The 288358-nt window shown below is 41.7% G+C and overlaps 13 protein-coding genes and 1 non-coding gene across 42 annotated transcripts in view; 5 read left to right on the top strand and 9 right to left on the bottom strand.

Annotated features, from left to right (window-relative positions):
• khdc4 (KH domain containing 4, pre-mRNA splicing factor) overlaps positions 1 to 4803 on the top strand; it is an 8056-nt gene extending 3253 nt beyond the window's left edge. The window contains exons 8-14 of one of the 3 annotated variants that reach the window (XR_015087748.1): positions 447 to 507; positions 581 to 641; positions 1140 to 1501; positions 1969 to 2115; positions 2731 to 2812; positions 3555 to 3640; positions 4222 to 4293. Coding sequence is in view for 2 of the 3 variants with exons in the window: in XM_086037187.1 (XP_085893313.1) it covers positions 447 to 507; positions 581 to 641; positions 1140 to 1501; positions 1969 to 2115; positions 2703 to 2812; positions 3555 to 3640; positions 4222 to 4448 (1054 nt within the window). In the remaining variant the exon portion in view is untranslated. Of the gene's footprint in view, positions 1 to 446; positions 508 to 580; positions 642 to 1139; positions 1502 to 1968; positions 2116 to 2702; positions 2813 to 3554; positions 3707 to 4221 lie in introns of those variants that run through there. The other 2 variants (XM_086037187.1, XM_086037188.1) reach the window with 2 other exon arrangements.
• Positions 4804 to 4908: 105 nt separating this feature from the next.
• Positions 4909 to 10203, bottom strand: LOC147143147 (NADH dehydrogenase [ubiquinone] flavoprotein 1, mitochondrial-like). The gene is made up of 10 exons (XM_086037196.1): positions 9974 to 10203; positions 9383 to 9462; positions 9121 to 9291; positions 8648 to 8831; positions 8246 to 8435; positions 6873 to 7085; positions 6033 to 6199; positions 5869 to 5950; positions 5529 to 5674; positions 4909 to 5457 (listed from the first exon to the last, which is right to left on the bottom strand). The coding sequence occupies exons 1-10, from the start codon at positions 10055 to 10057 to the stop codon at positions 5362 to 5364; spliced, it is 1413 nt and encodes a 470-aa protein (XP_085893322.1). The 5' UTR covers positions 10058 to 10203; the 3' UTR covers positions 4909 to 5361.
• Positions 10204 to 10799: 596 nt separating this feature from the next.
• On the bottom strand, positions 10800 to 16893 carry LOC147143145 (nuclear inhibitor of protein phosphatase 1-like). The gene is made up of 7 exons (XM_086037198.1): positions 16737 to 16893; positions 16242 to 16302; positions 15256 to 15409; positions 14258 to 14475; positions 14029 to 14173; positions 13773 to 13837; positions 10800 to 12653 (listed from the first exon to the last, which is right to left on the bottom strand). Exons 1-7 carry the CDS (start codon positions 16787 to 16789, stop codon positions 12300 to 12302), a joined length of 1050 nt encoding a protein of 349 aa, XP_085893324.1. The 5' UTR covers positions 16790 to 16893; the 3' UTR covers positions 10800 to 12299.
• LOC147143146 (small Cajal body-specific RNA 1) lies at positions 15495 to 15665 on the bottom strand. The gene has a single exon (XR_015088000.1).
• A 3907-nt stretch (positions 16894 to 20800) lies between the features above and the next one.
• Positions 20801 to 33866, bottom strand: drd2l (dopamine receptor D2 like). 6 transcript variants are annotated; one of them, XR_015087919.1, is made up of 10 exons: positions 33629 to 33866; positions 26017 to 26436; positions 25445 to 25537; positions 24544 to 24653; positions 24220 to 24356; positions 23793 to 23989; positions 23285 to 23368; positions 22220 to 22565; positions 21643 to 21901; positions 20801 to 21572 (listed from the first exon to the last, which is right to left on the bottom strand). XR_015087919.1 is itself a non-coding variant. In XM_086038754.1 (10 exons), exons 2-10 carry the CDS (start codon positions 26407 to 26409, stop codon positions 21555 to 21557), a joined length of 1587 nt encoding a protein of 528 aa, XP_085894880.1. In that variant the 5' UTR covers positions 26410 to 26436; positions 33629 to 33866; the 3' UTR covers positions 20801 to 21554. The 6 variants fall into 6 exon arrangements, 4 of the variants coding, with proteins under 4 accessions (XP_085894880.1, XP_085894881.1, XP_085894882.1 ...); XM_086038754.1 differs by having other exon boundaries at positions 21643 to 21851; XR_015087920.1 differs by lacking the exon at positions 25445 to 25537.
• A 1846-nt stretch (positions 33867 to 35712) lies between these two features.
• Positions 35713 to 50151, bottom strand: xrcc1 (X-ray repair complementing 1). 2 transcript variants are annotated; one of them, XM_086039354.1, is made up of 17 exons: positions 49745 to 50151; positions 49553 to 49645; positions 49253 to 49360; positions 49017 to 49175; positions 47563 to 47637; positions 47363 to 47474; positions 47139 to 47242; positions 46076 to 46229; positions 45736 to 45970; positions 45214 to 45330; positions 41445 to 41526; positions 41259 to 41358; positions 39843 to 39888; positions 37558 to 37685; positions 37350 to 37440; positions 36643 to 36718; positions 35713 to 36351 (listed from the first exon to the last, which is right to left on the bottom strand). In XM_086039354.1, exons 1-17 carry the CDS (start codon positions 49793 to 49795, stop codon positions 36244 to 36246), a joined length of 1839 nt encoding a protein of 612 aa, XP_085895480.1. In that variant the 5' UTR covers positions 49796 to 50151; the 3' UTR covers positions 35713 to 36243. The 2 variants fall into 2 exon arrangements, with proteins under 2 accessions (XP_085895480.1, XP_085895481.1); XM_086039355.1 differs by lacking the exon at positions 49253 to 49360.
• An 807-nt stretch (positions 50152 to 50958) lies between these two features.
• On the bottom strand, positions 50959 to 61596 carry LOC147143141 (sialic acid-binding Ig-like lectin 14). 8 transcript variants are annotated; one of them, XM_086038509.1, is made up of 12 exons: positions 60442 to 61596; positions 60202 to 60356; positions 59690 to 59869; positions 56303 to 56366; positions 55703 to 55816; positions 55430 to 55640; positions 54774 to 55079; positions 53952 to 54215; positions 53095 to 53370; positions 52120 to 52231; positions 51885 to 52038; positions 50959 to 51440 (listed from the first exon to the last, which is right to left on the bottom strand). In XM_086038509.1, exons 4-12 carry the CDS (start codon positions 56342 to 56344, stop codon positions 51300 to 51302), a joined length of 1620 nt encoding a protein of 539 aa, XP_085894635.1. In that variant the 5' UTR covers positions 56345 to 56366; positions 59690 to 59869; positions 60202 to 60356; positions 60442 to 61596; the 3' UTR covers positions 50959 to 51299. The 8 variants fall into 8 exon arrangements, with proteins under 8 accessions (XP_085894635.1, XP_085894634.1, XP_085894631.1 ...); XM_086038508.1 differs by having other exon boundaries at positions 55703 to 55819; positions 60442 to 61594; XM_086038505.1 differs by having other exon boundaries at positions 55430 to 55816.
• On the top strand, positions 58736 to 60868 carry lim2.5 (lens intrinsic membrane protein 2.5). The gene is made up of 5 exons (XM_086038510.1): positions 58736 to 58862; positions 59704 to 59913; positions 60218 to 60367; positions 60451 to 60585; positions 60692 to 60868. The coding sequence occupies exons 2-5, from the start codon at positions 59739 to 59741 to the stop codon at positions 60751 to 60753; spliced, it is 522 nt and encodes a 173-aa protein (XP_085894636.1). The 5' UTR covers positions 58736 to 58862; positions 59704 to 59738; the 3' UTR covers positions 60754 to 60868.
• Positions 61172 to 68661, bottom strand: vsig10l (V-set and immunoglobulin domain containing 10 like). Of its 3 annotated transcripts, XM_086038499.1 has the most exons (11): positions 68463 to 68661; positions 67501 to 67830; positions 66569 to 66850; positions 65661 to 65927; positions 64802 to 65041; positions 64207 to 64479; positions 63103 to 63195; positions 62575 to 62799; positions 62135 to 62295; positions 61809 to 61892; positions 61172 to 61727 (listed from the first exon to the last, which is right to left on the bottom strand). In XM_086038499.1, exons 1-11 carry the CDS (start codon positions 68524 to 68526, stop codon positions 61653 to 61655), a joined length of 2094 nt encoding a protein of 697 aa, XP_085894625.1. In that variant the 5' UTR covers positions 68527 to 68661; the 3' UTR covers positions 61172 to 61652. The 3 variants fall into 3 exon arrangements, with proteins under 3 accessions (XP_085894625.1, XP_085894626.1, XP_085894627.1); XM_086038500.1 differs by lacking the exon at positions 62575 to 62799; XM_086038501.1 differs by lacking the exon at positions 66569 to 66850.
• Positions 68662 to 69434: 773 nt separating this feature from the next.
• etfb (electron transfer flavoprotein subunit beta) lies at positions 69435 to 75219 on the bottom strand. 2 transcript variants are annotated; one of them, XM_086037260.1, is made up of 8 exons: positions 75108 to 75145; positions 73686 to 73802; positions 72960 to 73118; positions 72255 to 72413; positions 72122 to 72184; positions 70967 to 71125; positions 70388 to 70599; positions 69435 to 69788 (listed from the first exon to the last, which is right to left on the bottom strand). In XM_086037260.1, the coding sequence occupies exons 2-7, from the start codon at positions 73737 to 73739 to the stop codon at positions 70429 to 70431; spliced, it is 765 nt and encodes a 254-aa protein (XP_085893386.1). In that variant the 5' UTR covers positions 73740 to 73802; positions 75108 to 75145; the 3' UTR covers positions 69435 to 69788; positions 70388 to 70428. The 2 variants fall into 2 exon arrangements, with proteins under 2 accessions (XP_085893386.1, XP_085893387.1); XM_086037261.1 differs by lacking the exon at positions 73686 to 73802 and having other exon boundaries at positions 75108 to 75219.
• Positions 74931 to 93468, top strand: usf2l (upstream transcription factor 2, c-fos interacting-like). 9 transcript variants are annotated; one of them, XM_086037252.1, is made up of 12 exons: positions 74931 to 75317; positions 75730 to 75767; positions 76837 to 76934; positions 77826 to 77945; positions 79929 to 80088; positions 83038 to 83125; positions 85425 to 85463; positions 87684 to 87742; positions 87932 to 88026; positions 89924 to 90052; positions 91129 to 91228; positions 91887 to 93468. In XM_086037252.1, the coding sequence occupies exons 1-12, from the start codon at positions 75283 to 75285 to the stop codon at positions 92030 to 92032; spliced, it is 1107 nt and encodes a 368-aa protein (XP_085893378.1). In that variant the 5' UTR covers positions 74931 to 75282; the 3' UTR covers positions 92033 to 93468. The 9 variants fall into 9 exon arrangements, 7 of the variants coding, with proteins under 7 accessions (XP_085893378.1, XP_085893383.1, XP_085893377.1 ...); XR_015087754.1 differs by having other exon boundaries at positions 75271 to 75418; positions 90520 to 91228; positions 91887 to 91911; XR_015087755.1 differs by lacking the exon at positions 91887 to 93468 and adding an exon at positions 90520 to 90718 and having other exon boundaries at positions 75271 to 75418; positions 91129 to 91220.
• Positions 93469 to 98965: 5497 nt separating this feature from the next.
• On the top strand, positions 98966 to 100790 carry hamp (hepcidin antimicrobial peptide). The gene is made up of 2 exons (XM_086037262.1): positions 98966 to 99210; positions 100311 to 100790. The coding sequence occupies exons 1-2, from the start codon at positions 99124 to 99126 to the stop codon at positions 100497 to 100499; spliced, it is 276 nt and encodes a 91-aa protein (XP_085893388.1). The 5' UTR covers positions 98966 to 99123; the 3' UTR covers positions 100500 to 100790.
• Positions 100791 to 107292: 6502 nt separating this feature from the next.
• iglon5 (IgLON family member 5) lies at positions 107293 to 269605 on the top strand. Of its 3 annotated transcripts, XM_086038602.1 has the most exons (10): positions 107293 to 107337; positions 113826 to 113961; positions 125413 to 126031; positions 235110 to 235188; positions 240292 to 240524; positions 244725 to 244844; positions 255161 to 255292; positions 255410 to 255530; positions 257754 to 257905; positions 267135 to 269605. In XM_086038602.1, the coding sequence occupies exons 3-10, from the start codon at positions 125971 to 125973 to the stop codon at positions 267236 to 267238; spliced, it is 1002 nt and encodes a 333-aa protein (XP_085894728.1). In that variant the 5' UTR covers positions 107293 to 107337; positions 113826 to 113961; positions 125413 to 125970; the 3' UTR covers positions 267239 to 269605. The 3 variants fall into 3 exon arrangements, with proteins under 3 accessions (XP_085894728.1, XP_085894727.1, XP_085894726.1); XM_086038601.1 differs by lacking the exon at positions 107293 to 107337 and having other exon boundaries at positions 113806 to 113961; XM_086038600.1 differs by lacking the exons at positions 107293 to 107337; positions 113826 to 113961; positions 125413 to 126031 and adding an exon at positions 229255 to 229400.
• An 11872-nt stretch (positions 269606 to 281477) lies between these two features.
• Positions 281478 to 282746, bottom strand: LOC147143135 (free fatty acid receptor 2-like). Its single transcript, XM_086038277.1, has one exon. It carries the CDS (start codon positions 282744 to 282746, stop codon positions 281730 to 281732), a length of 1017 nt encoding a protein of 338 aa, XP_085894403.1. The 3' UTR covers positions 281478 to 281729.
• Positions 282747 to 288358: the final 5612 nt, after the last annotated feature.

Below are 288358 nucleotides of genomic sequence, written 5' to 3'. Positions count from 1 at the left end.
GTAAACATCGTTTGCTTGCTAAATACAACCACTATTGCTAAGGATGTATTGGAATGCCACAGTCGGCAGTGCACTTTGAATCATTTATTGAACAAAAGAAAACACATTTATATGGGAGCTCAACTCAATACGCAGACTGGCTAACGTTTAGCCAGTTAGCTGCCCAGCTACACTCTCATTTGCTGACACACACCTCACTCGCCAGCCCAGGCCCCCGGCTTTTAAAGCCACACACACTCAAGCTCACAGATACTACGAAGTAAATTATGAGTAAGGTGACCAAATCCCTGTTTGTCTAAATGAAGCTCCTCAACTCACTTCGACATATTTCATAGTTTGAATCTGCAAATGCTAAATCGTAGGGAATGAATTTGAACACAGCTCCTCTCTGCTCGCCGTTATGGTGCAGAGTAGTTTGAACTCACGTTTCCAATGTTCCTCTGCAGTCATCCCAAACCAGAAGGTCTTGCAGCAGCCAAAACATTGTGTCAAAACCTGCTTCAGACCGTGAGTGGCACCTTCAATCGCTTTTGTACATGTTAGCGTTGAACCACTATGAGGTTTTGTCTTCTTTTATTAGGTCCACGCAGAGTATTCTCGCTTCCTCGCTCAAATGAGCTCAATGATGCCATCACAACAAGGTACGTTTTCAAAATGGGAATGGAAGGTCCCCTTTCACTTATTTATTTTCAACATTTTTACAATCTTGAATATCTTTTATTGTGTTTGCAAGGTAATTTGTGTTTGAAATGCGCAGGATTCCCTTTTTCATTGGTTATAGCTGTGAATCGAATAGACTCATTAATAATCCAAAATATTCAATATGTAAATAAGCTTTGCTGTGATAGGGTCTCTGCCCTCTTTAATTTGATTTTGGAAAATAGATTTTTGTTTCTGATCGGCGAGTTAAAATAGTAAAAAAAAAAAAAAATCACCAGAGCAGTATGTCTCTATATAATTGTGTACTTTTTAACAAGGATCATCAAAAATAATTCTCAAGCATTTTCACCTCTGTTTAAATATCTTTGCTATGCCCCAAGGAAGGAAAGGAAAACAAATGACAACTATTATAAATAGTTGAGTTGGAACCTTGCTGTCTGACATCATTTTGACATTCTGTCACCCTCTTCTCCTTCTAGGCTTCGCACAGCCCCCAGTGATGAACGGCATGCCCCCGCAACCCCCATACTACCCCCCAGCCGGCTTCCAGCCGGGTTACCCGATGCCAGTGCCCCCACCTCAGAACCAGCCCCCGCCGATGCCCTTCTCCGTGCCCCCTCCCATGCCTCCCCCTGCGCCACCCAAGGTTGTCCTCCCCCAGTTCCCACCTACGCCGGTGCCGCCGCCACCGCCTCCAAACCTGGGCCCGCTGCTGTGTCCGGCGCCTCCTGTTTCCGCTCCTGTTCCGGCACCTCTTCCGCCACCCGTTCTTCCACCTGTTCCGGCTCCTGTTCCCGCTCCCGTTCCCGCTCCTGTTCCTCCTCCAGCTTCTGTGGTTCAGGTAGCCACTCGCAATAACTGTAGATGTAATACTGTACAGTTGCATGTCAATGAATTAGAATATAATGGATAACAACATTTTGGTAGTTGAGTGAACAAGTCAAACTTATATGGATAAATAAGAATTAAAATGCTGAAAAACATCTCTAAGTTGAATCATACACATTGTCGCTGTCCTGTGAAAAACACTTATGTCCATTTAAAAAAAAAGAAATCGTATTCTTACGTGAATGGTGCTTCCGCGTTACAGACATCGCATTAACGTGAACATTTGAAAAAAATTCAAAAATTGGACGGAAGTGTTTTTCACAGGACAGCGACGATATTATATAATTATTATAGTAATTAACTTACAGTATGTGTTGATTCGCATAAAGAACAAATGTACCCCATGAATACTGTAACATGACGCGTGTGTGTCATGTGTGGCTTTACTTGGTAAACAAATGTTTCCTTCTCCCGGTGCAGACGGTTCCTCCAATGTCCTACGTTCCTTCGGCTGTGGCGCCGCCCAAAGTCCCGCCTCCTCCATCCATGTCCGCCAATCCAGCGCAGAAAAGACGCTTCACAGAGGAAGTGCCCGACGAGCGTGACAGTGGCCTGCTCGGCTATCAGGTGAGCAACATGTACAACTCGTCAGTCATTATTTTCCACATGTTTAGGTTGTTGTCGCTTAAAATGATTGGTGGGTGATACTCGATGGTATTTACTGTTCATGGAATATTTGATGCGCTCAATGTTGGAACGTTACCGGTTCATGTTTTTAAATCAAATCTGCGCACATTGAAGCATTCTGATCGGTATTCGGATTCTCTCTGCTCTTCAACACGACATATTATTTTTGTTATGCATATTTTGTCGTTGATTCAGTCATTTTGCTTCTGTTACTTTGTGCCGTTTATTTGTTTTCCAACACTAATGTTGGCATTAAAGTGTCCTTTTGCACTGCGTCTCACTCTCGCTCGGAAAGTGCACCAAATAAGAGGCAAATTAGGCTAATGGAAATAAGCATAAATGTAACAGTTATTCTAGACCTTCCAACAACTGCTACAAAATATTTCCTGTGATAGGCTGAAAAATGTCTTAAAATTGTGATCCTGGAAAAGTTGGTCAAACGCTTGGTAAGAAGTTTAAAAATAAAAAAGACACGAGTCAGGTTGAGGATGTCTGCTAATGGCGCCTGTGTGTCTTTCTGCTCATAGCATGGACCCATTCATATGACTAATTTAGGTGCAGGCTTCTCCGCGGGCAGCCCAGAGACTGCAGGACCCCCACCTTCTAGTTCCTCCGGCCCAACGAGTGAGAGGGACGGGTACGCAGACTTTTGTTGGAAAACATTTTTTTTATTGTTCAAGCCTTAAAGTAACTCCTCATATGCTCTAATCACAATTATACTGATAATACCAGACTTTTTAAACGTATTTCAACCTAATCAATTTGTTAAATGGGGATTGCTGTACTGTACTTTTACTCTGGACAGGTGTTTTTTTGTCTTATTCTTTAACCTGTTCACTGCCAGACATTTTCAGACCCTCTTTTACCCTAACGTTTAAACAAATATTTAATACAAATATTAAATATAAACAAATATTTTTACCCTTAATTGACCTAATTTCAATGAACATTACACTTTACTTTTCATGTATATTTCTTTACACATGCATATTTTAACACATTTTTTACAACACAAATTTCTCTAATTTACATTTTATTGTACACTAATTTTAATGTATCATTGTTTCTTTACTCATGCTATTACTGTAAACAGTATTTTAAATAACAAGCTACACTAAAGCATTATTATTTTTACTGACAATATTAAACGTTAGCATTATTTTTTTTAACGTGTATGATTGTAACATTACAATTTTGGTTGCCCAGCATCATGACCATGAATAAAACACTGCGCTTAAACATAGGCAAATTAAAATTAAAAAAAAAAAAAGCATAAACAAACCATGCAAAAATATGACTTGCAAATATATTATACTTTAAAGTTAAATACAACTGAACTATAAACATACCAATAGATACGTGTTGGTTTGTTTCTTCAGCCGGCAGCTAATGCCTCCACCGCTGTTGTCCGTAAATGGCGTGAGACCCAAGATGGAGGAGAGAAGGCCACCGCAAGGCCCTGTGGGTAAGTCCAGTACGTCAACACTGACAAATCCCGTCCAAGTCCGCTGTCAGCAAAAGCGGAGTGTGCCCCCCCCCCCTCACCACTATTTTAGCAGGAATCCACATAGGCTTAAACTAAAATGTCTCCTATGGCTCAGCTGAGGCAGTTGATACGTTTGGATGACTCTTCCCGGATTCTGCCGCAGTGCCTAAAAACCACAAAATAGTTGAAGCGGAGCCTTTAATCCAGTGTCTTGTCCCGTTCTGATGACATCATCAGTGTGCAGTGTTGGCCTCCCTCACTAACGAGAGTCTCTCCTGTTTTTGTGTTTTCTCTTTTTTTTTTCCCTCTCTGTTTTTCCTCTCTTCCATGTCATCCCTGGGGGGCGGGGGGGTTGCTGACGACTTGTCGCGTGACGCCGTCCTGCCGCTCCATTGGACGCCCCCCACCGACCAATGGCGGTTGTGGGATGCTTCTCCCATCCTCCGCCGAACTAATCTGTTTCTTCCAATTTGGATTGTGTTGAATTGCTGCTGCTGTGTTTTGTTTTTGCTTCCCCCCCCCCCCCCCCTGTCTTTCTCTCTCCCCCATTCCTCTTGCAGAACCTGCTGGGAAGAGGCTAAAAACGGGCTTGGTCGCATATGCCGGGGACTCCTCCGACGAAGAGGAAGACCACCCGAGCTCCAAAGTCTCAGGGTCAGGTAACCCCGGGGGCTCCCCTTCTAGCTCCTTAGACTGGATACAGGGGTACCGCTGCCCACCCCCGCCGCCCCCCCGGTCTAAAACGCAGCCGCAGCAACAGTCTATGCCCTTCTGGATGGCGCCCTGAAAGTTCCACAGCAGTTCTACACGGATGACTCGTAGCTTTGGGTTTAGTCCAAGTAAGCTTATTTGTTTTCTGCACGTGTACAGTGTAAAGATGAACATTTTTAGGACTGACATTTTGCCAAGCTCTGGATGTTGGAATGGTCACATGAGCAATGCCAGATCAATTTTGGAAAAAAACTGTGAATATCAGAATATATTGTCTTTGTGAAAACAATAATAAAAAAATAAATAAATCAGATTTAATTTAATCCGCATTGTCCTGTGGACAAACCATCTTTTTTTTGGTAGCGATTGTATTGGACTAATGTGTAGTAATTTAACCGTTGCTTTTTGGAAATAAAGTGGCGTAAATTGCAGTACGGGTACCGTATCTTTTTTTTTTTTTTTTCGACAACAAAATCTCAGTTTTGGATAAAAGGAATGAAGAAATATGCTTTTCATTGTCCAGTGAGATAAACTGATTATTTTGCACTGGTTTCAGGTGTGGTTTATTAGAATAAATAGCAAACATCATTCAACAGCGTTTATATTTTTATGCGTCGGGCGGGAAAACTCCTATGTGATAATGTGGTGAATTTCATATTTCTTCCACAAATCTATTGGTGAATCCACTTGCGTGTTATTTTTTTTACAAATTATTGACCAATCGAGGTTATTGAGACTGACGATGCAATATTTTTTGGGGTCCTATGAAGTGATGATATTGGAGATAGAAGGATTCTGTCCGATGCCAGCCATATGTACTTTTAGAATCCCCCTCCTACAGTGTAAAGTGGACCCTAACCTTAGTTGCCCCCGCCTCTTTTTTTTTTTTTTTTTTTTATGTTGGGGGGAGAAAAAAAAAGAAAGAAAAAAAAAATCAGTGAATCCATGGATACCAAACTGCAAATATATGGGGTCCACTGTATTTGATTTCAGATCATCTCAATGTCTGTCTGCCTTGGGGAATTTTTCTTGTTGTACTGAGCGATGCGAGCCTCCATGTCGGGACGGAAATGGCGTATCAGTCCCTGTGGGGGACAAAATGCGGAATGAAGGCTCCCACTCACTTTACTAGACTGTCGTGTGTGGATGAGCGCACCTGCACGGGCCAAGCCGCTCCATCCCCCAGTGCACAAATGGTATGTCCTTCGATCTGCTTGCTCAGCTCCCAGATCATGTCGATCTCAGAAACGGCCGCCTCTCCTCTCACAAATCTCCACATCATTGCGTTCATCCAGTCTACCCCTGAAAAGCATTTCACAAAGATTACAACAAAAGAGGCAGGCACGGCTCCGGGATTTTTTTTTCCCCCTGGGTCTAAAGGGGTGCTTGCACCGTACATGAGGGATGAGAGAATACGTTTTGAATATATTTTAGAGTATCAAATAAAATGCTGGAGTGGCTTAACTACACGATCTTTTGAGTTTTTGGATGCTTACCCTCTCTGCAAGGCGTGCACTGGCCGCAGCTCTCATGCTTGTAGAACTCAATCAAGCGCGCGATGGCTCGAATCACGTCAGTCTGCGAGGACGAGAAAAACGCTTGACACCAGGTCTAAAAACGAATCGTCTCCCGCAGAGTGGTTTTCTTCTCTGCTGTTTACCGACTTATCCATGACGATGATGGCGGCCGTGCCCAAGGCGCTTTCGGCGCGCACCAGGTCGTCGAAATCCATCAGCACGTCATCGCACACGTGCCGAGGTATGATGGGAGTGGAGGAACCCCCGGGGATCACGCCTAATAGATTGTCCCAACCACCCCTCACTCCTCCTGTGGCAGCACACAGAAAGATAACAGTGGGGGAAGACAATTGTTTACAAAAACACACTGAAATCAGGTACAAAATATGAAATTTCCAATTGCAGTAGATTTCGCAACTGTACATTGGGTTTATTTTTCCAACAACTTTTTCCCTACATGTGAAAATACATACCTGTACTTTCTTTTCGGCACCCTGTCAAAATAGGTTTGCTACCTTTTGCAACCTTCGTGGATGTCCCAAAAAGGTGTGCCTCAAGGTTCCATATTAGGGCCACTGTTGTTCACAATTCATGTGAATCATGTTTGTGATGACATGCCTGATGCTCTGTTCCATTTTTTATGTTAACACAATAATTTATTATTCTTCTTCAGCTTGAAAAATCACTTATTGTGTTCAGCTTTTGACACGGTTCAGTTCAGTTTGACTCAGCTTAATGCTGAATTCAGATCAAACAAAGACATTACATTTTCAAACGGTAAGCACTTGTGGAGAGAGGTTTTAAATCTCAATTTGTTTTTTATCCGGTTAAATGAAGTGCTGAATATTGACTATTGTTGACTAATGACACAACGGGGAAAACATTTTAACTAGGTTGAACCGCGATTGAGATCTAGATTGCTTGATTGAGGGGGAAAGAAGAGTTGGAGGAACGTGAACCAGGGGTATACACTTCTTACACACCTGCGTGCCTCTCTATCAGCTCCCTCAAGGGGATGGACATCTCTTCCTCCACGGTGCACGGTGTGTTCACGTGACCTGAGATGTTGAACAACTTGGTTCCGGAGTTCCTCTCCCTTCCAAAGCTGGCGAACCAAGTTCCGCCCCTGCGGCAGATGGCAGGTGCCACGGCAACTGTCTCCACGTTGGAAACAGTCGTCGGGCAACCAAACACTCCTATATACAGAAGGCAAACAAAAACATGCATATGCCAGTGTTCTGTAGCAGCCCGGCTAACTGTCGTGCTAACTGTTAGAAATACAGAAAAAAATTTGAGGGGGGGCACACATTTTTTTTGCCTCGTTTCAACTAGCGAGCGTGCATAGAGCATGTTCTTGAAAAAAATATATATTTGGGTTGACTTCCCCTTTAACATGTGCAGTTATTCTTAGTTCCCTTGTTGTAATTTTATGTATGCAGAACAATGTTCACAAACTAACGAGAAAACTAAAATTGAAAAAATATTTACGTTTCTAAACGTAACTATAAGACCAGTAGGCAGGGGCGGAGCCATGGGTGTGCACAAGCCCACCCAGATTGATACACTGCCCACCCAGTGAGATTCATGAAATATATACTTTTACATTTTTAGTAAATTGTTATTAACCTCCTAAGGCCCAAGCTGTTTTTTTACATGCATTTTTTTATTTCTTTTTGCTATTTGGGCTTATTGGAATCTAATTAGGAGAAAAACTAAGCATCATCTTTTTGTTTTTTGTACCGTATTGTAATGTATTTTGTATACTGTATTTTGACTGTAGTATGTAATACTCTTCTGAGACCACAAGATGGCAGTGTAAGTGCCCACATATGTGTCCACAACACCGACAGTTCTACAATGCACACGCTTGGGGACACAGAGAGAGAAAAGTGCTCTCCACATATGTGGCCACTAAGTATTAGGAAGTTAAATTATTTTCAAATTTGTGTTTCCTTGTGTGTTTTTTTACTTTTTATTTTATTGGATATTGAGAATGGCATCATTGTTGGTTGTCTAAGGAAGATCGGAACTTCATATTATTCAGTTTGTCATTTCATTTGAATATACGATGTGTCGGGACAGGAGGATTGTGCTCAGTGAGGGAAATATTCAGGCCCACCGTTATTTTTCCAGGCCCACCCATTAGCCACGTTCTGGCTCCGCCCCTGCCAGTAGGGCTCTGCGATCTGCAGACTTGAGTCAATTAGTGGAGCCCAGAGTTCAAAGTAAACATGGTCATGCTGCATTTAGCTGTTATACTGCACACAAACGGAATAAGCTGCCAACAAATTTCTCCTTAACAAATGCGACGAGTATAGAATAATAGACTAGTGTAAAAGGAGTATGGTGAGCTCACCTATGTCTGCGGGAAAAGGAGGCTTGAGTCTCGGTTTTCCTTGTTTGCCTTCCAGCGACTCGATGAGGGCCGTCTCTTCTCCGCATATGTAAGCGCCGGCCCCCCGCATCACAAACACGTCAAAGTCGTACCCTGAGCCACACGCGTCCTTTCCGATCAGCCCCGCTTGGTAAGCCTCACTGATAGCCACCTGCGTCAAGACGCACACATTTTTTTTTTTTTAAATGTTTTTTTAAGAGAAGTGCATTGGTGACTGCGTGTAAAACGCTGAACCACAAGTGGGGAAACACTATAGCACAACGCACGGCAACATTTGTCATTTTCAGTATATGTCTGGCTAGCTAATAAACGTAGTATGGGGCTGCAAATGTTGTTTGAACACTCCAAAATGACAGCGCGTACCTGCACATTAGACGACTCGTTGTAGAACTCTCCTCTGATGTAGATGTACGCGGCGCGGGCGCTCATGGCTCTTCCGGCCAGCAGACAGCCCTCCAGCAACTTGTGCGGGTCGTGACGCATGATCTCGCGGTCTTTACACGTGCCGGGCTCACCTTCATCCGCATTCACTACTAAGTACTTCGGCCTACAATTGGGACAGTGTTCAGACATGGATCGTCGTCATAACCTTTATGTGTGCTCAGGGGTGGTTTCTAGCATGTGCATTATATGTGGCCACCCCTTTATCTCAGTTATTGTAACTCCCTCTCTCAAAAAGAGTTTTAAAAAAAAACTGATTTGAAAAAGTTACTGGTCAAAATTGTGTTGGGAAAAGTTTTGAAATTATTTATCATGGTCTCATGACAAAAATCCCGCATTTGAAAAGGGGTGTGTTGACTTTTTATATCCAATGTATGTGGCTTCCTCGCTCGCACCTGCCATCGCTGGGTTTGTTCATGAAGCTCCACTTCATGCCGCTGGGGAAGCCCGCCCCTCCTCGGCCCCTCAGCCCGGACGTCTTCACCTCGTTGATGATCCAGTCGGGTCCCTTCAGGAGGATCTCTTTGGTTTTGTACCAGTCCCCTCGCCTCAGGGCCCCTTTCAGCCTGGAGCACAGAGAAGACGACGAAGACAAAGGTGAAGGTGAAGAGGAAGCTCAGCGAACGTCATCAAGCGGTCAGCGCATTTGCCGTTTACCTCCAGTCGTGTCGGCCGTACAAGTTGGTGAAGATTCGATCGTCATCGCTCAGAGGACCAAATTTGATCTTCTTTGCTTTCTGGAACATGGATCATCACAACAACAGCGTATTTTATTCAATGATCTATTTTTATAAACGCTACATAAAGACAAAAAAAGTTGGACCTTATAATAACAATAATGACATATGAGCAGTACAGATAATGGATGGATGATTCATACAGTGCCTTTTAAGGGACCCAGGTGCACTTAATTAACGTGATTAGATTTCAGCCTACCAAACACAACAAAAATATTTGTACTGTGTTTTTAATGGAAAGGAAAATAGCAGTCCAACAGATTCATGTTATGAAACACACAGTAATAACGTAAATAGAATGTAAAGAAACAGAACGAAGCAATTTGTGAATGATGAATTCACTACGACTCCTAATTTGTGGGTGAAGGTGGTTGTAATATTCGACAAAGATGAAGGAACACGTGGAGTACATTAAAGTAAAGCAAATGGTAACACGCAATGTCGTCATATCAATAATATAATAAATGCATTACTTTGTTTTTGTATCGTGTGTGTGCGTAAGTGTGTGTACCTGATCGGTAGCTGCAGTACAGTAGGTGGCGCACGGAGTCACGTGACGCGACAAGACAGTCCAAAATTTCCGGCCTGTCAACATCCTCAGAGGTGAAGTCAAACTTGTTTCGTGTGTTTGTGTGTGTATTTTCCGTCTTCCGCGTCACTTGAACACAACAAGGAAGAACTAGTGATCGAAAGTCAAAATCAGTGACCGGCCGTGTCTTCTGCTTCATTAAAATAATAGGATTAAAGTGGTACCCACGTCACTTCCGGGCTCAGACTGAAATACGTACAAACAAAAAACGTAGACAACGTGAGATTTTAGTACTTTTCATCAATTAAATAAAATATGGTGTAGTCATTCCATGTAATTTTACATTTTAATAAAAAGATATGATAGTATGTGATATAGTAATATTTGTGATATAGATATATTTAGTAATATTGTTAGGTTCAGCAATAAAGTGGATTTTTTTCTGAAACGTGCAGCTAATTACAACACATGGTAAATCCTTATTGCACAAGCGTTCATAAATCAAACTTAAAAAGAAGAAATAAAAATGGTAACAGTACCTCAAAAATCTGATGTGCGAGAAAAAAAGTTTTAATATTTTTTTAGTCAGCGTCAAAAATATATTTAGGGAGGCATAAAGCCATTTCTGATTACAATTTTCTGTTGACCAGTGTTAATGAACAATAGGAAAAATAGTTTTCCCTTTTAATTATGACATTGCGGGTTACGCTGTTGCCTTGAAAAGCAACTCTTGCAAAACCAAGGATCCTTTGTCTATCCTGCTTGAAAACTGACGTGAGCAGTAGCCGCCATTTATTAACTACAAAGATGACCGCAAGATTTTTTTTAATTAGCATTGAGTCAAACACATCACAGAGACGGAGTTAAAATACGTACAATACCATGAGCATATACACAGCTCACAAAAAGTTAGGGCTTTTAGGTGAAGTTTTACGATAAGGCTTGCAAGAAAATTCCTTTGCATCTAAAATGTGTCCTAAGTTCATTATAACTTCTTATAGGCGTTTTTTTTTAACATCAGAATAAGAAAGTAGACCCTGTTTCTTTCTGTTTGTGATAGTGTATTATTAACACTTTGCTTCTGAAAATGCAGCCACAGGTTGCATTTGAACTGTCCCACATACAATTTTTTCTAAGCGACTGAGTCGTCTGCTTTGCCACAAGATGGCGGCAAAGCACTTAAAAGAGAGGATAATAACAACATGCATCCAGTTTGCGCACAATCATGAACCCATGATACATAATTAAACGCAAAAAAAATCACATTGTCATGAAGCTCATCAATTAAGTTGTGCAAAAAGCACTGAAACGTTCAACAGTTGACAGTGTGCATTCAAAATATGGCTGAACAATTGAATTGAAATAAACATCACAATGTGATACAATGAAATTTTAAAATAAATTATGCAATGTGGGGGCGGGGGGCATATTGTACTGATTGGTCAGTTGTCTTTGTTTTTAATGAGTGTATTGAATTTATTATGTAATATCTAGATACGTTCTGCAATGCACATGTTTACATATCGTTTTGTGAAACATGTCAAGTTGAAGGGATAAAGCCACAGATTTGGTTACAATCTGATTTAAGATTTACTGACTTATCTTGACGCCACACTTGTTTGGTAGAATTTTGTGAAGTTGCAGCCGCGAATGCTTAAAAGGCAGCAAGTCAAAGCATTTAGTGAGTAAGTCTAACAAGTAGATAAACCGTCTTTCATATTAACTCATTGCTTTGTCTTTATTTTTTGCCTAAGCCTAACCGATAAAACCAAAACATGTATCATAAATCTGGGAATGTTAAAAAATACTTGGGAAGAGGATCTTGGAAAAAATAATCGCATATTATATCGCAATATTCAGGAAAATAAATCACAATTACATTTTTCAAATGAAGTTGTCCTGCAAATGTTAAAGTGCATTTTAGGTTCATGCTGAAATTTCACCCAAAAGCCCAAACATCCCCAACTTTTCGTGAGCAGCGTATTCACACAAAAAACACACTGATTCCCTACCGAGTTGTGCCTTGTCACACAAAAATATGGGGTATAAAAATATCCTTTTGCCATTTATTAATAGCGTTTGCAAAAACATTGAAAAGAGTGGAAAACAAGTGTAAAACATAGAAGAAGAAACATGTGACACTTCTCACGGTGGCTCAAAATGTTATTTTGTTTGTACGCAGCTCCTTTGGGGCGTTGAGCCTCAACATGAAGCGACCTCTAAAATAAGACGTGAGGAGAGTAGCGGGTCGCAGTCACCCACCGTGCCCTGCCGGTACTTGAGAGTCGGGGTGGGGGGGCCGAGCTGCTCAGATGAGTAGCGACGGCGTGGGCTTCTTGCCCGGCCACGCTTCTTTGGCGTACTTCTTTTTGCGTGGCTCGTTGTGCGTCTCTGGGAGGTAGGGCACCGTAACCGGGGTGGGGGCGAGGGTGACGGGGCGGCGGGGAGCCTCGGGGGCCAGGTCCACCTCCGGGGCTGGGTTGGGGAAGGGCAAGGGGAGGCCGCCCTGCATGGAGGCGCCGCCCGGGGCTCCCGTGGGCTGGGTCTCGTGGCTGGTGGGGGGCAGGTCTCCGTAGAGACCGCCGCTCAGGGAGTAACCGTGCATGCGCTTGGAGGCAAAGTCGTCCAGACCCAACGTGTTGTGGCCGTCGGAGCGACGTTTCTGCCGCACGGAGAGCACAACAACTACACGTTTAGAAAATAAACTTGGGAAAGTGTTTTTTTTTTTTAAGACTGTTTCTCATTACAGACAAGTGTAAAATAAATAAATAAAACAGCTGAACAGCGGTTCATATCTCAACAAATCACTAGTTGAAACATGGCATTCTGATTAATATTGCGTTGGTGGAATAGGAGTTAAGCAGCAAAATCCACCCCTTTTTAGCCATCTCAGGGGGCGGCCATTTTGTCACCCCTGTCGAACGAAAATGACATCACAACTGCTCAGGGCTAAGGTAACGACCAATCACGGCTCAGCTTCAGAAAACAGGTCGGCCGTGATTGGTCATTACCTGAGCCCTGAGCAGTTGTGATGTCATTTACAGTCGACAGAAGTGACAAAATGGCCGCCCCAAAGATGGCTAAAAACGAGTGGATTAAATCTTATTCCACAAATACAATATTTATCAGAATGCCCTCTTTCAACTAGTGGGCTTGCATAGAACATATTCTTGAAAAAAATGTTTTTTTTTGTTGTTGTTGTTTTTTTTCACAAGAATATGTTCTGTGCAGAGATGGAAAATCCAGGTCACAGTTTGGCTTTAGCCACAGGTTCTTCTACTCAACCGGCAGGTAAACGAGCTCAGTTGAGTAGAGACAAACTGTGGCAGGGTTTTTACTTTCTGGATCTGAATTTCCCAACTCTGGTTTTGTGCAGCCCCACTAGTCGAAACATGGCATTCTCATTAATATTGCGTTGGTGGAATATGAGTTAAGCAGTAAAATCCACCCGTTTTTGTACATCTCAGGGGACGGCCATTTTGCCACTTGTCATCGACTGAAAATGAAATCACAGTTGCTCAGGGATCAGCTTCGGAAAAACAGCTGAGCCGTGATTGGTCGTTACCAGAGCCCTGAGCAACTGTGATGTCATTTTAAGTCGAAAGAAAGTGACAAAACGGCCACCCCCTGAGATGGCTAAAAAACGGTGAATTTTGTTGCTTAACTCATATTTCACCAACGCAATATTAATCAGAATTTTATGTTTAGACTAGTGAAGGTGCATAGAACATATTACTGCAAAGATTTTTTAGGGGTTGACTTCCCTCCCTAAGTTTCTTACCTTGATGGGGACGACGGCCGTCTGCACCATGTTCCGAAAGCGTCCCACCGAAGGGTCGATGTCCTCTGTTAGGCATTTGTGAACGGAAAATGTCCTTTCAGTTCGCGTTCGCGTTTTTCAAAACACACTCAATTTTATTTGATTTTGTTTACGAATGTTGTTTTTTTTCCCCAAACTCAGTGGTAGTTATCCTGTACACTACAATAACCTCGGCACATACTCAAAACGGAATTTGAAAAATATTTTCCATGCGTACCCGGATTGATGATGGAGTCCTCGTCATTGAAGGTGACGCGGGAGTTCCTCCTCTTCCTCTTGGGCCTCTGGATGTCCAGGTTGCCCTCCTCGATGGTCAGCGTGGAGATGCGCTTGTTGTGGGCCGTGTTGAACTCGGTCAGGTTCTGGTTGTGAAATTGTGGGACGGTAAAATACAACCATAACCCGGGAGACTTCTTAACAAATACCACCCCGCTAAGTAAACACACCTCCAGCTCCGTCTCCTCCTCGGGGAGCCCGAGAAGCCCTTTCAGCTCGTCCTCGTCTCCGATTTTAATGTCACCGGTGCCGGCGCCTCCCTGGCTTTGGGGTTTCTCTCGGATGGTGTAGGTACGCGTGGATGCCCCAAAAGACAGAGTGGAGTCGATGGGAACCTGCTGGGGCTTGTGCGCCTCCAGGCGGATGTGCCCGAGGAAGGTACCGTGTGCTGCAAACAACGACACGGGCAACGTGCTTAATAATTTGATTATGGAGGAGTTCAAATCCAAAGCAAGAAATAGATTGAAATTGGAAAGATGTAAAGTGGATGAATTATGAGGAAGTAGATTCCAGTCAAAATAAAGAGCGGAGGAAAATTGGAATAAAAAAAATAATTCAAATATATATATATATATATATATATATATATATATAAAAATATTGACTAAAATAGTGGCCAGTTATTTAGTTACTCAACTGCGGACGGTGCTGGCCATTTATTAGAGAGGAGACCTTTATTTGTAAAAATTTAGAACTACTTTAATCTAACATTAATATGTAGATTATTATTTATTCATACAAAGTTAAAACAATTTGTCAACTAATATCAAATATTTAAAAAATACCTAGTTGGTTAAACAGTTACTACCAGGCATTGATTAGCAATGAGGACTTAATTTGTACGAATTTCTGACATCTAAATTATGAGTATTGCCTCAAATAGCAGCCACAGACATTTTGTTACTCAACTGTGGAGGTTATTGGTCATTTAATTGAGAAGAGGAAATTTTTTACAATTCAATTTCCTTTTTTTTTTTTTTTTACAATTCTTTTTTGTCATTTCTGTCAACTAACATAAACATTTTTGGGGGGGAAATTACCTTATTTCCTCAAATAGCATCCAGAGATGTTTAGTTACTCAACTGCAGTCAGTACCAGATTCACTTAGAGTTGAGTTGATTAGAGAGCAGGCCTCCATTTGTACAAATTCATTCTGATGGCGTCTTACTGCTGTTGAGGTCGATGAGAAAGAGCCTCTTCAGGTGTTTGTGGTAGACCAGGGCGGCGTGGACGCGCGAGCACGACTGATGGTCGATGGTGAAGTCGCACCAGTCCGGATTCCTGCCGAACAAGTAGAACTTCTTTTCGTCTATGATCAGTTTCTGAAGAAGAAAAAAAGAAAAAGAGACAAGACAGAAAGCCCTTTGTCATTGGGCGCATTGGCCAGCCAACAATTTGCAGTCTATCGGCTGTGCCTCTGAGCCATAACTCCAACAGTGGCACTCCCCACTGAGAAGCTTAAATATCAGGGCTCAGTGTTGCTCTCGCACCTTTCGGGAGCCATGCAGCCATGGAGATGGAGGCCAGTGTGCAACACAACTGAGACTCACTGGGCTGCCGGGCTTGTATCTGGTGCTATTCAATTCAAACCCATTCACACCAGGGCTGTCACTGTCGAATATTTTTAGAAGCGATTATTCCATTGATTAGTTGAATGATCGGATGAAATTTTATTTAGCATTTAAGTGTATGTATTAATTACTGATCATTAATCAATTATTGTTGTTTATTTGATGGAAAAACAACTATTAACAAACACTTTACAAATGACAGAAACTTACATCATAGCATTGTTTTTGATGTGACTTCCAGCTCCACATACAGTAATCATGCTTTATTAAACCATTTTATAGTATAAATGGTCTTTTATTGGTTTATTATGTTTTATATATAAATATAAGTAAATACAAATTTTTCTGTGTTACAAACATGCAACAAAATACCGGTTTAAAGTAGAGCTGGAACGGATTAACGACATTCCAATTCATTTCAATGGGGGTTACTGATTTTAAATAATGGAGTACATTTCGTGCTATTTCTAAGTAATATATTTTCAGCATTTTCCCTAACTTCCACAAAAGTGGGCCTCGAAAAAACAAAATGTCGCAGGGTGGCTGCCGTTGAGAACCACTGTTAGTATCACTTTCTTCTTACCTCTATCAGTTTGTCTCCCTTCATCACATCAAGATGGAGGCCGACAGGTGGCTTGCCTCCCCTGAAATGGAGTGCATCTTAAACCTAGTCATAATCACACTCTCAAGAGACCCAAGTGCAATGAATGAGTCATGATTTACATTTTGCAAACATAAAATTGACTTCGACCTCGATCGTGGAGAAAGAACCACTTCATTAAGAAATGCATAAAAACAAAGCAAATTCCCTTCATCGCTGTGTCAATAAATTGCCTTCAGTACTGACAAAATGAGCATTTTCAGATGCGATCGACATGTTCAATGAACTCCCTCGCCGCAGACATCGCAAGCTGCCTAGCATCGGCGAAATGCTATGGCTAGCAGCACCGGTGAAAATCAGAAAAAGGCATCCGCTAAACGAGGATTATTCAACTTTGTAAACATTTGACAGCCTTTCGGTGCATCAACGATTGTATCGCGCCCCAGTGTTACACGATAAGATAGTGCAGTTTCTCACCATGTTGGACAATCAAAAGGAGGAGGGCCCTCTGTACTAGTTTTCGTCGCCATCTTGGCCTCATCCTCTCAAAGCCGTGGAGTGTGCTGGGTAATTCCGGAACGCGGGGGCTGTTGGGAATTGGAGTTCTACCAATAAAATGACTCTAGCCCCCAAGGCAGACATGATTACGACGAGTTTATCGTGCTATTGTTTATTTAGGAAAATTGGATACATGTCATAATTTCTTAATTTTTTTTCCCTTTAATTTTTGAAAGTGAGTTTCCCTCGTGGATAAAAAAAGGCACAGTATTGCTGGACAAGGTTTACAAACTGAAAGTTGTATTATCCCCCACGCAAAAAATGTCAATACAGTATAAAGTGTTTTTGCTGGTTAAAAAAAAATCACAAATAAGAGTTAGGTATTACATAATGAAATACCTACGACATTACGTGTGTGTCAAGGTTATTAGTTAACAAAAGCTCATGAAATAACTAACACTAAAATTGAAAAAAAATAAACATTTTCATTAACAAAATAAAATAAAAATGAGAGTGCTTTAAAAAAAACAAAGAAAACTAACTAAAACTACATTTTACGTTTATAAAACTAATTTAAACTATAATTATAGTGGAAATGACCTGTCTTTGTCAATTAATTTCATACATGAGCTTTCAGGGTTTATTTTAAATGTATTTATTTGTATTGTTCCGCAGTGCATAATAAGGAAAATTTATTTAGGAATTGTAGTTTGCTTTATTATACAATATTTATTGTGATCTTTTTTATGTTGCACTCAAAAAATATTCCTTATATAATGACACAAAACAAATACTAAACCCCCCCAAAAACTGAACTAAAGTGAAGCATTTTCAAAAATATAAAAACTAATAAACAACCAACAAAGCGCTCTAAAAATGAATTAAAAAACGAATTGAATTTTTTTTTGAAAAGTCAAAACGAAATATGACGAGTCTAAAATTATTTTAACCCTGGTGGGTGTCTATGTATCAATTTCAGAATTCACCTAATAAAATATAACTTAAATTCTTGTAATATTATGGCTATGTTTCTACAGAAAAAATAAAAAGCAACATTATTCCCAGAATATTTTTTTTCCCCTCCTGCAGCAGTTGTGACCTATGAGATCAAAGCATTTCATGGTTGACATGTTATCAGTCAAATGTCATCTGAAGACACAGTTGGAGATGAAGAATCTTTCATAAGACAGGCGCAACAATGTTGAAACATCTTCATAGATCCAAACATTGATTTTCCTCTCCTTCTGTTTGTTGTACGTGATCCTATGCGATACAATGGGAATGAGTATCGGATGGTATCTGCCTGGATCAGCTGCATAAAAGGTCACCACCAGGTTGAAACTTTGTAATTGTCTAGTTTTCTGAAGTATGGCACATAAATAACAAAAAACGTCATTGTCCTGTGAAAAACACTTATCTCCAATTTTGGAAACTTTTTTTAATTTTCACTTAAATGCGATTTCTGTAACGCGGAAACATGATTCAGGTAAAAAAAAGAAAATGGAAAAAAATGGAGATAAGTGTTTTTCACATGACAGCGAAAAAATGCTGTGTTCCTTTGTGGAGGTTTGTTTGCTGGGTTTGAATCATTTATCACAGGAGGAAGTAAAGGCTTGTGCTGTGCTCTGTCCACTTAAGACTGACGCTCCTTTTCCAAGACTATTTTAGCTTAGCTTTGCTGATTTTGGCTCAGTTCATTGTAGTGTGATGCTAACTTAGTTTAGTTTAGCCTCACCTATCGCCGCTTATTTTCACTAGCTCAGTTTGCCTATGTTAGCTTTGTTTATTTTAACTGAGTGTAGTTTAGCATAGCCATGAGTTAGGCTAAACTACACTCAGTTAAAAGCTAGCTTATTTTCACTAGCTGATCTTATTTTAGTTTTACTTGCTGTAGTTTGGCCTTTGTTCAATTTGCTTACTTTAGTTTGTAATTGCCTATGTTAACTTTGTTTAGTAAAGCCATACACTGTTCTTATCAATTACGGTAGTTTGATTTAGCATAGCTTTTTTTATTTGAACTCATTTATCGTTGGGAGTTTTTTTTAGCATAGCTTTTAGTTCATAATAGCTACCCGGACTCAGTTCATCTTGCGTAGTGTTTCGATCTTAGAATATTTGAGTTCGACTTCCTTTGTTTGAACATAGTTTATTTTAGCTTTATCTGTCTATCTGTCTACCCATCCATCTAGAACAATGTCACACCGTAGCTGGGTTCTGTATAAAAAGTCTGCAGACATCCTGGATATGAGTCTAAAATGTCTGCTTCAAACCATAATGGCAGACTTCCTTGTCTTTTTTTGACATGGCTTCCTGAGACTTTTTTTGTGGCTGCACTTGCGATAGACACACCTGCCAAAACGTCATGTTTGCTAAGTGAAACTGTCTCGAGGAGCTGAATTTTCCAAAGCAAATTAGAGAAACGCTTCAAATCTTGTCAGCATCCAGTGTGTCCTTGCCTGTCAATCCCGGATGCAGGAGACACTCAAGTGGGGAAAGTGGGCGGGCAGATGAAGGAATTATGCATGAAGGGGTAAAATTCCGAGGAGACGAGGGGCTCACATTTGTCATCAGTTGACGTCCCGTGAGGGGAACGAGATTTCTTGTGGCATTAAGACATGAAGTATGAACACTAAGTGTATTTGCATTACTCCATCCTTGACACTAATGCCACAAGTTTATGCATTATGGTTATATGGTGTGCATGATATGATAACGTGATTATAAATGTATTCATCATACTGAAAGATTTTTCTTTTTGGCACATTTCCTAGGCCATTCCTTCTTAGCAGCGGATCATCTTTTATTGTTAGTAATATGACTGTACGATGAGTGCGTATTGCATGGAGCCACACAATGATGATTAAAAGTCAAGCTCATGTTGACTAAACAGGAAAAAAATATTCGATGGCCGCTTCATTAGGTACACGTGCATGCCAAATAATATCTGTATTACTTGCAACTTGCGCTTGTACAAACACGGTCATGATCGCGTTTGGTAGCCATTGAACATGTTTATTTTTGCGCATGTAGTTTGTAGTGCATTGGACTGAAATGGTTCCCAATCATGTGACCTTTTCGTGTGGTCAAATAAGGTAATCATTTATTAGAAAAAGCTTCAACGACAACCACGTTGTTACGTCAGATTATTTCGTGATGCAGAAAATACATAGACAAGCTATGATGTGCCCAAGACAATCGTCGTTGGATCGATAATTGTTTTGTAGCGATATCACTCAAGTCATGTGTGGTCTTGTATTATGATTTGGTTATTAGACATTCACCAACCTACCTCCTCATAAGCGTAGCCCTTCCCTCTGGTGATTTAATTTCAATTGAATTGTCTATTGATGACTTCCTTCATTTTAACCAGAGTGACTCATCTTCATATTCACTTTCTATAGAAGACTATATTGCATTCTAATATTAAAATTGTCCCCCTCCCCCCCCCCAAAAGTATTTTATTTGATCATATCTCAGAGGACATCATTTCTTTTTCCGCGCTCTCCAATAAAAGGCCAAATTGGAGTCATATTGAAATTACAGCTGCGATTTGTGATCTGGATCAAAGATATGGCTTTCATTTCAATTTACATACAGTATGAAATGGCAAGACAAGGATATCAATTTTTTAAAAACTCTATACGTGCACAAAGTCTTTGTTCGTTTTTGCCGACTTTTCTTCTGCTTCTGACCGCTGACTCATTTGTTTTGCTGTTTTCTTTTGCCTCCAAAAATTTTCATAATTTCACCTCTGTACCTCCAGGGAAGACGTGGGTAAATTTGCTCTGACGTAATCCACATCCCCGGCGAAGAAAATAGACCACTTCATTTTGGCTTTGAGTAAGCTGTCAAGCACCAAATCAAGAATAAATGGGGGGGAAAAAAACTCCCGCTGGGATCATTCTAAACGCAGGGTACAGTCTACTACCGTATATACAGTATATGCGCAATTGCGCGCACATATGATCTGCTTTGATGGCACAGAATGACAATGCAATGACATGCCGGAATTGCTATTTGCTGTATTAAATATCGAAGACAAGTTCCAGGTGTTGGAATTTTATTTAGAGAGAGCATCACCTCCAAACATTTACAAGAAGCGGGGAGAAGGAATTCCATCTTCCTGACAAGGCCGCAGGGCAGTTCCGGTGCCTCATTAAGGGATTTCTTCCATTCTGCATGGGGTCCGTTTCTCTCAATCCACGTTCGGGCTTGTTTATCCTTTTTTTTGTTTTTGTTTGTGTGTTGGTATGCATAGGTAGAGACATTTGTATACAGGTTTCGTGTTTAAGTTTATCTACGCTTGCCTGTGTAGCGCTGTATTCACATGCTTTAAAAACAAAACAAAAAAAACAACAAAAAACAAGTGAACTGTATCTCTCATATTATTATCGTATCCTGTCTTGCTACGAAAATATTTTCGGGAAAAAATACAGTAGTGTGCTAGGCCTAAGTGTTCATCAAAAAACAAGACAGAGGTTTAAAATGTAGTATTTTTGTACACCGCTGTAACATTATGCACAGTTTTAACAGTAAGACTGCGCTTCCATTCAGAAAAAAACAAGTGTACACACACTTATATACACATACGGATATATACTGTATACACATACATATAGGTATAAGGTATTGCACAAAAAAATTGTACCTAAAGAATCATTAAACCTCAAAATTGAATACATCTGAATGTTTTCAAGAGAGCAAATCCACTCGTTCGTCTTTAAGTGCTGTGTGTTAGGTTGTAGGTGGCATTTGAGATGCGACGGTTTTGTGCCTCTGTCCACCACCCGTTGAGAATCACTGGTGTAGGCGTACCTAATGAAGTGACCGGTGAAACTCCATCAATCCTCAGCTTGCGTCCTTGTGAAAACTGCTTTTAACTGACCGTCCGCGCGTGTTCCTGTCGCTCCTTGACGATCGCCTCGATTTCGCGGAGTCCGAGTGCTGTCAACAGAGGAGGATCTTGATGAAGGCCTTGCGGAACTCCACGTTGAAGGTGGTGTAGATGACAGGGTTGACGGCGCTGTTGAGGTAGCCCAGCCACGTGACGGCGCTGTAAAGCGACGGTGAGATGCAGCAGCTGGCGCAGTGAGCCTTCAGGACGTGTGTCAGAAAGAAGGGCAGCCAGCAGATAATGAACACCCCTGGGGGGAAAAAAAAACAAAAATCTCAATTGGGGCCCAATCGATTCAATTAGCCGATATTAGTTCTTATAAAACCGTCAGATTTTTGCTGAACCCACCAACCCCCACCAAAAAAAATGGATACATAACCACATTTCAATAGGGGTTACTAATATATATATATATATATATATATATAAATATATATATACACACACACACATGGGTGTGATACGATTCAAGGACGATTCATTTTAAAGTGGAACGATTTGATTTTGTTTACTTTTTTTCCCCAATACATTTGTGATTTGATTAGTATGTGTGATTGGGGCGGTTCACCGAGGACAATGGCGAGCATCTGCGTGGCCTTCCTCTCCTTCTGCTGCGACATCCTCCCCCTGGACCTCTCCTTGGTGACGCCGGCCGCCCAGCCGCCGCCTCCGCCGCCACGCTCCCGCCAGCCCTCGCGGCCACGCATGCCGTCCTCCAGCGTGGGGGGGCGGGGCGTCAGGGCAGAGCGCGTCACCGTGCACGGAAGAGCCGGGGCGGGCCCCACCGAGACGGACAGAGAGATGGTCGCCCGGCCGGGGAGCGGGCGCGACGTCTGGTCGGCGGACAGCGCGGCCGAGCTCTGTTCGGGCTGCGGCAGGAAACGAGCGTGCTCCACCGCCTCCTTCACCAGTGTCTACAAGAACATTTAACAAAATACAGTAATCACACACAGAGGCGTTCCACCAAAATCTGGGCGATGATAATACATCTCCATGAAGCCCCCCGCCCCACACCAGGCGTCTTCGCAAGGGGCCCGACAATTCCTCCCATTTCCCCCTCTAGATCGACACCCTGATTGTATGTAAAATCGTGCATTTCACATGAAAAAAAATTTAATCCAATTTAATAAAAGATAATCAAACATTTTGTATGCAAAATTTCAGAAAATAATTGTATATCAATTTCAATGAAAAGTTGAATAAATAATGAAATACATATTTGTTAAATTAAATGCAATATTGATTCGAATCATTTAATTGTTTTTATGTAATAATATGAATAAGTAAATATATTATCATCACTACCCAACATGGTGTAAAATTCAATCTGCAGCTTCATCCAAAACTGAACAAAAAAAATGGAGAACATTTTTTTTCATGAAAAATAGATGGAAAAAAAATCACATGAAAAAATGTGTGAAATTTATACCTATATTTTGTGTTGCCAGTTGAAGTAATCAATTTTGCACATGTGTGATATTTTGCCACAAAACCACAATATGGAGCCATAACATCAATGTAATCTTCTTGCGGCTGGCCTGCGTGCCTCCACTTTCCAAAATGTTGGGCGGCATTCCTCTACCTCTGGTGCCAAAACATTGAAACGACAAAAACGTAAACTCTTGAGACTCACCACCCGCTTGCGCTGGGGGGCTGCAGCGGAGGGTCTCAGGATCAAAGCGCATAGTTTCACGTCCTCTGGCTGTGTACATTTATTCTGGAAGACGCAAAAGGAAAGACCGGGAAGAACCAAACCTCCATCATCGGCTTTGCGGAAGGCATTTTCTCACAGCAGAAAATGTTTGGTTGTGTTGTCTTTCAAACAAACAAATCAACAACCCTCCAAAAATGTTTTTTTTTTGTACGAAACCCAAAAGACTGGATTGTTTTGAGGTCAAATGAATAACCCAAAAAGTTGTGCCAGTGTCCCTTTTTGACCCAAATTGGGTTATTTTTGACCCAACTGTTTTAAGAGTGCTCACTAATCAACTCTTAATTCACTTCATAGTTAAATAAAGAAACCCAATAAAATGTTGAATCGATATAAATTGTAATACACTACACTGACTAACAAAATGGCCACCAAAACAAAAGTTCCCTAGTGGAGGTAACAGTAAGGGTAATGTTTTCTCCCCCGCTACCTTCCTGTGCCGCTGCGACTCCTCTGGCCCGCTGAGCCCTCGGCGCGGCGCCGTGCGTCGGCCACGCCTTCGCAGAACCACGCAGATCTGAGCGTACACCAGCAAGGTGACAATGAAGGGCACGTAGAAGGACGCCACCGACGAGTACACCACGAAGGCCGGGTCAGCGAAGCTGCACGTGGTGCCTTCGCCGTCCACTGGAGGGTGGGAAAACTCACTTCAATCACCTCTACTCATGACACCGCCAACTTTTAACACAAAAAGTACGACCTAAAAAAAAATATTCAAGAGTCCAAGAACCAACATCGTGATTTCGATTGTGAACCACCTCACCAAAATATAACCCAAACATCCGCAACTATTTTTATCCTTTTTTTTTTTTGTAGGAGGCACAAAAGTGTGCGAGTTGTTCTTTTTTGCGTCTTACCGGTGTTGTTGAGCCCAAAGAGCAGCGGGCAGGAGATGGCGAAAGACAGGAACCATACGGCGGCGATCATCAGCGCCACCCTCCTCCTGGAGCTGTAACGCGTGTTGTACAACAAGGGCATGGCCACCGCCGTGTACCTGCAGCATGCACACAAATCCGTTTTTTTTTTTTTTTAAATCAAATACAATTTTACGAAAAATACTTCCATTTTCTAAAATTCAAAATAAAAATCAATTTTACAATAAGTACTTTTTTTTTTTTTTTTTACCATTTATTAAAATTAAATAAATAGAATATATTTATTTTTTAATACCATCGACGTACCTGTCGATGCTGATGGCACACAGGTTAAGGATGCTGGCAGTGCACATCATCACGTCGAGAGTCAGCAGGATGTCGCAGTGGATCAGGCTGAAGCGCCACTCGCCCACCACCTTCCATCACGCATGCACACGACATCCACACGCTCACACAATGAGCCGTCCTCCACAAAATGGACACCATCGTTGTCCAAGAAGATACGTGCGATCTGTCCATCTACGGTATCTTGCACCATGTGCCTGCCAGTCCTTATATTAATTAGCGCCTTACCCTGACTAGTTCAGCGTCAGCCAAGACAAGAACAATCAATTATTAACACGTACGTTTCAAAATAATTCACTTTAATGGCGGCTCCAATGACAATGCCTCCTCAAATTAATTGCTTCAGGCGGAAGAACGTCGATCCTTCAATTTCTCTTCTCATTACGGTGGCAGTTGAGCAGGAGCAAAAATACGTTCTTCGAGAGGCGGGGTGCATTCCGCACTGGTCGACAGCACGCACAGACAAACAAACAATCATCCATTTTCCATTTTGTGATATTATGGTGAGCTGGTTTCACACCTATGGACAATTGAGAGTCTTCTAGCATTCACGTTTTGGAATGCGCTACGTGGACATGCTGGTAAATTGAGCAGCGGGGCACAAATGATTCTGCCCCAAGTTCAGCAAAGGAAATGTGATTGTGTACACGATAAAAAGAAAAAGTTCAACTATGGGGCGCAAATGATTCTGCCTCACATATTCTGCCCAGCAACAGCTGCTAAGTACAATACCTATTCTTAGCATTCTACAGCAAAGTTAATGTGATTGTGTACACAAATAAAGGTAATTAAAGCAGCACTGGGCAAGAATTCGAACTTTACAAAACATTTTCACAACTCTTTTGAGGAAACATTGACTTACAAGTAGTTGAATGGGACTTTTTGTCATGCCCTCGGGGGGGAACTGTATCGTTTTTGCTGGCACTAAGCAACTTTGAGGAAGATGGTAGCAACCCTGGCACACAAAAAAATACAAATGTCCTGAATTGCTTTACGGCATACTCACTTCCTCCTTTCGCTATAACGACGGAAGTCGATTCGAACGTCTACACGCTATTACTGGTGTCATGGCAGAAGCCCCAAAACAAAGCAAAAAAAAAAAGTATTGTTTGAACAAAATTCGATTCATTATCTCATCGCTATTCATCTTTCGCACAGCCACTGGAAATAGAAATGTAATTCAGTCCAACTTGCAGGCGAGAGTGAGAGTTCAGGATTTCACGACACATGGGAAATGTGGTTGACTTTTGTCAAAACACTACCGCTTTTGTCCACGTGGCGCCGCCATAATCAACAAAAACTGACATATGACACGGTGTAACGTAATAAAGTGTTTAGCTTCTTTAGCTTTTATCTGCCTAGGACCAAGTGACCAGGCAAAGGTAAAGGGAACATACAGGGATGAAAACTGCGAGTGAATTTTATCTGTCCTACCTCAAGGTAGACCCCCCACGGCATGACCAGGGTGGCCAGTAGCAGGTCAGACACAGCCAGGGAAACAATGAGGTAATTGGTGGTGGTCTGCAGGGCCCTTTCCCGTGACACGGCCACGCACACCAGCACGTTGCCGAACACCACGCAGAAAATGAGCAGCACTAGCAGCACGGCGTAGAAGTTGTACGGCGGCGAGGAGGGCGAGGACGCCGCCCCACTGCAATTGCCCGCCAAGGACAGCGGGATGTACAAGGGGTTGGCGGAGGCCAGGGCTGAGGAGGAGTTGAGATGGAGGGTTGACAGTGGTAAGGAGGAGGGAGGTGGTGGTGGGGGAGGGGGAGGGGGAGGCGCAGGAGGGGGGGAAATGTCGGCGGAGTTGTTTGGAGAAGTCATGGTGATGCTTCATTGGACATGGTTGCTCTGAAAAGTGGTGACACAAAAGGAGGTGGTTATCTTCTTTTCCGAGCCGGCAGTTCACTCAATTGGAATACATCGTTGAAAATGACTTTAGACTCAAGCACAGCAAACAAGATTGCCTAGTACACAGAAAATACCACACATTGCATGGACTCAAGGTGGATAACATACTCCACAAACATGGCCGACATCACACTCCATAAAAATGGCTGACATCAGAACCCACAAACATGGCCGACATCACACTCTACAAACATGGCTGACATCACACTCCATAAAAATGGCCGACATCACACTCCACAAAATGGCCGACATCACACCCAATAAAAATGGCTGACATCGCACTCTACAAACATGGCTGACATCACACTCCACAAACATGGCCGACATCACACTCCATAAAAATGGCTGACATCAGAACCCACAAACATGGCCGACATCACACTCTACAAACATGGCTGACATCACACTCCATAAAAATGGCCGACATCACACTCCACAAAATGGCCGACATCACACCCAATAAAAATGGCTGACATCGCACTCTACAAACATGGCTGACATCACACTCCACAAAATGGCCGACATCACACGCAATAAAAATGGCTGACATCGCACTCTACAAACATGGCTGACATCACACTCCACAATTTGGCCGACATCACACGCCATAAAAATGGCTAACATCACACTCCACAAACATGGCTGACATCACATGTAAACTCATGCCACAAACAGTGCAAACAATAAACATGGCCGACATCACACTCCATAAAGACGGCTAACATGACAATCTACAAACATGGCTGACATCACATTTCACAAACATGGTGGACAGCATAATCCAAATAGAACACACTTGTTCTTTTTATCCAATTTGCATTGTCTGCCGTTAGATTGTGTCTACATTGAATCAGTCGGGAGTGGCGTGAAGGCGTCACTTTCACTTAGCTTTGTGCTTTCTTGCAGCTGCGTGCATCTTCTAGTTACATTTAAAGCAAACGACTATCCGGTCAATCAATACAACAATCAGCAGCGAGCAGGATGGAATCAAGCTTGAGAGGATAATGCCTTTGTTGAGGTGCGGAGAATCTATTGACCGTACCGCTGCCAATCTAGCCCAATCATTTGGCATATTTTGGGAGGAAAAAGATGCAGGAGGTGGAGTCACGTATGATGTTCAGAAAATGACCACATGGGTGAGAAATAACAGGTTGTTGTTTTGGGCCTTGGGTTTTGGGAAACATCACTTTAAAACGTTGAGGGACTTTAGCTAAACTTAATATGCTCACGTTCTGCATATGCAAATGCTAAAGTGGGAAGCCCCTAAGGAAACATGCTAACATTCGGCATACTTTCTCACTGTGATATCCATACAGTGTTGTCTCTAATAAATGAAGTCAGATCAAATCTCTTTCAAGCAAACACATATCTTATCCTGCTGAATAAAAGTCACTAAAGGATCTGATGCTATCACATTTCTTTCCGGCATTTTAGTCTGATTGACTTAATGTATCATGAATGTCGTACTTTGACTGCTTGGATACAAAAGCGACAATGAAGAGCAGCAAAACTAATTAAAAGTGTCCTCAGAAGCACGGCAGCAGCAGTGAGCGTGACTCCTTGAAAGTTTTATTATCAAACATCAACGTTTAATTTTCACCACAAATTTAATCGCGCGTGAAATTATTTCAGTAAGGAAATATATAGACTGCAAATGCTCTCTGGTCAATTACATTATACACTAGAAAATATAGTTTTTGCATATCAACAACTGAATTATAGCACTTGCGTAGAAATAACAACAACACATCTGTTCATAATGTTCGGTGTACTTTAGTGCCTTCGTAAGTCTAACGCTAGTTCTGTATGCAGTTTGTTAGCATAGTAACGTTTGCAAATCATGAGCATTTTTTACACACGTCTAATTCGTGGTAACAATTTTTCACGTGTTGTGCTTTTTTTGAATGATTAACTCATTCACTGCCACCGACGGCAATAGACGGAAATGTCTCGTTAATACACCTGATAAATCCTACGCTTTGATAAACCCTCCTGGAGGGCATCCGCCATTTGTGTCTGCCTGATTTAATAAGTCGGCGTACAAGAAGTTCCACCATTTGTGAGCTCTCATCACAATTTATCTTGAAAAGGACGCAAGAGTGTCTACTTAGGCTGCACAACCAGTCCGTCTTCTGCGGCGCACCTCTAAAAAATGCATTGAGTTGGGGAACAAAAAATACCAGGAAATCACGTTCCTATCCATTTTCTGCGCTGCGATTAATATGATCTTAAATAATCAATGGCGAGCGCCCCGACTTAACCTACTAAGCGGACGGCGTTCATATCCGCAATAACAAAGACAATCAACTAATTCCGATTAGCAATTGTGCTGCAATTTCCTCGCATTTATTAACACCGAGATTACCTTTGATGATAACAAAAGCTACCCTGTGCTATCAATACGCGATGAATAAATCAGCGCAGTACAGAAGCGCAGCGGCTCGTTAATATGATGGACACAGTTAGTCAGTGGAACGCTCTTCTCATACACAAGCTCATTATCTGATGACTAATTAAAAGAACACCACTTTCATTTCATTTCATAGGGACTGCGGAAGGCAGAAATATATACAGAATTCATTAATAAGTCTTGTTGATTGCATCCATCCATTATCTGTACCGCTTCTCCTCACAAGGGTCGCGGGGCGTGCTGGAGCCTATCCCAGCTGTCTTTGGGCAGTAGGCGGGGGACACCCCGAACTGGTTGCCAGCCAATCGCAGGGCACACAGAGACAAACATCCGCACTCACAATCACACCTAGGGGCACTTTAGAGTATCCAATCAACTTACCATGCATGTTTTTGGAATGTGGGAGGAAACCGGAGTGCCCGGAGAAAACCCACGCAGGCACGGGGAGAACATGCAAACTCCACACAGGGAGGCCGGAGCCGGGATCGAACCCACGACCTCTAAACTGTGAGGCGGACGTGCTAACCAGTCGACCACCGTGCCGCCCTTGTTGATTGCAGTTCATGATTAATGTTCATTTTGTCGGCATTGTCGTGCATGGCAAGACATCAACCTTTTCTGCCATGCGGCTTTCCTGCCCACACGCAATAACGATTTTGTCTTACTTTCCGCGTGTATGTGTGTCATTGGTAGGTATTGAATATAATTTCTTGAACAAGCTTGTTTTGAAGGCTGCTTCAGAAATGACCAAAATGGCCCTAAATTGTCCACTTCAAATCAAATGAAAAGGCTTTCCTGTGCATTGATGGTAGATATCGTATAACTACCAAATAAATCTGTCTTCGGAACCTGAATTAAAAGAAAAATTGGCAACAAATTTGAAAATGTAAAGGAAAAGGCCAAAATGACTCTAAAATGGTGGCTGTAAACCAAAGTGGCAAACCTCCTGTGTCTTTTCAGGCATGGCTTTTTTTTGGACACTTTTTTGTGGGTCACTACTTGATAGATAACCTACCATTTTTTTTTGTCTACAAGGGCTGAATTTCCCCCCTAAAAATGAAAATAAAAAACTTGAAATGACCAAAATGGCACAACAAAAACCTACAAAAATGGCTTGTTGAGATTTTTGTGGGCCTACTTTTTCATTTTGCTAAGTAGTTAAGTTTACGGCACTGAAAAACCCCAAATAGAGTGAAACTTGAAAGAAACTTAAAATGGCAGAACAAATAAACAAAATGTATTAAAAAAAAATAGCAGGGTTCCTATATTTTTGGGGACATGGCTCTTGAGACTTTTTTTGTGGTTCTACTCTTGATAGCCACACCCACCCGATTTTATGTTGCTGAGTGACACTCTACGGGGACTGAATTTCCCCCCAGAAATGAAGAAATTGGCAAAAACTTTTGAAGAATCTAAAATGGAAGGAGTAAAAAAATAAATAAAAACAAATTGGTAGACTTCCCCTGTCTTCTTGAACATGGCTTCTTGAGACTTTTTTGTTGGTCTACTTATAAGTGGAATGCCTCACCAATTTCGTGTTGCCAAGTAGATACATACGGGGACTGAATTTACAAAACAAAAAATGAAAGGGACCCTATGGCAGACCAAAAACAAACAACAACAAAAATGGGAGACTTCCTGTGTCTTTTGGGAAATGGCCTCTGAGACTTTTTTTTGTGGTTCTACTCTTGAGAGACGCGCCAACAAAATTTCATGTTGCTAAGTGAAACCATCTACAGAAGCTGCATTTTCAAACAACATAGGAAGCAACTAATCATTTCATCTAGTTTCTTGCTCTTCCAACTGTGTGTTATCTGAAGATTTGGGGAATAAAGCTCTTCATCTGTCTCTAATAACGTGGCTCTCTCCTCTTATCTCCTCACATTCGGCCAACGTCATCACTGCAGTCATTATGTGGCTGGAGTCATTCAACCTAATCTTCCTTCCATTAAGAACAATGGCAAAACAGTTTTATGCCCCCGGTAAGCCTGTTGTTCCCTTGACTGACAGCAATTAACGAGCCTGCACGTCGTCACTTGCGATGTTAATCTGAGAGGAAACAGTCGCAGTTTTAAACTCATTCAAATACTGTGACAGTGAGATGTAAGGAAGAAAACCACTCAAAGTCCCATTTTAAACTTTGAAGTCACATTCAAACATTATTAATGGTCTCATGCGGTCAAGCAAAACACTTCATTAACTCTTGTTCAGTAATGGTTATCTGAATACAAACGGTGCAGCATGGTTACACATGCAGACAACATAACAGTACGCAGTCATATTTTTTGTTTATCCTCTGTGAAGGATAACTATTATTAGTGCCGTACTGATGAGGTAAGAGAGAAGCTGAGCTGTGTCATACAAGTGGCCAAGGCGCGCACACTTTTTTAAATTTCCATTTATGTCATGTTTTTTAAAGTACAATATTACAGAGTGGTAGTTTTCTCATTTAAAAAAAAAAAACATAAAAGTTTTTTGGGGGGGCAGAGGCTGTAAAGGTCAATGGCATTTCCATTTATCTCAATGGCTAAAGATGATTTGGGATATGAGTGTTTTGGGTTAGAAACATAGTTAAGGAACAAATTTATCTTGTGTCTCAAGGCACCACTGTAGTAAATGAGCATGATTATCTGGAAAGGCACGTTTTGTGCTAGTTGTGATCAGATAGCGCCGGCGTACGAGTGTATGAACTGGACTACATGGGTGGAATGAAATGAGACGCAGCGAGAGGAGACAACTTTGTCTGTGATGGATGCACAAACCCCCACACTCCACCTCCCGCCGATTGCTTCTAACCAGATTCACAAACCCCTCACATTGTGCGACGTGATTTGATTCGTCAACTAGAGTGGAGGACTTTATTTGTACACGATCATTTTTTCAAACAACATTATATAGCAAAGGAAGCTAGTTTCCCTTAGCAACATGACCTTCGTCCGTCTTGGGTAGACTGACAACCAGTGTCATCAAGCCACGTTTGAAAAGACATAGGGTGTCAGCCATTTTGGATTGAAACTACTGAAACGCCCTCGGTAAAACAAAACAAACAAAAAAAAAAAACTACCCAAATACCACATACAGTGTATGGAAGGAAGAATGAATAACAATTTCCACAAAAAATAAACATCTGTACAAAAATGCCCTCAGGAATGGAAAAAAGAACAACATGAAAATGTTGAGGAATTCCTCCGCAAAAGAAAAAAAAAAAAAATCAAGAATCCAAGCCTGAAAAGGCACTGAAAGTCCACCATTACAGTATATATTTATTTTAGTTTTAGTTAGTAATTTCATTTTGGCTTTTTTTTTTTCTATTTTCATGTTTTCACATTTTTTTTTCTTCAAAATTCAGCCTCTGAAGACAGTTTCACAGTTTTCACCTAGCAACATGGAATTTGCTATAATCAGTTCCACAAAAAATGTCAAGAAACCATGGCTGAAAAGACTCCAGCACTTTGGTTCAAAGAGGCCATTTTAGGGTCATTTTGGGCATTGCAGACTCATTGAGATTTTGTCTGCTGGCTACCAAATTGAAACCAAATATACTAGACAGATAATAGGGGACACTAATTCTCAATTCCAGTTGTCAATGACCAGTTTTGGTCATTACATGCAGCAATGCATGGCGGAGAATTTTAATGGGGCAAAACTTGAACTCAGTAAACAGCTCCAAGGTCAGAGTTGCAAAATGAAACCATCTGGACTTTAGATTTATGGTTGGCTAAACATGTTGTGATGCTGGTGAGGGGTTCGCTCGCTTGCTTGCCGCTGGTTTGAGTGGATCATAATCAGGAGGTTATCGGTTTGACCTGCACTTCCCGCACAGACTGTCGTGGTATGTCCTTGAAAGAGGCTTGGTGAGTTACAAGACTTTGTGCAGCCGTAAACATGCATTATGGCCAAAAATCCTCTTTATATGCCAGTAAGATGTAGGAGAATTTGACCTAGAGCTTTTGTTTGTTTTTCAACAGCATGATTCCCTCTATAAATATGTATTTATTCATTCATCCATTATGTTTAGCACTAATCCAGTTGAGGGCTCAAAATTCAAGTGGCTGAAATCAAGCATAAAAGAAAACCCTGACTACTCATACATTTAAAAAGATGGCTGTATATATGCAAAAAAAAAAAAAAAAAAGTATGTCTTGTAAAAATAGGACTTCTATTTTTTTTGAAATGCCAGAATTCCGGTATATATATATATATATATATATATATATATATATATATATATATATATATATATATATATATATATATATATATATATATATAATATATATTTTTTAATATAAATATGATTAAAAAAAGCTTCTTCTATTCGCATTTTTAAAAACAAAAAGTAGCCTGGCTTCCAATGCAATGTTTTATAAAATGCCTGAATATAATCATTCTTATTACGAATGGCATTTGAATTAAAAAAACAAAATCCTATTTATTATCATTTTCAAATCAAACACACATCAATTCAATAAACTCGGTCAAATGAACCTAAGTTTGAAATGGCGTTCCAATGTTGCAAATTTAACAACAACGTGTCAGGTATCCTGTATAATTAACGTGAAGTCCAAAATATTAACTATAAAAGTATTCAAAACATGTAAACGTTGTAGTAATTTTATTGTACCACGTACACTGTCACCTCAGTAACCATATTGTTTATGACCATAAGGCAATGATAACTGCTAATTTAATTTCATAATAGGTTTAAAGCAGTTGACCTACCGGCTCCAGGCTTCAGGTCAGCTCCCCTTTCACCATCCCGTCCGGGCGAACAAGGCGGCGTCCAGAGCCTCGTCCACGGCCACTCGCGCTACACTTCCGCGCTCACAAGCTCCAGCACGCACCGCGGTCGTCTGCCGGGGTTCCCCGCCTGCTTCTGCCGCGTCTAGGCACTCGAGCTGGGGTCCGCGAGACGTGTAGGGGAGGGTGGATGGACCGAACTGCGTGCACGCGCGTCTTGTTGATATGAACGGAGTGGAGCTGGCGCGTTCATTGGCTGATGGGAACCGAAGCACACCTGAGGGACTTTGAATGTCTTGACTGACAGGTGAATCAGCCAATCAAGCGCAAGCTGAAGAAAACACCGCCCTAATTCAATTTTTTTTTAGTCAGAATGTTTTAATGTGGTTTATGTCAAGACTGCCAAAAAAATAAAAAACAGACACGCGTTATCATTCACGTCTGCGACTGAGATGGAGAAGTCTGTGAGGGTGAGGGGGCAATATTACACAAAAAATATTATAAAAGCCACTGTGACCCTCCTGAAGTCCAGTCTGCAAACTTAAAGCGGAAATCAACCCAAACATATTTTTTTTCAGGAATATATTCTCAGCAGGCCCACTAGTTGAAACACGGCATTCTGATTAACAGTGCGTTTAAGCAATATGAGTTAAGCAGCAAAATCCACCCATTTATAGCCATCTCAGGGGGCGGCCATTTTGTCATTTCTGTCGACTGAAAATGACATCACAACTTCCCTAGGCTCAAGGAACAACCAATCACAGCTCGCCTGTTTTCTAAGGCTGAGCCGTGATTGGTCGTTATCTGAGCCCTGGGTAGTTGTGATGTCGTTTTCAGTTGGCAGAAATGACAAAATGGCCGCCCCCTGAGATGGCTAAAAATGAGTGGATTAACTCTTATTCCGCAAACTCAATAGTTATCAGAATGCCTTATTTCAACTAGTGGGCTTGCATAGAACATATTCTTGAAAAAAATATATGTTTGGGTTGATTTAAGAAGTCTGTGATGCACCGGAGTCGGGCACGTTAAAAATGGTTAATTATGGTGCCAGTGTGAATTGGGGAGGGCGGGAGGTTCTGTGCTCCCAGAAGACCAGCATTTGTTTGCCTGAAACTGCAAACTGAATAACTAGTCCGTAAATCATTATCAAACGAATTAAACTAAATACACAATATTTTTTAAGTTAAAAGTTAAAAAAAAAAAAAATCTCAATACCACTTTTTAATGGGGTGGTGATTGTAGGTTGCTGTCAAGTTGTATTGAGGTCGCATGAGGCCAAATAAAAGATTCCTCCCTATAATGAGAATCCAGACTTCATGTTTCTTTCTGGCCGGGTCTTTGCTCCGCCTCGAAACTTCTTCCTAATTCCCTGCAAACAAGTGGAGCCAGACCTGTACAAATCCCTGGGGAGTTCATTAAAAAGCAGCAGCAGAGATAACTGTAAACAAAGAAAAATATCCACATAAAAACAGACAAAACACAGAATTCCCACATAAATGGAAAAAAGACCCCACAAAAATGTGGGGGAAAATATCCCACAAAAATCCCCTCAAAAAAAGTGCTCAAAACACAAAAATCCAATTAAAAAACAGTCAAAAAGTCATTCCAATCTGGACAGAATGGACAAAGAAAATCCCCCTCCGAATCGGATTTAAATTCCGACAAAAATATCAACCAAAATGGACAAAAACGCCCACAAAAATGGACCACTTGCCACAAAAAGTTCACACTCAAATGGACAAAAATGACCAACAAAACCTAAACAAAATTCCCACTCAAATATAATCCCATAAAAATAAATGTTAATGGACAACAATGCCCCCCAAAATGGATACACTTTCACAAAAGTCCGTACACCAATGAACAAAACTGACAAAACCAGACCATAATTCCAAACATTGTCAAAAATAAGAACAAAAAAATATATGTTAAATGCCATCAGAAATGGACATTTTTGTAAAAAATTCTCACAAAAATGTCCCCGCAAATATCACCCAAAATCCACACAAAAATGTCCAAAAAGTATTACAAAAACAAATTCCCATAATAATAAAAGACAACCAAGCTTGCGATTTTCAGGGTCTTTATCAAACAGTTGGTACAAAGGAGACTATTGAAGTCAGCACCTTGAATTCAAAATCGACTTAGTTTTATTTAGGCAGCCAAGGTGACCTCACACGTGTTGCGCCTGTCTCGACTCTTGCGAGCAATATTACACAAAATGTATTACAAAAGCCACTGTTATCGAATCTTAAGTCCTCCTCTTATATGAAAGTGGAGGTTGAAAAGAACAAATACGCGGAATAACGAAAACCTTTCACCTGACTTCGCGGAGACCTCATAAAAAGCGTTTTATCAACGACGCCACAGACTCTCGCGGCACAGCAGCCGTGAGTAATTTTCCAAATAAAGTAACCGGAGGCAGGCCAAATGAAGTGTTCCAAAAACAAACAAACAAACAAACAAGCTGGAGTTGATGCTGAAGTGACCTTTGGACTAAAACAAAGCCAAACTCCCCGAGCCATTTAAAAGTAACAAAAACAACTTGAGTTCAAGAAAACAAAAGACAAACACAGATTCTAAAAAGTTGTCTTTTTTCACGGCACCACGGTGTACGGCTGGTAGGGCAGCAACTTCTGACGCTGGTTGATGGCGTAGATCCAAGCCGGCTTGACGAAGTTCAGGTTGCCGTTGTCCATCAGCGCCTACAAATTGTCCGCAGTGGAAAAAGATTTCAGTCAGGGAAAACGACAATGTAGACAAAAGTATTGGGACACGCCCCATCGACACAACGCTCCTATTGTTGCAGTTGCAAAGTATTCAACAGCGCTTCAATTTTTCCAATTTTATGTTCCAGCCTCATCCCAAAACGGAATCAATTCATTTATTCCCCTCCAAAATTCTACACACAACACGTTCCAATTCACACGGTACGCCATCCGCGCGGGTTCCCGAAACGCGAGTCTGTGCAAATCCCAAACGATGACTGAACTCACGTCCTCGAACGAGTCGTGCCATCCTTCGCTGGTCACCACAAAGTGCACCGTGTCCGACATGTAGTCCTCCAGTACGCTGTGAGGGAGAACGTGAACACACAAGAGGGTGAAATTGTTGATGAGACTACAGTCAAATTCAGTCCTCTACAGTTCACTGCATGTGCAGCTAGTGAATATCGGTGAAGCCTGAAAAGAGGTCAAGCAAATGAAAAAAAAAAGGTGTTTCTGTTAAGAGGCAAGCAGGATTACAACGGTACAAAAGAATTTTAAAAATAACCCGTGTTTGAAACCCTATCCTAGTCTTGCAACCCTACTTGGAAACCCTAATCTAGGCTTGAAACCCCAACCCTACCTAAACCTTGTTTGAAACCTGAGCCCTCTCTTTGAACCCTAATTTGAAATTATAAGACTTGTTTGAAGCTCAAGTGTGAATCATAGCTCAGCTTCAGAAAACAGGTGAGCCGTGATTGGTCGTTATCATCTGAGACCTGAGGGTCCGTGATGTCATTTTCAGTCGACGGACGTGACAAAATGGCCGCTCCCTGAGATGGCTAAAAATGGGTGGATTTCGCTGCCTGACTCATTTTTCATATTAATCAAATTGCGGAGATGAATTCTACCGCGGCGACCTGAATTGAACTTTAGCCTTTAAGCGCTAAACTACACCCAATGGGCCGCAAGTCCAGAGACCAGAAAGGATTAGTTACCCGTTAAAGGCGGTGATGTAACGCGTCAGTAGTCTCCTGTCGTTGTTGGGGAACTTCCCGTAGAGGAAAAAGTGCTTCCCGTTCAGGTAGTCTGCCAGACACCAAAGACGTAACCATCAATCAGTGGTGACGTGAGTGGGACAAAAGCCGCGCCAGATTGAATCCCAACGCTTGCCGACGTGCACGAAAGGACTGAAGCAAGACTAACCAGGCAGGTCCGGGATGGGGTGATCCTGCTCCTGTTCCGCGTCCGTGTTCTCGTCTGTGGAGCCGGCGTAGGGATCCTCTTCCTGCTTGAGCGCTTTTGTTTTCTTCCGTCTGCTCTCGCTCTCCACTCTGCCGCGACAAACAAAAGGCCGCCGACGTTTAGCTTGTCTTCTGTTCACTCAACGGCAGACGGGGGCGAGGCAAGCACAAGTCAGTCTACACCAGGAGTCTTCAATCCTGTTCCTCGCGGGCCGGTGTCCTGCCCTGTTTTCCATCTCTCCCTGCTACAGATATTCACCAAAGGTCTGCAGAAGCTGGATAACGGATAAATAACTGGATGAATCCTGATCATTTGACTCAGGTGTGTGTTGCAGCAGGGTCAGATGGAAAACGGGTAGGACAACGACCCTCGGGGAACAGGATTGAAGACCCCCGGTCTACGCGAAGGGCCGTTGTCGCTAAATGCGTGAAGTCAGGGTACTCGTTTACCACACAACCATCCACCTATGCGGCTGTACGTGCCTCGCTGAGTGCTGCTGTTTTGGTTAGCAACACAGTTCCAATGATCAAATCAGCTGAGCAGGTAATTCTGGAATGCCCGTGAGTGACGGTTCAAATTATTACCAAAAAAAAAGCTTTGGGTTTAATGATTGGGTTTCAAGTAAGTGAGTGAGTGAGTGGCCCCAGTATTAATTTTCGCTAAAAAACTTTTTTTTTTTTTGTATTAATTCTTTTGTTGTTGTTTTTTGCGTTTACCCCCCCCCCCCTTTTTTCATGGGAAACACATATTGAACAGTTATCAGCATTTTTGTGAATATTTTTTACAGAAGAAAAAAAAAAAAACATGATTTCGCCCAATTTTCCCAATGCATTTCAATGTTTTAAGATAGGAACTGACTTTCAAAGTAGGGTTTCAAGACAGCTTTAGTATGGCAGAGGAGAAGCCGGCAGGCGACAAATGAACAGAGCCAGCAACGCAGTCAGGCTTGTGCAAAGACTTTTTTCAAAGAGGGGGATGTTCGAAAGCAGTCGCTCGCTGTTTGGTAGGTTACGGAAAGGTCAAGTCAAATATCACGGCAGCACAACAAAAGTCGCCAACCACCCTGGGATTATTTTTCTCACAGCGGTGACCGTCCGCGCATGTCTTGCAGCATTCCCGCTGCAGGAGCAGCACAAGGTCACAAAAGATGCGCAGAAGCCTCGGGGCCTCGCCAGCATGTTGCTGAGTCGCAGACTGGGCCAAAGCGCACAAAAAAAAAAACACAGCAGCAATTGCAAACAACAACAGAAGGAACAGGTAAAACTATTGAAGAATTGTTGTTTTATTTTTGATATTAACGCCGTATTTTCAGACTGTAAGTCATTTTTGTCATTGGCTGGCTTATACTCAGGTGCGATTTCAACTTGTATATCGTCGCTGCCCTGGTAAAAACACTTACGTCCAATTTTGGAAACATATTTAATTTTCACGTTAATACGACGTCTGTAATGCGGAAACACCATTCGCGCAAAAAAAAAGAAAATTGAAAAAAAAAAAAGAGAGATGTGTTTTTCACATGACAGCGACGATATATTCAAATTAGAGCTCAGACTGGCACCAAAAATCCCCGTTCCCTACTCGTGTTGACTTTGGTTTGGCGGTCAACAAATGCTTCCGTTGCATTACCGCCAGTAACAAGAAGGTGACGCTATTGCACCAAAAGTATTTGCCAGCTACCAAAAGGAAGTATAAGAAACAACGTAAGCACAAGAAGAAGCAGTAGTCATGGTAACGAACGTGTGATGTATCACTACTTCAGCATTCGGCTTCTTTATGCCACAACCAGATTTTAAAACACCAAAGGGCGCAATAACCGACCGGGATTCTACCTTTGGCCACATGTGATGCGGAATTCTAGTTAAGGTAAGCCACTTTAAACTAAAAAAAAAAAAAAACGTTTCCGTGGACACAAGCGTACGTTTCGTCCAACTGGAACTCGTTCGGATTTTAACTCTGAGGGCCCTAACACCACTCAGAGAGTTTGCGTGTGTTCGGAGTGGCAGAGCACCCTCCCTTCCAATTAATTTTGGAACGCAGCCTATATTCTAAACCAATCAGCAGCCCATGCTTGAACTGTTTCCTTGTACTGCATGACGCACTGGTCTCTGGTACTCGTTTTTTTGGGGCACTCTGAAAAAACCAAACGGTCAGAGTAAAGCAGTGTGCGCTCAGAGCATATTGCAGCGCTTTGGTCATTTTGGGGAACGTTTGTTGGCTCGCCATTTCAATGTCTTGTGCGCGTTTACCTCTGCAGTTCGTCCTCCGTGTCAACGGCAGAGTCCTCATCAGCGCCTGTGAACCCAAATTCTCATTTAGGCCGGGAAAGGCGACTTTGTTGATGTAGCGCATTTCATACACAAGCTAACTCAATGTGCTTTTCACGAGGACAACATTTAAAAGTATTTAAAAACAAAACAGCAAAAGACATTTAAAAACAAAGTACAGAAATAAAAAATAGCGTACGAAAATTACTAAAAGAAACCACAATATTTTCTCCGTTCTACAACGCACAAGCAGACTTGATTTAATTATTGCCGTGGTGTAAAGTTGGGGTGCGAGCGGAGGAAAAAGAATAAAAACGGAGCGACAGCGCAAAGACGGCAGGTAACGGGGACCATGGAGGGCTAATTAAAATGCTGCACCTCTCGTATTGCGCTTCCTCAGCCACTTCACTTGTGGCCTAGCATTAACATAGAAATGAGAATCATGCCCAAGTCCTGTCATGGCCATCGGGCCCCCGCCACTACACTCAAACGGCGCAGATGCCTTTTTTTTTGTTCTTTAGAGTGTTTTCAAACGACAACACAGACCTACCACGTGTCATCCTACGCTCGTTTGTACACGTTGCATCATTTTGCTGAAATGAAATCAGTTTGGCAGATAGCGAACAATTCTTCATAAAAGAAGCCTAGTGCGCTTGTGTCAAGTTGTTTATTGCCTCTCGGTTGAAGTTTATTGTAACTAAACACACTAAATTACCTAAATATAAAAAGAATGACATACATTACATAACACTAGGTAACTTTTGTCTTCCGAAAGCATGCTAGCTTAATGCTAACACACAATGTGAAACTAGCATCAACCGGTATGTCGCTGTAGTTATCAACTTTAGACAAATGTTTTATTTTCATTTATTGTTTATTTTTTAAACGGGGACAGTGCACATTAATCAACATTTCTGTAAATGCGCCAGTTTTAGCTATAAAGCTAGTTTTCAACCGTAGTCCCTGTGCAAGGTGTTAAAATGCAGCAGCTAAAAACAACAACAATTAGTTAAAATAAAACATTACATAAAAGCTCATACAGACACATCACACAAATGACATCTGAGGAAAAACAGCATGGCAACACACAGACAGAAAACTCATTCAATGTTGTAGACACATTCATCCCGTGCAACATTTTAGCTCTGTACTCAAAAGACAGTTTTACTTTGCAACAAGAAATTCATTAGGCATGTCTGTCATGAGTAGACCCACAAAAACAAGGCTCAAGAAGCCATTTTTGCCATTTTGGTTCAAAGTGGTCTTTTAGGGTCCTTTTGCAAACTTGTTCAAGAGATTGTGTTAGCACATTTGAACTGGACATACTAGAAAAATGGGTCACGCTAAATTACAGATCCAATTTGAACAAAATCCAGCAAACGTTTGATTGTAACCGACCTGGTTCGTCGTCCGCATCAGTGGAGCCGGCGTAGTCATCTACGTCCATCGTCGCTGCCTCCTTTTTGGGAGTCACTGGTCTCGTCTGCTTCTGCGGCGTCTGTAAAACCAGGAACAGGCCAGATCAAGCCCACGAACAAAAATCGCGCAGGTGGTTTGATCCTCTGCCGCGGGCCCGCTTGCAACCTTTGTGCTGGCTTCCTCCTCACTTTGGTCGTCTGCTTCCATTTCGCTCTCTGAGCTTGATTCTGCGCCGTCCATCAAATAACTGCCGGGCACACACATGAAAAAAACAAAAGTGTCAGGGAGATTAAAAGCCTGTGCGATACACATGTCACTCGCCAAAAGCTATGTTTGTTTTTGTTTGTTTTTCTTTGGTCTGTTCCATGTGAAGGTTAAATTCTGTGGTCGCCATTTTTCTTTTATTGCTGGTGCCCCTCTGTAGTGGCCTCACAAAAGATTCCTTTTTTGTTTTAAATATAAGGCTTCAAATACATTTTTAATGCCACTTCAAAGACATCCTAGATCTCTCGTTCACTAAATGTTATGAATTAGGGGGAATAATAGAATGAATATTATGTTACACTATTCTTTATATTACCGGTGGTTGTTGTTTTATGTATGGTGGCAGATTTGAGAATTAAGTGTATTTTTTAAGGATAATTAAGGTTATCATATTGGAAAATTATTTCCCTTTAAAATGAAGACACGTAGGGGGCTCATCCTTTTCACCACCAGTGAAATATATGCATTGATATTTGTAAAATGTTAAGGTTTTTACATACAAAATGTAATTTTTTGTTGTTGTGCTTTTGTACATTTAAAATAAAGTATTTAAAAAAAACAACATTTTATTCTGAAAATACAAATACGTATTTTTAAAAAACACTGTATTTTCCATTTTTAAAATATATATTTGAAAAATACAAATAAAATATACAAACTTTTATTTACATTTTTTTTTAATTAAGTTTCATTCTTTGGGGTTTCATTAAAAAAAATTACACATCTGAATGCATATATGTGTGTTTGTTTTTTGGGCTCAAAACAAAACAAATTTTATTGATTAATAATTCTATTGATTAATGAATTATTTTCTTCGTTTCCCTACACAGTAGATACACTTTGATTTCGGTAAGGAAAAGCGGAAAGTTTGTTCATAGTGAAGGTTTTTTTAATTTTATTTTTTTTATCCCATAATAAATCACTGTCCTTCAACAGATTAAAAAAAAAAAAATCTAGCATAGCCCTTATTATACAGAGACAACTCATCTTTAGGAACCAGACCCCATTAGTGAGATGGTGAACAATGTATTATGTTGAATAAAAGCAGGCATGTTGTGGCTTTTAGACTTGGTTCCTCTTAGTGGGAGACGCAGATGAAGAAGAATGAGCAAAACAGGACTGCTGGCTGACTCAGAATGTGATTTGCATCTGGACACAACAAGTCAACAGTACAATTCAGTTTGGACAACTAAGAGCGCCTAACCCAAACGGACTGCTTTATTAGCCTTCCGATTCGGGGATTTTACAGGCTCGTGATGAAGTGTTTTCATCCGTGTGGCGCCAACTACTCAATGAGTTTGCAGCAAAAGGTTAAGAGACGGACGGAGGAGGCCGCTAATCGACTGTGGAAAGAACACATAAGAGTGATGACAACTTCCAAAATGGATGGGAGGTGTCGACGAGCTCGCGCCCACACCCGCCCACCGCATAACATAGCACAACGTGACATTTCTGCTTGGAATTAATTACAAAATACCAACGCTAAAGTGTAATCATTTCCACTCACATTTTTGTTTGTTGTGAAGTCAATTTCAAGACAAAAAGTCAGGAAGCGGAAAATTGGAAATTAGAGAAAGGCTATGGCAGGCTAATAGTTTCACTTTTAAACTGCCTTTGATACGAAGACGACGTCTCTGCACTGCTGCTCGGTGCAACACAGCTAAAGTAACCGTAATGGAAATAGGAATAGATGCTGTTAAGGCGGCTGTGTTGAGTCATGATGTGAAGAGACTCACCTCCCAGTTACACATGGTAATACTCCCACCCTCTTAGTTTCACCAAAGGCCAAGTAGTTTTGCCATTTTAGTTTGACAGTCTTATTAAACTGTATTTATATTTCCATACAATATTATAGTGATAGTTTCCTCACTAAAAAACACACATTACACATTTTTTTTTTTTTTTCGGAGGCTGGAACAGATTAATTGCATTTCCATTCATTTCAATGGGGAAAGGTGATTTCAGATTCAAGTTACAAACATGGCCACTAAATGAATTAAACTCTTACCTTATGGAATTTTACCTGAAGAACAGACGTAATCAATTAAAACGAAGAAAGATCTTAGGTTGAAGTAGTTATTGTGTGCTCACAAATGCCAAACAAGGAAGGTGGTTTGGCGCATCTAGCGACTGGAATATCTTTAGACGAGTCACATAACAGACTTGTTACGTGCAACGGCATAATTACCGCGCGGACTAATTTTAAGTAGCAATCACTTGTATTGTGACGTCAGCACAGACACTCGGGCATTCAAGTGTTTGTGCGGGCGCCCGACGCCATCAAAGTAAGTGCTGTCTTTAATTACGCATAGCAGATGCGGCCGGTAAATAAAGGAAAAGGAAACATCATCAAAGGACAGGTGGTGCACAATAGTAAGGGGTGGGGGGGGGCATCGGTGGAGTTGAGGGGTACGTAACGGCAATGTGTCTCTGGGAGGGACTTTGGGAAGAGAGAAATGCGCCATTGCGGCTTAGTTTGGCGGCAAACGTGCCTTATCGCGCATCAGGAAAGTCCGGAGGCCGTGCCCGAGATTCCATTAAAGTCGTTGTCTCCGGGCGACGGTCAGTTACTTTATTAATCACCACGAACGAGAAGTGGTTGACTATCAGAGGGAAGATAAAAGCCTCACAAGACATAACCCTGTCTAAAGAAGGACATCTTCCATTCTCAGCAGCACAACAGTTTTTTTTTTTGTTTGCATTTTAGAGAGTACAAAAAATAGCGCCAATTTGTTTATGTGTGTAGAAGGCTGAAACATTTAATTGGAATTTTCTTGTCTTTTATTTATCTATTGGTCTATTAAAACCCACTTGAATTCAAAATCATTCCAATCAAAATGCCAGTAACTAAGTAGAACGAGGGCCCAACGATATTTGGCAGAGCAAAATCCCGATATTATTTCCGACAGATGCGCGGCCCTTAATTACAAAAGTTGCACGCGTTCACTGTTGCGGTTCGTGGCAAAGATGGAAACATCACCGTGAGTTCACGATAACGATCTCATTCTCCATGAATAAGGCAGAGTCGCATCCTGAATCATTACAGGAGCGGCGCACTCTGGTGTATTAGCACAGCGTTGTATCTTCACAACTAATTTAAAGCTGGAGATGAGAATTCTGCTCCATTATTCAGCTGCCGGGTTGGGTGTCCTTGATTTTTGAAATGAACCGAGCTGCTGCTGCTGGTCACACACCTGACGTGTGTGTGTGCCATGCAACTGGACACGGTTATAAACAGAGTTAAAAAGACTTAAAAGTAAATAAATTACAAAACATTTTTAAAAAAAGCTTATTAAAATTAGTAAACGAGCATACAGAGCAAGAACAAGATTTTCGAAAACATGATTTTGAAAATACTTTGAAAGACCTTAATCGTAGGCATGGGAAAAGAGCATCATTTTTAACCTGCATTTAAAAGCATTGACACTTTATTGGTATGTTTTGAATCTTTATTCATTCATTTGATTCCCTCTGATCATAAAGGACACCAGCAAATTGGGGGACCGCGTTATACACAAGTACGGAGGAAAAAAAAAATGCTATTTAAGGGTGATTTTGGATGTGGGGCGTATTATATACAGGTGCGTGTTGTTCGCAACATGACTGACCTTCCTAACCTTACTTTTCAGTGTGTGTCAAACAGCGAACACACACACGCTCTCTTGCTCACCTCTTGTAGGAGAGTTTCTCTTTCCTTTTATGGCAGTCAATCACCCACTCCTTGCGCACGATCATGCCGCCCGCCGACTTCACCTGGCTGTACTTGGGGGTGTTAGCGAAGGCACAGCTGGAAATTAATGAGAGGAGAGAGAGAGAGAGAGAGAGAGAGAGAGAGAGAGTAGATGCATAAGGAGTGCAGGCAAGGCCAACGTTCTGCTCTGTTGCTGTCGTCTGACACGCCATCTTTGCATCTCATTTAAAATCAAGAGCAGGGGCCACGTTGTACGTAAACGACATGAATAGTCAAATAAAAGGCAACATGACTGTGGCTGTAGTAGGTGTAAAGATGGACATTTGACATGGATTTTTTTACAACTTATGGAAAAAAACACTAGAGTAATTGAGGAAAAAAAATGTTTTGAAAAATGTATACTAAATATTCTCTCTTTATCTCTGGAGATATTGATCAGAATTGAGAATTGAATGCAGCTGATGTGCACGGATGCAGCCCAACATGCCGAAGGTGACTCACATGAGGTGAGTGGAGTCGGGCGTCCAGTCCGGCCGGTACTTTGCTCCCATGTCCAGGGCCTTCTCCCTCAGCTCCCCCCTGAAGGGGTTCTGGAAGCCGCTGAGGACGAACACCACTCCCTCCAGGATGCGCTTGAAGGGAACTTGCTCGGGACTCTTCACGCCTTTGGACGGCTGCTCTTTAGCTTTGGGCAAACTCGCACGCTTCTTTTCGGCAGACGCCTTCGCTGACGAGGCTGCGCAGGTCAATGGATAGGTTAAAAAAAAAAAGAAAAGTTTTTTTTTAATTCGATATTGTGATGTAACTTTTGCCCGTGAGGTGGCGGTGGTCGTGTCGTCACCTTTGGAGGCCCCCGGGCTTGGCGTGGCGGTCTTGACTTTGGGAGTTGCAGGTTTGAATTCCGGGGAGCTTCCCGGGGTGCTTTTCTTGGCGGGAGGAGAGCCGGAAGCCGACTGACGCTCTTTGCTGAACTCAAATTTTCTCTTTGCAGGTGCCTAGATAGGTAGATGGATACGTATGCAAATGTCATTGATGGATGGATGGATGGATGGATGGATGGAATGAGGATAGCTACAGACAGCTAGATAGAGTAGCGCATTTTAGTCACATGTTCACAATGCTGTGCATGCTCATCTATGCTTCAGCAGATTTGATGACACATCCGGGTTGGTGGTATCTTACAGTGCTCAAGTGCTCTTGCATCCATACTGTGCTGTCTTAGGAAAATTAGCTGTATTGGCTGCACAGCCGCCAAGCGTGAAATTACACGGCCAAATAAATGGTATGAGAACTGCCCGTTTGTGAAAATGACAAAATTCTGAATGAGCTGCTCCAGATTTGAATGAATTGTGACGTGACAAAAAGGGGCACATTAAAATGAGATGTGCAGTTACGCAGAGACACAGTATTATTATTTAACTTTACAACTGAGATAACAATTGGTGATTTTTTTTTTTGGGGGGGGGCCTATTTTTCTAGGGAGTAGGGGACAATGTTTATCCTTGTCTTAAGTTATGTGTCAATGTGTATAAAACAGAGCAAAACAAACACTGATTTTAAAAGAGCTAATAACAGCTGATTAAATAGGCTGGCTGATTAAACCGGCTGACCCATAAAAAATGATTACTTGGCGCTGACAATGTAGTAGGACCAATTTGTGGGGCTTAAGTGTGAAAAGCGCACAAGATTAAAACCAGTCAAACATGTTTGTGTAGTACAGACTTTCCTATTATTGAGCTCCCAGACTCAGACGGTTGCCAGGCAACTGCTCATCGAAAATGGACATGTCGCCATTGCCTTAGATAAAAGGCTTTGGAAAATGAGCGACTTCTTAAAGTTGGGACATTCTCATGTAGCTTGTCATGATTTCCCGGTATCCTAAAATGGAGGATGATGCTTAGTACCTGTGGCGAGGTGGAGGATGACGGAGGAATGTTTGCCGGGGCGGCGGGCCCAGCGGCTTGCAAGGCAGCGGCAGCGTAGCTCAACTTATTACTCTGCGGCGACGCTACATGAGGAAAACAGCATCAGATGAGCACAAAACATCTTCATAAACACCTTGTTTTGGAGGGCACGTGTGATTTTGGGCTGAACGTGTTGTATTGAGCGAGCTAGGTAATGTATTTGCCTTTGGGGGAAGTACTGGACTTGGCGCTGAAGAAGAGACTGCCAGGCTGCATGCTGGAGCCTGAGGCGGGAGTCTCGTCTTTCACCCGGAACTGACCCAGCTTGGTCAATTTCTGCTCATGGGGAGACATGGGGGAGAAAATAATCATCATCAAAAAAAAAAGAGACGTTAAAAAAAAAATAACAGTGTGAGTGTGTTACCGGGGATGTCACAGGAGGCTCGTTTTTGTCCGGGGGGGAATGGAACTTGACGAAGGTCAGGCCATACGCGATGTTCTAAAAGAGGCACAGACCGTTACATGCTTATAATACATTTAAAATTGTAAACATTTGTTTTTTTCAAGCATACCATGTTCATATTTGATATCAATCGTGTCAATTCCCCAGTAGTTTGTACCGGTACTAGGGCCCAATCAATTTTTTTATTTTTTTTTTTTTAGGCTGATACTGAGATTTAGAAGAATGCATGTGATTTTTTCACACTAACGTTTATATGAGTGGCACATTGTTAATGCGGTAATAAATACTGAAATATGCTGAATCAGATACCCATTGCGGCTGTACGTTAGACTCTGCATATCACGTTGACAGCACTTTTGAGTTGCCTTTCTATGTATGAAAAGTGCTATAAATAAAATGTGATTGATTGATCACAAATTGTAACATCACTGTTTATTACATCCCAAGACTGTCTGGCTCTCTTGTCATACAAAGGCTAAATCAATGGCATTTTTCAATCTACAAGGCTATCGTCGGTATGCTCTTGGACTGTACAAAGATATATTGGCAATTATAGTCAAAGATGGCAAAGGGATTATGTTATTGTCTGTTCCATGCTTCAGAAAGGAACTTGAACTTGGGGTGAAAAAGAGGCTTTGTTGTGCTCTGCTCCACTTTCCTGGATCAACCTACAAAAAGATGTGCAACTGGAAGGACTTGTCTCCTTGCTTCGTTTCAAACCCTCATTAGCTATTTTTTAGAATGTGTTGTTGCATGCGGTCGTGTTATTTTGTTCACCTTGTTTGCAATGTTTTTAATATTACTTTAAAGTTATTATCTGAAATTTCATGCTGCTATCTTGGCCAAGTCTCTTGCAAAAGAGACCGGCAATATCAGTGAGACCACCTGGGCAAACAAAGGTTAACTAGATGAAAAAAAACAAAAAAAACAGATATTGTGTTAATTGGATACACAGGTGCCGGATGTTTATATTTTCTAACATTCCTGTGGAGCGGTTCATATTTCATGGCGAGTCATGTCACAACATTGGTTCTACATTGATTTCATGCATCCTGTCATGATGAACACGCATGCCAGATATCTTTCAACCGGCCGTACTGGTTGCGGATGCCAATATTTTCTACCGCTCGAGGCAACCTTTCAAACTTTGCCGCCAAGCTCTGCCCACAACCTTAAATAAAAACTCAAAACTTTTGCAAATAAGCCTCGCTCATCTGTCTGCGAGTATCACAGGTTCACATTAAGTGCCAATCCTGTGAATCCCCTTGAATCCGTTTGCTCAAGTATGACCCTGGAAAAGGCAAAAATACCCTAAAAAAAGCGTTCCCTGAAATAAAGAGTGTCAGTACTTTTGCCACCTCTGACATATGCCAGTTTGCATCACAGGCATAAAATATGATCAGTGAGAGCCTTACTTTACTGTAAGGCTGACTGCAGACAATTTTCACCCGATCCCACTTCTCCTGTGCCGTGCTCTTCTGTAGCTGTCCGGGTCCGAAGAAGCGCACCCTGTTCATGTTGGTGCCATTACGGCTCTCCGTGGGCGACATGAAGGATGACGTGACCAGCAGCACCTTAAAGGCCAAAAACACAGGAGAGCGGGGTTGGAAAAAGCTAATTAGGGCAGGGGGAGGTGCTAGTTGGGTGGTACCTCATAATCCTGATCTCTGACAGAGGAGGAGTGCCCAACCAGTATCTCCACGAATGCCGAGCCTTCATTTCCAATGTCGATGCTGTGTACCTGCTCCTCCTTCTCAAACTAGAAATGGCAAAATGGGGATATGACTGACAATCGTCTGTGCTGTGTTACAGCTGTAGCTGTTGTGAAATGCGCTATATAAATAAAATTGTATTGCGTGTATATATTTATATATATAAAATTAACATTCGCTACACTAGCAGGAAGTGACGAAACGCGTGACGCCACGAGGAGGCGAGACGAAAATGTCACCTGCAGAATGACTGACGTCTGTTTCTCTCCAGCTCGGGCAGCTTTCCACTTTCTGTACGTGTCCGAGCTCAGCAGGTTGTCCGCCTTGTGAGTCTGTTGTTTGCCAAAAGGAGGACGCATATTCATGCTTACAAACAACAACTTCACACCAGTTAAATGAAGCTTACAACGCAAGCGTGACATTTTACTTACGTTGTCCTCGGTGCTGCACGATACGACGTGCTGGAGTTTGATTTCGGGCATTGCGGACACTTTTTGAATTAATAAACGCTTTTAAGGTGGTTACACGCGAACCGTAACTACTATACATACATCGGCATGAGAAAATAGTACTTTGACCGAGAGAAATCACGTCACGATTGTCTCCTGCTAGCAAACAATAGGGAGTTAACTTCCCCCCGGTTAAAGCCCTCAAAAAGTAGCGAAATACAAATCAAAATTTAAATTACTATTCAGTTAGCATATACTTGCTTTCTCAATAGGATATTCTGCGGTCATATTTAAAATCACATACAGTGGAGATATCATTTTCCCACCGAAAACCTGCGTGTTATTGTGACGCCACTTCCGGGACTTCCAGCCAATCACAAGGAGCGTCTTCTTCTTTGTGTTATTTAATTACGTTTCACTATGTTAATTACTGCCAATAACTGGTCAAATAGCGCATTGCAAGTATATATACAAAAAAAACGTCCAATGCGAATATTTGATTTTGAATTATATATTAATTCACTTTAGTTGTATTTGTGGTTAATTTGATTTAATAGTTGTTGTTTTTCTTGTTTTTCATGTCACATCTGTATCTATTTTTTATAACAGCAACACAAGAGGCAAGAGAGGAGCAAAAAGTTTGAAGATCAAAGTAAAACATCAGAAAACAAGAGATCTATGTGCGATAAATCAAAATGTAATCCACATACAGATTGAAGTACAGGAGTATAAAATGCAATTCAGTGTCTATATATTATACTGTGCCTGTTCAGCTTGGTAAAGCACTTTGAACTGACAGTATGTTCTGAAAATTGCTTCATAGTTCATACATATTAATATGCAGTTTGGGTGGCCAGTGAGTTGGATTTTTTGATTCCTTTGCTTCTCATTTTTAAATTTTTATTATTTACTGTTTGACTTATTTATATTATTTTTTTAATATCTATTTATATTATATTGAATTATATTATTTATATATTAACTTTTATTCTTGAATTAAATTTTGACTAATTCAACAGGATTTCATTTTATATTATATTTGCAACCAATTATTAAGGTTATTTTAATTCACGAATCAATGTTTATTGTGATCAGTTCAATATATTTCTTTTAATTTAATTTGATTAGTTTTAACAGACTTTAATTTGTCACTTTATTTGATTGTTTCAAGACTAATTCCATTCATGAATCAATACTGTATTTTGGAATATTTTTATTCATGTTTTTTTTTAGGTGACATTTTAACAATACAGAACATGCCATCATGTCCATATGATTAATAATCACAATGAGGGTTCAAGGGCTGTTTTCTACATAGTCATTGTGATATGCTTTGTCACAAATGCAATTAATCTTTTTTTATGGCTTCCTTCTAGCTGAGAACATAAAACGTCTTCACAAGAATCCATTTGACAGCACATGAGCGGCCCCAATCAAATCAAACAAGACAAAGTGGCCATCGAAGCTTTTTTGTCTGTCATATAAATAAACAGAGTACAGAGGAGGGTCACAAGGTCGTCATCACTCAGTGCGAGTTTTAGAGGACCTCCAGGTAGATGGCTGATTCCGGATCAGCCGCGCTGGCGCCTTGCACCTCTCTGACGGCGACTTGTGTGTCCAGTCCTCCGCGCAGGCCTCCTCGCCTTCTCTCGCCGCCCCTTCTGCCCATCGGACGCACCTAACAAATAGAAGAAGACCATCACAAATGTGGAATGAGGAACTGGTTCGACTGATGATGACTCAACTCCACTCTACTCTACTTATAGAGCACTGCAAAAAAACCCAAAAAAACAACCATGGCTGAAACAAAGTGCTGCACGTCAATGGAAAATGAAACTTAAACCATCCAAATACAACTATATATACATGCATATGTGCGTATTTATATACATATATATATATATATTAGGGATGTTCAATACCACTTTATTTCAAAGCAATACCAGTACAAGTATCCTCTAACTTCAGTACTCTTTTTACAAATTTTTCTGTGGTCACATCAATACATGTATTATTCTTAACTATCAGTGCAACACATTTTGATTAAATCGTTATTCAAGTAATCTGGTGCACTAAGTGTCAAACGTTTGGTAACCGTGGTCCTAGAGTGGTGCTGACGTACTTGCTTAGTGCGCACAAAGCGCGGCGTGCAGTTCTGGTAGAGCAGCTGGTAGCTCCCGTTGGTGTACACGTGGCTCACTTCTGAGCAGTTGATGTAGACCGGCATTCGGGCCTGGTACAGTCCAGGTCCGGACGGACATCCGCTCAGCATGTGTCTGACAGGACAGACCGATAGACACATGATCTAAGATGAGAGTTGTGCCCCAAATGAGTGAGCTCTCAGCTTATTGACTTACTTGCCAGACTTCTTTCGATAGCAGCAGCAGAAGAAAACGAGCACGGCCAGGGAGATGGCGGACAGGATGACGGCAGCAGCGGGAAGCAAAAACCACAGCAACAACCAAGAGTCTTCACAAGGGGGCAATAGTAAAAAAATACTTTTGTAGTTTTTTGTAAAAATATAAATCTTAAAGCAAACACGTTTTTGTATTTTTTTTAATGAACACAAAACAATCTATTGTTTTTTTTTCGTTCTTTAACAAAGTATTCTTTTTATTACAAACACAAATAAAGTAAATAATTTTTAAAAAGTAACTAAAAAAACATCAACCTGCTTTAGTTTTTTATTTAATGTAAAATAGTTTTTCTGTTATTTTTTATCCTAAACACAAGAAAAAGTATTTTACAACACAATCTATTTTTTTGTTATCGTGAACCCATTTTTAATCATATTTTTGAAATCATTAAAACATAGACATTCGTTAATTGTAACTGTTTATCGGAAACACAAGACAATTGTGTTTTTGTATTTTTATTTGCAGCATAAACATTTTTTGTAATTACTAAAAAGGTATTTGTAATTTCAAAGATTTTAATAAAAATATGTTTTGTTTGTATTTTTTCTGAAAAATTGTGTTATTTCATCACTTTTATTTTTCATTATTATTAATCAAAGTAATTAATTGACTAACATCTCAAATACAGTTTTTTTTTTGCACTCTGGTCTCTCTGTCCTTTCACTGCTTTGTGTGGCAGCATGGACCCACGTTGCAACAAAAAGAGCATCATGAAGAAAGACGGATTTTTTATTTCTTACCTCATTCATTGCCATTGACGGCTATAGATGTCAAAAATATTTACTGCCGGGCCGGCAGTGAAGGAGTTAAATATTGCAATTTCAGCAGTGCATTCTTCTCTGCTGAGTATCTTGCTGTCACGTTCATAAGACTTTTTACCTTATGTCCTACTAACTGACGGGTGCTTGAACTCACCGCCTCCTGCTCGGTGCTGCAACAACAACACCGAGTCGTTCCCGAGGGCGTTGAGGGCCAAGCAGGTGACTGTCTGCGGCCCCCCGTCCACGTGGCCCCTGAGGGTGGCCGTGAGGGCGTCGGCGGAGAGCGAGGCGTTGTAGCCGCGTGGCGGGGTGCTGCCGTTGACGCTCCAGCTGATGGCGGGACGTGGGTTGGACTGGGCCGAGCAGACGCAGCGCATTGCCCCACTCTCCTCCACGCAAGTCGAAGAGAGGCGCTGGATGACGGGCTTATCTGGAGGACAGAAGACCCCCGAAGTTATTTTAGATTCATCATGCTATCTAATAAAATACAGGAAGCTCAATTATGATGCAATCACGACTGCAGGGAAACAAAAATTTGGAAAATCCCACTTTCAGATCGTACACAACAAAGATCTTTGGTGATTCTATTCAAATTTTGTATTTTATCCTAAACACACATTTTTTAAAATTTATTTATCGTGCCTTGAATACAAAACAGAGCTTTTACATTTTCATTTACTACAAAGTATATATACATATTTTTAAAATTTTGGTGGAAACACCCAAAACATTTTTTTTAAATGACTTTTATCATTTATACTATATCTACCTATATATCTAAAACAAAAACGTTCTTTTCTTACATTTGAAACAAAAAGAAAATTATTTTTTAGATTTAAATCAAATATACGCATTTTTGCTATTCGCAGGCCAGAAACACAAAGAAAAACAAATGTGTAGTTAAAAAAAGCAATTAAAAAACATCAATGTCTTTTTTGTGGTAACTTTGCTTTGCTGGCGCCTGCCACGGGTTGTGGGGCACCTACCCGCATGCCCCTAATGCAAAATTACATTGAACGTTGAGGATGGTGGTCCGCGACTGGGCGCGTCCAACCAGGTTCTCAGCCATGCAGCGGACCGCTGTGTCCCGCGTCACGTTGTACAGGCGGATGGTGTGCGTGCGCTGGCCTAGGTGGACAGTGCGCCCGCGGTGGATGTAGGACCAGCGGTATTCGGACACCGGCGGGTCGGCTTTGCACGAGCAGGCCAGCAGGGCGCTGCCCCCCTCCTGCACCGTCAGGGTCTGCACTTGCACCGTCACATCTTTGGGTGGGACTGCGGAGTGGGAAATGGAATTTATGTATTGGTTATGTTGATTAAAAAAACAAAACAAAAATGTAAAAGCATGCTAGAATCAATTTTGCACTAAACCACATACAACTTTTTGCTAAGCAGAATTTGTGGGGCACAATTTGCACTGCCCCAACACTAAATGAAAAAATCATTTTTACAATATTACATATATTGTCGCTGTCCAAATAATGATAGAATATCTAAATAACATCTACATCATGCGAGGTTATTTCTCTTTGGACAAAGAAAAAACAATGTATTTTTACATATTTTAAATTTTTTACATGAAACACAAAAATATTTTTAAAATTAGAAATACAAAGAAAAATATTTCTTTTTTTTATATAAATCTATAAAAATCCACGTTTTTTTTTATTACATAGATGTGTCACGTATCAGGCGATGCGATGTAAAAATGAGTGTGGGGCACAATTGCACCTGCCCCAAAGTCCGATGAATAATCCTTATGATAAAATGCTATATCTTGTCACTGTCTAACAACATGCCTGCATCTTCAATTTTTGCATGACAGGTGCTTACACGTCACGTGCAGATCTTTGAATGCGGCCACCATATTGGCTCTCGGGTAGCTGAGCTCACACCGTAGGCTCGCCTTCACCCGCCGCGACACCCTAAAGGTGAGCGAGCTCTGCAGCACCGGCTGCTGGTCTTGGGTGTAGAGGGTCCGCACCTCCTGGTCCCCCACTGGCTGCACTCCTCGCTCCCACTGCCAACGCAGGATCGGGGGCCCGGAGGGGCACTGGTAGCTGGCGCTACAGTTGAAGGTGACCACCTGCCCATCTGCGGCCGATGACACGCCGCTGATAACGGGAGCCTCGGGGGTGTCTGCCATGGAAGACGACATCTGTCACCTTGATGCTGTTTGAGCTAATTTGACATGTATGCCGCATCAACGGGCTGCCATAGAAATATCAAGTAAGACACAGGAAGAGAGATGGAGAAAACAGAGAGGAATCAGACATTTGGTGAAGGACTGTTATTAGAAAGTAGCAGGTTAATTCAGACCCAATTCGTTTGCTGCCTAAATGGGCAGCCACAGAAATACAAAAGGAAACAGACAATTAAAACAGCTAATTCAGACCACACTTTTCCGCTGTTTTGCTGCGGAACCATTCACAGTTCATTCCGAACCCACCTAACCAATTTGCTGCGTAAACGGGCTGTGTCCCACTCACCCACGACGTCCAAACTGAAAGTCTTGGCCCTCCCCCAAGCAGAGTCTCCGGTCCTCTTCAGAGTCACCTCGTATGTCCTGGCGTCCTCTGTGCCGACCTCGTCCATCTTCAACGAGCAGTCGCCCTCTGTCACCAGACCCGACAGTGACGTACGCCCCCGGAAGACGTCGCTGACTTCCTCCATGTCTTCACTGTTGAATGCCACGCGGGACTGGCGGAACAAAGAGAACCGGCTGTGACCTCGCAGGCGCACGCGCACGTCCACCTCCGTACGTTTCTTTGCCGAGGGCGTGAAGGAGCAGGGGATGAGCACGCACGAGCCCACCACTGCGAGCACTCGGTCGGGTACGGAGGGCTCCAGTGAGGCCTGCACCCCCGCAAACAAAGCTGCTGTTTGGGTACACAGGACAGAAAATAATGACTACGGACAACAGTTAAAAGATATCATTCATATACAGTATAATGTGTGTGTATATATACGTTTAGATGTACACATATACATACTGTATACATGCATATGTAAATGTATATTTTTTTATACAAATACAAGCTTATTATATTACATTATATATATTTAAAAAAACATCTGATTATATATGTCTTGTTAAATAACAACAAAAACAGAATTAATAATAATAACTTCCAAAGAAATCATAAAATCAATTCTGTTGTATTTACATTTTCATTGACGATGCCCCAAAAAATTAAGCTTCTATTTTTAGATGCGGAGAGAAGATCGCAACTACCCTTTTTTTTTTTTTTAAACTTTCCTGAAACATGAATACAATATCCTGCAAGTTGTACAACTGCTACATATCTTGACAAATATATCGGAAATGTTCCGATTTTCTATAAATGCTGATTTGTACTCACCAAAGAGCAGAGGCCACATGAGTGCGACGACGGCGTCCGCATGCATATGACTCCTCTGTCAACACTGAACAAGAAGAGGAAGAGGAAGCGGATTTAGGATGAAGGACACCGGCATTATTTCGCAATTCCACGTTGCCTCATAATCTCACACTTAACCCTCATTTTTATTGATCTGATTTTCAATTTTTCTCAAAGCTCGGCAATGCAGAGGAGGGGGGGTGGGGGGCGTCGAGTGACATAACTTGACTTAAGTTAGACTTTAGTCGCAAATTTTCAGATTCGGGACTAATGAAAAAAAAAAAATGACTTGATTTTATTTAGACTTCAACTGGACGACTGAATCAGGAAAAGGACCAAATGCAATGAAGGACTGCCATCTCCATGTCAAAATTGGAATGCAACCTTACTTTAGACCAATTCATCTGAAAGACATAACTTTTCTCGACTCATTTCTGAACTTGACTTAAAAATGACAAGAATGGAGTTAGCCCACTGAGTGGCTCAACTGGCTTTGGGGGCCTTACAAAACTATCAAGGCCTTTAACTTACTAACCACTTTGACTTGCAGTCTTTTACGGGTTCACTGAGACAACTTCAGAATTTCTATTTCAAAATATATGATTAAGAAGGAGTTAGTAAGGCTCACGAACACAAAGCACAGATACTGAGTGCAAAAGTGAGTCATGTGCAAATCGTACATCGCGAATGAGCAAGATGGTCGGTTATAACTTGACTTATGAATTGCTGAACCTGAGAAAGGACTTGCATCGACTTGTCTAAAATTTAACGGGGACGGCTTGATAAAGACCACGGTTTGCGCGTGTGGAAGAGTTTCTGAGGCCAAACATGAGTCATCCTCACGCCGTTTCCTCAAATTCTGTCTGTCGACGCTCAGCCGACAATTCATTGGAGACACCTGCAATGTCAACATTCAATAGGAATGAACGTGGATGAATGGGAAGTCTAGTTTGCCCATACCGCATATTTTCAAGTTTCCTGATGAGAGCCTTGTGTGTTTGACCTCATTCATTTTCATTTATTGGAGTCATTTTCATTTTTAATCTCTCACATTATGAGGTCATATGAATGGCATATTATATATATTATATATATTTACCCCAAATGTTCAGCTAATTTTCATTCATTCTCAAGTAAAGTGTCAAAAATAAAACAGAAAATATATGTAAAATCTCTATACAATCTTTTCACTTCTCATTTGCTGCGGCTTGTTTCTAATATTTTGCCCCTGTGACACGATTTAAATCATAATCTCCCATAATCCGTTGTTTTTGGAGCCTGTGAAGACCGCTGACATCATTGCCATGACATGAGACGGGAACAGGAACAAAATAGTTCGACCACCTCAGCAAGAAGCACTTCTCCATGAATACTAAACTTAGCGGAAAAACAAACTACAGGATGTTATGAGACCGCCGTCCTCTAGTGGTAGCTCACCATTGGATGGGCCCAACGATAAATACCACCACGGTAATGTTAAAGACACCATATGTAATAATTGTATCTTAAAAAGGCATCTTCAAAATTGAGTCTGTCACACCGAATAAATGCGAAAACAAATACATTAATATTATAATCAATTACACTTGTTTTATGTGTTTTTACAAGAATAACATTATATGGATTGGAAAAATAAAGAATATATAAAATACAAAAAAATCACAACAGACTCAATTAAATAAATGGACTCTTACTGCTCTCCCTTGTAGTTTAGTGCTTCAAAATAAAAAAAATACTTAAAAAAGAAAATTGTCTGCCTCATCCTGGCACTTCAGCACACAGATCCCTCTGGTGTATTGCAACAATGATGACGCTCTCTCCAAAGGCAATGGTAAAAAACAGCTTGAGTGACAAAGAACCTAAAAAGGAACTCCGTAGACATTAAGATGATTTCCTGTTAGTTTTCATGGAGAAGACATCGACAAGCAATCGGAGAGAAATCGCCCGATATATCCAAAAATGGGATTAGCATCTTCAGAAAACATGTTGACAATCACGAAACTTCATTTGGGACAAATAACGTTGAAGACATTTCGGCCTTAAAAGTTTGACAAATATTACTTGATACTTTTTTTTCTTCGAAACAATTAAAACCATTTGAATGATAACTGTCAAAAACGAAAACAGTCATATCGGTAAATTCCGTGTCTTTACCGTTTATCGATCAAATGAGATGAAAACGAACCCCCATATTTAGCCTGTCGTTTTTTGGTCATGCTGGGCCCCCCTTATCTCCCTCCCCGATGATCCGTGAAAGAAAACGTGCACCTCAGCAGCTTCCATTGAGCGGCGCAGTAGTGCGAGCCTTTGCACATCCTGGCTATTCCAGAAGAACCCGCCCGCCGTACGCCACCCTCCCCTCCCCCACTCGACACCAGCAGCATCCCCAAAACACCACCCAACCCACCCAAAGAATTTTGCCTCCATCGACAGAAAAGGGCAGGGGATAACTTTAGGGACTACGGCCCCGGGGTCCTCTTTCGACGTCACGCTCGGTAGCCGGCTTCAACTCTCGGTCACTCTCGTTGCCTGAGGAATTAAGGTAAAATGGTGCGCTTTTATGGGAAAATATCATCCATAATGCATCATATATACACATATGTAATTAGTTTGACATATGTGGACTATTTGTTGTTAATTATTTATTATTAATATTCGTGTATTTATTAACTTAATATACAGTGCTGGAAAAAACTAAGTGACAACAACAATGTTGTAATTTGCTCCAGTCCTGCTATTGTATGAACTACTGCTAACGTAATTCGAAAATTCCAAATGCAAATATTGTCATTGAGAGCATTTATTTGCAGAAAATGAAAAATAATGTTTTTTTTGTCTCTTAATTTATTTCACAGAGCTGTATTTTGTAAATACTAAGCTGATCTAACAGACAAAATTGATGGATTTTTTAATGCAACAGGCTTGACAAAAAAAATAGATTTAACTGTGTTTTTACTTCAGTTTTTAATCTCATAAAAAAGATGTGAGTTACGTTTTCAATAAATAAAATGAGGTCATGGGAGGATGAATGTTTTTTTTCTTTTTTAATTAAAAGACAAGACAAAACATGAAAAATGATCATAAAAAGTACAAGTGTAGGTGTAGCAGCTTGATGGAAATAAATACATTATTTAAAAAAAAACTTGACAACTGGATGTCAGCTATATTTTTAATACATTACATTGGATCAGGGGAAAGCAACTAGAAAAAGAATAAAGAGAAAAATCTCTTTTCATTTGAATTTTATTAACACCTTCTAAGCTGTCGTCAGTGAGAAAATAAACAGTAGACGAAAAGTGCTAATAAATATAGTAATTCATGCTAATAATTCATGTATACATGAATGGGATCAGTGCTGTAATGACTCACCTCCATGTCGCCAGGGACCCGAAGAAGCCGCCCGAGGCTTTCGCTCACGATGTACAGCTTCATGGGAGGGGGGCTGTTCTGCGCCATCGTGGGGAACATCTTGCTGGTGGTCTCCACGGCCACCGACTACTGGATGCAGTACCGGCTGTCGGGCAGCTTTGCCCACCAGGGCCTGTGGCGCTATTGCATGTCGGGAAAGTGCCACATGCAGACAGACAGCATCGGTAAGTGGCGGGTGTGAGCGGGAAATGGTGTATTAATAACAGCAGCAGCTTGTAAAATTATTATTAGCTATTTATCTACCTAGAGTGAATATAAAAAAGTCTACACACCCCTTCCCTGTTTAAATGGCAGGTTTAAAAAAAAACAAAAACTCCACCATTAATGCGAACTATAATATTCCCAAATCAAATTGAAAATCTTTTTTGTTTGTCAATTTTAGTTCATTTTAATGGGAAAAATTGATTTGACACATGTGTGGTCAAGGAACTAATTCAACTGAAACGTTGTACCTTGTTGTTTTTGCAGCCTACTGGAACGCCACACGTGCTTTCATGATCCTCTCAGCCATGTCCTGCTTCGCCGGCATCGTCGCGGGGATCCTGTCCTTCGCCCACTTCTCAGCCTTCGAGAGGTTCAACCGCTCCTTTGCCGCCGGCATCATGTTCTTTGTGTCAAGTGGGTGGCGCCCAAACAAATCAAGCGATGTTAATCGGCGTCACAGTCGGAGTTTCAAAGTGTTGATCTGTTACCGGCTGTAGCGTTGTTCGTGCTGCTGGCGATGGCCATCTACACGGGGGTGACGGTCAACTTCCTGGGCAAGCGCTTCGGCGACTGGCGCTTCTCGTGGTCCTACATCCTGGGATGGGTGGCGCTGCTCATGACCTTCTTTGCGGGTACATGAAAAATCTGAAAAGCTCATTTCAAATCTGTTTTTCAAAAGGTCACATACATGCGCCGAAGGACCGACAGGCAATTCCATTTGTGTGTTTTGTGTTGCAGGTATATTCTACATGTGTGCCTACAGGATGCACGAGTGCAGAAGAGTGGCTGGCCCACGTTGAAGGCAAAGCAAGAACGGGTCGTCGAGGACGACAAAAGGGATGACCACGACTCGGTGGAAAATAGACAAGAGAATTTTAAAAAGTAATAAAATGTGGCTTTACCAACAGGCTAAAATGCGTCTTTTATTTATTTTTTTGCTGTATAAACTAAATAAAACAAAAAATACCAAAAGACTCCATTCCAAATTAAAAACCTGATCAAAAATATTCAATAACTTTGAATAGCTAAAGTCTTTAAATGACATATTTTCATTATGTAATAAATAGGGCTGGGAAATTAATATCGTATCGCGATGTATCGTGATACTTTTTAGGCCAATACCAAGTATCTATACGTTAAATGAAGTATTGATACCTTATGTTATGTTATGCTTTGCACGTTCTATAACAGAGTTTGGAACATTTGAGGTCCGTAAAGTTGAGCTCTGTGAATGGAATTTTATTTATTGCACTCCTGTGTATCAGGAACAGTTACTGGAACAGTTTATGCACTTTTCAATCATGACAATTAATAATAAATGTCAAATGGCACTTCAGTTAAAATTTTGGTAACACATGCCTCCGTTTTTTTTTTTTTTAATATACATTTTTTATAATATTTAAGTAACGCAATACGTATCGGGATCCATATCGGATTGGGACAAAAGTGTATCGTCGCAGCCCTAGTAATTAACAACATGAATTGCCACGCAAAACCATTCGAACTCAAAATATTGAATCATGTACTAATCCTAATTCAAAAACTAAATATGGTCACAAAATGAACATAAACTGCAGTTAAATCTGAGTAGTGTAAAAATGTATTCCTGGCAAAATTTTGTGTACAAATGGAAAATAGATCATGCGCACATTATAATACAAAATGAAAAACAAAGCCTACTGTACAAAATTCAACTGGCTCAGACTGTTGTTGCAACTCTGACGGGAGGTGGGGGGACAAAAGGGGGCGGGGCCACTGAAAGGCTGGACGGCGTCTGCAAGACGACAAGGAACTGCTTATTGTTTCTTTTGGGTTTTTTTTAATTAAATGTGGCAAAGACGATCGTAAGGAGCACCTGACGCAGTCTGTTGTAGTCAGGGGGAGACTTGGCGACTCCTGGCAACAGATTGTGAGGCGGCTGCGTCTGGGTGGTCGTGACCTGGAAACAAGAAAAAAAAAAAAAAATCAACTATTTGCATTTTTCTCCGTGGACCTTAACCTCAGCTAATTGCTGGAAAACTATAATGCTCTTCAATTATCTGGCCTGGCACCTCGGGGTTCCAAGCATATTTTAGAGGGGGCCAGTGCCCCTGCGGGCTCCCCTCTTGCTCCACCAGTGATGGTAGCTAGGGATGACAGGTAAAAAAAAAAAATGTAATAAATAAAAACAGGGTTCCTAACCTTATCGGCGGCTCTGGACACCGGATATCTTGTCTGCCGTCTTTTGGCTCTGCTCCAGTAAATGGCCAAATAGATGAGGCCGCACATGAGAAGCAGAAAGAGGAGGCTGCAGGGGATTCCGGCCGCGATGCCCGCAATGGCCGGACCGCTCAGACCCTCAGCTGGTGTCACAAAAAAAAAAAAAAGAAGAAATTAATAAAAAGCACTGATGTAGTCATAGTCAACATCGTCAACGTACTACGTCGTCACCGACAAAAATATCCACATTGGTGTTTGATTTGCATAAATAATAATACAAATAATATAAAATAAAATACACATTTTTAAAAAATAAGTTTTTATATTATATTTATATAAAGAAATTCTTTTATTTGAAAACATAAAAATGCATAATTTTTGAGATTGTGTAATCAAATATTGTCATGTATGTTTTTGCGTACCCGGGCCGATCCGGTGGGCTTTCGTTGGCCGACCCTCGGCCATCAGAGCTCTGGGAAGAACTCGGAAGCGATACGTGGCTTTGGGATCCAGGTGGAAGACATCGGCGCTTCGGGCCGAGCCGGGTTTGGGCAGAATGGTGCGAAATGCGCTGGCGCTGCCTTTGGACTGACTGACGTTACCGTCGGCACTCGCCAAGGCCGGTCCGCTCATCTGGATGTCAAAACCTACATTGAAACGTGTTCATATTCAGTTTGTATTCAGTGATGGGGCAACCATAATTGATTGTCAAATCTAAGGGATTATTGCTCTTTAGATGCTGGCCTTACTTAAATTTGACACCTGTGACGTGCGGTTCGCTACACTGAATGTGTTTTTCCCCAAAACATGACGCACAATGTTTACACTAAATATTGATCCTCACATTGCGTCTTTCCTACGCACGTTTGCTGAGATGTACCCGTCGGAATGAGTCGGGTGGGTTGCAACGGTGACACATTATTGTTATTATTATTATTTTCCTTTTTTACCTGTGACGATAGAAGTGGGCGAGACTTCCCAGGTCAATGTGACGATGGTTCCGTCCTTGTGCGGGAACAAACTGAAATTGGAGATGGACGGCTCTGGAGAGATTGGAAGTGAGGAGGCGGAGTCAATTGTCAACAGTGAAGCGCTTTGTTCCACAGGAACTTGCAAGTGAAGGTTTGCTCAAGCCATCAGAGATGTCTTTGTTGTCTTTCACTTAGAGAATGTGAAGTTTTTTTAAATAAGAGGCACAACACAACAGAAGCCTTATGCTGGGAAATGCTTTTAATATTATCTGAGTGACAAGTTAGGATTCCAAGTATGCGAATAAAAAAAAAAGTCAAAGTATTTAGGTAGACACATTTTTTTTTCTTTTTGAGAAAAAAGTAGAAATATTACAGGACAAATTTTTAAACTTTTGATTTTTGTGGATGAATATCAGCAATTTAGCTGGGAATTGAGTTTTTGAGAGGAAAAAATGGCAGAAAACGATAAGAATAAAGAGACATTTTTTAAAACATTATATTATAGAAATACAGTTTTATTTTTGTCAAGACAAAGTTGCAATATTACAAGATTCAAGTATTTTTTTCATTCAAGAATCTCCCAAAATATTCAAATTTTTAAAAAGTATGTAAAAGTGTATTTGACCAGAATAAAGTCACATTTTTACTGAGACAAAAGGACCCAAATTACATGAGCAAAGTCATATTTTTTATTTATTTTTTAAAAAGGGTATAATATTACTGGAGTGACATGGTCTTCTTTAAAAAAGTTACAATATAGAAGGTCTAACTCTCCCAAAATATATTACAAGGACAAAGTCTTATTATTTAGAAAAACATTTTTTTAAATACGTGTTTTAAGTCAAATTAAAGTCGTCTTTATTTTTTCAAAAGTCTGGAAATTCTGAAAGTAAAGTCATATTTATTTTAGTAAAAAAATTTGGCTCAATATTATACACTATAGAAAGATAAAAGTAATTTATGTTTATGCTAAAAAAATGCCTAACAGCGGAAGACTAGTGTTACAATTTGTGTGATAGACTGCAGTGGTTCCACTGTAACTAAGTAACTAAATACCATTAGTCATTAAGTGGAGTGGACTACCTTGCAAGTGGACGTGCTTGCTGCGACTACCCAGGGGGTTTCGGCAGGTGCAGGTGTAGTTTTGGAGGAGGAGCACGCTGACGTTGCGATGACGAATGTGGAGGCGGGTGGCGTCGTCACTGATGAGGTCGCCATCGACGAGCGGCTCGCCGCCTCGGAACCACGACACGGCGGCGGAGGGCGTGGCCCGGCTGAGGCAGCGGATGCTCACCACTATTTTGCCCTCAGAGTCCACATCGGTTCTCACGGTCGGGAGGAAGTTCTGTGGACTCACTGAAAGGGAGAGAAGCCCGTCTTGAAAGAATGACCAAAAAAAATTGTAATATTTAAAAGTACAATTCATAATATTATCAGAAGTTGTATTTGTTTTTTCAGACAAAACCAAAAATTAATGTTATGTCAGTTTTTTTTAAGTTATAATAATTTGACATTACAGTTAAAAAGTTAAAATAATTGAAGGATCAAGTGTATTTAAAAAAAACCTTGCAATATAAGGATGATATCCGTTTTTTTCCCATAATTTTTTCACAGGTAATAATATTACGAGATAAAAGTTGTATTTTGGAGAATGGCACAAACGTCACATGGCACATACCAGCCGTAACGTTACACTTGCTGTTTTCCACGGGATGTTGTGCTTGGCAAGTGACAATTTTCCCGTCCAGTTCGCTTGATGCATTGACGCTCAGGGTGAAGTTTTCCAGGTTGCTGCCATCACCGAAATCCAGGAAGGACAGCCTGGCTGGCGGCGTTCCGCCTGACCACTGGCAGCTGTACCGCAAGCTTTGGTTGTCCTCGGGCACCACGGAGCACTGCGGCCTTCCTGGTGGGCTCTCTGTACCAGTGAACATGTATAGCGTCAAGTAAAGTTCAGACTTCACTCTCATTTAACACAGTTTTTCTAAACAACTTTACACAACTTCATTCTAAAAAAAATTCGGGTTATGTAGTATATTATAACCTCTGGGAAATTTAATCTGAATGTATTCTAGTATGATGGGAAATAGTGATTTAAAACATGCTAACAATAATATTCCAAAAAAATATTCTGTCGCAAATATCATAAAATCTTAATTTTATGAGGAAAAAAGGCAGACTATTACTGCAATGGTTATTAGTATTTTACATGAAAAAACAAAACAAATAAGAGAATGTGGTTGCAAAAGTGTGCGCACCCTTAATAACTGGTGATGTGGCTGTGTTCAAAATTAACCAATCACATTCCAAATCATGTTAAATGAGAGTCAGCACACACCTGCCACCATTTAATGTGCTTCTGATTAAAATCAGATAAAGATCAGATTCTAGTAGGCTTTTCCTGACAATTCTTACAGCACAAGCTATGGCTAGCAAGATAGCTTCCATGGCATCACAGGGCCCTGGCCTTTCAACTTTGACAGAGACAACCACTACCCCCCCCCCCCCCCCATCCCCACGCAAAAAAGTCAACATACCATAAACATTTATCGTGACAGTCTGCTGTCGTTGCGCCCCTGTCCTTTCGTTGCGCAGCTTACAGGTGTAAATGCCACTTTGGCTGGTCTGCACTGCGGTGAGATTTAGGACCCCCATGTGGTTATCAGACAGGCTCTCGTCACCAAACGTCCACTCCGCGAGGGGCTGCGGTGACCCATCCGCCTGGCAGGACAGGCTGAGCCAATCTCCTGATACGTAAAAGTCCTGAACTGGGCTGATTTGGAGTCTGGGCTCATCTGGGCCATCTGAAATTGACCAAAAAGAGAAGATTAGATGTAAATGTACTACAAAGACTGATATTGTTGACGTCTTCCTTATGTTAAGGGAAGTCAGCCCCAAATTTTTCTTTTCAAGAAAATGTTCTATGCAGCCCCGCAAGTCTAAACACAGCATTCTGATTAATACTGCGTTTGTGGAATATGAGTTAAGCAGAAAAATCCACTCGTTTTTATCTATCTCAGGAGGCGGCCATATTGCCACTTGCCATCGACATGACATCACAGCTGCTCAGGGCTCAGCTAACGACCAATCATGGCTCAGCTTCAGAAAACAGGTGAGCCGTGATTGGTCGTTACCTGAGCCCGGAGCAACTTCGATGTCCTCTTCAGTCGACAGAAGTGACAAAATGGCCGCCCCCTGAGCTAGCTAAAAACGGGTAGATTTCTCATATTCCACAAATGCAATATTAATCAGAATGCCGTGTTTAGACTGGTTAAGGCCCATAGAACAGTTTCTTGCAAAGAAATCTTTAAAACAATGTTAAAGCTGTCCTCCAATTCTACTTTCACCGTCTTTTTTTCTGCACTTCTACTTAAGTACAGACTGGTGAGTACCGTACTTTTTACATTTTCTGCAAATAGATCTACTTGAAAGAAAATGGGCGTACACAAAACGGTGACGTTCAAGTGTAACGTCACACTGCTAAAGGGGTTGCTCAGCGACACGGTGTACCGTCCCGTGTCGTTCCGGCCGGGCTGGTGGACTGCCAGGCTGCCGGGCCGCAGCGAGTAACGCGAGCCCTCTTCTCCTCCTGCTACGCGGCGGCCGTTGAAGAACCACAGCTCCCGCTCTACAACGCCTCGCAGCATGCGGTACTGCAGCTGCAGCTGCACGCTGCCCTCTTCGACTAGGTCAGGCGAAGCGGTCATTGTCACGTTTTCGAAGAGTTCTGAGGAAGAAGCCCATCAATTTACTGGATAGAAATGTCGGAATAGTGTCAGTATGAGTAATTGGCAACATTTTGTAAAATTTAAAAAGGGGTATTGTTACAAGACTGAAGAAAAAAAAAAAGAAGCTCTAACACTACACATGAACATTGATTTATTTAAACTTTACTTAGTCAGTTATGGCAACTGAGAACAAATTCTCATTTGCAATACTAATTGGAGTATTAATGTAAAGGATTTATTTTTAGAAAAAAGTTCTATTTTAATTTTTTGGTTTGTTTTCAGAAATAGGCACATTACGAGGTGAAATTATTCAAGAAAAAGAATATCATATGAGGTTGATGTATATTTTTAAAAATGAAAGCTGTTTATATTGATTTCAGGTTTTATTTTTAGAAAAAACAAAATCGCAATAATTTAAGGTTAAAAATATTAAAGAGGTTGAAATTTGAGAATGTATAAAAATAAATTGCTTTTAAGATATAAAAAAACATTTTTCTTTAGAAAAAAAATAAATACAGGAGGAGGTTGTATTTGTTTTATTCTAAAAAATATATATTTAAAGGTTTATCCAAGAAAAAAAGGGCAAATAAAACGTGTTTCTATTCTAAAGTAGGCAAGCGTAAAAATATTTTGACTTGCATGCACTCACCAAAAACCCTCAGAGTGAAATTGACGGAATCAGTGCCCAATCCAGACTTGGTCATCTCCACCGTGTAGTCTCCGCCGTAGCCTAAGGGCACGTGGACAAAGCTGAGGGATCCACTGGGTTCGAGCCTCAGCGCTTCCCTATATTCTTCCGCCACGTCCGGAGGGGCGTCTGATCCCACCGTCCAGGTGACGACAGGCAGGCGGCCTTTGAACCAGGTCACGGCTGGGTCTGGCGCCCCGCTAAAGGACGCGGCCAGGGTGAGGTTGGCGCCCGCGAGGGTGTCCACCCGGGTGGCGCCCAGCGCGGACACGAGCAGCTGCCCGCTAGCACCTGATGGTTTGAAAACAGGCAAAAAAACAACACACTTTGTAATCATTTGTATACAAAATGCGTCTGGAAGCGAACTCTTTACAATTTGGCAAATTTACACAACATAGACTTGGCCGCTAGGTTGGGTTAAGATCAGTCTGCTCGCAGCTTGTCTTTTGGGTATGAAGTGCTACGTCAATGAATGAAAATACTTTTATTGCATTTACTTATACCATTGGCCTAATAGTATTTGGCCTGATGTGAAACATCAACCCCTTCAAAATGGGCTAATTTCAGCAACACACACAAACAGGATACAGAGTGTGCTATAATTCACTTTATGGCAAAAATGTAGCTTCAAATCAGGATCCAGTGGAACTAGTTTTATGCTGTTAAAAAAATATAATTGTGTATATATATAGTTAATTAATAGCATTTGCTTAACATCTGATAGGCATTTAAAATATTTATATATAAAAGTATATACCGGTATATATATATATATATATATATATGCATTATTTTTCAAAGTCAAATGAGTTGAATTAATCATAGCAAAGACAAGTCACAGTAATAAAAAGCCACATTTCTAGTTGGTGATGAAATCGTGTAGTAGGAAATCATGACAAGCTAACTATAAGAGTTGTACTTACCAGGAAAAACAAAACCCCAAATAATCAGCAAGACTTGACCACTTAATCCCTGGTGCCTCTTCATTTTTAAGAAAAAACAAAAAGCAGACCTTTTGAAAAGTATCAAAAAGCCATTTCCAAAATGAAGAATTGAGCAGATGGGTGTAAATGTCCTTGAGAAGAGACAGAGGCGTCACCTGAGAATGGGAAACAGCATAACTGTGCGGCTCCATGTTGAAGCCACGCCTTTCGTGGGCTCTCAGCCAATCATTTAACAAAAGAACTCGCCTATCGGATCGCATTGAATATAGTACATGTGTAACTCATGAAGTCAGCGTATAAGATGTTTGTAGTGGAAACAAGTACTGGAGCTGAGCTGCAGTACAGAATCAGGAGGGAAAGTGGAGCAATTCTGTTCAATGACGCACTGTAAATCATGTTCATATTTGGTTTGTTGTCATACTTAACTCATTTGGGAACTTATCACTTAAAGTGCACAGGTTTTATTTTTGCAGAATTGGGGAGATGTACGGTCTCATTTATAGTCAAATGTCTAATCTTTAAAATGAAAACAACATTTTCAAGTCATTTAAAACAATCTCTCAACTTTCTTGTGTTTTTGACAAATATTCAATAAATAAAATGTCACAAACTCGAAATTTCACTGCATCCTGCCCCTTGCAAGGTTGCAGCATCATAACCAAGGTTTTTCTTTGTAAATACAGTACAAGCAAATTTATTTTCAGAAGCAAAAACAAAGCTTACAGAGAATAGTCTGGTTAGGTTCTGGAGCTTTTCTGGAAATTTGTGTTGGCTACAATGAAACCTCAAGACTGTCAAGGAATTGTGGCGTAAATGCACTGTTCAGTGTTTTTTTTTTGTTTCATTCTTTTTCCTTTACATTTTGATTTATTGACCATGTGTTGTTCTTCAAAAGAAGAACACAGTTGTGTGTGTGGGTTTTTGCTTTGAAATTGACAAGACCAATCATGGTTGAATTTGATTATGAAACAAACAAATGCTTCTTTATTGTCATGATCATGAACAATTGAGGCGCTTATGGTAAAAATTCAAAGTTTGATGGTACCGAGAGACACCGTCCTGGAATCCGGCTAGTGTATTTGCATACGCGACATGATAGTCTCTGTATACTGTATTTACAATCATTTACAAGTGCTGCGTTGCTACTTATTTAGCTGATAAAAACAAGATGGTTCCGTATTGCTCCCTCAAGTGGATTCCAAGTTTATAGTACAGATGTGATGATTTATTTAAAAAAAAAAAAAAAAAAAGGGGCGGGGTTGGAGTGGCTCAGCAGCAGCAGGACAGTGTTTCTCAGTACTTGTCCTGTAAGAGAGAAACGGGGGGGCGGGGGAGAGTACAATTATTACAAACACAGTCACACAAAAATACATTTTGGCAACTCAGGTAAACAAGATAGGAAATTTGTTGCATTCAATGTTACAATTTAAATGTACAGTGGAACCTCTAAAGTCGGAGATAATTCAGGTGAATTTTCCTGGATTTACTGGAAATAGTTCCCATCGTCAAAATGTTATCAACTGTACAAGCGATGTTTACGTCGCATTTAACCCTATTTAATGATGTTATTACTGGATGCTTTGTAGAATGCAATTTTCAAACCACCACAATTTGGGGGGATAAATAAATAAATAAATGAAATAATTGCAATTCGCTTATTTTTCGTTGAGCTCAACACGGAATCCTGACTGTAGTTTACATTTTAAAAGGTAAGTTGATTCAGAAATGGACGTGGTGGAAATTTTGACACAGTAAACAAACATTGAGGCACTGGCTAATTAAGGTTTACAGCAGAGACAAACAATTCCAAACTGTAGTCGGACTTTCCAGGTTCCATTGTACTTTAGGGCTGTGTGCACAATCCCCCATTGACATCTTCCCTTGTGCAATTTACTGCGACTTACCTTGCTCTTATATTCTAAGCTCTGTTGGGGTTCCGACTCGGTTATATGCTGCCCGTCTCTCTTAGTTTGCCCACCAAGTCGTCCACCGTCTCCACTTTGATGCCAGCCTGCCTCTGCGGAGGCTCATCCACCCGCAGAACTTCCAGACGGGACGTCAGATCTACGCCCAGCTCGGACGGCTTCACGTTGGCAATTTTCTTCTTCTTGGCTTTCTGGAGGAAAGGACGTCACAAACATAGAGATAATGGTCTAGTATATAAAATTGTTATTTTGGGAGGTTCCTACTTTCCTTTGGACTCTTCTGCTCATGATGTTTTAAGCATAAAAAGAAATTAAGCATTTTACACAAGAATGTCAACGCAATAATGTTAATAGGACTCCGACTCGGATATTCTACAACTACTGTTTGGCAAGAAGCAGTGAGGATATAATAAATAATAGCTAAATTAGCTTCTCATCCTAGCTTGCTAACCATAAGCTTGCAAATTGGGATCGAGAGGGGAGAGAGTTATGTTTTAACAATGTTATGCGGCATAAGTAGTCATTAGACGCCGGTGTGTGCCATTTCCAAGTGCCTACCATGATATTAGGCAGGGTGGCGTAGCGAGGCGTGTTGAGTCGGAGATCCGCGGTGATCACGGCGGGTGCGGTGATCTTGATGGTCTCCAGGCCGCCGTCAATCTCGCGCACCACTTTCACTTTGTCGCCTTCCAGGGTCACCTCTGACGCAAAGGTGCCCTGCAATAAAATTTTTTTAAAAAGGTGTAAAACATTATATATCTATTATGGGCAATATTCTAAGGAAAAATATGCTTCCCTATGATGATGTCACAACACACCGAAATGTTAAAACAGTTACATTAATAAGTGGTGAACTTATTTTCACACTTGTGTGATATTTAAGGATGTCAAAATGTTAAATAAAACGGTTCAAAACAGCAATTAACTTCATTTAACACTTATTGTCAATTGAGGAAAAAAATACACACGCCACATTATGACAGCATTTTTTGGCCTTCATGTTTATATGTGTTAACTTATTTAGACACGCGTATGAGAGTTACGAATGGACGACTCATGGTGACAATTTGACCCCAACCTGATTATTTCCATTATTAATAGGAAAATTGTTGACAAATCATAACTGATTGCAATACAAAAAGTAATACGAGTAATGTTAATAGCTTTACAATGATACAAAACGTGCAAGTATTTGTCCAGTCTGGCTGTCGGCTTTGAATGTGCAGTAACTATCCAAGTGCGCCATCAACTGGCCAATCTGCGAACTTCACCCTAACATGCCCAGAAAAACTTTGAACTGTTCTGTGCTGGTTTGTGCAGGATCACTGCGGTTCTCTCAACTCATGTTGATAAGTTTGCTGGACTGGGGCAGCGATTAGCAAATATTTTACACCAGGTACCACCTCCAATAATACACAGCTCTTTAAATGAATAAAAACCTAAATTAAAATGCAATAAAAATTGAAGTTACATAAATGTCCTAAAAGATTAAATCCACATCTATTGTACTTTAAATACAAATGAATGGTACTCAGCATGCACTGTACAGGATCATATTAAAAAGTTAAAGCCACTGTGACCTTGTGCTCAGTTTAAACATTTAATCCGGCGATACTTTTGTGTACCAATAAAAGTAGGCCGCGTACAACATTTTGAGAATCATCAGATTACGTCACACATTTAATAACTAAAGCCACAATTGTAAACGCTTACCTGAGGCCAGTCCAGTAGGGCTGCTGTCATTTGTCCCGTCTGATTACAGTCATCGTCGATGGCCTGGTAAAATCAAACACATGTAAAATAGAGCAGAAGTAGGAGGCAGGAATGGTTTTCTGTCACTTTTTACCTGTTTGCCAAGAATTACAAGCTGGGCCTCCTCCTTCTTGGCCAATGCAGCCATGATTTTGGAGACCTGCAGGGGGCCCAAGTTGTCGTAGTCCTTGCCAGACACCTCCACGTGGATGCCGCGGTCGGCGCCCATGGCGAGAGCGGTGCGGATGGTCTCCTGAGAAGGGAAAGATGACGCAAACGTGACGAAAATGGAGATGAAGTTGGTTACATCATTGATATTTTTTCAGCACATTAGATGTTTTTTCACACAGCACAACTTTTTGTGCGCCATAGACCGGTTTCATGTGAAGACAAATTTTGATGACAGGCATTTTTGGTAAAGTATATCCGCAAACTTGGAGCATCTATAGAGCCGTGTTGTAACGCGACAGAAGTCCCATGTTGTTTTTGTATGTTCTTGTAAGAAACTTCTAAAATGAAAAAAGTTATTGATAGGTCAAAGTTGTCCATGCATCGCGAGACATTTTGGTGACAACAATGGAGATTGCGCTGCTGCCCTTATTCATTGACGCCAGTCCAGAGCTTCCGCTGGTATGACTCTTTTATGACTAGTCGAGATTGGACTAGCCGAAGCTATTTTCATCCACCACCATCTTATTTTCAGTTGGAAGATAAGATACCAAAGACATGTGATTGGCGATAACTCAACTTTCTGCGTTAAATGTCGATGCGGCTTAGTAAAGTCAACTCGTCGGCCCACCTGTGCCTGTTGTGGCCCGCAGCTCACCGCCACCACCTCCTTGATGAACTTCTTCTCCTTCAGCTTGACCGCCTCCTCTACGGCGATCTCGCAGAAGGGGTTCATTGAGTGCTTCACGCCATCGGTCACCACGCCAGTGTTGTCCGGCTTCACCCGGATCTGAGCATGGCGGGCAAAGGAATACAGGCAGAAGAGTCATAGGGAAGAGTGTCAGCTAATAAATATCTATGAATTTGTGAAAGATCATCATGTGATCACAATTAAGTTTTGAGCCAAGATCACCATTATTTTAGTATAGTGCATTCTTTTCGTGGCATTTTGTGTCATACTATTTTTGTATTGTACAATACATTGCACAGCATGAGGTAATGTGAATTAATTTTGGACCTTTTCACTTGTGTCTCGGGCTAATCATAAAGATTGAGTGTCTTGTTTATCTCATGGCAGTGGACAAAAGCTCAAGTGGCAGCCAATCTTTAAGTTACACAACATGACAACATAGTGCAGTCTCATTGAGTCGCCTATACGATAAATTACACACAAATAAACTATTAATGATATTCACCGCAATGTGTCCTTGAAGGTTATTCGTCCAATTATGTATGCTTCCAACATATGTCATCTTTTGTGCCACACTTGCTGTTAGCACGCGGACGCTAGCTAGTAGAACACAGAAAGTCACACCCCAAAAATCATACAAAATATTCATACAAGTTAATTTATTACCTTAACTGCGTAGTCAATGACACGCTTGACTCCGACAAGAACGCGGCCAGACATGGTAGGTGGAAAGGTGGCAAGAAGTTGTGGACAGCGGACGTAACCGAGTCACCGCAAGTGAACCTTCAACCAAGGAGGAGTCGGAGTTATTTTAAGGAAACACCAGGAAAAGAAGCCGGGGGGCCGCCTACCGGTTTGGCCAATGAAAAGCGGCCATGCGCAACATACTCGGCGGTTATTGGCTGTGCTCACTCCGTTCCGTCGCCAACTTCAACAAAGTGAAATATCGCTGTATTCCAACAATATAAACGTATTTATCTGTTAAAAATAGTACTAAATATTATTTTATCGCCTGAATTAAAATCCCAAAAATGTTTCAAAAAAAAGCTGTGGGAACTCTCATAAGATCTACCGTGTAGAAAACTAAACAAATATATAGGTTCCTACTAAGTGTGGCATAGTTCATTGGGATTAACATGCTTATTAACATACTTACGTTTATTAATCATCATTAATTCATGCCTGGATAGTCTTTGAGAAATAGTGTTATACATTGCAGGGCTTTAAAAAATAAATAGGTTTTAAAAATGAATTAACACAATGTATGCCGTTTTCCTCAGTTTTTCTTAACTATCTTTATCAAATGGTATTTGGTTATCAGAGGTAACGGACGTGTGTACAACTTGTATTGTATAGTTGTAATGAATCGATCTGTTGTATTATATTGTGATATTGATGATGTATGTTGTATGCTTTGCTGTTATGTTCTGGGATTTGGGCGTTAGTTACGGAGAAGCCATTTCATAGCCCTATAGTATGAGGATGTTGCCTCTGAAACAGACTTTTGTGATAAAGGGCTATACAAATAAAACTGAATTGAATTAAGAATAACGGGTCTATTAGACAAAACACAAACGAAGGACACACATATCATGTCCCAAAAGAAAATGTGTTTTTATTTACCTGCATTTCATGAACAAAAACCCCAAAAACAAAACTGTATTTGAATGAAAAAAAAAAGGGTTTAACTTTCCCCCCCCAAAAAATCACATCTGATATATCTGTCACTGTCGGTGGCAACAAATAATGTTGATTTGATTTGCTGTACATTTATTAAGCCAAGGGAAATACATGTGATACCCTCAAGTGTTGTGGTTAATCGTGCCACTTTCTGGCAAAGCCATACATTAAGGAGAGTTGGCTTCGAACCCAGTAGCATAAAAATATCTTTGATGTTGCGTTTAGGGGTTCATTACCGCAACTTGGAAATGTTGAATCGATTCGTAATACATCGCTGAATGGTTTACATTGTTGCTACACGTCACAGTTTGGATATTCCAAGTCATTTGGTTGGCGCGGGGTGTACAAATTACCATTAGGATAAACCGCTTAGTTGAAATAAACGGCGGTGGAGCCACTTCAGCTTACCCAGCTGCGCCGAGCGCCTCTTCGGCTTCCATTTTGCTTCCAAAGCCGAGCTGCGTCTCACGTGTCCTGGGCTCTCTCCCCTCACATGACCCGAGTGTTTGTTCCCGTGATCAAGCACTTCCATCTCCATCTGTGGCACTGAAGATCCTTTTTTTTTTTTTACATTCCGACCCTGATGGATATGCTCGAACAGAGTCTGGACAACGCCAGGTACAACCGTGTCACAAAAATGGCTAACCTACACAAGCTAAGCACAACATGCTAATAATCCTTTCCCGAGTAAAGAAGAAGACTTCAGAAAGAAAGTGGAGGTTGTAGCTTTTTACTATGTCGTTTATGGAACTTAGTAGCATTGTGATGCAAATAGATTCGTATTTATAACACAAACAGGGTGTTTATTGGAAATAAATTACTTAAAAACAGGCTAGCAAAGTTAGCTTAGGCTAGCTTTTAAAACTAAACTAGTCAGGTTCCCAAGCCATATTGCCAAATAATTTGAGCTAGAATCTCGCCGAAGAAGTTAAAGTTGATTTTATTAATTTTTATTTTGGCATACAATCCCCGAAAAATGAGATTTTTTAGCGTTATCGAGTCGAAGTGACATTTGTTTTTTCATCCGCAGCCAAGATAAACAAGACGAGGAGGTGCAAGCATCTGACGGTAAGGGTCTGACAAATCTCTCCTTGATACTTTATACGACTAGTATCAACTGTGCACATACATTGGACATTGGCTTACTTTGGGCTTCCAGGGAAGTGGCGTTGCACCTGACTTTGCAATGCCCTTCTTCAAGTAAGTCAGTTCTTACTTTTTGTGATTGTCAGAACAAGTCCTAATCTGCATTTTACTAAGCAAACAGTTTGTGCAAGTTATTTAACTGATCCGGTCAGTTGCTTCCTATCTTTTGGGGAGTCTTAAAAGTTCCAGATTAGTTAAAGATGCATGCTTTAAGCATAATAAATTACTACAAATACTCCAGATCACAGCATTTGTCAGCACATTAGATGAGACATATCCTATTTTTCTCTCGACTTTAACCAATTCCATGGTGTCATAATATTTTTTTTCTGTTAAAATATGTTTGTAACATATACGTATATAGAATTACAGCACACCTAACACTCACTTGTAACACTCTGGTTGTTATTTGTGGTTGGTTCTGTTTCTAGAAATTCCCTCCAAAACCAAATAACACAAACGTTTTGTTGTGCCAATGCCTTCGCTACATGACGACTGGCGTTTTAGCCAAGATGAATCGACAAACCGAGGACTATTTTCTTCCTGTTATATATCACAATAACAATTTTCCTTTTCCTTCACCTTAGAATCATGATTTGAGATGTGAGCGTTTTGAGTTACGAGTAGGGGCATGGCGAGAAATAAACTCTGAAGTCAAAGCACAACTGTATTTTTGCTGGTGGAGGCCACACTTCGTCACCAAGCCTCTGAATTGTACACTTAGCTTGTGTAGCGGATTCGTTGATGTGGCCCAACGCAATCAAATACTGTATGTGCTGTTTACCAGATGCTAACGCTGTTAGCAAAAGCTAATTTGTGCGTCCTAAGCATGAAAATTCAGCGTGACTCCTCCACTTATGTTGATAAAAGCCATTTTGACTTCAGGGTTTTTTTTTTAAGCTGTTTATTTTTTATCCTTCTACTGTTGTTGTTAAAAAAACAAAACAAAACCCCCCACAAAAACAAGCCAATTTAAATGTCCTTCCCTCAGACGGAACCGGAGACGAACAGACAGCCGTCACCATACAACAGGCCGCCGCGTTTGGAGATCACAACATACAGTACCAGTTCCGCACTGACGGGGGACAGGTAAGTCAAGTCGGGACAATGAGTGGAGCCTCTGAGGTTCTTAAACTCTGACTTTTTTCAGCTCTAAATAGAAATAATCTATTCCCGGGTCATCATAAAACATATACTAACTTCACAGGTACTTGTAAGTAACCGTTTTACAAACTTTGAAGTAAAAATAAGTTAACGACTGCTACTAAGATGGAAAAAGAAACTTATAGCTAAGAAGCTAGCAAACGATTCCTGAAAATATCTGTAAGGAAAAAATAGGTCTGTCTTTGGAAGTTGATGCAAGTTAATGCAGAGATTTTTTTTTATGGTTTCAAAGCTTGTTTGGTATCAGAAGAAATAAAGAAAATTTCAGAATCGGGGGAAAACAAAGAAAAAAAGCTAGTTTGAATGATGTCTTTTTCTTTTTTTTTTTATTTACATTTATTAAAATGACCAGAAATCAATTTTTTATGAAGAAAATAAACGATATATTTAAATTTAAGTGGCCATATTGCCCATCCCTGCATAATTTTAGTACAGATGAATTCATTCTGGAAAATGAGTGTGGCATTTGATACCCGGTCATCCATGCGGGATTCGTTTTGGCGTAAACAGCGGTTAAGAGAGAGAGAGAGCGTGAGCAATATCATGTGATTTCGGGCCGGGCTGGGATTGGCACGAGGCCGCTGTCACATGTCGGTCAGGGGAGGGAGAGAGTCACATGATGTGATGCGGGGCTACAAATTGGGTTTCCCTTGGAACAAACAAGACCATTTTCTCATTTGGCAAAATCAAGTCTGAAGCGTATCGTGCTGGACCTAGTGGGATATGATCAACAAATCTACCAGCCAGGTATACACGCTGTAGAAACAGAACATCTATTTATTTTTTTTCTCTTTTTTTTTTTTCTCTGCGTTACAGGTGACGTACCGTGTGGTCCAGGTCACTGACCAGAACCTTGAGGGACGGGACGACGTTGGCGGGGCGGTGAGCGTTGTCTCTGCGGCGGCCTTCAGCGGTGCCCCTCAGGCTGTTGCTCAGGTACCCAACGCTTTATTAGTATGCAATTATGTGTTTTTGTTTTTTTGTTGTTTTAGATGTCTCACCAAGTATTTAAACTTACAGCATGTTGTGGTTATTCAGTTGTACTTATCTTCACACATAATTCCGGGTGGCAGAAGACAAAGCTTTCCTCTAGTAAACAAAACTTTTTTTTTTTTTTTTTTTTTATTAAACTTTTGTCATTGTTTTCAGTTTCAGTTCATGGTAGTCAATCACTTTTATGACACACAGAATTATCCTGGCAAATGTTCACAAACATGAAATACTGTAGTCTATTGGGCCTTTTCTATTGAGATTCATTGTTATTGTAGTGGCTTCCCTTGGCCTTCAGGGGGCGGTACTCACCTGTGTTTTGACAGTACTTGGACCAGCCACTTTATTAGGTATACCTGCACAGACTAGACTACTGCTGTAGATAAGGTAAACAACGTTGAAATGTGTATGTAAAATAGTTTATTTTAATGACATATAATATTTAATGCAGATTTTCGAAATTGTATTTATAATTTATACAAACACAATATATTAACTATTTAATAAACAATGTTAAATTGTAGTTATGATTGTAGTTTTTACCAACATTGTACTGTGTTTTCATTATTAACAATAAAATTGATTAACTGATGATTTAATTAAATAAAAACGTTTTAACTAACCAATTTAAGAAAAAAAAATAGCAAACAAACAAACAAACAAAAACCACCAAATATTATTATTATTGTAAATTCCTGTCCCAAAAACTTGGCTCACCTCTGCTCTAATGAGAATTTTGCCTGTGCAAAGCTACTAGTGCTCACTTTGGATTACATTAATTTATTTTTTATTATTGCGTCCGTTGTAGTCTACAATTGCACTGAATTATACTGGAAGCCATTTATTAAATTGCAGTTATGTACAGTATACAATTTAAAACCGAGCATTATTGTCTTTGTCAAAGCAAAATGTTTGGTGTGTTTAACCTCTCATTAGATTGTAGAAGTGTAGCAAATGATGTAGCGGGTGAGTGTATAGTCAAAGAGGCACTTCAATTAAAAGTGCTCTACCCTTTAACGTTCATACAAAGAAGGACTTAATGAGAAAATGGGTTCCTAGTGACCTTGAATGCAGTACGAGGCACGCCACCTCACCGGCCACTTTGATAAGTACCCCCGCACATCTAATTCAGGCCCTCTTGGAATTGCTGTTTATTGTTTGACTAAATGATTGACCTTTTTGGGGCAGTATACTTGAAAACTCTACAGTTCTTGCAACACCACTTTCACCCATCCACATGAAATTGGTTGGACATGTCTGCCCTAACAAGACGCACAAAAAAGGACCCATGCTCTAAATTGAACAGGCGGTTTGCCATTTTGGGTTGAAGCTGACATTTTTGGCCAGTTCCAGGGCTTGTCCTAGGAAATTTGCAACTAGTGGTGGTCCAGTGTATTGTAAAAATCATTAAAAAAATGTCCTCTTTTATCAAAAAGACATCAACGATGAACCGCGATATAGCAGGTGAATGCTCATATGCATTGCACAATTTTCTTTGTTGACTATACTTCATTACACCCTTTGTTCCAAAAAAAAACCTGACTTTACTTCTAACTTTTAAAATGGGTCAATTTGACCTGTCACATAACAGGGCGTTTAATGACTTGGCAAGCTAGCAAAACGGCGCGGAGGGTAAAACGTTTGCCGAGGTCGACGTTTGCATTGCAAGAAATCTAATTAACTTTTGGTGTTTAAACCAGATTTGTTCGACAGGAATATTGCTTATTTTAGTTTAGCACACGTCCTTTTTTCCACTTTATCGCAGCTGTCAAACAGCACTTTGGTATGCCTGGGGTGGGGGGGTCGGGAGGGCGGTCTCGCTCAGCAGAGACTTGGATTTGGTCTGACAAGAGAGCGAGGCCGGCTTTTTACCTGCCGCCCGCTCACGCTTCCCTCATCCTCCGTCTGTCTCTCTTTTATCTGTCACAGGCGGTGATCCAGAACCCTTTCAGTAATGGAGGAAGCCCGGCAGGGGAGTCGGCAGGTGGGGAAACGCGCTTCGCCTACTTCCCCGCAGCGGCGGTGAGCGACGGTGCCGTGTCTGTGCAGGCCGCCGCCACCTCCGACCCCACGCTCACGCAGGCGGGAGGTGAGTGCCAAACGGAGGCGGGGGGGGGTATCGCGCTCAATTTGAGGAGAAGCTAACTGACAACACCATAATGAGAAGGGGTGGACAAGTCCGGTCCTCCGATCCAAATGATCAGGATCATTATCAGGCTTGTGTAAATCTTGCTGATGAGCTGATGATCATTTGAATCGGGTGTGTTGCAGGAGGCAGACTTCTAAAACAGGCTGGATAAGGGCTCTCACTTTCTTTGTGCTTGACTCAAATTATTTTCCATTAATAAGGATGCCTGTAAGAAAAATAACCGCAGTCATTTAAAATGTGTATACCTACTTTTGGCCCACCCTGTAATTTAGTCAGATTAAAATAAATAAATAAATAAATAAATAAATAAATAAATAATTATTATTATTTTTTTTCCTTTAGCTTTTAGGTTTTGTTTTTACAGCATGTATGGCTGAACAAAATCAGAATTAGTCACTTTGTGATGTGCGTGCTTGCGAGCTACTTTCAATGCACAATTCCTTCAGTGTGATAGGATTGATGCGTGACAGTTATCATCTGTCTGTTTTATAAATTATGTAACAGTAACTGTAAATGTCATAATTGCATTCAACACAGGTCATAAATATAACAGACAGACAGCAAAGCACACTGGCAAAGGATGTGTCTAATGGCATATAGTGGAACCACAAGTCATCGACATAAGACATTTAAATCTCCTTTTATGTTGTATGTTTATGAGTCAGTGTGACCCACTGCTTACTTAACCATCCTCCCAAAAAGCAAAGGTTTAAAAAAAATGTGCCAGAGAAATAAAATCAACGTGTTGTATAATATTTTGGGGGAAAAAAAGTTTATAATTTACCGGTAAACATTTTTACCCCTCTTTAGTCCCTTGAGTCCACGTCAGGCCAATATATCTGATGTACCATGTAAATTTCAAAATGAAATTATAGCATGCCCACTTTTTTTTTTTTTTGACTTGCTAAAATTAGCCAGTTTTGAGGGGGTGGTCTTGTCTTATGCAAGTGAGCAACTGGCCCCCTTGCCCTTGCCCAATATACTGCTGCGCTCGTGCTGAGTACTAATTTTATTATCATGTCAACTTGGGGCGGAGCTAGAGCAGGCTGCATGTTGAGCACAGAGTCTAAAAAAGTGGGCGTGAACTACAAAGCGCATGTGCAGGCCAGCACTTCCTCACTAAGCCACTGAAATACATTTTGTCAATTGATGTGGCGGATCAGTATATGTGATGGATGCAGCAGACATATCACCAAACACAAAAACCTCCCACCACCATGTCGACAACTTCATGGAGCAGTTAAGTATGTAGGCTAATCTGCGCGTCCAATAAAACTCACTTTAGCTTTGGCTTTGCCGTAATACTGTTTCAGGCAATGCAGTACAATTAAAAAAGTGACTTCTCCTTAAAGCTGTATATGCCGCTTTAAGTGACGTTTAGTGCGGTTTGCTGATTTTATTTTGGTTCGGATCTTCGGCGATAGGTTTCGTGCATTTTGTGTCTCATTTGTGAGTGAAAACGTAGACCGCTAAATTAGGTTATCGTGCTCCATGCAACTACACGACTGACTGGCCGTCTTATGCTTCTGACTTTGAAGGTTCCGATGTACAGTGAATTCGGCATTCGTGTATCCACATATTCACATTTTTTGTTTGTTTTTGTTTGTATAAACGTATTGGTATAAAACAAGCTAATAAAAAAAAAAAACAATAAGTACGGCAGTAACTAAGTGTGTATTCTTCACCATGCACCATTTGTGACCTTGAAAGGTCATCAATGGGGACTGTCGTAAACTGAGAAAACCAGCTATGGTGGACCAACAATTACGTACCTTACTGAAAGTGTTTGGCTATAAAGCGACAAAGTGAATAAATCCTCCGTATTAAAGAACTCTGCCTTGAGTGTCTCTGTGTATCCTTGAAATGCCAGATTTTCCATAATTAAGGTTTTAAGTATGCAATGCATGGCACATAATCCTCAAATCCATCCTCAAAAAGGACAAAATAAAACATTTGTAGAAAGGTGCCATTTTGATGGTTACAAATGTTTTAAATTTCAATGTTCCTAAGCTCACAGATGCCCCTGTCTTTGAGCACGTTAGGCTGATTTACGACACTTGTGCGCGAGCTGCCCATTGTGTCTCTGTTTTTTTTGTTTTTTGTTTTTTATTTATTTTTTTTGCCACCGCGTGACACACAAGCACATTGAAAAAACAAATGAAAAGTGAGCAACGGCGGCGAGCGCGCCACGTGAATGGATGGGCCTCATTTGTCACAATTGGCGCGGCGAGTCATGTGAGAGGCCGGCTGATGTGTCATACTTAGCGGTGAACTGTTGCTCAATTGACGACAGGTTCCCACTTGTTGTATTAAAAAAAAAAAAAAACTGATGGGGGCTACGTTAAACACGCCAGCCATGAACTTTAAATCCAGATTGCAGGTTGAATTTGCAGCGATTTGGTGAAGACTAATTCCAGCAATACGTGTAGGAAAAAAAAAAATTCTGTTCCCTTTTCATTTAGCCTTTTCTGTAAGTGAGTAGTTTTACTTTATTTTACTTAAAAAAAAAAAATTTAACAGCAATTCACCTATATTTGTGCTCATTTGACAACTAGGAATGTTGTTACTCAAAACATTGCCAGTCCAGTTAATAAAAGTTATACGATGACAGGTTTGAGTCTCGAACAAATTCGAATAATTCGGAAGTCCTTGAAACTTTGAAGTCATCCGGCTTCACAGAATGGTTCGTGTAATTGGTGGTCTTGCTACTCTTTACTGTCCCATTTTGATCTCCTCCACAACCCTGCGAACCAAAAATGCTGAGAGCTAAACAAATTCCGTAGGGTAGACGGACAAAATTCAAGATAATGTTGACATTGCGATCGTCTTTGATGCTTTGAGTGGCGTGTGAGTTTCGTTGTGTTTTAATGTTGTTGTTGTTCCCCACAGGCCAGTTCTACGTGATGATGACCCCTCCCGATGCCATTCAGATGGGCGGCACGCGAAGTATTGCCCCACGCACGCAACCCTTTCCAGTGTGAGTATCACATTCACACAAATAAAATCTAAATTCATCTGTCATTTAGGCTGGATTTTCACTGCATGTCCAAGTGCCGTATTCCCATTTTTTGCCAATTATTTCTTTTGGCTGTCTATTTGAATATACATTTCAATTGCCATATATACCACATGGTATGTTTACTCTAATGGAACAAATGAAACAACACCCATGCGCAGATGTCCAAAATTGCATTCAAGTAACTCCACAAGTAGGCCGTAATGTATGAAAAATCAAATGTTTAACGTTACATTGTGTTTCCTTGGCCTGGTCTGACTTTAATGCGGTAAAGACCCATGGTGTGAGTACATCAGGAATCGGCATATTCCTATCAGGTTGAGCTGCTATTGATATAGTATATCCTACCGGGTTCCTTCCGCTGCACTTGTATTGGCAGATATTTAACATGTATTAGATATTTCGTATGTGTATTTAGGCTGATGATGCATATCCCAATTGTGCCGCTTGAGAGCAAAACAATCAAAATTGTGTCCCTTGAAGCATGCAGTGTAAATCCAGTCTTAGTCATTTCGCTTGCTTTTGTTGTCGTTTTTCAGTATTTTATTTGATTTTTTTTTTTTATGTTGATAGCAACAACAGACCTCATTTGACTCACACTCACAATACAACAAAACGCCAGATTGAATGAAGGTTATATTACACTGCTGTGATAAAAAATGTCAGGTACAGTTCAAGAGCGTAGCCATATATATATATATTTTTTCAGATAAGTCATAATATTTTATTCTATGTGCTGCTAGGTGGGTATAGGTCTATAAAAGCAACTTATGGCCTATTTCAGGGCAGTTTTCTCGCTCCTTACTACTTTTACGCCCAACTTTGTTTCTGCCCTCATTTTGTCGACTGTTGTTTTAGCAGTAAACTCACCTCATGCTTAGCTACAGTGGATGGAGCCTCTAGGGTGGAACATAACGCAGTCCACGACACTTGTTTTTCACCCTTAGGAAAAAATGTAAAGAGAATTAATTGGTTTCAGAGTCTGTTGCCACTGTAAAACCTTTAAGTAACTGCCAAAAGTCAACCACAAACAAAACTATCTACCCAGTGATTTTCTATGTCACTTGTGGAACTTATCCCAGTCCATTTTTGGGGTGAGAGGCAGCGCACACCCTGGATCGGTTGCCCAGTCAAACGCAGGGCACATCTAAACATCCAACCATTCAAACTCACATACACATCTAAACATCCAACCATTCAAACTCACATACACACCTGTGGACAATGTAGTGTCAGTTTTTAGGGAGTGCATCATACGGAAAAGGCCAAATTGAGATTCGAGGCCAAAACCTCTCGAGTGTTATCCAAATGCTCCGCCGTGTTGCGCCGATAAATGTAAAATCAAGTAAACTACTGACCCTTGGTAAAAAGTCTGACGACATATTGTGTAAAAGAGAAACTGAAAGAAACTCAAATCAATAACTATTGCTACTACTCACATAGTAGTTCCTTCCATTTGATTTGTTTTGTTTTTTCCTATAAGAAATCAGACATAGTGGATGGATTGATTTGTTGAGCCAGTCTGTACATCGTGTTTTAAGGAGCTGTCATATAAATCACGAATCTAAATAAAACTAAAAATAACTCACAAGAACCATTTGCACAGGTATTGTCACCTAGTCGTGTTTATATGCGTTAGCTGTCGTAGAAAAGTGTGATAAAATGTTAACCAACAACCACTCTTACTAGTAAACAATGAAGTGCATACTAAGCATTTACTGTATATTATTACCTACTTGGTAAACTATTAAATGATAATTGGCAACTAATTATTATATATATAATTTTACATTAAGGTTTTGTTTGACTTTGGAGCCATTCAAACCTTATAACTTTTCATGTGTTCAACTTAGGAGGTTCCACTTCGATATGAATGGCGCCAATGGATTCTGACGTAATGAAATACACATTTATGCCCAGGCGAAATGAAATTAGCGGAAGTTTTCTCCCGTCAGGGCAATGCCGCAACAAGCACATGACCAATTGCCAAATCGAGTTACGTCGATTTTGCCCGCCGTTAGCATTTATCCGTCACTAAAACGTGCTGTTGTTGTTTGGACACAAAATGCGCGTTGTCGCGAGTTAAGGCCACATGACGGACAGCAATAAAATGTTTTTGCACGGGCGTGTTGTCGTTATTGTTTGCATGCTTCCTCACGCACGGGCGTTTTTTTCCGTTTTGAGTGTGAACTAATCAACAGTGACGTTCCCGTTTTCCAAAGTCAAGTAAAAACCTCCCCACCCTATGTGCCGTCCGCAGAGATGAAAACGAGACGCTGCGGCACGAAGGTTTAAACTGGTGAGGAACGCTTTCCACTTTCCCCCCCCCTCCTCCTCCTCTTTTTCCCCATCACCGCCATCACAGCACATTCCTGTTTGCAGCAAATGAACTAATCAAATTAGATCCTGAGCAGAGAGAAGAAGCCTCCTTCTCCCTACCGCCCTCCCTCCCCACCGATCCCCGGTGATTCTCCTCGCTCTTGATGTGTGAGACGCAGATGTAGCGCTCCCTCAGCGCTGACCCTCATCCATTGTTGTTAGCCCAGCAACTCGGTCCCCGTCAGGAATTAGAAATTAGGTCGCCGCGCGGCGTCTGGAAACAACATCTCCAGACCCGCCGCCGCTCCCGTCTCGAATGCGTCCATGGCGGTTTTTATTTGCGCGGATAACGAAATGATGTACACTCACCAGACACTTTATTCGGCGCACCAGCTGATGAGAGCGCGTTAAAAGCCCCGTTCACATCGAGATCCTGTCAAATTGCAGCGTTGCAGTCGTAACGGAAGACTCAGCAACGTTTAAAAACGGCGGTGAGAAAACGGTATTTTGCCTTTACAGATCTGTCCTTTTACACAAAATTAGAACTGCAACGATACCACTTTATTTCAGACGGAGCATTAGAACGTTAGACTACTCGTCGATATGTGAATATTGTTAAAAAACACCAACTTTTCTTTAACATCACTTTTGTTTCACTCAAATTGAACTTTTTTTTGGAATAGCTACTTGTCGTTAAATGACACGTGTTCATCAATAATTAAGCAGAGGTTTTAGTTCCTAAAAGTTATATATTGTTAAATTATATTTATTATTGTAAGCCAGTGGGAAATTATGCAGTGTGAACATTAACACTGTGCTTGATAAAGGAAAACAAAAACTGTGCAGTGTGCCCCCCGCTATTCGCGGGGATAGGGACTGGTCCATGAATAGGGAAAATCCATGTTCAACTGACGTCGATTGAAATGCATTGAGAAGAGGAAAAATGAAAACGCTGATAAACCTCTCATATGTGTTTTCCATGAAAATGGGAGTTGGAAAAAAAATTAATCATTTAAAATAAATGTTGAAACAATATTGGGGAAAAAAAAAAAAAAAATCCACCAATAGGTGAATATGCCTGTACGGAACTGTGAGTATGCAGAGGTCCACTGTTCTTGAATAACGATTAAATTCAATGTAATTAACGTAAAAATTATACTGAAATTTTGTACAGCAAGCCAGGAATTTATTACACAACATACGGACGAAAAGTAACAGAAACAAAACAAAATGCAGCAAAACTGACACCGAGATGCTTGGCGATAACTAACGACGTTTTAGCTGTGCAACACAAATAACTGCAAATTAGTTTGCTGCGGAATTTGTAGTCACCCAAAAAAATGTCGTCTTCACCATTCTTCAAGTATCTCCACACACGCTGCTGTCACGGCTCATGGCTAACTCGAACCTGGAAGTCATCGGTCCGGCCGGTAGTATGGTATCGTTGCGCATAGTATCGGATATGCTTTACTAATACCGACACTGTACAAAGGTATCCACTGAAGCAAGGACAGCTACTGTGTGAAAGGGTATAGCAAAGACTTACTCCTCCCGCCATGTTGTATTGAGAGCAATTATCACGTTGCGCCTCTGTGTGAAAGCAGCCACAAACACAGCAGTGTCCCGCTTCGCTGGATTTTACGCAAAAGGCACCGGTTGATAAATCCCCTGCTACTTTTTTGAAATGAGTAAAATACAGTTAGTGGTGCTTTGTGAGAAAAGAGGTCATTAATATTTATACGGAATGGTGTTACCAGACCCTTCACGCTTTGCTGCGCGGTTGGAAATGGTTTCACTGCCGCGTCTTAATTAACGCAATACCTGAGGGAAGACGCCCAGACGAGAGACAGTTGTCTCATTAGCCGGCAGCTCAGGATGCCAGCAGACGGCTCGCTGCCGCCGTCGCCCTTGTTTTACGGCGCAGTAAAACGCCGCGGCGCGCTCCCCCTAGCGGGCCGCACCTGGGAAGCGGAGAAGGCGGCTGGAGCTCCAGGCGGACAGCACGAAGCAAGGCCGGTGTAGGCTCCCGCCATTAGAAAAGACATTGTCAAAGATAACAGCCGAGGGCGGATGCTAATAGTCGCGGGTGTGAGGTGAACGCGAGAGCTCACCGTGGGTGTGTGTGTGTGTGTGTGTCAGAGTCAGAGATGGGAGATGTGTGTGAAACACAAGCCTGTGTGTATGTTTTGTTCCTCCGAAGGAAAATGGACGGGCCGCGAACGCCACGAGATGAAAGGAGGAGAGCGCAGCATAATGAAGGTGGGTAATTAACTGTGATTGCGGCCTTTTCACTTGCCTGACAGGGCAACACAATGCAGGCTCTGTGTCGAAATGGATGCGTGGCTTGACAGCGCTGTTCCCGAGGTGGCCACTAGAGGCTGCTGTGGAGCTGCCATAGCCCGGCAAACCAAGGAAAAAAAATCCAATGACCTCTTCCTGCTTTTTTAGTTGAGAGGCGGCGGAGGGACAAAATCAACAACTGGATTGTGACGCTGTCCAAAATCATCCCCGACTGCAACATGGACAGCACCAAAACCGGAGCAGTAAGTTGTCGTTTTCGTCCTCTCATCCTCTGCGAACGTCTTGTTGAAGCCTCACATAAAGAAAGCCTCAAAGTCAAGCTGTGAGCAGCATGATGAAGAGGACTGTGTAAATGCCAATTATAATTGAAGCAGCAAATCTTTTAATCTATTAAAAGAGGGAAAAAGCGCAAAAATTGTCTTTGCAAGAAGATGTTGGATGTGCCCCCACTCGTCTAAACACTATAGTCTGATTACCGTCACTCCCGCAAAAAGATTTAAGCATATTGCTCCATCTGTTTTGGCCAACACCGCCCTCTGCTATCGGCTGAAATTGACAGCCAGCTGCCCCCGGGGCTAGCATTGCTAGCATCACATGACCAAACCCAGAAAACAGGTGAGCCCTGACGTTTGCAATGTGAGGGCAGTTTGTTAATCTGCTGAATTCCAAGAAGGCGATATTAATCAGAGTAGTGGGAGCGCACAACATTTTGCCGGTTAATCCACCTTTTAATAGATCGAACCGCTGTTGTGAATTTTGCCATTCAGCTCCTCGTTAGAGAACAAGTTACTGCAACGTATTGAAACACTGAACGCTTGTACATGTGCATTCAAAAATGTAGAAACTAGCCCACCAGTAAAAGTTAGCGTGCATTTTGAAATTTCCCAAACTTTTAGTGAGTAGTGTATAATGGGGGAATTGACTTTTTGTTAGGATGCAAATAAATTGGGTCAGTGGAGTGCCTCAAGTGTGAAATTAAACAACTAAGTAACTCCTATGGATAAATGAGCCAGTGGTGTCTTTGTGCAAGCACCGTTCATTTGCAGTCTGGACGCAGAGAGGCGAACACAACAATAACGCCACAAATAGACACAGCGGCTAAATTCGCAACACTGAGTAGCCGCTCACTTTGTTGCATGCCCTAATTCTTCCCCGGATGTCACGGCAACGGAAGCGTATTCTGCCGCCCCCCAAAACGGAGTGATTTCAAGCGTGGTAAGTGACTGTCGAGTACGAGTATACTGTAATATTTTCTCCTTTGTGTGATTTGATGGAACAATGTCAGAGCACGTTAAGACATCTGGGCCGGGAATTCTTTTAAATTGTGAAAACAATCACATAACTGCATCTTCATTAAGGTCACGGTTCGGTACAGTAAGGGAACAAAATGTACTTTTCCTCATTTTAACAGTGGGTTTTCCCATAAATGAAATATAGGAAATGAACAATGACAGACGAGTGTCAACAGTAGCAACATTTGCCGAAAGCATGTCGCTCACCATGACATCCTCTTGCCAGAGGCTGAGCTGCACTGTGTTTGTTTATGGAGCAGACGTGTGGCTACAGCAGACGCCATTGCTTGATCTTTAAAAATGGCACATTGTTCCTCAAATGTGTTCCACCCACCTTGTGTCTCATTTTGTTGCACAGATAGATAAGGTATTATACATTTAGAGAGTTAGCATGCAAATGACTTATGTAAGATAGAGGATTGTGACTCAGAGCTCATGCGAGGCATTCCTGGTGGTTGCATCAAGTCAAAACATGATGAAAATGGCCTTTAAAAGCTCTATTAAAGGCTTTTCTGCCTTCCATAAAGCTGAAACTTTAATGTATTTAGATAGTGTGGAATGATAAAATCACTGGGAAAAAAACGTTTCATGCTCATTTTACATGTTTTATTTCAAGGTAACGGAAATGTAATGGTCACATTTAGTCAATTGGAGGTCTTAGCTAGTTTGCATGATTCAACCGCTGGGAAAAAAAAAGCTTATTACTTACTTTGTTTGGAAATAGCAAAAATAGTGTCAGAACAACCTCATTAGCAAATAAAAAATCTTTAGAAACCTGACCAAAAAAAAAAATGCGAGTGGTTTGGAAGTAGCGCTCCCAACCGCAGCGGCTCGTTTCTCCTTCCAGAGCAAAGGAGGCATCCTGTCCAAAGCGTGCGACTACATCCGCGAGCTGAGGCAGGGCAACCAGCGGCTGCAGGAGAGCCTGAAGGAGGTGGAGAGGATCCAGGTGGACAACGAGCTATGCAGGCAGCAGGTAGGCTAACGTCGGCCAGGAAATGGCTTTTAGGGACCTTTCCTAGGCTTTTTCCAATTTACTCCCAAAAGGAAATGTATCGTTTGCAACTAGCTAAACAACAGCAAAGTGAATAACAATACACTGATGCCAGTAGAACAAATTTGGAATGGTAATAGACCTACTTTTCTCCTATATATTTTTTTTTTAAAGCAACACTGTGTCATATGTCAGTTTTTGTTGACTATGGTGGCGCCATGTGGACAAAAGCGGTAGTGTTTTGACAAAAGTCAACGACATTTCCCATGCACGCCAGCACGTAGTGTCGTGAAATCCTGAGCTCTCGCTGCCCTGCAAGTTGGACTGAATTACATTTCTATTTCAAGTGGCTGTGTGAAAGATGAATAGTGATAAGGTAATGAATCTCATTTTGTTCAAACAATACTTTTGGTTTTTTGTTTGTTTTGGGGCTTCTGTCATGACACCAGTAACAGCGCGTAGACGTTCGAATCGACTTCCGTCCTTATAGCGAAAGGAGGAAGTGAGTATGCCGTAAAGCAATTCAGGACATTTGTATTTTGTATTTTTGTGTGCCAGGGTTGCTCCCACCCTCCTCAAAGTTGCTTAGTGCCAGTAAAAACGATACAGACCCCCCCAGGCCATGACAAAAGTCCCATTCAACTTCTTGTAAGTCAATGTTTCATCAAAAGAGTTGTGTAAATTTTTTATTAAGGTCGAATTCTTGCCCAATGCTGCTTTAAACCACCCCCCGCAAAAAAAAAAAAAACAGCCAGTAACTGATTGTTTATAGGATAAAAGTCCTTCCTGATATGCTTTACCATTTTTCCACTTGATCTATTTATGAAATATGGCCATTGCAAGGTTAATAGTTTTCAATTTCAATTCAATACATTGTGAATGCCTCTCAACAAGAATTCTGCCTTTGATAAAACTTGTTTAGTATTTCCTCGAGTCGGTGTGAAGATGAAACCGTTTAAACAGACGCGTTTGCTTCGGCTGACTCCTTCAAATCTCTCTCCGCCGAGGGTAAAATCCACCAGTTCCCCCGTGTGCATCTTCACTTCTTCTCCGAGTAGATTCCAGAGTGGTTTCGGCGGTTAACTCATCAATCGCAGCCTTCCGAGCGATCAAAGCGCCCGCTACTACCTGCGAGAGGCGGCTGGAGTAAAAAAACAGGCAGGCAACTTGCATGCTGATCTTCTCCCCGAGTATTGAGTATGACTGTACACCCCCTCCGCACCTCACCTGCCCCTCAGAAAGCTTAACGTGATCTCTTGGGCTCCTCCTCAGGGGGGGGCAGGAGGTGAGTTGGCGCCCAGCGGAGTTGGCGCAGCGCAGCCTTGGTTAATCCTGTTGGTTAGGGTTTTGATTTTTGTGGCCTGCTCTGTTCTAATCTCACTTTACGTCATCGGACAAAGGTATCGGGACACATGAAAGGAATAGATTGAATGAAATGTGAAAAATGACTCACCTTTAATCCCCTTTTTTCTTGGGGATTAGCTTGTGTTAAAACTGCACAGGTTATCGTGAACGTGTTGTTTTGCAGATAGAGAACAGTTTAAAAAAAAAAAAAAGACGCCAAGTGGGCTTGCTTCAAGCTGTTTATTGCCACTCCTCGTTGAAGTTAATTGTAAAACTAAGCATAAAATGAAGAAAATTACACGTTTCATATTCAACCAACGACAGGTAAGTCCACTATCTTAATGCGAACGCATAATTGGATACTCACTGGCTTATGCTCTTTCTGACCAGACAAAGTCGCTTTTAACTGAATAATTATTCTTTTTGTTCTTTTCCTTCTTCTGTCGTCGTCGTCTTCTTCTTCCCGGTCAAGATCGAGGAACTGAAGAACGAGAACGCCTTGCTGAGAGCGCAGCTCCAGCAGCACGGCATCGAGATGGTGGGCGAGACGTCGCCGCAGTAGCGACGAAGGAGCCGCCGCTGCCCCGCCTATTCGGAAAACAAACGAAGGACTTGTGAAGAATCCCGCGCGGCGAAGCGTCCGGCGCCACGCTCCTCACGGCCTCACTTCGGCCGCGCTCGGCTCTTCCGCCGTGGAGGCATCAACACCCTTCCTGCTGAACTCCGCCTCGCTCAAGGACAATGACATTTAATTTCATTAAGTCTGCCCCCTCCCCACTCCCCAGCCTACCCGGATGATCATCATCATTATCGTTACTTTGGACTGTTAGTTGACGCTTTCTGACTTCTTTATCAATGTCCTTTTTTTAGCTGCTTTAATTTATTGGTCTGCTTGCTGACAGTTTGTGCAACGAAGAGCAGTTACACGGGCGAGGCGTCAAAAGTGTCAACAATCGGTCACTCGCTAGCTTTATGTAAGCCCTTTTTTTTGGGGGGCGGGCGCCTCATCCATTGTGCAATTGTGAAGCTCGACCGGGGGCGGGGAGAAAATACTTGAAATGTTGGGCATTTTGCGGAGGAATCCCACTGTGGCCGACACAAGGAAAATTAGATGTAAGCATAGGAAGTGTGGAGGGGCCTGCGGCTCCCCATTCCCCCGCCTACCGATTTTTTTTTTTTTTTTTTGTTGTTGTTTTTTTTACCCATGTGATTGAAAATAACAGCATGTCGATAGTTTTTTTTTTTTTAGAACATCTCCACTGATCTATTCTCATCACTTTAATTCCTCTGAGCCAACAGCGGAATGATGGACGCTTTCTGCCGCAGCGGAATGTGAAGTCGAGGCGAATAATGCAAATGCTACACAGACATTCGCTAATTTGCTAATCATCGAAAGGTCATATCATGGCTGATTTTATTCCCCCCAGCCCCTCCCCTCAAATCTTCTTTTGAAATGGCAAAATGAAGAAGACAAACTTCCCCCAACCCAACCCGATCCTCTCTGTAGCAGCCTCACTGTCTCTCAGGTTAGATTGTAAAACATCTTTTCTATCTACAAATGGTTGAAAATAAACTCGCTATTATCCTCCACGTTGATTGATTGTCACTTAGCCACGCCCCCTCGGAAATGCACACCAGCCGGTCGCAGCGCTGATCAGAAATTTGCCGCTCTCCTTGTTACATTCATAATTTGGAGGTTGGAAATCAAAATGAACCCAGGTAAATGTAGGCTCTGGGTAAAGCTATACATCGTCGTCATCTCTATTTCGAATCTTTATAAAATCTACTAGCACACTGTTGTCTGTTTCGAAGTAAATGTTTAGTTGTTTTTTTTGCTCCTTTTCCAAAGTCCTAAAGGAACCAAGATAAATACAGCATGTGGCTAAAGCTATGCCACTGTCCTCATAGCGATTTACATCCCTCAGATACCATGAGGCACACCAAGGTATGGAATGTACTGTACTGTATTTGTATTAGGGCCCGACCGATTAATCGGCCGGCCGATTTAATTGGCCGATATTGGCCCTTTAATAAAAGTAACTTTTTGGAGGCCATTTTTTCTGTTGTTTTTCTGCCTGTAATTATCCTCGTTGTAAACATTAAAAGACCTACAAAGAAGTTATTTTATTCATTATCTATTTTTTTGTCAGCCGATTAATCGGTTATCAGAATTTAATTCTGCCAAATTTCTGAATGGGCACGAGCCTCAAAAAATCCATATCGTTCGGGCCCTAATTTATATTGTCTGGAAAATGTAGGTATGTTTTTGTCAGCTTGTTAACCAAAATGCTAAGCTAACAAATGCTACGCCAATTGATTCCTTCTCTTGCCCATTGTTGCTAGGCAGAATCTGCGGGGCACAGTAGTTCGTGGGCAGCAGAAAAAGACGAGAAGAGATGGCAGGGACCCAATCAGACTCAGGTATGCTTTAAGGGTTTTGGTACCGCAATGAAAGTGTGGCAAGAAATGATACCGTGTCAATAATTGGTACGTTGTGATTTTGTTATTTTGGGACCGAACAGATTTATCATCCTTCAATATCTCCTAAAAAAAACAAGCCACTGAAAAATCACTATGCGTCAAGAGGGTGCAAAAAAGACATGTTTTGGTGTGTAATGTCAGGGTGCCAGAAAGTGCTTCTGAATCTTGAATAATTTTGGTTCCCGGTGAGAGGGCGCCTAAAAATGGTGCAATACAGTACACTTACTTTTCTACATAGCAGAAGGGTGGAAAATAGTGGTAAGGTTATTTTAGTACACATTGGAAAGCTGCCAAACAGTGTTTTTCATCATTTCGTCACAGCCTCTACCTACAGATCTGGAGCAGACTGTCAGACAGACAGGTAGTCAGATTGACTTAAACACACTCATCGATGTACAGTATGTACATATTTACTTGTTCTATTCACTTACCAGCCACAGCAAAAGGGCTGAATGAAAAAGCACCATATGTACTGTATGTGTACAATTCCATAAAGCAACTTAATATCAACACACTAAAGTGTCCCTTATAAGAATTATGTAGAATTATTATGATTAGATTTAATTATCAAATTGTATACACGTTTGAGTATTTTTCTTTCTTTTTAGCCAATGAACAAATACAATTTGAAAGACAATTGCTTTTTTTTAAAAATATTTTTTTTGTTTTAATATATTTGACAATGTCGTGAATTGAAGCATTATAATAATACATTAAAGAGAATAACAAAAAATTCACATGAATATGTTTGGTATTTTAGCTTGTAAATCAAACGACCACTACTTCTTATCATAGAAATAATAATGAAAAAAATCTATGATTTTTCTTCACCGTTTGCCACAAAATTGTAATTTTTTACGACCAAGTAGTTGTACATTGTTTTCTCTCACAGACGTATGTATATTTTCCCAAACTTTAACTATATTTTTGTTCTTCTTGATTTTGAAATGCTTCCTCCTTGGACAGTTTATGGAAACTTTTTCAGTCCTACTCTTGGAAATGATGCAAACGCGATGTGGAAGTTCCGCATTGAAGTAGACCAAGTGATGCAACATGTGCCCCCCTTATCCTTGCTGGGAATTGCTGTCATGTGTAATTTCTGTCTATCCACATTGCCCCCTGCAGATCAGAAGCTGTCATTGCATTCTTCCAACATCATGTGTTTATATTTATTTTATTTCCACAGATTGACCTCCTTTGGGGTGCTGCAAAGTCACGGTACGACGTTTGTCGGGGTAAAAGCGGTGAGCGTTTGCGCAACAGACGGGGGCGACGGCCTCGACCGGCAGGATCATGGCTGTGGCGGCGGCGCCGCCTGCTGAGGTGAGTCTGTCCGCCGCCCTTGTGCCTAACTTTGTTTGGCCGCCAGATCCCCCCCCCTCACAGCTGATAGGCCCTCTGCCAGAAACCACGGGTCCAAATGTACATGGATGTTTTTTTTTTTTAAGTTATTTAAACCTCGATATGTATGTATTTATTTATTCATTTATTTATTTAACTATCTATTTAACTGCTCAACTAATGTTATGACGCAAAGAAAGTTTAAACGGTTTTGGCATGTTTGATGTTGCTGAATTCAAAAATAGCATTGGCTTTTCCAAATTGGCTGCAGTTTTTTTTTTGCGACGTTCCAATTTTTTTTCTTTCAAAGAATGCTAATAATACAAAAGTTTTGACATTGGTATTCTGTTTATGCGCCAACTTTAAAGAGGCTGTATTTGTTTTTCAAGTACGCCCATACTGTATTCTTCCATTTTCGATGCGATATCGTGAAAGACGGCAATCGTTATCGCAGAGATCCCTCTTATGCAAATCACGTTTCATGTGAACATCAAGGGAAAATTCCGAAAATTAGGCAAAGAGCAGCGAAAACAGCATATGCCAAAGCAGAAACATGACTTTCAGTGAAGATCAAAGTACATCTCGTAAATTGTCAAAGCACATTATCAATCAATTAAATGACAAAAATATCGGTATCTCAAACTAGAGCCAGTACAAAGAAACAGATATCATTGACAGCCCAAAATTACCCAGAAACCAGGAAATAACATTTGTTTTTTTAAGTATTATAGTTTCGAGGCAGAAATTTTGTCGACCAAGTTTTCTGGTCGAGTCAGATGACCCCCCCCCATTTCTAGTGGATTAGTAAAGTCGACTATAATCGGTTCAAAGCCCGTAGTAGCTCTGCCATCTAGTGGTAGAGCATTTAATAGCCTGCCTGGATTTAACTATGCTTCAGTCAAAATCCTTAAAGTGACATCGTATAATTTCTTGGCACAATGTCCTTGAACATCGCGGTATGACATCATCATGCTCGTAAATTGATTCAGAAGCACGGGACGCGGCGTGCTACGTCTTGGCGGCGAAACCTCACAAAAACACGTTTCCAAGTGCGTACGACGGCGGCCCCAACGCATGTCGGGAGGCCCCACTGGCGCTTTGTTGACAGTGACGCAACCGCGGCCACCGAGGTTATCAGTAAGCGAGACAGAGCGGCGCATGGTCGCCACCGGCGACGCCACCGACGCTAATTGAGTCACTGCGGGCAATTTGTGAGCCCTTTTAAGGTGGAATGAGAATTCAAACGGCCGTCGATTCTATCTACACTTTATCTTTATTTACCCCCCCCCCCCCCCCCCCCGCTTGCCTTCCGCTGCCCACCGCCCCCACCATTTTTGTTATTTCACTTCCACCTTTATTGATTCTGGCGTTTATTCCGCTAGCAGGTTAATTAACCATCGGTTGTTTATCGCTCTCTCGCCGATAAGAGGAAATAAAATAATCCTTTTTGATTTGTTTGCGCCCCAATCTGCCTTATTATGCTTATCTTCTGTCATAGTATCGAGGCCCGTTTTATGAAGCTATGAATAATGAATCGTGTGTCGTTAAGAATAAGAATAAGAATAATAAAACAACCCCGCAAAAGAAACAAAATGATGACTGAACTAACTCTGAAGCAATATCTCAATTTTAAAAATATATCGGCCATCTTGCCCGGCTTCTGAAGGTCATAAATACAAGAATAAATGGATCAACACATAGAAGGAACTCAAAATGACGTGAACACTGCAGAATATCACAATTTTAGTGCTTATGGGTTATTAAAATACCGTACGAGACATAAGATTGTTGACTGTGTGGTTGTACAGGTCATCAATACAATAATATATGCATTAAAAAATACAAAATAAGCATGCAGGAATTTCTAGAAAGTCATGCTATTCTTCACAGAGGATAAAGAATACCTGTCTGAGTATTGATATATTATCTGTCTACATTTGTGGCTCGTTTGGGTTCAAATAACCTTTGCTTAAAGGATTATAACACTGCAACGGCAATGCTATTCGGTGGCATTTGCCATTATGTGTTAGCATTAAGCTAGCAGGTTTTAAGTTAAAGTCATTTTGGTGTTTTAAATGCGTGGTGCGTAATTCTCTTTATTTTGTGTTTAGTTTGACAGTACACTTCAGTTGGGGGTGGCAATAAGGATTCGGGTGTTAAGACTCCCCGAAATGTGCCTGAATTAAAAACAAGGTAATAATAATCATACTAATAAATTGAATTGTGGTCTCTTTTCTACAGGTCCTAAATGCAATGTTACATTAGTGACAGCAACTCTTCTGGAATGTCCAAAATTGGCTGTTAAAGTGATTTTGAAAATACGCAGAATTCCCGGCGGTGTTCTAAAGGTAATGAATCCGGTAGTTAATTATGTACACATAAAATAAATACAAAATAATGAAACCGACCCTGAAGGAATTGATCAAATTGACCCTTAATGAGGGTTCCAAAAAAATACTTTGGGTTTTTTAAGTCAATTTTGCAAATTGACTAGCAATGTATTTCTTTTAAACACAAGTCGCGAATAGAATAGTTCATAAATAATGAACGCAACGCTATCTGCTAGTATTTGTATGTTATAAAATAAAACAGCATGGGGCACCCCCCCCTTAGATTAATTGACTTCAACTGCTGTCTAATGGATCAACAACAACATTGAGTGTGTTAGCACCCTGCTGGGATGTAATGCCGCTTCTACTGCAGGTTTTGTAAGTATTACGCAAGAGGAGAAAAAAAAAAAAAAAAAACCCGGAATGTTCAGGAAACACGAAGCGCACATTATTTCTCTTTGAGAGCTTGTAATTTCGTCATTCTGAGAAAGTAGTGGCGATTATGTGGCCAAATGACGACGGAATGCCAGGCCAATTGTTGGCACCCTGCTACCAAAATTGAATGCTGCTGTTGGGTAGAAAATGTCACAAGCATACCGTTTTTTGGGGGGCACTGATCCTCTTGATGATGCCAAAATCACTGAAAAATACTGTCGATTTTTTTTTTGTGTTTTTTTTTTTTTTTTGCACAATTTGCAGTGGTTACCAAAATAACCTAAAATATACTCACCGCATCGCCTTTTGGCAAATTGGCGGTCTTCTGCTGGGTACCAAAAAAAAACCATACTCTCTCTATTTATTTATTTATCTGTTTATTTCTGAATTGAATGCAAAGTTGCATTCTGAATTACAATTTTTTTTTAATTAATTCCTATTTATTTTATATATTAATTTTTGATGTTTTTATACATTCATTTTTTTTAGTTATAATATTTTTATCAAATTATTAAAATTATTTGGGGGAAATAATTTGTATTTTTTATTTTTTTTTTTTTAAGGTGGTGGTGGGGAGGACATTGCAGTTATTCGGCCTCACAGGTCAGCCAGCCAATCACAGGGCACAGTAGACAAAACAAGCATTCACTCGACAGTCAACACCAGTAAGTCCTGAACCTAGAGCCTTGAACCTCAGAACTGTGAAGCAGAACACACTAACCACTTGAGCACTGCGTTGCCGATCCAAAGTTGTTTCAAGAAATCACCCCCACCCCTCCCCACTGCTTTCAACTTTTACAGAAGCAAAGAGGTCAGAAATTCCCCTTGTGGAGGTTAGATAACGTCTGCCGAGAAAGAGGCCGGGCCTCCCGGGGGGGGGGGGGGGGGGGGGGGGGGGTGGACGGTGAGGCAACAACACTCCGCCCCCCCCCCACAACTAAGCACGTGTATAAATACCAGACACCGCGCACTCGCAACCAACACACTGTGGAAGCGAGGTAGCAAGCGAAACAACCTCGTCACCGGACAGTCGTCGTCGGCGCCCCATGAGAGAGACGACCGCTCCACTCTCGAGGATTTCCAGCCACGTTTAAAATAAGGCCACCCGCCTACTAGTCAAAAATGAAGGCATTAAGCATTGCAGCTGCAGTGACACTCGTGCTCGCCTTTATTTGCATCCTGGAGAGCTCTGCGCTCCCCTTCAGCGAGGTAAGGAAATCGACTTTTTCATATTACTTCCGCCATTTTCCATTACGGTGGACCCTGGCGCACCGCTATGAGTGAAATTCCGCCACATGGAAAGAAGTTGACAAACTTTAGGAATAGCGACACACTGCAATACATTTTGAACGTGCAAAATTGCAAGCGCAAGCTGTAGAAAATACTGCCGGTGTTTTTTAGCGTCTGTATTTTAGGTATGCGCCTTTAAGAGGCGGGGCCTTGTCATTTCCTGTTGTAAAAATGTAATCGTGACTGTGGCTCTCCTTTCCCTCATAAGAGGTTATCACAATTGATGTACTGTTATACCCCATGGAAAACAATATGTGAGAGGAACACTTTATGTAGCCGAGCCCCAGCTTAATCAACCGGTGAGTTGCTTCACTTTTACTCGCAGATCATTGACTAAACTAAGTACAAATAAACACAATGTCAGTTCCAACAACAAAATACATACAGTATACAATTGTCTTGGTAAACACAAAGAAAACCTTTTTATTTTGCTCCCCAAAGGAGTTTCAAATAATTCCTTTCTTCTTGACAGAGCTTTGGTTCGGTTTGTCTTGACTAACCGATTTGAATCGGAAAATTGGATGTGACGTGAAAGATGTGAGTGCATCCAATCGAAGCAAATCCTTCAATTTTAAAATACCGTCCTTGAATTGTATGGGAGCGCATATTGAATCGTCTTTTATTGAAGATGCACACACCTAATATATATGCATGTGTGTAATATAATCTCTGAAGGAAATGCAACTTTTACAGTACTAACAAGTTCTTATTGTAAAATGAAACTCACTGCATCATACCCTGTCAAACGCATCCTTACCAGATCAAACCCAGTCATACTCTCACTGAATCGAACCAAATTGAATTTAGTCTTGACATTGAGGATATATGTTTTGTGTCCTGAAACTCTTCTTTACAAAGTAATAGAGAGAATCGGTTTGTTGCCAGAACCTCAAAAGTCCAATTCACTTCCAATATGACATTACCTTGATTATTTTTTTTTTTTTTTTTTTTTTTTTTTTTTTTTACACTGGATTTCCCTGACACGTGAGCATTTAATGGACATGTTTTTGCGGGCACAGGTGCGGCAGCAAATGGAGGAGGCGAGAGGAGGCGACGGTCCGGTTGCAGGACAACTGGACGTGCCCGGCGGGGAGATTTGGACGCCGTATCACGCGCGACACAAGCGGCAGAGCAACCTGTCGCTGTGCCGCTGGTGCTGCAATTGCTGCAAGTTATACAAGGGCTGTGGCTTCTGCTGCAAATTCTGAAAGAGAGGGGGAAGAAAACAAAACAAACGAAAAGGAATGAAAGGAAGAAGGCCCTCGCATCACCACGACGCTAATTTATTACGCTTTCTAACTGAGCTGGTTTCTAATTTGTATTTTGGTCGCGCATGATCTAGAAGCTGTGGTCAAAAGTGGCACAGTGGTATTTATTTCCATGTTTGTAATAGTTTCAACATTTTTCTAAACTTTTTTTTTTTTTTCAATGACACTTGTTTTCTGAATTAAGGCCACCATGTTCATATTTGGTGATGAATAAATGGATATTTAAATTTATTTGCTTGTGTTTTTATTTTTTAGCTGAATGTTTTCATAACGTATACTTTTTGGAATATTTATTTTTTCATTTGAATGTATTATTTACTTTATTGATCTTTTAAATCGATTTTTAAATGACAAATTCACATTTCTATTTTTTCACATTTAAAAATATGTAATAAAAAATATATTTTTTCTTTAAAAAAAATTATAATCTGTAGTCCTCTCTTTGGTTTATGTTATTTAGTTTTGTATATTATTTTACATACTTTTTATTATCGAGATTTGTACTTGAAGCTATTTATATCTTTTTTAAAAAAAAAAAAATTTTATTATTTAAATTAGCTTTTGAAAACATTTCTAAAGGGGGTTCTGAGGTCAATTCGAATCTATCCAATTCTTCCAATTCCTTCTTAAATAGAAAATATCAATGATAGATAGTACATAGTACATACAAAAAAAATGTTCATATATATATATTTGTTTATTTTTATTTATTTTTTTTTAAAATATTTGTTTTAATGTTATTATTGATATTATTTATCTGATGATATTATTTATGACCTCTGGGTTTGGAGGATAGTAGTGAGTTATTTAAGCAGTGTAACAACAGCCAGTCACATGTGTGGCCTGAATAAAGTAAACACGCACACACACACTGTATTATATAATCCAAAGACACATATGGTAGGATGCAGTCGGTCAACTGTTGTGTCAATGAACTTTGAACAATGAAATTTTCTGGTCATCAAAATCAACATGTCTATTTTACATTCTTAGAAGATTTGTACCATAATTTCAATTTTTGAACTTGATCTGTTTTTTTTTTCTTTTTTTTTTTACTAGTAATTAAACTCAAAATATTTTTTACTTGCATTTTATTTTTTAGTATGATTGCTATCTAATAATTTATTTTATTTATTGATGTGATTTCAAATATAAGATGTGTTAATTGACAGGAGGGATTGTGTAATGTTATAAAACAATATATATTTTTAAATTTTTTACACATTTTTGACATGCCGACCTGAAATGCACAGTCAGCATATTCACAGCCAACATTTGTATATAGGAAAAATATATCTATTTTATAGGTTTTTTTTTTTGTTTGAGGCTTACACCTTGCATGCTATCATCATATATTATCCAGTGCTGGCGTCCATTTTTATAACCCATCATGAAGACGATTAATATTCTGCTTCCAGCTGTACTTTTTTTTTTTTTTCTTTCTTTTTTTTTTTTTATTCCAATCTATTTTTACTTAACCATATTTTACATTGTAATGGAGTGTCCAAACTAACAATTTGTCATAATTATGAATCTGTGTGTGAAGAAATGTGTGGATGGCGAAGGAGGGAATGTCAGGAGGTGTTCCCCATTGATTGGAGGCAAAGGAACATTTGCATTTAGATGGTCCCTTTGCTTCCTTGTGTGTATGTCAATACTGTGGTGGTCTTCCTTAAACGTAATGAATCTGCGTGTGTGTGTGTGTGTGTCGGGGGAGATCATGAAGCCAAACAAACCATCGCAGAAACACCATTGTTTTTCTACCTGGTGACAAACGATACCACCCGTCGTTCGTTTTAATCAAACGGAGGCCAATGTAACAAGTGCCGCATTCCAGCCAAGCCACTGCGCCATTGGACGCACTTTGTGGCCATTATCGGAGCAAGAATCCTATTCGTTTTCAAAGATTCTGGACGCATCAAAAAACAAAATAAAAAACAACACAAAAACAAAAGTTAATCATGACAGCAAATCAGAAAACACTCAAATAAAAAACGAATCAAAACAGCAAATGAAAAATCCACTCCCCCCCCCCAAAAAAAGGTGTGATTGATCGATTCTTTAGTGAGTATGTTTCACTGGAATATCCCCTTTTTCTCCATAATGAGAAATATCATGAAATTTTCAACTGTAATAAATAGTGACCTATCATTGCCAATGACTACAGAAATACGAATGAGAAAATCTGAGCTTCTGGTGAATATTTTGTTATTTCTAAAATGTAGATTTTTTTCCCCAAATATTTTTCTTCGTCATTATACAAACCACGATTGATATTGCTTTTGTGGAATGTAAGCTAAGTAGTCAAATCCACCCATTTTTGTGCATCTCAGGGAGCGGCCATTTTTGCCACTCGCATTCAACTGAAAATGACATCACAGTTGCTCAGGGCTCAGGTAACAACCAATCACGGCTCCTGTTTTCTGAGGGAAGAGCAATGATTGGTTGTTACCTGTGCCCAGAGCTACTGTGATGTCATTTTCAGTCGACAGCAAGTGACAAAATGGCCTACACCCGAGATGGCTAAAAACGGGTGGATTTTGCCGCTTAAATCCTATTTCACAAATGTAATATTAATCAAAATGCCACGTTTAGACAAGTGGAGGCGCATAGAACATATTACAGTAAAAACAATATTTAGGGTTGACTTCCTCTTTAACATTTTTACTTAAGTGGAGTATGCCGCTGACGTCACCTCATTGCGTATGTATGACACGCTGCAGTGGCGCGTTGGATGAGCGTGTGAGTAACGGCGTGCACACGAGGAGAAACGCGGCCGCTGTGTAGCTTGCTGACACACTTTTGCTTCAGCCGCCATTTCAAAAGATAACACGTTCTCCAGGCAATATTCTTCACTAATCTCGTTGGGATTTATTAGGATTTTGTACAAAAAGTCGTCTACAAACAAAAAACTTAATTCTTTCAATAAATGAAAAAAAAAGAAAAAAAGAAGAAGAAATCAACTTCCACAATGGTCTTTGGTTTTTAAATGTAAAATATTTACTAAAAAAATCATAAAAACACATAATTGTTAGAAAAAGAAACTAAAACATTTCATTTTGAATGAGGGAAAATGTTACATTCTCATTGATTTCATACATCTTAAATTACATACACGTTAAATTACACTGTTTTTTTTTTGTTTTTTTTTTTATAAATTAATAACCAATGAATTAAAATTTAATTTAGAAAGATTCCCGTCAGTTTCACGCAAAAATTTTCATTGAATCCCGCCATTTTAAAAGTCAAATTTCCATTTTCTGTTGTGATTGATTACTCAGCATCTGTTGCATCATCGTGTACGTTTCATGCGCGGATGATGAAGTCGCGTCATGTATCATTGCAGAGGAATCCTGTCTGCGCTCTGCAGCGCCTTCCCTCCCTTCCACTTTTTGTGTGTTTCACTGCGGCGCATCGCACTTGAATACACCCCCCCACCCCCCACCACCCCACCAGCCCCCGCCCCCCAGGCCACGTCGATTCTATCAAACAATAAGCAGCATGAGCGGAATGCGTAAGGAGCGAGCATCCCGCCATCCATCCCCGAGAGAAGACAATGTTTTTTTTTTTTTTTTCCCCCTTGTTATCTCTATGTGTGGATTGGAGCCACCGTGAGGTGGGCAGATAGTCGGCCTCCTTGGCACGGAGCAGCCCGGACTCCCCGCCGTGCCTGCCGTCCGCGTTGCAGCGGCAACGCTATCGTAGCGGCCGCGATATGTCACGCCACGTACGTCGTCCCACAAATTTTACGCACAACTTGGATCGCTACAGGACACGGTAGACACAGGAGCACTTCGCTGGTCAAACCAAATGTTAATATATATATATTCAGATGCCACATTTACAATTCTGACGAGTTTATTCACATGTATGTAAATGACAACAGGTAACTCATTGCAACCCTCTCGAACTGAGCCGCATGGTATCGAATCGCAATCCCACTGAATCGAACCGAATCGAATCGTTCCACCTTGGATCATATTGTACCCAATGTGTCGAGATACCAATAGAATCATCCTTTATTTTTTATACGATAAAATAAATAATATAATATTATATAATATATATTATATCTATATTTATTTATAGTCTATATTATAATATAGAATTATATATATACATTTATCAGTTATACATGGATTTTCGCTATTCTTGGTCTCATCTCAAGCGAATATCGGGGGTCCATGATACATGGGTAAGCTATGTCGCCCCCCCTCCCCACCACGCGCCCCCCACCCAACCCTGGGATAGACAGTTGGATCAATGGACGCCCCGACTGAAAGCTCATTTATAAGTCACAGATTTGATGACATCAGCAAGCTTGTTCTCTCCGGGGACGAGACACTAATATCCGTCTCCCCGGTTTGCGGCACCTGGTGCGACCTTACAAATCACCAGCCTGCCGGCGCTCCGCTACTCGACCGGGCTTCAGCGTATCACGGAGAGACGCGGCTAATCGGAAACATCCATTATTGCGGCACGGGTTTGTTTGGGGCCGGCGGCCCTTCTCGCTGATGGATGCCAATGAAGGCTAAAGGAGAGTGGGAACACATTAAGCACGTCGTTTAGAGCATTATGCTTTTCATTTCAAATGTGCCGGTGCATGATTTGAGCGCAATCTATATTCCATGTATATATTTGGTGATACATTGTGGACTTATTTGACTCCCCCAAGTCTGGAAATGGATGCGCCAATTATGGTTGAGAAAAATAGAGCCTCACCAATTACTTGGCTGGCTGATTTTATCAAGCCATATTAGCTTTTTTAAAATCAGCAAAAGTTGGCTGATTTTTTTTTTCCCAATCGTTGTGTTTTTTTTTTGTTTATACATTAACATGGCAAAAAACAAAAATCTGCCAATTTTTGTCTCTTTTGTGACGTTAACAAATACGAAGGGACAAAGTATTGTAAAACAGTCAAATGTTCTGCTTGGAATTCATATATCGTTATTGTTGTAAGTGTTAAGATACCGGAAAAAAAGTATCATTACTTTTTTTTAGCGGAGCATATATGGTCCAAAAGTATGCTCATAATATTCCACCCCCATTGACGAATGGTGTCGAATTGTCTTGTAATGATTGTTGAATTGATTTTGTACAAACCTTACCTACAAGACCAAAACATTTTTCTTTGCTACATCGCATATTATTTATTGTTATACATACGGTATTCTTTTGTTGCTTGTGTTTGTTAAAATGAAGTGCATGTGAAGAGAACCTTGAAAAAAATAATCGAGCTTTAAATCGGAATTGCAATATCGAGGAAAAAAAAAATTCAGAGTTACTCTATTAATGATTAACACAGGCAATTATAACTTTATTCCTTACACCGTACACTGGTTCTATTCCAGGTTGAAGGCATTTGCCCTCCTCAGAGTGTAAATAACGGTGTCAAAAGTGGGATGGCCAAAATGATGATGATGATGATGATGATGATGATTTGCGTAGTTTTGCCCAGGTGGCAGTCGACGTTCCACCGAGTGCCGTTGCTGCTCCTCAATGTGTCCTAGCGCATGCATAAAAAAAGCGCCCTGTTTTTGTTGATGTATTTTTGCCAAACTAACACACGACGGGGGAGTTTTTTCTTGCTGATGTGAGGAAACGGCAGGCGATGGTTTGAGCGAAGCCTATGAATATATTTGGGCTTTATGAGCTGATTTACGTCTGGAATATGTTTTACTGCTCTCTGGCGCTCCTCGGGAATGCTTCATTAGGAGCAGCCGAATAACATCGGATGCGGATTCAAAACTTCTGCGCAGTCTTAGGTCATTTATTGTAATGTGTCCTTTTTTCAGTTAATATTTGAGTGTTTTTCATGTCATATTTATTTCCAATATTAGTTTTTGTCAAATGGCTTCAAATGTTTTTTTTCTAAGATTTAAAAAAAATAAAATAAAATAAAAATCCCAAATATTTGTATTTTTTCCTGGTGTTCTTTCTTATTGAATTCCCAATTTTCTCTTTTGTTTGCAGCGAATCCCTGACTCATCACTTTTGTGACAACTTAGAAGGATCAATAATCTTGTCGGAACACCCTTCGTGACAAGGGTGGTCCGCGGGGGGAGCTTTCTCATCAAAAACTGATCTCGCCAGGAATCCAGAGGTTCCTTGTCTGACTCCTTTGGGAAGAAAGACGGCAAATTGAAGAAGAGTTATTTATTAGGCGCACACATTCTGGGTATTGCTGCCCTGCTGATTCAGCTCACTACGGCAGGACCACTGAGTATACATCAGCTGGCCCCCACACCGTCACCAACCCAAACATACATCTGTCCCACCTCATGGACATCACGTCCATCTCTTAGCAAGCTAACACATACACACACTTTTCTGCCCAAATGATAGAATTGCATTCAGCAAGTCAAATGGCGGGGTGTCACAGTGGCCAAGTGGCATTTGAGATGTCGTTTTGTGTCGGCGCTCCTTGAACGCACCTCGTGCACCACCAAAAGCCAATTGAAAGTTTGTCTTTGCTTCTTTTCTGATGCAGCCGCTACTAGCCTGTGTACTGTATTTGCCTATTCAATATTCACTACAGTACCGTTTGTTATTGAATGTCAAAGGCAAGTTAGAATGACTTAATACCGTTGGTGTAAAGTGCTTATTTGCAGGAAACGATCCAAGCAATGGAAGGATGCCTGGATTAAAAACAGGTGTGAAGGAAGGCAGAGCGTAGGTTTATATGAAGGAAAGAAGGATGCATGGAAAGAGCATTCTGGAAGGAAGGAAGGGGAGGATGCAAGAAAAATGCAGTCCTGAAGGATTACTCACATTTCAGGTGAGTTAACAAGTTTGGCAAACTGCCTTGATCCATTCCTTTTGGGAACTCTGTAACATTAGAAGGCCACGTGCGGCCATCTTTGTTAGCTGAGAAATGGATGTGAAATTGGGTGTTTATTCCCTCACCTTGCACTTGACGCGTTGTTGGTACGATAAGATCTCTCTCTGGGGAGAAGGACATAAAACACACACTTCTTGCTGTTTTATGCCTCCATTTTCCTGTCAAGACAGTAAAAAGGCTTCCAAAAAGCTTGTCGACCATTATGACCTTTTGCTATTTTTTTCACCTCCCCGTCGCTTGTAAAAAGAAGACGTTTACCAGCGTTTGATGTCGAATTAGATCCCAAAATCACATTTGATAGAAGCTCACGGGGCAATCCCCATCCGACGCGGTAAGGCCTTGAATGATGCATTCTGGAAAACCAGATGATAAACTAACCAGCTAATCAATCATTGAACAAATAAATGAGCTTGCTTGGTAACTAACTGACTGAGGTAAATTTTGCATAACCTGATGGCTTACTAACCAGTGAACAAACAGTTAAACAAATGTACCAATTCATCAATAAGCGAGCAAACAGCTCGCTGGGTAGCTAACTTAAAACTAACTACCGGTAGTTAATCAATGGATCAACAATGTGCTAGCTAGCTAGCTACATAACTAAATCTAGTTTGAGTCTAACCCTGCATCTTACTTATTTTACAAATGAACAATTTCTGAAAGTGACTGACTACTCAATAAATGAACAAATAAATGGGCTCGCTAGTTAGCTAACAAAAAAAACTAACAAATCATTTAACAATCAAACAACTAGCATGTAGTTTTTGCCCAACCCTGCTGTCATACTCACTTACAAATGAACACATTTGCAAAGTGACTGGCTCATCAATAAATGAACAAATAAATGAGCTAACTAACTAACTAACTAACTGTAGCGACTACAAGCAGCCTTGTCGCTTCTGAGAGAAAGTGGGTGGGTTGGGTACTTGTCTGACGCGCTACTTTTACGGTGGCTGGACAGTTGAAACACTTGAGTCTTGACTGCGCTTTGATCGGTTTTAATGAAACAGTGGCTTTCACGGATACACTCTGGATGGTTTGCTTGTAGCACAATATGGCATAATGAAGCCGTAGCGTAGTAGCGAAGCGTAGCGTGTAGAAAAGTGTAGCGTATAAAAGCGTATGGCGTAGCCTAACGTGTAGCAAAGCGAAGTATATGGCGAAGCGGTCAACAAAAAATACGGCTACCCAGCCCGACTCTCTCTGCCGTACAGCTTGAAACCCTAACCCTAGCGCAAAATCCTGATGGGGTACTTTGCTTATACTGCTAAAGCCAGACCTCCTCTTAAAAATTCTCACCATAGTGTAAACAAGCTGCTTCCTGTGTAAAAATCAGATTTTAAATTTATTACACCAGACACTTTATTGATTAATGACAAATGGGAGAAGTTGAAGGGATGCTTTCATTGCACGGACTAGGATATTTTTCTCAAGGATACAGGCATGCACAATGCTACAAAATCTATTACTGACTACATTAACTTTTGCACTGACTTTGTCATATCCCTGAAAATTGCAAAACGTTATATATATATGTATCCCGACCACAAAACCCATTTCCCCGCTGACATCAAGGATTGTATTTAAAGGATAAGACCGCTTTTAAATCGGCGGATGACGCATGAGTCTACGTGGCCTACGAGGACCCGAATCTCCAGATATTAACAGCGCCGCAGCAACATAAGGAGCAGGCAGAAACAGAACTATGGCACTCGACTCAGGCGTGTGACTAACATGGACGCTAAAATGAAGCCACTGTTTTGCCCATAATGAAACACAAGGGCAAACAAACTGAACAATTTCCATATGCGTTTAATATTGATAACAATGCAGAATGTGGTGATGTCTTTGAAAATGTGATCAGTCACTTTAATGTGGTTAGAATTGAAATTGATCTAGAAACAGCCACTAAAGCCTTTCAAACTAGAAAGACAAGAGGACCAGACGGTCTGTCTGCTTATTTATTCTGAAATCTTTTGTGAAGGAACTCGTCTCCAGCCTCGCATAAATTATTTCAGCTCCCCTTAGACAAGCATGAATAAGAAATGTATATAATGGCCACGCTATGGGTGTGCATCCCTCCCATGAAAGACGATTCAGTTCGCACCTTGCTACCATGGAGTACGATACGATTTAAGGTCGGCACATTTGAAAAATCAACAGATTTGATTTGGTTCAGTTAAATCGAAACCGATTTTCTGAGTCAAATCGGTTTTCGTTATACCCCCTAGCCCTTACCCCAAAAAGGTTAGTTCACTGGAGGAAAACAACTTCCAGGGGACATAACGTCAAATGTTTTGAAATCACTAGAGAAGATAATGACCTTTAAATAGCCGTGGATACATCCATCCATCCGTTTTTTTTTTCTATGGAGCTGATACCAGTCGAACGGCACATCCGCCCAGAACAATGCGCTGATGTTTACAGAGTGGCGAGAGCATTGTGAAATGATAAAATCTTTATAAAATACCTTTTGCCGTCTGGGGAACCCACTTTCGGACAAAATATGACATCGGGTAAAACAGCAAACTCAAGTAAAAACAAAAGACTTTAATGGACTACATTGACGGCAACCTGAGTTGGCACATTCAGGTTGCCAACGTTTTTGTCAGAATCCAGGCTAAGAGTATTTGGAGTTTGAAAAATTATCTGAATTTCGACAATTGAGTCAGTCCTCCGTTATGGTATCACCCGCTAGTTTGGCAATTTCGCATCTTAAACTTCGAACCGCAGGAAAAATGATTGGAAGAATCTTTTAATCCAGAGGACATTTTGGAGCAGGCAACTATCAAACAGGCACTACCATTTTATCAGACTGTGCTCATGTGTTCAATTTCTTCTTTTGAATTCTTGGAAGAGATGAGAGGGTTGTGCAGCCACAACCAATACAAACATCTTTTGTTCCTGTATCCGTCAAGCTCCTTAACAGCCAGAAATGAATGTGAGGTTTCTGTATAGAAAGATGAATGTACTCCATTTATGACTCCAGCCTAACTGTGTGCAAAGACAAGTCTAAATAAAGCCCACTGTTTCATTTCACTCAGTTATTGCTGTGGACTTTTATATTCGGCAACTGGGATCCCAGTTTATGACCACCGACATATATATATATATATATATATATATATATATATATATATATATATTTTTTTTATCCAATGTATTATTAATCCCACAAAAAGTGGGAAATGTACAATTCTTTAGTCCGATCCAGAATTCTCATGGTTTAAGATGCTCATTTCAGTCGTTGTTTGTGTGTGTGTGTGTGTGTTTTTGCAGATATAAAAAGATTTCCTGCCTGCTAATCAGTGATGAGCCATCACTTCGTACCCATTGGCAGATGGAAAAGTTCCGTTTCACTTGAAAAGCACATTTTTTTTTTTTATTCTTATTTTTTTTTTTTAAAGAAGAATGGAGCAGAAAAAGATTGAGATAAAGTTGTAATTAGGCCACTCAGACAAAGCGTAACTCTTGCAATTGTTCCGGCCCGCCTTTTGTTTTGTGGCCGTGTGAATTAATGAAGGTCTTATCTTGATGTGGTCGCCCCCCCAGGAAAGAATCAAGATTGTAGAGGACATTTCTGGAAATGTGCTGTTTGTTTTTATTTGCTAAACCAGGCTTGCAAACCTGACCTTGGCTTTAAACCCTAATTTGAAGCTCTAACTTGAAACCTTAACCTTGGGTTTGGACCCAGATTTGAAACCCTAACTCAAAGCCCTAAACCTAGCTGGAAACCCAAATTTGAAACCCTAACCCTTTTTTAAAACCCCGACCTTGCTCAAAGCCCTGTTCTGAAACCCTCATAAAATTACAAATATATTCTTATGTTGATTATATTTCTTGGAAAATTATGTAATATTGTGATATTGTGATTTAAGTTTTGTAATATTACAACTTTTTTGCTCGTAAAGTCACAACAATTTTCCCTAAAAATATCAAGACTTTATTGTCATAGAATTAGGTCTTTATTCTTTTTGTCTCTTTTCTTTGACTGACTTTGCCCTAGACATTTTATGACTATTCGTCCAAAATTAAGACTTTATTCTTGTAGAATTGTGATTTTATTTTAATGTTACAACTTTTCTCGTAAAATTCTAACTTTTTTTTTTGCCAGAAATATTATGATTTATTCTTCTAAAATTAAGGTATTTATTCTTTTAATATGATATAAAATTGTAAAATTTCAACTTTGTGCTCATAGACTAATGTTTTTTTGGCGTATTTGTGACTTTACGCCTTTAATATTGTAGCTTGGGTCTTGTAAAATGACAATTTAAGTCTCGCGAAATCATGACTTTGTTCTCATGGTATAACATTATGCTCATAAAATGACAATTCTATTCTTAGTAGACTTTTTCCCCGACTATTACGACGATATTTCTAAAGACATCAAAACTTTATTCTCGTAAATGTCCTTTTCCCAGAAACATTACGACTTAAATCTTCCAAATTTAAGATTTTTTTCTTGTAACGCTACATTTTTAATTCTCCTAAAAGTATGATTTTATTCTTGTAAAATTCCGACTTTATTCTTTTGATATTACAACTTTTGCCCTGTGGTAATCACATCTCTTTTTCCCAGAAACTTTATTCTTCTAAAATGAAGACGTCGTGGGGATGCGCTAAATGACGAGATGAGGAGACGAAGGCAATCCACGTCTCATTTTCTGTCCACGCAAACTCCTCCAGCGAAAAATCCTCATTTAATGGGCTCGTAAAAGACACCCATGGCATGCACTCATTTATTTTCATAAAATTGAGACCATTTTTTTTGTTGTCTTGTAAAATCACAGCTTTTTCTCCATTAATATCTACGACTTCATTCTTCTAAAATTTCAACTTTATTCTCATGAAATAATATCTTGCCTTTCCCCCCCCCCCCATCTTTTGAATCTGTTATTCCGAGCATATTGTACGTTTTTCTTCCCTGTCTCACCACTTTATCCTGGTATGAGAACGCCACTAAGCAGAATAAATATCGACATTGAACTGTCGAATGAAAGAAAAGAGAAGATGTCATATTTGAAGGCAAACGCACATAAATAGACAAAGCGGGCGCGCGCGGACGGGAGAAGGGAAGCCGAGCGAGAGCTTTTGTGGCCTGGCGAAGTGAAGGGCATGAAATGAAGAGAGGCGGGGGGGGTGGGGGGGGGGGGGGGTGGGGGCCCGCTGGAGTGTGTCCCGCATGGGAATGAGTGCCACCGGGTCAGCGTGCAAGCGGCTAAAAAGAAGAGAGAGACGGTCAAGGCCCATTAAGCCGGGATAGCGCCTGGCGTCCTCGCTGATGGGAAAATGGAAAGTTTGCAGCGGGCCAACTTCTCCAACACCATCAGGAACTCGTCCATTACGCTTGCGCGGGCTAATATCAGACAATTTCATAGCTAATACAGAGCAGCAAGTCAGTCGTCCTCGCCGTTGTCATGTGCCAAAAATATGGTTAGGATTTTATTTTAAAAAATGAAGAAAAGTCATAATTTGATGCAAATAATGTCAGTGTATTAGACTGTGTGTGTGTGTGAGTGTATTGTGTAGAATTTTCTTTTTTAAATTTACTGAGGAAAAAAGTTGGAATTTTACGAGAATTAAGATGTAACATAAGGGAGATCATGTCGGAATTTTATGCAAATAAAGTAGTAATGTTGAAGGTATAATTCTACAAGAAAAAAATCATGTGTTTCGCAATTTAGAAAAATCAAGTCATATTTTATGCAATTAAAATCTTAATATTACTTGAACAAAGTTTTAATTTTAAGTAAAAGAATATCACAATGTCATAATTTTTCCGCTAATAACGTTATATTAATAATATTACATTATGAGATTAAATTTGTTATATTATTAGAAAAAAAAGTTGTCATTTTACCAGTAGGCTATAAAGTAATCATTTCATGGAAATAAAACCACAACATTACTTTACATTAGAAAGTTGTTATTTTAGGAGAAATAAATTACATGAATAACAATTTTCATTTTAACAATGTCGTTAATCTTGCTTGGATAAAATCTTAATTTTATAGGAATAAAGTTGCAATATCACACAAAATGAGATATGATAAGAATAAAGTCATAATTTTAGAGAATAAAATATTACTTTTTATAAATAAATCACCAGGGAAATTGTAATTTTACAAGAATAAAGTCATAGTATCATGAGGATAAATTCAGAATTATGCAGAAATGTGGAAATTCAGGTCCAGAAAGTCAAAACCCTGCCACAGTTTGTCTTGAGCCACAGGTGCTTCTAATCAACTGAGCTTGTTTACCTGCCGGTTGAGTAGAAGCACCTGTGGCTAAAGCCAAACTACGGCAGGGTTTTTACGTTCTGGACCTGAATTTCCCATCTCAGATTTTATGGCAGTTGCAATATTCTTGTCACGTGTCGTCTTTTTTTTTTTTTTTTTTTTTTTTTTTGCATCCTGGGTCAGCGATGACGGACGTGGCCTCCTGCAGCACGCCTGCGGCCAGTTTCGATCAGCGGCTTTCAGGTGCACCTCACGGCAGCGGACGTTTGTCAAGGGACCGCTAGGCACAACAATGGGAATACTGCAGCACATTCAACAGGTGAGGAGAGCACAACAAACTAGATATAAATCCAGGCCAGGAGTAGTAATATGGACTTTCCGGTGAATTCCCGATGGGCTGGGCTGCCACATACGCTGCTTTGAGCGACGTTTCCAGCCCGTACATGAATTTCCTATTTAAATCTATTATCACCTCCTTGTACAAATATGCTATTTATCCATATAAGGCGCGCAAAATTTAAAAATACACGACTAGGGCGAGTGTAAAATAGTCGCCCAGTCTTAAGATTTGTAAATATTTTCAAGTTGGAATGGTTTTAATCTGCGTAGAAATGTGGAACAAGTAGAAGGACAAAAGCGTTGGGGAATATTTAAAATCATTTTGGTGCTGAATAACATGCTGTTGTGCATTCACACAATAATAATGCTAATGAGCTAATGCTAATCTTTCATTATCGTCTCTCGAGCTCCTCAACGGGTCACAGCCATTACAAAAAAAAAAAAAAAAAGTCACAAATCTGCATTCTCACGTAAAGCCTCTAGTATAAGAAAGAGATAAAAGGTGCATTGAGCACTGCAGATCAGACACAGCAGAGGTGGAGGCCTCTATTGTTCAGGCAACACAAGCAATTTTCTCTCTCGCCTTGTCGTCTTTGTGCTTTTTGGACGACATTCTGTACCGCCGAGGCCTGATACGCACCGTATTATCCGCTGCACGCACTTACAAGGTACTGACACGCCGGCTCCACTCCTTTTGTGCCGACAAGGCAACATTATATTGCCGCCGTGTGTCGTAAGAGAAGGTCTTGAACTCCAGCGTCTGACTTCGCCGATATTGTGTTGCCGAAAACCGTTGGCAGTCTGTGAAGTGTATTTTGCTGAGTTGAAATCATTAAAAAACAACAATAGTCATTACGGGGGGAGTTGTCATTTGTGAGAACAAAGTTGTAGTATGATTGATGATGATGATGATGAACATTTTCTGAGAATTGAATTGTAACCAGATGGAAAAAAAGTGTTTTTTATGTAAAAATGTTTGAGAAACACTCATTTTGACGACAATTGTAGTATTGCAGGAATATCTTGTAGTTTCCTGATAATTAAATCAAAATTTGTAGTATTTTGTGCCATGCAGTCTTACCAGAAAAATATATAATTTGTAAGAAAAAAAAAAAAAAAAAAGGTATTTTGAGAATAATTACCATGCATGAAATCCTTTTGCAAAACTGAACTGACAAAAGTCATAATTGGAGGATGACACGAGCAGTCATAGTATTACAGAAGTCATATGTGTGAAAATATTTTAAGTGATAACATCAAAAATGGAAAAGTAAAAAGATATTTGAGAATTTTTTTTTTTTTTTTTTTTTTTTTTTTTTTTTTACAAGAGTCTGTAATATTGCTCAAAAACTCATAAATTACATTGTGGTAAGAGAAGTCATAATACGAAAAGCAATTTACAAAAACGTAATGCTTTGAAAATAGATGTAATATTACGAGACTGGATTTGTAATTTTAGGAGAAAATAGCAGTTTTATGAGAATAGTCGGAATAACTCGAGGGGTTATATTGCGCAATATTTACAAAATAAAGTGAGGTAATGTTGAAAAATATATATTTTATTTAATTGTGTTTGTCAATGTGTTTTTCAACTTGTATAACAGCGATCAAATGCTATTTTTGTAGAGTGGTTTTTTTCCCCCATTAGTTTCTATGAGAGGGAAAAGACTTTTAGTTCATTTTGTTTTGGTTTTTTCCGTGTTTCCATTCAAGTCTCCATTCAATTCTTTTGGGAATTCAATGAGGGCGTCATAAAAATAAGTCTCGTTTACCAAAGGTCAATCCAATCGGCCCTCCGGAGCCGAGCGGATGCCTCCCCAACCGAGGGGTCGTGCTGCGTTTTACGCCGAGGTCGGCTTTTATTCTCGGTCGAGCTGGAATGAGAAGGCGTTAACGTGCACCACTTGAAGATAAACGACTCTGCCAGGATGCCGGATGAGCTCCAAACCGCTTTCTTTGCTTTGCCCGCCGTTCCGTTTCGCTCTCCGGAGACTTCAATGGATAGTCCACTTTTTTTGTCTTTTTTTTTTTTTTCTTTTTGCACCTGCCATAACAATTCCAATTTTCTTTCTTGTTTACAACAATTAAGACTAAGCTGGATTGTCATCTTTATTTTTGCTCTGTCTTGTTTGTGATGTTAATTTTGGGCTTTAATTAGACGGTAATATTCTCACCAGAAGCGTCTTCTTGCTGTGCTCGGATACGACACGCTCACTTTCACCAATGCACCTAATGGCAAATAATTGTTTGCCCCAATGAGACTAAAACTCTTTTTTTTTTTTCTTGCGCTATCGTGAAGCTGTTTCGTCATCAATCACTACAGTGGAAGGTGATGCACGTTGACCATGGGGTAGTAGTGTATGACATAACAAATATCCACTGTCGTGACTGATGCGCAACTTTGGTGTTGATGGTAGGGTCCGTCCTTGGCCCCCTTTTGTTCAGTCTGGTTTTAGAACGCCAATGTTAGCTATCATGGTTATGCAGATGACACACAGCTATATTTAGCAATGTCCCCAAACGACAGCAGTTGAATTAACATGTTGTCATTGTCTCGAGCAAATTCAATTGAACCGCCTTTTACCGTCTTAAAAACATCTCCGGACTGAAGAGTTGCTTGCTCCAAGCAGACCAGGAGAAACTTACCCATGCTTATACCTCCACTAGACTTGCTTTTTTGTTACGGTCTTCTGACCGCACTCCCTCAAAACAGCATCAAACGCTGCAACTTGGGTTCTGACCAGAACAAAAATCTGATTAGATTACTCCAGTAGGGCTCTAAGGTCTTCGAACTTGGTTCGATTAATGGAGCCCGGAGTTCCAAATAAACATGGTGAAGCTACATTTAGCTGTTATGCTGCACACAATTGGAATCAGTTGCCATCTCAAATGAAGTCAACCCAACATGTACAGTAAATGCTTTTAAATTAAGATTAAAACCTATGTCGTCCCCCCCCCCCCCCGTTCCTTTTAAGGTCTTAAGACCCATAAAAATAAATTTCAGAAAGCAACTTTTTATGCTTTTAAATGTATTTCATTTTTTGGGTTGTATATACTGTTCACTCTTTTAGTCATTTTAATACGCTACTTTTGTTCTCTTTGCTTCGCAAATGTCTTGGGTTGTTCTGTTTAATGTTTATAGGTGTGTGAAGCACACCGAGTCAGCTTGTGCATGAACTGTCATGTGTTATATTGTATACATGTTGTAAATAAAGTTGCCTAACAACGGTTCTCAGGTTGAGTGATGGATGAGTAATAACGCCACACGCCGCGGACCGGCATCACCGTGGCGACGAGTCAGAAGCGAGGTCACTGATTCACTCTCTTCCTGCCGAGTCGCAAGCGCCCGCGTCTCGCGCTGCGCTGTGTCTTCAAAGACATGACGTAGAACTTCCTGGGCTGCTATTCTGTCGGGTGGAGGATGGTTGTCGAGCGATTCCTGAGGGGGGGAAAAAAAAGAACAGGGAATAGCTTCTTTTTTTTCTTTTTGTCTCCCGTTTTTTCTTCCAAAGGTCATGGTGCCCCATTGGAAACACGCCACTTTCCATTGGTCAGCATTTCGCAGCGCTTAAAAGCGTTCCTGAAGAACAGACCTCAAACGGCTCCTTTTCGCTTACAAAAGTGAGACTTTTGCTTTTCAGCCCATCTCGATGCTGCAATAATGGTCTGGTTTTCCCGATCGTAGTTCGGCTTTCATTTTAGATGAAGTTAAAATGGCAGCGTTCTGTGCAAAATAACATACAGGATTTAAAATGGCGTACTTAAGCAGCTGTTTAAATACATATAGAAAAATTTGATTTGAAAGATACAGCCAATTACCAGTAAAAAAAACAAAAAACTGAAGAAACTACAATTTAAATTTAAAAAAAAAAAATCTGATAAGTTCATTACATAAATGTAGTTGCAGTGGAATTCATCCAAATTTTAAAATCAAACTAAATCTTAAGATAATTTAAACAATGTATACATTTTAAATACGTATATGTAAAAAAAACTAAATTCATTGTGAAATTATTTAATCTATTTAAATAATGTACACATCAGAATTGATCATGATAGATTATTGAATCAACATTCAGGAAAAATGGCCAATTAATGCAGGTGAAATAAAAAAAAATACTAATATAATAAAAAGTAAATAATTACAAATGTAATTAAAAATGTTTTTATTTTTTTTAGAAATAATTTTAGACTATTACTGTATAACAAAATAGCTCATAGAATCTCCAGGGAAAAATAATACTTAAAAAAAGATAAAAATCAATTAGTATTACAGGAGTAAATTAAAACCAGTTATGAAAGAAATGTGCTATAAAATAAGTGACAGTATATGCCCATAGGACTTTTTTTTCATTAAGTTCCATTTCTGTTAGTCGTGCTGCAGTATTGACTGACATGTTATTCCCCAATATAGATCAATTTGATAGATTTAATTAAAAAAAACATTTCCTTAAATGACAAATATTGGATGCTTTTGTTGGACTGAAAAAAAATCGACATCTCTGGGGAAAAATAAGTGTGCGTGTGTGTGTATGTCTGTGAGAGAGAGAATCTTTGCAATCAATAAGTTTAATTACGGTGTGTCTCTGTATGTGTGATTGTTGGTTGCAGTCCCACTTTGATTTTTCTTGTGTTCTGGTGTAATTGCCCGTAAAAAAAAAAAAAATCACACAAACTGTCATTAGCAGCAGAGCATTTCCATCTTACCATATAATTATTATTGTTATCATTATGGTTATTTCAACTACGTATTGACGAGCCTTTCCTTTTCATTCCCAAATAAGCCCTTTTTAAAAGCCAGGGACTTCACTCTGTAACGACTTCTTATCGCCGTCATGCTTTTCACCTCTTCGTGCCTTCTCTTTTCTTTTCTATATTGATTAGCTGCCGCTTCGGCGTTGACACACACGGACAAAACTGATGATTATCATTCATGATTAGACTGCAAGTCTTTCACTTTTGTGTACTGCCGCAATGCTCCTGGACTACTTGAAGAAAACGGCAAATGTGTCAAAAGGTTTCTCAAACACAAAGCAAGGCCTCCATCAAAACGTCACAGGATACGTGGTGGCAATATTCTGGTTAGCAGCGATGCTAAAATTATAGGAGATGTGTCCAGGGTGGTACCACACTCGAAGTAAAGTGCTACATCAAGATGCTCCTTGAAAGTGTTTGAATACACTTTTTTTTAATGTTATGTTACTTTAATGACACTCAGATTAATACCAAAGCTAACACTATGAGACAAATGAGTTCTGCTAGCACTATGTAGGCCAATATGCATTCAACATAGACCTGCCAGGACACCTCCTGCAAAAAGCTAGCATAGGTGCTAACATTTAATAGGTGCCTTTAAAGGTCATACATGATTGACAAGTGTTTCTTTTAATGCCCGGCACAAATGATTATTAGTGTTAAGCATTAGCATTCATTGGCTTGATTTGCTGGTGGACTACGCCTCTCGTGTAGCATTAGCATCCGTGGTAATATTACAGTGAATAGTATATGTGCTGTACTTGTTATACATTAAAATTAAGTGTTTACTTCAACCATCGCACAAAAATGTTCCGTTAGCATTTAGCATGTACATTCAGTCGCTTGATTAATTGTTGGAGCGGCTAGGACATCTCTCACATGCCATGAGCAATGGTGCTAATACAAGTGTTAAAAGCATGTCATCTGAAACTGGCTATGACGAGTAACGCAAATGAATTCTGTTAGCATTAAGCATTAGCATTCGTTGGCTTGATTTGCTGGTGGACCAGCCAGGACACCTTCCACTTAGTATTAGCGTTAGCATCAGTGGAAATATTGCAGTGACTTGTACAATGTGCTGTACATAAAGTGTTTACTTCAACCGATGGCACAAAAATAATAGTTCTTTTTAGCATGTGCGTTCACTGGCTTGTTGGACCAGCTAGGAACACCTCTTGCGTAATATTTGCATTTGTGCTTGCTAGCATTATTCTTAACAGTATGCCATTCAAAACTGTCATACACTGAAAAGAGTGTTTATTTCAACGCGTGACATAAATGAGTCCTGTTAACATTAAACTGTAGTTATTGAGTTTATTTGTTGGAGGATCACCTTGGTCGCGTACCATTAGCGTTAGCGTCCATGTTAATATTATAGCAAATAGTCCATGTGACGTACCTGTCATAGACTAAAATTGTTTATGTCAATCCATGACCCAAGTAAGTTTTGTTAGCATTTACCATGTGTGCTTGATTCATTGTTGGACCAGCCAGGACACCTCATGTAGCTTTAGTATCAACACTAAAATGAGTTTATAATGGTGGTTTGTTTGTAATTCTCAAACACTAAAATGATCAAACAAGGTTTATTGCTGTCTTCCAAGGGAAGTTGTGAAGCAAAGCAATTATTCCTTCCTCTGCTTTAAAGCCTGCTGCATCGCAATGTTGACTCAGTGGCAAATTCTGTGCGTTGACGTCTCCTCCATCCGTCAAGACATTGTTCCGCCATTGCGCCAATGTTTCTGACTCAATAATGAGGCAGAATGGAAGATGGAGGATGAGATGAGAAAAAGAAATGGAGGAGGAGGGCGAGATGGAAGCAGCATAGGCCAGGTGGCGAGACACCGTTACAGGATTGCGTCATTGCTAACAAATGACCAAATCAATGGTGGGTAGAATGAGACGGCCGCCTGAAATCCTGAGCAGAACAAAAGGAGGGACGGAAGGAAGTAAGGATGATGCAACAGGTGTCACATACAAGAGGTGGCACGAAGCGACGACGGCATCAAACAAAATGCACACACCGTTCTCTTCATTACGTAAATCTGCATTTTTGCCTTATGGTTGTATTTGCGGCTTTTCTAGAAAATGACTTTCTGGCTTTTGATCGGCCAGCATGATTTTTATTTATATTTTTATATATATATATATATATATATATATATATATATATATATATATATATATATATATATATATATATATATATATATATATATATATATATATATATATATATATATATATAAAAAAAAGCAGGCATCATTCTGGTCCTGTTTGTCAAGAAGTAGCTTGTACCTGTTTAACATCCTTTGTCCAATAAGGTGTGACCAGGAAGTGCCGTCGAGCCTCCACTCTGCTTGCTGGGCCGCCAACGTTTCAGACTCTTATTTGGACCCACAAGAGTGTGAGCTCAATAATCCTTCCATTATTAATCATTCATTGATTAACGACTCAGTGCCTAAAGTACCTCGCTGAGTGCCAGTAATGCGTGCAACAGCACTCCTGATAATAACCAAGCATAGAAGTTTAGCCTGCCGACAGAAAAGTTCTGCTTTTTTACGGCTCGTTTGCGCGGAGATCGATGGCGTGCGTGCATGATAAATTGCGCGGGGACGGCTATTGACGCGCTATCATTAAGACTTTTTTTAATTAGTCGGCTGGGAGGAAAAACGGATGGAGCGTAGCAGCAGCCGGGGGGCCTCCGTCATGGCTACCCAATGACTGTATGTGTGTCATCTTGTGGAAATTCAAAAAATAAATGTATTTACGTATCGTATTTTACAGCATTTTGGGGCAGATAGTTGGATTTTTTGTATGCGAGTGACCCACCACTTGCTTCTTTCACCGTTTCATCCTCAGTTTTACCAATCTCCCTCGGTAATCCCCTTACATGAATCTACCTCCATGTTTCCAGAAGATGAGGAGCTCACGCCACAATTTCCTCCCCAGCTTTTCCTTGCTTCGCCTTTCCTCCTATCTTCCCCATCTTGCCTCATCCGCTATGTTGCCGCGCTTCCTTGCGCCACTTTGGGATAATGGAATTCAGAAGAAGACGAGCCTTTCCAGACCAGAGGGCAACCCGCTCCACCGCCCCACAGCCCCCCTTCTTCAATCACACTCGCCGGGACTTTTCTGAGGCACGGTGATTGCGATGAGGGCACAGTAGCCGTCGCCATGGCGGATGGCGTGACTATTCAACAGCCGCTTTGGTTTTCGGAACAGCAATATTACGACTTTCTCTTGACTTTAAACTACTGCACATCTCCTTCTGATTATGTATCAGTTGGGTGGATTCTTTGGTAGAAGTTTGTGGAAGTACAAGCCAGGAACTTGACTAAAAACGGCGACTTCAAACCATTATGGCAGACTTCCTAATCAATTTCGGGTATGGGTCCTTGTTCTGTTATGAAAGACATGACCAGCCAATTTCTGGTTGATTGGTGAAACTGGTAGGAGGGGCTAATTGTTTCCGACGTTTAAAAAAATTGGCTGACTTGACTTTGATTTTGGAGCAAGGGTCCTTCAGACCTTGTTGGGACTTTGTCAAATGCAACAGATTTGACCAATTTCTGACCTTCCAAAATCGAGAGGGGCTCATTTGGGCAAATTTCTGAGTAAAATATGAGGAAAAAAATGTCCACTTCAAAACAAAATGACTGACTTCCTATTTGATTTGAGACATGCCCCCTTTACACTTTGGTGTGTACCGTCATGATCGACATGTCCAACCAGTTTCAAGTTGATTGGTGAAACTGGTAGCAGGGGCTCATTTTTCATAACTTAAATTATTTCACGTAAGCAAACAAAAACAATTATTATTTAGCATTGCCCGTCTTTTTGGCATACCCGCTGCCGATCGGAGTTCATTTTGGTAAGTGCCCTAATAAGAGTTCATCAAAAAGGCTGCTTTAAACCAAAATGGCCAACTTCCTGTTTGATTTTGGGGCACGAGGCTTGATACCTTGTCCGTCATCATATGCAACAGACCTTCTGAAAATGTGATCCAATTGGGTGAACATACTAGCAGGAGTTTTTGGTCGTACTAGAAGGCTCAAATTCTCCGAAAATGTTCTTAAGACTCTTCCATCCGTCCTGTTTTGACAGACATTGGTGTTGAACTGAGCGATTATTTTATTTCAAGGTCCTCTTCCCATGTATTTTTAGCAAAGCAGCAATAAATTAATCTAAATTACAATAAACTCCGATTTATTGTAGACATAAATGTCTTGGTTTTATAGGTTTGTCTTACACAAAAATAAAGGCAAATGAACCACAAACTAATATGATTTTTTTTTGTCCATCTACAAACAGACTTGTCCCCCACAGTTATGTGTCAGCCGGTGAAACTACTGTCGGGGGCTACACTCTTCAGGGGGGGGGTGTCAGCTTTACGTAACGCGAGGCGTTTTGCCAGGCCACGCTCAGCAAGGTGTCCTTTGCGTGTTTGTCCTCACTCAACAAGTTGCCGACAGCAGACATTAAGAGTGCAGGTCCGCTTTCTACTTTATTAATTGGGTGTGAAATGACTGTCATTCCAACCGAGGCGCTCAAGGTGTCTCGATGACGGGGCGCTCGGCCCGAGACGCTGATAGCCTTGCTACGCTTTTAAGTGCAAATGCGGGCGTTGCCGCACCACCCCGTAAACGTGTGAGGGGGAGGGGGGGGGGAAGTCAAGGGGGGGGGCTCTCGCTTGGAAGAAATGATGGATGGCTGAGGGATTGGTGGCGCGTGGCGGGCGATGAGATTTGCCAAAAATGATCGCGGTGGTAATCAGCTTGTCTGGCTCAGAAGAAGAAATATAGACGGGAATGTTCAAAGGTCGGCGTTATGAGACGAGCACTCAAATTAGTCTTTAGTGCACAGTTGCGGCATATTAATCAGGTATTAATGATTGTGCAAGGACCTGGTTTGGGGACTAAAATTTGGCAGGTTCCGGACCCCCCTGGAGACAAGAATGACCCAAAGGCCACAGGGCTAACATCCCACTCCCGGTTTGACTCTGCAACACTTTATAAAAGCTTTTTGGAACCTCATTTATAGTTCACTCAATTATGGAGCCATTAGCGTCACCGTCTTGTGCAGAAATAAGAAAAAAAAAAAAAAAAAAATGCAACTGTCTTGCAATTTTTTTTTTTATTGCGGGAGGAAATTACTCAGCTCCCTCCTGGGACCTCTGCACTGTTGCAGTTGACTCAATCGCGTCCCCAGCAGGGACATCTGGAAGCGTCGCATATACACGTCATCTTGAACAGGACGCGCTTTATGTCGGGTGCCTCGGCATTGTCTGAGCACAAAAAAACGCCTTTGTGAAATATTCAGCTTCTTGTTTGACATGTTAGTCGTCGCTAAAATGAAGAAATACCCCCCGCCCCCCTCACCCTAAGCTCCCCCCATGCCTGTGGTGCTCCTGCGGGCTCGCTGCCACAGGAAGTGCTGCACATCTCCCAGATAATTGTCTTGTTTTCGGAGGGAAAAAAAATGTAAATTTATGTCAGCACTTTGTCAGGGATTTCTTTTATCTGCGAACTTCGCTCCTGAAATAGCGAAGGATGAAAACTTTTATTAATAACATCCCTGAGCCATGTTTCGAAGGTGTTTGGAAGATAGAAAGACGTGTAGAAGAGCAAGCAATGATATTACACGGGGCTCCGTTACACGGAGTTGTAAAAGAGGCAGCGTTGTGTTATGGCTCAAGTGTAGGACTGAGGTCACATTATTGGTTGCTGATTGCAGTTCCATAGTTAGTTTTCATTATTTTTTAGAGCAAGTTTTTTAGTTTTTAAAAAATAAAATAAAATTGTGCTTTGCTTTAGTTTAGTTTTAGTATTAGTTTTAGGTGTTTTTTTTTAAAATATTTGCCGTACTTGTCGAGTGCCAAAATAAAAAAAAAAAAGGACCCAAAATATTGTGTATAAAAGGAAACTACAATTCCCAAACGGCTGACTTTTCCTTCTTCTGCACGGACAAACAGCATGAGCGAAATTTTTGCGACAATTAGTTTTGATTAGTTTCATAGATGTAAGATGTAGTTTGAGTTTTAAAAAAAAAAATTTTTACACGTTCCTTTTCATTACCTAAGATAACATTACTTCACACATTCTGGTAACTGTCTAGCACGTTCTGGTAAGTCTGAAGCTCCATTCTGATGACTTTGTTTAAAAATATGTACTGCCTGTGTGTGTATATTGTCGCTGTCCTGTGAAAAACACTTATGCCCATGTTTTTCAATTTTCGTATTTTTATGTGAATGGTGTTTCCACACGACAGACATCGCATTTACATGATTTTTTTCCCCCAAAAAAATGGATAAAAGTGTTTTTCACAGGACAGCGACGATGTACAAATACAACTTTATATATACAGCACATTTCACAACACCTAGTGTACATATAACATCAAATAATACAACAACAAAGAAAGTGAAAGCAGTAAACTAAAAACAAAAAATTAATGATACCAACACATATACCGTAGACACCCGAACATGTTAATCTCATGTTGGGTCGAAAGCCAAAGTATGAAAATGTCTTCAAACGAGTTTGAAAAAAATTAAATATTAGTATGCTCATGGTCGTGTAACCCATCTTTTGTCTGCATTGTGCCTCATCAAAAACTAAGCCCACCTGACCCCTCCCTCACTCTACTCCCCCCTTGTGATCTGTTTGTACTGCAGCGCCACACGCTTGCCCATAAATCACACGGCATTACCCCCACCATCCCAACGACGCGCACGACTCGCGCACGCCCCCGATTGGCCAGGCGAAAACCGCCTCTCCGCTTCCCAAGCCCCGCCTCCCTCTCACGCGCCCATTGGACGAGCTCATCGGCGCTCAGCTGCCAGTCAACACGCCGGAGCTCCTTGTTGCGCGCCTGGCGTGCTCTGCTGCGGGGCTGAGAGGGGACGAGCCGCGCTGCATACCAACACACACTTCCACGGGAGTACTCAAGGACCGCCACCCGGTGTCAGACACATCCACGCCAAGTTTGCCACAGAGAATCCCAGAGCGCGCCAAACTCCGATTGTGGAATATTGGTGTTTTTTTTTTTTTTTGTGGTTTTTTTTTTATGCCTTTGCTGACATTTTGCAAGCGTGATAAACCGCGCGTGGAGAGACAAGTGGACCCGACTGATGCTCGGCGCGTAGAAGACGCTCTGGTTTCCAACGCAGGAATATTCCTTCAATCAACAAACAGAACGAAGCGCATCGGTGGAATCCATCACAACTCCCATCATGGGCTGCCCCCTCTTGTCGAACGCCTTGGCCGGCTTGGTCCTGGTGCTGTTGTGCAAAGGTAAGTTGACGATGTGCGTTGCCCATCCACGCGTGTGTTTTTGCTTGATGCATTTATGGAAGGATGCTGCGCGCCTGCATATGTGCGCGTGTGCGTAATTCATCAGCGCGGGAGCCACGACTGAGTGCAACGAGTGGTGCATGTTAAGATGTTTAATCGGAACCAAAAATAAGAGACTAGGACGGGGTGGGCTTTTCTGTACGTGACACGAATGACCGGCCGTCTGCATGCACAGCGCGCGTGTGCAGTGCGTAGTTGTAAAGGTGTAAGCGGCAAATGCAGAGGAGTTGGTGTTGTCACCTTTCTGAATCAACAAGGTCGATTGGGACAAAGGGTGACGCATGGTGACAAAGTGGACGGTAGGGGTCAAAGTTGAAGTAGGTGGAAGGGGAGGGGGTCCAAGGTGATTACAACTGCAGAGGACGTTTTTCTTTGACACCGCGCCCTTAAGAAATACACGAGAAGCTCATTAAGGGTTCGTCTCGTTTCTCGGTAATGGATAGATAATGGTTTAAACTACTATCAAATTGTAACGGGGAGGTCACATTTGGGGTTCCAGTGGTTGCAGCTCTACTTATTTTCCAGTAGGTGCCACTGATGTGCGTTTCAGAGCTGTGTCACACTGGCGAACAAAACAACAGAAAGAAGACATTACAGACATCTATGGATTGAGTTTGGTAAAAAAAAAAATAATGCTCATCAATACAGTGCCTCAACATCCCTTAGGGTAGGGTATGTTTTTAACAGTTATGCACATTCCAGGTAACTGTATGGCACATTCTGTTGACTGTCTAGCACACGGTGGAAAGTGTCTCGCACATTCCGGTAACTGTTTAGCATGTTCTATTAAGTGTTTAGCGGCTCATTTTAGAGACTGTGCAGCCCATTCTGGTGACTGTATAGCATATCATCATCATCTGGCGATTGTCTAATCTTTAATCATTCCTTGTAACTGTCAAGTACACTGTGGTAAAATTACGGTGACTGTCTAGCTCACAGCAACAACGGTCGAGCACATTGTGGTAACTGTCGAGTACTTTTTCTAGTAAGCGTCTCGCTCATCCCGGTAACTGTTAAGCACATAAGTGTCTAGCAGAGTCTGGTGATTGCCGAGCACATTTCTGGTCACTTTCTCGTAAGTGTCGAGCTCATTCTGGGAACTGTCTAGCACATCCTGGCACAAGCTTGTACAGCTACTGTACTGAATTATTAATTTTTCTGTCATGGATGGCAGGTAACGGTCTAGAACAGGGGTGCCCACACTTTTTCAGCCTGAAAGCTACTTATGACATGACAGAGTCAAAATGATATACCGCCTACTAAAAATGCAAAATCGCATTATTTATAAATATATTGAGAATTATTTTTATATGTACCGTACATGGTTAGCACGTCTGCCTCACAGTTCAGAGGTCGTTGGTTCGATCCCGGCCCCGGCCTCCCTGTGTGGAGTTTGCATGTTCTCCCCGTGCCTGCGTGGGTTTTCTCCGGGTACTCCGGTTTCCTCCCACATTCCAAAAACATGCATGGTAAGTTGATTGGACTCTCTAAATTGCCCCTAGGTGTGATTGTGAGTGCGGATGTTTGTCTCTGTGTGCTCTGCGATTGGCTGGCGACCAATTCAGGGCGTTCCCCGCCTACTGCCCGAAGACAGCTGGGATCGGCTCCAGCACGCCTTGTGAGGATAAGCGGTATCGATAATGGATGGGTGGATGTTTTACACGCGCCGAATGGAGCAAATGGGCGGGTTTCCGGTGCTTCGCTCTAAAAAAAACTAAAAAAAAAACAGTAGTGAGGACGGATGATAGGCTGGCGATCTACCCACAATGCCTTTGCGATCGACCGGCCGACCAACTGGTAACTGCCTAAAACATTTCTGTAACTATTAAGTTCAACATATCCTGCAGGCTAAGTTTTAGCACATTTCAGCAACTTCCAGTTTACTGCCTACCACGTTCCAGCGTCTTGCTAGAGCAGTTTCTCAACCTTAATGGATCCAAGGCAAATTTTGTATCAGGAAAATCATTTAAATGTCCTGCTCGTCACTTTCCAACTTTTTGGACTGAGAACTTCCCACTGCACTCCTGATGATCTCCTACAGAATAGTAATATGCACTGGTCGAGAATTTCCTGGTTGCTTTTTCGAACATTCCGATCCAGCCAATTCCAGTGACTTTCAAGCATGTTATGTTCCGAGTCTAGTCCATTTTGATGCCTGTCTAGGACATTCTAGTAACGGTCTAGCGCAACTCTCTGTGCTTAAAAAAAAAAAAAAAAAATCCAATGCTAACATCAATGCAAAATGCTTGAGCATTCATCCTAACATGCTTAGTGATCAATAAAGTTTGGAATCCATTAAAGCCTCCCATCCATCCTCACATCATCCCTGAGTGCTCTTGGCATGGTGTGGGATGTCCCCACGTTTATTAGTTTTGCAAGACGTACTCAGCATGCTCAGTAATTATGCTCACGCCCCCACATAGCTTCCTCCCCCCCCACCACACACTATTTCATCTACGCACGCATGCAAAAAAAAAATCCCCCCAAAAAACCGCACACAAACACACATCTGCCGCAATTAGTCCCGCCTCCGCCCTGTGGGAAATCAGTATATAAATAAATTACCCCAACCCTTAATAACAGTAATTGATGTGTCAGTGCAATAAGACGGGGGGTTAACAACCTGCAGTAGGACTCCCGCCTCACGGGGGCAGGAGCGAGTGGGTGGGCTGGCGGGGTGGGGCGGGGGTGGGGCGACCGGTCATGCTTGACGGCGAGCAGACGGATGGCGCTGCAGGATGCGTGAAAACACGACCAACTCGGTGGGCGCGCGTGCTCGCATTTCATCTGTGAAAGCTCCAGCAAAGGGACCAATAACCACTATTTTTTTTTTTTTTTTTTCGTATGACCGGAGATGCACTGTGGCACTGCAAGCGTGTTGTTTGGAAGGAGGGGGGGGAGAATGTGAATAAATGATGCGGTAGTGCAACTGTCCTGTGAGAGGCAATAGTGTACTCGCCACCAACACTGTTGATTTGTTGAGATATCAGCAAACGGTGATGGTGGAACAATCCGTCTAGTCTAGTCCAAAACTGGGTCCTGCTTTAAGAGGAAATCAACCCAAACGTATTTTTTCAAGAATATGTTCCCAGCAGGCCCACTAGTTGAAACACTGCATTCTGATTAATATTGCGTTTGTGGAATATGAGTTAAGCAGCAAAATCCACCCGTTTTTAGCCATCTCAGGGGGCGGCCATTTTGTCATTTCTGTCGAACGAAAACGACATCACAACTCAGGTAACGGCCAATCACGGCTCAGCTTCAGAAAGCAGGTCAGCCGTGATTGGTCGTTACCTGAGCCCTGAGCCACATGTGATGTCATTTTCAGTCGACAGAAGTGACAAAATGGCCGTCCCCAGAGATGGCTAAAAACAGGTGGATTAACTCTTATTCCACAAACGCAATATTTAACAGAATGTCTTCTTACAACTAGTGGGCTTGCATAGAACATATTCTTGAAAAAATATGTTTGGGTTGACGTCTTCTTTAACACCTGCTGGTAGCTGTCTGGTACATTTCCTGTAACCATAGCACATTCTGGTAACTATCTAGTAAATTCAGTTAACTCTACCACGTTCTGGTAATGGTCGAGTACATTCTGGTAACTGTCTAGTCCATTCTGGGAACTCTGTAACACATTCCGATAACTGCATCGGACATTCTGGTAACTGCCTATCACAATCTGCTAACTGTATAGTGCGTTCAACAAGATGAGCATGTTTTGGTGACTGTCTAGCGCAGACTGGTATCCCTCCAATTCTCGCATTCTGGTAAGTGGCCTATTTTGGTTACCGTCCAGCACATTCCGGTTATAGTTAAGCACATTCCGGTCTCTGCCTAACACATTCCGTTTCGGGATTGACTCAGAGCCATTCTGACAACTGCGCAGCTCATTTTAGTCAGCGCCTTCTACTGTTTGTCACTTCCTGGTTAATGTCTCTCCCATTGCGGCCACTCTCGCTCACCCACCTATCATGATGCCAGACAGAAGGGGGCGCTCATGAGAGCAGGTGGTGTCGATTTGTCACCTGACTCATGTCCTTCTGATTTAAGCGGCATATGTGGGTTGAATCTCGGTGAGTCCAAAACCCCCCTACACACACACACACACACACCCCCACACACACACACCCACGCATGCACATTCACACTCGCTGGATCAAATGTGTTGGCGAGCAGAAGAAGAGGAGGGCCATGCCAGCGTCAACAGATGCCCGGTGTTGCTAATCTGGAAGCTGTTTTTTTATTTATTTTTTTTTTTCTTCTTCCCCTCTTCCTTCATTCCTCCTTGTGAAATCCTTCATTTTGCCCTCCGTACTCGGCTTACACAAATGCGTTGGCCTGGCTGGCAGCTTTCATTTTTAGTGCGCCACCATTCGCGGTCAAGAGCCGCAGGGAGAAGGGTTGGGTGTTTAGCCAGCCTCGAGTGCGCTCAACATCCCAATACTAACCCCCACCCCCCCCCTTACTCCCACCCTCGGGTGCCGCTTTTCATTCCCATTTCTTTGGCTTGCCATGCTGCAGTGCTTCAGACATCTGCTTATTCCCTTTGCCGACACGCCGCCGAGGCGACACCTTTTGTAGGAAAAAAAAATCCTGCAGCGTTTTGACCTAAAACCAGAAGCCACGGGGAGCCCTGATGGAAAAATGATAAGAAAGCTCATTTATCACCTTGACAGTTTTACAAGGCGGCGTTGCTGTCCTAACACGGCTACGGAATCAACATCAGCACTCCCGAGATTTCTTCATTTTAAGCACTAATCAGTTTAAAATGAGTCCAGACGTTGCCGAAAACCAGTCAGACGCCCGTGACTCATCAGGCCTTCAGATTTCATGGAATCACTGATCTTATTTGATTAGGAAAATGAATTCCAATGTGAAGCTGCCACGTCTGTAGTTATGAATATTCAGCCAAGTGGAAAGAATGTGGGATTTTTGGTGATCACATAGGCAGACGTTGGTTCACCACCCATGTTCTAAGGTATTAACTCCACAAGTATGCTTTGTTTTTTTCTTTGGGTTTGGCGTCTGTGTGTGACGTCGCCACGGATGGGTACCTGTGATATTGACAAATATGAAGATGACACATTCTGGTAACTGTTTAGTCCATTCTAGTACGAGCTAAGCACATTTTGGTAACGGTCACCTATCTGCAACTGTCTTGAAGAGTAAGTCAACCCAAACATATTTTTTTTCAAGAATATGTTCTATGCAAGGACCCTAAATTGAAACAAGACATTATGATAACTATTGGGTTTGTGCATTAAGAGTTAATCCACATGTTTTTAGCCATCTCTGGTGGCGGCCATTTTGTCACTTCTGTCGACTGAAAATGACATCACAACTGCTCAGGTAACGACCGATCACGGCTGACCCGTTTTCTGAAGCTGACCCGTGATTGGTTTTGTGATTGATTACCTAAGCCCTGATCAGTTGTGATGTCATTTTCAGTCGACAGAAGTGACAAAATGGCCGCCCCCTGAGATGGTGTGGATTTAGCTGCTTAACTCATATTCCACAAATGCAATATTAATCAGAATGCTTGGTTTCAACTAGTGGGATTTCTGGGAACATATTCTTGAAAAAAAAACCATGTTTGGGTTGATTTCTCCTTTAGAGATTTCAGTAACGGTCTAGCATATTCTTTTAGCATATTCTGGTAACTTTTAAGCGTATTCTGTCCTGTAACTGTGACCCAATTTTCTCACTGTTTAACACTTTCCTGTAACTGTCTTGCACGTACCGGTCACGGTCAAATCCATCCCAGTAAGTGTCGAGAGCACTCCGGCAACTGTTAAATCCATCCCGGTAACCGTAGCGCATTTTGGTCATCGTCGGCACAATCTGTTAACATCTTAACACATTCGGTTGGCTGTTTATTCCACATACCTGTAACTTTGTAGCACGCTCAGATAACAGTTCAATCCATTCCGGTAAGTGCTTTGCCTATTTGGTAACTCTCCAGAACATTCCGGTAACTTCCTGGTGATAAATAATTCCGGGCTAGGTAAACTCAAGTAGTGTTAGCATCTCTCCCAATCCGAGCGTCGACCGACAGGCTTGGATGGGTCACTGTAAAAAGGACACCCTGTCGCGACCCACACCCTTTCCTCATCGTTAGCGTCATAAGCAACCATTAAAGCCGCCACTTGTTTGCCGTCATAATTACCGTTACATCATAGAGAGTGCAACGTAGTGGAACGCGAGGGGCCGTTATAGCGGTTAATTGCTAGTAGCTGCTCGTGTTGCAACTCCTGGCACCAGGACCGACCGGGATGAGAATAAGATGAATCCCACCCTAGTTAAAGGCTGAATGTTAAATCAATGTAAAGCCAATTGAAGCCAAGCCTGCTACATATAAACATGTCAGCGTGGCTATTAATAGCGCTCATCCAATAGCAATTATATAGAGACGCTAAAATAAAGGCCAGGCGGCAGAGAGCCACTGGTGTGATCTTCTGCCGACGCCTTTTGGTTGTCTAAGACAGCGAGAGGGAGAGGAAGGCAATTGAGATTAGCGTGGGCGGTTGGTCCTCAGGGAGCCGCCAGGGATGAGGGTCCCGCTTCCCTCCCTGTCCTCATTACCACCAGACAAGGAAGTCGCCGGCAAAATCAATGGGAAAGGCTTAGGTGGTAATGCGGGCCGTGCCATTGCTTTTGTGGGTTTTTTTTTTTTTTTTTTCATCTTTTGTCTTCAAGTAAGTGTTTGGACTTATGAGTGCTGGCCCGATGACTCACTTTGTTTTATTTGGCCTGTAAAAGCTGTAGTGCTTACTATCTAGCGCATTATGGTAACTATCTAGTCCATTCTAGGCACTGTCTAGCACAATCTCTCCAGTCTGTTTGTTACTGTCTAGTAAATTCTGGTTACTGTAGATGATGGTGACATTATGGGACTAAAATATGAACTCCGAAATATTTTTTTTCCAAATAATTGGCAATACAACTCTTTAAAAGAACCTATTAAAGCAGCACCGGGCGAGAAATCGACCTTAGTAAAAAAAATTCACAATTCTTTTGATGAAACATTGACTTACAAGCACAGTAGTTGAATGGGACTTCATGCCCTGAGGGGGTCTGTATCGTTTTTACTGGCACAAAGCAATTTCAGGAGGATCGGATCAACCCTGGCACACAAAAAAAAAAAATACAAATGTCCTGAATTGCTTTACGGCATACTCACTTCCTCCTTTCGCTATAAGTACGGCTCAGGATTTCACGACACTACACGCTGGCACGCATGGGAAATGTGATTGATTTTTGTCAAAACACTACCGCTTTTGTCCACATGGCGCCGCCATAATCAACAGAAAACTGACATGACACAGTGTTGCTTTAAGCATGTTGAGAAAAAATATTGAGATAAATCCTTGAAGAACCACGTGACAATTTTAAGGCCGCCGCCATTTAATCTGTGAAAAAACAAATAAGTACAAATCATATAAGAAGAATATAATATTAATTCATATGCATGCAACATTGTTTGAACTGTTACAACATATTGTTATTATATATTTGAAAAAAACAAATCACTTAAGCTTATTATTACTTATTTAATGTTCCATTTACAGAACATTAATATTTTACTGTGATTTTTGATGTAGTTATTACTATAATCAGTCACACCACATGATTGGTTACACATTTTGCCAACTTTTTAGTCCATTCAAGGAACTGTCCAGAAGATTTTTAAGCACTTTCTTGTACAATAATTGTCTAGAACATTGTGGTCACACCCTGGCACATTAGGACAACTAGTTACTAGCATAGTCCCGTAAAATACCTAGCACATTGTCAGGTTCATAAATTAGACATTTCAGAACACAACACCAATGAAGAGGAAGACACTCACTTCCTTGTTACCATATAGCAGATAGCACCGTTTCTGCTTCCCGCTGTCCTCGTGAGGAGAACGTCTCATACGTTGTAACCTTATCCCTCCGTAACTTCTCTTTATGAACTTTCAGGAGTCCCTGGTTACATGGATGTTTCCAAACTAAGGGGCGGGGAACTTATGCAAGCCATTGGAAACACTTGGACTTGTTTCTCTATGTGTGTGTGTGTGTGTGTGTGAGTGAAGGATCACTGTGTCCATGCGTCATAATTACGCCAAAGCATTACATTGCAAAAACATTCAGTCACATCTACAACCTTCTAAACCTTATCAGATGGTGTCAACAAGCCTGCTGTTGATAGATATGAAAGCAGAAGCAATTTCTTCATTGCGAGCGCATACAATAGCGGAAGCAATATTATTCTTTGCAGGCAAATATCACATCGTTCTAATATGTAGTTTATAATACACATATATATATATATATTGTAAACTAAATCACTCAACCATATGTTCATTTAGCATAATCGGCAAATGTGTGATCACTATTTTATAATTATTCCTTCACCCGTTCTGCTAAGAATACTGTTGTTGTGGTGTGGACAAAGACCCATATGCACCAGAAGGGGCTGCTTTGAGAAGGCGTCAATGTAGCATTGCATTCGTCCACGACTTTTGTCGCTGCACATGTGGCTATAATTGCCAAGGGCATTGTTGCCTTGACGACTTGGAGCGGGACAGCCTGTGGCATGGTCCCGCGTTCCTGAAAAAAAAAAAAAAAAAAAGAGCAGCGCCTCTGTGTTTATCGTCAACAAGGTGCCAGCGGCAAATAGACCGCTAGCTTCTCTTCTATCCTCTTCATTGTTTGCCGCTGTTTACACGGGTAAAAGTAGCAGGCGCAACGCGCGCTAACGTAATGGCCTCGTGTTGCGCAGGATTTTCAACCCGCCTTGACTCCTGTGAGGTGTCGGGAAAATAAAAAGAGTGGGAAAACAGATCAATACATATTTCAACAGCTTGTTGAGAAGCCAAGAGAGACACACGCACACACAGAAAGATGGAAGGAAGGAGAAGAGTAATTGTGTTCCACAATCTCATTGTTGGGAGTGTGAGGAAGATAGAAGGGATAATTGCGACCCAGGCGTTAACAGATAGAATAAAAGGGTGGAGAAGAAGCGCTAACGACCGGCGCATAGCAAACATGCTACGAGAGGCTAAGGGCCCCCGCACTGTGGCACTTCATAATAGAGCATGTTTCGGTAATGATCTAGCACATTCTGGAACCCGTACAACACGTTCAGCTAAGTATCTAGTTTTCGGTACCGTAAGTGACTAGCACATTCTGGCAACCGTCTAGAACAGGGGTGTCAAACTTATTTTTGTCGCGGGCCACATTGTCGTCATAGATTCCCTCGGCGGGCAAAAAGTTTCAAACCATATAGATGTTTAATGACCGCATTTTATTACATATACAGTGCAAAATAAATTGATGGATAACTAGTTTTGAAATCCGAAGTCAAGCGTAATAGTTTGTTCAAGTTACTGTAGCAACGTAACAAGAAAATGTTTCCATTATCTGTTAGTATTTATTTCATCTGAGAATTTTACATTATGGAAAAGATTTCATCAAGCGTTCTGGAAGTTGACATGCTTGATTTGCTTTCGCGGGCCACATAAAATGATGTGGCGGGCCAGACTCTGTCTAGCACGGCGGTCACCAACCTTTTTGAAACTGAAAGCTACTTCTTGCCTACGGATTGGCTATCAGTTTGATATGTCTGAAATAACAAATACGGTTGATTAACTTTGTGGTTATTAATAATTCATTACAATCACAGAGGACAATGAAGACTATGATCACATTAATGACTTCTCCCAACAATTAGGAAACAGACAAATATCACATGCATCACTTTATTTTTTATAAGTCTTTACCTGTGTTTACATTTACAAATGGTCCCTTCTACAACATTTCTAGAAAATTGCCTCATCAGTGGCCACAGACTACGCAATTGGTCTTTTCCATTCCGGTTACTGTCTAGCACTTTTTGGCAACTATCTTGTCAATTCTGGTAACTGTCTAGAACATTCCATTAACTGTCTAGTCCATTCTGTTAGCTGGCTTTCACATTGCGGTAACTATTTAGTCCTTTCTGGTAACTGTCTTGCATGTGTGCGATACAGTTACTATTTGGTATGGGAATACTTGCATCCTGGATTTTAATAGATAGAGAGCAAAAGGGCAGAGAAGAAGCGACGCTGGTTGCTGCACTAACGAGCAGCGCATAACAAACATACTCTAAGAGGCAAAGGCCCCCATTCGGTGGCACTTCATGATTGTGCCAGGAAGAATCCCCGCACATTATTGTACTTCCTGTTAGCCGCTGAGGGTACTTGGCGAGAAGGATAATGAGTGTGGGTCTGGAAAAAAAAAATGTCAGGAGGTTGGTGCTGGGGATGGCATGCAGAGATGGGAGTTAAAAAAAAAAAAAAAATAGAAGCGTGGCAGATGGCGTGAGTAAGAAGGCCGCAGCAGGCGGCCATGGGGTGTGATTGATTTTGCAGGTCTGTACTGCGATCAGTGCAAGGTTATTATAGTGAATGAAAACGAATGAAATGATAAAGCAAAAATTGATAAAACATTGTTCTTTAATGAAATAAAACAAAAATACAAATGCTGAAATAAACCCTAAAAACTCCAACACTACTCCCACATTGATAAAACGAGCGATAACTTCAGCGAAAATGTCCTTCGTTTTCTTTGTCAATTAAAATCATACATGAGCTTTCAGGGTTCATTTTAAATGTATTTATTTTTGTATTACAGTAAGGTCAGTCATTTGAAAGTTATAGTTTACTTTATTGCACAATACTTTCCACCTTCCATGTATAAAATAAAAACAATTTGAAACGAATACGAAAAGTAAAAATGAAGTACTAATACTAATAATCGTGCTTGACAACGAAGCTAACGTTAGTGCATTAATGCTAATATAACGTCATCATTTAGCTAGCGGTTTGATTTATTGCAGCTCTGGCCTCTAGAGCGGGTTTGATTGTGGTAATTGCGCCAGTTTAACGTTTAATCTCCCAACCAATCCATTTTTGTACTGGCCAAGGTTCATCCGGCAGTCCTCAGAGAAATGACGATCACAGACAAACAGCTGTTGAATGGCCTGTCGCTGGGAAGGCCGGCGCCTTATAGCATGGGGTGGCCGCTTACAGCGCCTCTTTCCCGAATACGCTTGTCAGGCGGCTGGCTGCTGGAGAAAGTGGGCATGTGTTTAGCCTTCAAGGGTGATACACGAGTGGCTCCTCACTTCTACATAGAACGTGGGTTGTCGCCGTTTAGCCGCGGCGGTAGCATTGGCCTTTTGGTTATCGAGCTAGCAATAGCATAACATTATTTGACAGATAATACCAGATCATTCCTTGTCTTGGTGTGCTCATTGAATATAAAAAAGTGAGTTACTTTACCCACGTCATTTTAATGTAGGTTCCCTGCGAAGCGGCGTTAAACATCTTAACTGTAGTAGAAGTCTATTCAGCGCTCTGGCAGCCTCAGAAAATCGTCTCTGCTGCTAACTAGAATGCTACTCGCGGACATGACACATTGTCACCCGACACAGTTTTGTTGCTGTAATAAAACGTTCCTGTTAACTTTGCACCGTGAGTCTCGTCAATGCTGGGACAGCAGCTCTTTTAAAAAAATTGATGAGATTGTACATCAAACCAAGGGCTCTTTTTGATTACAGCTGTAGATGCCACGGTGCCGGTTTGATCTTGATCTATCTTGATCTAGCTCATCTTAACTCCCGTGTCAGTATAATGTGTGATTGTGTCTCCAGAAGCAGTCTAGTCAGCACTCGAGCCAACTCGGCTGATCTTTTACAAACTTGTACATCGCCTTAGCTGCTAACTCGAGGCACAGTGTCCACTGCCGCAGTTTTGTAACTGTAATAAAGTGTTCTTGTTCACCCTGTAGTGTGAGTCTAGTCGGCGGTCAGGCAGCCTTGGCTGATTTACGACAAACAAAGACTCAACGATTACACGTTGAGAAGCGACGGCTTTTGACTTCGGCTGTTAATGCTACAGTTCCTTTTCTGGCATAGTTCCACATAAAGTGTCAGGAAAATGTTGGATCACGTCTTTGCCACCTACAATAGTTCTGTGAGTATGATAAAAGTGTTTTATTCATGCCGTGCTTAAGTCTAGTAGGCACTCGAGCGGCCGATTCTTCACAGACTTGCGCAGTTTATACAGCAAAGCAAAGTGTCCTTTGCTGAAGATGCCACGCCGCCAGTTTTATTCTAATCATAGTTGCCAGGTGTCAGGACAATGCAGGATGGCGTCGTTAGGAGCAGTTTCTAGTCGTTGCTCGAGCAGCTCCCGCTACTCTTTTGCATCTTTGTCCAATATCTTTATTGCCAACAAGTGAGCACTTCCCTGACACGACACACTGTCATCTGCCGCAGTTTTGTGGCTGTAATAAAATGTTCTCATTCATGCTCGCACTGTGATAATAGTTGGCACTCGGGCAGCCAATCAATTGCAAAATTTTTTTTCTCTAGTTTTTGCATTGAAGCAAAGTCTCTTGATTTTATCTGAAGATGCCATGGTGCCAGTTTGACCTTTATTGGAGTTCCCATGTAAAGTGTCAGGACAACGCAGGGTCGCGTCTCTAGTCAGCTCTCGAGGAGCCTTGACTCCGCTTTCACAAACTTGTGCATTGTCTTTGCTGCTTGTGACACAGTGAGATCTGCTTCACTTTTGTGGCTGTAATGAAATGCTCATGCTGCACACTGAGTCTCATCGGCACTTGGGAAACCTCGGCTGATATTTCTTTCTTTTTTTTTTTTTTTGACAAACTTTCAGAGCTTGTACTGGGCACTTTTGATTTTAGCGGAAAATGCTGTTGCACCAACTTGATTTTGATCGTAGTTCCCACGAAACAGTATCAGGTCCAAACAGGACCATGCCCCTAGTAGCAGTCTATTTGGTGCACGAGCAACTTCAGTTGCCCTTTTACAAAATAGTACATTGAAAACGAGGGCTCTTTTGATTTTAAATGGTTGCCAAAAAGGCAGAGAAACCGTTACAATTTTGGGACTTAATAAATTGTTCTTCTGCAATCCATGCTGTGCTGTGGGTCTCTTCTCCATCGAGTTGCCTCGATTGATCTTTTCACAAACTTTCACGGTTTGCATATCACAGCAATCTCTTTTGATTTTTAAACGACGATCCACGAGTCTGAAGTTTTTATGAAACACTACCATTCCCATTAGCTGCATTTAAACCTCAATTATTTTTTAAACAAAAAAAAGTGACAATGTGGATGTTGGGTGTGTTTTTTTTTTTTTTTTTTAATCAAACAATTGTACCAGCTTGAGAGAGTTCTTTAATTGGCTTTGAGAGCAGACTCACGCAGCACTATTGTTTTGTGATATTTTGCTAATTAGATCCCGCGTTGGATAGTGCTAAAAGCCCACACCGCTCTTTCCAGTGAAATTCCATTAGTGCTTTGACGCGGATCGCTCCGGGTTCCAAAATATTATTCAAGACACTCCGAGGATTGGTACGACACGCAGTTTGCTGTAAAAACAACATCACAAATTGCACTTGTTGAGTCCTTCTTGGCTACGATTCAGCAATGACGCCAATTAAAACGCTTTAGCCTAGCGTCCTTGGAGAGGTTGCTATTTACTATGTGTAGCAGCTGTATTACAAAGATGCAATAGCAATGCAACATGGTACTATGTCCCCAATCCGTGGGGGTTTAGCGGACGTGTCCGCGTGACCTTTTACACGGTTACTGGACCTTAGTGCCGTTAAGGAATAATGAAGGCGTCAGCTAAGGGCAATTAGCTGCTTAATGTCGGGCATCGGTGCGCTTATACGCCATCTTTTCGCTGACGGTTCAATAATGTACGTTGCAGGCCTTGAAAGAAGTGCTCATGTTATTGACTTTGAATCCGGTTATGTAAAGTACATTGTTGTTAAAAGGTATTCAGGGCATAGCCTGTAATGCTAGGGTTAGCGTTTACAAAAGGCAGAGAAACTTCATTAGCAGTACATTAAAGCAGTAACTTTAGTGCCATTAGCATGAACAGTCACACCAAGGAACCTAGCCTCAGTAACTTTTGCGGCGTTTATTTTTAGAAAAAGAATTAGAATTAGCAACAACTAAAATTATTGCCATTATCTCGCTAACACTCATTGATATTAGCAACATTAACTGTATTTACATTTGTTGGTATTGTTTCTTGCAGTAACTTTAGCGCTTTTGACAAGGCCTTAATGTTAGGTCTAGTAAATTTAGCCCTGATATTAGCGGATTTGACATTTTTGGTGCTCAGGAAATTGTCAGTGCACGTAAATTAGCAGCATTTTCGTTGAATTTGGCCGTCTTCAACATAACTAACGTTAGTAGCAATAACTTGTTGCGCCGTTGACATTAATGTTAACGTTAATAACTTTAGCACTATAGAAATTATCCTTAATGTCAGTGCTGGTAAATTAGCGGCATTAATATTAGTGCTTGTGAATTTAGTACTCTCTGACATTAGTGGGATTTAACTTAGTGTCATTAATATTGATGTAAGCAGTAACTTTACTCCATTCACATTATTGCTACCTTAATAGTTTTAGCGCTATAGAAATTAATTGTTGACCTCATCATTAGCAGTATTAATATTGGCACCGTTAAAATGAACTAGTAAAAATAACTGAAATGTGATTGCACAAGTGTGCCCCGCCCTCTTATAACTTGTATGCGGCTGTGTTAAGTAATAACCACTCACTTTTTTTTTTAGGTTTTGTGCTAACACTGACTGTTTATAATTCCTTCCACCTCGACTAAGGCCCCAGTTCCAGCTGAAAAAAAAACAAAAAAACAAAACAGCCCCAAAGCATTATTCTGCCACAACCATGCTTCACTGTAGGTATGCTGTTCTTTTAGTCATGTGCAGTTTTGTTTGAGGCAAACCTGCCTTTTGGAGTTATGGTCAAAAAGTTCAATGTTGGTCCATAACAAAATCTCCTGAACGTGTTTGGAAAATGTATGCCCTGTGTTTTGCAACGTTTTGCGACACCAATGCTAATTTCATTAGCCTGTCTATAGATTTTCGAATTGTGTTTTATCATTAAACTATTGCACGTTCATATGGAAAAAATGATCTAAATAAATGACAATTAATTATGTTTGTTTTGGGTTTACTTTTACAGTAAACTTCAACTGGAAGTGGCAGAAACAGCTTGGGATCTTTTTCTGAAGAACTCATGGCTATTTGCCAAACTGCTGCTTGATGTTGTTTAGTTTGCTGCCCACATCAAGTAGTGACGGGTCTATAGGGCATTCAACTCAAATCATTGGTTGCAACACAAAGCAAAAAAAAAAATCTGCCAAATGACGGCTGGCATTAAAAAAAAAACAACAACAAAAAAACTCGCAAGTTGGGTTACTTGTAAATCGGGCTACCACTGTATAATAATCCAGGTGGATAAACGACTCACGATCCCTGATTAAGTGCTGGTTGTGGTCGTGGAGGAGGCGGTGGGACTCCGTCCATGCATTGTTTACTTCATCAAGCCGGCCGATGGCCACTTTAGCTGGCCCTTTTTTTTTTTTTCTCCTCCCGCCTCTGACAAGCATAATCACAATTGATCTGTATTCCGGCGGGGGGAGGCGGCTCAATCAGACGTGACAAATGCGGGCAGACAATGCAGGTGTTTTCTTCATCAGGCCGACGCCGTTCATCCTCGCTTCAATCCATCACAATCAGGCCGTATTGACGCAACGGACTTTCGATTAAGATTCTTATTCTACCTCTTCTCTTATAGCCGTCCGTGATAAAAGTTTCCTCCTGTTGACAATAATAGAAAAGTCATTTTGCCGGTGCCATTGATTTGACATTCATTATAATTGGTGTTATACCGTTGACCTACAGGTTAATTTAAAAGGCGAATGTGTCATATTCATTCCACAGTCAATTATTTACACTCCAAACCAATAGGGGGCAGCGTGTTATCTGAACTTTGACTTAAATGTGACAAAACTAATGTTGCTACTGCTGGTGGGACAAAAATGTGACTTTGTCAAATTCAGAGGTTATTATAGGTAAAATGTTTTAGTGTTTTCCCCCTCATAATACTTTGACTTGATTCCATTTATATTTCGTCTATACATTTCATATTATTTCAAATTATTTCACTGATATCTTTCCATCTTCTATTCCTCTCATGAGGTTCAGACTTACATTTTTAAATATTCAATCAGAAAACATTTTTTTTGTAATTCATGCTTTACTGTCAGAATTTTTATCATCATATTACTGATATCCTTCCATCTTGTATTCCGCTCATGAGGTTCAGACTTGATACATTTTAAAATATTCAATCAGAAAACTTTTTTTTTTTCGTAATTCATGCTTTACTGTCAGAATTTTTATCATCATATTACAACTTGACTTTCATGATTTGCCGTATTTAATGTCCCCATAAACCCAATATTTCTAGTAACTAAAAAAAACAAGACATTTAAGAAAAACATTAAAAATACAACAGTATCAGATATTGTCACTTGACCATCAAAAAAGTTATCACATCACTACTGTAATCTCATAATATTGCAAATTTTTGTTGTATAAAAATAATAGACAAAAAAAATAATCCTGTTCCATCTTGGTTCTCGTTACCTTCTGTCTTTAATCTCATTTGCAAATTATTCTAGTATCAAATAAAACTATAATTAAAAAAAGAAACATTACTTTATGTAATATTCCTACTTTAGTATCAGAAAGTGATTTTTTTTTGCCGGTCATATTACTTTATTCTTATCTTCTGTTTCATGTTTAGATTATTCTAGTAATACTCAAATAATGGAGAAAAATAAACGTAAGAAGAATACGAAATTCCTATTCAACCATCAGATAATTATTTTTTTTTTTAAATCACCATATTACATGTTCATTCTCGTTACACTGTCTTTTATCACCTAACTCTACAATATTATACTCATAAAATTCAAGTCAAAGTGTGTGCCGGGTGCATCGTTTATCAGTTTTTACGGTCTATCGACCGACGGGCGGGTTGCAAATCACACGCGTAACGGGAAAATATCCAGAATGACATGAAAATAATGCATATAAATCTTCGGCGGCGGCAGGACGGGCGAAGCATTGATGAAAGATATTTCGGAAGAAGGTCAAATAGACAAAATCTGAGTTAGGAAGTGGAGAGAAGTGGGTTGTGGCTTTGGGGCGTGGCCGTGCCAGATGAAGATGGCGGAGACAAACGCGCGCCATATGGCGGAGAGCTGTGCCTGTGCCGGCGCCCGCGCTTGCTTGTTTTATTTATTAGCCGTGCCACATTCATTTCATGCCTGCGTTCCTCCACCTGCATCTTTACTCGCTGATAATGAATTCTCGCAGGGGCCCAAGCGAGGACAAAGAATCAATCAATACAAGAGATTAACAAGTGATTAAGTCCATATTTGACTTTTCCAAAAGTTTCAACTTTTTTTATTGGGCACATACCTGGCTTTTTGATGCCGTAATAAACCTCTATGCATATATTCCTGGTTGGAATACAAATGGACTTTGGTACACGGTTTCCGTGGTTTAGTTTGAATGGTTTAGAAGTTTTGCTGTGGTTGAGAATGTATTTGATGTGTGCTAAAAAAAAGAGCTAGTGACTAGTGCTAATTTAGTCGGAAACCATTTTTTTTCCGGCTTTGCAACTCGGACCTCCTAGTTCCAAAGAGCGTTCCAATACAGTTTTCCTGGTCGGAGGTCGGAAAAGTACGACTTCCCACCTCGAATGCGGCATACGCTAGAAAGCGCTATTGCTTAGTTACTGACGCTTTACACAGAGCTAGCGGCTAAGGCTAACAGTAATCAGCCTCCTTGCCCACATGTTTTAGAGGCCTAGTTTTTTTCGACATGATATGCTAAGGTTAGCACTAATGGTGTTTATCCTCCTTATTAGCACAAGCACAAGTCCCTTTTAGGGTCTATAGGTAACTTCAATGATTTTTTTTTTTTTTTAACACAGTGTGTTGTGTAATTAAAGTAAATCAGAAAATTTCTTAGTTCCCAATGTTTGATACCTAGCTGCTAAGGCTAGCAATTTTGCATTTTGGCCTCCTTTTAAAAAATTTGTTTAGTCTAAATTTAAGGCTGTGACTTTTTTTTCCACCGTTTTTTTCTGCAAAGCTATATTTCTGTAAGCTATAAAAAGACATTCCTGAGTTTCCTGTACGTAACAAGTTGTAGTGGCTAAGGCTAGCACTTATTTTGCCTCCATGTTAACATGTTTGTTGGAGTCCATTTTCGTTTTCTACCGTGTAATTCAAATTAGTGAGTCAGTTCAACATTTTATTTTATTTTATTTTTTGATTGAATGTGTTTTAATGTACTGTATGCTACAAAAAAAGCTAATGCAGATAATGCTAATGTCATTCGATCTTCACTTTTTAGCATTTTTTTTTTTTTTTTTTTTTTAAATCCACAAGTGTAAGGTTCGATGGGTGACTTTTATATTTTTAGTGGAGGGTGGCATTGAAGTAAATTAAAAAATGCCATTTTTTCATTTTCCGGTGGTAGATCTAGCACAAGGCTAGTACATATTTGTTGGTTTAGCCTGCTTGATAGCAATGTTTGTGAGGTTCTGTGGTATTTCTCCGATGGATAGTGCGGTTAATGGTGGTAGATGTAATTTATATGAACTCTCAAACCCCGTCACCAGAGACACGAGTGCACTGGAAGCCCTTATCGTCGGTTTAATTGTCAACGGCCCCAAACGGGCAGCTAAAAGATTCAAGTGTGTGGACTTTGGGTCATTAAAGAATGATCTGGAAAGAAAATCCTCATAATGAAATCCAATATTTATGAAATGGATTTTCCCACCTGTTTGTTGATATATTGTCTCAGTGTTAGCCTAGTGTGGGGTTTTCAGGGCCATTTTCTTAATTATGCTGCATTGAGGGATAGCCTTGCCGTACGCTTAGAAGCTGTTCGGCCAACAGAGCGGAGATTCTTCCCGAATGAGGTCGTGTAAGCAGGCGTCAAGGTGTCATTGTGAGATTTGGTTAATAAAGTTCAAACATTGTTGAATAATTGAGCTAATGAATGTATATTGGTCATTTTTTTCCCTGCCAACATATAGATTATTGTTCAATAGTTGTATTGTGATATTATTGGAAAGTATTGAACGTATTTACATTTTTTTTGAATATATATATTTTTTACAGTTAAAAACCTGCTATTCATGGGACATGGGGGCACATGACTCACAACACACATGGTCAGGTAATCAGCAGAAGTTGGATAACGAACCTGATCATTTGAATCAGGTGTGTTGCAGCAGGGAGAGCTGGAACACATCCAGGAAACCGCCCCTCGAGGAGCAGGATTGAAGACCCCTGCTTTACATATTAAGCTGAAGTCTCATCGGATTTGATGGCACTTCCACTGTGTAGCAAAACAAATGCACTGTAGAAACTCATTGACATCCTTAGCGTGAGTAACAAAGCACCCAAACGTGTGTTAAACAGCGTCAGAATGCGGACGAGATGCCGTGCGACCATTTAGAGCCCCCAATCAATAACTAATCTTGAGGTCAGTGCGTTTGCTTTATGGCTGCTCTGGTGTTATTTCATGAAATGGACTTCTGCAGTCAATCACATGACACCTAATAGATTTTGTTAGCCAGTCTCTTGGTTTGAAGCAAACATTTCAGGGCCATTTCGCTCAGTTTCAAAGATGAACTGGTCCAAGCGATTTTGTCCGATTGCTACCAAATTTTAACCAGTTGTACTCAACAGACGGGTGGTGCTAAATTGTGAACGCATGAGTTTGGGTATTTGCGTGTGGGTGGAGCATGGCAGTGGAGTTTGATTTGTTGCCATCAAAATGAAAAGAATTCTCTAACACCGCCACTCCCCAAGCAAGTATCACTTACCAACATGAAATTTGGTTGTCTGTCATAAGTAGACCACCAAAAAAGTCTCACGAAGCCATGCCCGAAAAGGCAAGGAAATCTGCCATTTTGATTTGAAGCGGCAATTTTAGGGTCTTTTTGGGGTGGGTGGGGGGGGTGCAATCAACCCCCCAAAAACTGACTAAAGTTTTTTTCTTTTTTTTTTTCTGCCTGCTACCAAATATTACACAAATCGGTGATGCAAATTTACAGAAATACAATTGACATATTTACTATCATTGGATGTACAAAATTGAATGGATTCGGAACTCGTGCCTGAAAAGACATCTGAAGTCTTCCATTTAATTTTGGCCAGTTCCAGGTGTCTCTCATAGATGGGTTTGTCCTAAAGATTTTGTCTAATTACTACCAAATATGTCGGCTAATTAGCCTAATTATACCAGACGGATGGATGACTGTAAATTTAAAAATGTACAGTTAAAAAAATAATAATAAAGGGGGAAATTATATTTGAAGAAATCATGAGAATGGCTTCTCGCCTGAAAAGTCTGCCTATTAGGTTTGAACCAACCACTTTTGGCCATTTCTAAGGGTCATTCAAAGAGAGATTTTGTCCAATTACAACCAAATTTGAAGCAAGTAGTATACTATACTGATGGGTGGCACAAAATATTTTATTTTTGGCTGCAAAGTTTGAATCGGTAGCACTGGCTGTTTGTATGGCAATATAAAATCTGGTCAATATCTGTCATGAGAAGACCGTCCAAAAAAGTCTCAAAATGCCATACTCAAAGGCACAAAGTCTGCTATTCTTTTTTTTTTTGGTTTGTTTCTTTTTTTGTTGTTCTAGTGCCATTTTGACCACATCCAGGGAAGATGTCGCTAAATATTTTGTATTTTGTGTGTGTGTGGCCATGAAACTGGATAACACTAATTACTAAGCTCGCTGATTTAATTGGAGAGCTTTTGTTTGGATTGGAAAAAAAAAAAGCAAATACCTTAAACACACGGGGGACGCGTGGGGGAGGATACAAACATCCCTCAAATCTGTGTGATTAAAAAGTGTTCCGGCAAAATAAACACCAGCAGTAATCTTTAATCAAGTCTTGCATCTATTTCTATTTATTTATTTTTTGGTCATAATGTGGAGACTTTTTTTGTCAGCTTTTGACGTTCTCCGCCTCCTTCGCCGCGATCACCTGCAGACGGGCGGCGATCATCAATGGCGATAATCAGCGCAATCTTTTCCCGATGCCGTTGCCGCTAATTTCCAGCTTTATGCACAGGCAAGAATGTGTGTGTGGGTGTGCGTGTGTGTGTGTGTGTTTACTCCAGCAAAGCAGTGGGGGTAATCCTTTCTTTCACTGCCTTTGATTCTCTCCATGGTTCCCCCTTTTGTACATAATCTACAACACACTGCAGTACAAAATACACACACAAAAAAAAAAGATTATGTATTTTAGACTAGTCTCGTTAGCTTGGCGGACTGTAACAGATCGAATAGCATTGCATCGAACAGGCCACCAACGCTATACTGCTATTGTACAGATAATAGCAGTTTCTTGGAGTGTGCGTCTGTTGATTTTTGATGGCTAATCCAAATGATTGTGGCACGGCCACATAGCTTTATCCAGAGCCTGCTTTTAGCTGCGGGAATTTGAGGTTTCGCAAAGTAGCTTTATTGCCTTTTCAACAGCCTACAGTGGAGTTAGTTTGGGATTTAGGAAAAGTAGACCATTTTTGGCAGATAACAAGTGTACCTCTTGATTTTTGATGGATGATTACCATGCGGATGACCGCATAGCTTTATCCAGAGCCTCATTTATCTGGGTTAGTTTTGGTTTTGGGGACCCCCCCGCCCCAAAAAATTATTTTTTAGCATAAATTCAAATGATTGTGGAGAGTCGCTTTATCCGGCGCCTGGATTTATCTGGGTTAGTTTGGGGTTTTGGGGGGAAAAAAAATCTTTGGAGGAAATAGGTGTACTTCTTGGTTCTTTTTGACAGATGATTCAAATGTCTATGCAGAAAGCAGTAAAGCATTATTCAGAGCCTGTATTTATTTGGGTTAGTTTGTGGGTTTTTGGAAGGGAAACAACAACAAAACATCTCTTGGAGAACACCAATTTGTGCCTGTTGATTTTTGAAGGATGATTCAAAGGACTGTAAAGATGGCGGCTTCACTCGATCAAGAGCCTGCTATAATGTAAAAACAGAAAAAAAACGGTTTTTTGTCATATTTGTTAAAACAGCCACGATAAATCCGATTTGTGAAAAAAATCAGTCAATCCCTGTCCCCTCCTCTAGTTTGATATTCAAGAAACCGCTACGCCTGAGGAAAAACTACCAATCAGAGACACAAGGCTTGGCTAACGAGGTGTCGTTCATTTGTCACACACTCGCGGGCCACAATAAAACTTCAAATGAAACATGTAGTGCACTTATAAACGTTCTTTTCTGGGCTAACAAAATAACGGGTCGTGGGACTGAACAAAACCAAACATGTCCCTTGGAGATGAAAGTGTTCCTGTTCATTTTTGACAGATTCAAATGACTGATGGCCGCGGAGTCTGCATGCATTAATTTTGGCACGGGAACACAAACAAACAAACAGTTGCCTTCAACCTGTCTGGATCAAAAAGAAGAAGAAAAAAAACCCATCAATACATCCGACAGACAGCCGTTAGACTTTCGTATAAATAATAATGCCCGGCCGTCACGCGCACACATACACACCCATGTGCATGCAGCGGGAATTTGACCAACAGAAGAAAAAAAATAAATCAGAGCAGGAATAAATTGCTCGTCGGCGCCTGCCTGCTTGATCTTTTAACGTGAAGAGAAATTGAATTAGAAAAAAAAAAAAAAAATTGCCGTTTTGATATGTGCTGCATAAAAGCACCAGACTTTGTCAACATGTTTCACCAAGCACTCGCGCAGTCGTTCCCTCCCCCTCGATTGGGATCTGGAAAGGCATTTCTTGCTGTCAGGTAGTCGGCGCACGTCGGCCCCCTCGCCTTCCCTCCTCACTCTCTCTCTCTTTTCGCTTTCTCCTTTTTCGTCTTTATCCTCCGCCGTCTGCTGCAGGCCCTGTGGAGAATTTGCCTGAATTACCTGTCATAGCGGCTGCTACGTGTAAATAAGGCTGCATAGTCGATCGCTTTCCCCTGGCTTCTCTGCCTATCTGGTCTGACTTCCGACCACATCCCGCCCCCACCACGCCACCGCTGCCACTCTCAAGCTCACCTTCACCGTCCATCCATCTCATCTCTTTCGCCCTGTTTTCTCTCCTCCTTGCCCTTCACCTCAATCTCTTAGCGTCCCTTTCTCTGGCAACTGCGCGGCAGGGGGAGGCTCTTTGTGGCTTTCTCTTTAAGTTGGGAAATGAGTTTGTTGCTGACTCGGTAGGAGACGCAGCGCGCCGGGATAGAGGTCATTGACTACCTGTCATTTAGCTCGGGGGGCTTAGTGAATTAGAAATAGCAGGGGGCGGCGGGGTGTAGGGAGAAAGAGTGTATGTGTGTGCGTGTGTGTTCCGAGTGTCATGTTTGTTAGCCCTAAAGGGTGCGATCAACAAAAATCCAATATGTGGAGACAGAAATGTAGCGGAGCGAGTGATGAGCACGTCAGGATAATGCGCCAAACGTCTCCACCAATCAGATCGCAGGGTGTTGGCATGCATGTTATTGGCTCACGTGGCTTGCGACGAGTATAGTTGTCTGTAATTGGCCTTTTTTTTTTTTTGCAAATCCACCCCAACGCCAAGGCCCTCCCAGAATGTAAACTGGCCAATCACAGCACAGAACAAGAGGTAGTTTTCAATCGGTGAATCTCAGATAAATTGAGACTCTAGACCTGCTACAAAGGTAGCATTGGTAGATCGCATGTCATTAAAAAACAAATGTTCATAGTTAATTAATTGTGTTGTGCGATATTGGTTCATGCGGTTATGCAAAGGTAGAGCAACATATGTTCTACATAAAAAGAATCCTCAATATATTTGAAAATTGATATATGTTCTGCATTTTTGTAGCTGGTAGGACCTACCCACTACAAAAAATTCAAAACATACTCTACCTGGTAGGTAGATCATTTTCACTTGGTCCTTTTTATAAGTAGCTGATAAAGTGTGAGCACGCCTGCTCTAGATGGCAGATTTAAATGGAGACCGGCAGAGTCGAGGGTCTCCATTTAAATCAGAGATCTACCGTCCAGGCCCTAGACGGTAGGTCTCGGCCACTGCCTTTGTGGTAATTTAAAATATTAATTGCCGTTTCATGATGTGGCGACGTCGCTAATTATAGCCCATCCATCAAATGCACAGAAGTACAGATATGAACTAAAATGACAATTCTGGGTTTAAGTGAGCGAGACAGCCGCCGGCCGCCAGGACATAAAAATTCAGTATATGCAGCCGACATTGTTTTTACAACAATACTTAAATAGGCTTTACACGATCAGGATTTGGGGGCCGATCAGCGAGTTTAAAATAACCGATCCGATCAGAAGATGGACCAATCTATTTGAACAAAATTTGTGTTTAATTGATGGCCATTGAAATGGGGGGGGGGGGGGCGCTGTGTAGTATATTGAACGTTATTTTCAATTTGCTTGCTTGTGGTAAAAATCACTTAAACGCCTACATGGGTTCACTTAGACTGTCGTCACGCCTCTGTAGGGGCTGCTAGTTTAGCTAGCAACAGAGTCTCGTACGTCAGTGTGCAAATGACAGCAACAATGAACTGAGGTCTCCGATTTTCAGAGGCGTTTCTTTGAGGAAGGAGTTTATTTTTCTCAAGCAGGCACAGCCGCTAACTAATTGGGGCACCGCGTCTGTTTGAGGGCGACGTTTATTTGAGGCAATACTCTCATTTGGAGGCGTTTATTTGCCTGAACTGCATGACCTCATTGTTACAAATGGTTTCGTGTCTATGTAGGTGCTGCTGTTTTGGTTAGCAACAAAGTCTAAATGGGCTCTGCAGTTGAGGCTTTCATGATTTTGTGCACCATTGTTCGTCCATCAGCTGAGGTCAGATATTTATTTGAGGGAGGTGTTTATTTTTACGTGAATACAGCCCGTGAGTACCTTACGCCGGTCGGTGTTGCTCTTTTGGCTACCTGCAGAGCCCAAATGTGCTCAGCAATTTATCTAATGTTAATGTTTGTGTAACTATAAACTGAGGTCTTGATACCAGCTTTTTGGAGGCTTCTATTTGAGGGAGGTGTTTATTTGAGGAAGTGTAAATAAGAGACTTTTTGACCAACATGCCACTATGGATGTTCACAACATTGCGGGGGGGGGGACCGCTTGTCAGTTAAAGACGCCGTTGCCGCTCCTCTGCAGTCACGGCATTTATGGACCGAGGTCATCATACTTACCACCAGTTTTTTGCCGGTGTCCACTTCAAGCGGGCATTCACTTGAGGAAATACTGTATTTTATAGAGCCGGCATGGTGTAGCCTTTAAGCAAGACTCCACAGAAAAAGAATCGATACATACTTAAATGAAGACTCTCCTATGGGGGACGTTTTATTGCCAATAAATTGAGTGTCTGAAATCCTTCCTCCTTTTATTCATATCACAGCGGCTTCCGTTCACGTCCGTTTGCAGCGATTTGCGTCAACACAAATGGAAATCGCCCTTCTGTGCCCACCCCATTCCCAAAGTCCGGCCGGCGGCCCCCTACGACTTTGTGTGCGAAATCCCCGCTGCGCCTTGTACATTTGTTCTTTTTTTTTTTTTTTTTTTCCCCCTCCCTCTCCAAATGCCTTCATGTGAGCGAAGATTTGCTGAGCTGATGGCACCTGTTAGCCAACGAGGCTTCAATCACGGGCGGTCACGCTTCGCCTCCCAATCGCCTCTCGGAACACGGAGATACGCGCGCGTGTCTATATGTGCTCACCATTCCAAGCTATTCATGCTAATTTGTGCACACTGGTGTAATGTATGCACCCCGAGGCTTGAGGAGGGAGAAGAAAGAGAGAAATGCCTCCTCGTCCATCCTCCTCCTCCTCGTTCTTATTAACATAGCGGCGGCAACTGCTAGAATTGGGCCTCATTTTCAGGCGGGCAATTCTTGGCAGAAGAGGATATATAGGGTCTTTCAAAATAGGGAGCGTTCATTTCTATTGAGTTATTTATTTGAATTGTGAGTGGGGGGGGATTATTTGTGTGAAGAGCTGGCAAAAAGAGACGCATACATACGCCATGTTTGTTTCTATTGTGCATGGGGGCGATTACCGTCGATAACTGGCAAGAGGAGCGATGGTATTTTTGAAACTGGGAGCTACGTACTGATTAATGCGTTTGGGCCAGGGGTCCCCAACCACCGGGCCGGATGAAGGAAAGAAAAAGAAAAAAAAAAAAGAAAAGTACAGTACTTCTGGTTTATTTATTATCCGAGGTTGAAAAACATTTTATTTTGTAAAGTGACCGGATTCTCTCCCTTACGTCCATCCATGACTGACTCTGAACGCATGTCAAGTTGTCTCGGTCGCGTGACGGTAGTATTAAACGCGCAAGCTAGCAAATGAGTGAAATAAACAGACGTATTTGGAAAGTTTCACCCCCTCCGCCACCCCTCCACAGGGCCGTGAAGGCTATTGACTTATATGAACCGGTCCGTGGCAGAAAAAAGGTTGGCGACCACTGCGTTGGGCTACAAGTTTGATACACGCTTCGGAAATCACAAATTTGCCCAAATGACCTTAAACGATGCTGTTATAAATAATTATTGATATTTATTTATTTTGAAGACACTGAGAATGTTAACAATTTCTCACAGTAGTTTGGAAGTTAAATATTAAATGCAAAGACTTTAGGTCTATACATGATATTAAATGATATATAAATGATCAAATTCAAATGATCACTTCTATCCTAGAAAATCACAAAATCCCCCCTTTCTAAATTGCCATGGAAATTTAACAGGAACTTTCCAGAAATTGAAGAATAGATACCAGTCAATGAAGGCGTACGTGACAGTAATTGCATGAAATGTTGCACGTGTGTCGGAGCCGTCACGCTGATGTTTCCGCTGTTTTTTTGAGCTCGCATTTCTCCATATTGTTGCACTCCTGAATTGGCCAGCGAGTGGGGAATCAGAATGCATTCAATCAGCGTGTTGTGCGCTATTATGGAGGGAGGAATTAGAAAACATGCTTTCCCTAATGAGCTCAGCTATAAAATTCCCCACCACGCCGTGTTTCTTCTTTTCATGCTTTACATTTCCATTCATCCACCCCCTCGCCGGCAAATGGGCTTGAGAATTTATGCTTTTCGACAGCAACGGCGGCGGTGGTGCAGGCGCAGGCAAAGAGGGAGGCTGCTTCTCGGATGGGAGTAGAGATAGTAAAAAAAAAAAAAAAAAAAAAAACTAGATGGGGGATCGATAGTGTGGGCTTATTTGAGTTGAGTCAACAGCGTGAAGGTGTAAGAGAGATTGAAGCGCTTGAGCAAGATGGCAAAATGACGACGCGGCCTTGTAACAGAGTCGTGAGACTTTCATTTGCTCTCCAGGGACCAGCGCTGAACGATTAATCGAATTAAAATTAACATTGTGATGTAGAATGCAATTTAGGGAAAAAAACAAAAAACCTCAACTTCATTTCATTCGGTCTGTAGGCTTTTTTTTTTTTTATGTATACATTTTTTATTTAGTTCTATAGTGTCTAAGATAAGTTCAGTCCACATGTGTACATATCGTTGTGACAAAGCCACAGATTTGTTCACAATTGTCGTAGTGATTTATGACTTACCGATTTATGTTGCCGCCATACTTGGTTGAATTTTGTGAAGTTGTCATAGTGAACGCTAAAAAGACTGCAATTCCAAGTAAATAAACTCTCATTGTCAATTCATTGTTAACTTTTTCCTTTACTTTGGTATATTGGTATAATCCTAACCTAAAAGACCAATACATTTATGTAATACAGAGCCATTGCTTGGAGAAGTTAAAAATTACATGAAAAGAGGACCGAGAAAAAGTAATCACATATTAAATTGCAATCAATATTGAGAACAAAAAAAAATTTCAATTGGTACATTTTTTTTGAAAATATTAAAAAAAAAAAAAAAAAATCCTGCATTTTTCCATTTGAGAAAAGTGGCCGAAAACAAATCAAGCAAGCCTTTGCCGCCTTATTCACTTTGTTGCGCCACAGATAAGCAGGATCCTTCTCCCCTCCCGGCTGTGAGAATAACAACAAAAGTTTCATTTGATTTTCCCTCTGCAAACCTAATTTGAACTTCCTCAAAGGGAGCCGAGCTCGCCTTCGCCGTCATTGATTTCTGCGTGATTTCCTCGAAGGGAGAGCGTTTTGCAGCTTTTGCAAATGAGCCGCTAATGCAATCCCCGCGATGCCATCCGATTGGATTATGGGAGGTGGTATCCAGGAAGATGGCGGCTCGATACGTTTCAAGTGTGGCTGGGAAGTTGGGATTGATTCCGCTGGCATAGCAGCTCTCGTTATTCTCCAGTGTTTACCCGAAAGTCGCGTTATCCCATAAAAGCAGAGCCAATTTATACACAGGTCTGCGTCATGTGATGCGCTCGTGTCTCAACTGCCGCTGGAATCATTCGTTGTTCTTTTGAGAAAGTTTCTGATTAAACCGCGGCTTTGTCAACATTTGAGATGTAGATACAGAACGTCTAGGAAACAATTTTGTATTGCTTGGTCACTTTAAAAACAGTTACACGCCGGAAAATCTGCTATGGTTTTCCACTGGTACATATAATGTGACATGATTTTTGTAGTTTATTGCCGCATGGAGTGAACGTCTGAAACGGAACAGACCGAATTGTTTTAAGCTCATGGAAGACACATAAATTGTCTAGAGCAGTGTTTTTCAAACTTTTTTGAGTCAAGGCACATTTATTACATTGAAAAAAAATCCCGCGGCACACCATCAGCTGAAATTGTGAAAAAAAAGAAGCTTATTAACAATATTAGTGTTATATTGTTTATATGAGCATTTTTATCATTGAAGGATGATGTTATATTATAACGTCTTGAATAAGAATTAAAGAAACACAAAGAAAAAAGTATTTTATCGTGTTTCATATTGATAGTGTGAAACATGGGCCTGGTTGGATAAACATGCGTCACTAATTCGCTTGTCTCAAAACAAAGACAATTGGCTACCTGCTGCTGCCACCTGCTGGTATGGAAGAGTATTACAATGTAGTAAAGACATGATTACGCTGCCAGGCGCTAGACCGCACAGGCACACAAATGAGATCATTTCCCACGGCACACCTGACAATATCTCGCGGCACGCTGCACAGAGTTTGAAAAACACTGGTCTAGAGGTGCGAAGGAACCAGAAACATGGAAATATGTGGAAAGGTAACCCCGCCCCCCCAAAAAAACCAACAAGATTTCATAACTATCCATCATCAAATAAATAGAACATTAAAACGAGAAAATGTCGCAAATATCCATCTCTGAAGTAACGTCACAACTGGCCACCATGACAGAAGTGAAAGTAATAAAAGAAAGTGTCCTGTCTTTCATCAGGAGTAAATCCATCACAGAAGTCAAATGAAAACGTTAGAGAAAGTCATAACTGTCCCTCACCGCGGAAGTACAACACAGTATCGTAACTATCCAGCAGGACAAAAGTAAAGTAAGGAATTAACTGTGATCTGTTATCATAGAAGTCAGAAAATGCAATAACTGTACATCATCACAGAAAACAAAACAAAAAAAAGAAAAAAAAACCCCCCAACAATGTACTAACTGTTCGTCTTGGACATAAAACCAGAAGTTATAACTGTCCATCGTAACAGAAGTAAAAATAATTGTCCTTTGTCAGGGAAATAAAAATTTTAAAAAAAGAAAGTCGCTTTTCATCATCACAGAAGAACAATAAAAAAAAAACCCTCATAACTGTTCACCATGAGAGAAATAAAAGGGGGGGGGTGACAGTTGTAACTGTCCATCATTGAAGAAAATAAAAATGCCCAGCAAAGTCGACTTGCCCTCCCGCGTTGCCGCTGTGTGTGCAAAGCACATTTACAGAATCAATCCTGTGATTGACAGCTGATCCGTCCCTCCTTCGGCCTGCTGTAATAGGCTTTCGCCACCCCGTGACCTGAACAGTATAGAAAATGGATGTCCCACATCGCCCCCTACAGTGAGATCACGACAAGACTGCGATAATTCCATCAAGGTGGCGAACGAGTTAATGCAGGAAAACGGCAAGGACAATTAGTCATTGTCGCCCCGTTCTGACACCCCCCCCCCGTCCGTCTTTATACAAATGACTCACAAGGGCAATTCCATTTGATGCGACTCCCCAGGCGGATCAACCGAGGCAGTCTGTGTGGTTGGAGGTTGAGGGCAACTGTGGAGTGGGATTGTGGATTTTTCCGGAGAGCATCGCCTACTACTGCTGCCGAGAGGGGTACAGAATTTAATACGAGTGCAGTGAAGCCCCTCAGTTCATCGCGGGCGATGCGTTCCAAAACCACCTGCTACATGTGAAAACCTGTATATTGAATATTGAATGTACATATTGCACACTTTAAAACATTAAAAGTGATGACGTGACGCTTTTTAAAGGGATTGTGTTTGAACCTGACTACAAAATACTGTACATATGTGTGCTAGATACGTGAATCTGACTTTAATCTTTATCCTATTTTACATACATATCATGCCAAGCGGGGTCCAAATGAAACATGTTGAAATCTGTTTATCTAAAAAAAAAAAAAAGATAAACAAACCTGAATTTCAAAAGAAACAGATTGTATTTATTTGACCTTCATCCTACCGACATATTTTAGATATAAATCATGCCAAGCAACACCCGCTTGGATCCAGTTGAGAACTGATCTCTGGCGAAGGAGACATGCAATCTTTTTTTTTTTTTTTTTTGAAATATGTATATTTACAATCGAAAAAACATTGTGGATTTCCAAAGAAACTTATTTTACGAGTTATTTGACCTTCATCCTACTGACATTTTGCATACAAATCATGCCAAGCGGGGTCCGCTTGGACCCAATCGAGAACTGGCTCATATTTCCCTACAACCGAAGAAGACATAGAATATATAGATATATTTTTTTGTAAATATGTATTTTTCTGATCTAATAAAAAAATCAGAATTTCCAAAGAAAATGAATCATTTTACAAATTATTTGACCTTCATCCTACTGACATATTTTACATATAAATCATGCCAACCGTTTGGACCCCAAAGAGAACTTGCTCATATTTTTGAGTGAAGACACAAGAACTTATTATTTCGAAATATATTTATGATCGAAAAAAAAACATGCATTTCCCAAGTAACAGTAATTATTTTATTAGTTATTTGCTGTCAACATGTCCGAAAATCGTTACTTTCACTCCCAAAATTTGGGCACTGCAGTGGTTTGAATATTGATGCGGCGCATTACACAAACAACCTGGGCTCCAAACAGATCCTGCACCACCACCAGGAAGGTTAAGAGGGGTCTGGTTTTGCTGGTGTGTTACGTTTGCCAGCCATGCGAGTGCCTGGGCATATATATATATATATATATATATATGGAGGCAAATAGTCCAAAACGCTGTAACAGCAACACCTCCGCATACCACGATGAGACGGTCAGGGTTGAAAAGCGAGCTGCGGGACAAGCCTCGGACTCGTTCATTATTACTGGCCGTATCGATCGAGCCGGCGGGAGAAAAATGAGATTGTCTCTAAGGCGAATGACGGAGGATGGAAAACTGCGCCGCGGCGCAGCGATGAAACATTCGGCGTCGGCCCGCGGACGACACGAAACGGAAACTTGCAAACAGTCACGGCCGTTTCTGTCAACAACACGGCCTCGCAATGCTGTATGTTTACATCGCCGGGGCGACCCCGCAAAGGATGGAGGCAGTTCTTCTGACAACACCATGATTGTCATGAACACTCCCAGGGAGGACAAACTGCGTATTTACCATTAGTGATTGCACCAACCCCCTTTTCTGCACCTCTTGCAGGCTTACACACTCTCACAGAGGCAATTAGCAACCCGGCAAAGGCTCTGGCAAGCGAGCCATTTTTGAACATTTGCAAGGTGACCTTGAGGTGTTCCGTACTGTGCAAAAGCTCACTATCGGATGTTTGGTCAAATACTACAAGTCGAGGATGTTCATTTTTTCCATTGAAAGTTTAAGAAGAAAAAAATGGATACTCGAAATTAGAAAAAAAATAAAATAATGTAACGCTACATCAATGCAGAAATTAAGCGTGGAAATGGGAACTGGCTTTCATTACATAATTCGAGTCAAGTCAAAGTCCAATGTATTTATATGGCCCTTAATCACAGAAAAGTCTCAAAGGGCTTCACATATGCGCCAGATCATATACACGACATCCCCTGATCTTAAACCGCAGGAGGGCAAGGAAAAACTAAAAAAAAAAAAAAAAAAAAAATCATCTGGGGAAAAGTGACGAACCTTGAGAAGGGACCACAGATGGGGGAATCCCCCGTCCAGGATGATCAGGCTGCAATGGATGCCGAGTGGGCAACATTGAACACACATTATAGTACTATACAGCAAGGGCGGAGCCAGAACGTGGCTAATGGGTGGGCCTGAAAAAAATCAGGGTGGGCCTGAATATTTCCCTCACTGAGCACAATCCTCCTGTCCCGACATCGTATATTCAAATAAAATGACAAACTGAATTATATGAAGTTCAGATCCTCCTCAACCACAATTATGCCATTCTTAATATTCAATACAATAAAAAAAAAACACAACAAAACACAAATTCAAAAACAATGTCATCATAATTTACAAAAAAATGTAAAATATATATTTTTTCATAAATCTCACTGGGTGGGCAGTGTCCCACCCATAGCTCCGCCCCTGCTCTGCAGTGTTTGTTAAAGTGATGTGAAAGTTAATCAAATGAAGTGCTGCCGGAAGATGACAACGGGGAAGTGAGCAGGAGCCCAATGGTCAATGTAGAAATCAGCGCCTCCGAGGATGTGGTCAGCCTCCGATCTTGTAGCGAGTCAGTCGCCGTTGGATCGAAACAGCCACCTCCAATTCGCTCGTCATCACCTGATTCCCAAGCCTGGGAAAAGGGGGCAGAAAAAGAAACGAAGCGGCAGTAAAGAGGCCTAAACAAACATTTTTCAAGTAGATGTACAGTCTACTTAAAAAAAAAAAACAAAAAAAAATCTGGATCCAGATTTTATTTCGTGCAACCACGCGATGACGTAAGTAAATTCACCAAAAACTTTCTTCGGATTAGTTGGGTGGAGCGGGTCGCAAAAAAACAAGATGGTTGTCTTCTCATACCACAGCTGAAATTTGAGACGCCGAGAACCAGAGGGGACGGCGGCGGTCGTCTTTCCGCTTTCGTCCTCGGTCCCCTCGCTGCTACGCGGAGTGCACATGTCGTACGATGCGTTTGCAAAGCATCTGCAGGCGTGCGCGTGAGCCATCAACAGAGGCTGCAGTCGTCCCTCAGGGTGTCTGCTATCTGATCGCTCCGATTGATCGTTTCAAGGAGAACGTGACATTCGCTGGCTTGGGCGTCAAAGGCGGCGGATCCCACTTGGAAACGGGAAGTTAATTAAGACCATCCCATCGCATTATTTCACACCCTCCTCTTATGTTGAGGGTCACATGAACGCGTTGATTGACCCCAAAAATGAGGGGGAAAAGTCGCAGTTGCGCAGCTTCAGAGAAATAAAACAAAGAGATCAGAAACTGTCCTCTCTATTATCTCAGAAAAAAGTTTTAAAAAAAATTGACAAACTGTCATAACTCTCCATCAGAATAAATGAAATGTCTTAACTGTCCATCAACAAAGACGGAAAATGAGAAACTGTCCACCATCATAGAAATTAAACCAAATAATGGATAATACGTCTTAAAAATGCCCATCACAGAATCAAAACAAGAAATTTAGACAATGTTGGATCTGCCCAGAAGTAAAATGTAAAAGAAAATTAGTAAATGAGGTAAAATAAGTAAACTGGGACATTGTCGAAAATGGCACATATTGTCCTTAGAATTAAAACAAAACATTGGCACTGTCTATCACAGAAGTAAAACGGGAAAAAAACGAAGCATTTAATAATCCTCCATCATCTTAGAAGCAAAAAGAAATCACAAAAAAAGTCGTAAAACATCGCAGAATTAAAAAAATGAAATGAGACAATTGAGTAAGACTGACCAACTGTGAGGTAAAACAAAATGTGGTAATCATCCATTATGACAGAAGTACCATGAAAAAAAGACAATTCTACAAAACTCTCCAAAACGAGGAAATGTCATAACTCTCTGGCACAGAAAATGTAAAAAGAAAATGTCAAAACATCACAGAAGTAAAACAAAGAAAATCTATCAAATTGGCCGTCATTTTAGAAGAAAAACTAATTGTTGTAGCTGTCCATCATAGTAGTCAAATGAAAAATAACAACATCATTTCATAATTCATAATTTCATTCTCCATCTTAGAAGTAAAATGAGAAAATACCAACTGTTCATCATCACAGAAGTACAAAGAAGAACATTTATAACGCATGGCAGCGGTAAAACAAGGAAATGAGAACATTTCGTAAGATTTTCCATCACAGAATTAACATGAAAAATAAGAATTACATAACAGTCTGCATCTTAGACGTAAAACGAGGAAATGTCATGAGTGTCCATCATTACAGACGTAAAAAGAAGTAGATGTAAAAAATGAGAAAATTTTGTAAAATTGTCCATCACAGAATGAACTCATTCACTGCCATTGACAAATTTATTCGTCTTTTCACAGTCCAGCCATTCAATCCCAGGAACTTATTTATATTTTTTTCACCATCACAGAATGAACTCACTCACTGCCATTGACAAATTTACTCGTCTTTTCACAGTCCAGCCATTCAATCCCAGGAACCTATTTATATTTTTTTCAAACGTTAGGGTAAAAGAGGGTCTGAAAATGTCTGGCAGTGAATGAGTTCAAATGAAAAATAACGAGGATTACATGACACTCTCCCTCTGAGAAGTAACACGAGGAAATGTCCATCATTACAGACGCAAAAACAAGAAAATGTCGTTAAAAAAATCTGAAAAATTTGTAAAATTCTCCATCGCAGAATTAAAATGAAAAATACCGATAATTACATAACACTCTCCCCTCTGAGAAGTAAAACGAGGAAATGTCATGACTGTCCTTCATTACAAACGTAAAACGAAAATGTCGTAACACACGGCCGTGGCAAAACAAGGAAACGAGAACATTTTGAAAAATTGTTCATCGCAGAAGTAAACAAGAAAATCTCTCAATCATCCGCCATCACACAAGCAAAACGAGAAGATGTGACTTTCCGTCATCGCGGGGCAGCCCACTGACCCACGAACATTTTGCGGCGTAGCAAAGAAGCAAACATAAAACGCTCAGAGAAAAGGAAAGGCAGACTGGCTGGCAGGCCTCCATTCCACAGCCGTGGGATGACTTCTGATGGTGCGAGGGAGGAAGGGGGCGGGGGGGGGGGGGGAGTGGGGTGGCGAGGGAGACTTTCTGGTGGTTCCCTCGTCCCCCAAGGGGGACGTCGTCTCCGACAGCTCTGTCTACAGATGAGACGCGGGAGTTTTTCGAGGGGCTCCAGGCAGCACAGGTGGCGCTCACATTGATCCCTCGGCGGCGTTCACTCCGGGAACTCGGCGACGGAACGACTCTCCTCTCAAATGAAATCTGCGTCAATTTTCCTAATGGGACTGAAATTTCAACTGTGAACCCTCGCTTCCTAAAATAGTGCTGACGTTCATTCATATTGGCTTTTTGTCATCTGGGTGAATATTAAAATGTCTCTTTGGCTTTGTTCGCCCAGCTGAAAACATAACATTTTTCTTTTCGTCTTTGCCTTTGTTGTACCTGCTGTGGTGCGAGCGTGCTGGCGCCAGCAAGAATATTAATAACTTATTTAAATATGTCTACGGATGGAACTCTATGTGCACTGCAATCTCAAAAGCCACAGCAGCATTGAAGACAGAAATACCGCAAAATACACAATTAGGTGGGGAAAAAAAAGGAACAAACAATTTACAAAACCTTTACACAGACAAAAAAATATGTGAGTGTTGAAACACTTTACGAAATATGAACACATATCACGCACATTAAAAAAAAATACAAGAAATGAAGGAAAAAATATTAGCAAAGTATAAAAATACTAGAGGAATGAAAAAATTGAATTTGTCAGTTGAACAATACAATATTAGGGGAAAAAAGAAAGTTAAAAAAATTGCACAAATATTACAAAATAAAACAAGTATTTGGAAGAAATATACAAATATCGGGACAAAAAATACTAAACTATAATAGACTATAAAATTTCAATCAAATTTAGATGAAAATGAAAAAAATATTAGGCTGATTTCTGCCTGTACCATGTGCGACAAATTCAGTTTCTTCACTCACTTCTTTTGAGTTTTTCTTCTTTATTTTGCGGTTGCGCCGTAAACCAACAACGGACAACTAGAAACTCCTCTCAAAGATTCTCAATATGCTAATAATGATAACTGCAATTTGAATCAATAATTGTACCCATGTGAAGTGTTAGCTTTAGTGTATGGTTAAACGGTTTCATCGCTACTCTCTACGAAAGTAATCTTTATGACGTTCATTTATTCCATCTTGGGAGGGCAACACACACTCAGCTGCTCTTGATTGTTAAAGGAGACCTCTGCGGATTTTGGCAAGCGGACCAAAGTCACCCACAGGTGGTCCGCTGACGCACGAGGTCCAGATGGCCTGCCCGACTGCAACTGAGAGAAACCTCTCAGACGTTATTCCACGATGCTATTAATAGTTCGGCGAGCACTTCCACTAGGTTGAGTGATTATTAGTTTTGATGATTTATTCATAATATACAGTATATTGTCTTGTTGTTATTGTTTGGCGTTAGCAAGCTAGCTCTCGCGTTCACCGGAAACGCACTTTTACTTACCACCTTGCGACGCCCCGGTGATGTATTCCACGCCAACATGGACCACTCCTTATAACGGTTAATCGCTACTTGGAACGAGTAATTCTATTGGAAGCTAATTAACAACATAAGTGACACTCCAAAGCTATGCTAGGGACTTGATCGCCTCCCCACTCCCGCCCTGCCTGGATGTGGCTCTGAAGTCCTTCAACTGGCAGATCCCACCAGACGTCATTAACATTATCTCTGCCCGGGCTGGCCGACCGACTGCAGGAACATATTCGCGCTGTAATTCGGCTGCGTTGTCTTCTTGAGTAATCCCTCGGCCACAATGCGCTCTTTAAGAAGCCAAAGAGCGGTCATTAGCCACTAAACGAGGGAGGCTCGAGGTTGCAAATGATGAGACGTTGTTCTACTTTTCACGTCGGCGTGTGGCTCGTTTTTGGGCGGCCGCCGGCTGTTATTTGTGTTGCTCTGGCTGGCATGGCCTCGGCGCAACTGCAGTCCACGTTGTTGTTGTGGCCTTGGCCCGAAGCCATGGCAGCCACGCTGCTACGACGACCTGCTGCTCCCTGAAGCCGACAGTGCTCTTTAGTCCAAAGATGGGTTCCTTTTTGTGTTCTTTGTACTTTATTCCGACACTAGTTTCATCACAGAGGAAAGAGGCCTTTGGTTCAATCCTGGATTGGGGTCACTTGACATTCTGGAAACACCGGTTAGTTTCACAAAGAAGTCAACGCAAACATTTTTTTTTTTCAAGAACATGTTCTATCCAAGCCCAGTAGTTGAAACAGGGCATTATGATAAATATTGCGTTTGTGGAATAAGTGTTAATCCACTCGTTTTTAGCTATCTCTGGGGGCGGCCATTTTGTCTTCTGTCGACTGAAAATGACATCACAACTGCTCACAATGACCAATCATGGCTCACATTCAAAAAACAGGTCAGCCGTGATTGGTCATTGTGAACAGTTGTGATGTCATTTTCAGTCGACAGAAGACAAAATGGCCACCACCAGAGATGGCTAAAAACGAGTGCATATTGCTGCTTAATTTATATTCCTCAAACGCAAAATTAATCAGAATGACGTGTTTCAACTAGTGGGCCTGCTGGAAACATATTCTTGAAAAAAATATTTTTGGGTTGACTTCCGTTTGGGGGAAATCAACCCAAACACAATTTTTCAAGAATATGTTCTATCCAAGGCCACTAGTTGAAACAGGGTATTCTGATAAATATTGCATTTGTGGAATAAGAGTTAATCCACCCGTTTTTAGCCATCTCTGGGGGCGGCCATTTTGTCACTTCTGTCAACTGAAAATGACATCACAACTGCTCAGGGCTCAGGTAACGACCAATCACGGCTGACCTATTTCCTAAAGCTAAGTTCCTTGCAGTAGCTGCTTTTGCCAACGGAATAGCATCAATACAGTGTCAAGTGTAGCCAAGTAGGTGGCATTGGAGTTGAAACTGGTTCAAGACCAAAAATACTGCGTTTAAGACGAAACATAATGGGTTTGAGACAAATGAAGTTTGGTTCTGCATACCAAAGTAAGGAAGTTTAGCATGGCCTTTAGTGCTTTGTATGCTAATTATGCAAGCATTTGTATATGTGGACGATGTGACTAAAGCTGTTAGCAAAACAGGCACAAAATAAATGAAATTAAAGCTGCTGCAGATCAAAGGCCACAATCAGTGCAAATGTTCTCTCTTTTGTTATTTCATTCACGGAAGCTTTTTATGATTGGCTAATGCGGCGTTACATTTGCAAGTTCAGACAGAATAATGCGGCCCTTTGAACATTTAGCCAGAAAAGCCGGCGCCCGCTCTGCTCCAATTTGTTTTCTTTTTTGGTAAACACTGTGAAATGGCACCCGTTAACGACTTGACAGCGTTTTTCTTTTTCTTTTTTCTTTTTTTTTTTTGCGCATGACTTTTTCACTTGCCGTCCTCGCCCTCAACGAGCGCGTTTCAGTCAAACGCCATCTGGTCCTTTGGTTCGGCGGCAGGCTGGCTGGCGGGCGGGCGGGAGCTCATTGGTCATTTTCCTTGACAAAAAAAGCCGGCTTTGACTTTTCATCTCGACATTAGTCGCGTGTGTAGCTTCAAAAAGCGTCTGATGTGACATGCTCCTCCAAAAGCCTTCTGATTAGTTTGGCTGGACTAACTAGCATCTGTCACGCCTGCAGCTGTCTTATTTACCTTCCTTTGACTCGTTAGTCTGCTAACCCAGCAGAAGTTGTAAATTTCCTTACCTTTTTTTTTTTTATTTTTTTTTATTTTAAACACAAGTAGCTGTACTTCCAAAGTACAGAGTGTGAGTACAAGTACTGATTCAATTCCTTGACTTAAAGACCTTGTAAAGTGAATTCAGATATTTGTTTTGAAATACATTACACATAGTTGAAAATACCGGTAATTGGTAAAAAAAAAAAAATTGCGCAAAGAATGAGAGCTACATAATACTTACCATTGTGTCAGCATTCCACTTTACCAATTTTGTATTTTTTATTTTTTTAATCGCATGTGTCTCCTCGCCCCTAACATGTAGCTAGCTAGCTTTGGGGCTTGTCTGGCGTGTTTGCTTTACAGTGCTCCATTGTTGGCCGTGAGTTGTCCACATCGCAGAAAAGAGCGCAAGGCAAATTCTTTTTTTAAGTCTGACGTGACAGCCTGGCGAGGCTGCTGTAGAGTTCCGCGTTGTGGCGGTGTGGAAAAGTACCAACATCTCTCACCTAAAGTTGATTCAATGGCCTTTCTTGGAAACACATGGTCACTTCCCCAAATCTGCCTTTTGACGAGCCTACGTCTACTAAAATGAAGCATTTATTTTCAAAGAAACAAAAAATGAAACGAACAAACTCACTCCCCCCCCCAAAAAAATAAAACTAACTAAATACAAAAATCTAAATGAAGTGAAAACTAACTAATCTATAATGAAAAATCCGAAACTCTTATAACCCAAAAATGACCATGTACATTATTTTTACTTGTTTACGCCCCACCATTGACAGCTAGCAAACGTGCGAGGCTGAATATGGCGTAGCACAAATGTGATCTGTATGTGTGAATTTTTAAAACAATTCCCTATTCAAGCACTCCCATTATCATAATCTTCAAAGATGCTTGTCTTGTTCATTCCGCCGGTGACCCCGCCGGGCGAATTTCCTGAAATAACTGCAAATAAGGCGAGGCGTCATTAAGATCCCCAGTGTGCGCCGGTGACGGGACGGAAAAGACTCTGGATATGAAAGGACATCCGCTTGATGGCAAATGATCTCAACTCAGCTCGTGAGGGGAATGCAAATCGCTCGTCTTCATGTCGGTCAAACCCGCTGACCTCCCGCCGCGGGAATGGGCGCCAGGAGATACGGCCGCTTGTTTTAATATGCGTATACGGTGACACATCCATCGGTCGCAGCCATTTTGTCTGACAGAAATCCCTTCACCCAACTGCCCGTTTTCTGCCATTTATATTGCTTGCGGTGATGGTGCCTGTCCTTGCCGATTTTGACTGGTTTGACTGGAACAGAAGGAAATTCTTTCGTTTTTTTAAGGCAGGAATTTTGTAGAAAATTATGCAAATAGTTGTTTACTTCCTGTTTTAGGAAGTACACATATTGAAATTAGCATTAGTGACAAAATGACTGGGCAATTGTTCATCTAGGGGTACACAAAGCTTGACTTTTAAGAAGGTGGAAAGTCATTACTTGGACTCATAATTGCCTTGTGATTGCCTGGTGACCAATTCAGTCGGCAGTCAGTTGGGCTAGGCTCCCACACCTAATTATGCAAAATTATGCAAAAACCAAATCTGTGTGCCAGCACTGTAAATACACTTAGGTAAAAAGTGATCAAATTTGGGTCAAAAATTGACCGATCTACTACTTGGGTCAATTCGATCCGATTTTCTGTGTAGTTAGGCAACTAACCAACTTACCAACCCAGAAAATTGGGTCCTTTTACACAAAGCCAAATTTTTATTTCTTTTATTTTTTTTAATTTTTATTTTTTACAGAATTGAATTTGTCATTGTACATGTCAATGAGTACACAGCAATGAAATTCACTTAACAGTTCCAACCTGTCCAAGAGACATAAAATCAAATGACCATGAGAGGGAATTGTTTGGGACCGTTAAAATTGTTCGCAAACGTCTTTGCGACCGTAATATCGAACGAACCCTGATGAAAAAAAAAACAAACATTCGGTCTGTACAGTTTGTCACGTCGCAACGAAATGTTGAACATATTCAAAATGTGATGATGATAAAAAAAAATGTTTGCAACACTGAACAGACCCTGACAAGAAAAACACACTTGCACACCTTCGCTGCTCAGTGAGATGCGGTCTTAAGGGGGGGGGGGGCACAGCGTGGGTTTGGAATAAAACCTCAGCAAACACCCACGTGAATAGAAAACACAACAAATGACTCAAATACCTGCACAAGTAGAAGTGGGTTAGTGAAAGTTGGCTCATATCGACCCCAGTATTAGATCAGTCCATTTTTGACCCAAATTGGGTTATTTTTAACTTACTGTTTTAGTGATTGATCTGGTAGTGGCTTACTCAGCTTGACTATTACTTGGCTTGCCACCTGATGGCCCTTGACAATCATCCCGTGATTGACTGGCGTCCAATTCAAAGTTTTAGTCAGCTTTTCACCCGCAATCCCACGGGTTGTGTAGTGGTTCACATAGCCTGACTTTGATGCATGTGGCCATTCGATTTCCCGGGTTTGGTCTACCTTTTGTCGGATAGGTTTTCAAGCTTAATAGTGAAAGTACAACAATGTATGGGCCATTCAATTGGTTGTGTAGTGGTGCATACAGCTTGACTTTCTTGCAGCTGACCACTCCATTCCTCTATTCACAATCAGCCTGGAATCCGATGGTGACCAATCCGAGCTACAGTCCACCGACGGCACTCAAAGATCCTTTTGTAGAACCTTAAAAGGTACAGGGGAGTGTGCTACATACATAAAAAGAACGGTTACTACTACTTGGCACTGCATAAAATCCAAGGGCAGCAGCAGGAGAAATAAAATGCGGTGTAGCGAATTTGAACCATTTTTGTGGTCGCACTCCACTTCTACGATATAAACGACCATGGAGGTGCAGCGAGTTAGGAAAAAAAAAAAAAAAAAAAAAAAGGCACTGGAGTACATTTGTGCGTTCTCGCCAAGGACGAGCTAACAAGCGTAAAACGCTTCGACACCTGGCCCCGCGAGCTGTCAGCCGCAATGCAACACAAGGGGCAAAAGCACTTAAGTATGAGTGCAGATACTTTTGGAAAAAGAGTCCGGTCAAGTAGAAGTATAGATTTAACGACTAAAAAAACGAAAGAGTAAAATATAAAAAAAGTAATTTAAAAAAATTGATTGTAATAGTCAATTATATACAATAATGATTGTCAGTGTGTATCGCTAGTGGCGCGTGGGCTCCCTCTAGTGGTATGCAAAATAATCACCGAATTCAATTTTCCATCTGTTCCTTAATGTTATTTGGGTATAATTTGTATTTACAGTACAGTGACCTTTATATACAACACATTTAGTATTTTTAAAAAATCCTTCAGTATATATAAGCACAGTCTTAGTGTTCCAACTGGTTTTTGATGAAACAACTACGCTTCTGTTTTAATTAAGGCTCGACCGATTTACTAGGCCAATATTAGCGCTTTTATAATTGGCAAAAATCTAGTGTTTTTTTTTTTTTTATATTCTTATTTTGATATTGTTATATTTTATATCAAAACATTACAATATAAGACCAAAATAATGACATTCAACACCCCCCCCCCCCCCCCCCCCGCCCACTTCCCACCACTGCGAAAGCAAAATACAGTACAGGAGTCGGCGGTCCCGTGGAGGGCTTTTGTCTTATTCTGTCACTTACTCGCTTCACGGCTGCCTTAATCTAACGCAATTGGCGCCACTTACATTTTCCACACCGCGCGCACTAGCCAGTTAGTAGTGGCTGAGTGGGCCAGATTAAGGGCCACTGCGCAGGCAATCAGAGCCGCGAATTACCTACTTCGTCTTTTTGCGGTTGTGCTACCTTAAAAATAATGGCAATTAAAATGTAAGGGGTTCTCACACATTTCAGGTCATAGAACTTTTTTCTTCCAAGGGCCCTCTCCTAATGGTAACGCTGATTAAACATAACTAGCACGTGCACCCACATGAAAAAGTTGCCTGAAAAAAGTTGCAATGTAATGATAGCAAATTCATATTATTTAGAGAAAAGGGTTGTAATGTTATTAGAATGAAGCCGTATTCTTACAAGGTATTCGTAATATTAAAATCTAAATTTAATGAGGGTAGAAAGTGAATATAAATAGTATAGCGTTATTCTCATGCTTCAATTTTATTGAGGAAAAAAGTCCTTTATTCTCTTGAAAAATCACATTGCGCACCGCCAAACAAAAATTTTAAGTATTGATACGGAATGTTAGATTGCTTGAGATTGTTTTATCAATATGATGAAGCAGCTTAATTGTATTCCATTTTTCTGCCTGTCCCTATATGTTGTTGGCATTGATAGATTCAAATAAAGTAAAAACATTTGGTCAATTAGAGGCACATTAACCAGGAAGTAAACAATGAAAAAGAACCATTCTTAGAATTGACCTCAAAGGGAAATTTGCTTTTGAAAATCTTTACATTCCAGCAGCCTCGCAGAATTTGTCCTGGTTCTGCCGCAGAGCCTTTAGAGCCCCCCCCTCCCACCCTTATCTTTTAAAATATATGTATCTTTTTTTTTTTGATTGGACACTTTATGACACGACTCGGCGGGTCGAGCCGGCGGTGAGGCGGCCGGCCGGCGTTGTCGTCGGCTGTACAGACAAACATAAATCTTCCCGTTGTGCTCACCTAAGCCCGATCATAACGCTGTCTTGTAAATGTCGGAACCGTGGCTCAGTGTTAAGGGGGAACAGGGCTAGTAAACGAGGTCTTTATGAGCACGTTGGGCCCTGATGAGCCCATTTGTTAACACATACCAAGCTCCAGCTGAGCTAGAGATACTACACTATATGACTCAAACCCGGGCTCGACATTGAAGGGACCTGTTATGTATTTGAAAAGAAGTAGAAAGAAGTAATACTTTACTACTACTACTCCTTATCACCCATATGTTTGTTCCCACATTCACATTTGATGGTTACAATTAAGTGTCGCTTTGACCATGTTTAGGGGTTAAAGGCTCGCGTGAGTTTGACCATTTATGATTCATGATTCTAAATGGCCATTCCTTTGCTTTTGGTCACATGCGGGCGCAGCATAGCGGTGAAGTTTGATGGCTGAAGTCCCGGTAAGATTGTAAGATGTTTGAGTTGTCAGAGCACGGTTGCTAATTTTCACAACCTGCTATAACGCACGTCTAAGTCAGCATTCTTGGTATTGGTTCACACTAATGAAAGATTAGATGACAGTCAATCAGACGCTCACTACCGCTCAAAACGGAGTTTGGTGCGATACAACGATTGGATCCAGATTGTCTCAGACTGTGAATCCCCTCAAGCTTGAGAGGTCTGAGTTTTCTCCCAGGGAAACCTCTTGCAGGGATTCGCTATCACCATGGGAGACATCGTGCTTCCCTCACAGACGGCCAAGAATCTCTGCCCTGGTTTGTGCCAATTTATGGTGCCCATCTCGACAATGTCTGTGTTGTCAGCTCGATTGTTGTTGTTGATTGACAAGCTTTGGTCCTTTGGTCATTCAGAGCTGGAAAAATGAGTCACACTTTTAATTAAAGCGGAAGTCAAGGCAAACATTTTTTAAGCTGTTCTATGCAAGCCCGCTAGTTGAAACACAGCGTTCGGATTAATATTGTGTTTGTGGCATGTGAGTTAAGCAGCAAAATCCAGCCGTTTTTAGCCATCTCAGGGGGCGGCCATTTTGTCACTTCTGTGTACTGAAAATGACATCACACACCCTCAGGGCTCAGATAAAGACCAATCATAACTCAGCTTCAGAAAACAGATGGTCCTTACCCGAGACCCGAGGGTCTGTGATGTCATTTTCAGTCGACAGAAGGGACAAAATGGCCGCCCCCCGAGATGGCTTAACATGGGTGGATTTTGCTGCTAGCTAATATTTAAGCAGCTAGCGGGCCTGCATAGAACATATTCTTGAAAAAAAATGTGTTTGGGTTGACTTTCCCCTTTAAGAAGTCTTTTTCTCTTTCATTTGATGCTCTACTGTGATAGAAGCTAGTTGTCTACAGCTAGTACAGGAGAAATATGATTGCATGTCATAGTTCCAGTCATCCTGGAGCGCTAACATTTTGAACCAGCTGTAGGGTCTTTAGAAGGATCTCTTTGGTCTTCTGCTGCGATAGCAGTCATTGCTGTCTGCTGCTAGTACAAGAAAACTCTTATCACTATGTCACAGTTGTAGTCAGTAGTTCTGCGAGAGCATTTTAGCCCAGCCGGAGGGTCTTCAGAAGCATTTTTCGTCGTCCGCCGCGATAACTGTACTTGTTGTTTACAGCGAGAATGGGAGAACTTTCCCCCACTGGCGCCGTCATCACTCGCACGGACGACAGCAACATTTCTCACTCGCTCTTGGTCATTTCTCCAAATACAAACTCACATTGCGGATGCTCTTGAGGGGCCGACCCTCCCCCTTTTCCTGCGTTTTTACTGCATCCATCCTTCTCTCGCGTACCATCGGCCCGTTGTAGCGGTGTAGCAGTTGTCAGAGATGGAGAGGAACAAACTCCGGCCAGAGAAACTAGCATCGATTTGCTCGCTAGCACCTAAACATGCTGACGGCTGGCAGAAAAGAAAACGTTGGAAAACAAATATGTTATCCAAAAAAAAAAAAAAAAAAAAAAAAAAAAAGTCAACCCTGGGCTTTTTCTTTCACGCCCCTGTTTTGTCATCAAGCATGCAGGTCGCTCTCGCTGTGATGGCTGCCCTCTTGCTCAGGTGCAGTGTTTTTATTGTCCTTTTTTGGTCGTAGCCCCGCGATCCAATTTTCCCAAATATCCGCTCCATCTCTCATACTTCAAGCTCCTGCCCATTTATCTTTCACAGTGTCCTCTTCTGCATCCCCGCTGCCTCTGCAGCTCCATCTACACACATACACATTTGCACAGAAAACCATTTATTTCTGCCCCCCCCCCCTCCCTTCCCGCTGTTTGGAGCCCATATCAGAGGCTCCGTCATAGGGGATTAGCCACAGACTTGATCAGAGTCTCGGCAGTGACCAAGGTTGAATGTGCAAGCTGAAGATTTACACAAGAGAGTTAATAACAACCACGTCGGGGTCTTGAGCCTGATGTCTGTGTTTGGGCGACATGTGGAAGGCCAGTCCGCTCATATTATACCCTTCTTGTTATTGTTAAGGTCAGAGCACGCGGTGCATAAGCCATTCAAAGAAAGATTCGTCTTGGAGGTTTTGACCGATTTGCTGGCAAATTTCAAAGGGGTTATACACGTGTTTGAAACAGCTTTGTCAGCCGTTTGAGTTTTCGTTGTTTTGCGGTGCCGCCGCCGCATTTTGAAGATTGCGCCCTTGAAATTGAAATTTGGTGGGCATGGCTGTCATGAGCAGGCCAACAAAAAAAAATCTCAAAACGTCCTGGACAAACACACAGGGAAAGTCAGCCATTTTGGTTTGAGGTTTTTCATGTTGTCCTGGAAATGTTCAAATTGGGACAAATTGTACTGGACAGATGGGTGACGCAAAATGACGAGAGATTTGATTAGATCTGATGTCTCGCCATGCAACCCGCCCGTCCATCCATCATCTGAGCCGCTTATGCTCGCGAGGGTTGCGGACGTGCTGCAGCCTATGCCAGCTGTCTGACGGACAACCATTTACACTCACAATCACACCTAGGGACAATTTCGAGCGCTCATTTAACCTACCATGCCTGTTTTTGGAGTGTGGGAGGAAACCGGAGCAAATCCATGCGGGCGCGGGGAGAAAACGCAAACTCCACACAGGAAGGCCTGAGCCCGGATTCAAAACCTGGACCTCTCTACTGTGAGGCAGATGTGCCGACCACCGTGCCCGAAAAGACATGGAAAGTCTGCCGTTTTGGTTTGAAGCCAACAACTATTTAATGGCATTTTGGCCGTTTCCAAGGTTCCTTCAAAGACAGACTTGCGCCGAGAGATCAAATCTGAACTAATTGTAGTAGGCAGATGGGCCACACATAAATGTAGCTGAGTTTTTATCATTGCGTGTAGGCAGAGCTTGACAGCGAGGTTTAATGACTCACCATAAAAAAAAAAAATAATTTTTTTAAATGTAATAAATCAGCCTTACAATGTCCAAACCGGACCAAACAATCTCACGCAAAGCTGCTCACAGGTTGAATTATTATTTTTAGTTTTATGATCATTATTTGGAAGGCACCACGCAGACAATATCCTTTGCGCCTGAAGGAATGAGCTTCAATCTGATTACGCGCCGTCCTGTGCCAATTACCTGATGGCATCATCCTTAATTACTCGCTGACCCCCCCGAGGTGGCGCATTATTCACGTCGAGTGATAAAAATAGTCTCTCGAATCAATGAATTAGCTCACCACAAACCAGCCGGAAGAAGAAGAAGAAAAAAAAAACAACATTTTGTCAAGGTTAACACACAAACAAACCAAGGTCTTTTTTGAAAATAACAACCCTCCAGTTTAGCGCGATTTAATTATGCAGTCGAGCACATTTTTTCGGGGCCCGACTCTTTGCAAAGGAACTGCTCAAATATTTACAGCTCAAGGATTTCAGAAAATGCACATTGTCCCTTTTTCTTCTTGGAAGACGCAAGGGGAAGCAGCTAAATGCATGGACCAAGGAAGATCTTAAATGTTTTCCTTGCCATGCCAGCCTGCCTTAAAAATCAGCCCAGTGACGGCATACAAATTGAAACTACGAATTTTTCTTCAAATATTACATGTGTATTCTCCGAGAAAATCAACAAAAGTAGAATTCATCAAAGGAGGATCCTCATCAAAACCTCAAATATATACGTTTAGTAGACTTTGTCGCGCCCCCTCAGAATTTAGAACCCAGAGTAGTTTCACTAAGCAGCATGAAATTTGGTAGGCAGGTCTTTCATGAGTAGACCCACAAAACTCTGAAGAAGTCTGAAAAGAGACAGGAAATCTACCAATGGTTTGAAGCTGCCATTTTAGCTTCATTTTAGCCATTTCCAGGGTTACTTTGAAGACGGACTCCTCAGAGAGATTTGGTGTCATTTTTACCAAATTTGAATTCATTATACGAGACGGATGGGCAACGCTAAATTGCTTTCATCTTGCTTTCAATTTGTGCTTTCATCTGAGCATGGAGACCCAAGTTTGATAACTTGCCATTATCCAAAAAAAAATTGTAGTGCTAATACCACCTTTCCAAAATTAAGCCCCTGAAACCAATTTCACTGAGCAACACGAAATACCTATTTGGAGCAGACCCACAAAAAGATGTCAAGAAGGTTTTGTCCAACTGCTGCCAAAAGCGGACTAATTACATTAGGCAAGGCTAAATGTGTGTGGGCGGAGCATGGTTGCGAAATCTGATGACTTGCCATAAAACACAACAATATCTAAAAATGACTTTTTTTTGTGGGGGTCGTATTTAGCCCTCGAAGCCAGTTTCACTTAGCAACATTTGGCAGACTTGTCCGTCATGAGGCGACCCACAAAAAAGTCTGAAGAAGCCTTCCGCCAAAAGATACGGGACATCCGTTACTTTGATTTGAAGCAGCCATCTTAGTGTGATTTTGGCCACTTCCAGGGGCCCTTCAAAGACGTACTTTTTGGAAACGTTGTCGAATTGCTACCAAACTCAAAGTAGCTTGTTCAAAGTAGCAAAGTTTTTGGTCATTTTGCCCTTTGAGCAGCGGTCCTTCAAAGACTGACTGGATCTAGAAATGTGTTCCACATGCTACCAAATATGAAGTAATTATGCAAAAAAAAAAAAAAAAATAGGTGTGGTTAAATGACCAAGCATGTGAGTTTTGCTCATTTTGTATGGCCACGGCACGGTGATAAAGTTTGACTCGGCAAAATCACAAAACTAATAACTCCAAATTGTCAAAGCTGGAACAAATGTTTTCAAAGCCTGTTTTACTTTGCAACAGGATATTTGGTAGTCCGTCTATCATCTGGAAACTCACAAAAAGTCTCAAGAAGCATCGCCATGAAGTTGGACATTTGGATTCAAAGCAGCCATTTTAGAGACAATTTGGTCAATCCACACGTCCTCGAAAGATCGACTTGTCCAACAGACATGCTCCAATTGCTTCGGAATTTGAAGCAATTATACTAAACAGGCGGGCAAACGCAAAATTTCAAGGGACTTGAGTTCTCTTCATTGTGTATGGGCAGAGCATGATTGTGAAGTTTGATGACTTGCCTCAAACCCGAAACGCTATCCATCCTATAACAATAGCTCAATACATTGCAAGCACCATGTCCCAGTGTGTTTCCCTCGCTCGTTTAATAGCCGAGCAATAACAAAGTGCTTTAAGCGATTCAATGTTACGCCATGATCAAACATGATGCTGATGATCCCGGCCTGCCGTAATACAAAAACCTTGTGATTTGCTTCCACGCGCCAGCGTTTACCCATTCGGCCCACTTATCACACGACCCTAATTTATGGGGAATTTTCATCAAAGCCGCCGGCTGGCTGAGGCGTGCGGATTGAAAGTGGAACGCGGGGATGGCTAACGACACTGCCTCCGGCTTTTTTTACGGCCTTGGTACGCAGCCATAGCGGCGCGGCGGCGGATGGCAATGAGCCGACATTCAGAGCCGGGTGAAGTGATACTTGCCCTTCGCCTCGCTGCGATAAGGCCTGCCGCACACCGAGCGATGCGGAACTGGACAGGACTGGAAAAGTCTCGACGAATTACGCTCGGCGACTCGCCCTCGCTCACCTGGCAAGCGGCCACCGCACAACTACCAACTCCCTGCAATGGAAAAACTGTGACCCAGGATGTTATCGGGAAACAATGTTTTCAGGCGTCACGTATTGTTTTTATCGAATCATAATCACTACTTAGTTGTAGCACCCCGACCACACGGATGTCCAAATGCGGTCCTTGAGGGCCGCTATTCTGCATGTTTTAGATATCTCCCCCCTCCAAGGCACCTGATTCAAATGATCAGGATCCTTATGAGCTGATCCAAAACGGGCCGGATAGGGGCCCTCGAGGACTGGATTTGGACACCCCTGCTTTAGACGGAACTGTTCGGCAGCCTCGCTTGGAGTGAATAAATTATACCGCCCCCCCCCCCCAAAAAAAATCCATGTTTGTTTACACAAAGGAGTGTCCTTGTTGCTTGTTAGCCCCCCAAACAAGGTCTTGATTGCTTAATTGGGTTGTTACAGTGTTCGCTCCGGGGGACGACGGCACGGCGCGGCTGTCGTTCATCGGCGGTCCAAAAAGGGGACGTCATGTAACAAGTGAGCGAGTGCGCGTGTTCCGTGGAACCGAATGCGGAGAGTTTTTCAATTAGCACAGTGACTGTATACGGGGCAATGTTTTGGACTAGTAAATGACTTGATTCTTGGAAAATGATGACATTTTCATGTAATGTTAGATTTTATTCTCCTAAAATGACAATATCATTAGCATTAAAGGGGAAATTAACCCAAGTACATTTTTTTCAAGAATAGCAGGCCCGCTAGTTGAAACACGGCATTCTGAGGAATATTGCGTTTGTGGAATGGCTCAGCTTCAGAAAACAGGTGAGCCGTGATTGGTCGTTACCTGAGCCCGGAGCAGTTGTGATGTCATTTTCAGTCGACAGAAGTGACAAAATGGCCGCCCCCAGAGATGGCTAAAAACGAGTGGATTAACTTCCCTTTTAAGGTCTCGTTGCCCTTGTATTGAAAATATGACTATGAAAACATTTCCGCTACAGTTCATAAAGGTGAAAGGAGTTAAGCTAGTGCTAATGGTCCATAGGTTATTGGAGGGGGTGGTTGCAATACTTAGTTTGCCCCGGGGTGCTGCCACCTCTCATTAGGCGCCGCGCAAAGGGTAAAGACCGCGTCTGGGAAAACACCACGCGACCGATCTAACGAGGCTGTTTGATGAATCCATTGAAACGCGCCGGGAATGTTCCTTTCATGTTCCCGCGCGCACGGGTCACCGGCAATATGTCCGACAACCCGAGAAATGTCGGAACGCGCGCCGGGCTAATGAGGCCGGCGGTGATTTCGGCCCGTCGCGCGCCAGGCGTGAAGGTCGCGACACGGTGACAGGGAAGCTCTCGCTCTCGCGCTCACGACTTCGCTTCACTTGGCCTGCTCGCTGATTAATTAGCCTCATCGGGCTAATTGAAAGTCACCCGCCGCCACCGGAGTTTAGATTAGCGTTCTGTTACGTGCGGCGACTTGGCGTGTTGTTATTGTGCGTGACGTCATCGCTTTGGCGTCAAAACACTGGAGGTCAGAATAGCATGCAATCAAAGTATTAATTAAAAAAAAAAGGGAATTAGGGAAAAGTGAAAAATAGTTCCTAAGGTGTCCCGAGTCAGTGTGATGTTGGAATGGTTTGAATTGGTGAAGAAAGATGGACTTTTATTGTGAAATTTGGGAATGTGAAACGTCTGACATTTTGGGAATGTAAGAATTGTTGGAATGTGGAAAATAATTCTCAAGATGTTCTTAATGAGATGAACTGTTGGGTATTGAAAGTGGAAAGATCGCTGGAATCTTAAGAGACCTTCAAAGGAAAACAATAAAAAAAGTTAGCTCTTTGTTTTCCAAGAATTACAACTTTTGTTGTTGTAAAGTTACTTTTATTGTCATAAAATTACTGTTTTATGACTGAAAATTACTATTTTAATCTGGTGAAATTATGAAGAACCTTGTTCTGGTAAAGTTGTCTTTAATATGGAAAAATGAATTTAATCCCTAAAAATGAGATTTCTAGTTTTTGTTAAATTAAAGACAATTTTTACAACCTTATTCTTCTAAATAGATGACCTTTTTCTGTTGTAAAATTGCAGCTATTTTCTCCAAATACAACTGCAAAAAGGTTGCTTTATTGTAAAAATATGTACATTTTCTCAAATGACTGTCCCCAAAACTTTATTCTCTTACGAGTTAATTCTTGTAAAATGTCATCTTTTTGCTTGAAATGATTACAATTCTATTTTATAAAACTCTTAAAATAAAATTTTCTTACTCAAAAGTTTTACATCATTCTTGTAAAATTGCAACTTTTTTCTAGTAAGCATGAGTATTTTCATAAAATCTTTTTCCCATTTTGACGCTTTTCTCATATAATTTTGACTTCATTCTTGTAAGATTTCAACTCGTCATACTTTATTTTGGGGTTAGAAAATGTCAATTGATTTGTGTGAAATTTCAAACTTTATTGTAATATCATTTCATGTAAAATGACAGTTTTTCTTTAAAAATACAATTTTCCTTTATTTCTTTTAACTTTAACGAAACTATTTCTTGAAAATACACTATTTTATTCTTGTATTTATTCCTCAAAGTATGCCTTTCCCCCTTAAGATTTTAACAGTAGTCACTGTAAATTACAAATGTATCTTTTTTCCCTTTTGTCCAATAGTTTTTTTTTGGGGGGGGGGTTATTCTCATCAAAAATGAAGACTCCTTGACTTTTCAACCACGACATTACAACTTCTCCAAAAATGATGGCTTAATCATCCCGACTAATCATTTTTCACCCTTGTTTAAGAATTTGTGCCACTGCGAATCATTAGAGGAAAATGCCCGCTGCATTCACTCGTGGCGAAGTTGTGTAACATGCAGCTACTTCTGAAAGCCGCGCTTGTGAATTTGTGTGTGTGCGTGTGTGTGCGTGTGTGTGTGTGTGTGTGTGTGTGGGCGTTTTGCTTTCAATCAAGTGCAAACATTTTAGCCTTAAAAGGAAGATCTGCCAGAGTCGGGCCACCATCCACGCCCACGCCTTCTGGAGTGGCAGCCTCAACAGCAAACAAGCTCGTTCTCTGTGCTTGTGTGCGCGTGCCCGATGCCGATCAGGATCAGGATCAGGATCCATCATACGCGCCGTCGGTCGGTCGCCACTCGTAAACGCGTTGACGACACGGTCGCTCGCGGGCTACTTGAAGTCGGTCCAAGCTGCGATTGCACACTCGTGTTGACGCCGGCTTGGTGCTCAAAAGATGTTGGCGGCCGCGTTCAAAAACACGAAACCGATCATTGTGTTGTGTTTAGTGCAGCTGTGGGAGTCGAATTTGCTCAGCTTGTTCTTGATGATGAAACGCATCCAAAAGTCTTTATTTAAATTTGTAATTCTGAATACGGACACGCGGCCATTTGGAAGGTAGATATAGCTTGGGGGGGGAGTTGGGGGGGGGGGCGCAGCAAAATAATTTGCAAAGCACGGGAACATGGATTTGAATGCAGCGGAAGCAGGATGTAGTCGGCCAGTTGGATCGTGCATGTGAGAATGTGGTGAGTGACTGGCTGCGATTGGCTGGCGATTGGCAGATCCTAAGGGCGCCGTTTACTCAAGGGGGCGCCAAAAATCAGCCGAAGATTCACCGTGAATATAAATAGATTAAGATGAAATAAGACTAATAATATCAAGTCAAAATTCAAGTAAATTGAAATCAGTATAAGGAATCGATCAAGCGAAGAGGAGAATTAATTCGAAATCAGCGATCCTGTAGCGGCGGCTTTCGCACTGCGCCTCACCGGCACAATTAACTCTTGAGTGTCCGATTAAGCCACTGCACATTTTTAAATTGATTATGGTGGTCCTCTTTTGTGTTCAAGCAATCAACGCATATAGGAGGGCTTCTCGGATGTTTCGAGTTTTCTCAAAACTGTCTTTTTGGTGCTCTTCAGTCGAGGGATCAATACGGGACTTGAGAAAATGGAAACGGAGGCACTCAAAGTATTTTGGATTAAAAGGCCTATATTTTAACATGGCCAGTTGGAGATAATGCCTACGTATTTCAGCCTTGGTGGGCCTCAAACTTGCCCTGAAGAAGGCCTTCCAAGGCGTAGGCATTATCTCCAACTGGCCATGTTAAAATAAAGGCCTTTTAATCCAAAATACTTTGAGTGCCTCAGTTTCCATTTTTGTATATGACCAGAGGGTTCCACGCAATTTGAAATGGTCCAATTTGTAGTAAAAATGTTTCATATTCAAGGGCAATAAGAGCATGTCAATACTTTCACGACTTAATGTTAAACTAAAAAGTGAAAAACCGTGACAGCCTCACTTGTGGAGAAAAGTGAAACATGAGTAAATCTAAGGTTGTCATAGAAACAAAAAATGCTATTTTCTGTTACTACTTCCACTTATTTACAATATCATTTTTTCTCTTATTTGTGTCGATTCCCTATAAATCTCATTCAAATGCTAATGCACTTAATGACCTCATTGCCAGTGACAAATGCAAGAATGAACCTTTCCGATTTTCAAGTGGAGAAGCAACGCATATTTTGCAATAGCTGGACAACTGACCTTGAACATATGTTCACACAAAATTGAATGCAAAATCCCAATAAATATTACCACAAATGATAAAAAAGGAGTCTGTTGGATTTATATTTAAAAAAAAAGTATATTAAGGTACATTGACAAAAAAAAAAAAATTCTGTTTGTTCAATAAAATAAGATGTCGCAACATTAAGTCACTTGCATGATTTGTTTGTTAGTAACCAGTCATGAAATTATGAAAATGTTCCATTTTATATTTTAAATTGTAAGACGCTATCTTATGCATTAAAGACAATGTAAAAAAAAAATTAAAAAAATGGACTTCTTTTGTTAGCATATGTAGAGGGGGAGGCGGCATATAAAATCTCACTTTGAGGCCCCACATCGCCTCTCATCCCACCAATCATCTGGGATTGGCTCCATTCATGTTGTCAAATGACTTCCCTGCTGGCATGATTATAATAATACTGGTAACAGCATAAATAACTATCCTAAGTAGTAATAACATGCCACTAGTAAGTCATATGGACTCAAGAAGTCATTTCATGGCCATTTATTGCATCCAGGGTGGCCAGTATCAAGTGTTGCCAACTTGAACCGTTCAAAAGAAAGCACACGAACATTCCTTCCCATGTGATTGAGGCATAAACATGCCGTGTGCTTAAAAAGAAATAAACAAATAAATAAACGCAAACCGCTGTCACGGCGAGCGACAGGCGGCGAGCGGCAGGTCCGCGCTCGAGTGCGCGAAGGGCGTGGGTCGAATGAGACGCGGAGACTCCTGACAGCGCTTCTTAGAGTCGTCACGCCGCGAAACTCCCGAAAATGTACGATTTAAGGGATGACAACAAAAGGCCGCGGACGCAAATTGACGTGCTTGAAAGAGGGCCCGCAGTCGTGCTGGGGAAGGGGGCGGCAAAGTGATGGTAATGACACGGGACGTTTGATGGTGTGTGTGTGTGTGTGTGTGTGTGTGTGTGTGTGCGCGCACGCGTTTCAGTATGTATATATATATATATGTATATATATACGCCATTCAAGTCACTGATCTGTGACCTCACTGCCACTCCATCGCAAATGCCTTGCCAGGAATACACACACAGTTATTTTTTTTTAAAGTGGGAGTCAACCCAAACATATTTTTTTCCAAAATATGTTCCCAGCAGGCCCACTAGTTGAAACAGGGCATTCTGATTAATTTTGCCTCAGTGGAATTATAAATGAAGCAGCAAAACGCACTCGTTTCTAGCCATCTCTGGGGGCGGCCATTTTGCCTTATGTCGACTGAAAATGACATCGCACCTGCTCACAACGGCCAATCACGGCTGACCTGTTTCCGGAATCTGAGCCGTGATTGGTCGTTGTGAGCAGGTGCGATGTCATTTTCAGTCGACAGAAGACAAAAATGGCCGCCCCAAGGGACAGCTAAAACAAGTGGATTAACACTTATTCCACAAAGGCAATAAAAACTAGTGGGCTTGCATAGAACATATTCTTGAAAAAAATATGTTTGCGTTGTGTTTTGCACTGTCATTTAGCATTGAGGATGTGAAATATGTGCCTTGGCTCAATAAAGGTTGAAAGAGTGTAGTAGACATGTCAACCCAATTTCTTGTTGTTCAGTCAAACTGGTCCCGAGGGCTAATTTATTGCCACTTGCTTTGAGTTTGAACATTTCCCAAAATCATTCAGTATTCCTCCTGACTCACGCAAACGCTTCCGTCAAGAGTTTTCAAAGTTGTTTTGCAAAGTGCAAAGTCTTGTTCATATCTCCATATAAATCGCCACCCTCGCATGCATTCATCTGAAGTCTTGACATGACTTTCCAAATGCATCGCTAAGAGGCCGCTCACTGGTCATTTGCGCTTCCCCACCTACCCGGAAGGTCGGCGTGCTTTTAAAGGCTTCGGCCGACGCGTCCTGGAAGCTCTTGGTTGAGGAGGAGCAAATCAAGCGGCGTTTTTCCGAGACGTGCGCGTTTCGCCGCCGTAATCAGCAATATCCACGCGCCTAAATGGATTCCCGCGTGGAGATTTACATCCAAGCTCATGCGACTCTCTACCGCGCTGGAAAAAAATAAATCCCAATCATCCATAAATGTGCTTATGAGAACGGCACTGGATTCAAAACTCGGTTACAGCGGCTCTATTCAATTTCACAATAACAGGCTCTTATTCGAGTGGAGGCATTTATTTGCCCCATATGACATTGGGAATTGAATGTTTTACTCCCTAACTCCCTGCTTACGTTTCCTCAACAATGTGGCCGACCAGCGCAAGTTTGCTGCACTACTGTGAATCGCCAAAAAGTTGCAAAGGTTAATATCAGGGAAAAGTTGCATTGGTAAGAAAACAAGACTACTGTATATACTTATAGTTTTGCAGTTTTTGTCGACTGTAAATCCCCCAAAACGTGGGCCTGTTCAAATAAGACTCATGGGGCTTTGTTTTGGTTTGATCCAGGACTTCTGCCTAGCAACAAGAAATACATTTAATATATACGTTTTGACCACGGCAGGAGGTAAAACTTTAGCTTTGGTGGCAAAATTCCCTTTTTTAAAAAAAATTTAACAATCACTATCAGCTAATCTAATTTAAGATAAACAAACATTGTCTACTCTACAGCACCAGGTACGTGGCCTATAGAGTTTGGGTACGAACACTGTGTGTGCTTTCTATCTGCTGACAGTAAAGCTTTCATGTCGATCCTCAAACAATAAACGGCTAAACCTCTGCCAAGGCAGCCTATTTTCCAGATGTTCAACCTAATCTTTTATTTATTTTTTTGCGCTTTAATTGCTTGGCGCTAAAGTGTAATGGCCTCATTCTTGGCCCGTGTTGCACGCCGCCGCCGGGTTTCAGCCGACGTGGCTCGTTTGTTGTGCAATCACACGCACGCACGCGCGCGGGCACACACACAGTGGGAACATTAGCTCCACGGCACTGCTAAGAAGTCATTAAAGTCTATGTGTTGATACTGCCGCAATGGATTCTTTTGAAGACGACTGTACAGGAGCATATTTTGCACTCAGCACCTGCCATCAAAGTGTCGTCCCCGCGTCGGCCCGAGCTGGTGCCAGAAACTCATTAGGACATCCCGCAATGCACACATGAGCGACTTTGAATTAGTTGACTCGTTTGCGAGAGAAGGAAGGTTGGGCTAGACGACACGCATACAATACTGCACATTTCCTTTCTCCTCTTCATAACCGTCATTCACAGTTGAAAAATAATACGACCAAATACACAGGATAAAAAAATGACAATAAATTCCCAGTCTATCATAAATTCTTCAAAATTGCACGTTGAATAAGACCATCATAAATCCCGCTGAAGTTGTACATTTAAAAACGAGATGAGCATTCAAAAAAATCCCCATAAAAGATGCATAGGTTAAATAATCCCACCATAAATCCCTCAAAAATTGTAGGTTAAAAAAAAGTAGTGTAAATCTCATCAAATCATAAACCTCACAACATTGCATAGGTTAAAGAAGACACTAGTAAATCTCCCAAAAGTTGCATGTGTAAAAATAAGTCTATTGTAAATCCCCCCAAAATTGCATGTTGAAATACTATGAATCCCTAAAAAGGCAAACAACAACACTATCCAAACATTCCCCCAAATTGGCTAAATCTAAATCTCCCCAAAGCCATGCACTTTTTAAATAAGACAGGTTTAATAAAACATTTCGGTCTATTGTAAACCCGAACAAGATCAAATAAACCACCGGTAAAAATCCCTCAAAAGTTGTACGTCCAAAAATAAGACTACCATATCTACGGTTCATAAAAAGTTATGCAGTATGAACGATTGAATGATTGAATGCAGTATGAACACCTAAGTGATTGTCTTCACTCAAATCCAAGCCAAGGCCAAATTGTTTACTGGAGTTGTGGGAGGAAAACAGACTTCTGGGAGTTGTTGTGAATGTGCTCATCCGTGCTGATGTCAAACGCGCGTAGCTCCATGTTGCGACGGCGCCTTCAACAGCTGAAGGTATTTAATGGGGTGGCAAATGAGCGGTAAAAGTGTGCGAAAGAGTGCAAAATGGAGGGAACCTTGGGACTTGCGCTGGATCCGCGCCAGCGTGCATGTACTTCATGGCTCGTAAATCGTCTCTCAGAGCCTCTCTGGGAAGAGCCTATTGATCGCCAAAAGACAAACGGGGTCTCCTCGGGTCTTGAGGAGACTTAATAACGTCACTCACGCTTTCGGAATGATCCGTGATCGCGGAGGGTGACAAGGCGGCTCGATTGTCCTTCCTTCTGGTGGCCAAGTGCGTATTTCCTCCTTAAGATCCACCAAAAGTTGCACAGGTTAGAATAAGAGCAGCATAAATCCGTCAAAAATTGCCTAATTAAAGTCGCCCCTATAAATTGTACAGACCACCATAAATCCCCAAATCCTGCACAGGTTAAATAGAATAATATGAATGTAAATCCCCCCTTAAATTGCCCATGAATCCTTCAAATGTTGCTAGATTAAAATAAATTAAAACATACGTAAACCTCAATATTTTTGTGTACATTAAAATAAAACTACCATAAACCCTCCAGTAGTTGCACAGTTAAAAATTAGACTACCGTAAATCTCCAAAAGGTTGTGCAGGTTAAAATAAGACCCAAGTTGCTTAATAAAAAATGAGGCTAAAACCCCTAAAAGTTGCACAGATAAAAATAATAAAGGTTGCGCAACCTAAAATAAGACAACCATAAATGCCCCCAAAATTGCATTGTACGAAATAAAACTGATAATTACCTCAAAAGTTGCTTAATAACCAATGCGGTTATATACTATAAATCTCCCAAACCTTCGAGCTAGTAAAATAAAATGACCCCAATAATTGTCTCAAAATTGCGCAAATTAAAGTTTAAACAACTTTAAATACCCCAAAAGTTACACAAGTTGAAATAACACTCTCATAAATCCTCCTAAAATTATGCAAGATATAAACAAGATGACTGCAAATCCCCAACGATTGCGTGGGATAAAATAAATCTGGCATACATCCTCCGAAAGTTGCTTGGATAAAAGCCATACTTGAGTAAAAATCCTCACATGGTCGCACAGCTAAAATAAATACCATAAATCCCCATAAAGTGGCACTAAATCTCGCATCTGGTTTGTGCACTGATGGCGGGACACATATTTTCATGACGTCGCTGTCAAGAGCTCGTCAATCTGCTTTCAGGGCCTATTGATCGCCCAAAATACGAACAGGCCACCTCTGGACTTGAGGAGACTTACTAACCTCACTCGCGCTTTCAGAAGCATCCTTCATCCCGGAGGGAGGATACGATGGCCTCTTAGCATGCAGGCCTCGGGAGGTGCACGCAGGTTGGGAGACAGCGAGCGAGTGGCCTCCTGGCTCGTAATGAGACTCTCTCTAGTCCACGGTGTCAGTCTCGTGTCTGTCAGGCAGCCGGCGGGAATCAGGGAACGTGTCACGCGGGTTAAATGCTAGACAGTGCGCTGTGTATATATCTCCCGCATCAGCTGTCACCAGGAGCCAGACACTGATACAGATTAAAGCAGCCATGCTCTCTTTATCCCTGCGAGAAAAAAAAAAAAAAAAAAAAAAAAAAAAGGGATGGCTTTGTGAATTGGTGGGCTACTTGAAGTCGCCACAGTTGTGATTTCCCGAGAGGCTGGCTCCACCGCTCTTCTTCTCGGGATCCCAGCTCATATTTACATCAAGGAGCTGAGAAAATAAAACCCCAGAAATTGCAGAGATTGAAATAAGACTACCGCAAATCTCCCTGAGTAATATTTTGGAATAAGATGACCGTAAATCCTCCAAATGTTGCGTCAGATAAAATGACCAAAAAAGAAATGCCCCAAAGGTTGCAGGGTTAAATCAGTCTTACACAAATCCCCAAAGAGTTGCACAGGTTCAAATAAGACTACGGTCAATTCCCCAAAAGTTACAGTTAACAAGAAGATTACCATTAATCCTTAAAAGTTGCACAGTGTGAAATTTAGTCTTCTGATAATCCCTCAAAAATTACGCTGTGTAAAAATAAGTCTGTTGTGAAGACTAAAGATTTTTCAGAATTAAAGATAAGACTCGTGTAAATCTCCCTAAGGACCACATAAGATGAGCATGATGACCTCAAAAGTTGCACAGGTTAAAATTAGACTTCCAGAAATCTCTAAAAAATTGCATAGGTTGAAATTAGACAACTTTCACTACCCTAAAAGTTAAACAAGTTGAAATAACACAAAGACAAATCCCCCAAAATTTGCATAGGTACAAATAAGACAACTATGAATACCCAAAAAATTGTAGGATCAAAGTTAGACTATCGTAAATCCCTCAAAGATTGCACAGGCTAAATTATGGATGCTGCAAGTCCCTCCAAACTAGTTCAGTTAAAAAAAAAAAAGTACTCTAAATCTTAATGTTGTACAGGTTAAAATAAGACATTCATAAATACTGCAAAAGTTGCTAGATTACCAAAAAAAAAAGTCCACAGTAAACTTCAGAAGTTGCACAATGGAAAAAAGTTGCAAAGGATAAAATAAGTTTACTGAAAAGCCTCCCAAAGGTTGTGCAAGTTAAAATAAGATGACCATAAATCCCTTGAAGGTTTTGAAAATTAAAAATAAGACCCCAGCAACTCCTCCCAAAATTGCAAAATTGAAAATAAGTGTACCAAAAATCCCCACAAAATTGCAAAGGATTAGATAAATGTACTGTAAATCATCCAAAGGTTGTGCGACTAGAAATAAGAACACCATTGAAAACCCCAAAGATACACAGGTTGAAATAACACAAACATGAAATCTCCCAAAAGTTGCACACTTTAACATTTCCACTGTGTCTCTACTCTATGTTGCCCATCAGCTTTTAGCAGGAGCCAGAAACTGATACGGATAAAAGCAGCCATGCTTTCCTCATCCCTGCAGAAAAAAAACCAACCACCTCAGGCTTCTTGTGAATTTGAGGGCTGCTGGAATTCGCCGCTATGATTTCCCAAGAGGGAGTAAAACCCGCATCCAGGTTGGGTTTGATTGTCCTACCTCCTGGTTGCTCAGCACATTAAGGAGCTATTTGAAAGTAGCAGAGGATAAACTAAATCTATTGTAAAGTCCCCCCCAAATTTGTGTAGGTTGAAAAGAGACTAATACAAATCCCTCAAAAATTGCGAAATTGTGCAGGATTATTCATAGGAAATTAGACGACCATGAAACTACTCAAAATTGCATAGATTAAAATAAAACTACCATAAATCCCCCAAAATCGTGCAGGTTAAAAATAAGACTCCTGTAAATTCCGCAATATTTCTTCAGGACAAAGTAAACAACCGTAAATCCTCTAAAAGTAGCACTGATAGAAACAAGACAAGCATAAAAATCCCCAAATGGTTGCACAGCAAAAATAAGTCTTCCTTCGGTCCCCATAAAGTTGCAGTAAATCCCGCAGTCTCCTGCCACTTTCCCATGCGGCGCATATTTACATGACAGGGCTGTCGGCTCTTCTTGGAAAGGTTGGCGAGGAAACCAAGTATTTTCATATGCTGGGCCGCTGCAACTTCCCGCCGCTCCATCTTCCGCCTTGGCTGTAAATTGTCCCTCCGACGCCAGGACGTAATTGCCGCGCTCATCTTCGTGTCGCACCAGTGACGTTTAGCCAGCGCCAGGTGGCTCACCAGCTTATAATGATCAGAAACAACCGGTCATTTGGCCGAAGTGTTTTATTGAGTTCTCAAACCGGGAAGATGTGTCGTAATGAGGGAACGGCGGGATAACGTTTACCTCACAGACGCCGCAAACCGGCGAGACCTGATTAAATCGGCACATTCTCGCCGTCGGTTCCCTTTGGAGGCGGCACAAGTATTCTTCTCCCGCTTTCCTCGGAGGAGATGATAAGTGCTTGTGAAATGAATACAAGAAAAAGGCCAAGGAATTGTCTTGCTATCAGGCCGCGAGCAGAAGCCCGAGGGAAGAGATGGATGCAGCCGCACACGCCGAAGACAATGGCAGTAGCGATTGCCGCGGTCGACACAGGGTGCAGTTAACCAGCGGGGGGCCAAAGGTCACCGTGTCGGATGGGGGGGAGCGCAGTGATTTACCGTGTTCCCGTTAATTAGTCCGCTGAAGCATGTTAGCATTGCTGCCATGACAGTAGACTTATTATACATGCGCCCCGGACAAGCTACACTGACACACGACATGATTGGAGGGATAAGACATGAGCTAAGTGTCACATTTAATACCCGATGGTGTTTTTCTATTAGAATTTTTTACACTATGCGGAAGAAAAAAATCTCTCAAAATGTTTCACGGTTAAAAAAAAAATAGACCACCATGTGTACGAAAATGTTGCGATGGTTATATTAAATCTACAGAAAATACCCCAAAATGTGCAAAGGTAAAAATAAGACTACCGTAAACGGTAGTATCTGTACATCTAATTGTTAAACAAAAAATATGAAATACAATTTTTTTTTTAAATATGTAACTACCATAAATCCCCCAAAAGTTACAAACTTAAAAATAGGACTACCATAAATACCAAAATTTGGGACAGGTTATAATAAATTTACAGAAAATACCGCAAAAGTTGCAAAGGTAAAAAATAAGACTACCGTAAAAGTTTCACATTTGAAAATAGGACAACGATAAATATCAAAATCTTGCTGAGGTTAAAATAATTCTACAGAAAGTCCTCGTAAATTGCAAAGTTAAAAATAAGACTACCGTAAATCCTCTAAACATTGCATAGTCAAAAACAGGACTACAATACATTTTGCTCAGGTTAAAATAATCCTACAGAAAATCCCCCCAAAACTATGAAGATTAACAATAAGACAAACATAAATCCCCCCCAAAAATTGTGCATCTTAAAATCACAAGTACCGTAAATCCCCCAAATCTTGTGTGGGTTTAACTTATTCTACCAAAAAGCCACAAAATCTGCAACGGTAAAATAAGACTACTGGAATCCCTCAAAAGTTGTGACTACAGTAAGCCCCCTCAAAAGCTGCTCCGGTTAAAATATTACTACTATTAATCCCCCAAATCTTTGCTGCTGAAAATAAGACAGCAGTGAATCCCCCCAAAAATGTATTTAATAAAATAAGACTACATCAATTCCCCCCAAAGGCTGTTTAAATGTCCACCACAATTCCCTCAAAGCTCTGCAATTTTCAAAAATCCCTGCAAAGTTGCATCTGATTAAAACACTGTCCAAATGTAAATTAAAATGTGACTATTTTAAAACAGCACAAAACATGTGCAGTTTAATTGAAGTCACTCAATGTATGATTTAAGAAAAAAAAAAAAAAAAAATTAAGAGCAAATTTGCGAATCAGCCGTTGTAGTAGCTATGCATTGGGCGCTGATGCTGCAGATTCTCCGCACATCCTGTTGTCAGCCGTTATGATTTCACGCTGCCAATTCGGCCTCTAATGCCCTCTGACGGCCTTTTAAATACCTCATTTGATTTCCGTCTTGGACTACAAGCTCCCCGCTTCACCTGCCAGTCCTCCTGCTTGGTGTCTGATGAACCTCTCTCACTCTTTCTTCCTGAGCTTCCTCTTCCCTGTGCCAGCTGTGTGATGAGCTGGTGGTGGTGGTGGGGGGGGGGGGGGGTGATAAGCGGTGGTCAGCTGCTCTCCAGATGGCAGACCCCAGAGCAGCGGCAGCTGCCTGGCGAGGGAGTGCGAGCGCGAGCGAGCGAGTGAGGGTGGGCAGTGTGACGGTGGAGTGCTGGGATGATTACGGTGGTGTTGCATTTTTCAGGTTAGAAAGGGAGAGATGGCGGCCTTGCAGGTGGGATGTGTGACATCAATACGCCCGGAGGGAAAGAACCTCAGTAGGGGAGCGCCCCCACATTCACAAGCATTTCTTCGGGTTATGCAACACACACACACACACATAAACGCCCCACTTCCACTGTTCAGGATGTGCTTTGCACATGATGTAACCGTGATTTCTTTCATCTGCAAAGCTGAATATGAAATGAGTGTCCTATTGTTTTCCCCTCAGTCACGGACTTGGCTGCTCTCTGTGGAAAGAGGCCATCTGGGGGTACGGGGGAGGGGGGAAGCGCTTTCGCAATACTTTCAGCCAAGTCAAAGGACGAATCCTTGCAACAAACAGTCGGTCTCATGTCAAGGTAATTGAGTCAATGTGTAAGAATTTCTAAAGAAAAAAAGAAGAGGATAGATATACAATATATTTTCTGGTGTCAGGAGACCCCCAAAAATATGTTTGCTCAACTATTAACATTGCATGGTCAAAGCGAGCACAGCAGGCATGTTTTTGCAGCATTCACAGTACACACAACACAAACACATAAAGTATGTGTTTACAATAGGGTCTGGACGATTAATCGGCCATCAAACATTGGCCAAAAGAATCGGCCAAAATATGTGTACAATTGACCCCATTGAAAGGCTTTTTAAAAAAAAATTGTATGAGTTATTTATTTATTTTTTTTATTAATCAGCCGAGTAATCTGTATTTTTTTTCAGCAAAAAATCGGCTTCAATCATAAAAAAATCCATATCTGTCGGGCCGTAGTTTACAGTAAACAAATCCATTTTTTTCCAAACTAACACATTTATCTCACAATATACAGCACATCGATATTCATGCACAAAGATGTACATTTTAAAATGAACCTACAGCCGTCGCTTTCTGTAGGCATAAAAAGCAGGATTACAGCGGATGACGCGACAAAAAATAGGTTGTGCTGAAATACTTCCGGTTTCGCTCTTCTTCTTTAAAATTTACACCGTCTCAAATAAACGTGCCGCCATCTTGTACTCAGTAGTGCAATTACACCACATTTAAACACTAGTTAGGCCCAAATTGTTAACTGTCCCCAAAGAATCTGCGAAATAGTGGTACCGCCAACTTGCAACCCAAGATGGAGGGGCTTTACTGTACGCTGGTGATTACCGTAATGCAGGTAATGCATTCCAGGGTTAAACTGTCTTCTCAATTGTACAACAAAAAACTTCATTTAAATGTATACGTCACACTTGCTTTCTTAAACTCCTCAACAGCATCCTCCGCTTTCACTGAGGTCTGTTTTGGTGGGAATCGTGATTAGCTACGGAGGGTCTCCCAGGGATACCGAGATCAGAAAGTGGGGAGCAGGGGAAGAGTGAGGCGTGGACAACCCGCGGCGCATGATAATCAGGAGACCATTCAATTAGCGCAGCTTTACGGCGCCCCGACGTTGATTACCTCAGACAGGCCGGCGTGTCCCATCTTTTTCCCACTGATTAAAAGTAAGATGAGGGAGGAGCTCGGAACGCTCGGCATCGGTGGCTTTTCTAATTCCAAAGGAGACGGGCAAGGTCGATGCCCGTCTTCCACAAGCTGCTAATTGGATGCAAATGTAAACACAAGATGGGGAAAGTGGCATTGGATTGGTCGGGAAGGTGACGGGGTTACCACGTGCGTATCCTCGTAAATGACATCTTCGCCTTCAGTTGAGGTTTACTGCCAAACTTAAAGCGGAAGTCAACCCAAACATATTTTTTTCAAGAATATGTTCCCAGCAGGCCCACTAGTCGAAACACGGCATTCTGATTAATTTTTGCGTTTGTGGAATATAAGTTAAGCAGCAAAATGCACTCGTTTTTAGCCATCTCCGGGGGCGGCCATTTTGTTTCTGTCGACTGAAAGTGACATCACAACTGCTCACATCGACCAATCACGGCTGACCTGTTTTCCGAATCTGAGCCTGTATGCGTTAGCATTAGCATTAAGCTAGCGACTAAAGGCTAAGTCTTTGTTTTAAGGAGACAACATGTAATTCTGTTTAGTTGATGATAGTTGTAGTATGTTGTAAGTAATTTTTGGGTCATCAAAGTATGGCACCTGATGATTTCTCACTAGTTGGGAGTCACGTGGTCCGACGGGGTGATCACGCAGCGGTAATTGGGCACACTTTGAAATTCCCGCAAGGTGTTTGTCACTCAGGCAGGGGAACGGGATAATCGCTGCAATTGTGTCTACGTCTAAAGGCACAGCGGCGTCGAGTGATGCGGAGGAGGAGCTGCGATCAAGATGCATCTCGTTGTCGTCGCCGTCGTCCTTGTGTGCCTCGCTTAAATGGAGATGACACATCTTGTTGTCTGGCGTCGAGCTCATCTTTCAAATGTTTTCTAATGCGTACATGGAAAAATGAAAAAGAATCCCCATAGGAGATCGTGAAAACGGAAATAGTTGGATGGATTGTCAGGGATGGAGTTTTCAAATGAAGTTTTCAAGCCTGGGTTAGGGTTTCAAGACGGGCTCAGGGTTTCAAAACTTGCGGTTCAAATTAGGGTAAATGTGCAATGTCCAAATGTGCTTTCAAGACTGGGTTAGGGTTGGTTTCAAACGAGGGTTAGGGTTTAAAATTGGGGTTTCAGAGTTTGAAATTGTTGTTTCAGAGAGGTGTTCCAGGTTGGGTTTTAGGACTGGGTTAGGGTATTTAATTAGGATGTTGAAAACAGTTTAGGTTACCAAATGTGACTTTCTAGACAGGGTTAGGGTTTTGAATAAAAGTTTCAAACCTGGTTTAAGGTATAAAATTTGGATTCCAAGCCTGGGTAACAGGGTAAGTGTTTCAAAGTAGAGTTTTAAATTTTGGTTCCAAGAATTCATTCGGGTTTCAAGCAAAGGTTCGATTTTCAAACAATTGAATACAATACAAATTTATTTATATAGCGCATAAATTAGGGTTTCAAAGCAAGGTTTCAAACTAGAATTCGTGTTTCCAATTTTGATTTCAAGACCGGTAAGGTTTCATAAATTGGGGTTTCAAACAGTGGTTAGTGTATCAAGCCTAGTTAGGGTTTCAAAGGATCATGTCTGACCAACTGCTTCTTGCTTTTGAAATTTGGATCCAGCCCCAATGTAAGTAGACAGCGACATTTGCTCAGCCCCTTTGTTGATGTATGCTTGGGACTATTTGTATTTCGTCAGATGCTGAGTGACAAGATGGTGGGCGACGGTGGCTAACGCGTGCTGGCATCTGAGCCCGAGAGAAATGTTCGCCGCACACTAAATACAACCGTGACGGACATTTTTGACATGTGAACGGAGGCGGGAGGAAGAGAGAGCGCCCCCAAATCCCCACTTCCTGTTTAGTGACCGCTGACCTTCAATAGCCGAGCGAGGCTTCTGAAATTTTGATTGCGTTGCTAGTTAAAGGCAAGGAAGTTGCAACTTTGGGTTTCAAGACAAGCTTAGAGTGTCAAGTAAGGGTTGGGACTTCAAATTTGGGTTTCAAGCATGTGTTGAGGTTTCAAGGCAGGGTTAGGGTTTTGAATTCAGGCTAACATTTTGAATTGGGGTTTCAAGCATGTGTTTGGGTTTTAAATGAGGGTTTCATGTTAGGCTTTCCAAACAAACGTTAGGTTTTCAAATTGGGGTTTCAAGTATATGGAAAAGTTTCAAGGTCGGATTGTGGTGACAAAGTAGGGTTAAGATTTCAAAGTTGGATTCCAAGTCTTGGTCAGGTTCTCTATTTTGCCTTTCAAATTAGGGCTTCAACACAGGTTCCAAAATAGGGTTTGGAATTAGAGTTTCAAAACAAGTGTTAGGATTTCGAGTTAGGGTTTCAATCATAAGATAGGGTGTCAAATTAGGGTTTCAAGACAGGGCTGCGGTTTCAAACTAGAGTTAAATTTCCAGATTGGGGTATCAAGCCTGGGTTAGGTTTTCACATTCGGGTTTCTAGCATGTTTCCAATCAGGGTTTCAAGACTGAGTAAGGGTTTGAAACGAGTGGTGGGGTTTCAAAAAAATGATTTCAAGAGTTTCATATTTGGATTAGGGTTTCAATGTAGGGCTTTGAATTGGGGTTTTGTGGCAGGAATAGGTTTCCAAACTAGGTGTAGCGTTTTAAAGGTAGGGTTTGGGATAGGGTTTCAAGCAACTGTTTCGTTTCAAATTTGGTTAAAGCATTTTGATTCAAAGCATTTGTTAGTGTTTCAAACTCGGGTTGGGAGTTTAAAAACGGAGTTTCAAACTAACGTCAAGGCTTCAATTTAGGGTTTGAAGGCAGGGTTAGGCTTTCAAACAAGCGCTACGTTTTCAGATGTGCATTTCCTGCAAGTGATTTCAACATCATGTCTCACGCCAGGAAATGAGCTAACATGAATAGAAGATGAGAGGAGGAATCGGACGATGTCTCCGAGGCCCTGAGGTGTCGACTTCATCCTGACCTCGGCTGTTGCCGAGCGAGCAACTGAGGCCAGTGTGTGCGCGTGTGGTTGCATGTGTACTGTGTAGGTGTATTGAAGAGCAGCTCGTGCGTGAACAAACGAGAGATGCTAGCGAACAAGGCCGAGATATAAAGAAAATGTATGGAATGTGGGCGGGAGTCTGTGTGAGTCTTTTTCTGCCATGGAGAGGCACCGTGAACTGCCTCAGCGAGTGCATGGTGGCCTTTTGAGGTCTGCTAACCTTTAAAAGGAGGTTTTCTGTGGTGGAAGCTTGTCCTTTTGCTGCTTGAGTCACAATTTACAGATTAGTAAACCGAGGGTACAGGTTAGTAAATCGAGGGTACAGATGAGTAAATTGAGACTACGGTTTAGTAAACTGAGGGTACAGATTACTAAAGTGAGGCGACAGATTAGTAATTTGACGGCAAAGATCGGTACAAGGGGCAGAGATGACAAATCTGAGGGTACAGATGAGTAAATTAAGGATACAGTTTAGCAAATTGAGGGTACAGATTACTAAACTGAGGATACAGATGACTGCTATATACCCTTGGTTGACTAATGTGAAGGTACAGATTGGCACAGATTACTAAACCAAGGGTGCAGATTAGTAAACCGAGGGTAGAGATGAGTGAAACAAGGGAACAGATTAGTAAACCGAGGATACACATTACTAAACTGAGGCTACGGAGTAGTAAATTGAAGCTACAGTTTAGTAAACCGAGGGTACAGATTAGTAAACTGAGGGTACATATTGCCAAACTGAGACTGCAGATTAAATTGAGTCTACAGTTTAGTAAATTGAGATTGCAGATTACTAAACTCAGGGAACAGATTAGCAAAAAAAAAAAAAAAAAAAATCTTCATAACCTGGCACCGTGGGGGGGGGGGGGGGGCGATCTGTAACATCCATATTTAAAAAAAAACCCTTTAATGGGTGAAGTGTAATAATCAACCTGGACTTTTGCCCCGTTGAAATTAGGTGAGAATTGTACCCCACACTTCTTCATCAGTCTTTTGGTCCAAGTGTCACCTCAATCACTGCAGTGGATGCTAGTCTGTGATTATTGTTCCTCTCTCTCGCTCCCCCATCGAACACTTGGCTTCAGAAGGGCTCTTTTTGCACCTTGCGTAATGACGATGAATGACGACGTGTGCCTCGCCTATGGCCTATGCCTACGGACGGCTATTCCAAACCAGTGGCAGCTTCATGAGTTCAAAGTTCAAAGTTATACATCAGTTATATCAGTGGTCAGCGTTTTAGAATCGGTTTTGCCCTACATGCATTAGTCAAAATTGTGCATCAGTCACTACAGTAGATAGCCATATGAAATCTGATTGTTCCACATGTATGACACAGCGTTACAAATCAGCCACTGGGATCTTATTTCAAAATCAACTCAAAAAATTGTTTTTTTTTTACATGTGTTAGCCTTGCTCTCTAAAGTTGTGAATCGACTTTTAGTCCGCTCCCCTCCTTGCCCTTATCTTTTAATTCTGTTGAGTCCATTCTCCAGTAGGCCGCTCTTCAAAAGCATTTTTTTTCCCTCTAGATCGCATGAGTCTATGTTGTAGATCAGTCACTAAATCGGTTTCCTTCTATGCTTTAGTCATCGTTGCCTATCAGTCACTACAGCGAGTGAAAAGCAGTTTTTTTTTTTTTTTTTCAGCACGCGTGGGCCTTGATGTCAAAATTGCGCATCGGTCACTACAGTGAACATCGATTTTACAGGCTATATTTTTCTGCTGCGTGAGCCTTGATGTCCAAGTTTGGATGAGAAGGAATGGATGGTGGCCACCTCTATATTAGAGCATCAGTGGAAGGTGACAGAGTCTCATTGAAGCCCAGTCGCCTCCCTCCCGCTCCTCCCTTCTGCCCTCTCTTTTGCCCGCCTCTATCGATCCCGCCATCTCATCAGGCAGGTTTCCTTGAAGATGCAATTTCCCCACACATCAACATGGCGAGGGGGAGCACTTTGTTCTACGTAGCCGCGCACTCCACCGTGTCATTGATCCAGCCCGCCTTCCCCTTCGCTTTGCTCCACTCGGCCCGTCGATCCCCTTCGTTCTGCCCCGCCGCCATGGCCGCCCCGGCGGGGACCAAACAGTGGAGGCTCCCCCGCCGTGCGGCCGACTGCGCGCCTCCGCTCATCCCTCCCCACACGCAGCGCGTCGGCATATTGACCCGGGAATAATATTGCTGATCCTGGGACACGGATGTGACAATTTCATTTAAATTGTCGCATAAAGTTGAATTAGTTGAAATTGCCTAAAAATGGAGAGGAATGACACTGTTAATGGATTATAAAGGATTGGATTATTTTGTGACTGAAAAAGTCAGTCTGAAAAAGTACATTTGGATACTGTATTTTCTTCTAAATACGTGATGCATGTTTGAAAATACGAAACCTTACATTGATTTGGCGGCTTTAGAGTGCCCCGTTGTCAGCTGCGAGTGTGCGCACATCATGGTGAGAAGGCGGAAGAGCGATGTATATAAATATAAAAACGTCAAAGTCAGCGTGTGAACTGGGGCTTCGCATTGGCGTGGCTCCTTTCGAGTGCCTCATTGTCAGTCATGAGTGTATGCATTTCATGCAGAGAAATTCCGACTTAACATCTGGCATGCGGACGAGGGCTTTGAGCTAGCGTGGCTTCATTAGAGCGCCTAGCCAGCCGTGAGTGCACGCAAATCATGAGGCAAGGCGGATGAGCAAAAGCAAAAACTATCAAAGGCTGACGTGCCAGCCACTGTGTGGAGCGGGGCTTCGCGCTGGCAGGGCGACTTTAGAGCGCCTCGTTGTCAGCCGTGAGTCTGCGCATGTTCCACAGGGAAAGTTTGACTCGACAACCAGCGTGTGGACCACAGCTTCGGGCTGGCATGGCCGCCCTAGAGTGCCTCATTGGCAGCCAAGAGTGCCCGCATATTATGGCGAGAATGCAAAGGAGCAAAATAAAAGACAAATAGAAAAAAGAAAGTTCAAAGTCAGACATGACAGCCAGTGTGTGGACTGGGGCTTTACACTGGCATGGATTCTTTAGAGTGCCTCATTGTCAGCGTCCACACACATCATGTAGAGAGAGTCCAACTTGACAGCCAGCATGTGGACTTCGGGTTACTGTGACTGCTTTAGAGTGCCTCGTTGTTGCAGCTTGGGATAGCCCTGCGATGACCCACTGGGATACATTTCGGCCACTTTGAGTCACACAAATGAACCAAATACCACTTCAATTAAAATCTTTTTAGAACCAGAAAATAGAAACCCATTGAGACCACGGTCTTCTTTTAAACAATGATTTGGCAAAGTAGGCAGGGCACAATTCACATCATAGTGCAATATCATATATTTGATTATACTATACGAGGATAATTTCTCCGCAATGAATTTAAAGTCTCGGATTATGCTAAAATCGGTGCCCACTTTAAATCAAACAGCATTAAACGAGTCGTCCCGTGAAATGTGTCACCTCAGTCGCTATAGTCTGCCAACAGCGAAGGCCATTCTAGCGCTTTGGAATTGAGCTGATTCCATTCGGCCACAGTAATCCCGCCACTGGCTCGACGGGGAAGCATTAAACAGGTTTTGGGCTTTGGAATGGGCCGCCTCATATGAAGCCATATCACCAATCAAACATCCCGCCGGCTTGACGCCGCCGTACAATTGGATCAGTGTGATGCATTCATATACTCTACTTTCACATAATAAACACACGGCACCTCGACTTTTTCTGCATCCTCCTTTTGCGAGTGTAAGTCTCACACATACACACGTATTCATTCATAAGGTCGCCATCAGAAAAAAAAAAACACACTTCCACTCTCACTCACACTTATCCTAGTCAAGCAATGCGGCAGTATTTTTTTTTTTTTTTTCCATGCGCCCCCCTCCCCACCCTTGCTCTCTCTCAATCCCCTCCTATACAAGGGTGTTTCCATGGCAACAAGCTCTAGTTTCTGGCATTGACATTTGCAAAAAAAAAAAAAAAAAAAAAAAAAGTTACAGGAAGTATGCGCGGCCTCAAGGGTGGTGGTTTGAGCAGACGTCAAGATGCCAGATTGGAATGATGCGGGTGGGGGGGCGAGCGTCCCGTCTCTCCAGTGACGCCACACTGGCATGATGAAAGCGCCCGCTGCCAACGTCATGCAAATGCCGCCTCGATGGAGGTTGTTCTTTGTGGCCCGGCATGTTGGTCAAGGGTGCTCAGAGACAAGTGGCTCTTTTCTGGCGTTCCCTTTGAAATCGTCATATTTACCGCCACCGCCTGCCCCCGCGTGTATTGAATTTCCATGGCCGGGACCAGGCATCTTGACAGCTGCCCAAGTGCATCCTTGGGGTCCGTCGGATCCTCAGCGATAAACCTGACAAAAGATGAAACCAGAGGAAAAATTCACTCCGCCATTCTAGCTCTTTTTGCACATTCGAAATGAAACTGATGCACAATCGGAAAGTAAACGACAGCTACCAAAAATGAAATACACGCATGCAAGATTGGAAAAAAAATTACTTTTGGTGGTGTTCACAGTATTATATTGTCGCAGTATTGTGCTCAAATAAATGCAGATATAAACACACCAAAATAACTTTTTTTGCACATTAGGAGCAACCAAAATGTTTTTTTTTTGGAATGCAAGACCTCATAAAATGAACTTCTAATTAATAAAACATTATGGATGGTGATCTCAGTAATTAGTATCAGGGCATAGCGCAATCATGCTAAAAGAAATCGTCGATAGATATACCTGACCAAAAACATTTTGCACATTAGAAATGAAACGGCAGCAACAAAAACAGATTTTTGTACACATGCAAGAAATGACTTAATTTTACTTAAAATTACGAAGAAAATGTCGGGTGATAAGCAGAGTAATACTGATAGCGTTACGTCGTAGTGCAATACTGCAAAAAGCAATCACAGATTCATAGACCAAAAACACTTTTTGCACATTAGAAATGAAACCACAACAACCAAAACGGCTTTTCAGCCACGAAATAGCCCAGGGCATTACTTCAAATTACTACAAACGTTTTGGGTGGTGATCACAGTATTACGTTGCAGAAGGATCTTGCTAAAAGAAATCATAGTTTGATGTACCAAAAAACACTTTTTTGCATATTCGAAATGAAACAGAAGCAGCCAAATCTTATTCCGAGCCCACAAGTCCTCACGGAATTTACGTTGGTGATCGCAGTTATCTGTATTTGTTGAAACATTTACTTAAAGGTATGAGGGATATTTACATATATCCACCAAAAGCAATTTTTGATCATTACAAATGAAGACGCACCTTAGAAAATAAACTGGAAAAAAGCCATCTCCTAAAATTTTTCACACAGACCCTACAAAATGTCCTTGAAATCGTGCAAAATGATATCACTAGTGCATGTACTGAAAACTCTTTTTTTTTTTTGTTTTTTTTTGCACAATAGAAATCAAACAATAGCACATTGGAAATTGAATGGCATTTTCCTTGAAATTACCAATACATTTTGGGGTGTTTACAAATAAAAATCACCGAAGTAAGGTTAAGCAGTAGGTGGATGGGTGAGGTTATCAATATTGCGTCGTACATTATCGCAAAAAAAAAAAAATCGCAGATGCACTCACTGAAAGCTCTTTTTGTCCATTATATATGAATGGAAAATGTTAATACCAAACGTGTGAAATTTCCAAGCCTTTTATCTGAATATGGGCGCCGATTACGCTTGCGTGTGCCTTGCCTAAAGGGGACAGGCTCAGATAGCTCAACTGTAGCATCTGCGAACAAGCCCGAAGGCATTTTCACACCTTCGTGCAACACTTCATTGCTATATTAACGCATCTCCTCATTGGGATTCTCGCTTGGCGTTCCCTCTCGTCGCCTTCGCTCGCTATCTGGAGGAGTGTGTTCCCGCGGCAAACATCTAAGCGTCTTTATTCGAGGTCGCTTCTCCTTCCCCTCCTTTTCTCGCCGATTCCTTTCGTCTTCGTGTCCCGCCTTTTCCCCCACGATCCGCGAGATTCTGTGACTGACGCTCGACAAGCGGCATCGCTTGGCATGGGACTTTAGAGGCTGTGCGCACCCCCTCCCCCTCACTATATGATCTCGGCGGATTTACACACTTGCAAACACATCTGCAGGCAAGTGTGTGAGCTGTGATGTTTGCGGAGGCTGAGCAGAAGCATGCATTATAGAGACGATGGTGTAGTGGTGCACATTGACTTTTCATGGCATTGACTGCTGACTGGTCCAGCTTGTCTGTCCATATCTGCTGGCAAGTGTGCGCTGCGGCACAATGACTGATGATGGTCGTGTAGTGGTTATGACAGCTTTCTTTTACTGCAGTCCATTTTAATTCCAACCAATCCAGTATTGTCTCAACATAACTCCTGTGGCACTGTGGGCCATCGGTAGTATAGTGGTTCAAATAGATTACTTTTGCATATACACTCTGCATTTCTGGTAGTGTAGTGGTTCAATTAGCTCACTCAATTTTAATGTCAAACAGTCCAGGGGTATCTCTACAAATTGGCTGTGGCACCGTGGATCGTTGGTATTGTAGTGGCCCACATAGCTTTTTCCACTATGAATCATTGCTAATGCAGTGGTTCACCCAACTCACTTTTAGTTCGATTGACTTCTGACCAGTCCAGTGACGTTACTACATATCCGCTGGGGCACTAAGGGTCGCTGGTATCATAATATTTTACATAGCTGACTAATACATTTACTCTATGGAACATTCATAGAGTGTAGTGGTTCACATAGCTGACTTTTGTATTTACAATATAGATCATTGGTAGTGTAGTGGTTCACATAGCTGACTTTCTATATACATTATGAATCATCACAGCGTTTAAATACCACACTTTCAGTTTGATTGACTGCCGACCAGTCCAGGGATGTTGCTACATATCTGCTGTGGCAGTACGGGTCACAAGTGGTATAGTAGTTTACATAGCTGACTAATGTATGTACTACAGATCATTCATAGTGTAGTGGTTCACATAGCTGTCTTTTAGTTCAGTTGACTGCGGACCAGTCAAGAGCTGTGTCTACATATTTGGCGTGACTCCATTGGCCACTGATAGTATAGTGGTCCACACAGCTGACTTTTAGTTCCGTTGAGTGGCGTCCAGTCAAGGGGTGTCCCTACATATGCGCTGTGGCACTATGGTAGAATACTGGTTCACATAGCTGGCTTTTCTATATAAACTATGGATCATTGGCAGTGTAGCGGTTCACACAGCTAAGTGAGCTGCAATGTTAGTGAAGGCTGAGCAAAAAGTTTGACCCTAAGGATAAGGAACGTGGATGGATGTTAAAATAAGAGGGAAGCATTATGTTCCATTCATTGCCACATGCTGCCGAGCTCTCCAGTGAAGAAAATGCCAAATCGGAGCTAATAAAGCGTGTTGGAATTCCGGCCGCTGTTCAAGTTTGAAGAGAGGAAGTTTTGACTAGAGATGACTTTTTTTTTTTTTTTTTTTTCTCCGAAGACCCAGTGTGAGTGCTGCTTTACGGCGGATTGGTTGAAATTCTCCGATTTATTCTGAAAACTTTCAAGCCGCCTCCAACCGGCCGCCCTAAGTGAGTTTTTCCTCACTTTTTCATTCCGCATCGCATTCAGCTCTTAATCCTCCCTCGAGTCTTTCTCCCTTTTCTTCTTTTCCTGTTGCCTTCCCATTTCGTTGCTTGTTTACCTTTTTGTTCTCCCTTGATCGGGCCCGAGACAAGCGCGGGTTCTCCCGACCCGTTGTCGGTACGTAGCCCTGCCTTGGGTCTTTGCGCTTGACTGAACACATCAGATGATAAATTCCTCCAATTCTCTGGCCTTCAGTTTTGCGAGGCACGCACAGGTGAGCATCAAAAGGTTATCAATTGCGAGCGGTCGCCTGGGCCGAGCTACCCGTCAGGCAATAGTTACACCTTGATAGAAACTCCTATTCGAACCACGCTAGCCTCGGTAAGAGCCGTGCTGTAAATGATTTCGGTACAAGATTATTCAACGGAAAAATTCATGGAATAATGGCTTGTTCCGTTGAGATTTAAGGACAATCGTTGCCATTTGAATCCTAATCTTTCTATCCGGGGCTTCTTTGTTACATTTGGGTAATTGATTTTTCTATGAAAGAAGCTCATGGAGTAATGCATTTTTCCCTTGAGATTAAAAAAACAATAGTTGTCATTTCAATTAAGAAAAGACATAAAAAAATGTTTAAAAAAACAAGACAGTGAAAAATGGAGGAATCTCCGTAATGATCTGGGGCTGCTTTGCTCCATCTGGCACAGGATGTCTTCAAGCTGTTAAGAGCACAATATAATTAATGTTAGGAGGGTCGAAGCATTCTGGTCTAAAGCAATTTTGGTCATGTTTTTTGTATGCTAACTTCAGTGTGAGCAGCACTAGAGCTATGGATGTTTTGGGGCTAATCAATTAATCGATGGGTCGATTGATCAAAGACCGATAGTTATTTATATTTCGGGGCCGCTTTGCTACATCCGGCATTCTTCAATCTGTGCAGTGTACAATGCAATCTGAAGCCTATTCAATCCAGTTGTAGTTTTTTTTTTTTAAATGTAAATTTTCAATACATTTTTATTATGTTGTGAGGTTTTCTTGCAATTGTTGAAATGCCTGAATCTCATCAATTTTTTTCAAGCATATTTATGCTGGTAAAAATGTATGCGTTTCACAGGCCCCAAAGATGACATCCAAAACTCACTACAAACCCCGGCAACCAATTTCATCGATCGACATGAAATTGGTTGGGCCACTTATAAGAGGATACATGAAAAAGCCTCAAGGATCCAGTCAGACATTTTTTGGTTTGAAGCAGCCATCTTTTTTAAATTTTTTTATTTTAGGCCCAATCAGGAGCAATTTTGGTTTGAAGCAACCGTTTGTTAAGTGCCAATCAGGAGCACGTACCCGAGACAGATGGGCCAAGCTAAATTGTGAGGCTTTTTTGGCTGATGCGCAGCATGGCATCAAAGTTTGATCATTTTGAGACTTTCTCATAAAAACAGGGATGCGAGGGCCCGGTCATCGCTGCGTATGGCTTTGATTTTCCAATTACACCAAATCAAGGTACTGCCATGTAATTTTTTACCATAGCAACCATGCGACCAACTACACAATGTTGCCATCTGGCTTTTTCAACCAGCTAGCAGAATGAACATTTTTTTTCCCTCCAATATTTATTTTCAGAAAACAGGTCAGCCGTGATTGGTCGTTACCTGAGCCCTGAGCAGTTGCGATTTCATTTTCAGTCGACAGAAGTGACAAAATGGCCGCCCCCGGAGATGGCTAAAAAACGATGGATTAACTCTTATATTTATCAGAATGCCATGTTTCAACTAGTGGTCTTGCATAGAACATAGTTTTGAAAAAAAAAATGTTTGGGTTGACTCCCACTTCAATGTTTAATATCCATTGCTTTGGCTACTTTAGCTCCTAAACATGTCTTTGCTGTCTTGAGAAATTCACATAACCACAGTTGCTTAAAATAAATGGCACCTTTAAACTGTTGGGGGAACCACGGCGCGGCAAATAAATCTACCGTCTATCATCAACAGGTATGTTTATTATTCCCCACCACGACGCCCTTGCGCTTTCACCAAATTGATTCTTGATATCTTCCCTTGCTCTCGAGCCGCCGCTGACCTGCCAGGGCCGTCTGCGCGTCGTCCCCCTTCATCTCTAATTAAAAAGTTCCCTGATATCAACACAACTCGTGTTCCTCAGGAGCCATTTGGAGTGAGTTCATTAAATCGGGTGTCTCTTTCATGGTATACGCCTCATGCCCGCTAATGGGAATGCTCTGCCATTAGTCTTCTCCGCATTGTGGAACAAGCCGAGAGGTTGAGGACAAGTTGTCGCTGTGCTTCTGTTTTTTTTTTTTTTTTATTGAAATAAATGTGCCTTGAAAGGTTGTGCGGTGTTGGGATTGCGCCACTGCTTAGATTGTTTGGCTCGCAGGGTTGTCGCGTGCAAACCCAATCAATCCTGCTCTTCCCTTCCACTCGGGGTCTTCATTAAATAAGAGTTGCAGTTGCTCTGGTGGCACTTGGGAGGAGTCCCAGCTGCGTCTCCTGGCGTCTTCAAATTAGATGACCCGGGTTAGATCTGTTGGGTCTGTTTCTCCGTCGGGGTGCCCGCCGTCCTCTGACTTGTTTATGGCCTAATTTGCTGGGCTGGATGTGGTTAGCTTGGACTCTCTGCACAGAGCCATGGGGTCAGTGGTTAACAGCCGCCATGTGCTATACAGAACATACACATTTCTCAAGTGAAAGGTGCATTAAGAGCTTGAGGAGACCCATGGGCGTTGGGGTTGTAGGCCTGTGTCAAACAGTTAGAACTGTTTACTCTTGAAGGAGGCCACCGAGGACAAGAGGTGGCCTTCACTCGGCTGTACCGCGCCTTTCGGCACTAGTGTGTTGCACTAATTATCTTCCGTTGTGCCTTCTCTGCCACCGCTTATTCATTATAACCACCGTGTGCTGTCGAAATAGAACTAGAAATAGTCGAGAGTCAAAATGCTGTATCTTGGATCTGTCTTTGTTTTCTTGGATTGTTCATCCATTAGCCGAACCGCTTTTCCTCACGACAGGAATGGTGGACCCTATCCCGGCCGTCTTTTGGGCAGCAGGCGCGGTACACGCCGAACTGGTTGCCAGCTCTGAGCTGGTTAGAAAAAATGTATCCTTGTCAAATCGTCACACATTCTCCCTGCTTTCCTGGCTGCTCCGAAAGTACCGCGGGAATGCTAACATATTCGAGCCAAACCTGCCACGAGCTGCGACTGGCTAGCTAGGACGGCTAAACACATTGGGAAGCCAGTCCTCTTAGACACTAATCTTCACCCCTGTGGCGGCAAGTAAATTACTTCTATTCGATTCTATTTTCTGACAAATATCATTATCACAAATAGCGAGCGGTCCGTAAGTAACAGCAGAGGACAGAGAATCCATGCTAATTGCTAAGATAACATAAATTATAGAGTACAGAACCGCCAGAACAATAAGTGCTTGGGTACACTAGCTATTAGCTCACCAAGGTAGCGGTAAGCGCAGTAACGGCAAGAGAAATTTCTATCGTTTTCATTTATGACAAGTTTAGATGTATTCCGGTCTCATTTTCATGTGTCAGGGCATGCAATATGTTCACATTTTGACAGTAAATGCAATGGCACCTCGCTCAAATTATTCATGGTTAACCACCATCTTGCTTTAGAGAAATAAACGGAAACAACTAGAAATAATCAATACACAAAATAATTCACAGCACAATTGGGTACATATGTACACGTCACAACTGATGTGATCGTTCCTCTCGCTAGTTATTCATAACCGCAAACTTTTTGCACGACAGAAGAGATGACGACAAATAATCCACAGGGTCAGGAATGTTTTTGTGTGGCAGCCCTGTAGACTGCTTTGCTTTTGTTGGGAGAAAGACCGCAAAGGCAGTGGATCAATGTTAGTCCGCACGTGCGTGCCCATACAATATGAGTCATTAGTGAGGTTAGCGTTTGCCAACCCCAAAAGAAGCGCCTTCGTTTCTGATTTATTCCCGTAGGCTGCGCCAGCATCGAGATTTCCATTGAACTCACTCATGTAATTAGAGACGCTGGTATGGAGGACTTCACATCCATCCTCAAAGTGCACAGCTGTGTGCCCTGTGTATCCACCACCGCACCCCCCCCTCCCGCCTCCTGTGGTGTTTCTCGGTCTCCCGTCATCCTCCGTCGCTTTGACCGAGCGTGCAAATGGCACACGGGCAGCCTACCACCACCCCGTCCCTCGGGCCCGCCCTATGTCTTATTCATGAGCGGAGGCTGCTGCGATGCCCCTTGTCGCGCGCTATGTCAGAAACACACCACAGCCTCTTACTCACAGTCGCTCCCGTTCGAAAAAGCGCTTCGTGCCCGATAAACCTGGCGTGGCATTCCTGCTCCCGTGCCGTACGTGTCATACCTTGGAGGGTGATTAAAAAAATAATAAAATACCCGTGAAGGGGCGGCCGTAGAGTTAGGGTGAATCCAGTGTGGGGAGCCAGACCTGTTCTTTTAATGTACTTCTTGTCGCTTTGTTTTGAATTCTGATGATAATACACTGAGTACTGACAACCTTGGATGTCATACTTCCCTTCACTTTGTACTGAAGACAAGTGACGATAGCGAGAAGGAAGGAAGCCAGTCGCCCATACTTTGTTTCAACCGACCAACTACCGACAACCTCGAGTAATGGCTGTAATGTGGGTAGCGAGACTACTTGAAACAATTGTCCATTCGCTTTGTATTAAAAGCAATAGAAGACAATGATCGAATGACAAGAGTCAATGGCTGCTATTTTATTTTACAGAACCAAGTACCTGTCGCCTCGCGTAATGAATTTCATTTTGCCAGAACCGTACGATACTGCAATGTATGTACTTTCATTGACTTTGTTTTGGATAGATGAGCAAAGATAAATGATCATCGCTGTTACTTTGACGTAGCAAAACAAGCTAACGACTGATGATGAATGTATGGCCACCAGACTTGATCTTTAAACATGCACTTATTTCATCTTCTTTTGAAGACTGGAAAGATGAAAGCTGTTTGTTCTTTCTTGGTTGTAATAAACCAAGTACAACCTCATATAATGAAGGGAATTAGGTCTACCAGGAAATGTCCTTTAAACATGTAACATTGACTCGGTTTCAAAGACGAAAGCTGATTAGTGATTACTGTTAGCCTTGGTTTAATAACCTCAAATAATGAATCATGTTTGCCAGCAGAACTGTTCTTTCAACCGTTACTTCCCCGCACTTAAGTTTTGAATAAAGACAAAAGCTGATCACCGTTCCTTTGTTTTTACAAACCAAGCATGAACACCCACAGACATTGAACGTAATGTTGGCCACTCCAACTGTCCTTTAAACAAGAACTTCCATTCACTGTGACTTCATGTTAATAGTGCAAAAACTTCCGATAATGAAGGTAACGTTGGCCCCTAGGCTTGTCCTTTCAATATGTACTTCCATTGAATTTGTTTTGAAGGTGATCGAAGACAAAAAGCATCTGACATTAGTTTGTTGGCCACCAGAGCCATCCTTTTCAACATGCGCTTTTATTCTATTTTGAAAACAATCATAGAGTGTCAAGATGAAAACCAATCCTTACTTTCTTTTAATAATTCCAGTGCCGACAAGCAGCAATCTTGAATGTCACGTTTTTAACAGATGATGGACAGTGACGAAATTATCACCGCCACTGGTGTTTTCTTATCAACCGGAATGCAAGCTTGTGGTTGGCGCTATCTGAGAATCCCATTGCGGCGAACTTGAAGGAGAGACGGCGGAAGGTTGCGACGGGCTTGGGCGGTGACATGGATCTACGGTTTCATGAAGACGTTTCCCAGGAAACGATGACATCAACGGTCTGACATTCAGGATGAAATGTCTACTTTGCGGCAAGTCAATACTGTAATAAAGTTGTCTTGGATGCCGGGCTTTGCTTAAAGGTCAGGTCATTCCGCGATGCGAGACGAAGGTGTTGACTGGAGCAGACGTCGCTGGCGCATTTTCTTCCCCTCCCCGAATGTAGCAGCGCTAATTGTCCTCTCGTGTATCAGTCGCGATAGCTTCAATTTGAACCCGTGTCAACGCTCCTATTAACTCGCAGGTGATGTGTTGATCGGCTCGGGTTCCCCTTGAACTGTTCTTGTCGGCGAGGATTAGACTCTCCCGGGCCAAGGGGGCCGGCCACAAGAGTCGCCGTTTTCCAGCCCCTTTTATCTTCTGAGGATCTCGCTCGCTTCTTTGACAATCAACCGATCCATTAAATTTTCACAATACGCCAGCCGTCGGCTCCCCGGCGGGGTGGCTCCATCCAATCTCTCTTTGCCGGGGCTCCTCCTGAGGGGCGCTCGGTCTACCTCTGAGTCTTAACTGGCGAGGGGGAGAAAAATTATCTCCTGATTAAAAATTAATTAAAAGCCATTTAGCTTTTCTCTCCCCCTTTGCCTTTGTCGCCCTTAACAGAAACAACTTTGCCCTCCAGGTGGGAGGTAGAAGCCACTTAGCTCTCAAATGAACTTTACTTGACCCGTTGCACCGATAGATACATTAACCCATTAAGGACGGGAGCGCATAACCTCGTTTCTACCACTAGAGCCGGGAGCGCTGTTGCGTCTTTCTACCTTTCAAACCGAGGGAGCGGATACGTCACTTGTCCTTCTTTTAATCCAATTCTCCGCCTCTTAGCCAATTTAATGCATCAGAATATACACGTGAGGGTGTCGCGAGACCGCGGAGGATGTCGTGGAATTTTTTCGAGTCGTAGGTAGGCTAATGGCGGACGCCGTCGATCGCCGAGAGCTCTGATAAGTAACGGCAGTGATAGATATAGACGACGCGCACGACCAGTGGAACCAGTCGAACGTGATCTGATATGGTTTGTAAACAATGACGATATTAACGTCTTTGTAACAGAATAGAGGATGGTAATTACCACTCGATTTTTTTTTTTAATTAAAATAGTGCTTCTCTTGCACTGACACATTATTTTCACATCTTCGATTGAAACAGTAAATAATAATAAATTCTGCCTGTGTGAAAGCTACATGTCTAAACTCTGTAATTCTTTTTGGAATTATGTTTCTGTCTGCTACAGGGGCTGAGATAGGAATCATTTTGTAAGTGTTGAATTTCTGGGAGAACTTCAGGTTTTCAAGGGTAACTCCAAAGGCGACCTTAGGTTTTGGGGAGCTGTTGAGAAAGGCGCTTTAGGCCTTAATGGGTTAAAGTCACATCATTTACCCCCCAATGGAAACAACTACCAATGTTTTAATGAGCGTCCTACCACAAGGAAGTGATGTAGAGGAGAGACAACCAAGTTATTTTAATAAACCAAGTATTGACAATCTTGTCAGAGCATTTTCATAGTTTAATGGTTAATTTAAATATCTGATTTTGACCCACATACATACAGTCAGATTTGATTGGTCAAAAATATATCGTTTGAAATTTCTTCCGCTCAAGATTTTGAGTAACAGAGTGCTTGTTTAATTATCCATGGACATTGAGAATTAATTAAAAAAAAAAAAAAAAGGAAAGTCAGTCAGCCCTTGTTTATACTGTAGTAGTTGAGCATTTGATTGGACCAAAAAGAAAAAAAAACGGAATGGGGAAGTAGAGTGTTTGAAGGGGAATCAAACCCAAGATGTCAAACATTTGTTACATCCTAAATGTGTATGTTTTCTTTACAACTGCTGTTTACCAAGTATTTATTCAAATAAAAACAAAAAGCTCAAAACATTATGCGACCAGCCATTTTAGCTTTTTTTCCCCCCTCAGTCTTGCGAGCGTGCAAATTTGCGAGAATGTGACATGCTCACCAATTCCCGTAGTCAATGTCCTTACACGTAAAACGGCTACATAATAAACCATGACCAGAACGTCTTTGCGAGTTGTGAGCCCATCTACCTTTCTTTTTGCGGACCTCTTTCTCATCAAGAATGTGACGATGTAGGTCGTTTTTACTCTTCGTTCCACTGATGGCAACGCGTACTTTCCATCCCCGCCGTGTTGCACACGGCTTCGAATGATTAAAACCATGGCCCGCGGAATCCGTCGGCCGACACTGTCCCATTGCGCGCTACATCAACAGGCCGGATGCTACTTGAGCCCCGATGCCACTTGTGGTCTAGCGCCGATGGCGATCTCGTCGAAAATGACATCGAGTTCTTCCATTTCATTTCTATTCTACAACCGCAATATTACTCGCGCGTGTGGTGTTGCGTATGTGCTGGCACATCCAATGTGTTCTTGCAAAGCTCTCCTCTCCAAGAATGTTGACACTTAATTTGTTAACACTCAGCTTACCTTTAATGTCAAAAGACCTCACTTATAGTAAAAAAAAATAATAATAATAATAACATTGAATGGGAGGAAGTGCAAAGCGCTTGAAGGACACTCCTGGCAGTCGGTGGATGTACTTAAAAACATGGCATTATGAAACATGTGTTCATTGGTCCTTCGCCTCGTACCGAGTCTTTCGTGCCCTTGGAGGCTAATCAGTTATTCAATACATTATTTCCGTTAGGAATACATGATTCCCCTTACCCCATTACCTTGTGTAAGATAGCAAAACCCAACAACAACAGAGAGCTGTTACTTCAGTGTGTGTGTGTGTGTGTGTGTGTGTGTGTGCGTTTGCGTGCGTGGTCATGCTAAGGCCGCTGCTCTGCCTTAATGACCCATGCCGCACCTCCAGGAGATGAAGGGGGTGTCAAGCCACCGTGACTAAAGGCCCAGCCCCTGATTGCCTCCTGACAGCAGCCAAGACACACACACACACACACACACCCACCCACACACATGTAGAAACACACGCAGACACACCCCCACACTGCTGCTTAGAGACCTCTAAATGTGTTTACGTGGCTGCAGATGTCTGCCCTGAGACATTATTACATATGTATAAGTCTGCAACATGTCCGTGTGTGCTAAAAGCATCTTACGCAGCAAGATGAGATTGAGATTTTTTTTTTTTCAGTGAGACTGAACACTGGGGAGGGGCGGGGGAGGGGGGCAGCTCCCTCCCACCCCATCAGGTCTCCCTTTGCTCCTATTACGCACGTGTCCGGTGGTCTGAAAGTGTCCATCAACTGCACAATTTATGGGAGCCAGCTATTTTTTTTCCCTTCCAAAACAAACATGGTTGGCCACGCTCTGGTTTGTAATGCGGTTGGCCCGCTGCCAGTTTGAATTGCGTAATGCGGGATGAGATTTTCCGACTGGCACGGAGGCTACCCTGTGATTATGAACATACAGTTGTTTACGGTCACCTGGACAAGTGATAATTTCATGGATTCTTGGACTGTTAACACAAACCCCTGACATCATTTTCACGGATCGACGCAAAATTGAGTTCCAAATTCCCAAAGACCCACGCCCGAAATTGAACAGCAACTCAGTCGTTTTTGGTGCGAATCAGACCGAGTTTTGGGGTCAAATTTGAAGCAGGTTTCCTAAACAGATGGTTGATGCTGAAGAGTGGAGAAAAAAATAATCTCCTACACCATCAAATGTGGGCAGAGCACGCTGTCAAATTTTGAGGATCATTTCTTAGATTCTTAATAATTAGCTCCCAATGTCAGTTTCGCCCACAGGCACAAATCGGGTGGATGTCTGTCAAAACAGGTGCGGGAAAAGACCTATTCCGGAAATTGAACAGGAAGTCAGCCATTTTGGTTTAAAGTAGCCGTTTTTAGGCACATTTCAGGGCTTGTACTTTGATGGACTCTGACGAGGGAATTCGACCAGCTGAGCCCCAGTCGAGACCATGTACTGTATCCTCAACAGGTGGGCGATGCTAAATTGTGGGAAAAAAAAAATCCTTTGCAGTTTAATGTGGGCGGAGCACAGGGTCAAAGTGTGAGGATAATTTCTAGGATTCTCAGAGAGTTTGAAAAAAAAAAAAGAAAATTCAGCTTCTGTCACCAGTTTCATCAACCAACATGAAATTGGATGGACAATGTTTATCTTAACAGGATGCACAAAAAAGTCCAGAGGACCCTTGGCCTGGAATTGAACACAAATTCGGCCATTTTGGTTTTGAAGCAGCCATTTTTGGGCAAATTGCAGAACTTGTTCTTGACCGGCTAGAGTATTCACGCTCAATTTGTCCTGATTAGAAGCAGGTATTCTAAACTTTTGTTCGCATACTATCGCTGATGTGGGCGGAACATGGCGGCAAAGTTTCATTTCGAGGATTCTCAGAAAGCCCCCGACACCGGTTTGACTTATTCCATGTCCTGTCCAGTGGTTTTAGTGTTTGATTTTCTGTCAATTTCCAAATCACACAACTTGGTTTGAACCGTCAGCGGCCATCAAACCGTGTCCCAAAACACACATTGAATGCAGCATCCCAAGATTGTGTTTGTTCAACTTGAGGCGCGACGGCGAGCGAAGAGAAACGGATTAGAACGCTCGTGTCGATTCATCAAGCGAGGATGAAGAACCGACGAAATGGTAAAAAGTGCTCCTTGATAGTGCCGCAATGGGTGAGAGGTGCAAAGATTGAACGAATGCGCTGGCGAAATTGAAGCGGAGAGAGTCCATCGCAGATGCATGGCTGCCGGCGTCCATCAATTATTAACGGCATGCAGATTAGCAGCTGTAGCGGCGACAAACGATGAAGGCTGTCAATTTTTCCCTCTCTCTCTCTCTCTCTCTCTCTCTCTCACCTGCTTTCCGGCGTGATGGAGCGCAACAAAAGAGGACGGCGTGCGGTGACGGGAGATAAATTGGACGGGATAAAAAAAAATAATAATAATAAGTTGCATCTAACTTGTTTTGTTCTTTGTTTATACCTCCAGCGGGGGAGACAGAAGGGTTAGCGGAGAGCGCTGTGAGGTGCTCTTATTGCGGAGAGAGCAATAAAGCATGATCATTAGCTGCTTGCAAGATGGATGACGCTCAGCTGGAGTTGGCTGCAGCGCGTCATGATGTGACGGATGCGCGGCGAGACATTCGGTTGTCGAATCATCACACAGCAGCGTTCATTAACCGAGCCCTTTGGACTCACTTTTTTTTCGTGGTGAATCCTCAAAATGATCACCAATGTTGCTAAATGTCACTATTGACCACTAATGAGGCGAGCCCCTGATTCTCGCCATCATTCGTCAGAAAAGTTGGCAACGTTCACAAGCGTCAGGCAATCAGTCCAGGGAATACCCTGCCTCTTGCTCAGTCATCTTGGAAAGACTCCAGCTCAAGCGCCATAGGAGGGATGGATGTTTGGCAAAGTTGGAAACTGTCAACCGCTTTCTAATGCTCATCTCCACCACCTACAGGACTGGAGGAGAACCTCCACTCGCATGAGTTCAAACTTCTTCAAAATTCTTACTTTGTATTAGGGCTGTTCGATTTGGCCTAATAAGAAAATCCCAATTATTTTCTCTCAAACACGATTTTACGATTACGAAAAAAAATAATGAAAAATAAAGTATTTTGAATGTCTTTTATTCAAACTTAATTTTTCTTTCTTTGAACTCAAAATGCCAGTCAATTTAATTTAATACACACAGAACAATCCATTGGGATTAACAGCATTTTACTTGGTTCAGTTCTATTCCTGGCAATTTCCAAGTTTCAATCCCGGGCTCCTAGCTCACCATCGACCTGGCCAATTTCGTCAGTTGAGCATACGCTCCACTTCACTTCCTCACTCACTCGGCAGTCGGCTCAGATAGTCGGCTCCTGCAGCAAACAATCCCCCACGTGTCACTTCGTTCTCCTCGGCCAGCGGACAATCGCTTCCGCATTTAAGCAATTGGATTGAACGCGCTAGTCACGTGAGCGCATGACAAACACGGAAGTAACCACCGGAAAACTGAGATCTTAATACGAAGAGAATGTACAAACAGAACACAATCCAGAAAGTACAACTGGGCTACACTTCGATACACCAAAAGTAACAAAATCGAACGTGCCCATTTGAACGTTTTTAACATCGATTTATCCAGAAAATTCGGTTACGGTTCAAAATCGCTTAATCGAGCAGCCCTACTGTGTATATATACACAAGTTAATCTTATAGTTTTATGCCCCTGGTGGTCTGACTCCACTGAGTGTCATTTCAGTTCCCCCCTGTCTTTTCTTCCCCCGGCCAATCAATGTTAAGACATCAACATCAGCGCCGCTAACTGCAATTGGTATTTTGCATCGTCTTTCTGACATTTTGCGAAAGAAGTAATTAATTGGTGCATCACAGAGCGTGTGGCCTGAAATCCATAACCGGCGCCCCCGCCGTCGTCATTCATTGCATTCGCAGACACTTCTGGTGCATTTTCATCCCCGTGATGAAGCTCATTGATTTTGTTTTTTTTCCCGTCTTTGATTGAGTGTGGCCGACATTAGCGCCGCTTATTCTCATGAAGACATCGCAAAGAGCCTATTGAAATGTTAATTGAGCTTCCTCTGGTTTTTATTTCACTTTTTATGTAATGACTGTCATCCATGTCACTCATTGGGCTTATTGGAACAATGGCTAAAAAAAAAAAAAAAAAAAAAAAAAAAAGAAGCAGAAGCATAAGTTGTAGGGCAGCAGGGTGAAAGTTAGCTCGGCCTTAAAGCATATGAACTCCCGCGTGTGCGTCAGCTTGGGTCGACACAATTAACCCTAAAGACAGGTGCTATACATACTGTAGCTCATTGTAGAGGTTATCGTAATACAGCGTGAAGCGCTTCTTTTCCAGCACGTTAAATCTCCCTGCATTTCATAAATCATTCAGTGTAACCTCAGGCTATCCTGAGCGTAAAAAAAAAACACTGGCAGGAGATACACCAAATACGCATCTGTAGGTGTGAAGTCTCACAATGGAAAGAGTCTGATTCCTCATAATTAGAGATCATTATTTTGTACGAAACCTATACATTTTTGGGCGGGGCTGATTGGTTGGCCAGTCAGTCTCGCCTGCTTGGCCGGTCAATTTTTTGGTCGCTGGCACATTTAGTCAGTTGGTCGATTCGTCGGTCCATCAGTCAGTTGGGTGGTTAAATGATTGGTAGGGCAGGCATCTGGGCAGTCAATCAGTCGGTTGATTGGTTGTTCCATCAGTCGGTTGGTTCATCAGTTAGTTGGTCATTTGGGGAGTTGGTTGGTTCAGAAGAAGGTTGTTTTGTTGGTCGGTTTATTGTTAGGTGTCTGTTGAGTTGCTCAGTTGGTTCATCAGTCATTTTGTTGGTCTGGCCAGTCGGTCGTTTAATTTGTTTGATTCATCAGGAGATTTGTTGCTTGGTCTGTTGGTTTATTGCCTGGTCAATTGATCCGTCAGTAGGTTGGTTGGTTTTGTTAGTCAGCTGTTTGCTGATAGGTGTTTTCTTGGTCGGTTGGTTGTTTGGTTGCTCCATCTGTCAGTTGGTTGGTTGTTCCGTTAGTTAATTGGTCGGTCTCTCGGTCAGTTGGTTAGTCTGAAGTTCATATCAATTGATTTACTGGTAGTCATATAGTCAGTCGGTTGGTTGGTCTGTCGAATTTGGTTTACTGGTCATTTGGTTGGTTTGTCGGTCAGTCATTTGCTTAGTTGGCTGGGTAATTGATTCCTTTTTTTTTTTTTTTTTTTTCAGTATTGCTTAACTTTTACAACAATGTCCCACTCTGCCCACTCTAGAAAACAGACAGATATTAGATTTGATTCCATTTCCATTCACTTGTTTCAAAATCAGTTATCTTTGACAGACATCCCTCCGTCCAATTTCAGAGGAATGCCATCCTATGTAGCACTGATAAGACCCAACTCTAATGGTGTTGTGATGGCCTCAAACGTATTCTTTAATTTAGTTGTCATAGTTCTCACCGGAATATAGCAATGAGTGCAGTGTCATCGCCTCCCATTACAGGAGCACATTACAGTTCGAAACCCAGCAGAATGCTCCTTTAAAAATGCATACGGAGAATTTATAGTGTGTGAGAGTAAATGCTTCCTAATGGAATCTTCCATTAAAAGCTCTCCACATTATGTCCAAGGCCTTTTTAGGCTCTCAGCGGTGAAGTGAGGGAGGAATTATTCTAACATTCACTCCTGCACGCCCCCCTCTTTTTTTTTTTTGAGCCCGTCCCAAAGACAAGGTTAGGCCTCAACTCTGAGGGGCTCGTGCTTGTTGCCTGAGGCATCCCGTGCACATGAAGTGGACAAGAGACAAGGATTTGCTATCAAGCGGAGAGCCACCGAGTGAAGCTACAGCGGATATAAAAAGTCGACTAACCCCTGTTCAAGTGCCAGGTTTTTGTCATATCCAAAACTGAGACCGAGATAAATCACTTCAAAACTTTTTTGCGCTGTTAATATGACCTCTAACCTGAACAGCTCATTATCAGATATTTCATATTCAAGCGAGGGAAGTAAACATAAACAACTGACGAGAATGCGGTCGCACGAGTGAGCGCACACTCACAACTGGGGATGCGGCTGTGTCACATAGGTCACTAATGTGTTAATTAATGGTGGAAATACGTTTTGAAATGATCTGGGTCTATTTCTTTCCATCACACAAACATGCCAATTGAAGCGGTGGGTGTGTAGACTTTTTATAGCCACTGTATTTACTTTGTTGCGGGGAGGGCGGAGCCATTAAAAGTAGCCACGCACCCTCCCCGCTTGGCGTTCGGAACGGCGCGGCGAGGTGAAGGTGAGGCCAGTTTATATTCTCGCTTACGAGGGTGACAGACAGTTGATGCGTATTTTGGCCAAGATTTATCGGAGGAGAGGAGCGAAGCAGACAGATTGAGCACAAGAGTTCGGCGCTACAAGGGAAAAGGACAGCAAATATAGAGAGCAAATATGTCCTTTTAGCCTCGTTGCCATCAATCCGCACCATTTTTAGGTGTTTCCTATAGGGGTGGGCGATACTGGGAATTTTGGTATCGATCCGATACCAAGTAAATACGGGGTAGTATCGGCCGATACCGATACAAGACCGATACTTTTTGTTTGAGTTCGTTGTCTCTGTGTCCGCGCGGGTGTTCTGGTTTGGGGATCTCCGCCCTCCTCCACCTCCTCCCTCAATTTAGATTGCAGCTCGCTGCTCTCTGTAGGGTGAGCTTTTTTCATGTTTGTGTAAATTCGTGGTGTTACCATAGTCGCGGAGCACTTTATTACACAAATCACACTTGGCACTGTCCTTTTCTGTTGTTGTAAAAAACAAAAAAGGCCACACCGCGCTACGCTTCGTGTTAAGCTCTACATTGCTTTAGGTTCCGGCCGCTCTCTCACTCTCCCGTCGCCCTCTCTGCCAGGGAGGGGCTAAAAGTGTGCCTGAGTCACTTACTCAGGCAGCAGAGACTCAGAGAGTAGCGGAAGGGCGAGAGAGGGGGGGGGGGAGAAGCGGCGCTTTGAGCGAAGTATCGATCCCAGGACAATAGTATCGATCCAATCCAAGTACTTGCTTAGTATCGATAATATCGATATTTAGATCGATCCGCCCACCCATAGTTTCCTAAGAAATGCAAACTGCTAGCAAGAAATTCTTTGACAATCTCTAACAGAATAAAAATCGAATCTATCCGAGATTCTTACATGAAACACGTAAAATGTTCTTTTTTTTTATTTTTGCAGAGGGCAACATGAATAGCTTCTTTTGGTTTACGGAAATGAATCGTACGTGCTTGATGGGCTTGACCGCTGGTTGGTTGCTGGGTTAGTTAATTGTTTAATCAGTTGGGCAATTTGCTTGGTAGATTGTTTGGTCAGTTGGTCGTTAAATTCGTCCGTCAATCGATTGAAAGAGAAAAAATCTGTTTTCTGTTGAATATCCTACCAAAGTCGACAATCTCTGTATGATTCATGTCAGTGACATTGAATTTGCAATGACCTAATCTGCCTTTCGCCCCTCCAAAATTCCTGCTACAGTTTCTGCTTCAACATTTTTAGTTATTTGTTATTCCTGGCATAATCTGCTCCAATGTGACAAGAAAAATCAGCGAGCAGATGAAAATCCCAAAATGATGGATTTACGCATCCAACAGGAAGCTCTTGTTGCTTTCTCCGCCTGCTTTCGCCAAAAATCCACCACCATCTGTTCGCCACTCGCCAGCCGCCGCCGCATCCTCCCCTCGAGTTTGGACTCCCCCAGACCGTCTGTCAACCTCCTTACCCTTCCCGCGAAGGCCCTTCCCCTCCACCGCCGCCATCCATCACGGCGCACTGACTCATGATTCCCGCGTGGGGGCTGCCAGGCGACAGGGATCATGCAGCTTTGTGCAACCGGTGCTCAGATAAGCTGCTGAATTAGCGGATGGAGGAGATGAGCGGCGGCAGCGCAAAAGGGAGCGCCTGAGATAAGACGAAAGTTGCTTGTGATCGAAATGCATAAAAAAAGAGGGGAGCAAAGTAATAGGATATTGGCGAAGGTAGAGTGGGAATAAAAAGAAATCCACACCGGTTTGTTTCGTTTTTTTTGAATACATGCGCACCTTGATTGGAAAGAGAAAACTATTTTGGGATTGAGAGGGCCAGGGAGGCTGTGAAGAAAATGGACTTTCTTGGTTAGTTGCATACAATCGCCACACAGCAAAGCTGAAATTTGAAACCCCGGAACTCTGGACTGTGAGGCAGATATGCTAACCACTAGCCCCACCGTGCTGCTGTCTAGAAATCACCGCAGTGAATTATAATCAGGCTGAAGATTACAAGTGGCGGAGCCATCGTGGATTTATTTGACATTGGCTACCATCCCGACAAACAGCAATACAGTTCTTGCTCCCCGTGTAGAAATGTGACAAAATCTATGGAAAATCTAAAGCAGCGCGCGCGCGCGCACACACGCAACCGCGCAGCAAAATAGCGAGCCGTGACGGTTATTTTTTCTCCCCCAGCCGCTGCACATGAAGGAGCATTAATCCAATCCAAACAGCTCCGAGGAGACGGCTCTCTAATAACTTACGGTGACTTAAGAATCTGTTTGTGTCGGCAACGGGCCCGTGAAAGATTAATAACTGCCACAATAGGAACGGTGCGCGTCCTCAGGAAATAAAGAGCACAATAGGAAAATAATGCCGATGTGCTGAGATAAATGAAAAGGCAAATAAGCCGCTGGCGATGTCGTTTAATTACAAGTTGCCTCAGTCGCCGCTTGATTTGCTGGCCCGAGAATCCGCTAGGGACGCCATGCCGGCGGATTCGATACAGAAAACTGATGGGTGGAAAAAACAATTACTCCTCCCTATTTTAACTGTGGGCCAGTTAAAAATGATTGCGGCCTCACATATCTGACAGCCGACATTCCTGCATTAATAAAGTGTTTTGTTCTTTTCCAGACTAAAAGGCAGAATTCAACCGAGCAGTCGGCGATTACCATTAAAATGAGTTGGAATACCATTCGTTCGTTTCAGACGCCCCAGAAATATTTTTTTCAATAAGAAATGAAACTTTATAAAAACATACAGTAACGCCATCATTCAAATCGGGTTTCTTGAGTTCAATGGGCATTGTGCTGCTCCTTCTGCCACTTTTTCGTGGGAAACGCATATTGGAGGTTTATCAGCGTTTTTCCAATTTTCCCAATGCATTTCAATGGCCGCAAATTATATGCGAATTTTAATCACGGGCCGGCACGTATTTTGCCCGTATTTAAAACGACATTTTTCTGATGCATCTGGTTGGAAAGCGTGTGGACCTATGTGGCCCCCCAGCAGCCCTGATGAAAAATTGTGGCCGCCCCCATCATTGAAATTGCCCATCCCAGGATTATACAGTGATTAACTTATTTGTAAACTTGTTTGACAGCTAAAAATGCACTAAAATACAGCCATGAAATTACAAAGATGAACATTATCATGTTTGAAAAGGCACTTTTTTTTTTTTTAGATACATCTCTGGTCAGATGTCTTTAGATAGTGTACCTAATGAAGTGTCCAGTGAGTGCATGTTCCTGTCTTGGTAAATGAGGTGTTCTTATTGTCTTTGGTTGTGAAATTTGTTTGCTTTTGGGGCAAATGCTGCTATGCTATGGCACTTTAGGGTGCCCGTAGCCAAACACACACACACACACACCCACACGCATACACCTACGCGAGCCGGCTGCAATTTGGGATGCAAATGAAGGCCGTGCACAGCTGTAAGCGTGTCTGTGGGCACAGCCGGCCGGCTTCCAAACCTGCACACAAACAGACGGAAATCTGCAAACACAAAACACACACACACACACACTTCATCAATTCCTCCACGCACACACCTGCATACATGCACAAAGACTCACGCACGTGGCAAAATGATTTACACAAGCTTTCATACCTTTCATGACGTTCACTTGTTTGAGTCTTAGCAGGGTTTTGCAAAAACTAGGAAACGTGATGTGAAGAAACGGCTGAGAAAGAACTCATTAAAAATAAAAATATGGATAGAAAAATTACATTTTAGAATAGAGCTGTCTGAAAAGTTGCCCAAAATAGCAGATTCAACCCAAAATGGCCGACTTTCAGTTCAGTTTAGGACTGCATGTATCAAATTTTTTTAGAAATGATTATTCTACCAATCATCCAATTGGATAAAAAAATGTTTTTGCATTATAAACAACAAAATGTACATGAGAGGTGAAGGTTATTGTTGTCCAAACAATGTTGTCTGTGACTTTGCGTGTGTGTGGCTTTAAAAGGTCTGGCCTGGCCTTGTGAGTCAGCGAATAAGAGTGTCGGGTCCTTCGGCTGTTGTGAACTCAGGTTAGCAGTCTTTGGGGGTTGAATTTTTAAGAGCGCTACCAAGCTAAATTTAAGAGGCTGTTTACATATTTACTTTTCAATACAACACCTGATCTTTTTTTATTTTTCTTTATTTTAAGAATTTGGCATCAGTCACATGTCTATTATAATTTCCGTACTTCAAATTTGCTAGCTATTAGCCAAAATCTCCAGGACACATGTAATTAGTAAACTCTGGAAAGTGCAAAATTGACCCAGAAATGGCAAATTCAAACTAAAAATGCTGCCTGAATTCCTTCCATGCTTCCCGCGTGTTTTACAAGATGTGTCCTTGAGACTTTTTTGTACATCCCCTCACGTTGGACCTTGCGACCTAATTTCATGCTGCTAAGTAAAATGGCCTCTGGTGGCAGAATATTTAAAAGGCTACCTAGTATAATTTGGGGTCTGTGTCAGTGCTATTGTGGTGGCATTCAACTATAAGTCAAATCAACATTGTTTCGGCTTGAAACATTCTTTTTTTTTTTTTTTTTTTTAATTTTTGTCAAATTTTGTTACAAACCAGACAAAATTTCAAGGAAAAGTCCCCTTTCATGGACCCCTACAAATGGCAAAACTGACCCTTAATGGCTACCTCCAACCAAAATAACTTTTTTTTTTTGGTGTACTCTCCTCATATATTATATTAAATATTATATATTTATATAGAATCGGTCTCTGGGGCGGAATTTTTAAAAACGTTGATTCTCGGGTCCTCTGTGATTATTGTGCTACTGAGCTAGCTTTCGGCAAGTCCTTTTAAATGATAGTTCTTCTGGACTAGAAGAACACGTGATTGATCATCTTGTGTTTGCACGATGCACGTGTGTTTTTGGAGCTTGTAGCCCAAGTAGTTGTCCCATCGTGTTTGTCTGTTATCAAAATTGAACACGCACAACATCAACAACAAAAGGCTTTCCTCAGATTGCTTATTACAACAGAAGCTAATTGCCCTCCATTCAGTCACAACATCTAAACGTTCTTATCCCGCTGCTTGACATCCTTTTTCGCGCGCACACACACGCACACAAAAAAAAATACTTCTTTGTCAATGCGAAGCGAGTTCTCGAAAAGGGGAATTAGTAAGCGAGCGAGTGCTTGCAGTGAAGGCTTAAGGCTGCAAAGCTAAATGAGATCCTTTTTTTTCCCCCCCTTCTTCTTCTACGCAGCTTCCGCATTGTCTTGAGACTTTGCCGAGAACGTTGGCTTTGTGCGCTTTTAGGCATTCTGATGGAAACGGACGTTATTGTGCCAAAAACATCTGTTTGTGTTCATTAGCGTGTGTCAGAAAATGCCAGCTTGTGTTGTCCGCTTGTCCATCACGCTAACAAATACAGACACTCGGTTGACTTCCACTCTCCTGTGCCGTTGCACTTTTTTCCTTCTGATCGTGTCCTTATCAGCCAGTAAATTGCCTGTTTGTTATTTTCCCACTTCGGAGACTCAAATGTAAGCCAGAGTGATCGTCACCAAATCAGTCCACATCATGCACTGTGAAAACATTGCAAGTAACCCAAATTTGGTCAAAAAGTGGCACAGCCAACTTTTTGGAGTTATTTAATCAACTCAAATGTTGAGTCAAATGAGTAACCTACGAAGCAACCCAAAGTTGGGTCAGTCCACGTTTGACCCAACTGTTTTCAGATTGTGGCCTACGAACTGGAGCTTTAAAATAGACGTAAGTGTTTTTTTCACAATTTAAATCACGTGTCTTAACAACATTATGTTGTATGCTCTTGTCAAACTAGCCCAAGGGTGACCAATTCTAGCAGACTAGCACAATTTACACCATGTTGTGAAATGAACTGGTTTTGAGCTTATATTGCACCCCATATACTTGTGACTCAATGGCAAGTCTGGCTTTTGTTACCACGACAACCAAGGGTGGAGCATGAGCTTATTTTCCTTTTTTTTTTTTTTTTTAATTAAGTGAAGTCTAGAAAGATTGTTGGAAAAAAAATACAAACAAGTAGCCTAGTTTAAGTGAAATCCAGATTTTTATTTTTTTATTTTTTTTTTACCAAAAATAATCATGGTGAGTCAAAAAGATTGTCTTTATTTTTGGTTTTATAAAAACAACCTTATTCTTAAATGTCCAATTAAGTTGCAAAACCGGGTGTCGTTTTATTTTAAGCAGGGTTGTCGGTATCTGCTGAATGTACGCAACTATTAATGCAACTTGCAATCTAACTTAGTTACTTTTAGAATCAAAGGGAAAAAACATCAAGTAACTAAGTGACCTTTTAAAGCAAGAAGTCAGCAAAGTAACTAAATTACTTTTTCAAGCAAGTCATCAGTAAAGTACCTAAGTCACTTTTTTTCAAGGTGGCAACACTGCTGGTGAACAACCGTCCTGCTTACCAACCGCTCATTCGCTAGCCTGCTAGCAAAACAGCTGGTTGGTGGCCACACTTGCCTTGGAATGAGATGACGACCTTTGGGCGAGCGATGACAGGACGTTGTTGAAAGCGGACGATGGGTGATAACGACTACCTCCTCCTCTTAGACAGAGCCGCCTCCAGTTGAACAAAAATGGCTCCTTCCGCACTTTCAAACCACCTCCCTATCCTGAATTTGGACGTGCTCGCCCTCACAGGAACGTCCCTTCTTTGTTGAGAAGGCGATCGAACGGCCGACTCTAGACCCGAAGGAACTCCTCTCCTATGTTGCGCCATGCGTTTCGTAGAGGCGTTTGCACCCCTCCCTGCACGGCGCGGCATAAGCAACATTGTTGAGTTTGCTCTCGAGATTTTGTCCAGAGGGTGAGCCAGCTTTTGTCTGAGGGGGTTTCAACCGAGGATCGGCACAGACATTTACACGGTCGCTTAATTTCACACTTGATGCGCAGCGGGCACTCCAGAGACATGACTATTTGTATACAAGCAATTAAAAAGTCAATTTTCCATAATATGTACCCTTTAAAAGCATAATGAAGGCATATTTAACAGAAATAAATCCAGAAAGGGTTTACCTCTTGTGTTTGTATGCATAGAGCTGCCGGAAGAAGAAATGTCGGTGTCTTTTTCCCGCTGACAAATGGCTCAAATCAACCATCGGGGGTGGCAGTCGATAAAGAAGCGTGTTATGAATGTGCTTCATAAAAGAAAACACGGCGAGTATCCCCGCGTGCTGTGTGTATTTATAGTTTTTTCTATCCAGGGAAAACCTTGTATCTGCGCGCTATCACAGTTCTGACTTAACATCATGACATTTGCCATTTACTCCTCATAAAAAAAAAGGTATATATTAGTGTAATAAACACCAGAAAAACTCAAGGGCTGCGTATCCCCTGCAAGGAAGCGAGATCCTATAGAACGGAATGCAGCGTGCGAGATCCTCTGGCAAACTGTCACATGACAAGGGTCAGGTGAAATTTCGAGATAAACCGAACGTACATGAAATCCTTTACAAATGGAGACGGACAATCGAATTCGAAAATGGCACAAATGTGCGAAAAGAACTGAAACTTTGAAGGGTTGGAATGTGCATTCAAAAATCGAGAGAAGATCCACTTAAAGTAACCTGCAAAAGTTGGAGTCATTTTGGGTTTATCCTGTTCTGATAAGTTTCAGGAACTTATCAGTTCTTGGAAGGTGTAGTTCCATGTAGCTTCCAGTCAAATGTTACAGCTGCAGAGCTCACCCTAAAGGTTCTTGGACCTCTCGGAAGTAGCCTGGGTCTTCTTTTGGAGCTCAATTTAGTCAGTAGTTCCTTTAGTCCAAACCAGACCAGTCTTCCAAAAGTTCCTAGCACCAAAGTAAAGTTACATGAACGATGTATATTAGGGGTCTTCAATCCTGTTCCTCGAGCTCCGGTTTCCTGTTTTCCATCCCCTCCCTGCTGCAAAACACTCGATTCAAATGATCCGATAATCAGCAAGGTCTGCAGAAGCTGGATAATGATCCTGATCATTTGAATCAGGTGTGTTGCCGCAGGGAAGAGATGGAAAACATCCAGGAAACCGGCCCTCGAGGAACAGGATTGACAGGAAGGCCCCTGATGTATATCCTCCAAAATACTTCTGTAGTGACTTAAAACCAAGAGCGTTCGTGTTCCGACCAAGAGAAACAAGCACTATATGAGTTTTCTTTTTTTTTTCTTTTTTTTTTTTTTTGTGTACGACTCTTGATTTTTTTTGTCACCACAGGATGAGTCGTTTGCCTCCTTGGGCGCATCCGTACTTATGAAGCTCGTCTTTAGGAGCAATGACAGACCGGGGACCGACAAATCTGTCAAATTACTAGCACACGGGGTGCATTTAGGGGCCGTCCACGGAGCCTTGTGTGCGAAACTAAGTAATAGTTTTAACTATTGTATTGATCTCAGGAGCGCTAAGTTGTTTAGCGGTGGAGAAAAAGGGTGTGTGGGGGGGGGGGGTAAAAAACGTAGAATGGTATTTTCTCATCCCTTCGCCGCACTCGATTCAACGTCAGTGATCTACCGCTGCCCATTGAGGTTGCACAAGTGCGGCATTGAGAACTTGGAGTCTCCCTCCCTGCACTCTGCAGCGCTCTATTGATTGCTGTGTGAAGAGGGATTAGTGGCTGCGAGGGAGGAGGAGGGGCAAATGATGGCGCAAGGGAGGGGGGACCGGAGCGAGGTAAGGGGTTGGGAGACGGTGACGGATGAAGTGAGCGGGGGAAAAGGTAGAATGGAAGAGTGGACGAGGAATGACGAAAGGGAGTGAAAGTTGTCATGAGGAATGGGTCGGTGGGGTGACGGATGGGCGGGGGAAGAGAGGGAGAGGAGAATCGAGGTGCCGGGGATGGAACGAGGGAAGGATGGAACGAGCGAGGGAGGGAGTGAAGAAAGTCACGGCAGCGACGGCTGTAAGGATGCAGCGAGAGAGTTGGCGAGGGAGTAAATGTACGACGCAAATAGGAGGAATGGGTACGTTGGATGGAGGCAGTAATCGGCAGGAATCGGCAAACACTCATGGCCCTATCCTACTTTAAAATAACCAACCATATTTATGAATACCAGCCGAAATGTTCCTAAAGACCGTAACCCAGCCCTACACTATCCCAACTTGGGCCGGACCAATTAATCGGCCAATTCAATCGGGTGATATCAAATGGGGGGGAAATCTGTCCTTACATCGTCAAAGAACGCAAGTATTCTGTCCATCTTGAAAGACCAGACAAAAAGCTATGAAGCAGCTGGCAATATGAAGACATCTGCTGTCAACAATGTATACACAAAGTATACATGTATACATTTTGTGGTTCTACAACCGGCAATGGCAATTTGAATGAAATTAATTTCCCAGCCCTAACCTTGGTAAACCAACAATAGTTTGATTAAAACCGACAACCGTGCGTGCGGAGAACACCGGACAAAAAGAGGAGGATTCTGTTGCATCTTTTGTTCGTAGTAGTCGAGACCCCTCGGATGGGGGATTTTGACCGCTCAGGTGCACGTCCGAGATCAACGTCTATTGACTGTCACTCTTGTTTGGATATGGTGGGCTCAGGGATGACACAAACAAGGTGCATTTGTGTGTACGCGCCTCTCTCCTGGGAACAACAAACATTCGCGGCCCGGGAGGGGAGGAAGTCAACCTCGGCAGACAAAATCTAAACAACTCCTTCAGTCTCTGACAGCTGTCAGATTTTCCTCCGGGCGGAATGGTGGCCGACAAATGCGGCGGGGACTGCATTTTTGTCCGAGAAGCAGCTCTCGGTACTCGGCGAAAATGACAAACTGTAAATGGAGAGAGTTACAGTCAACTGTGACTGAGATCTTCATTGGATTAATGATTGAGGTCTTGAATGGAAAAAAAACAGGGACAGAAACAATATGGAGGAACGAGAATGAATTCATGACGGGACATCAACAGACTTGGAGAAGCAATCCAGGGTTGTTGGCTACAAGGTTGATTCATGGTGAATCTTGTGCCAATTATGTGCCAGATTTTAGCTGAGCTAGCATCATGAGATGTTTAAAGTAGAGATGGACCGATATGTTTTTTTTCACGGCCAATACCGATTATTAGTAGTCAGGGAGGCCCATAACCGATATTTGTAGCTGATATTTATTTTTAGTAAAAAGGCAAATAAAACCCTCCATTTTGTCGAAATGTCTTTAAGCATATGTTTATTGAGCAATTTTTCAGATTTGCATACTGTTGATTTTGACTTTTTTTTTCTTTTTTTTATCATCAAACCCATCATGTTCAGGGAGCATTCAGGGTCGCCTCCATATCTTAAAAAATTAAATATAAACAGAAGCAATAGCTCCATATATTTTTCTACACTAAATGAAGTCCTCCACAATTTCAAAATGACAGAAATGTTAAACTTTCACATGTTTTTGTTTTGATTTCAACACAGTTTCAAATTGATTTATTATCGGCCATCATATTTTTAAAAACTCCCCGTGTCGATATTCGACAAAATGCAGAATATCGGTGCCGATTATCGGCCTAAAGCAAAAAAAAAAAACTTGCTTCGGCTACTACTTATTACTTTAAGGTGATTTTTTTTTTTTTAATTACCCTCCAAAATTTGGGGCAAAGCTACTGGAACACATTGTTTTGATAGCATTCAGAGTGTGGGTACTTAGCGTTCTTCCTTTGCTCAGAGCGCACCACTCACTAGGAGCTATATGGCGTGGATTAGCGAGTGGACGGCGTCTGGCCAGAGTTAATGGGATCACCAGAGGAAGAGATGGGATATCGGTGCCGGTTAATGTTTAATCCCGCACCTCTCCAACAACTCGCCTCTTGCCCGCAGCTCCTCGAATCTGATAATCCTCGCGCCTCCTCCTCGTATCATCGGGGTGCATGTGTAAATATTTAATTGGCTGCAGCATGCCGCTCTTAATTATGCGGGTGCGTGTCACTCCGCTCTCTGGCCCGCTGCCGCTCGGCCTGCCTTCTCACCGCCGCTTTTGACGTCCGTTTCAGTTCCGATTTGATGTCGTTCATGTTGTCCAGATTTGAGATTGTATTACAAAATGTCCGCCCTCTGCCAGATTTTGGAGCACATGTTGTAGTGGATCCAAATCCAGATTCAATCACCAATGGAAAGGATTCATTTCTGTTGTTCAATCATGGGTTTAAAAAATAACAAATTCAAATCCACGATGGCAAGGATTGACGATTTTGTGTCATTCATTCTCAAGGCTGAAACAGATCAAGGCTTGCTTGTACCGGATTTAGGACCAGCATGTTGAAGTGGACCAAATCCAATCCACATTGAAATCCACTATGGAAAGGAATCTGTATTATTAGTGTCTTTCATTTCTGAAGTTGAAGGACACTGACGTTGCTTATACCAGATTTATGACCACATGTTGAAGTGGACCAAATCCAATCCAGATTAAAATTCACTCTAAAAAGGATTCACGTGTGATACTGTTGTTTCATGCATTCCAGAGGTTAAAAAAAAACCTTTTTTTCTCTATTGAGATTCAATTCCACCATGGTAAGGATTGTTGATTGTGCCATTCATTTTTTTTCAAAATTGAACACAGACGTTGTACTAGATTTAAGTGTCGACAAATTCGATCCGATTCAAATCCACTATGGAAAGAATTCTGGTCATTCTCTGTAATTTGTGTCACTCATTTTTGAGGATGGACAGGACTGTTTGACCAAATGCAGATTCTAATCCATTTAGGAACGGATTGGTTATTCTGTGTCATTTGCTCCTGGCTTTGAAAAAGATTGAGGTTTCTTGTCATCACGGAGACGCTCCCCGACATTCTCCTGATCTCACATTCTGCGTGCCGCTTCTATCTATGCTCGCCGTTGTTGCTGCCGCATGCCTCCTGTCCTCCTCCCGCCACGTCCTCCTCATTTGCTTTGACTTTAATTTTCGAGACACGCCTATAAAACCCATTTCAGCCTGCATTAAAATGCATTATTGTCATGTTTTTTTTTTTTTTTTTTTTTTGTAAAAGTATTATTACAGCCTTCTCTGTTTCCCATCTGAAAGCCGATCGTGCATCCAAAGGAAGTCGTCCTCCTCTTTCTTTTGTGCGCGTCGGTGCGTGCGCGCGTGAGTGAGTGTGATTGTCAAGGGCAATGCAAAATAGATGAGCAGCACAAAGGAAGACGCCAGGGCTAAAGTCGTACAGCTCAATAGAGCACCGCTCACAAGTGTCTGCCGGCAGCGAGTGCAATTACAAACACGGCGCATGTAAAAGTCAAGAGAATACAAATCACATAATAGACGCCCGGCTTCCGAGCCGGTGCAAGACACGCACGCACACACGCACCAAATGCCCCGTTGAAGGCTATTACGTGAATGTCTGCGCATAAACCTGCACTATCACCAACCAAACGGGTATCCTCCAATGCGGTGTACAAATTGCATGCATAATCCCTCAACGTCCTTTAAATGTTATTCTCGCAATGACTGACCTAACTGGCAGACAAATGTAGGTGGGTGGTCGTGTGTGAGCGTGTGTGTGCATGACGGCCTGGCCTTAGTGCACTAAGATGGCAGGTCATAGCAAGGATAAGTGATATCAGCAACTAGGGCAGACATTTTTTTTTTATTATTATGTCACCAAATGGGCCATTATGTTCAAGTATATCCATTAGGGGTTTAACGGTACACGTGGGTGTATTCATACGTTTCGGTATGGCATGTTCGGTTCGGTCCACTTGCGTTGGGTTCGGTCCACTTATTAGCGCGAGCTTACGCACGGGCGCTATTTTTGACTGATGCATGCGGGAGAGGAGAGTGGCGGCACGACAGTGAGAGCCAGAAATGAGCCAGAGCTCGAAGGTCCCCCCCGCCCCGGACACTGCGGTCTCCTGTTTGGGAACATTCTGGCTGTCCTGTTAAAATCGTCGACGGGGAAAGGTACGTGGAGGAGTGCCAAAGTTGTGTGCCGACATTGCTACGTGAGATGGGCGGCAGGTAGCACGTCTAACATGCACGGGCATCATCCGACTGTGAATGTTTCTTAGACGTGGGCGCAAAAACGTCAAATTTAAATAGCGAGATTTATCATATTGTAGCGTCTTCCAGGAACACGCCGTCAGACGTAGTTTAATTATCCCGTTTTTATTCATCCAAGTACAACTGCTCGCGCTCTTCTTTCTCCGCTGCTCCACTCGCTTGCCGTACGATGCATTCATGAAGCTCGGAAACATAAAGACTCAGCAACACACAAATCCGAGCACAAGACAGATAACCAAATTCGTTGCAATATGCTGTTGAACATTCAAAGATTTTAATGCCTAAAAAGTGTATACAATTTCATAAAGACTTTTTAAAGTGACTGTATTTTTGTCAGTGTCTTAATAATTTACAAAATTAAGAGAACTTTATTGTTAGTGTATTTTTTATTCCGGTGTAATTTCTTAGAATATCACCCGAATGGTTCGCTTTTATTTGTTTTTTCGAAAAAAAGAACAGTTTACTTGTCATCTTTTCAAAATGAACATATTAAAAAAAAAAATCTGTTTTTTTTGTAGTGAAAATATACCGAACTAAAGTTTCCAAAAAACCGAACCGAAACGTGATTTAGCGTACCGTTACACCCCTAATATCCATGCAACGTGTACATTTTTATCCAACTCAGGCTGGTGCAGTCCTAACGAAACCTTGTTGGATGAACTGACGAAGCCTGCTCAGATGAGAGGTGAAAAGTCTTCCAGGACAAACAGAAATGTCCAACTGCGATCGATTCAAGGCCCTGAGAATGAATTAATCTGGATGAATGATAATATTCAAAGGGATCTTTCACATTTAAAACTACACCGAAACTAGAATTGGCACTAACAAGAGTCTATTCAAAAATCAAATACAGGCATTAATACAAAAAAAAGTTAAATGTTATGATGATGATTACGATTGAGTGTTGTCCAACATCCTGATTTCCACATTCAGTGTTTTGTTTTGTTTTGACTTTCAACTGTGGCAACTTCCTCACATTCAAATTTCCTTTTTGGGACGCTCAATTTAGACTTGTTTATGTATGTCAACCCACCTCTTGTGCATCAGCTGTAAGTTGGGCAAAACAAAAAACAAAAAAATAAAGAAAGATGGGAGAATGACTAGCTGCTCCAGCCAAAACACTGGCATTAGGTGGAAAGTAAAAAAAAAAAAAAAAAAAAGAGATTCGAATGTCACAGGAAGTTGCAACCGCCTGTGCCAATACATCTTTTTCAACAAGGCCAAAATGGGCTTTCAATGCCAAAACATAATGGCAGCATTCTGGCTAGATTTTGCAGTCCCTGTCCCCCACCCCCACCCCCTCCCAAAAAAAGAAAAGAAAACAAACTACAAAGCTCACTTAAATTCTTACCTAACAACCACATTGCATCCTCCTCCAACTACTTAAGAGGACATTTTACAAAAACTATGTTTTTGATAAGGAAATAGCACTCTATAATATTTCCTTTTTAAAACATGCTCGAAAAGATCATTACATAGAATGCAAAGAATAACACTGGTCAACAGCGAATTTTAATCAGACATGGCTTCATGTGTCCCTAAACATATTTTTGACACAGATTTAAAAAACGTCTTTATTTATTTATTTATTTATTTATGTATTTTGGGAGCACATCAGGTTTTTGAGATTTTCATTTTTTGTTTTTATGTTTGCGCAGTACAGATTTTACCATGTTGCAATTTTAGAGCTAAAAAATTCCACCTGTTGCTGACCCTAACCCTAAATCATGAATATTACTCAATGCATTATTACATTACATCTAATAATGATGACTATTGTTATAGTAATTATTATTATTTGTAGTAGTACTAGTAGTAGCAGTAGTAGCAGCAGTACGAAAACCTGATGTGCCATAAAAAAAAAAAAAAAAGATGAATCAGCACAAAAAATATGGGAATTTAAATTGTATCTCTGATTATAAAAATGTTTTTTTTTTATTCTTGACCCGTGTAATTACACAAATTCTTTGCAATACCTCCTGGTGTGCACAACCTGACCACCAGGCGGCAGTATAATACACTCATGCAGACACAAACGACAAAGACTTTCAAACTAAGTGACTCAGTAAGATGCAATATTAGCATTAGTAATATTATTCCCGATGACACATATCACAAATAAACAGTTGACTAACAGATGGCAACACTTTGCTTTTCACTTTGTCCTTTGGCGAAAAATGCATCGTGTTCCACCTTGGAGGTTGTCTTATTTTTACAATTTCCTCCTACTGATGCGACGCCATTGTCTAGATACAAAGTGTGAAATGCCACAACTTTGTTTAAAAAAAAAAAAAAAAGAGATGTGTGCTGTTCTTATATATTTCTCACCAAAACAAAGTGTTGTTGTTGATGCTACTGTGAAGGAGACTCATCCCCGCTGCTTTGGCTGGCCGATAAGAGCGTGACGAGCATGCAACACATTGTGTGTGTGCGTGTGTTGACCCGGTTGTTGTGTTGTGGGAGCGCCGTGCAGGTTTTGGCATGCTGGGTGCCAATCGAGCTGTGAAAATAGCAATTGAGTAGGGAAATAGGGAATAGCACCTTGCCACTCTGTAACCTCGGCGTGCGTGTGTCACTCATTCAATCGAAATGTGTGCGCGTGTGTGTCGACAGCAGGGAAAAGACCCACTCCTTCCCCGTCTTGGTATGTAGGCTATCTATGAAAGCGTGTCACAGCCGTATCCAAGCCCCCAGCTTTTGAAGCGAATAGAATTAACCCAAATAAAGCGGGGGTGTGTAGCAGGGAGAACACATGAAAAGGGCCGACGGCTCTCTGAGGCCGGCGGGCGGCGATGCAGCGTAACTGTTTGGCACACCCAAAAAAAAATAAATCATAAATAAAGCAAAGTTTGTCACACTTTTTGAACTACACCAAATATGCATTGTGGCTGTGTTCATAGGATGCACAACAGCAACCAAGTAAAGATTTTCTTTCACAAAAATAGATTGAAAATGTTTTAGTCAGCATGCCAGGCCAATAGTTGATGTTAGTATGTTTTAGGCTTATAAAAAAGCTTTTTTCAATTTTTTTTTAAACTTCCACTGTGAGGGTTTATGTAAAGTACCATGTTTCTTTGACAGTGTTTTCAAGACTAAAATATTAACATTGAATCTCAAAGTGGACACCTTTGACGGTATACCGTTACCATGTTTCCATAACAGCGTTTTTGTTTTTCGAGCCAGAAATTATGACATTGAAACAAACATCTCAAAATGCAATGCAAAAAAAAAAAAAAGAAAATCCCTGACAGTGGACAGTCTTAATGTATAGCTAATGTTAGTGCATTTCCATTAGGTATGTTTTGAGCCTAAAATGCTAACATTTAAAACATATGATCACAAAGTGTTTTTTGGGGAGTTTTTTTTTTTTTTTACCAATGTTGAAAATGCTTAACATGAAGACAGGTTATTTGTCTCCACAATGAGATTTTTTTTCTCAAAGTGGAAAAGACAAGCTCGACAAGGCTTTCGTGGAAACAAGCTAACTCACCAATAAGGTTAGCATTCGGTGTTAGCATTTGAACAAACATTCCCAAACGAGATGGCGGACTACTGCTTGTGAATCCTTCACATCGCCTCCAGGCGCCGCCTCATTTATCTTGATGATATAATAAACACTTCGTCACTTGACTTCACTTCCCGTCCGCTGAGCGGGGCGACCGCTCCGAGACGAAAAGCGCAACGCTCAATAATGGACCACAGGTGCTCAGCAGCTACGGAACGCGCCGGCTTCCTCCTTCTTCTTTTATGAAGATGAATTTATGGAAGCTCTGACCTGCTGGTATATTGAGGGCAGCGCTATCTAGCTCGTTGAGGACGGAGCCTTGCTTGGTGGCATCAGGTGAACAGAAAAAGTCTGGAGTGGCTGACAGGCATGCATGTACAAAGCAGGTCTTTGGTTATCTTTATTTGCACTCCTGCCAAGTTGGGGGGAAAATGTACTTTTTCTTTTTTGCTTCTCCCGAGTGTCCGGCACAATTCATATTTCCTCTTTAACAAATGGCTCTCTGGATGTGTCAGTGCTTCTTCTTGTCCAATTGAGTGTCTGTGTACGTGTGTGTGTGTGTGTGTGTGTGTGTGTGTGTGTGTATAGGTGTGCGTGTGTGTCCCTTCTGTTACTGTCCCTTCATTTCACGGTCCGGCACCTCCGCGTGAATCCTTTTCCTTGGGCTCATTATCAAGCGCTGCTCCACGAACATCCTGGCAGAATGCAGAGGGGTGAGGGGGAGTAAAAATGATTATTCCGCCGGGCGCAGGGAGGGTCAGCGGCGACATTGTGACTTTTTTTTTGTTTTTTTTGTTTAGCGCATTCATTACTTTGACGTCGTGCATAAATAAGAAAGCAGAACGGAAGCAGAGGACCTCATTTCAGGAAACGCTGACGTGACAGTTTAAAGTGACAGTTTTGGTTCGCGTTGGATGCTGTAAGGCACAGGTGTCAAACTGAGGCCCGGGGGCTGGATCTGGCCTGCCACATCATTTTATATGGCCCGCAAAAGCAAATCTAGTGCTGCAACTTTGAGGATTTTTGATTCAAATCTACCAAAATTTCAACTTGTCATATTAAATAAAAATCTTAAAATAATGCTGATTTTTTTTTTGTTTTGTTACCCAACCCATTTTTACAGTAACTTAAAGCATTTTCCATGAATTCTGTTTTTAAAATTAATCATACATAAATGTGTTGCATATATGAAATAATACAATGAGGAAATTAAATATTTATATGGTTTCGTAGCCACAACAGCTCTTTGAGGTAAAGTGTAACTCCAGTTTGGCCCGTAACTAAAATCTGTGTAACCTCTGTGCTGTAAGGGAACCAAAGTGCCCAAAAAATGTTAACTGCCAGTCCCATTTGAAGTTTACTATAAACAAATATAATATAGGTGACAGCCCATTTGTATGTATTTAACCACACCGCATGCCTTTGTATTACGAAAGTTTTCCATCTTAATGCTGGAACACACTGCAAAAGGCAGTATAGACAGGCTAATGAAACTAGCATCAACACGTGGTTGGTTTAAACCTTTAAACAACCTTTGTTTGAACAAAAAGAGTCCTTAACAAACCCAAACATAGCATATAACAATACTCACAGGTAGTTGTCACGTCGTCTTTGTGTTTAATCCTCTAATCTACAGTGTATTATACTGTCCTCTAGTGGCCAAGCCATGCACAACGGAAAGAGCAGAATAGTCATTGAATTAAAGCATGAAATCATGTAATAACTGTTAATTCTTCACATGATATTTATTTCAGTTCTGTGTGGTTTTATTGAGGGCTATTTTTCTTATAAAGAACCGTTGTGCTTTATTGTATCTATTTTTTTTTTGTGTGTGTGGAGCTGGAACAGATTAATGGCATTAATCTCAAGGCACCACAGTAGGTTGAAAATATAAGACCCGATAAAAGAAGCAGTCGGTTCACATTTGTGTAGTTTTCTTCCATTGCCCCCTACTGGCCTGGCATGGATAGGACAGCGTTATCAGATCGCCTCGATGTCGTCACCCTTTTTCTTTTGCCGGGTTGTCGGTCGCGTGAACATCTGTGTGCCCATCTGTTGCTGTCGTTTAATTCTCACCGGGCTCTCCTGTCGTCTGGTCTTGGCAGGCGCCAGTGTGCACGGAGTGGAATTTGGGCACCTGCCGGACAACATTACGGTTCTAGAAGGCGAGAGCGTCACTTTGAGGTGAGTCTTGATCCCGTGCACCTGCGCCTGCTAATTACATTTGAAAAACCTGTTTGTCTTTACGCACGCATGCAATACTCGCACACGCCTACGCACGCACGCACGCACGCACACAAACCTGCCAAGCCACATCCTCGTCAGCCCTCATCGTGCTATATTCCTCGTCTCCGTTTATCCCACAACAAACTGCATTGCGGTTTATCCCTCCAAAGTGAACACTGTCTGTGGCAGTGAATGAATTATTTTAATTAAAAAAAAAAAAAAAAAAGTTACTCTCAAGATTCTTGCTAGGATAATGTTGTCACAAGAATCCATGAACGTTTTTTTATTCAGATGCAAGTTGTTGCAGTTAGTGCGCTGACTAGACGTACAGTAGTAAGATATTGGTTTTGGATGCTGTTTGAAACGGTGACCCACTGCACTTTAAACGTAATTTCTATATTATTAAACATTTATCTGTTAAAATAAGAACTCCGCAAATTTTTGTAAACTGCCTGAAAATGGCTGCTGGCAGAGCAACGACTAGAACATAAAGCCTATTGATTTGTCAAGTTGCATAGTAATCAAAACAAAAAGTGATTTATTTTAAACTGCAAATGTTTACATGAAAGAAAAAAAAAACATTTAAGCCCACGAGAATTTTGGACTGTTTTGAAATCAGCTGAAAATCGCGGCATGTTGTGTGTTACCTAGAAAATTGCGGAGAACTGATTTGTCAACCATAGTTTGGGTTTTGATTTAAGTTGAAGGATCTTCTTGACTTGAAACCATCACCATTCAAATAGTTAAAGTACATATATTTAGGTCACAAAGATGACTGAAATCAGCTGAAAATTGCTACATGTAGAGCGCCGGTTAGAAAGATGTAGAGAACTGATTCGCCCACCATGTTTGTTCTCATTTAAAAAAAAAGGGATATACTTGAAATTTTAACCTTTTAGATCAGGACCGAGCAACTGAGCCAAAATATATTTTTTACAAGCCTAAAACAATCTTTAGAAAATGCCGATAAGCATTAAATTTAGGGGTTTTTTTTCCCCAAAATAGCTGGAAATAGGGGATATAGTAAATATGCAAATGGATAGGTGCCGAACAGTGAATACAGTATGCTGGCGTTGACTGTAGTTTTAAGTTGTAATATCACCAATCACCACTAGATGGCAGGCATGTCTTAGTTGCACTAGTTGCACTGGGTCTTATACTGCCGTGAGTAGGCCTAATAATTTTTGGGTGGATTTAGAATGATATGCAGGACAAACATAGTACCTCACATCGACATTTTGATTGAATTGATATTTGTGGACAAAATGTACAAAATGAGTCCTTGCACTTAATATTGGATTCCTGTTCAACAGTTTTGTACCGTCCTTGAATGGCCATTTTTATGCTAGGGAACCCTCTGCAAAATCATTGTATGTGGTTATATTGCTGTTGGGTTGGGCTAGTGCATTTCTCCTACATGCATTGAGAATTGAATTATGAAAATTGAAATATATTAAGAGCCCATATTTTGCACATATGCATGTATTTTGTCCATATTTAAAATAGCATTTTAAGGGAAGTGCGTGGTGCTATGTGTCCAGAATTTAAGTGACAAATCCATGTTTTAGATCTTTGAACAATAATCATGTCACAAGAAGCGCTTTAACTATTAGCATCAGCTGGAAATTGCTACTAATTGCCGACTAGACTAGAAAGCACCAATTCCCATCACATTCCTCGCCATTACTGTCGCAACTGTATTTATTATTTCAAAGCCCCCTTAGAATCGATATTCGCTTGAACACAAATCTTCAACCTCTCCGATCCGGGTAGCCCGAAGCTGCTCTCAATCTATCGAATTTCTTTGAATGCTGCACACCTTGAGGACTTCTTTTAAACAATCGATGTCACCTGTTTTTTTCTGTTTAAAACCCAGCAGTCTGTCAGATAAAACACTGTAGGGCCGCCTCTCTGGAGACTTGTGTAATGATTCAAACCGGGTTGTTGTTGTTTTTTTTTTGGTTTGTTTGTTTTTTTACTTATTGGCTGTAGTTTCCCCTATGAGGTTACACAGTCAAGTTCAAGCGAAGGTTGAAGGAAGTTGGTGAACATTTCTCACTATTTGGGTCAGCAATGTTTTCTTATTTGTTGTTTGGATTTTTTTTTTTTTTTTTTTTTTTTTCCGCATGCCATAAGAGGGCAGACGGTTAGGAAAGCATTCTAGGGCACGAATGACTCCCAGTGTAACATTTCTCATCGGGGCTTTATGACTTCACGAGCAGCAATAAAACGGCCTATTTTGTAATCAAAAGTGCGCGCGTACTCGCCGGACAGCCCGCGGCTGACAAACAAAACACAAAAGCGCTTTATAAATAAACTTCCACTTGAATGTAAATCACTTTTCTTTTTTCTTTTTTTCTTTTTTTTTTTTTTTTTTGCGCCCAAGTGGCTCCAATACTTTTTTTTTTTTTTTCTGCTCCAGAAGATGCCGTTTGATGCGGGCCATTAAGACGAAGCCACATTTGATGTTATTACGCTTCTCATTTCCTCTGGGCTGCTTCTTCTGCAGCAGCAGCAGAAGCAGCAGCAGACGTGATTAAGTTTAAAATTAGATTAATACGCCATTTGTACACATATTTTTGTCATTTTTATGGCGGAATTACTCGCACCCAACCTTGTCTGTGCATCTGCGAGACGAACGTCAGCTTAGCGACTGTTTATGTTGAAGAAAGTCCAAGTTTGTGTTTTTTCTTTTTTCTTTCATTCCTTTTTTGGGGGGAGGGTAGGTGGTGGGATGGAGGAGTTATTGCAGTTCTTTCATCCTGGTCCATTACAACGTGAAGCGCTGGGTGTTCACTGTTTCACTTCCTGTTTGGGTCGAGGGATGTAACGATAACGGCGATATTAAAGTTGCCACGATATCGCCGTCGTTATGTTACGATGTTAAAAGCAGCACATCTCCGTCAATAAACGTGACTTTTCGCCCGCTTCGGCCGAACAAAGCTTTGTAGTCCGTGATCCTGTACGCCACTACGGAACACGAAACAATAAAATGATGGCCAGGCACACACAACATTGTGCATTTTTTTTCAATGTCATGAGCTTTTTTTTTTTTTTTTCCACAATATTGCGAGTTTTTATAGAGTAGTGTGAGCTTTTTATAATATCGGCAACCTCCTCACAATATCGGGATAATTAGTGTATTGTGAGGTTTGTTAGAATTTACGATGGGACGTTACGAGAATTATGCCTCATAAGCCAAACGCTCTTCAATAAAAACACCAACAATTAGAAATTGTAATTCAAAATTGTAGAAATATCCCATTTATTTTGAAAAAAAAGACCATTAATCAAATCTATGTGCAGTATGTCTGTTTGTATTATACTGCCCCTGGTGGCCAAGGTGCGCACACCAGGATTATGTATAAGCTGTTTAATTCTTTACATTCGCTTTAAATTAATTATCCCTCTTTGTTGAAAATACAATACAATGTTATAGAGTGCTACATTTCGTTTTTTAAAAACACGTTACAAAAATATTTTTGTTGTGGCGCTGGAACGGTTTAATTTCATTTCCATTCATCTCACTGGGGAACGATGATGTGGTAGCATGGTCACGGAACAAATGAACTAGGAAGTCGCCACTGTATAATTGCACATGATTACTTGGACTGTTTCACAACACTTGGAAGACTACTTCAGAGTTGGCGTAGTGGCTGAATCATTTTAATGCATAGAATGTTATTCATCAGCGTTGCATGAGATGGAGAGAAAAGGACACTTGTGAAGAGACGAGCAGAGGCGGCACAAAGCTCTGATATAACGTGATTCATGTACTATTCACGGACCATCTTTTTTTTTTTTTTTTTTTTTTTAAATCAACCAGAACCACTTTTGAGGAGGGTTTTTTTCACATCGGGTGTTGTGGAAACACTCGAGGGCGATGCATTCAATGTGCGTCATTGTCGGTTGGAGCGTGCGGACGCCGACGCAAAGCGAAGAACAGCTCAAGGCCGACAGGAAGCATAGTGAATTCTTGTGTCTATTTAACGAGAAATGCAGACGCAGAAGAGAGAGAGGCTTGACAAGACTGAACAAACAAAGAGGAGACACAGGTGGGAAGAAGGCAGGCAAGGGCAGACGAGAAAATACACACGAGCAAGCCGGCATGGCTGACAAGGCAAGGTGATAAAAAAAAAAAAAAAAAAACATCCAGGGAGGGGGAAAAAAAAAAAAAAAAAACTGTCACATTGAAGAAACATGAAAATCGAACAATGTAAAGTAACATGACATACTGAAGCTGGTGGAGCAAGATGAACATTGCTACTGGTAGAGCACCGACAAAAAAAGCAGTAGCGACTATAAGAAATCTCAATTCCGATGTTATTCAAAAGAGTCGTCTACGTTCCTTTAATCTTCAACCTTTTAGATCCGTAAACAGCAATCACGGAACAAGAACTCCTGAATGTTCAAACGAGCTGGAAATTGCTACTGGAAAAGGAAGAAATGGAATAAAATCTTATTCAAAACAGTCATCTTCTTTCATTTCATCTTTCCAACTTTCAGCTCTGTAAACAGAAAATACGTACCAAGAACACCTGAATGTTTTGGAACAGATGGAAATTGCTAGTGGTAGAGCAGGGTCATGTGGTCAGGGTAGGCAGGTGAGGCAGTGCCGCCCGCTACTGTCCCTTCCCCTACATGTGAAGAGTAAAAAAAAAAAAGAAAAGAAGAAATATCGAATGATTTTGTTGATTTATGTTATATTTTAGTTCTATGATGCGTGCTTACATTGATTATTTTCAATCCACTAATTATCAATGATTTTCATCATTAAAAGAGTGGAATGTGCCACTGCCATCTACTGTAGCGGATGTGCAATTACAACCATAATAATAACGATAATAATAATCATAATGATAATACGATCATCGGCATCGCACTCCACCCCACCAGGAGAGCCCGCTCCACTATTTGAGTCACTCTTTAAGTTCAAACTTTTTGATCTGTAAAACAGTCACGTGACAAGAATGCAATTTTTCAGCCGAAAATCGGATAGCGCGGCGCCTCGATCTACCGCAATCCGTTTGCATCACATTTTCCCGCCCTTTGTCCTCGCAGGTGTCGGATCAACGAGGAGGTGACGCACAAGGCCTGGCTGAACCGCTCCAACATCCTGTTCACGGGCACTGACAAGTGGTCGCTGGACAAGCGCGTCACGCTGGTCAACAGCAACAACAGCGACTTCTCGGTCCACATCGACAAGGTGCAAGTGAGCGACGAGGGGCCCTATACGTGCAGCTTCCAGGCAAACCGCAACCCGCGCATCGCCCATGTCTACCTCATCGTGCACGGTCAGAAATCTGGATTTTTTTTGGGGGGGTCGGGGAACATGCGAAGAGTCAGCCATTTTGATTTGAAGGGGCAGTATTTTTTGTTTTTTTTGCTGATTTGGGCTGTTTCCAGGGTTAGTGTTAAAAAATATGAGCAATTTCTGCCAGTCGCTGGCGTCAGGCAAAATCCTCACACCTCCAAAATCAGACCCCAAAAAACGGCTTATTCAACCACTAACATTTCAGTCAGAGAGAGCAAGCCATTTTCAACTTCATTTGATTGGTCAATAATTAGTAAAAAAAAATAAATAAACAATAAAAATAACACAAATTCTTGTGGACTGATCAATAGTATAGATTTGTCAAAAAATGTAAAATTGACTGAATTATGACATAAGAGGTTTCGTCCAGCGCAGTGTTTCAGATTAATATGAACTTCGGCACCTATGTTCATGACAGGACGCAAAAAAAAAACAACTTTAAACACATGTTGTGACATGCAAAGGTCGTCTGCCATTTTGATTTGAATGTGACATTTTTAGCAGAGTTGACCTGTTTCATGGGTTTGCTTAGTGTTAGAAAATACTACCACGACAGGCTGCCCCGCGACTACTACTGGACACATGACCGATTCTTAATTGTGAAAGTTTGTGAGTTTTCATCAATGGGTGTGGATGGATGTTGGTGGCCGAGTTTGATGGGTCGCTATTTTCATTTTTTTCTGGGATTTGGGCAATTTTAGGGTGATTCCTGTCAGAACAACAATTATGAACATGCACACTCATGATAGTCACAGAAAACGCATCTCCAAGCTTCACCAAAACAGAAGCGCTAGCAATACTAAGCTAGCATTAGCACTGCAAACATGCTGATGTTAGCCACGGGTGTTACGTTGCTAGCATGACTTATTCGTAATGGACTATTACTATGCCCGACATGTTATCAGTTTAACGTCTTATTTTTTGGAATGCACAATGAATTACCAATCAAAAAGAGGTGGTAAAATGACATGTTGAGCAGAAATGGTGCTAATTCCTCTAAGTCTCATGTGACCCCTTCTCTCATCTTTTGTTTACTAATCTTTTATATGCCCAGCTGCTCCCAAATGAATGATATATTTTTTTAAATTATTGTGGATATTCTGCCATCATTTGAGCAAAGTTCCAGAACCCCAAAGTAACAGATCAGTGACCAAAGGTTTTTAAAAAATCTGACAGTAAAGGATTTGTTTGCAAACCTCCATTTTAATGATAAAAGTTGCGACTTATCATCATAAGCTGCCCTGTCGCAAAGGTTGCTGATTTACCATGAAACACGAAAATATCTCCCACCAGCAGTATGTCCGTCTACCTCAAGGTCATCCTCGCTCTGGCTTTCTGCTCACAACCGCCACATCTGCTAAATGACTTAATTACGCCTTCCGTTTGTTGGCCACGATTGACGCTTCAGAAGAAGCAATCAGTAGGTTTTATGGGTGACTCAGTGTGTCTTTTCCCGTTAAATCACGGCTAAATGCACGATCAACATCTACGCTCGTGACGACTTTGCAAGAGCGCTAAGTCATACGTATGAATGAGTCACGGCTTCATTACGCCTCACGCGCAAAGGTAAATATAAGCCAAAAAGCGCAGGTGGCGCCTGACAAAGTGGACGGATGCGAGCTTTTTCTCACTTCGCCGCGGCAGAATCTGTCGACTTGTTTGCCTTGATTTAGGAAGTCAGACAGATTAGACGCGAGCTGACAGCCGCGCGGAGGCTTGACTGCATCTGCTGTCACAGAAGGCACAGTGATCGCTGATTAGCGGCGGAAAAACAAAGCGAGCTGACATTTCAACCCAGCTCCTCCAAGCATCTACTGTATATCCTTTAAAGACCAAAGGAATGATATTTCGCAACTAGACCTGCAACGGGCACCATATTCTGATCTGTATCATATTCATGATTAATTACGACCCTTGAGTAAACATAGCTGTAAATAGTGTCGGCTTATTACAGATTGCTCTTGTTCTGGTTCTGAATATGGCGTTCTACTCAGGGCAGGGGCGCAACGTTTCTAGTGTGATAAAGGGCTGCGGACCACCCCAAAATCATAAAAACACAAAACTATTTGCCTTATCACCTTTTAACTACGGATGTAACGATTCACTCAAGCCCCGATTCGATTCGATTTTTGATTTTCAGTTCCCGATTTTCAATTCAATTTAAAAAAAAAAATGGCTACCATGCTTGTCTCTGTGCACTAGTGTGGTTCTATAGCCATCCACAAACGCATTCGATTAATTTAATCGATTAATCGGGCCGAATCGATTTTACATCGATGTCCGATTAATCGTTGCATCCCTACTTTTAACAGAAAGCCGCAATGTAGCAGTTTTGCAAAATATGTCTAATATATAATTGTTTTCAGCACGCAAGTGATCCTTGCCTACTTTGATTTTTCTGAATGCGGCCCGAGGAAGGAAAACGTTTGGGCCGCTCTGGTTTACGGATAACACAGAAAACCAATTGAGCTCTCACTCCAAGTCTGAACTTGGAATCTGGTTGTAGCAAGGAAAAAAGTGAGGGGGGGCGGGGGGGGGGGGGGGGGGGCAAACATTTACTGATTTGACATTCGCTCTCAGCTAAGCTAACCTAACTAAAAGCCCATTGTGCATCTGTTCTCCTTTAAAATCAACAGAATTCTTATACTAACATCTTTAAAAAAAAAACCATAATCGCCCTAAAAGAACAGGATGTGTTTGTGGCTGACAGGTGGCAGAGAGCTGCTGACTGAAGCGCTTTTCGCCAACTGCAGCCAAGCAAGCAAACAATCTTGTCTGGAGGCTCCAAATCTTGGCATAGACCACCATACGCACACGACATACATACATGTATATATTTAGATGCTTGTATAGCTGAGTGCCGCAATTGTCGTGTGTGCTTATTGTGCTGCCTCGCCGCTGTCGGCTACCCGGCAAGTGAAATGAGAGCCATGGCGGAGCCAAGCTCATTAAAAACAATGATAATGGCCCGTTTAAATTCAAGGGCCGTCTCGTTATCAATTTACTGTAAGTATGAGCCAGAGTGCTGCGCTCCCTGTTGTGGTTAATCGTGTTTGTTGTTGCCCGGCCGCTGAATCAAGAAGGAAATTGACACTTTTGATCAATCCTTCATCGAAAACTGTCAGGTTCACACCACGTGAGATATTAATAAACAACGCACACAATGAGGAGAGAAGACACTCGGCACAATGTTGTCTTTTTACTTGCAAGGAGAGCGTACGATTACAGTTCCTAAAAGTCTATGCCCGGACCCTGCGCCTCCTCCCTTTTATTTTCTTAGGAGGGCCTGATTACAAAGGTGTTCCAGGTCTAAGGGAAAGGGGGGCGAAAGCAGCTGGAACACTCTGACCTTGTTTTGTGTATGTGTGTGTGTGTGTGTGAGCCTTTATTGTACATATGTGGAAGCAAAGCACATCAAGCAAGTTGGGCCGATATATGGAAAAAGCTCAAGCTAATGCTTGGGCATTGATAAGAATCCCGTAATTTCATATATTTTATCGATGGTGCATGTCGATCCGATTCCTTATCAATTCTCAAATTGATTTTCATTGAGTGAGCGAATCAAATAATACAATACAATACAATTTGATTGATATCGCGCATTTCATCACAGCTAGAGCTTTACACTTTACAACCAGTAGACAATAAATAAAGTCAATAAAAGGCCGTAATACACAAGTATTAATAAATATATATATATGAATAATATATATAAATGAATAAAGCCAATAAATTAACATAAAACACAATTGACACCTGGAGAAGAGCCGAAAATTTCTGGTCTGATCGAAAGCCAGAGAATAGACATTATATATGAGAGTGAGGCACTAAAGATAACGTGATGACGTAATACATTTTTAAAAAACACATTTTTGAACGATCAGTCAGGAAATGTTTTTTGATTCTCATCCTAGTTCATACCTGAACAAAGTCCACCGCAGGAATTCACGCAATCACCACCAAATTGGACACAAGTGATACTAAACAGATGGATGACGCAAAATTGCAAAAGTTGTGACTTTGAGTTGTGGACGTGATCATTGAGTTGTGGGAGATTTTTTTTTTTTTAAATGCCGTGAAATGCAAAACCCTCATAACTCAGCACCATGAGCTTGGATCACTGCCAACATTGAATGTGGTTACGTATTGTTGCCTAAAATACATATTTGTATTTTCTCAGTACCGGCCAGAATCGTCAACATCTCCACGGACGTGTCTGTGAATGAGGGCGACAACGTCAATCTCTTCTGTCTGGCCGTGGGTCGGCCTGAGCCCACTGTCACCTGGAAGGACCAGAAATGTGGGTACTTTTTTAAATTTATTTTTATTTATTTTTTACTCCCTCCCTTTTCTTTTTCAACCGCAATTCCGGCATCAAGCCTCAAATCAGCATTCCGCTCTTCATCCTGTGTCATCATCCTTAACGCCAGCTGCTTAGTCTGGCCTCTTCCATCTTTAAAATCCACTCTGTTGTATTTTGCCTGCGTCCTGGTGTTTTGTCCCAAATAACCGCTCATTAGCCGTGATTATCCCCGTCGCGCCACCCGTAATCATCGGCATCTGTCTTCATCGGGAGTCCCACGTCAAGCGGCGTGGTGCTGGCAAATGACGCTAACTGCCACTTTTGGAACTTCACGGGAAGCTATTTATAGCCCCCCCCCCCCAACTGAGTGCCCACCTCCACGTTTCAGGGTGGTCAGCGTGCGTTGTCCTGATCAGTGGCCTCTGATTAGATTTGATCTGGACTGAATGTAATGCCTCTTTCGTCTGTCACCGTTAATGTTTCGCCGTCGAGTTAGCATTGCGCAACCTCTTTCAGCTGTCATAATGCTTCTCCTTCATCTTTTTACTGCAATATAATATAGCACAGTCCTTTACTGCAGAGTCATGTGAAGTCTATTTTACCACCGCGATGCCTCTGACGACTTCTTTTTAAATTTTGGTCATGGAAAAATGTCAAATAGCCACGTGTCTGAATTTTGTCATCGGGTTTCGTACGTTAAAAGAGAAAAAAAAAAAAAATGGAAAAATGACACCATGTTAAAAATAGTGGAAACAAATCTTTTTTTTTTAGGCCAGATGTGCATGATTTTAATGAAACTTGTTGATAGTAACGGCACAACACTAAATCTCAAATTTTAGGTCAATCGCAGCAAGGGTCTGGGAGCCACGGCCCAACAAATTTTGACATTTTTGACAAAAAGGGGCGTGGCTGCCTTCCTTGTAACCCTCATATCTCAGGAACTACTCGGTCAATCTTCACAAAACGGATATTGTTGGAAACGGAATTCAACAATCCAAAATCGTTTAGAAGATCGGTGCATGTTTTACTAACTTGACCTTTTGACCTTGAAATTGACCTTGTGGATCATGTGCCTTTAGCAACATTTTTCATGATGTGTAATCTAATGTAATGTTCTATAAAGCATATAAAAGTTTCAGAGATGTAACATTTTGTTATTTAGTAACAGTAAAGAGTCAAATTATCCCTACCCTCATGATCTATCATTGCATATCTGGATATTATACAATACAGTACAAATGTATTTATACAGTGCATTTCATAACAGCTGGAGCTGTAACAAAGCACTTTACTAAACAATAAATAATAAACAATAAAAAGGCCATAATACACAAGTGTTAATCAATAAATTAACATAAAACACTACATTACAATTGTCATCGGAAAAGAGACGAACATTTCAGGTCTGATCAAAAGCCAGAGAATAGAAATGTGTCTTCAACCGAGTTTTAAAAATGGACAGTGGGGGGGCTTGCCTAACAACCAAAGCGAAGGACCAGCGGCCGAAAAGGCCCGATTCAACCTCTGAGGCTCCGCTTGGTCCTCGGCACCTCCAGCAGCGCCTGGTCGGCAGACCTGAGGCTGCGGGAAGATGCGTAGGAGTGGAGGAGCTCGGAGAGGTACGCCGGGGCCAGGACATTTCATGATTTATAGACAAATAGGAGAATCTTAAATCGAACCCTAACATGCACTGGGAGCCAGTGGAGGGAGGCCAGAATTGGTGTTACGTGCTCCATCTTCCGAGCTCCAGTTAGTAGGCGGGCAGCGGCATTTTGGACCAACTGGAGACGTTTGAGGGAGGACTGGCTGACTCCAAAATAAAGTGCATTCATTGCAAAAAAAAAATGGTTTTCCTTCCCAGTGACGTGTTGTTATCGTACCCAATTTTCTGGGAACACAAAAAAAAAAAAAAACACCTCACCGTTGAATAAAATTAACATTGAAAATGAGAGCTTTGGTTAAGGCAACCTAACGCGTCCAAAGTGCCACATCCGAAGCAGTGCTGCCTGAGGATCGAACCCACACGTCGACAGTGCACTGTGTTGTTGTTTTGAAATTAGAAGCTGGAGGTAATTGTTTGTTCAATTATTTTGAAGGGGAGGATTGGTAACAAAGAACACATTGCAGTCTCTCCTATCTCGTTGTTTTTAAAAGTGAAAACAATTTGCAAGAATCGTGAAGTTGACGCGCATGATTTGCCTTGGCGGGCCGCATCAAACGAGCACGCGGGCCGGATCCGGCAACCCGAGCCTCGACTTTGATACCTGCGGCCTCAATGGTGAACTGGCCACAACTTGGAAAAAAAAACTCACGCGCATTTTCAGTGGAGCCACCGCCTGAGGGCGTTTTATTGTCGTTAACCCTCACGGAAGATTCTCGAGCGTTCCGCGAAGCAGTCATGCGCTACGACGGCCAGCGAGGCTTCAGACGTGATCTGCTTCCCAGCACTTATGGTTCTCCACACGCCACCACACAAATCGGCTATTTCCTGACACACTTTTGATAAAGAATATACCAATATTGGGTAACATTTCCCTTTCCTCTGCGTTTCGTAGCAAAGCCACGAAATGCGCATCTGAGTGTCGTTCTCGCCGTCTTTCCCCTTTCTCACCATCGTCCTCTTCTGCGCGCGTCCGGTTCGCCGTTGTGCCTTCGTCGTCAATCCGCACGTGGAAATCAAACGCATTTAGTCCTCTGCTCCGTTGTTACGTGCGTGCGAGTCCGCGAGAAGCTCTTCCGATCTGGCGAGGATTATTTTTTTTCTTTAACTTGTCCAACATTTTATCAAGTGAGATAATTAGCTGTTTGCCTCCGAGCCGAGAGGGGGGCGCGGGGGGCGGGGTGGGGGGTGAACCGTTCTGTGCAAAGCCTCCCTTTTAATTCCGCAGCAGCAGCGGCGGATGAGATGCAGCGAGAGCGGCAGCGCACTGTAGATCACTGGGACGAGAAGCAGTAAATAGGTCAGTGTGTACATCCACTGAACTCCATGTAATTAGACTCTTAGGGCAAAGGAGGCGCAACCTACTGCCCTCTGCTGCTTGCACACAGATTCCCTGCCCATGATGCCCACTGCAAATGCCAGCGCTGAAGTTCCTTTGGAACGCTGCAAAAATTCAATTCGAACCAAGATCAAATCCGTCAAAGAAAAGCGAAAAAAAAAAACGTGCGCGTGCTTTGCGTGCTTGTTTCCAAGCATTTTTTTTTTGTGCCAGTGCATTTCACTTCACTTCACGCATTTTTTTTTTTTTACAGCGGCGCCTTGAGATACAAGTTTAATTTGATCCTTGCCCACACTCGCAAATCAAAACACGCATCTTAAATTATCATTTGACATTAAAATGAATGGGGATTAAATTAATCCGTTTCAGCTTTCGCCCCCCCCAAAAAACAGTTATCTACGGTATATTATAATGAGGAAAAATAGCACCCCATGATATGTGTACGTAATACAACCGACAGTGCTCTATGAATAAAGTTGCGTTAAAGGCCCCCACATAGCGCGCAAAGGCGACTGAATTATTGCAGCGCGTGCGGTGCCTGCGACTACTTTTTTGGAGTGACTAAACATCCGCAAGTAGTTTTGCTAAGAACCAAAATTAGAATTTCGGGTGAACGGCGTTGTAACGTTGCAGATGTACCGGCCAATCAAAATGCCGTGTCCTGTCACATGACCTTTTGGGTAACAAGTGGGAGCCACACGCTCACCGCCAAGTCTTACCGATACAGACTATAGACTATGTATTGTGTTTTATAGGGCTGTGCAATTAATTGAAATTGAATTACAATTACGATTATTACACTCCACGAAGACAAAATTGGCATCATCATAAAAAACGATCATTAATATGCATTTACATCCAACGCACTATGTTTGTTTACACACAAGGAAATCATACTTGAATTCAAACCTTTGCACCTTTTTTATTTTATAATAACTAATTTTATCAATTTTGTTTGGAACTTACAATAATTATAGTGTTTCAAGGAATTGTATTTGTCTTTATATATTTTTTAAACATTTTCTTGTTTTGGACCAAAAAAAAAAATGATCGTTTGAATAATCATGATTTCAATTATTACCAAAATAATGGTGATATTTTTTTTTCATGATCGAGCAGCCCTACTGTTTTACAATAATATTTAACTATATTTCAATATATTTTGTACCTCTGGCTTGAAAGCAAAGTGTGATGAAAAAAAAAATCTGATTTTTTTTTTTTTTTTTTTTTTTTTGCTATTTTATTTATTTATTTATTTATTTATGTTTGCTTTTGTTTTTACGAATAACAAAGGCAGCCTTAAAAAAAAAAAAAAAAAAAAAAAATACATTTGTACATACAAAATCCATGCTTTTCATTAGCTAGCATGGATGTATCAAACACCTGGAGCATCTATGCGGTCTTGCACACATGCCCGTGCCTTTCACGCAGTGCTGCGCACACATGCGCGCACACCCCCACGCACCCACACACACACACACACACACACACACACACACACACACATCCACGCGCTCACATACATTACAAGCGGCGAACATTTGTCCTCGCTTGCAGGCCGACAGCGTTTCTCCTCTGTCAGCAATAATCTTCCTCCCCTCTCGCCGCCCCCTCGCCGTCTCCCACGCCTTCTCACACCCCCAACCCTGGAACCATTCCCCACCCCCCGCGCAACCCGCCAGCTCTCTGGAGATAGCGACCGCATTGCTATTCCAATAGAGTGTCTGCAACCAAGCATCAATTGCCTATGACTAGAGGGGCTAGTGAAGGGGAAAGAAGGGTGGACAAGCCCGGGGAGACAGGCAAGGAACTAGCAGCCATCACTTCCTATTATTCAGTGGCTTCATTGGAAAAACAGCAGGCAGGCTGTGTATGGATTCATTTCTGTAGTGGACATCACGGGTTCACAAATTTTGGAGGGGGGGGGGGGGGGTCCAGGTACGCCATAATCCGAACGCCAACTGAACAACTATGTGTACTTCTAAATACCATAGAAGGAAAACGCTGCCTATTTCCTGTTGTTTTTTGGCTTGTTTTTTTTTTTTTTAGAAAGAAAAGTTAGTTAGGATATTTTTACGTAAAAAAAAAAAGTTGTAACAGTATGAGAATGGTGTTCCAAGCCCCGCCACAAATAGTGACCAAACAATTGGCGCTCCCCTAATATTTTGTAGGATAAATCATGCGATCTTTACAGCGATCTCCGCGTGCCACGCGGCTGTAAAACGGCTGTTCTGATTGATGTAGTGGCGCACCTAAACGGCGGATCGGAATAAATGACGACAGTTTCATTGTAATCGGAATACAAGACTACATGTAAACGTGAGCTCCGGTCTCGGACAATTTCATTGGGCCACTGTGACGCGTTCGGCAATTTCACATCGGTAAATGTATTTGCGAATTGCGGCTAGTGAGTAAAAATCCACCAATGAACCACGTCACATTTAAAACCGCGGGATTTAAAATGTGGAAAAAAAAAACGTAGCAGGTGGTAGCCCGTAAGTTACGGTGAGTTGAATTTTTTTTTCTAATATTATGGCATAAAAGTCATATTTTAAAAAGTGAATATCAAAAATATAACTTCATTGCTATTACTACTACTACTCTTTCTGGGAAAGAGGCTTTTATCCGCTAAGACGTGGGACTATATCCTCCCAACAATCTGCCTTTTGTTCAAGAAAAAAAATACATCTTGTAAATGATTTGGCAAACTGCCAGGCTACGGCTAACCGTTAGTGTAGCCATGCAGCCCTGACATTGGTGGTGGTCATCAGACACAAAGATACCATCTACGGCATCCCTGACCCGCGTAGCGGAGGTCTCTTTTTCTTTGGCTTATCGCATGACACGCAATCAGTTAAAACTGGCGCAAGGACGAATGCATGTCGCTGATAGCCGATGAGCGTTTTGCGAGTGCAAGATTCGCTTCCCCCTTCGACAAAAAAAAAAAGGGACAGAGACAAAAAAAAAAAAAAAGCAGTTTTTGAAAAATGTGCGCGCTGGAGCAGAAAGTAGCCAAGCGTCCTCGTGAGTTAAGACGAGCAGGCGAGTCCATCGACGTCCTCTGCAAAAAAAGACGACTTGAAGCGTTTAAGCTACAGTTTGTCATTGAAGAGCATTTTCAAAGTGAAGCTGTTTGTCTTGCAGATTTAAAAAAAAAAAAAAAAAAAAAAAAAAAAGCTGTTGCTTGGATGAAATTGTAATCTTTAATGTTTGGAAGTAGCTCGTATGATGTTACTCATTTTGATGTGAACAAACAACTTACTGACTTACCGGTAACTCCGGCCGCCGGCCGCCACCATGATGGTGCTGATACTCCGCTCAAAAAATAGCACTGCTAAAATGTTCAGCATGATGTAAAAAGACTAAAGAGTGAAATGTCAAATAGAGGACAAAGTTCACTCAGATGTTGTGGTGGGCTGCCGATTGACAGGGGCACAAAAACACAACAAGCTGCGATGCTACACCAAAAAAAATTGCACGCTAGACGGTTGTAAATGGTGCAGAATGGTTTAGCACGATCCGAAACAAATGGAGCACAATTGATGTTAAAATGTTTGTCACATGGCCACGTTTGGGAAATGAATTGCCCCCTCCTAGGTTAAGGGTTACTTTTCGGGTAAGTGTTCGGGGTAGAGTCAGGGTAAAGGTTACTGTTGATTGTTAGCTAACCCTAAAGGCCTAGCTAGACCAATCCGACGTTGGCTAACTGCGACGACGCTTACCCCCTTGTGGCGTCGGGCCGGCTGGGGATGCCCCCATCTGCCTCCTGTTTCCGAATTCGTAGAAAAATCCCTAAAGGTCCAAAGTCAGATCCTTGTTTTCCCTCCTGAGGATTTAGCGAATGTGATGCCGGGCGGAATGTTGGAATGAAGGGTTAGGAGTAAGGTTAAGGTTCTGCCTTTAAGGTAAATTTAAGTGTTAGGCTTTAAGTTGAGCTGTTAGGGTTTAAATCAAGGGATTTGGGTGAAGATAAAGGTGAGGGGGGAAAGGGATAGTGTTAGGGATTATGATTCAGGTAAAAGTCAGGGTCAGGGTTCGGTTTTGGGTGGCTTTTATGAGTCCCTTAGACCCTGAAGCATAATTGCAGTTTTCGCCTTCAGACTGAAATCGACATCACTTCCGATGACAATCGAGAGCAGTGCTTTTCCGCCCTCTCTGCTTTGTTCCTGGAATGTAAAAGACGAGAGGTGCCGAGAGCTCAAGTGATCTTGGCTGGCTCAAAGTGCTGGAAAACACTCTGTAGTGCCGAACCCCGGAAAACCTCCTCTGACTTTCATCGCGCGCCGCCGCCGCCGCCGCCGCCGCCGCCGCCGCCTCCTCTCCAGGTGGTCAGGAGTCAAGCTCCTTCCAAAGCTCCTAAGTGCTTGATGGAGTTGTATTTTTAAATAGCATTGTCGCAGTGCCTGCCTGCTGGCTGCAGTCAGATATCATCATCGTTACTTGTCGCCCCCACCCCCCCTTTGCAGCTCCAGCGGCTTCCCCTCCTTTCTCTGGCTGTATTCTTGGGAGTCTTTCTGCAAGATTTTTTTTTTTTTCCAGTAGGTGCAGGTTCAAATCGGGGTTAAGGGTATGTACTCTCCCTCGTGACACAGGCTGTCAAAAGTGGCATGTTTATCCACGGGGGAATCCGTTTTGCGGATGCTCTGAAGGAAACGTAGGATTGTTGTTCAACCTTCAGGTTCAAGTCTGAGTTTCAAATGTGCCTCCTTCCATGACACGTGCTTTCAGAAGTGGGACATAGCCACAAGGTCAGATGTGTTGTGCTCAATCTGAAGGATTTGCTTATTTTGGGATTGTTGGGTTCAACCCAGTATAGACTCTGTTTTTTTTCCCATTTCATTAGAAGATTAGAATTCGGTGACAAACGGCATCAATACATTTGGGTTTGGAGTTGGCCTCCTTTGAGTTAAGTGACAAATGGTGTTAGAAGTGGGATGTTTAGCTAGAAGGCCGTCTATGATGTGTACATTTCAAAGGACCTGTAGGACGGTTATGTTCAATCCTGTTTGAACCCGGGTTCAAATATGGATTGGGGTTACACCATATCAGGATTCAGTGATGACAAGTGTCAGAAGTGGGACGCTTAGCCACGACGTCATCTGTGCTGTACTCAGTTTGAAGAACTTGTAGGGCGGTTGTTTAATTCTATAGACGCAGGTTCAATTCTGAGTTGAGGGTACTCCTGTTTATAGTTCCTATAGATGTCAGAAGTGGGATGCTTAGCCATGAGGCTCGGATTGTTGTGCTTGTTCTGAAGGATCCAGACGACGGTTGTATCCAAATGAGTAAAGACTCTGGTTCAAATCTAGGTTAAGAATATATCTTATCAGACTGTCACAAACAGTGTCAGAAGCGGAAGGATAAAAGGATATGCAAGATAGTTGTGCTCGATCCCTTTTTTTTTTTTTTACATCTCTGGTTCAAATATGGATTGAGGTTACATCTCATTAGAATTTCGTGACACGTGGTGTCAGAAGCAGGACGCTTAGTTACAAGAACATCAATAATGTTTCCTTTAGATAGTTGTTCATTCCTTTTTTATCTCTGGTTCGAATATGGACTGAGGTTACACCTCATCAGAATTCAGTGACAAATGGTATCAGAAGTGGGATGCTTATCTACAAGGCTATCTATGACGTTTCCATTCCGAACGACCTTTAGAATTGTTGTTCAACCTAAAATAGACTTTGGGTTGAAATCTGGGTTTCAAGTACACCCCCTAAGAGTTCCGTGACAAATAGTGTCAGAAGTGGGATTTTGAAACGACAAAGCCCTCTGTGTTGTGCCCGTTCTGAAGGAGTCGTGCTTAAGACAATATATTTTGGGGATCTGGATTGAGGGTGCACCTCACCAGTTGTGTACACTCCATCGAAGACCATTGAGTGAATTATGTTGTCAGAAGTGGGATACTCAGGCCCAGCGTCATCTTTTCCCCCATATCATATAATAACGTATCTGCATGTCTTTCTTCCTCATGTATAGCCCATTATGTATCCTCCACATCCCCCTTCCCCCGACTGCAGTTTCTCTGCACGTGTGCTCCAAATCCTTCTTTCCCCCCCCCCCGCTTCTGTTGCCAGTGATGTCACACGCCGGCGCCACGTCGACGTGACTAATGCGACCAGTGAGCAGCACCGCACCGAGCCTATCAGGCCGCACCAAAAGCCTGGCCTTCCCTTCCCGCGTCTCCCCCGTCGCCGGCTCGGCACCCGCGCTAATAATCCTGCGCCTCTAATCTTCAATTAGAAGCGGCGTGATAATCTCTGACGTGAATAATAGCGGCGTTTAGCGTGGATTTGTGTGTGCGTGCGCGCGTGTCGCGAGGAGGCCGCCTGTGTGTTTTGCTGATTGACGGCGACAATTCCGAAGCGGGATTTCCTTGTCAGAGACGATGCGCAACGTCTCGTTCCGGAGGCCGCCCTCCTCGAGGGAGAGTTTTGCGGACGCGATCGAGCACGTCGGCCAACGGAAACTCTCGACCCAAACAATCACTCTAGGCCACGCCTCCTTCTGCGCCGCCCTTGCGCGAGACTGACGCCGTTCGGTTGCGGAGGCTCCTGGGAGTTTGTAATTCAGTAATGGGAAGACCAAAAAAAAAAAGTTTGCGTTCCCCCTTATATATTGAAAATAATAATAATAATTTCCATTCATCTATTTTTAATAGTGAAAACGGGGGGAAACAAATTGTTGATTGAATTGTTTTAAACAGGAAAAAATACCCAAAGCATTTACTAAATGTGTCCTCATGAATTAAAAAAGTAAAAGACTAATGAATAAAATCAATTATTTGAAATTGTATATATTGAAAGTACTAGCGCTATCGGTACTCTGAGAGTGACTATGCGTTCTGGTATCAGTCTGGAAAGAGATGGTATTGAACATCTCTATATTTCAGTTTTTATTTCGAGTATTTTTTCAAGTAATTCAATAAATTGTTTCATACAATTCTCTCTTTCAGTAGGATGCTGAAATATTAGGTCTTTTTTTGTTGAGGATAAAGAATATATGCCTGTGAGTATTAATCTGTCTACACGCGTAGATCCATTTCTTTTGTCTAAAACCACACTGGTGATGCTAAAGATTAGAATTTTAATGGCGTTTTGTGTTAGCATTAAGCTAAAGCGAACTTAACAACGCAAAAGTGTGGTTGTTCAAAATATAAAATGCATTACTCTGTTTGTTTTGTTAAATTCTGCAATAAATCCATTTTAGAAAACATTTAAATGGGCAGTATTTATTTATTTTTTTTAGAAATCAGATGCATGCCAGTAGTGCCAAAATCTTTTGTCTCTGTGTTCCACATGTGGCCACTAGATGGTCTGGTGAGCGAGGGCGAGTTTCTGGACATCACGGAGATCACGCGCCAGCAGGCCGAGGACTACGAGTGCATCACCCACAACGGCGTGGCCCCGCCCGATCAGCAAAAGGTCAAAGTCACCGTCAACTGTGAGTGCGCCCCCTTCCGTTCATTGGGCGGTTGTCGTCCAATCACGGGACTCTAAGATCCCTCTTTATTTTTTTGTTTGTTTTTGTGTGTTTGTTTGTTTGTTTTTTGCCCGCAAGACCCGCCCACCATCACTGACATGAAGAACCTGCCTGCCCACTTGGGGAAGACGGCCATCCTGCGCTGCGAAGCCATGGCCGTGCCCCCCGCTTCCTTCGAGTGGTACCGGGACGACCACAGGTGAGAATGGGTCATCGCTAAAGCTAATGCTAACCAATTTCCATCCGTCCTTTCTCTGTAGCGCTTATCCTCACCGGTGTTGTATCATGATAATCTGTAAAAGGAAAAGAGTAAAAAAAAAAAAAAGTAATTTCAACTTGATTAATTATATATAACAAGTCCACTTGTGAGTTAATAATAAAAACACTATATTATTGAATTTCCACTTAACTAATTTATTTTTAATAGATGAGAAAGGAAAAGCCCCAAAATCTGTTATATTGAATTTTACAATATAAATGAAAAGAGCAAAACTTTTGACTATTCCCTTTGTAATTTACTGAATATTCTCTTGTAAACTTGAAATAAGATTAAATAAATACAAAATCACATACATTTTTAAAGGATAAAACAAACAAGGTCCAAAAAAATTCAATAAATACCTGTACAATCAAAGATGAGCATCTTAGAAAATGGATGGATGGAAAGTTAAAAAAAGATATAATGTATTTCTTAATGACAAAAAATAATAGCTAAAAGATAAAGCTAAACAACGATTATTAAATTTCCCCAAGAAAGGAAAACACTGGTCTACTGAATTGTTCCTGCAAAATAAAAGTTGAATTATTCAAGTGAAATAAAACAAAAATATGAATCAATTAGTCATTACATTTCCCCATATAAATACATTTTTAAAAATGCTGAAATTATTTAATTCACCCTTTTCAAATGACAACAAAGAGAAAACATCCAAATATTTATTTTTTTTCATCGCCTCTTCCCTTGAGGAATTGTGTAATTCATCAAAATGAGGAAATGAATAAATGTACTCCAGTTTCGGTTGGAACCCCCACCCAAGCCGATTTTTGTCGAAGCCATTCATGTTTTGGCCGAAATTCCTTGAATTGTCCTCCACCATGAGCACAAAGTCAAAAAGGTAAAAGGTGCGAGTCGCCTCTCAAAGGCTCTTTGGAGCGTAATGCAACCATTCACACACTAATGATGACAAAAGTTGTGCCTAATGGCCAACAGCGTGAAACAATGAGGTGAGAAGGACATTTTGTGCACAAATGGGCCAAGGTCACTGGGTCACTTTTCTGCCCAGTAATTCTGGGAATGTCTATGAACTCTTCGAGTTTAGTCAAAATGACTTTTTTTTTTTTTTTTTTTTTCTCCATTGGAAGTAAGGCAAATGGAAATAATCAGTTTCGGGGTCAAACTCTGGCCTGTGTAAAACTTTTATTTACTGTTTATTGTTTAAAGTAACTTTTTTGTGACCATTCTCAAAAAAATGTTCATTGAATTCATCTATATAAAATTAAAAAGGAGAGAAAGAGGAGTGTATTTTTGTATAGCTCAGGGGTCTGCAAACGAGCATGTGGCACTTTCATCCTTTTAAGATGCGGCTCTATTTGACTTGTAATATATAATAATGAGTATTTATTTTACATTTAAAGAAGTTCATTTGTTTTTTTCAAATAAAGTTAAACATTTCAAGATTATGGTGTTCTTGTAACGTAATAATGACACTCTAAAAACTGGTAACCCAATATGGGTGAAAAGGAACCAAGTCAACTTGCTGGGTTATTCATTGAACCCCAAAAATTGGGTCCAATGAATAATTCATTGAACCCCAAAAATTGGGTCCAATGAATAAACCCCCAAAACAAGGCAATTTTGGGGATTTGTAGTAAAGAAACCCAAATTTTTGGGTTGTGCGCTGTGGTTCGGAAGCAAAATCCAGGTAAAGTAAATAATGTAATCGGCTATTGCAAATATATTTCTAAATACTTTAAATAGGGCCCGACCAAATAATCTGGCCGATATTAATCCGATATTAGCGATTTTAAAATCGGCAAAAATATATATATTTTTTTTGCTGATTGTTAAACATAAAAGCGGTCGCAAACAGTTTTAATGGTCGTAAACATTTTTCCTTGTCGTCTCGCGAACTTATTTGTGACCTTAAACGAACCCAGGCGAAAAAACAAAAAGCAAACCTTTGCCACTCAGTGAGCTACGGCCTTAAGACAAAGATAAAGACATTCAAACACTCCACCCTCATCCCAAATACAATCGGCCAATTTTTGTCCATTTTTCACTCTACCGTAAATAAGTACCAAAGAACAAAGTATCGTAAAAAAAAAAAACATGTCGTGCCTGTGATTCATATCTTCATTGTTGTAAGTGTTAAGGGAACAAAAAAGTCCATTTAGATTTTTTCCCCCTTGTCATTTGTGCCAGGCCGGTGGAGAGCGACAACACCCTTCGGATCAAAAACGAGAAGACTCGTTCGCTTCTGCTCTTCACCAACGTGACGGAGAAGCACTTCGGCAACTACACCTGCTTCGCCACCAACCGTCTGGGAGCCTCCAACGCCAGCATGTTGCTATTCCGTACGTTTTTTCCTCCGCCTCATCATGTCCCCCCGCCCCCGCGCCGCCTCCCGCTCGTTAGATGCCATCTCTCTCCGAGCCCGATCGGCTTTCCCCTCCGTTTCCCCCCGTCAACTCCTCTGGCCCGCGTTCGGCATTAGCGTCGTAAGCGAGTCCTTCATCTCTCGCCGCCTTTCTTCCTCTTTCCCCATTATCACAGCCGGTGCCCCTTCAATGACTCACTCTCCTGTCAGACCCATACATCTTCCAGCTCCCACTTTCCCACTTGTGTCAGCCTATCTCTCCATCATCCTCCACTCCTTTCCCTCCAAATCCGTTCTGGCCGTCATTAGAGCACAACAAACATTTTTAATTCCAGACGTGCGGCCGCCCTAAAATCACGGCCGGAACCATCCCTCCGTGTCATTGCTTGCCGCCCACTTGAGGACCCGAGGCGCTTCGTTTTGCCTTTCACCCTCAAATGCATTTGTGGGAGGTCGGGTTGAACAATTTGGGGAAAGAATCTAATTGGGTGTTGTTTTTCTCAATGTTGCCAATACGGGTTAATATGCAATTATTTTTTAAAGGTCCTTTTTCACATGTCTTTTTTTTTTTTTTTTTTTGAACAAACAAAGCAATAAATGAGTCTTTATTGCAATCAACAATATCAGATTTGTTGTACTTAAATGTTACGGTCTTATAGGTTCAGCTCTAATAAAGACAAAACAGGAAATAATACAAAACGTACTTTATCTACTTCAATTGCTAAACACTTTTATTTGCAGTCTTTTAAGTGTGCACTACGACGACTTCACAAAATTCTACACAAGAAACAATTTTGGGCGGACACATCGGTCAGTAAATCATAAACCAGGTTACAACAATACAACAAATCTGTAGCTTTATCACTTCAACTTTTAATGTTTAAAGAAACAATTTACCGATACATATGTATATGTTTATATATATATATATATATATATATGTATATATATATGTGTATATGTATGTATGTGTGTGTGAATAATCATGATAACCATGGTTCCACTGTTGAATTTAGAAAAAAAAAAAAAAAAACAACAACAACTGAAACCCACATGAGCAAGCACTTGATGAAATTTTCGGCCCGCGCTATCAAATTAGAAGGAGAGCGGGGAATGCTTCCACTGCACAAGATGGAGGTCCATGATTGTTTGCAAGCAGTGCAAATTGCCAAGGCGCAGAACCCGCTGCTGTGGCGGGCTCAGAACTGGGACTGCCTTCCCCATTTGGCCAAGTTGTGCAAACGTTAGCTGGCTGTCCCAGCGGCAAGCCAGTGGGAACATTTTTTTTTTTTCCTCCCTGGCTGGAAATACTGTCATGCGGCAGTTCACGCCGATGCCCTTGTTTTCTTTCCATTGTCTCCGAATGTGTGTAGATTATTGTTATTTTTAGAGTGCTGTACTAAAAGACTGCAAATGAAATCATCAGCGACGAGTCGACGTCAAATCATCTTTCATCACATTGGTGTCGACTTTAAAACATTGTTTAAAAACCTACTACGTCCATGAAATTGTATTAATTCATTCGCAACAAACTATTCCCTTTATCTGTTAGTATTTATCTTTGGTGTGCTGCTTTCCCGATGTGGATGTTCCATTTTATTATTTTTTTTGCCCAATCAGATTCCAGCCCCTGTGTTGCCATGTCAATCCGATCTGCCCAGGGCCTTCAGAATCAACAATGCTGGTCAATGCAACTTAAACCAATTACATTACAAATGGGACAGTTTCTTGAAACAATCTCATTTAAAATTTGCCACACAGCACCATTAAACCATCTCGCCGGCCCACAATGACATCATCATTTTTCCGTCCTCTGATTGGTTGGTCAGAGCAGATTTTTTATTTTTTTTATATAGCTAACTTTGACGTGTCTGTTGCGATCTGCACACTTTTAATAATCCTTATCTTTGGCAATGTCCCCCCCCCCCATGTTTCTTACAATGCAATTAGATAATATTAATTGTGAACTGCTCCAGATGATGTATATGACACATCTGCTTGCTATTTTTCTGTCAAATTGATCATTTCTGTAATTGCGGCGTGATAGCGTTAAGCGTCAATGGCATCACTGTCTTGCAGTTATCTCGGTCCTCCATCCACATGATCTGCGAGCTTCCCTGATGGGCACATCATGGGAATCAAGGAGGTTAATTAGCAGTACGATGAGACCAGCCAATTAGACATCACGATGCCTCCGCTGGCATGCTCGGAAGACGTTCGTGTGTCGTGGACTTTTTTCTTCTCATTAATGAATTATTTCTGGTCATTTTGTTCGTCGTGTAAGGTAGTGGTTCTCATTATTAAATGGCTAGAGGAGCCATCGCAATACATACGGTGTATACAGTGTTTATCATGTGCATGCGCCTGTGCATGGATTATCTGCCGTCTTGGTTTAATTGTATTGCGCACATAGGCGCTTATCCTGAATAGCTGGTGAGAGGAGCAATCGTATTAATTGAGAAATTAAAAACTAGGGTTAGGGTTTTAAAATAGGGTTTTAAACGAGGGTTAAGTTTTCCACTTAGGGTTTAAAACTAGGGTTAGGGTTTCAAACTAGGGTTAGGGTTTCCAATCCGGGAATCCTAACCCTAGTTTGAAACCCTAGTTTGAAACCCTAGTTGAAAACCCTAACCCTAGTTTTAAACCCTAGTTTGAAACCCTAACCCTAGTTTGAAACCCTAGTTTGAAACCCTATCCCTAGTTTGAAACCCTAGTTCGAAACCCTAACCCTAGTTTGAAACCCTAGTTTGAAACCCTAACCTTAGAATGAAAACCTAGTTGGAAACCCTAACCCTAGTTTGAAACCCTAGTTTGAAACCCTAACCCTAGAATGAAAACCTAGTTTGAAACCCTAACCCTAGTTTGAAACCCTAGTTGGAAATCCTAACCCTAGTTTGAAACCCTATCCGGGAACACTAACCCTAGTTTAAAACCCTAGTTTGAAACCCTAACCCTAGTTTGAAACCCTAGTTTGAAACCCTAACTCTAGTTTAAAACCCTAGTTTGAAACCCTAACCCTAGTTTGAAACCCTAGTTTGAAACCCTAACCCTAGTTTGAAACCCTAGTTCGAAACCCTAACCCTAGTTTGAAACCCTAGTTTGAAACCCTAACCTTAGAATGAAAACCTAGTTTGAAACCCTAACCCTAGTTTGAAACCCTAGTTTGAAACCCTAACCCTAGAATGAAAACCTAGTTTGAAACCCTAACCCTAGTTTGAAACCCTAGTTGGAAATCCTAACCCTAGGTTGAAACCCTATCCGGGAACACTAACCCTAGTTTAAAACCCTAGTTTGAAACCCTAACCCTAGTTTGAAACCCTAGTTTGAAACCCTAACCCTAGTTTAAAACCCTAGTTTGAAACCCTAACCCTAGTTTGAAACCCTAGTTTGAAACCCTAACCCTAGTTTGAAACCCTAGTTTGAAACCCTAACCCTAGTTTGAAACCCTAGTTTGAAACCCTAACCTTAGAATGAAAACCTAGTTTGAAACCCTAACCCTAGTTTGAAACCCTAGTTTGAAACCCTAACCCTAGAATGAAAACCTAGTTTGAAACCCTAACCCTAGTTTGAAACCCTAGTTGGAAACCCTAACCCTAGTTTGAAACCCTATCCGGGAACACTAACCCTAGTTTAAAACCCTAGTTTGAAACCCTAACCCTAAATTGAAACCCTAACCCTAGTTTGAAACCCTAGTTTGAAACCCTAACCCTAGTTTGAAACCCTAGTTTGAAACCCTAACCCTAGTTTGAAACCCTAGTTTGAAACCCTAACCCTAGTTTGAAACCCTAGTTTGAAACCCTAACCCTAGAATGAAAACCTAGTTTGAAACCCTAACCCTAGTTTGAAACCCTAGTTGGAAACCCTAACCCTAGTTTGAAACCCTAGTTTGAAACCCTAACCTTAGAATGAAAACCTAGTTTGAAACCCTAACCCTAGTTTGAAACCCTAGTTTGAAACCCTAACCCTAGAATGAAAACCTAGTTTGAAACCCTAACCCTAGTTTGAAACCCTAGTTGGAAACCCTAACCCTAGTTTGAAACCCTATCCGGGAACACTAACCCTAGTTTAAAACCCTAGTTTGAAACCCTAACCCTAAATTGAAACCCTAACCCTAGTTTGAAACCCTAGTTTGAAACCCTAACCCTAGTTTGAAACCCTAGTTTGAAACCCTAACCCTAGTTTGAAACCCTAGTTTGAAACCCTAACCCTAGTTTGAAACCCTAGTTTGAAACCCTAACCCTAGAATGAAAACCTAGTTTGAAACCCTAACCCTAGTTTGAAACCCTAGTTGGAAACCCTAACCCTAGTTTGAAACCCTATCCGGGAACACTAACCCTAGTTTAAAACCCTAGTTTGAAACCCTAACCCTAAATTGAAACCCTAACCCTAGTTTGAAACCCTAGTTTGAAACCCTAACCCTAGTTTGAAACCCTAGTTTGAAACCCTAACCCTAGTTTGAAACCCTAGTTTGAAACCCTAACCCTAGAATGAAAACCTAGTTTGAAACCCTAACCCTAGTTTGAAACCCTAGTTGGAAACCCTAACCCTAGTTTGAAACCCTATCCGGGAACACTAACCCTAGTTTAAAACCCTAGTTTGAAACCCTAACCCTAAATTGAAACCCTAACCCTAGTTTGAAACCCTAGTTTGAAACCCTAACCCTAGTTTGAAACCCTAGTTTGAAACCCTAACCCTAGTTTGAAACCCTAGTTTGAAACCCTAACCTTAGAATGAAAACCTAGTTTGAAACCCTAACCCTAGTTTGAAACCCTAACCCTAGTTTGAAACCCTAGTTTGAAACCCTAACCCTAGTTTGAAACCTTAGTTGGAAACCCTAACCCTAGTTTGAAACCCTAACCCTAGTTTAAAGCCCTAGTTTGAAACCCTAGTTGGAAACCCTAACCCTAGTTTGAAACCCCAACCCTAGTTTAAAGCCCTAGTTTGAAACCCTAGTTGGAAACCCTAACCCTAGTTTGAAACCCTAACCCTAGTTTGAAACCCTATCAGGGAACCCTAACCCTAGTTTGAAACCCTAGTTGGAAACCCTAACCCTAGTTTGAAACCCTAGCCGGGAACCCTAACCCTAGTTTAAAACCCTAATTGGAAACCCTAACCCTAGTTTGAAACCCTAACCCTAGTTTGAAACCCTAGTTTGAAACCCTAAACCTAGTTTGAAACCCTAGTTTGAAACCCTAACCCTAGTTGGAAACCCTAGTTGGAAACCCTAACCCTAGTTTGAAACCCTATCCGGGAACCCTAACCCTAGTTTGAAACCCTAATTGGAAACCCAAACCCTAGTTTGAAACCCTAGTTTGAAACCCTAACCCTAGTTTGAAACCCTAGTTTGAAACCCTAACCCTAGTTTGAAACCCTAACCCTAGTTTGAAACCCTAACCCTAGTTTGAAACCCTAGTTGGAAACCCTAACCCTAGTTTGAAACCCTATCCGGGAACATTAACCCTAGTTTGAAACCCTAATTGGAAACCCTAACCCTAGTTTGAAGCCCTAGCCGGGAACCCTAACCCTAGTTTGAAACCCTAGTTTGAAACCCTAACCCTAGTTTGAAACCCTAGTTTGAAACCCTAACCCTAGTTTGAAACCCTAACCCTAGTTTGAAACCCTAACCCTATTTTGAAGCCGTAGTTTGAAACCCTAACCCTAGTATGAAACCCTAGTTTGAAACCCTAACCCTTGTTTGAAACCCTAGTTGGAAACCCTAACCCTAGTTTGAAACCCTATCAAACTAGGGTTTCAACTAGGGTTTCGAACTAGGGTTAGGGTTTCAAACTAGGGTTAGGGTTTCAAACTAGGGTTTCATACTAGGGTTAGGGTTTCAAACTAGGGTTTCAAACTAGGGTTAGGGTTCCCGGCTAGGGCTTCAAACTAGGGTTAGGGTTTCCAATTAGGGTTTCAAACTAGGGTTAGTGTTCCCGGATAGGGTTTCAAACTAGGGTTAGGGTTTCCAACTAGGGTTTCAAACTAGGGTTAGGGTTTTCAACTAGGGTTTCAAACTAGGGTTAGGGTTTCCAACTAGGGTTAGGGTTTCCAACTAGGGTTTTCAAACTAGGGTTAGGGTTTCAAACTAGGGTTAGGGTTCTCGGATAGGGTTTCTAACTAGGGTTAGGGTTTCCAACTAGGGTTTCAAACTAGGGTTAGGGTTCCCGGATAGGGTTTCAAACTAGGGTTAGGGTTTCCAACTAGGGTTTCAAGCTAGGGCTAAGGTTTCAAACTAGGGTTTCATACTAGGGTTAGGGTTTCAAACTAGGGTTTCAAACTAGGGTTAGGGTTTCAAACTAGGGTTTCAAACTAGGGTTGGGGTTTCAAACTAGGGTTTCAAACTAGGGTTAGGGTTCCCGGCTAGGGCTTCAAACTAGGGTTAGGGTTTCCAATTAGGGTTTCAAACTAGGGTTAGTGTTCCCGGATAGGGTTTCAAACTAGGGTTAGGGTTTCCAACTAGGGTTTCAAACTAGGGTTAGGGTATCCAACTAGGGTTTCAAACAAGGGTTAGGGTTTCAAACTAGGGTTTCATACTAGGGTTAGGGTTTCAAACTACGGCTTCAAACTAGGGTTAGGGTTCCCGGATAGGGTTTCAAACTAGGGATAGGGTTTCAAACTAGGGTTAGGGTTTCAAACTAGGGTTAGGGTATCCAACTAGGGTTTCAAACAAGGGTTAGGGTTTCAAACTAGGGTTTCATACTAGGGTTAGGGTTTCAAACTACGGCTTCAAACTAGGGTTAGGGTTCCCGGATAGGGTTTCAAACTAGGGATAGGGTTTCAAACTAGGGTTAGGGTTTCAAACTAGGGTTAGGGTTTCCAACTAGGGTTTTCAAACTAGGGTTAGGGTTTCAAACTAGGGTTTCAAACTAGGGTTAGGGTTCCCGGATAGGGTTTCAAACTAGGGTTAGGGTTTCCAACTAGGGTTTCCAACTAGGGTTAGGGTTCCCGGATAGGGTTTCAAACTAGGGTTAGGGTTTCCAACTAGGGTTTCAAGCTAGGGCTAAGGTTTCATACTAGGGTTTCATACTAGGGTTAGGGTTTCAAACTAGGGTTTCAAACTAGGGTTAGGGTTTCAAACTAGGGTTAGGGTTTCAAACTAGGGTTAGGGTTTCCAACTAGGGTTTTCAAACTAGGGTTAGGGTTTCAAACTAGGGTTTCAAACTAGGGTTAGGGTTCCCGGATAGGGTTTCAAACTAGGGTTAGGATTTCCAACTAGGGTTTCAAACTAGGGTTAGGGTTCCCGGATAGGGTTTCAAACTAGGGTTAGGGTTTCCAACTAGGGTTTCAAGCTAGGGCTAAGGTTTCATACTAGGGTTTCATACTAGGGTTAGGGTTTCAAACTAGGGTTTCAAACTAGGGTTAGGGTTTCAAACTAGGGTTTCATACTAGGGTTAGGATTTCAAACTAGGGTTTCAAACTAGGGTTAGGGTTTCAAACTAGGGTTTCATACTAGGGTTAGGGTTTCAAACTAGGGTTTCAAACTAGGGTTAGGGTTCCCGGCTAGGGCTTCAAACTAGGGTTAGGGTTTCCAATTAGGGTTTCAAACTAGGGTTAGGGTTTCCAACTAGGGTTTCAAGCTAGGGCTAAGGTTTCATATTAGGGTTTCATACTAGGGTTAGGGTTTCAAACTAGGGTTTCATACTAGGGTTAGGGTTTCAAACTAGGGTTTCAAACTAGGGTTAGGGTTTCAAACTAGGGTTAGGGTTTCAAACTAGTGTTTCAAACTAGGGTTTGGGTTCCCGGATAGGGTTTCAAACTAGGGTTAGGGTTTCCAACTAGGGTTTCAAACTAGGGTTAGGGTTTCAAACTGTGATTTCAAACTAGGGTTTCAAACTAGGGTTAGGGTTTCCAACTAGGGTTTCAAACCAGGGTTAGGGTTTCAAACTAGGGTTTCAAACTAGGGTTAGGGTGTCAAAGTAGGTTTTCAAACTAGGATGCCCGTGTGTCACCGGCCGCACCTTGGATTTCGCGTTTATTTAGTCCATGGTTTATTTCTGTTGTTTTCTATTGAGCGGTGTGGCAGTTCCCAGGGAAGAGAGTTGTTGTTTTTCTTTTGCTTTTTCCAGTCCAGTGAGTCAATTTGCATTGTCTTTTAAATATTGATGGATTGAGTTCTCATCAATAAATGACTAGAGGAGCCATCACATTGATTATATGACACGTGTCCATGCAAGACCAGCTGCTCTGACCACTTATTCATGTTAATTACCACAGTGGACAATTACAATAAACAAAATGACTCAAAATGTTTCTAGAGAGTTCAAATGATCCATAGTGTGCAATATAAAATCTGTTGAATGAATTAAATGTGATGGCTTCTCTTGCATGTTATCTCTAATAATACAAACCAATAGAAATCACTAGAAGTAATATATAGAATGAAAAAAAAAATGTGCATGTGCATTCCCTAATTAATGGTATGCCTCCTCTCACCAGTTATGGTGAACTCCAACATGCGCAATAGAAATACACAAAATGAGGAGAAATAAATCACAGCACAGGCCATGCACGTTATTAATGCCACGGCTCCGCTCAGAAGTTACTGAAGATAACCTCGACATTGCATTATAGAAATAAACAGAAACAACCGCAGATAAAAACAAGGGAAAAAAGTCAAAGACATCATATGCCCCCAACCAGACGAAAATCTCTTAATACTACAACTAAAACAAATGACTATGGTAACATCATCTTCTCAAACTCTTTTTCAGAGGTCTCAGAGCCACGAGTGACGCAATCAATAAAACGATATCCTGACAAAGCAGTGCAATATCCCAAAATCGGTATGCACGTAATGTACCCGCGTGGCCGACGTGTGTCCTTCTGCACCGAAGCATTACAGCGATCCATTTTGAGCCAAACAGTTTGACTCAAATCGATCTATTTCCACTCGTTTTTGTCTAGAAAAAAAAAAAAAAACATGCTGGCTTTCAATCTTGAGGTGACATAATGCTGCACGGCTGTGCAGAGTGAGGCAAAGGCGGAATTTAACGACTCTTCTCATACGGTTCAATTGTTAATAGATTTGTTCCGAGTTGCTTTCATACCTGAAATTGGTTAATTATGCGTAAAAAAAAAAAAAAAAAATAGCAGACGACATAGGGACAAACCAGTCGTATTGATTTCCTGATTTATTTGTTTTTGGGGGCCATAAATTCTCTTACGCATATTTTCTCTCTCTCCTTCTTTGTTCGACGTTGGTCTTCAAGGACCGGGCGCCATCCAGGGTCGAGCGAGCGGTCTTCAATCAGGCTTAAGCGTCGCCCTCAGCGTTTGGATCTCCCTCTCCGCCACCGTCCTGCTGAAGGTTTAACAATCGTAACCCCACCCCCGGAAAACGGAATAGAACGCCCAGCCCAACGAAACCCCTCCGACGACACCACCCCCCCCCCCTCCCCCCAGCCGCCACCTCCCTGCCCCTCGACGGAAAGGAATTGAATTCTTTAATTAACGAACCCATCACTGTGAACAAAAAGAATATGCATTGAGTCATTTCATCAAACTGGAGACCCCATCTCGCCGTCCCCCCCGACAACACACGCTCCCAACGCGCTCATCGTTTGTCCGTCTCCCACAATGCCTTGCAGATTTGAGTAATGATTATTGTGACCAGTGAGGAAAATGGCTGTAATAACAAACGGGATGTAACGTGTATCTATGTACTAATGACTGACTTACAAAGTCTGCCTTATGGAAAAGTGAATCATCAAAGTCACGCTGTGGTATTTTGGTGGACATGTATGTGGTCATGTGACCTGTTTAAGGCTACACACACGCATACACACACACACACACACACAGTGGTGGTCAAAAGTTTACATATACAAATGGTTGGCTTGAATGTCAGTCAATTGGGGCTTTTGTTGATGTGTTAATCGGATCGAGCAATACTTAGAACAATGTCCAGAGGAGATGTCCAAGGGACAATTGGTTGACCTGTACTCCAAACAATTTGAAAAGCCACACAGGATATATTTGGATTTGCGCACGGCTTTTTGCAGATTTTCCACGATCCGCAATTCACACAATCTAATAATTGGATGAAACTACCAATATTCCGAAAAAGAAAGACATTCAAGGAAGTTTTTTTCCGATTTCCGTGATTACCAGTTCAAACAATTATACAATTGTATGGCTTGACCGATACTTCAAAGACGCTTTTTGAAGATCAAAGGACAGACTGTAGATTCACACGCATGTTTTGGGGCAAATTCCAATATCGTCACTTCACACAATTGTACAATTGTATGAACAGATGTTTTCTGATGAACTGATGAAGCCAGCTCGAATGACGGCCAAAACGTCTTCAAAGACAACAGAGGAGTCCTGAGAAATGGCCTGGATGAATGAGAATATTCACACGCATACAAATAGGCCACGAGTTAACCTTCCAGGACTTCCATGAAGATCATAGGCCGAGTGTCTGAGTCTTTTTTTTTTTTTTTTTTTGGGCAGATTCCGAGATAATCAGTCTGACCAATCCTCAGAACAACAAAACAATGTACTTGGACCTCAGTGAAGTTCAAAGGAAAAACTGTATTATCGCTTATTCCGCTTATTTTTCTGTATTTTTTTTTTACATTCTAACTATGACTGGCGTCGTTCAAATCTTGACACAGCTTGACATAGCTTAATTTTTTGTTTCTTTAAAAAAATGTTGAATCACCGTAATGTGCTTCGTGTCAACATGCCAGCATGTATTCGCTAAATCTATGCTAAAAACTTTCAGTACAGTCTACAGCAAATTGTTTGTTCCTTCCCATTGTTTGAGTGCCTCTCGATCAAATTATCACATCGCTGAACACCCCGAATTAGAATACGTAAACTTCCGAGCGCAAATGACCACACACATTATCTATATATAAATAGTGTCACGTATGCCTTTATTTTATTTTTTTCCATTTCTAACCGTGCAGCGGTTATACCTGCGACGAATGATGTCAAAATGTGCACAAAAATAAAAAGACCTGGGTGGGGGTTGGCGGCGGCCGACATCTTGTATCCCCACCCCAACCCCCCCACCCCCCCGCGCCACTACCCGGGCCTTTTCATGCCCCCACCCCCATATATCTCCATCCATCGCACCCCACCAGTGTAAATAAATGCAGAACAAGTGCGGAGGGGCAATTGACCGCCCACCCCTTACAGCTTTGTTGCTTGTTGATAGCATGTTAGCTCTGTTGTGACTCCAGTCATCACCCCCCCACCCGCCCCCACAACCACCTGTGTCGATTTTACCTCGCTTTTTTTTTCTTTATTGGTGTTGCTACTACTACCGATGCTGATGATGTTAATATGTATTTGAATACCTATGAATAGTAATTCCATGTCAGAAGAAGACAAAAAAAATGATGGTGATAATGAGTCGTTTATGGGGGGGCGGGGTGCTGGGGAATTTAGACGGGAGGGGTTAATTTTTATACTTTGAGACGTCTCTCTCACACACACACGCACGCACGCACACACACACACACATTGAATAACTGGGTAAAAAAAAACAAAAAAGGTGTAAAGTTTTCCTATTTTGCCATGACAAGCTTTTTAAAAAAAAATACAGTCCAATGGATTATTATTATTATCATCATTTGTACCACTCACCACATCATATACAGCGTATGTGTCCACTTGTCTGAGCATCTCTGTCAATCGGGAAATAAACCATGTAATAATTTGCCGTCCATGTGGTGTTGTATGGTGGATGAAACTCAATTACCAGGAATGGAGAAGGGGAAAAAAACAAAAACGGAGAGAGTCTCTCTCTCGAGAGAGAGAGAGAGAGTACCGCAGCAACTGTATGAATGTGTCCGAGCAGCAATAACACCCCGCCCCCCCCCCCAAAAAAACTTTACCCATCAGTTGTCGTATTGACTGTATGCTGTGAAGTTGGTGGAAGACGTGCTGAAAACGTTGAAATTCACCATTTGTGCATGTTGTAAAAAAAAAGAAAAAAAAAAAGCTAAACACAAATCAAGAAAAGTACCATTTTTGCCAGGTTGCCGATTTTTTTTTTTTTTTTTTTTTTTTTTTTAATTAAATCACGCTACATTTGTGTCTATGTAACGTGTCCTTGATGATGGAAAAACCTTTGAAAAGAAATGCAGACAAAAACATATTTCGCAATGTGCGGTGGTGGGGGGGAGGGGAATCATGGAAAAACAAAGCACGTTAATGTACGTTGTATGGATGGATTTTGACAAGAAAAAAAAAAAATGATATTAAAAGTTGTTGGCTTTGTCATGGGTCGCAGTGTATGGGGAGTGAGGGATTATGGGTCATTGTGGCCATTTTTCTCCACAGGACATGATGGAAAGATTCGGTTCCAGGGTCACGCAAATATTTACTTTCTGTTGTAAATAACATTCAAATCGTGCTTTCATACAAAAGTAAACTGAAGCGAATTAACAACAACAAAAAAATGTTCACCAATGAGGTGGTCATGGGCCATAGTCCAAATCATGGAGCTGTGCTCCCTTGATTTTGATCCGTCCAAGTTTTGATCCTTCCTCACCATGCCGGATCTACAGAAGAACTAAGTGACTTAAAGTCAAGAATATGTTCTATGCAAGCCCACTAGTTGAGACAAGACATTCTGATAAATATTGTGTTTATGGAGTAAGAGTTAATCCACTCATTTTTAGCCATCTCTGGGGGCGGCCATTTTGTCACATCTTGTCGACTGAAAATGACATCACAGCTACTCGGGGCTCAGGTAACGACCAATCAGGGCTGACCTGTTTTCTGAAGCTGAGCCGTGATTGGTCGTTACCTGAGCCCTGGGTAGTTGTGATGTCATTTTCAGTTGACAAACATAACAAAATGGCCGCCCCCTGAGATAGCTCAAACGGGTGGATACTGCGGCTTAACTCATATTACACAAACGCAATATTAATCAGAACGCCGTGTTTCAACTAGTGGGCCTGCTGGGAACATATTGTTGAAAAAAATATATGTTTGTGTTGATTTCCACTTGAACAACAAGGCCAATGGAATGGAAATACGTACCTAAAAGAGCAAAACAATAACAATGGGAAGTGCATTTGTCACATCAAGCCAAGGAAACTCAATCGGAGGAGAATTACTTGAGAAAGTTGAGAATTTACAGCTGATAAGGACTAAGTGATTGGAAAAGAATTCAAACGTCAAAAAAAGATAAAAGCTAATGAAAAATCCCAAACTGAGCAGACTACAGTCCAGCCGGGCTTATTTTGATCCGATTCTGAAGAGTTCCACTTTTTCCAAATTTGAGCCTGATGGCCTCCCCCGGGATTTTGGAAGTAGGAGGACGTAACTATGCCGCGGTGTGTCTTTGCGCCACACAGTATGTCAGATGAATAATAAACACAATGTGGCCTATTTTGCGTGCATAAATAACTACCCTCCAAATCAAGAGTGGGCTAACGCTAATGAGCCGCGCGAATGCTGATGAGAAAGTGTTGATATAGCCCAACTCGTGTTCATGGGGTCTTTTTGAAATGAATTCAGAGGCGCTTTGTTTGTGTTCCCCTTTCAGCCGCTTGAAAATGAATTCATTTTCATGTTTATCCAACTCCATTTATTTATTTATTTTTTTTCCAGAGGATTTCTTGGAATTGTTTCCACCAAGTAGTCGAATAATTACAGCGCTTTGAATGTATTTCTCATCTATGTGCAACCTCTTAATCAATACCTCTGACCGAATGGCTTTCGGGAACGGAGCGGCCCGCCGCACACGCCCAATTGATCATGCGCCTGCAAGAGCGGTCGTAAAATGAGAGAGCATAATTCATCACACCTGATACGAGGCTCCCCTAATTGTGCATCGATTGGTCGCTCCTGGAACGCATGCGCGCTCCCCAAACAGCAGAAAGAAAAATGATGAATTCATTTTTTTTTTTTTTTTTGTCGCCGCTATTTTTGTCTCGCGTTGCTCCTTTTCTCTCTCTCTCTCTCACTCTCTCTCTCTCTCTCTCTCTCTCTCTCGCGCTGATAGACGAATGATTTATTTTTCTCGCAGGAAGTTGCAAAAGTGCCATTGCTTTATTTATGAGTGATGGCTGCGGCGCTCATCTTTTACAACTGCCTAAGAATGGCCTACATTAGGCTAATTGTCCAATGTTTACCAAATATCTACAGGCTCGTTCATTCCTCATGGGCGCAGTCAATGTTACGAGTCTATTAAGGCCCCGCTCTGCCATTACCGCTGCTAATGACTGCATTAGTACACGCTGAGCTAGATAGGAAAGAATGGGAATACGCTGGCCGTACACAGATCGATGAGCACACTGGCCAACAGCGCGTTTTAATCCCAGATGGCTTTGTGTCACTAAAGCAGGGGTGTCCAAATCCGATCCCCGATTTTTTTTTTTTTTTTTTAGATGTTTCCTCATCCCCATCAGCTCATCAGCAAGCTCCGCAGTAGCCTGATAACGATTTGAATCAGGTGTTTTGGAGCAGGGGAAAAAACAGGGGTAGGCAACTTCTGGCTAAGAGGGTTGCTGCCCTGCCTGTTTTTAGATGTCTCCCTCCTCCAGTACATCTAATTCAAATGATCAAGATTATTCAGCTTCTGCAGATGTTGCTGATGATCTGATCATTTGAATCAGCTGCGTTGGAGGAGGGAGACATCTAAAACGTGCAGGACAGCGGTCCTTGAGTTGCCCACCTCTGATCTAAAACATGCAGGATAGTGGCCCTCGAGGACAGGATTTGGACATCCCTGCCCGAAACGTGTTTTTGATGCTCATTTGAAAAATGTCTTTACTTTTTTTTCAGGTTTTTGAGATATTTTCTTTTTTTTGTTTTTAAGTTTGATCTATAAAAGCAATACAGATTTGACTCTTGTGTTGTTATTTATGGCTGACTAAAAAATTCCACCTGTTGCTGAACCTAACCCTTAATTCAGGAATATTATGATGATGATTATCATTATTATTATTATTACTATTATTATTATTATTATTATATTATGATTATCATTATTCATATCGTTATTATTATTCATATTATTAAAATCTGATGTGTCTGAGAGAAAACAGCAGATTCAAATTAGTAGTTAAAGTCGAAAAGTTATCTTGCATTTCTTTTTGTTTTAATCAAAATTTGTTAGCAGTCATGGGCAGATCATTGTCCAGTCAAAGAGCAGTCTTTGCTTTTCGTTGGGATGTGTGATGATAAGCCAAACAACACCAACCGAAGAGTTAAGGTAAGCTAGATAGTTCATTATTTTGTATTCCACTGTTACAATATCACTCAAAAACGTGATTTGTGCATCAATAAAAAGTTTTAGTATGCTGAAAGTTCCGTTATTTCCATTACTCCCCAAACTAATTACAGTGCATTGCTTTTGCACATAATCTTGTTTCCCCTAGTTGAACGTTTGCCGCTAATGACAATGCATTACTTAGCGGCACACAACCCTTCGAAAGTGCGCTGCGAACGGCGCCTCGGCAGCAGTAAGAAGTGTGTAATCAGATGAAGTGAAACAACTACAATTAGCGGAGAATATGTAATCAGCGTTGGTTTGACAGCCGCAGATGGCGTCGAGTCTTTCTCTTCGTCTCACTTCTCTGTGACAGAGAACGCGAGGGAGTCGCGTTGCTGCCGCTACGAACCCCCCCCCACCCCATCCCCCGCCCCTCCTCCCATCCCCTCCCCCCTTGTTGTTATTAAGTCGCCCACCTCTCATCTCCGAGTCCCATTACGCCAGTAACTTGCGAGTCGGCGGCCCACTCCTGCCATTTTCCTCGTCAATCAACCTCCGTCTAAATGTTGCTTGTTGGCGCTGAGAGCTGACGGGAGACTTTTGATGACGTTTAACAACAAAAACAACAATAACTGAGGATTTATGGTGCAGATAGGAGGCGCCATGCCAGGAAGTGTCAGCGGGGATACTGGTGACTGGTGGCCTTGGCTTGGGCCAGTCTCCGGGGCAGTGATGAGTTGATTGATTGATTGATTGATTGATTGATTGATTGATTGATTGATTGATTGATTGATTGATTGATTGATTGATTGATTGATTGATTGATTGATTGATGGATTGATTGATTGATTGATTGATTGATTGATTGATCGATTGATTGAACATATAAACACAACATGAAAAACACGAAGAAAACAAACCAAAAAAATCAAAATAAAGCATCAGTGCTTATCTTTCAGTAAAGTTTATATGTTCAAGGGGAGTAGGAAGGAGTAAAAAAAAAACTTGTCAAGTCCTACCCCTTGTTCACTATAAAGTATTGGAAATCATGTTCTATTAATACGAAGCTGGGTTATTCATAAATACATACACACATTTACCCGAGCATAACCCATATAAAAACTGAACTAGAAACGCTTATTTTACATATATACAAAGTAAATGCTATGAATAAAAATAAATAAAAAAAAAAAAAAGAAACAAAAAACAAAAGTATAAATGTAAACAGACATGCCCCTATTATACACGTGTATAGATAATCATATTCATAAACCAAAAATTAAAGACCGTTAATTAAGAGATTCACTTTCATTTCCTGTGTCTATACTTGATGTATAAATGGGTCAGTCATGAGCTATTATTGGATAGTCATGGTCCAAAAAGGTCAAGTAATAAGCCCGTCAAGAATGGGCTGTTGTGGGCGGACTGTGTGTCTCTTCTGGGCTGGTCCTGGACCTGACATGGCCCAACATGGGTCAGTCACAGGCGCGTTGGGTCCAGTCATGTCAATCATGATACGATACTCCAATTAGGTCTCGGGATGGACCAATTATGGGTCGGTAATGCACAGTCATGGTCTGATCATGTCAGAGTCCATGCGCTGTTCACAACAGAGGCATCGCCCAACGTTGAGCTACAGTAATTATGGACTGGTTATGGGCCAATCACGGTCCAGTAATGGAGCATTCATGTTCCAGTCATTGGCCAATCATAAAATGATCATAGACAGTCATTAGCCAATCATAGGACAGTGTTCCCTTCATGAGCCGATCACGGGATAGTCATGGTCCAATTAGGTCCAGTCCAAGGTTAATATAGTTAAGGAAAGCGAATGAAATAACTCAACCTTACCATATTTTCTGGACTATAAGTCGCTATTTCAGACCGGAAGCGTCTGCCTCTGTTCTAGGTAAATACAAGTTTTTAAAAATCATTTTTTGTATGTGCAGAACCACAACTATTAAGATGAAGCAGACAACGTATGTACAAATGTGTTTTTATGGCTAAATTTACTTTGCGACTTTTAATCAGGGGCGTTTTGCAGTCCGGAAATTACCGTAAAAAACATTTTTGTCCACAAGATAAAATAAAAAATGAGAGTACTTTGAAAAGAACACAAAACCGTACTGAAATTGTTTGGTGATTGCAGTTGACTTCCCTAACCCTAACCCTAACCCTAACCCTAACCCTAACCCTAACCCTTGCACGCGACAAATGCTCTCTATATAAAAAAACCCAACTAAAACTAATAAAAATTAAACCAAAATGAAGCATTTTCCCCAAATTAAAAGCGAATAAACCTGCTCTAAAAATGAATGAAAACAAAGTGAATTCCAAAACACAAGACCACCCATCGGGACTACACACACATACACACAGTTTTTTTTTTTTCATTCTTTTAGTTTCTGAACTTGTCGTCTTTTTCTTTTGTCATCACAGATGTTTTTTTTTTCTTTTTTTCTTTACAATCCACAAATTGAAGTTAAAGATGATATCAAGTGGAGGGAACGTCAAAAAAAAACAACGCGGAGCTCTGATTTGATCAAAAGCCTTTCTTGCGTGTGTTGTTGTTTGCGCAAAGACAGAGGAGCTTTGGTTGCCTTTCACTTCCTGCCGAGTCAAGTGCTGCTCAGATTGTCGGGTTTGTAGTGTCAGTTAGGCTTGAACCACCTGTGGGTTGCTCGTGTACCAGTCGCAACCCGGTTTGGTCCGGGCACGTCATAGACCAGTCTTGAGTCAATTGAGGTCCGATCGGAGATTGCGTGTGCGCTAGCCGTAAGTAGCTCATGAAAGGAACACCTGGTTATGATGTGTTCAGTTGCCAGGTCTGTGTCGTGGTACTTCCTAGCGGTGTCAGCGAGCAGCCTGTGATGAATGTGGTGTCCGCCGCGTGTTCTCTGAAGCACTGAACTGATCTTCCCCCTCATATCTTCACTCCCGCGGGGTCGATCCGCTGCCCCAACGCTCGGCTAACGACGCCCTGGGACACACTAAATCTCGCCGCCCCCTCTTCCCTACCAGATGAAGTATCATCTTCATCACAGTCGACGTCAACCGGTGTGCCGGCTCTCCCCGCGGCTAACTTCATAGACAGCTGTGAAGCCTTAAGCTGCCAAATGCAATAGAGCCAAGATGTAATACAATAGACTGCGATTCTGTCTGGATAGTATACCGCGCAGTTCTTATTCAGTAGTTATGCCAGGAGTCGTTCAGTTGACTCTTCGACCAACTTTTGTGGGACTGAACTCCGGTGTAGAAACTGGAAGTAAAATCCCACAAAGATATGATATGGTATTAAAAATAACAATACGATGTGAAGTCATGCTGGTTCACTCCAGTTATTGGTAAATGCATTGTGCCAAGTACCACACAGCTCCATCTACTGGATCTGGTGGGTCACTGCCGCCACTTGGCCCCAATGCAAGTGGACTGGGACGTGAAATGATCTAGCTCATATAATAATCTCGACCAACCAATCAGCCAACTAAAATAAACTGACCAAGTAAATAATGAATGAAATCACCCAATTGGAAAAAAACAATTGAACAGCCAATTAATCAATTGATCAGCTTTTTTGGGGAAAGAAACGTCGTTCTTTGGGAAAAAAACGACCATGCATAGTAAGGCGTTTTTTTTGAAAACGAAAAAAACGACCATGTATATTAAGGCATTTTGGGGGGAAAAAACGACCATGTATATTAAGGCGTTTTTTGGGGGGAAAAAACAACCATGTCTAGTAAGAAATTTTGGGGGAAAAATTACCATGTATACTTAGGCGTTTGTTTTTTTCTCGAAAGCAACAACCATATATATTAAGGCATTTTTGGGGGGGGAAAATGACTATGTATAGTGAGGCGTGTTTTGGGGAAAAAATTACCATGTATACTAAGGCGGGTTTTTTTTCTCGAAAACAACAACCATGTATCTAGTAAGTCGTTTTTTGGGGGAAAAAATGACCATGTATAGTAAGGCGTTTTTGGGGAAAAAAGGGAAAATTCAACATTGTTTAAATGTTGATCGTAACGAGCACTTTCAATGTTATTTTCAATGTCCGACATCAACGTTGATTCAATTTTAAGCCATGACCATATCTCAACGTTGATTCAATGGATTTTTGCTTTCTGGGTAACAAAGTAACTAACTGGCCAACCAAGATACCATCCAACTAACTACCGAAGCAAGTAATCAACTATTTAAGCCGATAAAACAACAAATCCATCCCATTAAATAACCAGCATATTAAATAAGACGGATGTATGACGCGTTGCCAATAATACGCCTGTTGTCTTGTCAGTCAATCATCAGTCAAATCTGAGCGAATTCAATGGGTGTTGATGAGCTTCCTGCTTTTCATCTGCTTTAATTCGAGTGGCTCTCACGAGCGCAGCAGGCCCACGTGTAAACAAGAGTCAACACGTGGGCTAAGATGCGAGTGTGATGTTTCTTTGCAGATAACAAGGCGTCAGTGTTGCCTCCACGTAAAACACAATGCGTCGCAGTGCATTATGGGAAATGTCTGTCCGCTCTTGTAGAGAGAGGGATTCTATTTCTTTTTTTTTTAACATTCTTTGACTTTTTGTGTTGTTGTGGTTGTCTGCAAATGTCAAACAACCCACAAAAAGCATCAAAAGAAAAATAGCTCACCAATTAATACAATACGATTTTATTTCTATAGCGCATTTCATAACAGCTAGAGCTGTAACAAAGCACTTTACAAAACAATACACAACAAATAATATCAAAAAGGCCATAATACACAAGGGTTAATCAATAAATTAACATAAAACACTATATACAATTGACACCGGAAAAGAGACGGAAATTTCAGGTCGGATCAAAAGCCAGAGAAAAGAAATGTGTCTTCAACCGGGTTTTAAAAATGGACAGAGAGGGGGCTTGCCTAACAACCAATGGGAGGTCATCCCAGAGGGGAGGACTGGAAACAGAAAAGGCCCGATCCCCTCTGAGGCTCCGCTTGGTCCTCGGCACCTCGAGCAGCGCCTGGTCGGCAGACCTGAGGCTGCGGGAAGATGCGTAGGAGTGGAGGAGCTCGGAGAGGTACGCCGGGGCCAGGCCATTTCATGATTTAAAGACAAATAGGAGAATCTTAAATCGAACCCTGAAATGCACTGGGAGCCAGTGGAGGGAGGCCAGAATTGGTGTTACGTGCTCCATCTTCCGAGCTCCAGTTAGTAGGCGGGCAGCGGCATTTTGGACCAACTGGAGACGTTTGAGGGAGGACTGGCTGACTCCAAAATAAAGTGCATTACAGTGATCCAGCCGAGATGTAACAAAGGCATGGATTACTATTTCTAAGTGCTGATGGGAAAGGAGGAGCTTCACCTTAGCCAGCTGTCTAAGGTGAAAGAAGCTCGACTTTACAACAGCGCTGATTTGCTGGTCCGATTTAAGATCACTGTCCATTTTGAAACCCAAGTTTGAGACTGTTGGCTTTAGATGTGAGGCCCGGGTCAACAGGGTGGGATGGAGACGAGCCAGATAAACAACCAATTGCTAAGTTACTGTAACTAACGATCCAACTAAATCACTAACCAGCCAAACAGCTCCTAACAAAGTAACTAGTACTACCATACAACTGACTAGACAACCAATTGTTAAATTAACAGACTAGCAACCCATTTAACCCGCTTAACCAACTCAACCAACTAAAGTAAATATTGCGCGTCAGTGTTGCTTCCACATAATGTGCTGCAACGCATTATGGCAAAACAACTCTCCCATCTCAGCGAGCGAGGAGATGCGATCTCTGTTTGTTTTTTTTTGGGGGGGTTTTTTTGTGAGCATTGTTTGACTGTTTTTAGCGTTGTTGCAGCACAGGCCGTCTCGTCTTATCAGCGGCGTTTGATCGCGCTGAGGCGGACAAAGAGTGGTCGGTCCCTTCGGCATCAATCTGCGTTGCTACTGTTGTTGTGTCGGGGGGGGGGGGAAAGCACGATTATGAAGCCAAGGTAATTACCCTACAAGCCGTTAGAAGACGCACTTTGTGTTGCCGTGACGAGAAATGGCGGCAAAGTGACGCCTCGTCTGATGGATGCTTTGCGGCTAAACGGGCTTTAAAAGTACCTCCTGTTTACGGGATGGACTTCTGCAAACTTTGCTGTCTTCCGCGACGTGACAGCAAAATCATAAAAATGCTTTATGATGACAACTTCACCACTCAGATACATTCATCTTGTGCAATGGAGAGCAATTTGCGGGATTCGTATGTGTATGGTCACTTGTTGCTAGGCAGAATTTCTCATATGCAGACACTGCCTTTAAACCCTCATTTGAAACCCGAATCCAAATTTGAAACCTTAACCTTGGTTTGAAACCCTAATTTGAAACGCTGACCTCAATTTAAAACCCTACTTTGAAACCCTAACCCCAGTTTTAAATCACTACTTTGAAAACACAACCCTAGTCCGAAACCCTAATTTGAAACCCTACTCCTGGTTTAAAACTCTACTTTCAAACCTAATCCTAGATTGAAACCCTAACCCTAGTTGAAACCCTTAATTTGAAAACCAAACCCCAGTTTAAAAAAAACCTATTAGAAACCCTAACATATACACACACACACAAATTTAAAAAATGCTTTTCCCTCTCGAAACATAAAAAAATATACTTTGCTCCACAAAAAACATGCCATTATTCTCTTAAATATCCAACCGATTATTTCTTTGCACATGCCATTCTGCCGTTGTCGCCCACGTGGGATCCAACTAGAACAGCGCGTGTGCGCCGCGCACCGTGCGAGCACAATATCGTCGCCCCGCCTATTGCAAACACTTCCATGCCAGCTTTCTTATTGCCTGATCCGCCTAACCCGCCATCATTGTTTGGGGGGGAGAAAGTCAACAGTGACGCAAAGGAGTGTTTTCCGGGAAAGGGGGGAGAAATATTGTGGGCGGTTGATGAGGCTTTGCCAAATACAAATAGAAATACCTTCATACTCGCTGGGGAAAGATGAGGCGCAATCTTGCGCGTTTAATAGCGTAAACATTGTGAGTCATGTAAACAAAACTCAGCCTCTTTCTGCTTTGTATTGTGTTGACTGCAAATTTGGCTCATTCACTTAATAGCATTACACACCTGTCTCTCACACACACGCACGCGCACACACACACACACACACACAGAACAGTGACTGAATGGCCGTGACGCTTTGATTCGGAAAAAAGAAATCAGGCCACACAGATAAGACTTAATAGTACTGATAACAATACCAAGAATGACGAGCACTAGATTGAATAGTGAGTCATAGTTTCACCTTTTTGTTTTTATTCCGGGGACGCACAAGCGCATGCATGTCGGCGTATTAATGACTTCCAGCCAGTGAATATTTGGCGTCCAGCGGTGGCAGCGAACATCCTACACACATAATGCTTGCATCATACCGTAAAATGAAAAAAAGAAAAATTAAATAAAAAATACATACTTAGATGGGATGTCCACAACATGAATAGTGTTCTCATCTAGTGTCAGGAAAAGATCCTAAAAACCCGAACCCGACCCAAACACCTGTAACCTCAACTGCAACCCGATCCAAAACTCCCCAACCCTATCAAAGCCCCTAACCCCTTTGATAAACCGACCCCAAATTAACCCCCAAAAAACCCTACCCTGAGCATAATCCTACCCCAACTTCACACCTAAACCAAACTCTAACGTAATCCTACCGTATCCAAAACCAAATTGATGCCTTTACGTAACGAAACTCAAGCCCTGACCCCAATCAAACCCCCAACTTCCCTGGTCCTCTAATGGTTAAGATTTGGCGCTCTCACTGCTGCACCCTAGATTCAATTCCCAGTCAGCAAATATGCAAGTAATTGCCCTCACGGAATGAAAAATCTAAAAAAAAGAAATAGAAATTACTTCGCCCTGACGTAGTTGTACCTCAACTAACTAACTAACTAACTAACAATAAAATTCTAACCCCAACTCTAACCCAAATCCTACAAAAAAAGACCTAACCCAAAACCTTTGCCCTAAACCCAAACCAGCCCGAACGATTTTTAGGGCTGCTCTCCTCTAAGGGCCTGAATAGCGTTTCTACGAGGACGTTATTACCACTAAAGTGGAGTGTTACGTTGTTTTGCAGTCAGTTACCATCGAGTGAGAAAGAAAAAAAAAAAAAAAGCAGTTTCTCTCAGCCTGTTGCCCAATGTCAGTTTATCGGTGGCACACGACAATCGGCATTGGGGTCCGACCCAAACCCTAACCAAGACCTAAACCAAACCTTAACTCAATCCTAGCCCTCGACCACTAACATAACCCAAACCCCTAACCCAAGGTAACCTTACCCCGACCCCAACCCTATCGAAAACTAAACTGTTACCCCGACGTAAACCGAACCCCAAACACGTTCAACATCCATCGATATTCATTCAATCGGCGTCTTTGTCCGCACCCAGCCGCTGTACGGCCTCATTAAAATGTGAGAAAATCGCCGCTTGTTTATAAGGCGCTTTGCTCGTCCCGACGGGCGGCGGATATTCATCGAAGTGACGCGCGCGGCGTCGCAACACGCCTCAACGGGCTCCTCACGTGCGACCAACATAAACATGACATTAATTTCCTGCTGCCGGCGGTGATAAAGACAAAATAAACCAGGCTGCTAGATAGCATTGATCTGTTCTTGTTTGCTCCCCTTATCGTCCCCGCCCTGCTTCGGGGCCCCCCGCGGGGGGCGCGGGCACATGCAGGCGCTCAGGCGGGCCCTCGCCCCCTCCATCACGTGGCCCACCGTGCCCCGCACGGCCGAGGATGAGAAATAAAAGATGAGCGGGTCCAGGCAGGCGTTGAAGGTGCTGCACAGCAGGGCCTTGTCCCGCCAGTCGGGGTTGCTCCAGGTGACGAAACCCACCACGTGCGACACGTTGTAGGGGCCGAAGCACACGGCGAAAACCAGCAGCGTGCCCAGCGCCATGCCGATGGCCCGCAGGCGCCTCCGCCGGTCGATGTGCTGCAGCCGCGACAGGATCCGGATGAAGTTGATGTAGCAGAAGCTGCAGATGAGAAAGGGGATGCAGAAGAGAACCAAGCACAGCTCCAAGCGGACCGGCAGGAGCACCTCCAGCTGGGCCTCGGAGAAGTTATCGTAGCAAACCTCCTCCGGGGCCGTGGCGTTTGCTCCCGCCGTGGCGTTGACGGGCTCGTCGGGCGTTCCGATGAACGGCATGATGAAGACGATGCTGAGGTGGGTGAAGGAGAAGATCCAGAAGAAGACGCTGGCGGCCACGGCGTAGAGGGGCCGGCGTTTCAGGCTGTGCTGGATGGGGAAGGCCACGCCCAGGTAGCGCTCCACGCTCACGGCGGTCAGGAAGAAGGTGCTGTTGTAGATGGTCATGTAGAAGACGAAGCCCGACAGCGGGCACAGCGGGTAGGGCATGTCCCACAGCATGTTGTTCATCACCTCCTGCATCTTGAAGGGCAGGAAGAGCAGGAAGAGGAGATCCGAGATGGTCAGGTTGAGGAGGAGGATGTCGATGGGCGTGGCCTTGTGGCGGACTTTGGCGCTGAAGGTGTAGAAGGCCAGCACGTTGGCCGGGAAGCCCAGCACGAAGGTGATGACGTAGACCGACAGGCACAGCTCCGTGCTGCACTGCTGCACGGACAGCTCCTTCAGAGACATCGGGCTTGCGGCGCCGCCGCCGCCGCCGCCGCCGCCCCCGCCCATCCCTCGCCCCCCCCCCCTCCGACCGGGAGGGACGTTCACGGCGGCTCAGAACAAACCCTGGCGAGACGGAGGCGTCTGCTTCCCGTTACGGAGCCCAACAAGGATTAGCTCATCTTTTCTGCGGAAAGAACTGCAAAAAGAAAAAAATGATATTACACTGACCAACAGGAAATTGTCATCTAAATTTATTAGGTGTCCCTAATAATTTTTTTTTTTTTACCCTAATCGAGCATATCAGGTTTTGGAGATTTTTTTTTTCATTTTGGGGTTTTTAGGTTTGACCTTTAAAAGCTTGCGCAATACAGATTTGTGACATGTCAGCGAAAAAAATGATACCTGTTGCTGAACCTAACCTTTACTTCATTTAATATTTCTAAATACTAGATTACATATTATATTACTGCCATGATTTTGTCATTTTTATTTTCGTCGTGAAAAAAGAGGACAAACATGGGCAGATTTGTTCGAATCTGATCAAAAAGAAAAAAATCATCCAAAAAGAAGTTTACTTGCGTCTCAGAGTGACAAATTTCGTAAATTTGTTGACTCGTCATTTTTCGCTCGTACACTTTGTCCTCCCATCAAGATAAATGAACAAGATTTGACTTTAACAATAAGACGCTATAATTGCGCTGCTCTTCCGTCGGCGTGTTTTCGGACAACACGTGAGTTTGTGTACGAGGGTGTCAATACAACTTCCTCGCAAACACGATGGAGCGTCTTCTTTATTAACTCGCCGGTTGTGTTCTCGTAAGAGACGGACAAACACTTCCACGTGATGACCCACTTTGACGTCGTGGTGGTCTGTGATGTCATGGACGGTGTGTGCGCTTGCAAGTCATTCTGCACACACCAGACAAACAAACCGTCGCACATGTTTTGGTCGTTGAGTTTTTTTTTTTCTTTTTTTACACGTAAACTGTCCAGCCCGTGCGTTTATCTTCAATAAATCATAGAGTGTACCGTAATTAAATGGATTCCACTTCATAGAAGGCCATATTCCTTGAGGGGAAAAATAGCATTAGCAAACACAAAGTAATTGGATTTAGCGTCATAGTCCAGCACTCAATATTTAATTTCCCCCACTGGATGAAGAAAGTATCCATCTAGCCATGTATTGATCTAGCTAATACAGCCACTTATTTGCATTTTAAATTTACATAAAAGCAGGGGCTTTTATGCCAGATTGACAGACTGCCCACCCAGTGAGATTCATGAAAAAAGTAAAAAAAAAAAAGAAAGAAATTATTACATTGTTTTTTTCATTTGCATTTTGTTGTGTTTTTTTTTATTTTATTGAATATTAAAAATGGCACAATTGCGGTTGTCTAAGGAAGATCCCTCTTCATATTATTCAGTTTTTCATTTCATTTGAATATACGACGTGTCGGGGCAGGAGGATTGTGCTCAGTGAGAGAAATATTCACGCCCACCCTGCTTCTCCCAGATTTTTCCTTTCCCTCAAGGAATAATAGTACTGGGGATTCTATTAAAGTGTAAAATTTAGAGTTGTAAATTGGTTGTAGATTTTAAAAATATATATTTCTTTTTTTAACTTTAAAACAGTAATTATAAATATCGATAAAATGAAACAACCAATTACTATTCATAAATAAACAGCTCATTTTAAATCAATTAAATTGACCAATTAAATATATGAAATCTAACCTCAGTTAGCCACTTAGCATGCTAATTTTTAATCCTTAGTGTTTGTAACCTTTTCAAACCCCAAATCATCTCAAATATTTTTTTTAGGTTTGAGGGCAAACAAAAGATATGTTAGACAGCCATGACAACAACAATACATGACAGTCAAAACGGTGAAAAGCACAAATTCTGAAAAACGGCAACAAAAAAAGTAAAAATCCTTATAATGATGAATATCAAAATGACTATCAGATCAAGTCAAACCACTGTTAGCCACTTAGCATGCTAATTCTTCATGCATGCTACCTTCAACAATACTTTTACAAAACCGGTAGAGCTAAAAACCCTGAAAAGCACTTGGTTTTTTTCTTAAACACAAAAACACAAGACAAGTCCTTACCTCACGTCCGACAAAGTGCATGGAAACGCCACCAAATTGCCAAAAGTCCTCGTGTTGCCTCACTTTTTGCAGGTCGCTTCCAGTTCCAGAAGCACTTAATCGGCACTCCGTTTGTCGCCGTCTTTGCCCGGCCCCTCGCCGGTGTGCTTGCTCAGCTTGCTTTATTGGATTTATCTCTTGACGCCGAGCCGGCCGTCCATTTCCACTTTATTTACATGGCGCTCCCGAACATCCAACGCGTGGATAACGGCGGTTATTGCAGTGCTGCAATTTATCTGCTCGCCAAACACCGTCTCCCCGGCAACAGGCGAGGGGCTCGGACGGCCTGATGCGGGTTATTAAATCATATTCGGTTATCTGCGCTTCTACATGGATGCGTTGCGCTGTTAGAGTGAGGTTGGGGCGGGGTGGGGGGGGGGGGGGGAATTGGTCGGGGCGGTAAAAAGAGCATTTGACACAGGAGATGACCTGCGGACACGCCGACATACGGCACGGTAGGGCTAATCAAACAGCGGCCTGTTGTTTGCGGACTCGTATCGTGAACAAGGTTTCATTCAAAGGTGGATTATGTTTGTCAGGTGAAAGACTTCTGTATGCCAAAGTCCACTCTGTGATGCCTGAATGTATACATTTCGTCCACACTGAAGTGTTTATTCAACTGTCTTTATAGTGTGGAAGTCTGAGAGGTTAGGGAAGGTTTAAGACTCGGGGGAAGAGTTGAGGTTAGGGCTCGGGTTTTGGGGCCAGGGTTTGCCCGGCCGATTGTGATGCCGCTGGCCCCACGTTTCAACCCCCAGAGGTCGGTTTGTTCCCAGATTCCAAGATTACACTCCGACATGTCCGACAGTGGAAGTTTGAATCTCTGATTCCACAATTCCCAGATTCCAGCATTTCAATTCACGAGGTTTCAGTTAGGGGAGTCTCCGTTGGTCTCATGTGTAACCGAATCTCCACCTCACCGGGCCTGGAGGTCCAATGTCCGATTCTCGTTTTCCCTCCTGGGATTTTGGTCAAAGTGGTGCTGGTTGGAACGGTGTTGGGGTTGTCACTATGATCGTTTCTATGCCTGATTCAACGGGGTTGGGTAGACAACCCAGGTTAGGGGTTCTCTCGAATTATGGCTCAGCTTTGGGTAGGGTTAAGGGGGCACTCTTAAAACTGTTGGGTTAAAAGAACCCAAATTACGTGAAATAGCCCAGTGTCCAACAAGGGCCAAGCCAATGCTGGGTTAGTTACATGCAGGGCACTGCACTGAGAAAGTTTTTGAATTTACTCAATTTTATTTCGTCAAGTGGTAGCACAAAATAAAATCATCTGGATCCAGATACATTTCTAAAACAGATGTATAGTCTACTTAAAAATGTTTAATTCAAAGGTGTCACAGTAGATGTATAGCCTACTTTAAAAAAAATTATCTGGACGGATTAAAATTGAGTAAATTCAACACACTATTTTTTGCAGTGTGGGTTGAGAACTTGACTCAGCAGATTGGGGCAAGATTTTGGTCCAACAAATGGTAAGAACAATCCATACTGATGAGTTAAAGCAGGGGTTTTCAATCCTGTTCCCCGAGGGCCGGTGTCCTACCTGTTTTCCATCTGTCCCTGCTGCAACACACACCTGATTCAAATGATCAGGATCGTTATCCAGCTTCTGCGGACCTTTGGTGAATATCAGTAGCAGGGAGGGATGGAAAACAGGCAGGACGGACACCGGCCCTCGAGGAACAGGATTGAAGACTCATGAGTTAAAGCTTCCAAGAAATGGGTTGCCAGGTTATCAGAGTCAACATGTCAAATTGACGTTGCACTAAAACCTCAACTTAAATCTGAACTTTTTTTTTTTTTCAAAACTATATATATATATATATATATATATATATATATATATATATATATATATTTTTTTTTTTTTTTTTCAAAACAATAGTTTTTTTTCAATTTTTTTTTATTTTTTTTCAAAACAAGACAATATTTGATTTCAACTAAAACACATTTTGAACACAAACGCAATACGCATGATCAAGTATCAGTACTTGGAATCGTCTCAATTAAAGTACCACGACTCAAATGTAAGCCGTTGTACTGAAAAAAGTGTCATCAATGTGTCGTCAACTTGAAGGCCAACAATGGCATACTGTCACTGAGGCGTCAAGCGCTAAATGTGTTTCGCGCTCGATGGAGTGACGCCTCTCTTCTCCGTCGTTGTTGTTGTTAATCCCTCTGTTGAAACCCAGCACATGAAACTGTGAGCTTCCCTTCATTTTTCCGTGGCCCTGAAATAAGACACCCACCTCCGCCTTCCCCCAATCCCTCTCCTCTCAACAGACGAGATGGGTTTCTGCTAAGTCGCCGTGTTACTGCTTGAAGGGCGGCTCGTTTACAACACAGTCAGACATGCAGTAAATTAATAAAAAAGACAGATAATCTCGTGTAGTTGACTGCTACTACATCGCGCCCTTAATCCCTTTTATAATGACATACATTACTTGTAGGAAAACGTAAACATTTGTTTTGCGGATGAGTCAGCTGTTTTAATTGTTTTATTTTAAGTTTAGGTTGAAGTTGGGGCAGGTGAGGTTTAGCGTATGGGGTTTAGTGTAGGGTTTAGGGTTTGGGAAGTTTACGGTTTAGCGATAGGTGTGTTTAGAGTTAAATCGGAAGTCAACCCAAACATATATTTTTTTCAAGAATATGTTCCCGGCCGGCCCACTAGTTGAAACGCGGCATTCTGATTAATTTTGCGTTTGTGGAATATAAGTTAAGCGGCAAAATGCACTCATTTTTAGCCATCTCCGGGGGCGGCCATTTTGTCTTCTGTCGACTGAAAATGACATCACAACTGCTCACAACGATCAATCACGGCCGACCTGTTTTCTGAGCCGTGATTGGTCGCCGTGAGCAGTTGTGATGTCATCTTCAGTCGACGGAAGACAAAATGGCCGCCTCTCGAGATGGCTAAAAAACGAGTGGATTAACACTTACTCCACAAACGCAATATTTATCAGAATGCCCTGTTTCAACTAGTAGGCTTTCATAGATCATATTCTTGAAAAAAAAATGTTTGCATCGACATCCGCTTTAAGGTAGGGTTAAAGCAGGCAAGTGGCTGCAAATCTGACACACGGGTCATGCTTTGAGCATTATTAACAACGCCTTTGCGTCACCTGTGCTCCAATGTAAACAAAGCATGGCAGCTGTTGATAAATAGCAAGGTGCGCCTTTATTTCAAAACAGGCACCTGTGTTATTTGCCTTTTTGCCACAGAACAATCACAGGCCTTCTTTCATTCATGCTATTTTTAGTGGCGGCAAGTTGTCTGGATGACTTATGACTGTGGAGCTTTTGATGCTGTGGGCCACTTCAGCGCCAATAAAAGCGGTTTGCATTGTAAAAGCCGGGCCGGTGATAAATACGGAGAAGGTGAGCCCCAAAAAGCTGCGAGAATTTGGATCAAGATACAATGATAAAAAATGTCTGGAAAGGTTAAACAGCAGCCAGATTATGGCGAGTCTCATTAT

Source organism: Filicampus tigris, chromosome 8 (assembly GCF_054856515.1).
Source record: "Filicampus tigris isolate MCC_2025a chromosome 8, RoL_Ftig_1.0, whole genome shotgun sequence".
NCBI lineage: Eukaryota > Metazoa > Chordata > Actinopteri > Syngnathiformes > Syngnathidae > Filicampus > Filicampus tigris.
Note: the sequence above shows the minus strand (reverse complement) of the source record. Positions and strands in the feature narration are given on the sequence as shown.

Coding starts and splice junctions, on each gene's coding strand:
- LOC147143147 (XM_086037196.1), bottom strand. CDS start 10,057: ATGTTGACAGGCCGGAAATTTTGGACTGTCTTGTCGCGTCACGTGACT. Junction 8,832..9,120: donor AACAAACCCAGCGATGGCAG/GTGCGAGCGAGG, acceptor TCCCAATTGTAG/GCCGAAGTACTTAGTAGTGA. Junction 7,086..8,245: donor TCCTTTTCCCGCAGACATAG/GTGAGCTCACCA, acceptor TTCTGTATATAG/GAGTGTTTGGTTGCCCGACG.
- LOC147143145 (XM_086037198.1), bottom strand. CDS start 16,789: ATGGCGACGAAAACTAGTACAGAGGGCCCTCCTCCTTTTGATTGTCCA. Junction 16,303..16,736: donor CCTTTTGATTGTCCAACATG/GTGAGAAACTGC, acceptor ACTCCATTTCAG/GGGAGGCAAGCCACCTGTCG. Junction 14,174..14,257: donor AGGAGGAGACGGAGCTGGAG/GTGTGTTTACTT, acceptor TTTCACAACCAG/AACCTGACCGAGTTCAACAC.
- drd2l (XM_086038754.1), bottom strand. CDS start 26,409: ATGACTTCTCCAAACAACTCCGCCGACATTTCCCCCCCTCCTGCGCCT. Junction 25,538..26,016: donor CGTGGGGGGTCTACCTTGAG/GTAGGACAGATA, acceptor TTTGTGTGCCAG/GGTTGCTACCATCTTCCTCA. Junction 24,654..25,444: donor AAAGTCCCATTCAACTACTT/GTAAGTCAATGT, acceptor GCGTGATGGAAG/GTGGTGGGCGAGTGGCGCTT.
- xrcc1 (XM_086039354.1), bottom strand. CDS start 49,795: ATGCCCGAAATCAAACTCCAGCACGTCGTATCGTGCAGCACCGAGGAC. Junction 49,361..49,552: donor AGACGTCAGTCATTCTGCAG/GTGACATTTTCG, acceptor TGCCATTTCTAG/TTTGAGAAGGAGGAGCAGGT. Junction 46,230..47,138: donor CATCCTCCACCTCGCCACAG/GTACTAAGCATC, acceptor CTACCTATCTAG/GCACCTGCAAAGAGAAAATT.
- LOC147143141 (XM_086038502.1), bottom strand. CDS start 56,348: ATGCATGCGGACGCCGTCGTCGCACTCATGTGGCCTCTGCTCTTTG. Junction 55,080..55,429: donor TTTCAGTTTGGACGTCGTGG/GTGAGTGGGACA, acceptor CTTCCATGGCAG/ACACCCCCGAGGCTCCCGTT. Junction 52,039..52,119: donor TATCGAAAGAAGTCTGGCAA/GTAAGTCAATAA, acceptor CTGTCCTGTCAG/ACACATGCTGAGCGGATGTC.
- lim2.5 (XM_086038510.1), top strand. CDS start 59,739: ATGTACAGCTTCATGGGAGGGGGGCTGTTCTGCGCCATCGTGGGGAAC. Junction 59,914..60,217: donor CATGCAGACAGACAGCATCG/GTAAGTGGCGGG, acceptor TTGTTTTTGCAG/CCTACTGGAACGCCACACGT. Junction 60,586..60,691: donor GCTCATGACCTTCTTTGCGG/GTACATGAAAAA, acceptor TTTGTGTTGCAG/GTATATTCTACATGTGTGCC.
- vsig10l (XM_086038499.1), bottom strand. CDS start 68,526: ATGAAGAGGCACCAGGGATTAAGTGGTCAAGTCTTGCTGATTATTTGG. Junction 64,480..64,801: donor CAAGTGTAACGTTACGGCTG/GTATGTGCCATG, acceptor TCTCCCTTTCAG/TGAGTCCACAGAACTTCCTC. Junction 61,893..62,134: donor TGTCCAGAGCCGCCGATAAG/GTTAGGAACCCT, acceptor TCTTGTTTCCAG/GTCACGACCACCCAGACGCA.
- etfb (XM_086037260.1), bottom strand. CDS start 73,739: ATGTCTGGCCGCGTTCTTGTCGGAGTCAAGCGTGTCATTGACTACGCA. Junction 73,119..73,685: donor TCATTGACTACGCAGTTAAG/GTAATAAATTAA, acceptor CGCCATGCTCAG/ATCCGGGTGAAGCCGGACAA. Junction 72,414..72,959: donor GCGGGCCACAACAGGCACAG/GTGGGCCGACGA, acceptor TTCCCTTCTCAG/GAGACCATCCGCACCGCTCT.
- usf2l (XM_086037251.1), top strand. CDS start 75,366: ATGCTAATAATCCTTTCCCGAGTAAAGAAGAAGACTTCAGAAAGAAAG. Junction 90,053..91,128: donor ACGAGCTATGCAGGCAGCAG/GTAGGCTAACGT, acceptor TTCTCCGAGTAG/ATTCCAGAGTGGTTTCGGCG. Junction 91,229..91,886: donor CGGCTGGAGTAAAAAAACAG/GCAGGCAACTTG, acceptor TTCCCGGTCAAG/ATCGAGGAACTGAAGAACGA.
- hamp (XM_086037262.1), top strand. CDS start 99,124: ATGAAGGCATTAAGCATTGCAGCTGCAGTGACACTCGTGCTCGCCTTT. Junction 99,211..100,310: donor CTGCGCTCCCCTTCAGCGAG/GTAAGGAAATCG, acceptor TTGCGGGCACAG/GTGCGGCAGCAAATGGAGGA.
- iglon5 (XM_086038600.1), top strand. CDS start 229,259: ATGCATGCGGGAGAGGAGAGTGGCGGCACGACAGTGAGAGCCAGAAAT. Junction 229,401..235,109: donor AAAATCGTCGACGGGGAAAG/GTACGTGGAGGA, acceptor TGGTCTTGGCAG/GCGCCAGTGTGCACGGAGTG. Junction 257,906..267,134: donor CGCCAGCATGTTGCTATTCC/GTACGTTTTTTC, acceptor TTGGTCTTCAAG/GACCGGGCGCCATCCAGGGT.
- LOC147143135 (XM_086038277.1), bottom strand. CDS start 282,746: ATGTCTCTGAAGGAGCTGTCCGTGCAGCAGTGCAGCACGGAGCTGTGC.